A 288,358-nucleotide genomic window follows, 5' to 3' on the forward strand; every position below is an offset into this window, starting at 1 on the left:
GTCTACCTGGCCGCTCTGTAAACCACTGTTCAATTTTCTTTCCTGTATCTTCTGCAATAAACTGTAAAGCACCGTTGTGAAAGGGGGTTATTAAATAAGTAAAAGCTGGCGATGAACAGCCTCCTCTTAAGCAGGAAACTGTGTGTCATCGAGCTTCTCGCTTATGTCAGGGAAGAGAGGAGTGAAGGAGAGGTGATAATGACAGGGCCTGCCTCCAGGGAGGGAGGTGGAGACAGCCTTGGAGGGGGTGGAGAGCTCAGATTGTGGTGAAGGGAGAAAAGAAATACAGTACAGTCAAATGAATACAGTGGAAATAAACAAAGGTAAAGCAAAAGAAGACTTTATTATAAGTGAAACAAAGCAGAACCACCAAAACCTTCGGAGCTATAAAAATGAAGAAAGGAGAAAAAGTATGAAAACATTCTCATCAAAATTCCTGATATAGGCACATGTTAGCATACTCGGAGAGGGAAAAAAAAAAACCCAGGGAGGCTTCGATCTTGTCTGTCTGTTTCTCTAATCCAGCCAGCAGTGTGCCCACGTTCCCATGCAACGTGACTATAATTATAAGCTGTGATCTATCAAAGCAGGACCTGTACATTTTCATCTTATTGCCCTGCAAACATACGGGGAAGGCTGCAAAATTGCTAAAGCGTTGACTCTTCTCAGGTAACCACATTGTTATTTAGCACCATGATTCTATACATAATGAGAGTGGCTGGGTTTCCAGTAAGTAGGGCTTGATAGTATCACACAATTAGATAAGAAATGTAATGAACATGACCAACACCATCCCCTGGTTTACTGTCTCTTGGTGTCTAATCGAAATTGCTTGCTGTTGCCTCCTCTTAAAATGATCATCCCACACAAGGCCGTCTTTCCAATTAACAAAAAGTCTTGAAGCGCAAGAACACATTTTAAGAGCCCCTTTTTCAGTTTTGTCACTTATTTGTGCTCAAGAGTGTTTCTCATTCTTTCCCCCACATGCTGATAAACTCCATGCTGACAGACTGAAGGGGCTGAGCTCAAACGAGCCCTGAAAATTTGTATTTCAGCTTTGGCGTTTACTACATTGGCAATGGATGTCTCCCCCTACCACTTCACCAGAGCACCAGCCTCCTGATGTAAAGGAGTATAAACCCAGGCAAAGATAGGGTTGCCCTCAATCTAAGAACATTGAAGTATTTTATAAATGTGGTATTTGACCTTGCTAGTGATGGGAGGTTATTGATATTTAGAGGAGCATCACAGCTAGAGGCATAATGGAGCTTGGTGGGGGCTGTGGGAAATACAGTCTGCGGCCCCAGGCTTCAACATAGCCTTGAAAGACAGAGGACAGTTATTAGCTTTGAAGATCTTATCACTTGCCTCCAAGGAAAAGAGAGTCTTGTTCTGTTAGACAGGGACTTTGAAGATAAAAAACCCCAAAATACAACCCCCCAAACAAACAGCCCCCCTCCCCAAAACAAAAAAACCCACCCCACACAGTTTTAAACGATCTCTTCCTGAAATAGCAAAGTGTCTGTGAACCAAACATTATACAAGACCTACCATTCTCTGGGAAAGAGATACAGGATCTACCGAAAACTTAGATCAGCCGGGAAAAAATGCTCAGGTGTGAGAAACCAGATTCAGGGTTTCAGTTCCAATTTTTTCCAGAAAGCTTTTATTAAAATATTCTGCCTCGGAGATGTGCTTAGTTACCGATCATCTTGCCACTGTCCCCATAGGACAAAGACACGTAAGCCTTGAGCACAGGTCAGTTTGGCTGGTGAAGTCGCTGTGATGAGCAGAGGGCTGAAGCCCATGCCAGCGCGAAAGAACCATGGGGAGAAGCAAGACCTGAGCAGAAGGTGCTTGCAGAGGTCATCAGAGGTAACTGATTAGCTCAGGAACGGCCAGGAAAGGAAGAGCTATTCTTATACCCATTCAACATTCAGCAGTATCAGATGAAAAGCCAAGACAGCTGGTGTCCTACGTGATGCTCGTTATTCACAAGTTTCACAAACATATTTTCCATTCCACCATCCAAGGTTTTAAAGAGAGTATTGAGCAGTATCGCGTTTGTGACAGATCTCTGCAGAACCCTACCCAGTACATCTCATCAGTTTGTCTGTGAACTACTGAGAGCAGTTTTCCCCAAAAATTTTCACTCAGGTTACAGTAGTAGCATTTGGACCATGTTGTTACTATGTCACAATATCTCAAATCTTAATGAAGTCAAGATAAACAGTATCTACCACCTCTCTTTTACATGTAAAATCTGTACCCTTGTACAGAAAGGCATCAGATTGATTACAGTCCATATCGATTTTTACTTCTCTCTCCTTTGCTTGATAATTTTCTTCCAGGATTTTTTTTAACCATGAGTCTAAAATTCCTCAGCTCCCATTTTTTAAAACCAGAATCTGCGTGGATACTTGTAAATGCAAATTCTCAAAAACAACTCCTAAAATTGCCTAGGGTATCTAGGTACTTTGGTAGGCCCAGACATTTTAACAAAATCTAACTACCCTAAGCATCCCCGACCCCTTTCTTTCCCAGCTGCAGCTTGCGCTCGGATAGATGGTTGCTAGCACGAGAGTTGACTTTATTAGCGAGGGCTGATTCCACCAGGGCTGAAACCCCTCTGCCTTTCCAGCTGCTGCCCTGAGGACTCCTCCTTGCTGAAGGGTGGATCAACTCGCTCCCTGGTTTTACCCCTCCTATGAACATACTCCTCTTTTCTTGTTATTCAAACAACGCTCCTTACTGTTTGTCACTTGATTTGGCTGATCTTTTGATTTTGCCTATGCATCCTTGTGCTAATTACACTTCGCCAACTGACTCAGCTTCCCTTTTCTTCTTCTGTTTTAATGCTGTTGAAGAGCTCATGGTTTAGTTAAGTTGGGCTCTTATTTCACCCATTTTATTCCACTTTGCGATAATGCTTTCATCACAGCTATTTTGAGGAACTGCCTTTTCTGCTTTTGACTGCTCCCCGTGAGCTCCGAGTCCTCATCTCTTACTGCTTCAGTTCTGTTGCGACGCCATTTGAAACTCAGCAGGATCAATAGTACTTTTACTAAGTGAAACGCGACCCACTGCCTCTGGATGAGAAAAACAGGTTGGGAAACCAGTAAGAGCGAATGATCAGTCGTGTGGGATTTCTCCTCAGCAAGGTGGCTGCTTTACTTCATATGACTTTCCCGTTTCTTAGCAAACTATTCATGCCACGTAAATGATGATAGCAGCCTACGGCGGCTCCTCCGAGCCTCTCGGTTCCCTCCTGTGATTCTGTGAGTTGAAATGCAGTTTTAGTGGTACTAGTAAGAAATACGAACATTTGGGAACAACCTGACTACGGAACTATAGAAATATCAATCAAAATGTGGAATAACCATTGGCTGGTTGGTTTATTCTTATTAAATGGGACAATCAACTGATTTTTATTTCTAAATGAATTAACACATAATAAATGAACAGAACAAGCCTAAGCTTTGAAATCATATTATTACAGAGATCCCCCGCCACACTGTTTTCTATTTTAGAAATAAAGATATGATTCTAAAGTGAGTATTTTCTGCCAAACATCAGCAGATTTCCACAGTGAACTCTTAAACCCTTGAAAAGGAGGGGGAAAAGAAGAAAGAAGGGAAAAAAAAAAGGAACAGCTAATAAACCTTTTAAGATAGCAACAGCAAAAAATACTGCCTATCATAATACTGTGGCACAAAATACATCTTTTAAAACCAGTTATCAATGAATAATGCACTTATCAGTCAGACTGGAGGCGTGCATGGAACTCATACTTGAGAATTCTCCAAAGGAATATGTCTAGACATCTGAAATACAGTTTGTTGGCCTCTCTCATCAGCCGAAGCCTAACTCTGATACATCTGTCATCAAACATGGCAGCATACATTAGCCTGTGTGATTCATTGCTGGTTTTGCTATAATGCAGTTAATGATGACCATATATATTTTAATCATCCCAGTGAATTCAATTTAACTCATTCATAATATGTCAAGGAACTGCAACAATTATATTGGAAGAAGAGAGAGAAACCGAGATGGCAGAGGAAAGTTTCCAGGCAGCAAATTTTGGAATTAATTTCTTGTTCCTTATGCATTATTAATACAAGCAATTTTAGAACAAAACATAGGCTGAACTTTTATTATTAGTTGCTCACTTCAGCTTGCTAGGGTTGTGTCCATTTTTAAACATGTTATATTTTTCTGGTTAATTAAAAATTTAAAAATAGATGGGCTAAATGGGACAGAAGATAACCAAACCCCTCACATTATTAGCAGTTTACTGAAGGAGAAAGAACCCGAATGATTAAAGCCTCCTTCAGTTGTAAACCTAGGCCTTTATTTTTAGATATTAAATCTAGTCGACGACAATAAAAGTGGAAAATAAATTGTACAGAATAACTAAATGAATGGCATAGCTGGAAAGCAGTGTTGTTTTTTTTTAAAAAAAAAAGCATCTTCCAGGTAAAGTATAGTTACGAGACAGTCTGAAGCTGGTCTGCAGACTGGATATCAACACATAAAAAATACAGAACAGAAATCTCTCCATCTGAGACATCACAGGCAGAAGAAAAAAACCAGCAAGTTATGAACGAGATAAAACCCCTCAGAATAAATCATATCAATAGTGAAGTGAATAGAGATGGGAGGCCTCTGTCATCCAGGCAGCTGGAAAAACTGGAGCAAGCTCTGAACAACAACAACCCCATGGGGGAAGGAGGGACGGGAGAGCAGGGAAGTGAGTTTGAGACAGTGGTTTTCGGAAACAACATTAGGTCTTAGAAGTTGTTTATTGGCTAAACAGCTCTTGAACAATAACCTGTGACACAAAGGATAGATTGGGAAGTAATTTGTGGCTTTATTTTTTCAAAGAAAGCTGAGCTGCACCCACCTTTGCCATACTGCTGTGAAGTTTAGCACCTGAGAAAATCAGATAACCAAGTTCAGAGTTGAACGTGAAAAAAACCCCCTTGCGCTGCAATATGCAAAATCACTCACTTCCTATAAAAGCCTTCTTTAAATAGAAGGGAATTAATGTTACAGATGATTGTGTGTTGGTTTTTAGTTGACCTTTTTTGCTCCCTTTTGACCCTTATTCTGATGCTGGTCTCTGCTCTACCAGTATTCTTAGTCTCACCTGCCAATTTTCCTTTTCTTTTTTTCTACTTCTGAAGCTCTCCTTCCTCTCCTCCCAAGCATCATACATCCTCTTATTTTACACAGAGCCACCGTGCTGTCTGCATTCAAGTCTCTCACGTCAGAATCTATTTAAATATAACACCCATATAAAAAAATAGTTTACAACAAATAGTTCTACTAACAGACAGGTGTCATTGTTCCCCAGGAGAAGCCAGTTAAAGCATGAAGATAACTTAACGTGACGAGGTAGTGAGTCCCATTTACACTAATATAATCCATGCGGTCCTTTTGTTACACTTCTCAAACAATCCCACGACTGAAATCAAATCTCTGCAGTTAGAATTTACACCTATGTACTTCAGACTGCCATATAAATTTAATCCTCATAAATTCTGATCTAAAGTACCGCTAAGAGGGGAATCTGTAGAAAGAAACCCGAAAATATTTAGCATAATTAATATACAGTCATTCTGGACGGACATTTGGCCTACCCATTTCTCCACCCTGCTTGCCTCCGTCCCTCCTCCTCTGGCTCCCAGCCTCTAGGAGCAGGGAAGTTGCATCCAGAGAATGCTCTTATAAGAATTACGGACTGCCCTGCCCTCAAAGGAGCAGAGCAATCCGTGTGTGGTGCTCCTACCACATTCCGATCAAGGGAGCCCAGTGCCTTCCCATCAACCAGTTTGCCGTTCCAAAGGTTTAAGTAATGACAGCACTCATATGAAATCCTAAGGAAGAACATCACACCAAATTTGCAGTACATTGGCAGGAGTAATAATAACGTATTGTAGCTTGTACTCTTTTAATATTTAGCAGGCGTACAACGTGTGCGATATAGCACAAATAACAGAAGAGTGAAAAAAAGGCAAAAGTTTTGCAAGGGCTTACTTTGTCCTGAGCTTAAGAACTCCATCATGGGCTCGACCTAAATTGTGCAGCAAATGGAGAGGATTCTGGACATTCTCCAGCAGCTTCAGCTAAATTAAATATGAACATGAATAATGCCCTGGGGCCCTGCATTCTCTGGGATGCCACAGGCATGGGACTCGCAGAGAATCCACCCTTGCTGCAGAACTGTGTTCCAGATTTTAATTAACTGAGTTTCCTCTGCTAAGCTTTTCCTGTGAAAGCCTCCCACGGTAAAAACACTTCTTAAAAACGTTATGCTCCAGCAGATGAAAATAAATCTAGCTGTTGAGTTTTCCAAAACTTTCTTCGAAAGAACATAATTTCAAGGACTACAATCACTCATTCCAGATACATGGTTCATGAACTCAAAACCATCACGTCCAAGTACTGCATGTTCTCATCTCTCCTAACTGCCATATGCTACTAAGTCATTTCATTTTATATGCACCCTCATGGCTCCAGGCTTCACGGGCAGATGGCTCTTTGCCACCTAATCAAATTCACACATCAAGGGCATCCCGAGTGAGGTCCTTTGTGGAACCATAACCTCCTTTAGTTCCTCTTCTTTTCCTTGAACATTTGCACGTAAGTACAAACTTGTACTACCAAAAGGTTCGTAATTTTTCAGATATAAGGCTCATGCTTCAATTATGCGTAACATAGTACAAGCCGTTCTATCCCATTCACGCTAAAAATACAATTCAGTGCCTTGGAACTCCACAACACGCCCACACAGTCCTTAATATCCCTCTTGGTTCCATTTTGGGTCTCTCCTTCTTCCATAGCCACATCTGTTCATTGGGCAGAACGCGTCTACGTCCTCTGCCACCACATAGGCAGTCACAATAATGCACCTTTACTCCTGCAACCAAGTGACAGTTTTTGCTGTACTGCACCAGATTTGATGCAGCATCTAAATTTGGATGCCTTCTAATTTTCTTTAACTGCATATTGACAAAACTGAATTTTCATGGATCAGATCATCTTTAACGTAGGCTTCTGGCTCTTGCCTTTGATGGACTCACAATCTCAGACTTGCATTTGATTCTCTGGAGCATCATATTAATCAGACAGGAAAGTTCTCGTATTAGTAACTGTGGTATTTCTTCAAGCCACTGTGACCTACATTGCCTCGCTGGGTTGGTTAGATTTTTCACACGCGCTTTTATCACATTTTACTGACACAGTTTCTGTAAGTCTTTACTTGCTGTGTTACCTATCACATCCATTAAATACTTGTATAAGCACACATCTCGTCTTGTCTAAATGCACAGCAGGGTCAGGGTTAGCCTGGCACAGACAAAACATTATTTCACAAACAGGTACAATTCTTCAACTTAAAAAATATTGCTTTCTTTTACATACAGAATCTCCTCAGCTTATCCCTTGTAGGACACTTTTTACAGACAGCAGGATAGATACAAGAAACAAGGTCATCTACGTGGAGAGTGACTAAACCCTTCACTTTACACCTTCTTCTCTAAAGAAGGAACAGCGTAGTAATTTTTAATATTGCCATCAACAGCTACAGAAAAAACCTCACCCTGTTAAGATCTGTAAAATAAACAAAGCACTTTGGTATGAATGTTTTAAGGACACCTAAAAACAGTTCTGTAATCTGTACTAAAAAGAAGCAGTCAGCTATCCAATACCAGCCATTTTAAGATAACGCATCTAGAAGAGTGTTATTTGAAATATTTTTATAGATGTGCAATGGTGCAATTATGGTATATGATACCATACTGACACTTCAGATGCCAAATAGACTAGAAACTGGAAATAAAGCGGTCTCTATACCAGTTACTTCTAAATGTTCATAGTAGACCTTAATATAAATACTACGTTTTACATCTAGTTTTTCAAAGCAGTTTGATATTTTGTGCCTCAGAAGACTACAGCCCAAACAGCACACACAGCTCACCTTCCCATGCTACAATAAGTCATTTCTGCAGATTAAAAAAGGGCTATCCCAGAGAGCACGGTGACCCAGAAGCCAAAGATAAAGTGTTTACAATTTGTTCCAGACATCACCTATTTCGCTACACATAGTTCTTTATATTTACAGCCCCTTCTATTGCTCTGCTGAGAGTAGTAACCTGAATATGCCAAGAACACGGTGGGAGCCTGCTAAACATGGACTAAATTTACTCCAGTGTCTCATAGCTGCAATGGTTTAACAAGTGCTGCACAGGCACAGGGTGAGTAATACCATTTATAATCAGTTAAGCTAATCATCCTTATCCCCCTTCCATAGCCCCTTCCTCCCCAAGGACAGATAAAAGTCGTCATCTTTTGAGACACTACTCGATTAGCCATTTCAATAGACAAGAGGTCCCATGACCCAGAAAGCATTATTTTGACAATTTTCAAGCTGTTTTGAAATTACAAAAGATAAAATCTAATAAGTGGAAGTTTGCAGAAAAAGCTTAGTTTTTGACATTATTTAAAAAAAAATAAAAATGTCTGCCACTTAATGTAATTTAATGCCACATTATATATACTCTAAAACTAGCATTCAGCTTGCTAGCCTAAGCTAGGTCCTCAAAGTACTAAAAAAACCCCCCTAACCAACACAAAAATCCCCACCCACAAACCCCTGTGGTTTTTCTAACAATAACAGGAAGGTGTTCTACAAGGCGGTTTTTATTCTTCTCTCTTTTGATAACATGGCTATATAAGCCTCATCTGTCTGGCCCAGAGCCGTGCAGCCACCAAAGCTGTTCTCTGCTTCCTGAGCTGGTGCTTTAAGATACCAGACTCTGACAAAAGCAGCTCTTTGTTGCTCAAGTTTTGAAAGCTAATTGCACCCTATTGGCCTGAGCTAAATTAGGAGCCTAGTTAACACTCCACCTAGCTTCTCAGCACTGATTGCACTCAGATGGAAACCTGCAGCCGCGCTGCTTAGTGCAGGAGAGGTTGGGCACGAACAGAGGAGCAAATGCCTTGGCGTTCAAAGATCAAAAAGGAATTTAGTTGACAAGTTTTGGCCTTTGGTCTGGTGCTGCAGACAATACTTTTGGATTTACGCATGCAGAACAGGTACTCATACCTGCTAACTTAATGGTTATCTAATATTAGTCTTATGAATTCTGCATCTAGAGATGCTTCATTATCTTGCCAACAAAGAATAGAAACCTAAAATGATTCAGGAAACCAAAGTGCAAAAATCCTACTCCTCCAAGGTCCCTCTAGGTCCTGTTTTAGGCACTAGGTACTTTCTTCTCTACCCTGACTCTAAGCCAAAAAAACCCTAAGCACTGCTAATCAATAGAAGTTCAGAGTTAAGACAATTGTTAAAGGAAGATGATTTAAGGTAAGGAGTTCTAGATGCCAATTCTGCACAGAAGCAGGCTCATTTTTATCTGTTTCTTTTCCAATGTCATCTGCCTCAAGTGACTTTATGCTCGGAACAAAAGAGCATGGAGGAACACCACCGCGTCAGTTGTAATAGTCTGGACTGAGCTACTGCTTCATGCTGACAAAAGCAAATCCTCCGGGGAAAGCAGTGAGGCAGAAGCAGCAGGGTAGAAAGATATATCAACATGCTTCAGCTACTGGAACTCTTGAAAAAGTACTATATTAGGTCAGAACAAAGGTTAGGTTTGTTTTTATTCTTTCTGACAAGACACCAGTAGCAAATATGAAACAGTAAAGCATATAAGAATAAAACATTCCTAGACTGTTAATATCCCTGTGTATTTTACAGCTAAAGGTAGTCAGTAATTTAGGATATTTCTGAGTGGAGACTATATTTAAACTATCAATTTTAAATAACTACCACGTTCCACATATAAGTCTAATCCTTTTGACCCTATGACCCTAAAAAAAAATCTCATAGCAGGGAGTTCCACTACTACATTACATGGTGTAATGAAATAAAAGTTTGAAACTTGCTGCCTGCTCACTTCACTGAAATCTTAATTCTTACAAGCTGTCTAACATTCCCAAATCAAAGTCACAGACAATGTCAGACTGGTCATCTGTTGCATTTTAATTTTCTCTTTTTTTAAAAAAAGCATTGAACATGGTATTGGAGAAGATGACAAACCCTGATTTAAGTAGTGGCATAATATTTTTGCTTGTTCCTTTGTTTTGCTCTCCATTTCTTTTTTTCATTTTGATTGTTTGGTGGGGGTCTTTTTTTTTTTTTTTTTTTTTTTTTACTGCTATTGAGCCCTAACCTAACATTTGCAGAGAAGCATGCTGGCAGCAAGATTTTCTTCCTCAGCAGAGTTTAGAATTCCTCAGTCTTTATTGTTACACACATGATGTTCGGTGATTTGCACTTATTAACACTAAGCTACACCTGGGACTTTAGCACTTGGGTATTCAGTATCAAGAGATGTTCCCAAAATTCAGTAAAGGAAGCTTCAGATTTAACCAAGCTGAATATATAGTGCTTTCAGCAGAAAGTCACAAAGAAAGTCTTAAAAACATTCTTTGGATTACTGAGTCCAAGACCTTCCTATGTATAAAGCCCAGTATTTCTCCCCATTCTGTGGCTTGAGTAGTTTGTACAGAAAACTTTCACTTTATTACCTTATTCTTGTTTCTGAATTCTTGTGAAAGTAGCAACAGAAGACTCCAGAATGACCTTCTGACTGTGACTGCTTTATATTAGCTTAGAGGGGGTGCACGTGTGTCTTTTCTTGGCACCCAGTCATATGTTTGAATGTAAATTGATATTAATTAAGAATATGTAATGGTATATTTGGATTTACATTTCCTATATTTGGAAGGAAACCAAGTCCTCATGAGCAATAGGAAGAGCTGAAAATAGAAACAGAGGCCAGCTGGTCTCTTCTCCCAAGTGTGAATGCGTTTTATATTGTGCCTCCTAAAAATGAAAAGTTTGACTACACAAAGTGGCCAATATAAAAGGTTACCACCATCACTATATGTCTGTGGTTTTGGGAGTGATCACTTTTCTCCTAATGCGTCTACGAGGCTTTTCAGGAAGACATGACTGGAACCCTACAGAGATTTAAGGATGGAGACTCTATTTAAAATATCTGAACAGCTTTAGGTGCAAAATAGGCACCAACACACTTTGCTTAGAGACCATGACAGTTCCAAGTACACACGAATGCTGATTTTTAAGCACATAGGAAACTCTGTGCCCTCTGGATTTTGCCAGTAGGTTCAGATGCCTGAGAAAATAGGACTGTGATCCACGTTAGATACAAGTATATTTAAAAACCTCTGGATAACCATAATTACCATGTTAGGAGAACTGCAGTTAGGAGAAATAGCACAGTATAAGCCCTTATCACAGCAAGGGACTTTCAAAATCAGATTAGAGCATATTAAAATATATGCACATTCCTATTTTTAAAACATACGGGCATTCTCAATTTTAATGCAAGAGCAACAGAACTATCACTCTTTAAAATATATTAAGTATATATTTTATATTAAATAATCTATATATTAAAGAAATTTATATAATAAACATATAAAATATATTAAAATATATTAAGTATAAGATTTCAAGATTGAACTAACCACCACATCACTTTTAACTTGCATCTCCTATGAAACCTATATTGTATATAGGCTATATGATACTATAAAGGCTACAGCAAGTTACTAAAACTGTGCATAAGACAGAAGATCAACATCTTAATATCCTTTTGGAAAGCACACAGATGTATCGTTTAGTCCAAAATGATTTCACGGACAAAGCTTATGTGACAGTAATTTATTATATTACTGCATGAAGAGTTAAAAGACTAGTACAATGCTTAAGGCTGAAATTCAACCCTATGCAGAGGAGCTAGTGCAAGATTCATATACACCTAAAATACTACTAAAGCACTGCTTCCAACAGGCAATAAACAGACCAACGTATAAAGCCTCAGTGGTGCTAACAGTGATCCCAAGAGGAACTCCTCTTAGGAAAAAAAATCTTAGGAAATTCTCTTATGAAAGATTTCACTCCCAGGGTTTGGGTCTAGATACTAACCACATGAAGCATTTTCCCAGATATTTTTCTGGATTTTAGCATAGAAACACATCATTCTCTTAAGAAACTGCCTTGAAGGGTGAAGTTTTGAGAGGTAAGTATCAAAAAATGGGAGGTTTGAGGGGCAGAGTAGAACTACAACATGATTTTCAAGAAGTGTCTTCAACACCAAGGCAAACCTGTATTACAGATAACTTTGTAGCACTTTACAAAATGTACACTATATATATTACATATGCGTATAAACCAATATTAGTTCAATCACTAAGTTCTTCCTCATCGCTGAAATAAGCACTTTTCTTTATCCGTGGACGTTTTGAATCATCTGAAATTGAAGATTCCCCTGCAGTCTGCGTCCATCTTTGTTGCTCTTCCTCAATTTTGGCTTGCTACAACGAAAGAAGGAAAAGTATTAGCTAGGATTAAGAAAAATCGAGATGCATTATAAATAATAATGCTAATTATTAATATGCATTGAGTTATTTCATAAGTTCACAAATTCAAAGGGTGTATCTCCATTTCCTCACAAATTGTGCAATGAATGCACTAGAAAACATTTCTGAAAGTATTTCTTGCATGCAAACAGTAAGTCTTCAGCACGAATGCAGGCCCCATGGATCACCCTCTGTTTTCAAAGAGAGGAACTTTGCACATGGAAAACTTATAGAACTAAAGAGCAGCTGAGATCTGAAGCAAAGAATGCATCGTGTTTCTAATGGACATTATTGAATCAGCTTTGTTCCGCTAACAAGTCTCTATCTGCTGTCTTCTGCAGTCATTCATTCAGGGAATGAACGTCTTCAGGGATATAAAGGTTATTCAATTAAAAGTTTAAATAAATGCTTCCTATTTTTACTGGGAAGCATGCTATCCCAGTTAAAATCTTTGGGTGGTGCGAAAAATAGGAATGTTTCCTGACTTGTTTACATTTATAGGTTTTACTTCCAATCATGGAGCTTTCTGAATGTGTGTGTGGATAACTGTGCATATTTGTGTCATTATTTTGGACCACATGATGTAAAAGTCTTGCACTCATTACAGTCATATTCAGGACAAAGTTATCATAGAAACTCAGAGGTTTTTTTGGGGGAATAGGGGCGCACAGAGAAAAGCTAAGAACTAGGGAGCCATGAAATTTGAACATCAGTTCAGGCTTGCTCTGTGTAGTGAAGCAAAAGCCTGTAAAGACATATTAAAGAAGATAGTAACATAGCTCTCAGACTATCTATCTACACAACAAAAAATGCATTAACTATGTTTTGAGAGAAAAGTTCTATTAGAGACCGTGACGGACTGTATTAGGCAAAGGAAGTGCCATCCAGAAACAGATGTTGTTTGAGGATACTCTAGTGAGTGAGGGCACAGGATGTAGTTGATCACTTATACATGACTATTTTTCTGGCTGCTCGGTTAACAGACTTAAAAGGGATTTGTGGACCAAAAACCTAATGGAGCATCACAGCAGAGATGACGAAACTAAGCAACAAAGGAGCTTGAAGGAGAGGGAGAATTGCAATGCAAAGCCACAGCAACAGTGAAACTCTAAGAAAAACCAAACCAAAACACAAAAATCCAAAAACTGAACATGCCTGCAACAGGATGAAACCAATTATAGTCATGAACTACTATCAGGCAAGAGGGCCCCAATGCTACAGAATGGACAGACCTACAGGTTTATCTTAAGAGTTTTTGAAAAGCAGCTGAAAAAAGGAAGTAAAGTTGTATTTAAGTAATAATAAATAACAAACACACAGTGCTTCCATTTTGTACCTGAAAAGCTATGGCTTGGCTGAGGCTATCTAGAGCAGGGTCTTCTCCTTCCTCTTCACTTTCTTCTTCCTCCTCACTTCATTGTGCAGAGAGAGAAAAATACATACATGTTTATTTTAAGTGTTCATTATGAAAAAGTTGCCTAAAAAAGTATTAACGTGTAAATAAATACACATACATTTCTTCTGGCTCAACTATTTTCTTTCTCTTCTTCTTTTCTTTTTTTTTTGGTGGCTCCCGCTCTCCTAGCATATTTTTAGGACAAGCATAACTTAAGTGTCCTGCTTCCTTGGAGAAAAAGAAATATTGCTTAACAGAAACCGTTACAAACAACTACATGTTGAAACATATCATGAGGAAAGTTAATGTAAGACAGTTCACAGGGAAAAAAATGGAAGCAATTAGTAAGATAAATGGAATGCTGAATTAGCACACAGAAGACAAACTCTTCTCTATAAGCTCACCATGGAAACGAAGAGATTAGTGGTGATATGCATGTTTAACTGCAAATTGAGAACAAGCTATAAGCAAAGTATATTTTCTTTGGCTGCTGCAATAGCTGAATACACTACAGCACAGTTTATACTCAAGACAAGATATACACCTAAGCATTAACAGTGTAATAAATAGGAGTGAGTCAACATTTTCAGTCTCAAAAGTGTTATGCATACAAATCAAGTTCACATTTGATGTTAAATACTATCCAAATCGTAATCTCCTATGTTAATATATTAAGGAGAAGTGAGGAATTGCCTAAAATTTAACACACGCTTGTTCTGTGTAAAACCAGTTGTTTCCAATATTTATTTTACCACCAACTATATCATGATCTTCCAATGATATAGCAAAAGCAGGTATTTTGAAGCAAGTATTAGGAGGTTTTCTTTCTCCTACAACTTTATACTGATACTTGGCTCTGCTCATCAGCCTGTTAAGCAGCCATTACAAGCATATGTTTTCCCCCCAACCCCAAAATCCCAAATAAAAGACAAAAGGGGTATTATGATTCTTGAAAATGGTACAGCTGCTATGCAAGTTGATACTATCAACAGAAAAAAACATTTTAACACCACAGGCAGGATTAGCAATGGCCAAACTGGACAAACAAGCCGGAATATAGTAGTTCCTTTTTAGTTTTACTCACCCCACATTCGTAACACTTAGACTTATCAAAGTAGTTACGCCTGCGAATGAATTCTGCTGCTCTTCCATTATCAATGGCAATACTTGCTTTTATTACTCTTCCAAACAACTACAGCAAATTGGAAAAAAAGGTAAATATTTTGGGGCTGTAAACCCAACCCTCCTACCACAACAACTTTACACAATTTACCTGTTTGTTATTAAGTGCTCGAGAACAGTTTTGTGCAGATTCTTTATCCAAAAACAAAATAAAGGCAACTCCTTTGCTCTTCCTGGTGTCTTTGTCTTTCATAATAGTAACTCTGAAAACACATAACCACATTATTGATACACTAAAATTGCTTCAGAGACGTTTTTTCCTTAAAGGTCTCAGTGGGATCTTACCTTAGTTATACAGCAAAAAGGAAACAAAGTCTATTTAACAATGGAAAGGCTCATTAAACAGAAATTCAAAGGAACAGCTAACCAGGCCACGTGCTTATAGGTAGAGCAGAGATGATTTTAAGAAATATATGGGGTCTTTCTGGGTTCAGTATCATTCTTTATTCCCTTGGATGACTCGAAGAACAGATAAAATGCTCTTCAGATTTACAGACAACATAACTGGAGGGAACTGCAGATACTGCAGGTGAAATTAAAATTCAGGAGTAATCTTGACCACTGCTATCATTGCGGAAAAAGAGTGTATTGAATCGCATCCAAACAGAGAATTCTATGTTTCTGTAGGACTAAGCAGCTAAATAGCTTCAAGACAGGAAACAATAAGTATATGCAGTACTGTTCGACAAATATTTCCAACTGGAATCCAAACAGGTTATGGATACACATGTTATTTTACATGACATACAAAGTTAAATCTTCAGTCTAATATTGGAATCAACAGCTCCAGTAGCATATCAAGAAATTCAAGAAAGGTTTAGACCCAATAAAAACAACAGACAAAGAAAAAGAATGAAAAGAGGCAAAGGAAGCCCACACAACCTCAATTCCTTCAATCTTAACGTCAATTGTATTTAGCCCTAAAATAAGAAAACAGTGGGAAACAGGATGCTCGTCTGCATGTACATGAAAATAAATGCACATGTTAAAAAACAGGGAATAAGCTACTTGCTGTGCTCACCACAGGCAGAACAAGGTTCATCCTTAAGGGAAGCCAAAATTGCAAGAATAGGACATTTTTCCAAAAATAATCCAAACAAACCCCACTTCAATGCAGAAGGCCTACCAGAGAACCTGTATAAGTAACAGAAAACCTACATAGTGAAAAGTGTATAAAATAAAAGCTCTGTAAAGAAAGCTCAACTTTTCCCCAAATACATGCACAGAAAGATAAGAGATTAGAACAGTTTTTCTGCCAAAGCCTCTCAGATAAGGACACACCCAACTGAATGCATTGAGTTGAAGCATCAATAAAACTGACTTCATAACAATTCCATTAATTCTTTTGCCAAGTTACTCTTCCAAGAGTTGACAGAAACCTAATATGAATGTCAGGCTTCTAATTGGGATATTGAACATACCGGTTAATAACAGAAGCATAAAAAGAAACAAGTGTGACAAATCTTTGAAAAGTCAGCTACTTCTTGGAGCCCTAGAAAGTCTGATTTCTCACTGAACAAACTGAGCTGAAATCATAATCGTCAGGATATATTGGGGTGAGAAATGCACTATGGAAGAAAAGTCAGCATGATTTTGCTGAGTCAAGACACACTTCAAAAAAGAAGTCTATTAAAGCTTATTTAATTAAGTTAAATCTGACCTAGATGACATTGCAAAGCTTTCTGCAAAGTGTTTTAAAGTCCCTGAACAAAGACTCTACAGAAATCAAGCTAATATTTGAAACAATTTTTCTTGGGAATTAATAACTAGTTACAACTAGGATAACTGATCCTTGTTAGCCTCAGTTTCACAGCAAAATGGGAATACCAGTAGAATCCCACAGTATCTGCACTGTCTATAGTCAGGTCAGCTTGCAAAGGGGCAAACAGGGGAAAAAAAAAAAATAAATCATGGTAGTATTTTACACATTCTGTGTATTCTGTGACTCTGCATTTGGTTTAACTTCTGGCAGTGACTAGACAAAGTGTAAGGGAAAATTAGGTATCAGTAAGTGAATTTTTTGCAAAACAATATATAGGTGGGGGACAACAGTAACTACGCAGACAAAATTGCAAGTTCTAAATTAGCTACTTTCACACAGGATGCAGTGCAGGATTTCTTCTGCATAGGCACTTGGAAACACCATCTCTGTTGTCTATGACAGTCAAAAAAAATATAAATAAACCACCAAAAACTATTAATAAAGGAAAAAAAATACTGCTATGACACCTTTAAAATAAGCAATGCATCCTACAGCCAATACTTCATGCGATTCTCATCCTCCTATCAAACAAGTTCAAAAGCCCAGACAGTAGGACACCCCTACCCCAAAACATACAGAGTACAGGAACATTACCAAAGGATACCAAGGAGGTCTGAAATGTCAAATTTATGGAGAACAGGCCCCTCAACGGATATTAAACATCAGTGTTACTACAACCTTTGCTCAGGACTTTTCTAAATGGGTAGTTCAGCAATCGACTAAAACAGGTCAGACACCCCACCCTGGAAACAATAGACTGTAGGTGCCCAGTTGTATTGGTCACTGCATGTCTGCCAGAGCCCTACATAAGGGTTTTCCTCTCAGTCAATTTCAAAAATACGTTTTTCCAAAGTTGTAATTTGGCTTTTCCTGCTGTCACCTGAAACATACTCCTGAGACTTCAAAACCTCTGAATTTTGCTCTGTATCCTACCGATTATTACAGCAGCTACAAAAGTTAGAGTGGATATTTGCTAGTGTAGGGCTGAAAACAGAAGTCTTGAGTCTTGTTATTATGACCAGCTAAAAAAATAAAGAAACCAAACAAAACAGCAAGTTCCTTACTGTGGCATTTATTTCTAACATTTAAACATAGAGACAGGTATTCACAAGTATAGCTCGTGAACACCCCACATATTAAAAGGTGTTACTGTATACCCTTACGTCTAATCTTAAATGTAATACTAATCAGTCACAATAACAATTGCATATAGCAATTGTGGGAATTGTGACACTTAGTTCACAGAAGTAGAAGCTTCCAGTTTTACACTTATCCACTTGTGTCCCAGGCAGTGTTCGGGGGAAGGGCTTACTAGAAGAATATTAACTATTTGAGAGAAAAGACCATTGGTATATAACAACATTCTACTTGCTCTTAAGAAGTGGTTAGCAAAACCTATCCCCAGCACAAATGTTCTTACACTGTGTGTGTAACTGCAAGAACTTCCAGTTGTTAAATTAAATTTATACTTTATTAAAAATGAACAGAACTTCAATATAGTTCCACATTCATACTTAAATTATAAAAAACACAAGACTTTCAAGTGAAGCAAAGACATCAAATATTTAAAATGAAAGCTACAAAAATAGCAGAACATATCAGGTCACTTACTTGACAACTTTGCCATACTTTGAAAATATCTGAAATATAAAACAAAATAAAAAGATTTAACAGTAGACAATTGCATTTCATTAGTAATACATTTATCAAGACAAACTTTCCTAAGTAAGAGACATATATCACTATTGTATTTACACTCAAAATTGTTGTCAACAAGTTTAATCTGCACAATGCAGCGCTTAAAAACTTACCCTGTATAGATCGTTGTTTGTCAAAGCAAAGGGTAAATTGGACACATACACCGTACTTTTGCTTGGTGCCAACCCACCACTCATTTTTCTGATGAGAGGAGAAAAAAAAGAAGAGTTACAACTCCATTCAACGAAGCAATCAATTATAAAACACTTGCAAGACTTTAAAAGATGCTTTTCAAACCTAGCCTAGACAGTCATGATAAAGTTGCAGGAAAGCTTAGCTTTCATTTCCCTTTCATCATTTTACATGAGATTAGTGTTTGCCTTCATGTGCTATAGAAGACATACATTCCTTCCCTCTACCCTGGATCCAAAGCATATTTTTGCTGTATGCAAGACAATTGACTTACAAGTCATAAAAAAAAAAAAGTCAAGTTAGTCTACTTAAAAGAAGCCTCTGATGATTTGTGCAGTAAAGAAAGGTTTAAATCCAGAAGGAAACAAGTAACCACCATTTATCAAATATTCTGGCCAATATGTGAAATTAATGACCTTTGTTCAAGTAGCTTCATGTTCTGATTCTTTACACAAATTTAAGTTCAGCTGCATTCAACACAGAATAAGCCACATTCAGTTGGGGGGGTTTAAATTTGAATTTGCTTTAAAAACCTATCTCAGCTGCTAAAGCAGCAAGTATTTCCTCTTGTATCTATTGCTCAGACTTCTACACTGCTCTGGAACTGCAGCTTCCAGAGCTGATCATAGACGGCATCTTCCGTAGAGGTGCTCCCTCTCCTCCCCTTGATTAGGCATCTCTTATACTGTCAGAAACCAGGGAGATCTCAAAGCCATTTTAATTTCCGATTTCTTTTAAGCCCTTGAAACAAAGTGGACAAGAATAAGCCTAGAAACAATTAATCGATCCAAAAGCCTTGTTACAACTGCATACACATCATCCAATACTAAGTAATACTAGGGGATACTTTGGGTCTCTTCAGTCTGGAAAAAAGACAGCTGAGGAGGGACCTTATCAACACTTATAAATGCTTAAAGGGTGGGTGTCAGGAGGATGGGGTCAGGCTCTTTTCAGTGGTGCCCGGCGACAAGACAAGAGGTAACGGGCACAAACTTGACCATAGAAAGTTCCACCTAAACATAAGGAGGAACTTCTTTACTTTGAGGGTGGCAGAACACCGGAACAGGCTGCCCAGAGAGGTGGTGGAGTCTCCGTCTCTGGAGACATTCAAAACCTGCCTGGACGTGTTCCTGTGCAACCTGCTCTAGGTGAGCCTGCTCTGGCAGGGGGTTGGACTAGATGATCTCCAGAGGTCCCTTCCAACCCTATGATTCTGTGATTCTGTAAAGAGTAACTGAGCTAACTTGAAAAAGAACAGCTGATGGCTTTGCTCACGTTTGGACATTTCCCAAAATTTTAAGTGATGCTAAAGTCTATGGAAAACAATTCTTCCCTACAATCAATTCTGTAACCATGGCTTGGTCGAAAAGCTAAGTGAGTAGAACTTAAGATCAGAATATAGCACAACCCTTATGAGAGGGCACACCAAACAGTACAGCAAAACCATTCCCTACACAGTCCAATTACTACCTACTTATCCAGTTTCACACAGCCTTATTTCCGCTTCTTGGCACTTCTAGCCGATTCCTAACTGATGATCAAGCCATTTCTACAGCAAGAGCAACTCATTTTAAAAAAGGAGACAAAAGCTGATGAAGGGATGAAAGAAACTAAGTATTAGAAATCAACATCCATCGTAGTACCCAGCAGTTTCTTCGGGGAGTTTTCGGGTAGTGAGTTTGAGCAGACTGCCTGGCCAAGTGCCAACAAAGTAACTAATATCACACGCTAATTTGGCTGTGGTTATTTTCTGGCATTTCATGATTCAGTCATCTGAAGACCTGACATTCCCAGTAGATGCTGATTATCCAAGTGTTTTGCTTCTCCTTCCTGACATGCTTATTGTATCACAATTCATTTGAGTGGCAGTTTCCAAGTGATTGAATTTAGAGTTCTTCCATGTTCAGAGACTGTGTTTTTTGGCATGAGCAGAAATGGCAACATAAAGGTTAGGCAAATGAAAACAGAATAAATTTGCAATAAAGGCCACACGTTGCATCTGGTGTTACGCAGACGGGATTCATTATCCCAAATTCCTCGCTGCTTGGCATTAGTATCCTTGACAAGCCTAACCAGACTGACTTGGCAACGTGCCACGTGAATAGATGGCCCGAAGTGCAGTTATCCAGATGTACGGTGGATACAAAGGATTTGGTAAGAGCTACCTTAGTGCTGCTAATATATTGCAACAGTGGAGGAGAAAACAGCCGAGGTGAACCTCATGTGGCTGTAGATAGCAATTTAACTCTGCCTGAAAGACACGAGAAGAGAGAGCACCTTGTAACAGTAGACCAAGCAGCCCCCATATTAATGAACAGATGACAGCGAGGTCGGCATGACTGGAGAGCAGTCAACTTCTGTATTCTGCAACACCACAGTACAAGCAGCCAAAGAGAGGGTGATATGTCCTGTGAAGATTACTACAGACCTAATAGCTCAGTCAATAGGAAATTATTAATGAATGCAAGCTACAGAACTGCCATTTTCAGCTGTACGCTACTTTTTCCAGAAGCAAGCTTAAAGAGTTGCATCCTGGAGTGCTGGCTGCCGGACAGCTGGGATTGAGCTTTGTTTCTAGTGCCCTGGACAAATCTAAGTGAAACAGTCTTGCTGCCCTGACTGTCCAAATATTCTTAGCAATTTGTACTGTTTAGGATTATTATGCCAGGATTTCTTACTAATGTCTGACTCGCTGGATAGGCACAATTTTAATATGAGAGGAAGTACAGTAATTGTAAAGGTATTGCCATGCTCACGTTCAAGATGGCAAAGGTTCAAATTTACCACTCCAGGAAAGAGTATTTCCCCAGATCTGCAGGAGGACTTGCTCTTCTAAATACCAAGGGGTCATTGGGATGGATGATATATCTCTTATTTAAGCCAGCAGATACACTGACAGGTTTCCACAATGACAACATTTGGGACATTCATCTATCTACTTAAAAGCTTAGTGGTCCTTACTAAGTCTTCTGCAGAATATTCAAAAATAATATTCTACAAAAAACAATCTCTCAAATAGCTTGAGCATGTTAAAATGCAGATTTCTGGTAATCTGTTGTGCATACAGTGGTATAAATGCAATTTTAGATCCAACTACTGGCACAATTCTTCCCACCCCGATAAACCTTAACAAAACATCAATGTGTCAATTTTAATTCTGTTATAACCAATACGTTAGTCTTTTTTATTTTTTTTTAAATGACCACGAAGCCCCTGTGGGGAAACCAAGTGCTAACACCATATAAACAATAGCTTCCCCTGCCTTCATTTATGGATGCCAACCTTGCCATATCAGTTTCACATTTGTTGGTCTGATGTTTTCTAGCTGGGGTGTGGGGGGGGAGCATGGTAAAAAAAAAAGCCAATTCCAGCCTTAAGCTAACTCTCTAGATGAGACATCTCATCTGAAGGCCCATCATTACAAGACTGAGAATCCTTTCACTTCAGGAACTTTCTAACTTCATAGAACCGTCCAATACAAGTTTAATGTTTCCATCACATTCTTTCTCCTTGATCACCAGTCTTTGTCAGTTTTCACTTCACAAGCTAACAAAAAAACCCAAAACAACACAACAAAAGAACACCCCCAAAACATCTGAGCTTTCTACTTGCAGGGGACTCACCTGAGAGTCATAGAATTACAGAATGGTTTGGGTTGGAAGGGACCTTAAAGATCATCTAGTTCCAACCCCCCTGCCATGGGCAGGGACACCTCCCACCAGACCAGGTTGCTCAAAGCTCCATCCAGCCTGGTCTTGAACACTTCCACAGATGGGGCATCCATAACCTCCCGGGGCAACTTGTTCCAGTGTCTCACCACCCTCACAGTAAAGAATTTCTTCCTGATATCTAATCTAAATCTCCCTTCTTTAAATTTGTTACCCCTCATCCTATTGCTCCACTCCCTGATAAAGAGTCCCTCCCCATCTTTCCTGTAGGCCCCCTTTAGGCACGGGAAGGCCCCCTTTAGGCACGCACAACCTGGCTTCCATATCCTGCTAGATCTCCCTAACAAACTGAAACATTTCTGTTTTATACTGAATGCTTTTATGGGGCTTCCCTGATCTTCAAGGTATTACCTGGTGCCTTACTTTAAAGCATCAGCTGGAAGCCGGTATATTATCTCCATGGGGTTGGGCACAACTCCCATTAATGTAATAGCCTCTCTATTAATGCCTTCTTCATTTATCATTTTCATATATTAACTTTCAGGATGGAGTTGTCCCTCATTACTATGACTTCTTGAATTCAGTCTTTTTTGTCTTTTCCAACAACTCAAACTAAAAGAAGCCATTCTTCAACAACAGTCATCTGTCAGTAATGAATAAGTTTCTTGCAAGATATATTGGGTACACAGGTATGTTTTGCTTGAGTCCAATATGCTTAATGCAGCAGCTATCACTCACGTTGAGAACATGGTAAGAGAAGACAATGATTAATTTCAATAATTGGCTTTTCTACTCTGTCCCAGAACACATAAGGACACCACCAAAACAGTTCAGGTGCCTCTGAAGCATCAAGCGGAGTCTGAATTTACTGATATTTTCATGACTTAATATCAACATTTAAGCATAAGCACAAACATTTGTGTTTGTGTTTTAAGTCCACAGCAGCAAGGTCAGATTTGTGTTTTAATCAATTAAAATATGTATAAATGATTTGTGGGTAAGTTACTCAAGACACATACACACTCAGGCCAACTCACTTATGTTCTTCTATCCTTAAAACACTGTATTTTATTTTTGATTTAAGAGTATCAACAGAGTTTAGACCCAAATCAACAAACCATTAGTTGTGGCAGGAGCTCAGCTCAAGCTTATCATCAAATGTCTGTGGTAAAGGAGGAAACTGAACCCATGTTCTCCTTGGTCCCAGAGAAAGGTATTAACTCCTTGTTACAATTCTGTCCTACACAAGGGGCACATTATAAGCTATCAGAGCATAATCGGGTTTATCTCTACATAGTCACTTATATAATACAAGGCAAATATTAAACAGGATCAGAATTTGGTAAATAAAGTTGATGCTATCAGCAGAAGGAGTACAAGAGTCTTTCAACCTGCCCAAGCTAAAGAGGTACATGAATAGGATCCATGGTTTGAATCAAACTACTCTTACGTACTAACCTAAGTACAAAAACTCTGGGACGATAAGACTGGGCAACCAGGCCACTTTCAGGAACTACAGTGCGAGCTTTAACAACAGGTTCTTTCTAAAGGGATTTCCAGTATAGTCAAGATGTGAGAAGAGCTGCTTGGTCCAATCTAGTCTCACGCAAAACTTCATCCAGGTAACTCCCTCAGTGACGCCCCTTCCCCCCCAAAGCCCCTGCAGAGACAAGCAATTCCATTTCAGAGCTCAGCAGCTGCAAAACAATACTAAGGCAACGGACCCACCGGCTCCTCAGTAGCTTCCACACGTTGTACTAAAGCCTTTCGCTGTCACTAACATCCCCCGGGGGTTCCTCTGCCTCAGCGCGGCCGCACCGCCGCTTCCCCGGCTCAGAAGCCCCTCCCGACAGCCGCAGAAGCCAGAAGCGAGGCGAACAGCCCCCCCCTCCCCCCCCGGGCTGTAAACAACCGCTCCTTCCACCTGCGGTGCCCTCGCCCTGGCCGCCACCCAACCTCGGCGGGGACAGGCCGGGCCGGGGCTGACCCACCCGCCTGCTCCCAGGCCTGCTCCCCTCAAGGGGACGCGGCCTACCCAGCCGCCCCGGCCTACCCGGTCACGGCGGGGCTCAGCCCGCCCGGGCGCCCATGGTGCGACGCGACAGCAGGCGAGGGGCAGGGATGGGCAGGGGACACGGGACACCCCTTCCGCACCGCCTCCACTCCAACTTCCCTCCCGGCACGGCGGCGCTCTTCCGCCGACGCGCGGCACCCAGCCCGGCCCCCGCCCAATAGGCGGTGGGGATGGCGGAAGGAAGGCGGGTGCTTCCGGCAACGTCTGGGGAGCGCCGGAAGCGGCGGGTGGAGGCGTGGAGCGGAGCGGCGCCAGGTAGGGGAGCCGCCTGCCCCGCCGCGGCAGCGGGCGGCAGGTGAGTGGTGGAGGCTGGCGGCGGTCTGTGCCCGCGGGGGCTGGCGCGGAGCCGGTTGTCTCCTGTCCCTCTTCCGTGGAGCGAACGCGACGCTTCGTCGTGTCGGAGCCGATGGCGCGGCCCGCGGGCTCCGGCGGTGGCGGCCCTGTGAGGCGAGTCGGCGTAGCGGGGCGCGGGAAGGGGCCCGCCCCCCCTCCCCAGTGCGCCTCGCGTTGCTTGGGCGGCGTCTGAGGCGTTTGTGAGGCCCGTCCCGGAAGAGGGACCCCCCGGGGGGGGGGACTTTAGGAGCGGGGGCCCCGCATCCCCCCCTCGCGGGGAGCCCGTGGCGTGGGGCAGGATACCTGGCGGCCCCGGGTTGCTCGGAAGTTGGGATGAAGGGAAGCGGCGGGGCAGGAGGGAGGGAAGGAAGGAAGGGTAGACTCCTCCGGGCGGGCGGCTGCTTTGTCAGCACCGAGGGTGGCTTTTATAAACCTTGTCTTTTAGTCCTTTTTAAAAGCCGTGCGTAACAGAAGACTTTGATTCTCAGTTTAATTTGCTTTTTTTTTTTTTTTCCTTTGAAGAGAAGGATATTACTACTTCTGCATACTTCTAAGAGTTATTTTAAACTTTAATAACTAGCAATGAGTGTTTGAGGGTTTAGGAACTCCATTGTAAACACTTCCAGTGAGGTGTCTTGTGGGTATGATGGTGTAGCATCACTATCTTTATGTTTCTAGAGGGATAAATACACATAAATAACACACATTAGTGTGTCAGCTGATTTCCTTGAAAGTAGTAGAATAAATCTTTACACTTTAGCCTGGCAATAGGGTGTCCTGTAATATATTTAAAGTCTTTATTAGTATTTAAACGCTTTAAGTCTGCTCTTCATGGCTCTTTGTTCTCACTCACACTCCTTCAGTAGGCTCTTTACTATGCCTTAGAGGTTTTCATGGATAGTCTTATAATAATTCTTTATCTGAGGTGTCTGGGACTTCAAGGGAATAAAAAATGTCAGAAATACACAACAAGATGTGGGAACCCAGGGAATATATGCAGGCAATGGGTAGGGTTGATACATTTGTTTTCCCTGGCTGAAACATTCCGAGTTGGTTGGTACTTTCAAGTGTAAATGTTGAAAGTTTTGACCTGTTAAGACAACAGTGTGGTGAGCTGATGTATTTTGTTGTCAAAATGTTTGTGCTGTGAGATGGAAAGGCATGGTGCGGGGGGTTGATCCATACAGTTGTTTGCGTTGAGGCTGCAAGCAGAGCAGCCCCGTTGCGGCCTGGCAGAACGTTCTTTTTGTAGCATTGACACCGATGAAGGACGGGGCATTGGTAACTGCAGGTGTTCAGGCAAAGATAAGCTCTAACACATCAGTCACTGTATTAAAATAACCCCTGATGAATTACCTCCATTTCTCTTGCTCACACTGATATATTAGAATGATGTCATGAGAAAACTGAACCAGTGGGATTGTAAATCCTCATCATAATGCTGCTGCTTTTAATACTTTTATTTAGTTTACACATTTCTGACTTTTTTCCTTTTTGAGGTGAGAGTTAATGTGACTTTTCTGGTCAGTGCATTTTTCTTTTTCTTTTTTTTTTTTCTTTGTCTTATTTTAAGTCAAAATTATTGTGAACAGATGAGGAAAGATTGAAGAAAGCCTTTTCCTTCAGATTGTTTGGTATCTAGACTGAATATGCCTAGACTTGTTGCAGTCATGTTTCTAATTGCTTTTGAAAATCTTATAGCCTAGTATTTGTTATTAGGAAGAGATGGATTCTCTTTGTAGCCCTGTTTTTTCTCACTGGCTCCCTCACAGTATTTTATGTACTCTCACGGTAGATTTTTCCTTCTGCTCTTGGACTTCTGCTTTTTCATCTTAACGATAAAGGACTATATCTATTCAGTGTTTTCTGCCTGTCCCAAGTATGGGGGGAGGAGGAGAAAGTTACTTTTTTATTCCCAAACTCAGTTTTATCTGTCTTGCCTCCTGTCTAGGCAAGAGATACTGGAATACCTTTGAAGCACTATCCAATACAGATTCTAGTTGTTAGAAGGAAAAGCAGTGTTTTCTATCTTTAATGTCCTCAAAGCAGCAACTGTTGTAAAATTTGCCATGATATTTCTAATAAGTTACAATTCTCTAGGTCTTACTCATATAAAAGTGTCTAAGCTTTTTTTTGAGAGCTTTCCGAAGCGGAGGAGAGACAACTGGCCCACATTTGTCAGTCTCTGCTGTTTGTCAAAGTAACAGTATAAAACCAGATGTACGGCAGTAGCAAGAGTTATTGCAGCTGCCTGCCTCTGCATTTACAGCACAGCATTGGTTTTATGCTTTGTTCACATACAGCAAGATGTAGCCATCTGGGTTAGAAAGCTGTATGTTTTTGAAACAAAAAAGTAGATTCTGCAGAAGGTTGATAGCACACACTGCACAATTACGGATCCTGGAGAGGTAGATATTTTCAGCTGTGATGAAAGTTAATGGCACAAATAAGTGCAGGCAGAAAAGAACTGTGTACAAAAACTTGCAGAATACTGGAGTGCTTTTGCAAATATGTCAGCTTTTTTTACCATATATTATTTAGAAAGCAAAAAAGAATAAAAAATTAGTGATAGATAAAGAAAACCCAGTTGTACAAAAAAAATTCTGAAGTGTAAGTGACCCATGTAGTCTGTTTGATGAAGAAACTCTTATTACATTACATCAGTTATACTAGCGTAGAGCAAGACATGGTGCTGTGATAATCGGAGCAAAGCCATTCTTGGCACCTGGCCACAGTGGAGCAGCTTGCGCTGCGTTAATAGAATGACTTCTGTGTATGCTGGAGTGTCTCTATTTGAGAAAATAAAGACCTCGCTGTAGGGAAAACAGTTGCCTCTGATCAAAAATAGGAAGAGATTGTTTAAATTAATATCACAAGTAACTGTGTAATATATATTATATTACAGAAATATCAACAACCTTTGCTGTATTTCCTAATAGAAAACAGTCAATGTGAGTGACAATGGTGTAAGGTGTGAAACAAAAATAGGTGGGGTTTTTTCAGTCTTTGTTTTAGAACAACTTTGTACTGAGAGAACAGATGGATCTAAATGTAGCGTAGTAAACTTGAGGTTTGATCTCTTGAATCCTTGTTAATGAAATCTTCTGATATTGATCTAAAGAGTTTAGTCTCTTCATGGCTGTTATTAAAGCTGTGTTAGGTCACGTCATTTAAGAAATGGAGATTATTTTTTTTCTGTAGAAACAGATGAAATGTGCTCAGGATGCTGGGAAATGCATTTTCCTCCCTTCAAACACTTTTTTTTTTTTTTTTCTTCTGGTATTTTCAAATGCATCCTTGCTTTATCTCATTGGTCTCAGCTAAAATTTGTCTGTTTAGTCTTACAGAATTGGTCTCCTACATTTTTGCTTACCAGCATTTTTAGGAATGTACTTGATGATTGATTCTATTTGATTAATTGTCTTCATTTCATTCCTCTAAATACAAAATATTCTGAGGTATTTTTTTCCACCTTCATACTTACTTCTTGTCTGACGTAATTGTGTAATATTTTTTTTCTTCCGTTTGTTGGCTTTTGTGATAGTATATCTCTACCTTTTTTCCAGCTTGTGTTTTTGTTTTGCCAAAATACTGGTGATGTTTCTTGCTAGTTTCAGTGAGGTCCATCAACAGTGATGCAGCTGGGAGTGGTTTTTATCAGCCTTGCTGCCTGACCATATAGCAGAGCACATACATGAATGTCAGTGCCTGCTGTCAGTGATGTGTGTGGGGACGTTGGAGGTGGCTTGACTGATAGGGCAGCATAATGTGAAAGTTTTCACCTAGCTTCAGTGGCATGTGTTTGAAATGTGCTGCTTTTTGGACATTGTGTTTAGTTAACAATTTCAGTAACTGCTGTGGACAGCAGGGCACGGACACTACTGTATTTGTTAAAATGCAAGAAAAAACCAAACCACTTGAAAACCTTGTCTGAACCCAGCTTCTGATACTTGCTGTTGGTCCAAAAGCTGAGTGAGGCTCGCCATCGGGTACCAAAGTCTATGTGGATGTGAGGGGTGGGTGGGCTGTGGATGAGCAGGGGTGGGAGCAGGCACCCCAGGAGGCTCAGGCACTCACCATCCGTAAGCAGGTATGGACAGAAGGAATGGTCTACCGTGGGGCAAGGGCTGGGCTTCAGGGACCAGGGGCAAAGTGTTTTGAGAAAAGAGCGCGTGATGCTGTTTCAGTGGAATGATTTTGTCTTGCCTCAGCTAATTTTGTCCCTCCCAGTACATGTAAAACACAGGAGTATTCGGGTGCTGTTCTAGATACAAAGAAGAGAGGACTGCGAGGACAGTGTCAGAGCAGATAGAGCATCCTCCTGGTGACATGGGAAGGAGAGGGCACAGGGTCGGCCTAAGAACAGTTAATGCACGTATAGCCCCTGGTATGAATTTTTAAGGCTTTAGCAAAAGTCCCTGAAGTAGAGAATGAAGAAAAGTTTGAGGCAGGTACTGTGAAAGCGCCAGGAAGGTGCTTCTGATGGATACGCCTGAAAAACAAACACAGCAATATGAGCAGTGGTTTCAGAATTGGTAACTGCTACGCAGAGCGCACTGGCAAGGGCAGGCACAGCAAACCCTCTAGCTCTTACCCATACCAAAACCAGCACCAACCAAACTCTGTTGGTTTAATCAGCTTTTGATTTATAACCTGTGTCTACATCAGACTAGTCCTGTGTCTTGGTTATGGAATGAACTTAAGGTCAAGTCTGTTATAAAATGGAACAAAGTTTTAAGAAGATATTCTGGTTTATTTGTACCAGTGCTAGGGTCAAAATCTCTGAACATCAAGGCTTAGTATAGTTGAGGAAAGAGCTGCTTCATCAGGATTTAATATCTATTACCAAAGGAAAAGCATTTTGTTAAATGAAACTTTTCATTAGCTTATCATGTGCAACTGAGTCTTATTTTTCTGTACTTAATGATATTGAAAGGCAGTTAAATAAATATAAGTGAATATATTAAATGCTTTTCTGAGCTTTTTTAAGAAAGCATTTACAGTAGTTTCCAAAAGCCTTTGCTAACAAGTGAAAGAAAAACTGAGACTTGAGATAGTGAGTAAAAGATGATAAATGGAATCTATTAGGAAAGTGTTAATAATTTGTCATGGGAAGTTTTTTGATATTGTGAATTCATCTCAGTCACTCATATTCTTTCCTAAATGAGTGTAGTAGTAGTTCAGTAGTAATTCTGTACTAGTTCAGATAGGTCATGGGGGATATGCGGTTGAAAGATTTAGATTTTAAATGTCTGTATTACTTAACAGAAAAAAATATACTTACGAATATTTATACATTTTTTTTGCTAACCAGTTTTTTTTTTTAGGTAATTGAATGGGTCTTCAGAAGCAGAGTTGCTAAAACTGGCAGAAAAGTAAGATGCAAGCATTGGTTGTTTTTCCCAGAAGTACATGTCTGACTTAGTGCTACCTGTTTATAGTTAATAAACCCTTTTGTCATGTTGATTCTTAACATCTGTAATAATCACTATTTTTATATAGCCTCATAAGTCTATTTCCAGTTAAGTGTTTTTATTTTGTGAAAGTAGATAATGTTATGTATTTCTCCTGAATAAGTCCTGCATTTTTTTTTTCTTATTGAATATTTTTAATAGCTAGAACTACCATTGTGAAGGACAACTTTGAAGAATGTAATTCTAGCAATTTCTTATCTATTTTCAATGATATATATAGTATACAACTTGTCACCTTTATAATAATCAGAAAGGTTTCAACTCCTCAAGTTTGTGCTGTCTAACATAGCATGACTGGAATCTCTTGTAGTGATGGTTTGTTTCCGCCTGTATTTAATTACTAATTTTGACTTTGAATTTAATGTTGACCTTTTCCTGGAAAGAAGATTTTTTTTGTTGTTGTTGTTCTGCTAGCTCCCAATATGAACCAGGAGAAATCTACATGTTAAGATTGCATTTCATTCATGTATTCAAAACATGTAGCTTTGTGCTAACTGAATGATGTGTTGTGTTTTAACTGCTTTCCAGTGATTGAGATGATGAAATAATTCAATCAAAGTTTTTATATTATATAGAAAAGTAGAAATTTTTCAGTCTAATAAATGGGAGTTGAACTCTTTTTTTAAAAAAAAGTCTGCTATTTTTAGCAGAACAATATCAAAGTTGCTCTAAGTTATATGTGTATGAATTTATATGTACAGCTGGTATTTGCAATGTGCATTTATTTCAATAGTGCTGTTTATAGTAGCTGGAAGTCCTGTAATTGTACTGATTATACAGCACTGATTTCCATTTTTTAAGTTGTTCTTGCACATACTGTGAGTTATTTTTGCTTAAAGTTCATTAATTACATTCTATAGCTAGATAGACTTAATTTTAAAGGGCTAATTAAAAAAAGTATGTACAGGGCTTGTGCATAATATGTTATATTGGGAGAAGTCTGGGAACCTTTATTTCTATGCTCACTATCCTTTCGTCTATTCATAATGAGTGTGGTTTTGGCTAATTGGATTTTTATTGTGTTTAGTGGCCTATCGAAGAGATGAAATGTGGTCTGAAGGGCGGTATGACTATGAAAGAGTTCCAAGAGAACGTCTCCCTCCAAGGATTCATCCTGACGTAAGTGTATAGTATGTTTCGTTAGCATTATACCATTATAATATACCTTTATACCATGTCTTGTACTATAAGGGCTGGTTTTATGTACATATTTAAGTTCCTAGTATACCCCAAGTTCCATTCTTTTCTGGTTCATTTAAGACAACAATCTAGCAAATGGATCTGCACAGAGATAATAGGATGACTACAAAACTAAGTTTTGTATTTTTTTTCAAATCTGTTGAAAATGTTTTAGAATATTTGTATTTTGATAAATTGATTTTTTTTTTTTTGGTGTAGTTCTTTGTGTTATTAAGCACAGGATTCTTAATAACTTCTGGAGAACCAAAGGCCATACTATGTTGTATAGGCTTTTTTTTAATGTTAATACATCTTTGAAGTGACTTGAGGCAGTAAAATGACTACTTTCAGTATTGTTCTTGTCAGCGATGCAGGGTTTTTTTATGATGTGTAAAGTATAGAAGGAAGTGTTTATAACAAATGTTGAAAATACATCTTTGCTAAAGAAATTGGGTTTTGTAGCCTTGTAAGCGAAATGCTTTCAAGAAGAGTGTCAACGGAAATCTACTTTATAGACATGGAGACTGTATGTTATGCTTGTAAAAGCAAACACAGAAGCTATGCTTACTCTGCTGTAGAATAATTTTAGAAAGCTTTTAGAAAAACTCTGTGCCAAAGAGTTGGGTAAAATTATTTTTATTTTTTTCTCTTTTGTCTGAAGTCTCTAAAGAAGGACAAAAACAGGTTGTAGCTTTGTCTTTTGAGCTATTACACCTTAAATAGAACTTTAAGAATACTTTTCAATCTGTTTATTTACATATGCATTCGTACATTCGGTAATGCATACATTTAGTAAAATAAAATTTCATGTACATGTGTCTGTTATTTGGCTTTTCTGTTAAGGCTTTTAAATATCGGAATAACAGCACAGCTGATTGAGTGTACTTTCTGGGTTCCCTCTACCCTATTTTCGGCTTGTTTTGGAAGCGTACCAGTGTTGGTATGTTGGTAACTGGTTAGGTACTCTTCTCTACTGAGTACTGTATTAGTATTTGTCTGCTCTGTGACATTTTTAACTCTCTCTACAGGTAACAACAAAATTTCTGCATTTTCAGGAACTGAAAATCAGATAAGTTTGCACAGGGTATTTAGTCAGCTGTTTCTCCAAAATATTTACCAGAAATAGGACACCAGGAAAGGCAGAATGTATTTTCACAGATGTATATTTTTAATCAACTTTTGACTTGGCTAACACACGGCTAATTTAATTTAACCATTGCAACAGTGGCATTCCTAAATTCTTTTAGTCTTTCAAACTGTCCATGGAACAATGCATGGCATATGCATTATGAAAATTTGCTTTAAAATTTAAAAGATGTGATGCACTTGTTTTGATGCAAGAACTAAGTAGATAGTTCAATGCTAGCTTTATATTACATGTGTTTGGAGCTGGGGATGAAGGGACTAGCAGAATACACTCATCTATCACAATCAGTACTATCCAAAACACCACCCCCAGTAGTTGGGCAAACCAAGATTTGGTGTCTCTCTGCCTTACTGAAAGAAGGATATGAAGCTCCTCATACAGCTCTGCTGATTCAAGATAGTTGGCAAGCAGTTTCTCTCCATGTAAGCCTTTGTCATTGTGTCTGTGTCCACCTTTACAGGTCTTTTACTGACTTAATTTTGACTAGACAATTAAAATCGAATTAATTTATTCAATCTATGAACACGCATAGCATTTGCTGACAGGTTAATATGTTGGAGCTGAGACATGCCAGTGATACAGAATGAAGTATCTCGTTTGGGAGAGCAAGAGACTTATCCTAATCTAAATCATGTGCTAATTATATGTCTAGTATAGATTATAGTAGAAATACGTGCTTTCAGATCCTGCTAAACAACATAAAGTTGCAAGGGCTTGGCACAATTAACTGTAAGTGGGTACACCTTGAGCTTTCAGGTAACTGTCCTTCTGTATGTCGGTATAGTTATGGGATGGGCACTTCCGGATGAGGATAAAGCCCTGAGCAGTTTGATTTTAGCTTCAGAGTACATCTTCTTTGTAAGACACTAAACTGGAAAAAAAAAAAAACACCCAGCAAAAAAATGTGGAGGATGTTTAACGAGGTGCGGGTAGATGAAACATTGTGGCTGTGTATGAATATGTATGTAGTCTCTACTTTGCATCAGTGTGGCTGTAGGTTGGCTTTGGGTTGCCCTCTAGTGAATTTGTTGGGTGGTCTCTGAAATCAGAACTAACTTTTTTTTTTGCATGGTAATATTTAACAGTTTGTGAATTTAATGTATTTTTCTACAAAAAGTATTGCTGCATTATGTTGTGACTTCTATTACTATTAAAAAAATTATCTTTCCCCCCACTTCCAAATTGCACATGCTCACTCAAGTCTCTGCATTTATAGCTTGTGTTTTTAAGGCCCATAGGAAATATATCTTGGTAAAGGATGAAGGCTTAAAATACAAGATCTTGCATTCATGCTTTCATTTGCTTTTTATTTTCAGCTGGCTTATAATGGTTCTAGAAAACATGGTTCTAGAAAACTGAATTTGTATCTCTTGCAACTGTGCAATTTGCGATTAATAAACAAAGGATTTCCTTAACTGGCAAATGGTGTATGACATTTTATTTGAAGGAAATACAATAAATTAATTTTGCATCCTAGCAAAATGCTATCTGAAAGTAGTAGTAAAAGAAAACCTGAGGGTGTTAAAACTGTCTCTGTCAGCTGAATCCTCATCTGCTGCATTGTAATGAGAAGGTGTTTATCTATTCAGATTTTGAAGCAAGGACTGTCTTCGCTATAATCTCCATAGTGTGGAGGATGTTATTGACTTTAAGAGAATTGTTAGTATTTTCAAATGGGCTCTCTGTTTTACAGGCTTACAGATGTAACTTTCTGTATTGAATTCTTAAGTTAATGTAAAAGTCTTTGGGAAATATATGTAGCTAATGCTTAAAAAGAAAAAAGTAGCTGATGCTACTGCTTTAAGCTTTCAAAGGAAACTTAAACCATGTTGACAAACGTCCCCCAATAATAAAACTTGTGATGCCTAAGGATTGCATATGAATGGTGTCCAGTTAGATTTAATAAGTTATTCCACCATCAGACTGGCATGATTGTTAATGTTTGTTGTTCCCATATGCTGTTTCAGCTTTAAGATTCTTATAGTCCCATATTTAGAAATAACTTGGGTTGTTTGTTTTTTGGTTTTTTTTTACTTTTGTGTATTCACTACAGATTTCCAGCTGTTAAAAGCCATATGATTTTGGTTTTTTTGTGGTTTAGGATGATTACCATAGGGTAGTAAACATTGTGCCCAAGAAACCACCGCTGCTCGAAAGACCTGGGGATGGGAATTACAGTCGGTATGATGATTACGGTCACGCTGAGTACAGAGACTATGAAGAGGGTCGCAGTTTTGCCCATGACCGAAGAAGTGGCCCTCCACACCGAGGTGTACGTAAGGTGATTCTTCTCACGTTTTTATGATGTTTATCTTATTAATTCTTGAATACTGAACAGTTAAAGTATTATTTCAGACAGAACATTGCAGTTCTCATGAGCGGAAACAGAATGAATAGAAAAAGCATCTAGTTTTTCATACTTGCTGCTTTTTTGCAGTTACTGTGCTTCTAAGACTTGTGATTATATGGTAATACGTGTTTGCTGCTTCGTATGGTTCCTAGCTACTCTATTGACGTAGACAAGGGCCCTTGTCCAGCTCTGTGGAAATCTCAGTCTGAACTGTGAAAACAAAAGTGGCCAGAAGTCCTCTGTATGAATAGAAGAATGACTGCAAAATCTTTCTGTTTAACAAGTCCTTGCACACACAGCTTGTTGAATGTTTTCTGTCTATCCTTTTAATTCACACAGTTGTTCTTTATTTAAATTCTGTCATGGTGTTGAACGCATTTTTTTTCCCAGTAGCTGCGCTTAAGTACAAAATTTATGCTCCCTTTGAAAGGTCATTTCTGCTGCTTCCTCCAACCCAGTTGTTTGAAATTTTGTAATTTCAAGCTAGTGATGATAATTTACATTTCAATGAGGAAAATTTTCTTTTTTTTAAGTCAGGGCCCATGTATATAGTTTGGAAATTTTTGCAGGTTTTGTGTTCTGTACAACATCTCAAAGTTGCTCTCTTTTGTATTAATAGAGGAAGAAAATAAGAGGAATGGGGTAGAGTGAGTAAACTGAGAGGAACTTTGCTATGAATGTTTAGTAGTTTATTTTAGCTCATTAAATGCTTTCGTTTTGCAGTAAGTAAGTACCATTTGGCAACTAACTGTACATCGCCTCTGGTGTTGAGATACACGTCACACAATTGTTTTGCACGTATGTTTTGCAGGATGAATCAGGATACAGATGGCCAAGGGATGATCATCCTATAAGTCGGCAGCCTGAGTACAGGTATTTTATAAGAACTTACAGTAGTGCCAGGCATCGGCTGGAACTCTTTAGAGCATTTTTCTTTCTTATCAAAACAGTCTGTAGAGCAGAGCAATGAAATGACAGGGATGTGGGAAAGGACATCTGTTGAAGTAAAAGACGACAGTGCAAAAGTGGTTTCTGGTTGTATTGTTTGAAGTACAAATTAAATAAATGGTATGACATGAAAGTCTCTATTTTAGCATCTGTTTAGTAAGGATAGGAGGCATAATGATAGCGTCTTTGGGATGTTGGCCTGGGACTGTAAGTAATTTAGTGCATTTCCTTGATCAGTCATACTTTTTACATGACTTCAGAGAATTCTTTGGTCTAATACTGCAGTCACAGAAGCAAATACCTTAGGGCCGCAATACAGTGGAAGGATACCTGTGCCATTTTAAAGGCTGCTGGGGTGGATAATGGGATTGTGAAGTTTAGCGTAGCCTTGTTCTGACCTCCCTGTTTTCTCAGCTGGACTGATGAATTGGTATTTCCATCATACATTATATTCATTTCTGCAAGCACTTCTTAGTCTGTACCTCAAGTTCCCATCTGTGAGATGTAAGGAATAGTATTAAGCAGTAGGGCAGTAATGTACATATGCCTGCAATGATGTTTGATATGGGATTATTCGATATGATAAATAAAGTGCACAGGATAGTGTTACACTCAAAGTTTTTGGACAAGGATGAAACTCACAGTAAATATTCAGACAAGAATTAATTGTTAGTATAACTGAAATATAAACAGTCTAATCTAAGAATGTAATCTCATGGCTGTACTTTTATATGCCGCATTCTGTGTTTCCATTTCTCAAGGTGTCTGCTTTTATACCAGGCCAGTGTTTCTATATACTGCATTATGATGTTAGTCATAAATATCTCATTCTACATAGAATAACTCCTTGTCACTGCTGTCTATATAAAACTGTGGTTGTACCATACAAAGATCAACAAAAGTAAACCACGTTAGCTACAGAAACCTGGTCAGTTAGAAAAATTGCTGTTAAAACTGCACCAAGTTAAAAAAAGAAACTTCAGGCGGGTCAAGAAAAGCTCAGAGCAAGCCTGACAAGCTTGTGCAAAAGCCTCTGTCTTAAGGCCTTGCAAACTCAATATGAAGCTGATAGTAGCAATGGCAATACAGTGCTACAGGGCTACGCAGTTGCAGTAGATATCCATGGCTTTGAATGTGATGGTTTAGACATAGCATAACTAGATTACTATGTAACTTCACCATAAAAAAAATCCTTCATATACCATAATGGTCTATGTGCACTAGACTTCTCTCAAAACTGCATTATTGGGACTAAAAACAATAGTAAAGGTTTTGAAAAGTAGTAAGTGTTCTATAGAAACTTGTGTAAAGATTCTTGCATCTTTTCCTTCCGGTTTAGAGGAATCAGAGTTGATTAAAGCTGTAAAAACCAAAAAAAGACTGAGAAGAATGAGTTAGTGCCAGGCAGTGTATTTTACACAGAACAAGAGTGGCACCCAGTGGTCAAAAATGTTGTCCTAAATGCATCCTGATTTCTTCCATTTAAACTGTGAGGATAAAATGTCAACTTGTTTTGTTGAAGGCTTTAAAAATGCTTTGCGTGGTAGGTGATAGTCCCATCGGAGTCTTTATTATGTATTTCAGAGTATGTAACTGTTACACAACTACAATAACACTACGGAAGAAATTCATAAAGATATTTGGTTCAGTTGAGGGTATGGGAATGTATTTGTGATTGAATGAAGCCCTCCTGATTTATTATACAAATATGTATTAGCATGTCAGAAGTCTGATTGTACAAAAAGAGCACAGGAATAGTAAATAACCTGGGATATAAATTCCTGTGATCAGACTGCTAAACACTTGTAGCATTTCATGCTTGGTAATAAACTTAACTGTTTTTTGCATATTGCTCACTATTGAGCTATGTAGTGGATCTCAACAGAGGAAATCAAAGTACAGTACTTAGTATATGTTGTCTCCTGTGGTGAAAATGCTAATTACTTACCATTTCAAACACATTTGCACTAAAACCCATGAGATTAAAAAATGATTATATGCAAAATTCTTTCTCTTTGGTGTGGTGGAAGTTATTTTGGGTAAGTTGTTCTGGAGTACATATAAATTATTTTTTTTTTCTTTGAGGTAATAGAGGGAGATTTAAGATTACTTTAACCAGAAGTACTTCTTAAAAAAACTGCATGGAACATGGCTAAAACATAGTACAAAGTTAGATTTGTGAAGCTAAAGACACTCGGGAGACTGGTAAAGCTAATGGGTTTTTGTAGTCAGTACAGTGACTATAAATTCTAAAAAGAACAGCTCTTTTATTGACATAAATAATCCGTATTCTTGAGTATTTTTAAAAATAACTCAGCAGCTAAAAATGTGCTGTAAGAAGTCATTGTCAATATTATGTTTAGCATTTCCTTTTAAGCTTTAATCATTCACATTTTCCTGCTTTGATTTTTGGCAACTTAGCTGTCAAAAAGTAGTTTCTGCTCTCTCCTTTCCATTTTTCTTCCCCCTATCTTTTTTTGGAGTGCTGAAAAACATTACTTGAGATTCTCCCAAAGTAAAAGTAGCTGCTTACCTGGAATATCAAAAATCCTTAAATGATGCAGAATTTTGGGGGGTAAAAGTTTCCCATGTTGAAGAAGCCATCTGTTAGGGGTTTTTTGAGTGTTGTTTGGGTTTTTTTGCTGTTGTTATTTCTTTTGTGGATTTTTTTTTTTAAGCTTCTTGCCTTTTCCTTAAAAATAGGAAGTGCTTGCTTACTTAGCGGTCGCATAGCTGTGGCTTGAGCTGTGATGCGTCCACTGACCAGCAGCAATTCTCCATGCATGACAGGAGGATTGTTGAGGTTCTAGCACTTTGCTTAGCTGTCTTTTTTTCTTGCCTTCTTTCTTCTTATGGACTTATGCTCCAATTTCCAAGCAGCTGTCATTTGCCAGTAGTCTACAATTAAGCGGAGCATTACTGATCTTTCTGCTCTTTCCTGGACCACTCAAGAATTGAGAGTTGTTAGCCCTGTTTTATACTATGCTGAGTGAACAGCTGTCATTCTGACCATGACTTCGTTATTGCAGTATCATTTTTTTATATGTAAAAAATGAAGTAATTCAGAGGATGTGCATAGACTTCAAAATTAGTTCCCAGCCCTTTTTCTCTTATTCTGACCTAAGGGATTCTTGCTGAATTTCTGAACTCCAGGAACTTATGTGAATTGTGTAACCCTACAATCATAGCTTGGTTTGAAGTGCCTCTTGGTTCAAGCCTCGTTGGCATATGAAAAGAATTGTGCATCAAAGCAGAATCTCTTAGTTTGGAGAGCAGAGAATTTTCTGCACACGTGATGACAGTTTTAATGTCTTGGTTGCTGATGCTATGAGAATTGTGAAAGTTAGAAATTATGAGAGGAGTAGAGATCAAATAACACATGACTTCTTTGTACATTTATCTTTTACTGATGTTGATTGCTTCTGGGGCTGTGTTATTACTTGTCTTTAGTGATATATCAAACTCATTTATTCAAAGCACTTGAATTATATTATTCACGTCAGATTTTTTGAAAAGTTGCAGGGAACTATTGCTGTATGTTGAAGAACTCCAGTTTTGCAGTACTTCTGTATGCGCCTCATAGCAATGGATTTTGCATACAAGTTCTTTTTTATGAAGTCAGATGAGCTTTTCAGTGTGAAATACTTTAGAAGATTGTTAGCTGCTGTTCACTTTAGTCATGCCAAATTTTAATCCTTTTGAGTGCACGGAGCATTACTTCATTCTTTTTTTTTTCAGCCAAACTGAGTTCATAAGATGTGAAATATGCGAAACTTGGCAACTTAAGATGGGTAAGGCTCATCTTCAAAGAGAAATTACAAAATGACGCACTTGTAAATCCCAGCTATACATGCATTAAATTTGATCCTTAAAATTATCCGAGGCCCAGATTTTTGTAAAATTAGAATTGCCATATTTGTAGACAAAGTACTCTGCATCAGTAGTAATGTTTGTTCACATAATAGAGACTCCTGAGAAGTGGCTCACATAGGACACTTGTAATATCTCTTCTCAAGTTGTTGACATTAATATGTTTTCCTTTGTTAATGAAGGAAACTTGCTGCTACTACGTGTATTCTTTTGTTTAATGGTTGTTGTGGGGTTTTTTCCATGTCCTGTGTGAAATTAGGAAGTACTCTTAGTCCAGTCTTTAATGCTAATGCATTTGTGTATATAAAACAGATCTGTTTATCTGTGGAGTGCACAGGAAATATTTTGTAATAAATAGAAATAATAAAGTAAATTTGATGCTAGAAATGAAGGAAAATTATCTGGCAAAATGCTGAAAGTTAATTTTAAACGGTCAGTGGTGTATGAACAATTAAGATTCATCATTCAGTTCTATGTTTTGTTTTGGAAAACTTCTAAATCGATGGCACATTGCCTTTCCTCTGAAAATTTTACGTGGCTTTCTGAACATTAAACTTACAGTTACCTCTTTAGGGCAGTAAAGCATAATATACCTCAATTTTTGTAGATTCATAAACCTTCACAGTGGGATTGTGTTTACTGAAGGCTATGGACAAAATTGGTAGCAAAGTAGGGGATAGAAGCTCAGCAATCGTGGCTTTCTGAGCTCTGCTTGAAGTACCTTCCATTTTTTGATTCACCCCTTGCAGAGCAGTATGTGATGACAGGATACTCTAGAGGAGTGGTCTGAAGATTGCGCGTTAAGAAGAAAATTGTTCTTTGGCAAGAATGGTTATTTTAACCCAAAACCATTAATGAGAGAGTCTCCAGATAGAAGTTAAGGGTCACTGACTCTTCTCTCAACAAAGCAGGATTTAATATTGAGGGTTCAGATGTGTCATAGGCCAAGGCAGTTATCTTTACATTAGCACTGTGCAATCACCTTTGAATTACTGGGGGTAGCTTGTTTCTTGGTTTTCCCCTCCCTGATGTATTCTTTAGTGAATGAAACAGTGAACCTGGTTAAATATTTTATACTCGTTTAAAATGGTGTATTGTGGGAGGTCTTTAGGCTTTGGATTTAAGTTTTCTTGTAATGTAAACTGATCTTTGTCTTGCTTATAGGAGAGAAACTTAGCCAAAGTGATTTATGAGATGGTGCTAAAAATGTACATAAGTCTGCTGTTCTGTTGCAATATTTGACAGGTCTTAAGGGACACTATACAAGAACCTCATTCTTTATTAAAAAACATGTGTGGAGGGAAATAAATATGGCAGTCACCCAAAGAAAATGGTCTTGCTTTTGACAGAAATTGATAAGCAGAGTTCTAATCATATTCATTAGCACATGCCTTTTTCTTTTAATAAATAAATAAATAAAAGCTCTGCCAGAACATTGAATCTCTCAGGTATTCACACGAACTACTAGAGTAACTTGTTTATTCATAAACGAAATTACAGTTTCCTTATAATAGGTCATTGTGGTAGATTCGTTATACCTGTCTACAACTCCAGGCAAGGACTTGTCTGTTGAAATCTTTAGTTCAGAAGACCCATTGTATTAGGCTGCTAGCTAAATTAGTTTACCTTGGCTTAAGATATTTGGGGGGGGGGGGGGGGAGTTCAAACTTCTTGGAACAAGATAATAGGTAATAGATAACTTAAAAGTAGATTTTGGTTTACACTAAATATTTAATGACTTCATATTACACTTTGTACCTTATGCAGCAGTCTTATTGATTCAGTAGCTGCTGCATTTTCTTTGAGGGCTGTTTTCTGCTCTACTGCCTCTTTGGCTCTTTTGTGCTTGGAACAACCAATTTGTTTGCAAACTGAGATTTATGATTTTTTGATTTTTCTTACTTGGTCAAAATTTTATATGTCTAATTGTATTACTAGTGCTTTGGGTTCCTTTGGTCCACGGGTTTTTGTTTGGAATGAATTTTAGGAACTGGAATCTTCTCATGCAGGTATCACTTTGCGTTTTAAAACAGCCCTGTACTGAAGGCTATGTGTAATTAAGAACCATTCCGAACTGTTCACTATTGCAAGTCAATGCAATTGAAAGCAAAAAAGTTTTAGTTCAGACAAGCTTGGGTTTGTTGCTGTGATGAACCTCTTTCCTCCATTTAACTTAGAACCCAGAGACTTAAAATTATGTATGTGAACACTGGCTGTTTTCTTACTGAAAATACTAATGCAAACTGAAGTTTCTGCTGTTGCTTTCGTCGGTGGGACCTGCTTTGTAAGCAAGACTGCTGTCACTCAAATTCTGAAATGTTTGTCACTTGCAAGAATGGGGAGAAAAGGAGAGACTGGCAGACAGGGTTTCAATTGTAGAATTTTTTTGTCTCCACCTTACAATGTAAAAATATGGGGAGGAGGTAAACATTCCTTTTATATTCAACTGGATTTTTTTTGCATGTTTCAGCTAATGGGGAGGTTATTCTGTAAGGTGAACGTTGCTTTCACAGCAGTGAGTTGTAGTTGTTGAGTGATTGCTTTTAGTTTTTAAATATTTTTATTTGCATAACTATTGACCATGATCTTTATTGAAGATCTGTTTTCTTTTATTTCTTTGCAGAATTTATCATTCCAATTCTAAAAAACATGTTTGCTTTCAAAAGTTGCTTACTGAAAATTTTATTCCTTTTAGGGGATATTGCAGAACTGATTTAATTGCTTATGCGATTTCCATCTGATGTTGACAGGAGGGAGTTTAAAGTCATAATATATGCTGTATTGATCATTTAATTTCTTTTTCTCTTAATCTTTTCTCCTCATGAGCTTCTGAGGTCAGTTGCATTATTCCTACCATTCAGCCAGGACCCTGGAACCTCCCACGGGAGTCTGAGCTGTGATTTTTATTTTTTTTTTTTCCCCTTGTTGATGGGAGACTCCTTTGACTGTTGGTGACAGAGGAGTCTGGCTGTTCTATTTCCTTTCAGAATGATGTCATGAAAGCTTTGTTTTTCTAATCAAAACATTTCAAAGTTTCTCCTATGTGGGAATTGTCAAATTAGCAGAACTTCCCACTACCTGAATTTTTTTTAATTTTTTTTTTCCTGCTGAGCTTGTAAATATACAGTGTCATGCAGTAGAGCTTACTTTTTCTATAAAACTTAGAAGGGTTCTAAATCTTGGTTTTAACTCCAGTGAAGAGCCATTAGAGAAAACTGGGTAAGATTGTTTTCGAAACACGTAATTACAAATAGGTGATGTCAGTCAGATGCTCCGTGTGTGGTATTTTTTCTACTTTGACCTTCTGAAATATTTTAGTTATATTTAAATATAGTCTCTGTGTTGTGGCTCTAAAGGATTGACAAAGTATTCTTTGGACTAAAGGCAGGTTGTTATAACCTTCTCTAAGAATGTTTTGATACTCTTAAAAACCCAGCCTGAATTATTGTTGAATGAAGAACAGTTAGGTAGTAATAGCCTTTTAAGTATTTATTTGACAATTACAGTAAACACACCAAATTTGGTAGCAAAAAGCCTAATTCTCCTCATGGCGGTTCTCGACTGCCATTGTGTTCATTCACCTTCTTTTGATCCAAGGCTATGTTATGTTTTAAGGATCTATGGCTTTTTGTGTGTACGACTGTTTTCCCCACCTGTGGTGTTTGTAAGGCTGTAAATTGTGATATGAAATTAAAGTGGTTAAGAGGGGGTATGAGAACTGTTTACTAGAGCTATTAGTATGTTATGATATACGTGTAAGGAAAAACTCAGTAGTGTGTGCAAACTCGGTTAAATTTTGTAATAACATTGATTTGTTGCATAAAACTAAGTAACATTTTGGGAAAATTATTATTTTCTTCTTATCAATGATGTTTACATAATGCTAATAAACTGTAAGGCCATCCTCTGTTTACAATGTGTGATAGGGCAAGATGCTAAGATAAGATTATATACCTGTACGCTGGAAGATCTTGGCTAACACCTCACTTTAAAGAAGACTTCAGAAAGCAAGCTCGTCTAGTCCAGTTGTATAGCTAGTGTTATAATCAGGTGGTAGATGGTATCAAACTAGCAAGTTAATGCTGTATTGGGAAATGATGAGGCAAACTCCCATGGATAACGCTTGATTATTCTGGAAAGGTTTCCTAACAAATATGTTGAAAAACAGCTAGGTACTGAGAGACAGTGGGGAGGGAAAGAGAAGGGAGTCTCCCTTCGAGTCCAGACAGCTACTGTTAAGATGGCATCTCACTAAATCATCTCCACGACCAGCCGATGAGTTTGCTTAATGAATGTAGTCATGGCTTTCTCAGGATGGGGAGTATTGTCGCACAGGACTTGTACATAATTTCCCTTAGGAAGATAAACGCTTCATCCGTTCAGTTCCAAGGACTTGTTTGTTATGTTTTGAATATACTAAACATTTCAGGGAATTTAATTCCCATTGAGAGATGGTGGGAATACTAGGATCAGCTGCGCTTATTTGTTGTTTCTTTACGCGAATGCAAGTTGCTTCCCCCCACCCCACCCCCCGTAATTGACAAAATGAGATGTGCTCTAGATTTTGGTAGAGGAAAGGAAAAAGTTTGGTGCTATTGACGGTATAGGCATCCTTTTTTTAAGCATTTTGCTGCAAAGAGAAGATTTTTTTTGATAAGCCGTTTCCACCTGCTGCTGCATTTGAGTGTGTTATGATCTACATTTGAGGAAAAGTTCATCAGTAAACCAATTCCATGATCTCATGCCATTAGTATTATTTTTAAAAGGGGATGCTATTTTTGCATGCTAACAAATTATTCTTGATGTTAGTCTTGATATTTATTTATGATATATATTTGCATAACCATACAAGGTTCTTTCCCTTGTATATGAAGCTTTGTAGTATTAGTTTGTGAGTTGTGGAGTTGTGAGTAAGTGGAACTGAATATTGACACCATGACATGCAACAGTGTTGTGACAGCCAACTGTCTTAAGGTCTTAAATGTCTTTCTATTCTGAAACCTAACTTTTAACAGTTGCGTTATGTTAAATGAAGTCGTACCTTACCTAGTCTAGTATGCCTAATTATTTTTGGAAATTATGTTTGAGAGCTTGTTTATGCAATTTGGAAGTAGAATGGAAGAGGTTCTTTAGTGTGCCGATTTATAGAATTGTAGAATGGTTTGCGTTGGAAGGGACCTTTAAAGGTCATCTAGTCCAACCCCCCTGCAATGACCAGGCCAGGGGTCCTATTTTATTTATATATAAATAAATAAAAGTCATGAATGCAATAAGGAGACTGATCTTTCTACAGCAGTTTAAACCATCTAAGCTGGTGCCATTCCAGTCCTTACCTCTCCCTGGTACTGCTTCAGGTGTTTGTAACCCACCACAATCAATTAAATAATTATCTACCAGTTGCCTGAGAGAAAACACCAATGCCAGGTTAGGCATGGAGTGGGAATACAGAGTCAAGTAAGGTTGAGAAGATTGGAACTGTAGCAGCACCGGTTTAAATCGATATGACTTGTTGTGGAACTACGCTCTGAAGTTAACTGCTACTAAATCACTGAGATAACTGAAGGCGTGCACTGGTTCCAAAAGGATTTTTAATAAGGAATTTACCCAAATAGCATGGCTTGTTGCTTTATTAAATATGTTCTAGTAAGTGCTAGTTGTAATATATAGGAAATGGCCTAAAAAAAGGGGGGCGGAGGGACAAGAGGCAAGAGATGGTAATGTGTATTATAGTCATTGTAAACTGTAATCAAAGTGAAAGGAAAAAGCAAACTGGAAAAAAGAAAAGATGAAGCTACGTGGCAGAATAATTTATAAGCAGAAATGTCTGTCTTAACTCGGGGCTTTCTGATTTTGAACAAACTACATACTTGACAGGAAGGAATGAGATCAAATAAAGAAAAAGCCCATTAAGTACAATAGGTTTTTTTCTTCGTATAATTTCTTTTATCTTGAGAAATCCAAAAGCAGAGGTAGTTTGCGAACTTTTATTTACATTTGCTATGCAGACGTCCATACCACTGTTACAAAACTGAGGCATAAGCAAATGAAACCTACTTGACATAATTGCTTCAAATTTCACTTTAATTTAAGAATAAAAACATAGCAATTTCTGGAGCGTTTTTCTGATAGGGAGAAAAATGGAGTGTTTTTCTGATTTATAGATCTCATTAAGGGATTTGGAAGGAGAAGAAAACTAAATATAATAAGGGTATTGTGTGTCAGTATTACTGACATAAGGTATTACTGCTTACAAACCTGTTCCACAACTCGCTCTTTCCTTTTGCAGCTTTTTATTGATAGTGTTAGAAAGTTAAGCACAAGAGTTGATCAAATCAGTAAATGCTACTACAGTACACTACTTGTTGCTTTCTGTTAAGTATCAATGAACGAATGGCATTCTGCAAAATACCGGTAAGAAGCCTTAAGAGCTCCGTTAGCAGGTATTTCATGATTTCTGGGTTCTTCTATTTCAGAATTTTAAAGATAGCCTTTGGGAAAAAGATTAATAGCTTGCTGAACATAAAATTCACTTATGCCCCTAAAAATATAGTGCAAAAATATTTCCTTCTTTCTTTCAGGTACTTGGTGTGTGTATTAGACAAATGTGTGCCTAGGTTGAATTGCTTGGCAAGCATGGACTGTGAAGTAAAAAAACAAAACAAACACCACCCCCCCCCCCGAAATAACCCCCCAAACAAACAAAAAAAACCCAAAACAACAGCAAACACAATAAATAAAGAACCCTACCAAACCCACAAAAAAGCCAACCTGAACCCAAACTCTCCCAAAACTTTCTTTTGTCTCGAAATTTGGCAATATAAAGTTGTGTGTCTCTAAACAGCACATATATTTATCTGACGTATGATCATACGTCATTTTCCACACTGTTTTAGAAGATCTTTAAAAAAATAAAATTATTTAAAAATTTTCTTAGAACTGCTCACTTGTGTTTCATAGTACATTGCTGTCCACAAATGCTTGTTCTCAATACCATTGTGCTTGCTTTGGGTAGTACTTGGGCATTTTTTCCATCTCCCATCCCATCAACCCCATGCTCTTTGGTACCACAGGGAAACTTTTTAAGGTTCTTTCCCATCTGCTGCCCTCTGTGCCCGCGGCAGGAAGGCAGTAAATGTGCAAATGCCTACATAGGAAGGTTTGTCCCACTAGAACTTGCTCTAGAAGCAATAATGATACCCAGTTCCTCTGGTCTGTTACGGTATCAGGAAAAAAATAAGAGTATGTGAAGATACTGTACTTTGTTTCCTGTCTTCCTTCCAATTTTAAGCTTGTATATTGAGATATAAGATTTGAATGGTTTCCATTTTGAATTAAATCTGCCTAGGAATTGATTCAGTTGCTACTATATTGAGAAGTTTATTGCTTGAGCTACTTCATCTGAGCTGCTTGACTGTTCTGGGACAGTATGCTGCTCAGAAAGTCGAGAATATGAAATCTGGCCCAACAGTAGTGTCTATCAGTAAATATTTTTATCAGTGAAATTCTGTGCTGAAGTAATTGTTGTAGCTGTTAATAGAAATTGTAACTTGCTCCATCACTTTAAGCAAACTCTGGAACTTTAGACCTATGATTTATTTTCTGTTGTAGAGAAATTGCAGGGCCTTACAAAGCCCTCATTTTCAAAGAAAAAAAAAAAAGAGAAGCCAAGATCACATGCATTTGAATGCAATTATTTTGTCTAATTTGCTCTTGATTGGTCTAACTAACATATTTTGTCTTTATTCTGCATACAGTTTTATAAAGCTGTTTGGTCTTAACTCTTTGGAACTTAAATCTGGTTTTGTGGACTCCAGCTCTTTATTTATTTCTTGTTCCTCTGTCCTTATCTGTATGCTTGACCATAGTTTCTGTCTGGCAGATAATAGAAAAAGAGTTTGAGTTTAAATATACTTTTATTGTGTGGCCTTATCTTCCAGCAAGCTTAATAAATACATTGTTGATGACAGTAGAAAAGAGGGTACTCCGTACTAAGGGTAAAGAGGAGTGTAATCTCATTGCCAGTTTCAGTTGAAGTGCATAGCTTCACTATTCAGTTAAAAGAACATAGGGGCATTTGTCTCTAATGTTGCTATAATATTCAAGCTGTCTTGTCCCTGATCTGTCATGATGTCCGAGCTTGGTGGGAGATGTGTTTAGTAGCTTTTCATGGGGTAGGCAGGTGACGTCAGTGTGGACTTTTGGTGTTTGCATAGGATTACTTCAGTAGCACCACATGCAACATAAGAATTGTGAAGCATTTATATATTTTTAATTTTTTTGTTGTAGATTTGGTAAGTCTAGTTATCCTTCTCTACATGAAATTTGCCAGTTTTGCAATGCCTATTTCCTTTTGCCTTCATGCAAAAAGCTGTTAATAAGATTACATTGACTAGACCTAATTATGTTAGTTTCATTTAAAGCAAATGCAAGTATCACTTACAAGTACTGCAGTTTCTTGCTTAGTCATAAAATGTTGAAAACCAGTTGTCATAAGAAATCTGTCATAATTTCAAATGTTCAAATGAAAGCTGACGGAACCAGATGCAATTGCTTGTATCTACAATGGTGCAATTCACTGTATTGTTTTAGCTTGTGATAAATCATCATAAAGATCTTTGGACAATTAGAAGAAATAATAGTAAGTCTCTAAAGCAGAACTGAAGTAGGTTGTTGGTTTGTTGCACAAACATGTACTGCGTGCTTTGGAAAGAAAGGGAAGGAGTTCTGGGAGAGAGGATGGTGGCTGGAATCTTCCACCACCTACATTTACTGTGAAGATGTTAAAAGTAGAGGTGGTTTTGACTCTTCGTGTTTGCTTTTTGGATGTTTAACACAGCAAATCTTCTGAGAAACTTAGAGGTCAGGGGTGTAGTGTATTTTATTAAACGTTTCCACATCATCTGAATCACGTTGGTAGCTCTATTAGCCTCTGCAGCATCATGACAAAGAAGGCAAGAGGGTTTTTTTGTTTCACTCTTCCTCCCCCTTCCGCTTGCCTATGTGTTATGAGACATACCAAGTGTATTGAGTTAAAAGGCATGGTTCAAATCTTGTCTGTTTTGTCTTTTTATACTGAAGCCTGCTGTCTAATTTCCTCAATTTATTCTTAAAATTGTGTGAGCTACTTTTAGGCAAGGGTAGTAATCAAGCCCGAGCCTATAAACGGTATATCTGACCCCTTTGACAATAACAATAAGGGTCACATAAACTTCTCTGACTTTTTATCTAGTCAATAGATTGCATTCACCTGTGAGTTACTGATAAAAACCTACAGTTTCTGCTGCATAGTGATACACTGTGGAGTTGCCAGTCTCTTCAGTGCAGCGTCAGAAGTGTGAGATGTGTCCTCTATGGCTGGACCGCATCCTAGATGAATGTTTTAATTGAAAAAGATGGATGTCTGTATTGGGATGTAGAAGTCCAAGAGAATAGTGAGCATGAGGTATTGTGCACAGTTGCCCAGTAGCGAACTGAGATTCCTCTTACAAACAAAACTTTTCCCTGTGTTGCATGTGATGTGCTTTCATGTACCCAAGTACACCTCCATTCCAGGCATTTCACAGCTAGCTAGTGATTGAAGTTTGCCTTTATGTACTCTTAAATGATAAAACTGACACTGCAGTTTATGTTAGTCTTTGTTTTGCATAGCTTAAGCTCTACCACTCCCTTTTGTAAACGAGAAGGCTTCCTGGAGCCCTCAGTTTCCCAGAACATTGCTGCTGAATGGTTTGCTGGGCTTCAAATGGCAGGGAGGGATGAGACCAGGAGTACTTGGTGTGGTTGTGGTAGCTTAGGAAAGGTGGTGTCTCTGATCCTTTGGCAACAGAAAATCTCCCTTGTGTTGTATTCCCTTGGTCTCCTGCTATGCAGAAAGCCGTACCTATTCAGTATTTGTGGTTTATCCTCCAAGAAACTGGAACTGATGGTTTACTGAAATAACTGAAATAGCTCTCAGGCTTGTGCTCTTCTCTCAGCTGCCCTTGGCGGATGGTATATCAGGGTATGGCTGTTTACTTATAAAACGTCATGAGCTCATCCAAGATTATCAGCTTTAGTGAGAACTTAATGGTTAAGTTTCGTGGAGGTTAAAGAGGCAAATACTTCCTGTATTTGCTCAGTGCTGCTGAGAGAACTAGCGTCTGCTTTCAGGACTAAGTGAGATGTGACTACGAAGTATAAAGATAAGAGGGATTCTATATAAAAGGGATTTATCCTGTATTTGTTATTAAGGGCATTAGTTCTATTTTAAAGTTACAGCTGAGCACAACATTTTGCATCTCTATTAAATATTGTCCCTGCTCAATAAACCTTTTGAATATGTGTTGGAATCTGAAGCATGTGCTTAACTGCGTTGCTGAATTGGGGCCTTCATTACCAAATTGCAGGTGTATGTTAGCTTAAGTATTTAAGGGGGGGGAAAAAAAGGTAAAACAATGCTTATTTTGTTCTGTTCAGTGTAGTTTGTTACACTGATGGAAAACGTCAGAAATGCTGTGCTGTTGCTATGCTCTCCAAAACAGATTTAATATAATTAATGGCTTGGGTGTTCAGTATGAGATAGGGTCCAGTTAAGAATTAACATGGAGTGATAAAACGAAAATTTAAAAAATGAAAGTGAGATTCTACTTTTTTGTGTGTAATCTTATTGTAGAATGAGGCTTTTAAATGTTTTCCTGTTTAAAAGCGTGTTTCAATGATATTTTCTAAAGGCTTTGCTGCGTACTAGAGCATTTATTATATGTGTGCAGTAGCTGGGGCTCTGTAAACATTTCCATAATAAACTCCTCTGTATACTAGGGTTTAATAACTTGCTAATAAAAACGTGCTTTGGGCATACAAGTGGTGTACTGCTCTGCCAGAAAGCTTATGCTTTAAAGATAAATAAGATTATTTAAAGAGAGAGATTAGAAGGAAACTGAAGAAAAAGCATACTGTACCTAACTCATTCCTGATAAATATTTGATCAATATGTTCTTTAATAAATTTTAAAACCCCCACTGAACTAGGCAAACTAGTTTAGTGTTGAGCTAATCTTTCTATTATTCTTAAAGTCTGAATTTTCACTTTAAGTCTACATGTAATGTAGATAAAGCGTTAGTTCCCTATTTTCAGCTATATCTCATAGGTTTGAGAACTCAGCTGGCTTCTTGAGATTTTATTTTCCTGAACTGAAGTGGATAAAGAGGTTTGAGCGTTTCTTCGTTAAACGGGTTTTCTCAGTGTCCGGTAATTTCCGTTATCTCCTACTGGAAAGTCTCCTGTTCATCTACACGTTTCCTAAAGAGTAGTGTGGGCATATTGCTCTTAGGCCTTTGAAGAAAGCAGGAGGATTATCCTTCTGTGTATTCTGGGCTGATTCATTCTTTGATGTAAGTATCTATACAATGGCTACTCTATAGAGGCTATTAAATAGAGTACTATTTAACAATTCCTTAATTGTTTCTTTTGCTGGCTCGCTTGGGGAGAAGAAAGTGTCGCAGTAAACAGAAGAAGAAGAAAAGGTGTTTAGGAAGGAAATAAATATTGATTTTTAGCACACCTGTTAGATATAAATCCGTGTAATGTTGTCTTGTATCAGTTTTGGTATGCAGATATGCAAAATATGCTTTTCTGTAAGATAAGATACCTATAAAAGGCCTGTGGTCTGTTAGCAGTGAAATAATTATTTAACTGTAAAACCTGTCTTTGCTTTGCTGACGTTTTACTGAAAAAACAGGGTGGCTGAGAGCTATTGATTCATACTTTAGTTTCATATGAAAATTTTCAAAATAAAGATTTGTTTTGTCCTGATACTTTATCCCATCTAGAACCGGAGAAATAAGCTGAAGGATTGTCTGTATTTCTACTGGCTATGCCCCTGCCCCCATGACTTTTCTGTCGCAGGATAACCTCAGTGTTGCTTGTGGGATGTTCACGCTCCGAAGCAGAGCCAGTTGTGCAGATATGCTTTCTGTGCAAAAAATAACTCAGCACTGCATAAAACACATCGGTGTAATAGGGTTTGTATTACTGTGGTGCTACCTGTGTCGTTACAGTAGTCCAAAACACCTTTTGCACACTGAAGTCCTTTGTTACCCGCCACAAATGTGGGCCTGTAACATGCTGTAGGAATTGTACACTAGAGGGCTTTTTTTCTTTTATCCACCAACATAAAATTAGCTATAGCTACATTGTGCTAAATGAGACCACCAAATCTTTGCTGGTCTCTGTGAGACATTCCCTTATTTAAAATATTGGACTATGATGAGGAATAGGAGAGAAAAACAGTGAAATAAGGTACATTCCGGCTTACTATAAATGCTATGCAGTCTTTATTTTTACTTAGGAATACTGTGGAGGAGCTGAGAAGTACTTGCTTCTTTTAGCAGTGTGTCTTCCGACCAAGGCAAATGTCACAAGTCTAGATTCAGTAGGTGTTTACTTGTTATGTTTGTTAGCTTTGAGATTCTTTAGGAAAAGTTAAATTGGATACTGTTTCTTTGACCTTTACATATATATGTATATTAATATAATTTGCAGGTAACCAGGTCATTTGGGGTATGGTCTGGAGTAACAATATATAAATTTAGTAGAAAGTTTTGGTGTTTACTAGAATATGGTTTCAAATCGGTTGGGTTTCATGTAATACTGAGTGTGTCTGTGACATTTTACAGTAAAGTTCAAAATTAATATTGTGTATTGTGAAAGACGTAGGCTTTTTAGGAGGCATAAATCTTCCTGTTTTCATTCAGTGTTTGACCTTGGGTGGATGCATAGGCATGAGGATAGATATTCTGCAGTTTTCTTTTTTTTGTCCTTGCTGGATATAAACTGAAATCCCTCAGTGATATTTCCCATAACAAGATGTACGAAATCAAATGAGGCACATGGTCCCCTGAAAATAAGGATAAGAGAAAAACAGAGTTGACAAACAGCCAAATAGTGTGAGCAATATTTGTATATGCATTTTATCTATTGTAAATTAAGGCTTGATTTTCAGGTGGAGTGCAGAGTGAACCTGAAGAAATGAAATGTGAGAGTCCAATTTCTTGAATGTCTCTTTCTCTTACATTTTGCTGTATTATTGAGAAGTAAAAAGGAATTAGCTTCTGGCGATGTAACTGAATGAAATCTGAAAAAAGTACATACATATACATTTTTGTTATACTTTCCTACTTGTTTTTCATTCATTGCTTAGTACTCTAACAATGCTGAAGATTTCAGACGTGCTCTGCAGATGACAGCTGACATGTTTGTATTTACCAAACATTAAATCTTGCCATTGTATTATCTAGTGCTGTTCCACAAACGTTGGAAGGATAAACAAGTAACTTTTATTTTTCTGTTGTCTTCAAAGGGAGGTCAGAGATGGCTTCAGAAGAAAAAGCTTCTATCCTTCTCATTATATGAGAGAGCGATCCCCTCATAAGAGGGACTCTCCTTTCTTCAGGGAATCGCCAGGGAGCCGAAGGGATTCTCCACACAGCAGATCTGGCTCTAGTGTCAGCAGCAGGAGCTACTCTCCTGAAAGAAGCAAAGCCTATCCTTTCCACCAGTCCCAGCATAGCAGAAGTATGTCATCTTTACATAAAAGAAATATTTCTTCTCAGCAAGGTAATGCTGGATTAATGATGAGCACTGGTTAGTGAGGTGAAACTGCAGCTCGCTGTATAAGTCCTTTTTCTTTACGTGCTGTCTTTTACAATGAGAAAACTAGACATTTTGTACCGATTATGTGTTGGCTGGTCTTTGGTTGTTTCATTGTACTCTCTGTTCCCTTATGCATTTCACGTGGGAGATTGTAGGTGTTATTTCAGTAGCAACTCTAGCCTGACTGTAGGAGTTTCAGCTGCACAGCTTTTTCTGGTATCATACGTTATTTTCCTTTTAGCATCAGCTGCTCCTGCTACTTCTTTATGTGCTTCATTGGATTCCCTTAGAAGAAACTTCACTGTCATCTATAGCAGATGAAGACTCTTCTTCCTGCAACCAGGGGAAAAGAGGGATTAAAAAAATTGGAGAAATTACATACTGCTACTCTTTACATTTTCTGAAAATGTTCTTACAACTGTATTATTAGGGTTTTGAAGCTGGTTGGTTTTTAGCAATTTCATCTCATCGTCAGATTCTCTCAAATCTTACTTTTCTTAAAGAAATGTGAAACGTATCTCAGTTAAGCCTATACTGTGTATGTTCTGCCTTTTAAAAGCTTGGCTCTTAATCTTTCCCAGAAATCTAATGAATCATCTGTTTTGAAAATATTTAAGGTTTTCCTATTTAAATAACTTGAAAAAGGGCAAAATTGCTTTTTTTAGTATACTACAATTTTAGCCACTGCTGTTTGTACAGCTTATGTAAATAAATCCGGTTTGATTTTCCCTTATGCAAATGCTTTCTAGTGAACTATACAAATCTACTGTTCATTTTGGCAGATCTTAAAAAATTAATTACATATTTTTTTATTCACTGATAGGCATATTGTGTGTTTCCAGAGTGGCAAGCTGAACCATTAGGTAGCACTTCTTGCCAAAAAAGATATTGTGGAGTTTAGTTAACATTGTTTAAATAAAGAGGAATCATTTCACTCCTTGTGGAATACAAATTATCTTTCTAGCTCATTATTGCAATTCTTTTAACATTTTGTAGCAATACTTAGTGACCGTGAATTCCTGTAAGTGTAGGAGAGGAAGAGAAAAAATACAATATTCAACTAAATTTGTAGAAATGTTGTAGATGTGCAGATCATAATTACCAGGAACAGGAAAAAATTCTTGGGAGAAATCATATACAATTTTGGATCGTTTCAGGGTTTTCCTAAAATTTTGAGCGGACTTCTTTCACGTTTGTAGTATGTTGGCAGAATTACTCAAACAGTAATGGAAGTAGCAAAGTAGAAGCAGACATCTTCACAAACCAGAAAAGATGCTGGTCAAGAGAGGAGTGTTGCCTTTATGTCTGTGGCTTTGGGGATTTTTTTCTAGTTGCATGGTTAAACACTTCTCCACATCATCTTTAAATCAGTTTTAAGAGACCACATGGCTTGTACACTGCACTATTTCTTTATAGCTGCCTGTTCCCTGGAAAATAGTGCTACTGAACTGTTTCTCTAGATGACTGAATTAAAATGGCCTATTCACAAGGTATAAATGGCTTAAATAATACTTTTAGAATTGTGTTTGAATATGATTTGTCTTAGGTAAGTTCATGTATTACGTATTTAAAAGAACTATAAAGTGAGACATATCTCATATGTCAGCAGTACATTTTAGTCTGTACTTAAATGGATTTACAACATGCAAAGTATATACTATTTCCTGTGGAACTTATAATACGGTGTCTTTTTAAATATCATAATACTGTTTAAAATCGTGCTGTCTGAATCGGTTTGGCTTGATGACTTCCACTGAAGGAGGAATATCCCATGCTCTCCAGCACTTTATAAATTAGGATAAACGCAGGATTTGACCAAAGAAAACTGGGGGGCACACAAAGAAGCCTGGTGAAGGGAGGGAAAGGGCTCATGGGATGGGACAGGCGTTCAGCCATGGCGAGAGTGCATGGAGAGAAGCAAAGTGGTGTTCTTTCAGCGGGCCAGTCCGTAAGGGGTCCGTAGAGCGTGGTGTGCTGAGGAGATGCAAGGAGGCAAGTAGTGGCGCTTGGAAAGCGTCATGTTCAATTGTGTAGATAGGGCTTGTGGGTTCAAAAGAGCCACAGGCATTCAGAAGAAATGGCCTCCTAATAATGTCTCCAAATTAAATGGTGGTTTCTCTATCTGCTTAACTTTGAATAATTTACTGTCGCTTGTATCAGCTTATTTCATCTATTCAAGCAGATGCGTATAATCCACTCAATTGAGATAATCTTAAAAGAATCCAGTGTGGTGGAGGCGGCACGTAGGAGGCAGAATTGGAGTAGTCTGTAAATTTTAAAGAAGGTAGCTCATCCATGGGGCTGAAAAGCAGGTATCACAGGAGCAAAACGTCTGTGTTGCTTGGTGGTGTCAAGGGAGAGGTTCTGTGCTTTGGGGAGTGTGTCAGATTAAAGACATGATTATTTCTGTCTCCATGGTTTTGATTTTTGCATATACTTTGTGTTTATTGGAACTGTAAATTTTTCACAGCGTTTTCTTTTTGCTATTTCTTTTCATTGTTAAAGAGCTTTTTTAGTTAAAGGTAATTCATAATTCACCTTTTGTTTTATGGCTACTAGGAATTCTTAAAAACATAGCAAGCAGCCTTATTTAAGTATCCTCTTCGTTTACCATCATCTTCAAATCAAGAATTGGAGTGCAATTTGCAATGTTTGCTTTTGCCAGAGGAACTTCCCCAGCTTTTTTCAGTAGCATTTTCGAAAGACCCATCAGTAGCTGTGAAGACTTCTGCATGGATTATTAGTCCTTCAATGTCATACCAGTAACTCACGTGCCTCTAACAATGTGCAGAGATGAGCAGATGTTTGATCTTTGCTCTGTATTAAGTCTACACTATACGTAGTGTATGGAAATGTGGGGAAAGAGTAGAAGACCAACTTTTCAAATACCTCTTAAACATTTCCTATTGTTAAAAGTTTGCATTTTGCATAGACTTTTCCTTACATTTTTTGTGTAGGTGGTGGTATTTTAAAATACACAACGCGATGCAGTCTTATTTTATGGTGTTGAGTGAAAAAAGAAAATAGCTCAGCTATTAGGAGTGAGATGCCATGTTTGCTCTTTATTGCTTCGCCTCATTAAATTGAAGCCGTATTTATTTATGGTTCTACTAAAATAATTTATATCCCAATTTTCATAAGTATTTGATAGACTTTTTAATTCATCCATTTCTTAATTGTATTGATACAAATTTAATGGAAACCCAGGTAAGTCTGTATTGTTTTCCGTTTGTGAACAGTCAGCCATTTACCAGTGAGTGGGAATGGTCTAGTTAATTGAGACCTACTGACAACCCGTATTTTCTTTTCTTATTTACCTTTTGCAGATCCTGTAGATGTAATCCCTGGACCACAGGTCGAAAAGTAGTAGTTTACCCTGCAACCAGTTCTGCTGCTGTGGGCTGCCTGCAACTGCTCTGTGGCAAGGCTGTGCACAGACTGTGATTAGCACCTGTGATTAGCACAGTGCATTTGAATTGTCATTTTGCCGATTTTAAGTCTTACAAGAAAAACACTGGCAATACAAAGAGCCTGTGGTTGGTACAAAACAGGACTGTTTCCCATGGCAGGGCTTTTCAACATACTGTGGCCTGCTAAACCAGTTCCTTCACTGCCTGCTTTCCTGGAATGATTGACTGGTGTCTAATGTTTCACCTGTTTATATTATTATAGGAATATTAAAAAGTAAAACCACATCATCTTGCCAAATCATATTGATACGCCCTTTTGGTTAATGTTAAGAAAAAAGACAATGGTTTTTCCTAAATAAGTGAAATAATATAGCTGTGTCTCTTCTCTCTTTGTAAAGAGAAGAAAGTGTTTTCAGTATTTATCAGATGATGGAGAGTATAGATTTCATGTCTGACTTAAGTTAATTTCACTGCAATTTTTCTAAGCCAGTAAGTATATTTGCAACATACATCTTTAACATAATTTTACAGTCGTTATTTTTTTCTTAATTGTAGGTAAAGAGAGGACTTCAGTTCAGTCACTGAAAACATCAAGAGATGCATCACCTTCGGGCTCCACAACAGTACCCTCATCAAAGGTGAATTTTCAAGTACTTCTCACCATGGTTTCAGATTGTTCATTGCTGTTGGAATTTTTCCTCAGTTGGAAGGAGATACTGTGTGCAACTGTTAGGGAAAGGAGCGTCTTGAATTGCTCTGCAATGCAGCAGAGGATAGGTTTCCCTTATCTGGCAGGAAAGTGCTGATAATGCTGTGTATCTAATGATGACACCGACAAACCTTTCTGTTCTGTATTCACTGTCTCATTTTAGGAGAAAGGGAGTCTTGTATATATTTAAAATCGTCATTTTCCAAACTACAGAGTGTGCTAGAAAAGGAATGGCAAGGAGAAAAATGGGGAAGCAGTTTTTAGGAGAAACAGATCAATTGGACAAGCCTGTACTTGCACTGAACACCATCCTTTAGTGATTCCTAAGCTGTGACTGGGTTTGGAAACAGTGTGGTGAAGTTTCTGACTGGCTCTGCAGGGGCGGTTGGACCAGATGATCTCCAGAGGTCCCTTCCAACCCTGTGATTCTGTGGCTGGGAAGATGATGTGCATAACAGAGTTGACTTGGAAGCAGGATGCTCGAGGATGTGGCAAGAATGATAGCGTTTGCTTGGGGAGGGAGCCACATTGCAAGATAGTTTGGTAAATGCCATTTTATGTTCTAAATGATACTGTTTAATTTCCCGTCAAGAAAATCTTGTGGGCTGAGCGCGAACTACATAATCTTGCTAATTAGTTAAATGGACAGGCTAATAAACGCTAATGAACAATGCACATTCAACATTGTTCTGGCTGTCCTGTGGCAGCAAAAATGTTTTCACATCACAGCCTGTGAATTATATTTGAGGTTAAAATGAACACTTCCACAGGAGTATTTTCTCTAAATTGCTGAGAAATGCTTTAATGAGAAATAAAGGAACAATGCATTTTATTGTTCTAAGTGAATAAGGTCCTATAAAAAAGTAGTATTTGCCCTAAGTAGCATGGTGTACTAACCTGGTTCTTGAGGACTTTTTAATAAAAGCAGTGGAATGTTTAAACAACAAAAAAATTTGGAAGAAAGAAAGGTACTTTTTGTTGTGAGAAGGTGAGACTGAAGGAAATAATTAGATGGGGAAAAAAATCAGGCTTTGGTTGTGCTATGTCATTCTAAGTACTTATCCCTTATGCAGCACTTTCAGAACTGCTGTGCTAGGAACTAGCTAATTGCCAATGTCCTTAAGGGGGGGACAGCTATTTTATAGCTATGTAAATAAGGAAAGTAAGATAAAAGCTGTTACACACAAGTTACACCGATTTGGGTTATAAAATAAGCTTTATAGTTAGTTCACCTGTTTTGCTTACAGACTCAGCATACTGCGGCTTAATACCAAATCCTTGCTTAATGAAAACCTTTGAGAACAAGGAGACATTGCAAAATCTCTTGTTCTCCTATTAATATGCAGCGTGAGCTTGAACTATGAGGTATTCTTTAAATGTTTTGCTTTCTTCTTCAGTCAGGTTTGATCTATGCTGTATTGGATTTTTTTGCCAGCAGTTTGCATATATCTGCTGGCAGTGGATATCCACTTGATGTAAGCTCCACAAAATGAAACTGCCTGTTTGATGGAAATAATTTCCCCAGACAATACATATATTTATTGGGTATGCATCAGCTGCAGAAATGGAAGTACTTCAGTGACCTTTTAATGCTTTTTCTCTTGAAGTCCTATGCTTGTAATGAACTGTCTTGTGTCAGTGGAGCCTCCTGGGGGGTGATGGCTGGAGTACACTGACCAGTTAAGTTGTACAAGTGCTTCACTGACAGAGAAATATCGATAGAAGAAGTCTTGGCAAAACATGATGAACATTTTTAGGGCCAGGGTCTTACAATCCACTTAAACTTGAGAAATGAGTTATATACTTTATTTTGTAGATAAAAGGAGATAATTTTCAGTGCTCTAAGTTATAATTTAGCTTTGAAATACTTACAAAGGTATATGCTTCCACAGCAATATCTCTTTTTCACTGTAGTAACTATATGCAAATCTGGAAAGATATTCTTATCTGTCTTATAATTATTTTTTTACATATTCATGCATGTGAATTAATACATGTTGGTGTTATCTGATCTTAACCACCTGTTTAATTGACTATGGCATGAAGTCTTTTGTGTTTAATAGCTGTCTGGACTGCAAGCCTTGGAGGCTATATCCAACATAATTAGAGCAAAAGGCAGATGTGTGAGACAGGGAAAGCTTCCCAGCAAAGAAAGCAGAAAAGTAAGAGATTTTTGCGGTTCTTATGCTGCGCATAAGAACATAAGGTAAAAAAAGAAAAAGACACGTCTTTTCTGAGACAGGGTTGTTTTTTATGAAATACGCTTGGTTGTTCATTTCTTACAAGTTTGCAGCCTAAGTAGCTGCAGACATTTTCCTCTGAGAAATATGTTCCTATTCTTTCTCCTCAGTTGTAGCGTACCTGTGGAAATACTGTTACTTTGTTACATAAAATGCACTCAAGATTTTTTAATACATATTTATTGACTTGCTACCGATAGAATTAAATTTAGTAAGATTAAATTGAACAGATTCTTTTTGCCATATTCACTAAAGTGCTTAGTTTCTGTTTATGGCTTCTGAAAAATATTATAAATCATGTGAGATTTTATTTGTCTTCATTTCATGCGAAGTCAAATGTCAGTGACAAAGAGACTGGTAATTTCTTTTTGCTAGTGTTAGCCAGAGCTACATTTGAGGAACGGGAGAGATTCCTAATAGAACTACAATGGAAGATAGTTTTGGCAGCTAAGGTAAAGTCAGGTTAAAGTGGAAAAGTCAGGCGTACTATGGGGCTGCATAGGGAAGAGTGTGGCCAGTAGGTCGAGGGAGGTCATTCTCTCCCTCTACTCTGCACTGGTGAGGCCACACCTGGAATACTGCATCCAGTTTTGGGCTCCCCAGTTCAAGAGGGACAGGGAACTGCTGGAGCGAGTCCAGTGAAGGGCAACTAAGATGATTGAGGGACTGGAGCGTCTCCCTTATGAGGAAAGGCTGAAAGAGCTGGGACTCTTTGGCCTGGAGAAGAGAAGGCTGAGGGGAGACCTTATTATGGCATACAAGTATCTAAAGGGTGGGTTGAAGGAGGATGGTGCCAGACTCTTTTCATTGGTTCCCAGGGACAGGACGAGGGGCAATGGGCACAAGTTGGAATGTAGGAAGTTCTGTTCAAATAGACGGAAAAACTTCTTTACAGTGAGGGTGACAGAGCACTGGAACAGGCTGCCCAGGGAGGTTGTGGAGTCCCCTTCTCTGGAGATTTTCAAGACCCGCCTGGATGCAGTCCTGAGTAATGTGCTCTAGGCAATCCTGCTCTAGCAGGGGAGTTGGACTAGATGATCTCTAGAGGTCCCTTCCAACTCTGAAGATTCTGTGATTCTGTGAATAAGAACATGGTAAAAAAAAAAACTTGGCAGACTATAGTTTGTAGTGATATTAGTCTAAGAATAATTGTGTAGTTTGGAAAGGTGAGCTGGGCTAATTATTCTATTAATTATATTAGCCCTTTCTTTTAAGAATCCTCTTCGTACCCTGCATATCGAACTTTGTCACCTCCTGACTTTGCTGATTATAATTCTGTAATTTACAATTATAGAAAAGAGGAGTTCCTAGTTGAACATTGTGTTGCACTTTTGAATTGAGATAAAGGTGGTGCCTTTATGACACAGGATCCTGGAAGGGTTCTGTGAGCTGTGTACTTATGCCATACTACACCACAAAGAGATGTTTGGATAATATTTTACTTGAGGTAAGTACAAAAGGTCTGAAGATGAAGCAGTTTTATTACAGGTCACAGTATTTGCTTCCTCTGGCCATTTATGTAATTTGGAATGAACTAATGATAAGGGGGGAAATGTTGTTTTTTTTCTTTTTTTTTTAAACTTGTTTTTGTTGTTTTTTGGGGTTTTTTTTGCCCATCTATATGCTAAGATGGAACAAGCATTGGGTAGAAATTGTGACAACCTTTTTAGGCAGTAGGATTTTTGGTTCTTTTTTTTAGACATCCATCTTAGTGTTGCAGTTTTTAATACTAGAGTTGTATGGATTCTTGGATGAATGCTTCTATACATACAGTTGATTTAAATGAAATACCCACATAGTGATAACAAGATTTATAAAGCTAGCTATTCCTAAACTGGTTTTGGTACGAGGGTGTTTGTCATTGTCTGTTTGTTGCTCTGTTAGTAAAAGCCAAATCGTATTCTTAGAGAGAAACAAATTTTTAAATATTATTTATATGACTATTTCCATCTGAAAAGGTAGACTAAAAGCCCATAAACCATGACTGACTTTATTATAAATGGTCAACATTCCCCCCAAATAAAAAATAATGAATTTTAATGGAAGCAGTTCTGATTGTTTAAAGTATATATAAAATCTTTTTGTCCCTAATTGGCTTAAGTTTTATACCCTACACAGTATTTAATAGTTTAGTTTAAATTTGTTGCAACCTTTTATGCCTGAAAATCACATTGAATTATTGTATCACTCCACACTTATATCTGACTTCTTAGTGCCCATTTGATCCAAGTCTCTTTAAACTCAAATGGTCTCAAATAATTTTTCTGTTATTTCTGCCCCATGAATTTAATAAAACTGATTCTGAAACTACGGTCCTCTCTTAAACATTTTTCTGAACTTCATTGATTTATCTGTTTTTCTCCTCTCTTTTTTTTCCTTCTTTCTCTGCTCTCTCCCCACCCACTTTTATTTTTAAAGAAATCAGCAAATGAACTAGCTTCAGCTTCCGTATTCCCTATTTTACAATGTTTCAGGAATCTGGATAACTGCTTATTTTAGTTTTGAAGATGTTTTACCGTGTATAAATACACTTAATGTTAAACTTTGACTGTAATGTTTTTGTACAGGCCTTGGATAAGAGTAACAGACTATCGGAAAAGGAACTCGCAGAAGCTGCAAGCAAGTGGGCAGCTGAAAAGTTAGAGAAGGCTGAAGAAAGCAATTTACCCGAAATAACAGAGTATGATGTAAGACAGCATTAATTGGATTATTTTAAAGTGTTACAACAATAGACTTGTTTTTCTGTACTCTCCTGAAAGGCTCATTTTGTAATTTACCCCTGGATTTGTCTGCCTGTGCTATTAAATGTTTGTTGAAAGGGAGTGAGAGGGAGACTAAAGCCTTGTGATTTATTTATTTGTTTGTTTGATTGTTTATTAAAATACACAAAAACAGAGTAGGTTTTGTTAGTATAATTTGAATTTGTGTTGAGGTGCAACTAACAACATAAGGCTCCAGCTCTTCAGGGATTCTTCAAAGAACTCTTGTGCTAATGTAGGTCTGTATGCCTACTGAACTCCTTAAAATTAGCAAGGGGCTTCTGAGTCAAAATACAAGGGTACGTGTAAAACATAAGATTAGAAAAGAAACTCTGGTTTACTGGGTGCAGCTTCATGCCGTGGCAGCCTGCCATGCCATATATACCTTTTCAGAAGGCAGTCCTCCTCTATATTAAAAATTAAGCTTTTGCCATGGTACTGCAGTAGGTAGATATTTTTTTTTTTTTCCCCAGAATCATTATTTCGTTAATAATCATTGTTAATTAATTGCCAATTTATACCCATCTGTTCTTGCCCCTCCTTGTCTTCTACCCCTTGCTATACTGAAGTATGATTATAGCCCTATTTAGTTCTTGTTTTGTTATGCTGCTGGGTAGGATGTCATTTTTTGGATTCCACTATGTTAGCGGAAGATGTATTTGACATTTAAAACAAACAAAATGTCATGTGAAGTCTTTTTAGTCTGGTTTAATTCTGTGATCATTTCATCTTCAACTTTCACTTTGTTCAACTTTAGAGGCAGTCTTACAAAAACAGAATACTACCTACTTTACAAAGTCACGTGCCTTAAACTTTATAATTAATGAGTTTGTATTTTATATTTGTTTGTAAATAGTTTGTGGGAAAATAAAAGCATCTTGGGAAGCATGAGGTTTCCTCCTTGCATTTCATGCTTGTGGAACCTAAGGGCTAGATTGGAGAAATAAACTCACTGGATCCATATTTATCTGAACTTCTAAGTCCTGTCCATTGATGTAATGGCTGAGTGCATCAACAGTTTCTTGATACTGGACAGGAGGATCCAGTTGGATAAATAAACCGTTCATTTCCCTCCAGGAAAAAGAAATTTTAAAGAAAAGGGAGGGGAAGGGTTGGAGTGAGGAAAAAGAAGCAGCAAACTGATCCAAGGATGAATGCCATACAGAGGAGAACATATGCGTGGACGTTTCTGAGAGGTTCAGGAGAGTAACAGTGAAGAGAAGCGTCACTCCTGTTCTTGACGAGGGGAAGGTCATGCGAGGGAGGAAAGAACAGAGTTGGCCATATGGAGAAGAGCTGTTTAGAGCTTCCTCTCAGCCTCAGAGAAAATTGCAGTGGCAAAAAGATTCAAAATAAAGAAAGATTCAAAATGAAACAATTGCAGGAGATTATGGCAGAGTCGGAGGTGATTTATTGAGTGTGCTACAGGAATGCTAATGAAGGAGGCATTTCATTCTGAATCCTGGAAGAAAGGATACGTCTCACCCTGATTACTAGGCTGGCATGTATGAATTGCAACAGTTTTTAACTTTTCCCAGTTTATCTTGCATATCGCTTAATAGTTGAAGTTTGTGTTGCACTGAACTTTTGAGCAGCTTTTACTCCGTCTTGTGCATTTCATGATTTACTGCAAATTTAGGATGCAATCTTAATCGTTTATATTGCTCTAGTGCTTGTAGGGCCACTTAAACTTTCTTTTTTTGTCTAATGCTTTTCTCTTTGACGTTATTTAAATCTTAAGATTCTTCACTTTTTTATTTTTGAATAGTAGAAAATACTTGTATGCATCTTCATAAGTTCTCAAACCTTATTAAAAAATAAATTAACTATTCTACAAATCTGTTCCATAATATTGCATTTAAACATGCTGTAGTAATTTTTTTCTCTTTTTGCATTGTCTGTATAGACTCCTTGGAGTGGGAGTCTGTTTTCTTTGGGGCAGGGATACCGTCTTAATTTCTGGTTTAGAGAGAAGCTTATACAATTCCAGTACTTCAGTAAGATTTCTCGTATTATCAGGAATCATCTAAGCATATGTTTACTTTTGCTATACAATACGTATCTCTGTTCCTTTAATATTTAACCTGTGGCCCGAATGCTCTAAGAGTTCTTTCTGACAGCATTTTGATTTTGTCGTTGCCTATTTACCTTTGATTTTTTTACTTTTATCCTTCCCCAGAAAGCTAATCCCACTTTCATTGTGGATTTCTTGCCAGCTGGGGTTATAAATATCACATATACAAGTTCCTTCTCAGCAGAAGGGCAGGTGAAGGTTATCTGACATCATTGTCTTTACACAGTTAAGACCTGAGTCAGGTTTTTTATGATGTCACGTTTTCTACATGTTTAAAATCCATATTTCTATCTGTTAGACTGTAGCAATAATACTTCATTAATAGTCTTGATGAGCAAAGTCATATCTAATTGGATGACTGTATTTAGGTTTTTATTTTTGCTCTCACGCTTTGGGGTTTTTATTTTGCTCTCAAAACTCTGAAATTTTAATTTTTTTTTTTTTTTTGAAGGCTGGATCTTCAGCTCCATTATACATCGAACAAACAGAGGAAGCAGAAACAAATATAACGGATAGTGCAGAATTATACGAGGATGGTCATCTTCTTGGCCGCTCAAAAGCAATTGCAACTAAGACGAAGGAGATTGAACAGGTGAGTCCTCTTGGCATTTTGTCACTGATACAGTACCTGTGTAATGGTTTGATCTGCTAGAAATATGTTGATTTATTTTCTTCCTTCGTGGAGCGTAATACGAATGTAATCTGATTTCTTGAGATGATGTGATTATAACAGCTCCAGCTATTTAATTCAGTGCACTACTGAAGAAGCATGACATTTATCTGCACGTGGGAATTAGTGGTAGTTTTCTGTAACTTACATGCAACACCTGCTATTTTGCAAGCCAAGAAAATGACTGCGTCTTTGAATAATTGTTTCAAAATCAAATATAATACAGATGATTTCAAATATAATTAAAAAGTAAGGCTTTACATGAGATCAAATTATCAAAAATTACTTTTGCACTGTAATTTCCTTAACTTAAAAATATACAGTTTGGGATTGAACACTAGAAGCTGCCTGTTGGGTTGGATTTTTTTAGTTGTGGGTTTTTTGGGGGGATTTTGTTTTGTTGGGGTTTTTTGTGTTTGGATTTTTTTAAATCAGGTTTGAATCTCAGTGCCTTTGTTGTTCGCTGAAGATTAAGCACCCTTAAGTTTTGCGTTGCATCCAGTGTTTTATATCTGGATTAGGGAAGGCTATTGTGTTCAAAATTTATATTCTTTTCTCTTTTGTGTTTTACTTGGGGATTGATTTAATACAAAACAAGATTTCTATTACTCTTCTTGTAACACTGAGTTTTTTAGGAGGTTCAATGGAAGTTTATTCATGTATTCATCTTTAATACCGCGTCATAAACAATCAAAGTGGTTTGTTTCCATAGTTTTGTTACTTTAAATGGCGAGTTTGGAGATTTTTCTGACTTGATCTTTCTGATGTAAATGCAACTCTGCCCAACCCTGGAAATGGCGTTTAAAGTTTATAATTTGGGTGGGAGAAGGAGATTACTTTCTTCATACTTGCTCTGATTTACAATGTTTTCAGCGTGTGGCTGGGATGGGTGGAAGGAAAATATAGATCACTTGTCACCCTTGTGATTATCTCATAATAACATCTTCAAGAAAATAGGTCTCTGGTCTTGTTTGAGATAAGCTTATCCTAGGTCTTCGTTTTCCATCTTAATTCTAGAGGCCTTTATTCTGTTGCCTGTGAGCCCATTTCCTGTGCTGCAACACTGTTGTTCCTTTTCTTCTTGACACTTGAAAAACAACTTTCTACTCAGTTGGTTTTGGGGCATGGTTTTGTTTTGGTTTTTTTTGGTTTTTGTTTTTTTAAAGTTGACTTTGCATAATCACGTTCCTGGTGAGCGTGGCTTTGCATGTCTCTGGGTCTGGCTGGGATGGAGTTAACCGTAGCATAACTGTGAGGGTCAAGATGCAGTTTGCTTATCCCTGTCTATCTGATCACCAGGTTGTACATTGCCTAAATCAGCTACTACCAAATGCATAAACTTACGATTATTTAAAAATGACAAACTGAAAAGACTAGGAGCAGATTTTTAAAAAATAGCAATTGCGATTATTTAGCCTGATGCTAGTGAAACTGCGACTGGTTTATTTCCCATGAAGATCTGCCCCGAGGTCCTAAGGACAGGCTTATAGTGAAGACGGATGAAAATTTGGGCATAAAAACCAAATGTTGTTTTCAATATGATCTAATGTTATTATATTTGGTAGAGTTTGCACTTATCTCTAAGGAAATCTAGATTATGTTCTGTAAGACAGAATACTTTTAGGAACTTAGCTCAGAAAAGCCTGAGGAACAACTTAAAAAGATTTGGATTTCATAGAACCAGTTTCTCCTGTTGTTGATTTGAATATTGAAGCTGTCAGCTTCTGCAGAATTAAAATAAGATTTGAGTGGTACTGGAATCCTCTTCAATACATTTTATTAAACTGAACAAGATTCTTATTTTTTTAAAAAATCAGGTACTGTAAATTTGTTGAGAGCTATGCAAGTAATGTATTTAATCATTTAAACATGAGACTGTAAAATGACCTATGTGTTTTTCAGATAAATGTTTAAAAGTAACTTCTTCAGCAACTTTAAAAAAATACAGAAAATTTATTGTTATGATAATCCTGATGATTTTTGTAATTGTGAAATACTGTGAATCTTCCTCCTGTATATGGAAGCAGTCTCTCTGGAGAAATTTGTACGCTGTTCTGTTGGGTTTGAACTGTCAGCCTCTGAAAGTGAGTTTGGTTTAATTCTTTGTGGCTTGAGATCTCCGCCTTTGACAAGGAATGAGAGAGGGAGCAAAGAGTGGAATGGAAACTAAATTTACAGTCCTGTGGTGAACTGCTTACTAAAGGTTCTTCGGATTAACTTCTCAATATAATTTATACGAGTTTACTACTGTTTAACTGAAAGTGTGTTTCTGTTTTTTTACACAGCTTTAACATGCAAATTTAATACTGTTGCTAGTCATGCTGTATTGTTTATATAGATGTAACATTTAAATCTTAAAAGTGAACTGTAGCCTATAATGTACTTTAGGAATAGGAAGACTGACTTGATAAACAAATATAGAATACATTTAGAAGAAAGCTTTGATATTAATTTGTTTCTGATTATTCGTTTTGAAGAGTCAAATAACAGCAGAAAAAAACTTTGTTCTTTGGAGTTTTTTCCAGTTGAATTTCATTCAAGTCTTTAAAATACCTTCTGAATACCTGGTTTTAATGTATTATTTCTGGATTGTAATTTTGTGGAAGGATTACTAAAATAAAATACTTATTACAAGGAGTTACGCTGCAAAAATGGTGAAGCTGTAATCCTTCAAAGCAAGATTCCCAAAAGATTGGTTTTCAGTCTTCACTGGACAGCTATTAAAGTATATGAAATAAATAAATAAATCGGGGTAGAAATAACTTCTGCCACTGGGTATGTGTCTAAGAATTGGTGAAGGTCCAGATAGTGTTTGAGAAAGTGAGGCTTGATTAGAAGGCTTGACCTGTTAGACCTCTTCTGCCTCTGTTTCCCAAGTTTCTCTTGGAGTACTTGATCCTAGTGATGTTTGCTTTTCAGTTCATATTTATTCTCGTCCTGATTCCCAGGTATTCTTGCTGTTGCAAATTCCTGATAATGCCCTCTCTGCTTTGTCCTCTCTATCTGTCTCCAAAACTCCAACCAGCAAGAAGAGTAAAATTTTCCAAATATGTACTTTTACTTCATAGTATGGTACTATTTCAGGTAACCCAGAGGCAAATACCTGTGGTGACAGAACACATCCAGTGTCGCAATGAGTAAATTCATTGCTGTACAGCAGAGAAACAGGCAGCCTGAATGCCCTGGGCAGGAGAGGGGAGGGCGGCAGCCTGTGATATAGTCTGTTATTTCTCTTAAGAAAAAACAACAAAAACAACCCTTAAGCAATTGAATGAAATATTCATACGGGTGTTCTGTTTAAATAAGTCCATCTCCATATCTTACGTATCACTCATATCACTCTTTTGTAAAGTTCCCTCTGCTTTTCCTCTAAGTTACAATAACACAATTGCCAAATCCACAATTTTAGATGGAATGCGATTGTAAATGGTTGCTCTGGCTCATCAACAAAATATTTGTATGTTATTTGTTTGGTGGGGGACTTACTGCAAGCATTCATGTAAAATCACGTAATTTGAAGAAAAATAAAATTCTTTGTGTGCTGAGTATGACAGGACAAAAATTGTCAAACAAGTACTCGTTGCTGTTTGCCATTTAGTGGCCATCTTTTAAGAGTCTACAGTTGCTTTGCAAGTATTAACTGAAGCTGACATAAAGAGAGGAGGATAGAAGTTGTGCTCATGGATGAAGGCTTGGAAGAATCCAGACGCTGTTTGAACAGAGCCAAGAATTACCTGTTTGATTCCCGAACTACAAAAACTCCAAAGCATGTGTTTAATTTGAAGTCTGACAATATTACTTGGGAAGGAAGAATATGGTTGAAGATGCACAGGCACTTGAGAACGTTGCTGAAGTGGGAGTGCAGATCCTGGAAGTCTCTGGTCTCATCTTTGAAATGACAGGCGTAGTGACAGTATTATGGAAACGTCCAGGTTGGATGAGACCTCACCTGGGCCAATCTTCTCTTGAAACGGGGCCTTAGATCAGGTCATTCAGGGCTCTGTGCAGTTGAGTCCTGAATATTTCCAGTGAGGGAGACTCCACTGTTTTTCTGGACAGCCTATTTTGGTGTTTCTCTCTGAGCTCAGCTGCCATCACAGTCCTACATGTTGTTCTCCAGAATATGGTTTCCTTCCACCAAGGATGTGGTTTCTGCTTCCTGCTCCTCTTGGCAGTTTCCTGTCCCTATTCTTGAACTGCGGAGTCCCAGCTCCTTGCCGTGGTCCCCTGCTTTTGGCTGGCTTCCCTGCCTATCAGGACCTGTTCCGCCTGGAGTGGGCTCAGCTGCTCTCGGGGAAGGTTTGAGTTCCCTCTGGCTCTGCCATTTTGTGGTTGGCAGAACAGGAGCTTTCCTGGCACTTCCACGTGGCAGGTACTGGGAAAAGTGATCCCTTCCACCCTGGTGCCTCTTCTTTCCCACCTTTGTGCCTCTTGGCACTCAGTAAAAATTCTGCACCATTAATGCATGTCTCATGTTTTAATATAACCTGTGAAGTAGGGTCTAGATCCATGAGGGGTCTTTTGATGTTCTATTTGTAAGCAATCAGAAACTTTGGAGAGTTTTTAAAAACAAAAATGGTGACGTAATTAGCTTTCTGTGTTCTTGTTTTTACTTTCTTAAGCTAGGTCTTTCCTTATGCCTTTGAACGTGCCTTTGCCTCTTTCTTCCGCAATTACAATTTTGAAATGTGGTGTTATACGTCGCCTGAGCACAGTGGGGTAGGAGCCCCTTCAATAGGTGTTTAAAAGATTGATCTGGCTACTTGAAAACAGCGTAGCAGAGAATTTTCCATTGGCGTGTCAAGGTCAATGATTGTCCATACGTTGCTGATGTAATAATTTCATGCACTTTTTTATATTTTTGCATTTGATAACATGCAATATACAGTATTGTTTTGGAGTTGTTTAGTTTCTGTGTTTATATAGTTAAGAACCAGCTTATGTTTTTAGCACGTAATGTGCTGACAAATAAATCCCTGCTGTTAAATTCACAATTGGAGCGATTCAGCGTTGGTGTTACACAAAAGGCTATCTCTTTGTTGTTCCTTTATAAGCATGAGTAGCAAGGATTCTTGAAATGTCTTATCTTGTCTAGACATCAAGTCTGCAACACTGTGTTAATTAGTCCATTATTATGTGTCCAGTTTCTTGAATGTTGCATGCGCAAGTTGAAGTGACATGGGTTACCTCTGCAAATATATTATTTTCTGAAGACAAATTTTACCAAATAAGCTGTGTACCTTCCTTGATTTTTGGCAAAAAATCAAACCTCCAAGTTTCTGAATGAGATTTGACACTCAGACCTTAATTTGTCTATTACCACAGAGCTCTGGCATCTAAGAAGGAAGCACAGGACTTAATACATTCCTGAATGCTTTTTTTTCTTAATGGAATTACTGGCTGACTGGATGCTTTCAGTTCAACAACATTTTTAAATGTTCAGCAGAATAATTTTTTTAAATGTGCAAACATTTGGATTAATTTCTTGTTTACTTGACTTTCTAAATTAATGTTACTCAACAGCCCTCGATAGTATTAATGAGCTGTTACACTAATTTGACAGCCTTTTTGCTGGAAGATGCTAAAAATCACAGATTTTTCTAAAACTTGCATTTGGAACTTCATAGATATGGTTCATAGAAAGAAGGAAAAAATGGGTGTCTGTCTGGGTCAACAGCCTGTCCAGATTCTGTTTCCACATCTGCTGTCTAACTGCTTTTCAGTTTTAGGTACGTTACTGAAGTCTCTGGCCTAGAAGTTGCAGTTAAGTAAGAAAAACAGTTAGGTTTCAGCAGTTGTAGTTTCAGAAGAACTGTTTCTTGTTCTGCTTTGTCAGATCTCTTATTCTGGTAAAATCTATATAGCAATAACTGGATTGTCTTTGTGTGCAATTAACACTTTTTAATGAGACTCTGTTCTCTGTGCTGCTCTGAGGGAAGAACGACAACACACAAAGTAAAACTTTACGTTGCAAGGACTGAGTTAAGAAAGTTTAGACTTTAATATCAGAACATAAAGAAAATGTACAGGTGTTTATGTCATGATAAAATAGTTACAATTTCTGTAAAGTATGGAAATATACTGCATGCCTTCCTCCCCACCCTGTCCCGGGTCCATTGCTAGTTTTGTTCTGCTTCAAACACAACAGTTTTACAGTGCTTCAACAGTGTAAAGGTGAAAGAGGATGTAAATATGAGGTAACTTCCACACCTTGGCTAGGAATAAACTAATGAGAAACCGTGCAAGTATATCAGAAAAGTTTTATAAGTTCTGGGTATGTTAGATTAAACGTGTAAGTTTTAGCAGTTGTAGTAAAAGCAATAAATTGGACCGGTTGGAATCGAGGAAGGAATGAAGGAGGCTGTGAAAGCTGACCTTGGATATACCTTTTCTTTTGACTTCATCTGAGCCGGGGAAACAGGTTACCATTTCCTTAGATTAGCTTGTTCCTCTGCTTGTGCTGTTGCTCATTTCAGGCAAAATGATCTAGGTTAGAAAAAAATCCCCTAATTAAAATATGAGTTAAGAGGTAGGTAAGTTAAGTGAAGCTGAGGGAACTGGAAGAGTAGCTAGAGAACACATTAAAGGATTATTTCTGATTATGGATGAGGTCAGACGTGCTTTGTTTTTGATGGGAGTAGACAAGACAAAAGTAACAGGCCAGATGAGAGAAAGAGAGGGGGAAGATTTTGGTTCCCTCCTAGCTTTTCTGTTGTCCTTCAAACCTTGTGTACTTAGTACACAGTAGCAAGGCTTAATGATGGGCTCATTATCATCAGTCTAATTTGGCTGATATCATAGTATGTATCATGCCTCCTCTGAGCTTATGTTTATTTTATTTAAATGTAGGATGTAATTAAGTGTGTTAATTTATTTTTTCCTAATCAAGAAAACATTTGTCTCAGGTTTTGGTGTTTCACCTTAGGCTTCTCAGAAAAATTGATGATGATTCCTTTACTTAATGATATCATCTGCCTATGATCTTGTTTCATCCTTTTGAGGTTTATTAGTTTCCTTATATCAGTATTCTTCTCCTTATATACAAGGCAAGTCATTTATTACTTTTTGCACTTAGGTGCTTTTTCTTCCATATTAATTTTGACTTGCTAATTTTTCTGCTATCTTTTAATATTTATTGTAGACCTCCTTAATTTTTACCACTGCAAAATCAAATCAATTAAGTTGTTATGCTTATTTGCATCCTTATAGTTCACGTTTGCCTTAAGTCTCATTTTGTGCTGCGACCTTTCCGTTTTCTAAATCTCAGCTGTTTGTTAGAAATTTGCGTTTTCATATTTACTGGGACTGCAGGTGTTTATTGGGACTATAAGATGGAGAGCATAGAGGCTTTTGGTCAGTATTCCCATAGTATCATTGATTCTCCTTACAAATACATTGATTTAAAGCAGGATACTTTTAAAAGAATGTGAAAACTTTAACAACTACTCTTTTCTTGTGTTTGGGTCACAAGTTGCAGTTCTTTCCATTTTTTTAGCTGTGTTCTCTTCCTTTTCCTTGGCCATTATTGGGTTATTTGGTATGCACTGCGGTCTTCATAATTACAAACTGCTGCATATGCAAAATCGGTGCAAGTCACTCGTTTTATTTCAGCACCTGAAGGTATAGTTTAATAAGAAAATGTATTACCACATTTCAGCTTTCTGGCAGCAGCTTTTTTCATTGGAAAGCTGATAAAAATTGAGTGTTATTTAATATGCAAGACTCAGAGGGATACTTTTAAGAGGACTTAACGCCATAAATGTACTATACAGTAACAGCGGGATATTTTCATTCTTAGAGAGACTCAAATACATTAGATAGAATTCATATGTAGCTTTCTATCATTATCTAAATGGAAGATTTTATGTTTGACAGTTTATTTTGCCTTAAGTTTTTTAATGTAAACAGTTTTTGGCCTGTGCTGAGCACATTATTTTGAAGTTACTGAATGCCGGGGACTCAACCCATTGACAAATCTAGTCATTGATACGGTTTTTGATGTAGTGGTGTTTCATTTATGGATCAAGCAATACTGCAGATTATAAGATCTCAGAGGACTGTTTGCTTACAGACAGTCTTAAAGGGGATTGTTTACATATGTAGTAATTTCATGGCAGATCTCTGGAAGACTTAAATGAGAGGATGGTAATAGTTGGGTACTTAATAAAATTGCTGGACTTAGTTAAAACCAAATAAAATGTGAAAGAAGGTTGTACCTGTTCTGCTCAGTGCCCAGCTATTCAAATCTGAAATGCAAGATCCACTTCTTGCTCAGATAAAATGAAAAATCTAAGGAGTTGTCACAGAACCATGGAATGGTTTGGCTTGGAAGGGACCTTAAAGATCATCTAGTTCCAACCCCCCTGCCAGGGGCAGGGACACCTCCCACTAGACCAGGCTGCTCAAAGCCCCATCCAGCCTGGCCTGGAACACTTCCAGGGATGGGGCATCCACAGCTTCTCTGGGCAACCTGTTCCAGTGCCTCACCACCCCCACAGTAAAGAATTACTTCCTTGTATCTACAGCTCCCCTCTTTCAGTTTGAAGCCATTACCCCTTATCCTATCGTTATGTGCCCTTATGAAGAGTCCCTCCCCATCTTTCCTGTAGGCCCCCTTCAGGTACTGGAAGGCTGCTATTAGGTCTCCCCAGAGCCTTCTCTTCTCCAGGCTGAACAACCCCAACTCAGCCTGTGTTCAAGGGAGAGGTGCTCCAGCCCTCTGATCATCTTCATGGCCCTCCTCTGGACTCACTTCAACAGGTCCATGTCCTTATGTTGTCCATTAAATAGTATTTTTTCAATCAACAGCTAGCAGTGATTGTTTGATTTAAAATTTCTTGTTCTGTTGTGAGAAACCAAAAGAACTTAACAGGATGAAAGAAGACTTGGAAACTGTAACACTGAGTAGACTAGGAAGAAGAAAGATTAGTTTCAAGGGATGGTGAGTGTAAACAGAATTGGAAAAGGCGTTAGGAAGAGAAGAAACTCTAAAACTGTGTGGGCCTTGATGTATAATTAGGAACTAATTATGAGAAATTGCCTGCTGAAAAAGCTGTCAGAATGTAAGATGCTTGGAAGGATAAGCAGAACTGACACTGGCGAACCTCCTGAGAAAGCTGAAGGAGCAGAAATGATGAATAGTCTGAGCCTTGATAAAGGCAGTATTTTCTGTGGGAGTGAGGGTTATTGGGTTTTTTTTGGGGGGGGGGTTGTTGTTGTTGTTGGGGTTTTGTTGTTTTTGGTTTTAATAACTTGAATTTAATTTAGAGGATAGAGAGACCTTCCTTTCCAACTTTGTCTCCATCTTATTCTTGCTTTAACAGAAGGGCATTGGTAGACTTGAGAGGTGGTTTTAGCAGTGTTTGATTTTATTTTTGAACTGTTTTAGGGGTGGAAGATAACATTCTCTCTGAGCTGGCTCAGTGCACTGAGGCTTAAAGTTTCAATTTTTAGTATTTTTCTTTCTTATAACCTACTGTCTCTTGAACGAGGCATCTTTTGGATTTCGGAGAATACTTCAGCATTGCTGCTGGGGAAACCTGCTGCTTCCTAGATTGAAACAGAATGAGAACAGGATCAGTCCCATATACCTAATAATTAAATCCAGAAATGTAAATTGCCTCAGAAATAGCCCTAGCTCAAAGACTACTGTCTAGCATCTCTACCACCCCCAACACTGGTTTCACATCAGCTCTATCAGTATTCCCAATATAGTCTGAGTGTTGATCTTCTGACAGACCTAGAGATAAAACATGAATCCAAATGGTGCTTAAAATAGGAGGTATGTAGGGCTAACAGAGAACAGTGTCATAAAGGAAAGGTTTCATAAAACCATATGTGATGATGGGAAGGTGGTAACTGAGTGAACATGCAAAAACCGCTGGTAAGTGACCAAAAAAAATGTAGTGTCAGGAAGGCAGGTGACAGGAGGGACTTGATGTTTGGCATGGGAGCTGGTTTCCATTTCTCCTGCACTGACAAGAGCTTTCAGGCCTCAGGAGGCAGGAGTAGACAGCGACAGAAGAGTATCACACAGACAACCTGCTGAAGCGTGAATCTAGTTTTATGGTTTTTTTTTCATGTGTCTTATTCCAGATTGTAGGACTGATATTAATATAACAGAAACTTGTTTTGTAGATGACAGCTTTGCTGGTGCATGTAGTTTAATCCTCTAATCCATTTGTAATCTGATTTGTATACAACAGTGATTTGTGGATAAATATAGGATCATCTGTGACCAAAGACACTTCAGTGACAGGTTGTATTTTGTCACCTGGTTCTTAAGTTTCTATTTCTTTTTATATTCTGTATCTCCGTGCCTAGCCTGATGTTTTCTGTCTTCTGGCAGTTGTTCCACCGAGCAGGTTAAACTCAATATGTTTTAAAGATGGGTAGGCTACACTTTTTTTAATAGCTTGTTCTTTTCTGTGAACGTTAGCGATTTGACAGCCATTAATTGGGTGGCATTTGGAAAGCAAGCAAATTATTTTACATGAAAAAGCTACAATCTGCAGAGGACTGTTATATGGTTTTTGTTCAAATTATTTTGAGTGCATATAGTATTTATATAGGTTTGTGTCTTAAAAGCTTGGCATAGACAGTGTTCATTTGCTCTGACCCTTAAAATATAAGGTAATCTTATAGTTCTTTTTCATACCTTTTTTATTTTGAGAAAGATAATTGCATAAGGCATCAGAATTGGGAACTTATTTTCCTAAATAATATGGGGGAAAAAAATCTTTTGTTGCTTAAGTTGCTTGTGCATGTGCTTCTTCTCTAAGTTAAGATTATAAAAACATTAGATTTTTATCTTGAGGTGTAAATGACTAATACACGTCATCATTTATCACCGACCCACAAGGATCACTTTCCTGTTTTGTTTGACTCTTATTTGCACTGATGTTGTGACTTTCAGTCCCCAGTGATTGTCTGGACGTACACTAGTATGAATATCACAATGGCACGCTTCACAAAATGTGGCAGAAAAACAAGGGCCAAGATTCCTCACAGGACAAAGGTTGTAGTCTGCCTGTGTTGCCTTGGTACTTTGACTTCGAAAGGCTCATAGGGTCAACCTGACTTAGAAAATCACAGAAGTTGAATACTGACAAAATCAAGTGGGTCATGTTGCTCATGTTGCTCATGATTCTTTAGCTTCTCATGCTTCTTGAGAAGGACTATTTATACATTAATTTTCTGAACTATTGAACTTCCAGTTCTGAATGACAGTAATAACCTTTAGTAGATAGGTTTGATAATATTTCTCCACGGTTTAAGTGGCTTGCTAGCAATCTTTCCCCCTCTCCTGCCCCCCAGATAGCTTAAACACTTGGTTTCATTACAACATGAAATGTTGTACTTATGTGGGTACTGTGTGTACTTACTTGACCATAATTACTCCCCACAAGCAGTTCACCACCTTAGTATAGTAGATAATTTATATATTAAATTTTTTAGTCACGTGCTACCTAAATAAAAAGATCTCCACATAAGCATTTTTAAACACAAATAAGAATAGATTAGGGTATGCTGACAAAGCTTTCTGGTGATCATCTCAACTGGAAGTTTGCCCATTTTATTCCTTTTTTTTTTTTTTTTAAACTTGGCTTCCTGGAGAAACCAGCTTATGCAATCGCAGAGTATCTGTGCTATGTATCTCTTGACTCTATTGTCAGGTTTCAATTAAATTCAATCTAGGCATAAACCCAGGTGATTAGTTGTTACAAGCTTTATGAAAATAGGCAGTAGCAGCAACTACGAGTTCAGTGGAGAAAGTCCGTAATACCATTGCATCTCATTAGACATTGGTGACATAGAAAAGTCCCCTTAAGCAGGTGCTGCACTTGTTTTCAAAGACAAAACAAAAAAATAACTTGTACCATTGCATACCTCAGCAAAAAAAGAGTTCGGTGGCAAGCATAGTTTAAGAAATTATGTCCCTGTGCTGTACTGTCCCCTGTGCTGGCACAGTAGTCTTTGTAGGGCCTGGCTGTGCATCAGATCAGCAAAAAGAATGAAAAGTTTGCAGGTATTCCTTTAACCAGTTCTCTTATTCACAGTGCCATTCCTTAAATGCAGCTGCTGCCACAAGTGAGTACCCGTGCTGTGTGTTGTGTATCAAGCCGCTGCCATCTCTCGACATTTAGTATCTTGAAAGCACTGCCTTAGGCACTCAAAAGTTATTGAAGCATCAGGCAGAAATATATAGAAAGCGATAGTCTTTGGTAGTTTTTGGCATTTGCATAGTAACTGTTTCTTTTTTGTCATAGGAAAAATAAAACTTTTGGAAATATTTAATTTCTGTCTTAAGCTGCTGTGACCAGAACTCTTTTAATCCTTTAGTACACCTCACCATTTTCTAAGTTCAGTAGCCTTGGTTCTATGTGTTTTGGAAAATGTACTCATTTGGGAGCACCAGTGGATCAGTAGACACCCTCATAACAGCCTCTTCCAGCTGGCCTCTTGGAGCCGAATTTTTATCTAGTTGTGAGCCAAGCTGGTACGCAGCTGCTCCAGCCCCTGAAGTTCTTGAGTAGATCTTGAGAGGAAAGAGCAGGCACGATAACCAGTATTTCTGGTAGTGAGATAGCTCAGTTCTGTGAACTAAATGGTCCCTGTTAATTAAAACTCTAACCTCTTACAGTTCATTGAAGTATTCGCACTTTTAGGAAAAAGATCAAAAGATTTCTGAATAGTTTATGTATTTATTGCCTGTCAGTTAATGTGATGAAGAACTGGAAGTGTGCAATTACAGAGAAATGTTCCCACACCAAAGCAGGACTCCCTGTGAAGTAAAGCTGAATGCCCTTTTGAATGCCTCTGCTACCTGCCACTGAACAGGAAAGTTGCAACAAAGACTCTGGTATGGTTTAAGATAAAGATGTCTCTTTGTTCATCTGGGGGAACCTGTGAGCTGGATGCTGCCTCCTTGAAACCTGTAATTAGATGACTTCTACTGGTGGGGCGGTCTTGCCCATAGCTCTCCCAGAAAGGGGATGGAGACTGTACCAGCTCTTAGCAGTGACCGGTGCACCCCTCCACTTCCAACAAAAGTTCAGTTTTTTTCACACAGTTGAAAGGAGAGAAACCAGTGTAGGGAGGCGTGTGAATCTCAAGTTAGGAATCTTCCTGTCAAAATTCCTTCTCTATGGAGAGAGGTGAACCATGCCAAAGGGAAGATAGGAAGAGGACTGGATGCAGGAGGGCATGCAGAAGGCAGGGGCAAAAGGAAGCAAGAGCTTCTGAGGAAGAGGCAGAGTGGAACTATGTCTAGCTGAGGAATGAGGTGACCTCTGAATTGGAGGGTGGAGGAATCTGGAAGAGATGAAAGGATTTGTGGTGACAGGAGAGGTAGGGTTGGGAATGGGGAGTGTGGGAAGCAATGAACGAGGGTGGGACTGGACTTGCAGTTGAGAAAAAAAATAAATATTTGTGCCAAGATCAGGAACTGCAGCCAAGAGGGTGGGGAAAAAAATGAAATGGGGAACAAGAGGAACATGGGTGGAGATGGGAATTAATTCCACAGAAGCTCTGAAGCCCATCGGCAAATGCAGTGGAGTTTCTCCCTGGCTGGAGGGTGGAGACGCTACATCATGCAAGAAAACTCATTGCTATTTCTGATGCCAGAAACAAGTGGGGAGCAGTCAGGTGCTTCCAGCTTGGTGTCTTCCCCTCTGGATGCCCTCGAGGCATCTCCAGGAAGCTACAATGGTAAGGCAGGAAATGCAGCGTTCCTGCATCCAGTACCTGAAGTCGCTTACTGAAGAATTTGATAAACATGTCAGTCACTGCTGATCATCCTATTGTCCGTTTGGCTCACTGTACTATATTTCTCATCAGCTAAAAATGAAAACAATATTTATAATTTCTTAATGTAAAAATGAGTTTTTGATGAAACTGTTAATCTGCTTACCCAAGTGTAGATCTAGCCAGAACTCAGAAATGCCCTGATGAATTTTTAAATACTTTCCTTAGTTTTTCCTCAAATTTACTATTAGGCATAACTACACTATACAGTTTTCCTTTTTCTTACATTGCTATTGAAGGCTGTTTTCTTGCAACTATGTTTTTGCTAAAATCAGAAGCAAAGATAAACTCTAAGATTCTGTTTCCTGTTTCACTGAGGTCAGCTAATGCTTTTTTTTTTTTTTTTTTTTTTTCCCTTTGATTTTCTAGTAACAGGATACCCAAATGTTTAACTCTGAGCTCTGGAAAGCTCTCTGACTCACCCCTGATTCGATTTAGGCTATAGGTTTCTTGAGCCCACGTGTAAGTGGTAGGTGCTTTTAATAACACAGTGAAATGTTTCATAATATGTCCAACAAAATTATTGGTCTTGTTATTCTTGCAGTCTCCTTTTAGATTGGGAATTACATCTGTGTTCCAAATGTGACAATTATCACCTGTACACTAGTAAATATACAGTAAAGCAGTTGTAGTATTGAGTCATTAACATAATGAATCTAAAATTGCGAATTTATATGTGATTTGATAAGACTTTTAAAAAATTAGTTAAATACAGTATGCATTCTTGGTGTGTGATTTTTCTACATCATTTGTCAGCCAGTATTTGGGGAATGAGGGGCGGTCAAAAAAATCTTGAGTTTAAAGTAATTATATGGTCTGCCGTGACCCAGATAAGTTAGCAAAGAGACTGTTTTAGGAGTGTTCCTTTCTATTCTAAATGAGATGGCCTTTTTGCTCCCAAGAAAAGCATGTATCATTATAATAAATTGTCATTGGAGCCTTTTAATCTGCGTAGGTGTTGCATATGTCATGGTAAGCAGCCAGAGCAGTGATTCCAAAAGAAGTATCTCGTCTACTGTAAAGATCATTCCCTCCTTGTTCATTTATAGTGATCCAAATACATTTTTTTTATTGATGGGAGAAAAAAATTTTTTGCGTGTATGTATTTGTGACAGTGCAGTGGAAATGTCAGGTAACTCCTTGCTTCTCTTAGACCTGTGCTGTGCGTTGGGACTTCCAAGAACGTAACCTCTGGTTTGCGGCATAATCTTCTTTCTTTACTCTGTGCATGGACCAGTTTGTTCACTTTTTTGAATCTTGACATTTGTAATGAAAATGATCCTTTCTACCTTAGGAAAAGCAGGATTTGATGACTTCTAACCCTTTTGTTAAAATGCTACTGGGTATTTTTTGAAGGTCTAGTTACTTTATAGTTACTAAGTTACTTTATAGTAACAGGGCTCCTGTCATATTTCTTTATCTCAGGCTGGGTTTCGCTTCAGTCTGTTGCCCTTTGACTAAGCATTTCTGTAGAGTAAGACTAAGTATTCTTGAAAAATATCTGTGCATGTTGATGAAGAATTATATTAAGATATGCCAGGGGTCTGTTAGGGGTAAAGTGCTGAGCTTGTTTTTGTCCATTGTGGATCAACTAAGATTTTAAAAGAGTCAAGGTCATTTAACGTGTTAACTGAGTCTGCATACTCAGTGTCTCATGTCAGGTAAGGTTTTATGCATATAGAGGTACTAGCTTTCATTGGTACGATGGCAGTTCATTTCAGTATGAATTGCTCAGCAGGTATGTGTGATGTGTAAGCAGGGAGCTTTTTACTGTATTCCTTAAAGCTGCTGTATTTTATATATATTCTGAAAGAACGTGTGTGCATATGTCTGTAATGTAGTGGCAGGCAGTGTTTGCTTCTGTTCTTTAGTAATGTTTCCATTTAGTTACGAAATGCACCTTTTGTTTATGGTTTTTGTATTTGATAGAAATGCATGAAATGTAAATACATTTACGCCACAAGGTAATACACAAAGGTGCTTAGACAATTCAGTTGACGTGAATTTTTTTTTTTTCAACGATTTTCTGATTTTGCAGAGAGCTAGGTTATATGAGAGCTTGAGTGAAGACTTGCCAAGGGAACAGGGAAGACTTGGGTAAAATTGTGGTGGCAGAAAGTGGAGGTAGTCAGGGGTAGTAGCGGTTCCTTTATTACCTATGTATTGGCCAACTGCAGGGTCCTTGGCACGGGCAGAGTGATTTGGCTTTGTCCACAGTGTAGTTTGCTGAGCAATGGAGACCTAAGGAGGACAAAAGAGAAGAGGTGAATAAGTGAAAGTGAGGTTAATGCTAAGTTGAGGTAAGAAGTAGTGTGTCAATGGATCATACTAAAACTAAGCAGTAGTTCTAAGATCTGGTTTCAGTGCATTGCAGCCAACAAATGGAAAGTGTTAGTCTTCTTTCCTTCATTAAGTGTGTAAGCTGCTGACTTACCATGCAGAAGGCAACTTTTTCTTGTGTTTTTCTTTTTTTAATGAAACAGTTACTCTTATCATCCTAGATGGTCCCATGGTACTCTTAAATTAATAAAGAAATTAAATAATCCTTTATTTAGAATGTAAATCAGTTCTTTGTGGCTACTAATCCTGAAGATAACAAAATGTCTTACCTGCTGATTTGAAAATAGAAAGTTTGCAATATTTATACCCTTATGTGATTTTAAAAAACAAAAAGCCCATCACAATTTCTAAATTAAATGAGAAAATGTCATTAATTTTCATTGTGAGTTCTTTATTTAATTTGGCTTGCTCTATTCTAAATAATTAAATTTTTTTCCACATTTAATTCTGTTCCCAGACAGTGTAGTTCAGCCAGATCTTTATTAGCATGAACTGTTTTGTTTAAAAAAAAAAAAAAATTCTGGAAGGCTGCATGAAGGGAGGAATGCCTTATTTTTCAGGATATGTTTGTACGAATAACCCCTGTCTATTCTGTATCTTTGAGAGCACATGGTAATCTTGTATGAAGCAAGGTTAAAAGGTAAATGGCATGGTACTGTTTCTTTTGGCTATTGCATTAAAGTGTTTGACCTTTAGCAACCTATTTTTATCTTAGGCAGTAAACTGTTTAGTTCTGCTTATCAAAAGAGACTTCACTGCTCTTTCCATGCTGTTCTTATCCAAAACACACTGTATCAACCCAGCATCAGTAGACTTTATCAGCAACAGCTATTATTCTGCTCAGAGATACAGGATAAAAAAGTTGATTTATATTTTAACAGTAGGTTTTATTCAATAAATACTTTCCTATATAGTTCTATGGTTTCCAGTTTCATTATCTAGTTTAAATCGTCTTTTGTATTACCTCCTTATTAGCTCGCTGTTTGACTTGAAATTACTTGTTTTGGTGTATGCCCTAAAGTGAATTATTTTAGACTATTGAAACAATAGCCTCTGTATCTCTAAAGATAAGATCAATATGTCAAAGTAAGTATATTTGCAGATATTAACAGATTTCCTAATTATTTGAGGATATCTTCAAATCGTCGTGCTGTTGGTGGTAATTTTGAAATTTTATGAAGAGTTTAGATGAAGTCTCAACCCTTCCCCCTCATCCCCCTGTACCTTCAGTTGTCTCTGGGATTTGCCAGAGTGAAGTTCTACACGTTGGAGTGTTGGCCAGAGGCAGAATTTGCCGTATCTCTGAAGTGGCCACAATTCATGATGCTGCTGGTGATACTCAACAAATCTTTAACCTGCAGGAAGATGATGAGTAGCTGGGCAGCTGATAATTTGTTCAGGCTTTAATTTTTTTCATTGGCTTGTTAATTTACATGACGCTTTACTGTCGTTACTAGTAAACAAATACTGGTACCATAATCAGCCTCCCTGTTTTATGGTTAAAGTAAATAAGATATTTCATGAAGTAAGTCTGGGAGGGCTGAGCCTAGAGCTCCAGTATCCTTGTGGAAGTTTTATCTCTTGAGTACTAGAAATATCTCCGGGTTTTTTTGACTGAATGAATTTGTCGCATTGCGTCATTTTCACAATTTATAGTTGACAGGGATCGTAGAAGGCTGCACTAAGCTATCTGAAGAATACAGAGCTAAAGCTCTCAAAATCTGTCTCAAAAAAAAAAGGGGGGGGACGGGACACCAACAACACAAAACCGTATTTGATGGTCCCAGTTTTCTTCAATTGGTCATAATACTTTTTATAAGGACTGACTGAAGCCAGACTTTAAAAGAATCAAAGCTTTTCAGTGGATGCCAGAATCTGAAGACAAGCGAACACTTCAAAAAGTCATGTGTGCATTCACGTATCTTGCCAAGTTTGTTCCAAATCTGTCCTCTGTCAGTTCACCCCATCAGACAACTTCTGGAAAATGTTCAGCGACACTGGGTTGAACAAGGCAGACATTCCTTTAATGAGTTTGATAGGTAACAGTTCTTGTGCTGAAATGCTGAGCGTTGCTTAACTATCTCATTAATAAAGGCTTGTAGCGAGGAAATAGAAAGCCAGTGGTCTTCGTCTCCGAAGATCTTTTAAAATACAAAATAGGTTTGTTTTTCACATGGAAAAATAGTTCACAATGAAAAAAACACTGATTCCCAAGCTTTTTTGAACAAGCTGTAACTCTTCAATATTACTTACGAGCTGTAACCCAAACTTATCAAATAACTAATCCCAAGTACTGTGGGATACAGTCAGTGGTGTATCCACTGAGTAAATGCAGAACTCCTACTACGTTCCCTCAGAACCACAATCGGTAATCACTGCCCTAAGACATATATGATTTACTAACCATAAAAGACAATCTCTACTCATTGTGGCATTGTCTTTGGGGAGAGCCATGCTTTCTATTTTTACCAATTTTTGGGATTGGATTTCTGCTTCTAAATTGAAGTGGAAATAGCTAGGATTGTGGGAACAAATTCTGGAGAGAATGCTAAAAACTGGGCATTGAATACTAAAAATACAGGAGGAATGAATGCATTTTCAGTAAGAAATGAGGTTTCATCATACAGATTTTCTGACTTGTTCCACCCCCAGCCATTGTGCTAGCTTTATGTTCCTTTTCTTTATATGTTTTGTATTTGACTGAAGATACATGCTAAGATACACGAATGTTTACACAGAGATCCTATGTGCTTTGTCTGGGTTTGGTAGTAGCTCTATGTGTGGTCCCAGATGAGCTCAAAGAGACCGGACGCACTAGTAAGGCTACAGATAAATGTTCTTTTTAGGTGTCATCCACAACTGCTTGTCACCTTCTCACCCAGAAGAGGTGATTTCGCCCTCCCCCCCCTCCTCTCCCCCTGCAGCCCAGCTGATTTCTAGCATGCGTCCCCATCAGGCTGATTTTGCCTAAAAATGAATTTTAGGAGTTGTCCTGTATATAACTGGCTCACACAAACGAGTGGGGTGGTGGTTTCTGGCATGAGGATGGTGACAGCTGGGAAGGGGGAATAGTCTTTTCAGCCGTCACAGCTGCATACGGAAAAAGATATTTATCCACAAGCTAGGGAAAGCTTGCAGAAGTCTTCGAAAACATGGCCTTAATTTATTTTCCCTTTATTTGATTTTTATATTTGAAATGAGTCATTAAGTAAATGATGAGAGTGGCTATTTAGAGGGCAGAGACAGGACCATGACTTGGACATGAAAAAAATTTGATCCATTATTGAGTCACTAATAAAACTGATTTGTGAGGCCAATATAATGTGTGAAGTAATTCTAAACTTTCAGAAACCTTAAGGTTTAACATAAACTAAGTAATAAAATGTTGGTAATCTAAGTCATTGTTTTTCTTCTTGCAGCTGTTGCTTTTCCTTTCTGAAAAGTTGTCCATTACGTACAGTACTTGACTTATTTTGTGTAGTATTTTCTTTATGCTGCACATGTGATTAAAAAAACCTAGCCTTTGGCATGCGTATCCAAACCTGCTTTAGCATTTATTTTTAACTGTTAAAGAAGAAAAAAAGAAAAAAGAAATTGCTTTTTAGACAGTGCTGGTGAGAAAGCCTTCTCATTTAAGGGCTCGTTCTTAAACTCATCGATCCACCAGCTTTGAGTTCACAATAACAGTGCTGCTGCCAGTTAGTCGTGCAGCTGATCTGCTGGGAGTTGCTTTTAATTCTAAAAGGAAGATTTATTTTTTTGTTTTCTTGTCTTGCTGCTCGTTTACATTGTGACATTGAAGAAAACGTAGGTGATCCGCATCTCAGGATAAAATTCTGTCTTGCCCATTAACAAAAATTCTCTTAATGCAGAACATTGAATCTGAGGATATTTGTAGCTGAGGATATGTGTTGAAATTGGAAGTGTGAAGACTTGTGTTGAAGGAAAACTAAATCTCCACAAGTCACTTTTTGGTAAAAGCTCATGCAGCGCTGCTGATTTTGACTGCAGCACCATCCATATATGTGGATTCTAAACTATTGTACTTTCCATACAAAAATATTTTTGTGTTTTTATGACAAGGAAGATTGGTTTGTCATGTAATTGTTGCCATTAATATACAGCCCATTCTGATGAAGCTTAAATGAATATCGCTTTCCTTTATGGTCAGTGGACATAACTGAAAGCTATTAAGGCAGTTTTAACAAGAGAATTAACATAGACAGAGTCTTTTGTAGATAAACTTCACCCTTCCTGTTTTGGATGGAGCAATAAGTTTACCATGGGGCAGATTTAGGAAATAGCTTTCCATCAATTCAGTATTTTATAAATAAAAAGTTGCAGGGCGAGGTCCTTCCTTTGGCACAAAGCTGATTATTTCCTGTTTAATCCTGAACTGGTGCATTTCAAGTAATGGGATATTTTTTTAGTGTCCGCCAGAGAGGAGAGCTTTTAGGATTTTGTTTTCATTTATGGTCCTATGAAGATGCAGTTTCTAGACTTGAAGATGATTGTGGAACAAAGGGAAATTAATAGATGTGTAAGTTGTTGCTCTTTCAGACTTAACTGCACAGTTGCTTTTAGCTGGACATTCTCAAACATATAGCTGGGTATTCCTATAGGCGAGCTGAAAAGGTGTCATTGATAGATCTTTAAGAGATTATCAGTACTTCTGGTGAGGTTTAGAAACTGATGGATTATAATTGCTATGGATTATTTGGATTCAGATTTATCATCTGCTCGCAGAAGGCACGCTTTTTCTACGAGAAGAATATGTAAGAGGTAGAACTTAAACTAATACTGCTGTTTTACGTAAGGAACACACAGGTTAATATATGAAGTAACACTACCCTCGTCCAACACATCTGTTGTAAAGAAGCCTATGAAATCTGGGCCACACACAAACTGGTCTCCAAGGGCCTGTAGTTGGTGTTAGAATGCTGTTATTATGTGGTCTGATTGGTTTACTAAAGAATTATCTCCAGTAAAACCATGTAACATAATAGTCCTTGCTCTCCCACATGGGAGCTACTTCTGCTTGACAGAGCAAGACGTTTCTTGAAGAAGTAATAATGCACTTGCTCTTGCCAAAATGTAACATTAAATGAAGTGTATCGTCATGCACATTTTTGTTGTGTATCAATTCTTATTCATTTAAACATTCACTTAAAATCCACCACTGTAGTATTAAAAATTATGAAAGTAAATATGTGGATTGCCTAGCAATATATTTAAAGTAAAGTTCTTGCTTCTTATTGAAAACTTGTTATATAGTAATTTTAAAGCAGTGGGGAACTATTTGGAAAAAAAAAATGTATGTTTTCATAAATGAAAACTCTGTTGCTGAACTTTCCAGATACTAGTTTAATTGCTGAGCAGTACAAGGCATGGCAGTTTAAGGTTTATCTTGCACTGTACTGGATATTTTGTATGTGATGCTTTCCCTGTTCCCTTTGACTTAAAAGAGAGCTGAGGCAGTTCAGTAGTCCGTACGAACAGATTTCTAAATGGTACCAACTTGGCTGGCTTTTGCTATGATTGTTCAGAACTCTGTAGCCTCGCTCCACAGATTTGTCCTTGAGTAATTGGAGCTGTAAACGCTTACCGCCATTGTTGACAATTAAAAATTGTCTTTTTAATTGCTTTTTATTTTTATTAGTTTTGGCTCTGCTCAACTGTCATACTGTGCTGGTTTTGACTGGGATAAGAGTTACTTTTCTTCATGGTAGCTAATATGAGGATTTGGGATAAACCATGACACATACAGAAGCTGTATATTCCGTCTTCAGATTGCTTTATAAGCACAAGTAAGTGCACAAAAACGTGTAAATTTTTGTTTGGATGGTGAAGGGAAGAGGAACAGAGTTGAGGAGGGATGGCGCTTCTCTAGAGAGATGACGATTAGAGGAGGTATTGCAGAGGGGCAGAGCCCTACACAAGAGAAGTCGCAGGAAGACGGAGCTGAGGTGAGGAAGAGGAGGCAGTGTGGCTTCGCTCGGGCGCTCCTCCCAGTCTCTGCACACCTGAGCGTGATGGGCTCCAGCCTGTGCAGAGCCCAGGACTTCACTGTCATTGTAGAGGGGTCACCGGGGACATGATATGAAGCAGCGGAATATCCAGATGATGTCTTGAGCTTAAACTAGAGATAATGATTTCATGCAAGTAAATAATTTGGCCTGCATGTTTTCTTCCCAGTGTATTACAGCATGGAGAAGACCAGAGTTGGGTCTCAGGACCCAAGCCGGCTTTTCAGGGTTTTCAGCCTTAAAATGTGCATTTAAACTCAGCAGACTGCAAACTCAGTTATTGTAGACATAGACACCCACCCCCCCAATTTTACAGAGCACTTCTCCTCTCTCTTCAGACTAGAGCTCTACTTCTAAAATGAAGCAGAAAGCCTTGCAGTGACACTGTTCTAGACTGCATCTCCCTCTTTCAAATTAGTTTAATCAAAGGAGCAAATAAAAACACAGGCAGGAGATGCTGTCTCCGAGAAGCAAGACGATGTAGACCAACTGAAGAGAAGCATCGTGGCCCCCTGCGGAGAGCAGCAACCAGATCCTGGGGAGTTCAGAGCCAGATGGCCCCAGACGCTTCTCCCAGGGCTCCCCTCCGAGGCGCTGCGGCTCCCAGTGCCCGTCCCCACGTTGGCAGCCCCGGTCCTTGAGGGATTCAAGTCTGAATTCCCCCTTCTTTTAAAACGATGGCCGTATCAGCGTGTATTCCACGTGAGGGCACTTCCAGCAGACCTTTCGGTCGGGTATTTAGATACCAAAAAGTGGTGGGCTTACATTCTGAAAGCTGATTAAATCTGTCAAACTAGGCGCTTGAAACTTTCAATGGAAAGGGAGGCAGAATTGCATTTAAGTGCAAATAACTTTAATATTTTGCACATCTTCAGTAAGTAGCAAATTAACATGAAATTGTTCATTATTACATAGTAGATTAAATAACTTGTTTCCCCCAATTTGCATCTCAATGAATATCTAATTGGTCTATAAACACATTGATTAGTGGGCACAGAATTTATTACATAGATTCAAGGCAAAATTGTTAGTGCATTTTTAAGAAAGGAATAGAGTATACTTGTTGATATTTTATAATTAAAAATTGTATACTACTATTGTAACCAAGTATTAAATTTGTTGTACGTTAATTCAGCTTTTTGTAACCATGCAAAAGAGTTCATCTTGGTTGAAAACCAATTTTAGATGTCTTGATCATGGGAATTGTCTGCAAGTGGTTTAATGACAGTTTTGAGCATTCTTCGCACTGTGGAGCTATGAATTTATATATTGTACTCATAAACGTAACGGTACAATTACATTGCTGCTGCAGTAATGAAAATTTCTCTGTAACCTTTCAGTAGAGGACTAGCTTATTGTATTTGAGGAGAGTAAATTTTGGGTAGCTTAATAAAGTCTAATTTGCATGGTTGAGAAAAATCCAAGAGAGTATGTAAATAAAATTAAAAGTAGTGATTTGGGGAGAGGTAGTAATTCTTTTTAAAAGATGTCTTTGGCAATGAAAATACTTTGATACCAGCAATACTGAAGCCGTTCAATTTATAGTAGTTTCACGATTTGCTGGAGCTTACGTGCACAGTTATAATGCAAAATCTTACTGCGTATGCCGTCAGCCTAGAGCAGGGTCTACATTACAAAATCTTTTAGTATAGCTCTCAGTTAGGAGTAAGACAAATTATACCTCAATCTGCCTACCTGTGCCAGAGAACCTGGCGTAGATGTGGCAGTGTTAACAGAGCGGTGCTTTGTCAGGTTTCTTTTAGGTCTGCTGAGGAGGGGAAATAAGAAGCTGGCTTGTACCACCAGAGGGCTATACCAGCCTGGCTGCAGTGGTTTAGCTGGGGGAACAAAAGCTGTTCCCTCTGTCTGGCGTAGAGGAGCCCTGGGGCTTCGTTGAAGCAAGAGAGATTTCAGGCAGTTTGCTCTTTCATTAATGGGGTGTCCGGAGGGGATATGGTCTGGCTTTCCGACTTGTGCTTGTGCTCTGCAAGTTCGAGCTCTGCCTTTGACAGAAATCAAGGAGCTAGCAGCGAGCGTGTTGCTGCTTTCCTCCTTGCATGGGGGGATTTGATTCTTGTGGGAAATGTGCCCTTAGTAACTGGAAAGTTTCCGTCTTCTGAAAGATAGTATATTAAATGAATACTTGCATGAATCACAGATACAAGATCGTGATTGCTGGGCATGTCGGATCTTCTCAAAGGTGAGTTAGTATCTAAGGGTTGCAGGCTGTTTAACATGGTTTCTGAGCCACAACCCAAACTCCTTCCCCCGTGTGAACTGAGCCTTGAGGGTCTTTGGCCTTCTGGATGAGGAGCTGAGAACAGGCATCTCTGCAGGTGAGCACTGACTCACAGCCACTGCTGGTACATGACTGTATACGTACGGTGCAGAGCTGCTCAGGGAACACAGAGCTGCGTCGTGGTGCCGTGAAGAGAGTGATGGTGGGGGTGAGAGAGTGTTAGATGAATCTGTAAAAGTGTAGAATGATAAGGATACTCAAAAATGCAGGAAAGATTGTGGTGAAAAAGAGCAAGGGATTGGGAATTACAGATAAAATCACGGGCATCATTTTCACTCGCTAAATCATCACATCCACTTAATGGATGTGGTCCTTCTCATGCCTGGTGGTCCTGCTTGTGTTTGTGAGCAGAAGTACCACCTTCTGCATTGAAATGAATTTACCTGTCTCTTGCATAAAGCTGCTCGAGCCTTGCATGCCCAAGTCAATTGATGATTCCTATTCAAGAGGCTTTTACGTGCACATAAAGCCAAGAGCATTCAAAAAAAAGTGCCACAGTCATATTCATTCAAAACCATAGCTGGAGAAGATAGTTAATTTTGTCTACCTTTATGTAAAATAAAACACATTCAGTAGAGCAATTCTCCCAAAAATGAGAAGTGAAGATTCCGTTGAGCCTTTTCGGAGATGGAGAGGGTAAATTTGTATCTCCCATTTCCTACTCAGTTGTACTTTCCACCAGCTGTGGACATGGAAGATACAGAGGCTAACTTGTAGCCTGGTGGGACTAGCCTTCCTGAGACTTTTTCCAGTTATCAGGGAACTTCTCTCTTGTTTACCTCTTCTTCAAAGGCTGCTTAAGAGCAGAAGCTGTACTTTTAGCTGTTCCTAATCGCCCTGAGAAGTTAAAAAGCCTTTCTTTGCACAAACTGTAGAGCTAAGATGGGGAAACCATTATGGGTTGAAATACGGCTTGCAGATATCTCCATTTTAACTTCTCTGTTTTTCCTAGCCTCATCCCCTTTGAATATCGTGTCTGCTCTTGTTACGAAGTAAAACTGCTTTTTGGGCAGGTATACGAGACTTTGAGACCAAGATGATAAAGTTTCTGACTCTTCCACAGGCTGTGGTCACTTGCAGGGGAGGACATCTTAAGTTCTGTTCTTTGTTCTCATTACTATTGGTGTTGTCCAACAGCTCTGTTGTGCAACATGGCAGCTCTGGAACAGTTTTGGACAAGAACGTGGGGCTGTGCTAAGCAGAGAGAGGAAATGATGTAGACTTTGTCAGTGAGTAGTAGACATGTCATCAAGGTACTCCCTAGTTAAGTGTAATTTCATCCACACCCAGAGTTCAGATGCATAACAAAGTTTTGGTGGTGGTGTTTTCCACCCATCATCTGAGCCATTCAATACGTTTTCTTTGGTTTAAGCCGAGACCGTTTTTAGATTATCCTTGCAGCAGAGATAGAGCAGTCTAAGAAAGGAGCGGTCCCCCCGTGCTTGCTTCTGCCCCTCTTTCTTCTCCATCAGAAGTTAATGTCCCAAAGCTGAGCTGGGAGAAGAGAGTGTGTGGCATCCTTCATCTCTTCCATGTCAGTGTCGTACATTGTAATTTAAGTCACTGTTGGTGGCACTTTGAGATTAACTCTGAAAACTTTGTGCAGATGCAGATTCCGGAGTTCTCAGAAGTTTCGTTCTACCTGGTGAGTTCTAGGGTTTGATCACCTCCAACTGGTGATCAACTGAGGGACTGACATCTCTACTACTCTAGCTAGATCTGGAAGTAAATGTCCATTAGCTATATTTAAACAGTTCTAAGTGCAAATTTTGGTTTAGTTTTCTCAAATATATGAGGAGTGTTCACTAGCACGTTGCAGGCGCATCACACTTTTAGATTTGCATCTAGGCAAAGCCTAAGTGCGTGCACAGAGACTAGCATGGTGAAGAGCTGACCTCAGCTAGAGCTTCTATGCTATTATCCTGTAAGAATAAAAAGAGCTAAAATGCCATGAGAATAATTTAAAAGTAGGCGTATTTGTGATCCTCTGACCTCACAGGTGCCAGATGTGCTGATTTTAGAAATCCCTTCAAAGATAACCTGAATTCAGCTTATATACTTCCCATTTGTAGGAAAACCAAGACTATATATATATGTATGGGGGGTGTGTGTGTGTATATATAAACTAAATATAAATGTATTTATATATTTGGGAATAGAACAGCTGCTTCTGCTTCTCCTTCATCTGCTTACCAAAGTGTTACACGTTCTTTCCATTATGCTGGTGCTGTAGCTTAGGTCAGAGAATAAAAGTCTGCCACGGCCTTGGTAAATGATCACCCTATGGCTTTAGCTGTTTTCAGGATTACCTGATGTATATATCAGACAGAATAATCATGTCATTGGTATCATTCCCTTTCTTGTTTTTCAATATAAAAGCATTATTTCTTCTTTCCCCACACATGGAATCATTTTCAGTTTTTAGTTCCAGATGTTTACAGATGAGCTTTCTGTGGCCTGAGCTCAAAATCAATATCAGCTGGAATTTTGAAGCTAGGGATATTTTCAAACCTTGTTGGGTCACAAGTTCTTCCAATATTCTTCTCCAACGGAGAGCTTTTTTGCTTGTTTGGAGTCTTTTCTGCAGTTTTCTTGCTTCCTTAAGCATCACGTTCTCTGCTTATTTTCTAGAAATAGCCACCGCCTCTTCTGTGGAGAAGATGGATTTTAATATGCCATGCCACCATCCTTTTTTTCAAGAGCTTTGAGTGCTTTCATAATTTTTTCAAATAGGTGATTGTATTTTTTCAAATAGTTGATTAAGCTGTAACTAATACTCTTCTGTGATTGATATTCAATTGATAGTCTCTACTCCCTTCAGCAAAGCATAGTAACTTCTCTTGGAGGACTGGTAGTCGTGCGCTGGCTTCAGATATAAACTGGTTTATGAAGTTATTTCCGCTTCGTGACTGTGTCTCACAGTTCTTTCAGTTGTGCTGATGCATCTGGTTTTAGAATTGAATGACTGAATCACATTAATTGGGGGGGGAAGTAATTTTAAAAGGGATCGTCTGGGTGATGCAATTTACGTCGCAGCTATACAAATAGGTTTAGCCGCACAATTGCAGAGGAGGCAGATTGCACCAGGAGGATCAGAATTAGCAGCTGGGCTAGAAAGCTTGGTGAGGGAAAATTGCTCAATTGTTGTTAGAGGAGCTGAGACGTTTCCTTTGTTTTCTGTTGTTAGAACTGCCTTCCTGCCCCACCTTCGCCCTCTTCCCCTATTTTAGGTCAATTCTTTTTAAAAAAAAAAAAAAAAAAAAAAAGTCTTTTGTCAGAAAGGGTTGAAAACGTTCACCTCCTGTGTGAAAGTGTTTAGTTTCCAGACTGTTGTCACAGCGAAGTGACTTCTGACTCCAGACGCAGGAACGATGGCTCTTGATTCTCCTCCAAGTCTTCTTTTGTGAAAGTTTCGCAGAAAAATGCGCTTAGATTGAGCCAATATTTATATGCAAAGGGTCAGAGAATTTCTCCTGGGTTAGTTCTTTGTGGGGTGTGAGAGAAATAGCAGAGCGCGCTATTTGCTGTTAATTTGAAGACCAATTAAAAGTAGAGCATTTCCTTCAGTGATAGCTTCGGGTGCCTCCCCGTGCAGAAGACAGGGCGACGTGTCCGTGTTCTCCATCAGCGGCAGGGTTTTGCTAGCGCCGGTGTTGCACAGCGTCCTCTGCAAACTGACAGCTACCGCCTTCCTTCACCTGCGGAAGATCATTCACACATCCTTGGTCTGACCACTTCAAAGGTGATAAAATAGGACAAATAGATGTGCAATAAGGAGGGGGAAGAAAAAAAAAAAAAAGGTTTTGAACTATTTTCCCCCAAAACATAATGGCTCTGGGGAGAAAAAAAAAACCTTTCAGAAATGATTCCGTGAAGGTGCTAGCAAGTGTGCTGCAAGTACTTGAAAGGCAGGAGTTATCCAAAGCGAAATACCATCTGTCTGTCACACGGCTAATCAGAGACAGCAATTCTTCCTGAGCTTTTTCCTTGGAAAGAGTTAGGAAAAAAAAAAACAACAACCCAATTTTGCTCTGTTTGAAGTTCTCTTAGCAAGTACCGTGTTTCGCTTGCTGGGGAACATGAACTCTTGAGAGTCTGGGTTTCATGCTGGTTTTTTACTACCAAAGAACTAAACTTACAAAGCAGGAAACAAACCCCCTCTCAGAAAGAAATGCCACGTGCGCACGGTTTCCACACTTAAGATGTTTTGCTTCGGTTTGTTTTGGGCTGCACTCTTCTCTTTGGCTTCTTAATCTCTATTGAAAACAAGTTTCTTCCAAAAGGTTTTTTTTTATTTGCCAACCGGTGTTTGAAAATCAGGTCTCGTTTTAAACTGTTATAAAATATATTGTCAAACATTTGAGAACTGTCTTTATTCGAGGTTTCATGTTAAATCATTGTGTTTCTGAGAATAGTTTAATTTCCGTGCAGAATGTTTTCAGTTTTTTTTTCCTGCTTCTCTGACGTGAATATGCTTGAGCTGCCTTCAGTGGGGGTGGTGTTTGGTGGTTTTTGGTTTGGTTTTTTTCTTTCTTTTTTACTAATGAGGAATTGCTTATATACAGTTGTATCACTTGTGTCCACAATATAGATAAACGTGGGAGGAAAGGGTCACACATCTCTGTGAAAAAACAAGTTCTAACACAAGCACACGATACTAAAAGATAATTGTACTTTGAGGAATATCAACATTTTGGCTGGGTTTTTTTTTTCTCCCCAAAAATGTACAGAGATATAAAACTTATCTTCATACAAAAAGCCAGCGTAATTTCTAAATGGAAATTGGCCAAAGAGGTGTGAAAGTGAACTGCATCTGGTAGTTGGAAGACTTTGAGTTCCTTTTTTGGTGGGTGTTCAGATGAATAACCTTAGCTGGAATCTGTGGGGAAAATAAAAAATAAAAAATTGAAAGGCCACTGGCTCCCTTTGAAAATCACCTACGAGCGTACTCAGATATTTGTTTGAAAAACAGTTGCGGTGATAACGAGAAATTATTTCTCCTCAGCTGTGGTACATAACTGACTTGCAAAGTCTTCGTTCCCTTCAGAACAAGATCAGGCGGGTTCGTGTAAACTGCTGCCAGGATTTCTCTTATCCTTAGCGGCTGAATCAGCAGTGCAGTCAAACTAATTAAAGTCATATTTATTGAGGGCTTCTCTGAGAAACAGATATCCAACAAACAAACACGATTTGGTGAAATTTCTTAAACACAACTTGCATTTAAAGTATATGGGAAGATTACCAACTAAGTTAGTGTTGCTTTGTATAAAGACTGAGATTGCTAGACGTGCCGCAGTTAAATTAATTTTGCATTTATTTGCAATGAAAATCTGGTTTAGCATTTGCACTTGACTCTGCCATTGTTTATTAGATATTGCTGGAACTTAATAACTCTTTTTAAGGCATTTCTTCCACTAAGAATTACTTCTTGTGACCAGATAGTTCTGAACTGGTTACACTTGTATTAGCACAGGTCAGGAGAGAGGAAGAGCAAACACCTCTTACAGTTGAAACTGGCGCTAAATCCAATCTTCTGTGTTTGGTTTGGATCTGCGGCAGCACCTAACTCCACGAGGGCTGCGGTCGTGCTAATGTAAAGAGCTGTGCGTTTAACCGTTTTCCAAAATGTGTTGTTTCTAGGTCTACAGACAAGACTGTGAAACCTTTGGCATGGTAGTGAAGATGCTAATTGATAAAGATCCGTCGTTAGAGAAGTCCATTCAGTTTGCCCTGAGGCAGAATTTGCATGAAATAGGTGAGCGATGCATTGAAGAACTCAAACATTTCATTGCTCAGTACGATGCTGCCAATCAAGATCTATCAGAATCCTTCAAAGAGGGCTCATACTAAGGACAAAAACACGCTTTTAGATCCTCTGCGTTGTGTATGCCATAATACATAAAGCTGCTTTTTTTTTTTTTTTTTTTTTTTTTTTTTTTTTTTTTTGGCGGGGAAAGAGGAGATCCTGCTGGAGGTTTGAGCCCAAGGCCTGTGGTCCTTTGTGGCAGCTCAGGTGGCCGTACCTTGTTTGCTGTGGTCTCCGCAATTGTATTCTGCCTGCCTGTACTTGTTGACGTCTGTTCCTTTGAAAGGATGTTTCTTTTGAAAAATGCTGTAAAGTGACAAACTATTTTTGAAACCTTTCCGCGGTTACCGAGGAAAAAAAGGAACGTTCAGTCTGATGTACGTACACTTAAGTTTTCATGTTTATAAGTGTAACTTCATACACTGTATTTTTTATTAAAATAACAAAAGTGGCTCTTCATTCCTCAATTTATGCAGGAATATGTCTTGTCTTCATATTTACTGTAGGAAGGGAAGACTTGCAAAATTGTTCGCAACTATGATTTAAATTATTTATTATAGTTTAATTTTAAACTTCAGATTCATTCTGTAAAATCACAGGAGGAGTTATCTCTAGTCTCTGACTGCCAGAGCAACTGTATTTTTGCTCTGAAGGCGGGTTCTCCAAATGCCTTTTGAATTTTGGTGTTTTCCCGTATCATGAGTCATTACTAGTAAGCAGTATTAGGTAGGATTAATTTAGTTTTTTGCTAATGTTTGCAACTAAGTGGTTCCTTTGTTCCATTTTTGACTACACCTTATGGAGTCTTAACTGCAGGCAGCCCCCGAGCAGGGAAAGGTCCCTTCTCTTACTCTCTGCCTCTCTCCCCTTATGCCTTCTCACCACTTTTCGTCCATCGCTTTTAACAATTAGGAGTCTGCATGTGATCTTTACATCCGACACCAAGAAGGCGCGGTGACTTGGGGTGGCAAGGTGGGGCAAGGAGAGCAAGCAGGGCTGTCTCTTCATTAAATCCAGATTGCTTTGGATTAGGTGTAACGTGAAGTTGAACCCGAAGGCCCCAGATTCATCATCATTTCCAACCCAGGTGATGCTGTGTAATGCCGCTTTCGACCGGAATAGAGTGACTTGTAGTTGGGGAACTCGTAGTTGAGGAGAGTCAAGAGGCCGCCAGTGCTTCATGATTGCTTTTCAGAGATGAAAAATAGGACTCATTGGCGGTATCCTGACTAATGGATTGTGTACAGCTTTATATTTAATACAGTACTGTTTTTTATGAATGTTTTAGGAAAGGGATAATTTGAGTCATAATCACAAAGAGGTAAGTATAAGCATGATTGTTTTGTATATGATTGCATTTAGAAAGATGTGAAACTCTGTAAAAGGACTGATAACTAAAGCTCGCCGTTTCCAAAGCCCACAGTATTTTTAAATGGAAAGGTCAGTGAATTCAGCCCCCTTACCCAGACGATTATTCTTCTCAAATTTCATCAGAATGCTTTGCAGAAAAGTAAATGAAATAGCAATGAATTCTGCATGTACAAGGCACTGGATGTATCACAGCATCTTAAACATGCAAATCTTGATATGGTAAATTAAATACGTATTGCGTCAGATTCCTGGGGTGCCTGATCAGTTTTAACGTCGGTAGGGTGTGGTTTTGCAGTTGGCTTTTGTTGTTTTCTAAGAGTTCACGTTACTCAAAGGAGGTGACCTGCCACTTACCTTTGTTGGCACCTGGATTGTGTGGGCTGCACAGCGAGTGGGAATCCTCTCAGGGATCCTAGGGGTTGCTCAGCTGGAGAGGGAGAGAGGGGAAGAGCGGCAGCCTGTCGGGGCACCGCAGCCAGCCCTGACCCGCCCCTTCTGGCAACAGCCTGGTTTACCCAGATCACTCATGAAACCACAGGCAAAGGCTTCCCTGGGGCAGAAGTGTAGCTACAGCCCTTCGCTGCTTGCCTACAGGACCGAGAGCCTTCAGGGTGTTACATCAGAGTTTCTGCTTTGGGTTAGAAACGCTAATGAAAATAATACTGAAATCATGTTTAATATATTTTTGATTAAAAATGTCCATTATTACTGTACAGTTTGTTAGGAGTCTCCTTTGTTAGAAGCCTTATTAAATTTACTATGATAAAAGTATCTGATTTTTCAAGTGTTTTTCTGTAAAGTAAGACCTAAGCTGGCAATCATAGAATATCTCAAGTTGGAAGGGACCCATAAGGATCGTCGAGTCCGACTCCCTGCTCCTCACAGGACTATCTAATGCTAAACCATATGCCTAAGAGCGTTGTCCAGAGGCTCCTTGAAGTCTGCCAGGTTTGGTGCTGTGACCACTTCCCTGGGAGTCTGTTGCAGTGACCAACCACCCTCTCAGTGAAGAACCTTTTCCTAATGTCCAATCTGAACTTACCCTGGCGCAGCTTCATTCTCTTTCCTCATGTCCTGTTGCTGCTCACCAGACAGAGATCAGCGCTTCCCCTTTCACTGCCCCTGTGAGGGCTTCAGCTTCTCCAAGCTGAAGAAGCCAAGTGACCTCAGCTGTTCCTCGTAAGTCTTGCCCTCGAGACCTTTCACTATCTTGGTCATCCTCCTCCGGACACACTCTAACAGTTTGATGTCTGTCTTGTATTGAGGTGCCCCAAACAGCACACAGTATTTGACGTGGGGCTGCACCAGTGCAGTGTCGAGTGGGACAATCGCCTCCCTTGACCAGCTGACGAAGCTGGGCTTGATGCACCCCTGGACATGGTTGGCCCTTTTGGCTGCCAGGGCACGCTGTTGCCTCATGTTCAACTTGCCATCAACCCAAACCCTCCAGATCTCTTTCCAGGGGGGCTGCTCTCCAGCCTGTCATCCCCCAGTTTGTAGGTATAACCAGGATTACCCCGTCCCAGGTGGAGAAGCCGGCACTTGCTCTTGTGAAATTTTGTACGGTTGGCGATTGCCCAGCTCTCCAGTCTATCCAGCTCTCTCGGCAAAGGCCTCTCTGCCCTCGAGGGAGTCCATAGCTCCTCCTAGTTTAGCATTGTCGGCAAATGTACATTCAACTCCTGTGTCTATGTAATTTATAAAAACATGACAGAGCACTGGCCCTAAAATTGAGCCCTGGTGAACCCCACTGGTGACCTGCCGCCAGCCTGATGTAGCCCTGTTTACTCTAATTCTTTAAGCCCGACCTCTCAGCCGGTATTCTTGGGGTTTTTTTAGATTAGCTAATAGGTCAGGAAGATCTTTCAAAAGCTTGTTAGGTTGTCCTTAGCTTAATCTCACTTTTCTTTTATATGGATTAAATTTTACTCATGAACTAAGGAGCTTTTTGAATTTTTTATAAGTGCTACTTCTGTGAAAGTTTTAGTTCACATTCATGAGTGATAGGTAACTGGTTTTCCATTTTAAACTTTCATTACATTGAATGTTCACATTTAACCTTTTGTGATGTGTGCTTTCTGTTGATGTAAGTAAAATATTATGCCAATCCTTTAACTTAAGGAAGAAACATGGCTTTTAGCCTCGCTTCTTGTAGAAACAAACGTATACTTTGGATTTATTTCGTATCAGTGTAAGAAGTTGTCCTTGGTCTCGTGGACAACCTCGATGGGGCTCATGGAAAGGGGTGGGAAGAGCATTGGTGGAAGGAACCAGGTGTTGTGCTGGAGGAATTGATTTTCTTTGTCATCTTGAGAGCTCCTGAAAACAAAACTTACTCCTAGTGCTCATTAATGATAACCTTAAAAGAATAAAAAGGGAAGGGGAAAAGGAAGGGAAGGAGCGTGGAGATTGAGTGCTATCTATCTGCCTTGCGACCTGGTTGACTGCGTAAGGTTTTCTCTTTTGATGAGGCTGCGGCTCATGGATAGCCCCAGTATTTCTCATGAAGGTTGTACTAGGTTTGACTGGGACAGAGTTAAATTTTCTTCATAGTGGCTGGTAGGGTGGTGCTGTGCTCTGGGCTTGTCATGGAAAGAGTGTTGATTGATAGGACAGGGATGTTCTCCTTACCGCTGAGCAGCGCTTCTCACCCACCCCACCCCTCCAGCGAGTGGCCAAGAGGTTTGGAGAGGACACAGCGGGGACAGCTGTCCCCAGCTGACCACAGGGACGTCCCAGACCATGTCATGCCATGCCATGCTCCGTGACAAAATTGGAGTGGGGGGGAAGTTTGCTGGGGCTGCTGTTGTTTAGGGACTGGCTGGGTATGCTGGGTATTGGTTGGCTGCTTTTTGGGGGGGGTTGGGGTTTTTTTGTTGTTTGGTTTGTTTTTTTTGTTTGGTTTTTTAACTTATTAAACTGTCTTTATCTCAACCCCTGACTTTGCTTTCTTTTACCCTTCTGATTCGCCCCCGCCCATGCCACTGCGGAGTAGAGAGTGAGCAGCTGTGTGATGCCTGCCTGGGTATAAGCTCCACTTGGAATGCAGGTGCTACTGCTAATAACACAAACCGGGATTTACAGCTTTGGCGACTGGATCCGAGTCTGGTGCTGGCAGCACATGCTATATCCCATACCGTTCTCTTTATATTTAAGGTGGAAGGATCAATTAGAAACATTCCTCATAATAAGTGGTCAAAAATAATGAAGTAGAGATCGTTTATGTCACGCTGAAAAAACTAACCAAAGTCACAGAGCCATCTTTAAACTTAGCCTGTAATTTTTAAACTGGATAAAAAATACAAGTTAGCTACTCTTTCATTAAGCATGGTTACAAGTACCTGTTACTGTTCCCTGGACGTGAATGTCTCCTAGCAGTCCATTCCTCAGCAAAACCAAGCTTTCTCAATGTTTTCTAATGCTTTTAATTACGGGTGGTCCCGCAGCCCGGCGCGGGTCAGGGGGATGTATGTGCCTCAGAGCAGCGGTGGCTAAACCAGCCCTGAACAAGCTGCTCCACCGCTACTGGAAGGCACCGGCACCAGAGCACGGCTCCCACCGCTCCCAGGGCATCGCACTTTCCCTGGACAAAGGTGCTCTGGAGGGAAAACAGGTCAGAGCTCCCGCTGCGGGCTGGGAGAAGGGCTGCTGGTCAGCGGGAGAGCAGCACTGCCTCCAAGGGTCATTATTACAGACAAACGCACCGCTCTTTTTTCCTAAGTAAACCCAAGGACAAGGAAAGGCCTCTCCCCACTGCCAGAGCTTCCTGCTGAAAAATAGCAGTATGAACAGTGGTGGTGGGAGAGGGGGAAGTGTCAGTATTTACATCACTCCTTTTGAAGTACCCAGAGCCCTTGCAGGGGCAGAGAGGCCACAGTGCCCCAGCCACGGCACCTTCAGCCCTAAGTCATCCCTGGGTTTTGTATAAGGGCACAGGGAAGAGATACATCTTTTGTGACACACTTTAGAGAACCGTGGTGAATAGCTGGGCTGGTTTTTTGTTGTTTGTTTTTGTGTTTTTTTTAAAGAAGGAATTATTATGGAGCAACTAACAATCTATGAAGAACTTTTATCACCTAATACTCCTTAAGACATTGCACCTTGTGAGAGTACATATGCTGTATCTCAGGAGATGGCGTAAGATCAGAACTACTACTCTGGTGTAAGATCAGAAGAACTACTGATGGACACACTTCTCCGTGAAAGAGTCACTTGCTCCAAAAGGGACACGTCAGTAGCAGCACAGCATTTTGTCGCTGAGTATCCTGGTTGCCCGTATTTGGGAATGGGGGTAAGAACAGAAGGTCCCAATCACTGTTTGAGCATCCCGGGGAACGCAGTAAAAAGTCAGCATCTCTTCTCGCGTCCTGGCAGTCTGGTTTTTGTAATATTCTTAGGCAGAGCAGGCACTTGGCTGCCAGGGAAGCAAACGCTGCTTAAGCCACGGGGGCAAGGCGCCAGCTGGAAGCAGCCCACGAGCCGCCCATTGGCCCATGCAATGTAGCACGATACGACTTTGATCAGCTTTCATGTACACAAGACTTGTTTGTACTAGAAAAGTGACTTATACGGTGAATACCACCTCTGGGAGTAAAAGAGATTTTGCTTATTTTACCCTGGAAAATACAAGCAAGTAACTGCGAGTTTGATTTAGCCTTAGCAATAGCTTCATTTTCTTTGGTGTAAGCCAATACTCATGTGTCCGTTCCCTCCCTTACTTCTAGCTGCTTTTATTTCCAAACTTCTGTACCCTCGAGAAAGGCGAGCTTAGTTCAGTCTGCCAGGCTTTTTTGGTAACGAGCATCTGTTATTTCATTAATTACCTTTCCTCAGCTGGTCAGAAACCCAAAGGCTTTCGCGTGTACTGTCTTTAATAGGTGGCTGTCACTGTTAATTCAACTAACAAATTCCTGCCCTTTATTTAAAACAGTGGAAGAAGTTTATTATAACTTAAAATAGCTGCTGCTCCACATGCGAGTTCAGGGCACCTTTTGAGATTACCTACTGCTTCATGGTTTCTCGCCAGCTTGCCTTCTAGAGCCATCCAGCATCTCTCTTCCTTTATGGAGGCGAACTGCAGAAACTATTTTTGGGAAAGGCGGGGAACAATAATAATAAAAAAAAATAAAATAAATCAGTCCACATCCACAGGAGTTGCATATTTGTTGTACTGATATATTCCAGGCTTGTGTGGTTTTTACATTTATATAGTTTACATTTTGCTTGACCCATAAATAACACTTGCAAGATTAAGAGGGCCATAGTTTAGAGAGTATTTACAGAGCCCCACCATGCATACAGAGCTTTTAATACCTAGTAGACAAAATTAAGCTGTTTTGCACTAAACATTTTTCAGTATTTTTCAACTTAAAACCCCTGACTAAAATACAAGCAATATTTCATCCATAATGCTGCTGTTAAACCCCTAACAAATCTAGTTTGATATTGTAACAAACTTCTTCAAATTCAGGGATATAAAAATATTCAGCTTTTAAAATTTTAACTGTACAATATGTACATTAGTATTTGCACTGTTAAATTATGAATACATTTAAGCCTATGAAATACTACATTATAAATATCAATTATTTTTTTTTATTTTTTGATTTAGAATTGCAGCGAATACATTTTAAAACCTGGATAATGCGTTTGAAAAGACACGATTCCGGAGCCTAATCCTTTAAGCCCTTATGAAAGTATTCGTTACGCAAGTAGATTCGTTGACTTCAACGGGGTTACGTGCCCGAGCAAAGGACTCTCCGCAGTTAGTTCTACCTCTTCTCTCACTGCTGGGGGGTGGGAGCCACGGCATAACGAGCATCATCACTCATTGGCAACCCATTCCAGCAGCTGAACTAATATCTTCCTTTAAACAGGCACAAAAAAAGCCCCAAACCCTGACAGAGGCATGGAATTCTTAAAAAATTGTGGAGGAAAAGCCATGAAATTCACACATATAAACTATTTACTGCTGCTTTAGGCTACGGCAAGGCCTCAAGCATTTCAGCTCCCATGTTCTGATTTTTGCCTCCTTAATAGTGGACTCTTTGGAAAAGGAGCACAATTAAAAACAAACCAAAACCAACCATTTTTTTGTAAGGGACCTTGAAGGAGGAAGAGTGAACTTTATCAATGAAGAAAGGGCACAGTACAGAGCCTTCTTTTTCCTGGCAGTAAGAGGAAAAAGTTGAAGATCATCTTGTGTGGGTAGAGCTACAGCACAGGACCATCAATTTTATTTATTGATCTTTGTTGAATTCCCCCTCTCGGATAATTCAACGTAGGTGAATAGCGAGCATAAAATAAAATGTCTACAAAAAGTCTGTATCAAGAACTGCAGTAACCGTATTTTGAGAGCTGAAACATCGTTTGTAAACCTGGCAGTATCTGAGCAGATCATCGTTTTGTAAACCTGGCAATATCTGAGCGGGTCGTCATTTGGCATGGTGACACTTCCGAATGTTACTTGTACAACATAAACTCTGGCAGGGTTATCATTTACACTGGCAAAGCATTAGGAACCTCAGCAACTTGCCCAAGTACAATTATTAATATAAAAAGATGTGGTTCGAACTGTAGCTACAGAGTTGACAGGTCTTCCCAACTGTTAAAGCAAATTAAGAAATGATGCAGTTTTTTCCTTTGTGTCCCCTCTTCTTCTTTGATTTGGTTGTCCTTTGTCCAAACTGAGAACTAGATAACGCAGTAGTTGGACTAGAAAGGTCATCTGTATAGTATGGGTATCTCAGTGACCGTGGCTGTGGAATTGGTTGTCCTAGAAAATATCCTTCCTCTTCAGAATCGGATGATGAGGATGAAGTTGAACACCAGGAGTCATCTTCCTCACCATACAATCCAAAAAATTTATCAACCACCTGATTCCGCAGTGCATAATCAGACCTAGTATGGGCATATTGTCCATACAGCTCCGCATTTTGAATGTATGCCCGAATCTCACGGGAGCTTCTATTTTGAATAAATTTTTCATGATCCTGCGGGGAGTAATACCGAAATCTCTCTCTTGGAGAGCATCTTCTTTCTGCGGCCAAGTTAAGTGCATTATCTGAACGAGACTTCCTACTTCTTCTACGATGATGAGAAGGCCGATTGCCACGCTCTTCAAAATGGTAGACACGCCTACGAGTCCTTTCACTCATTGGAGGCTGACGTATTTCAACATTCTCGTAACTTCCATTATCAATAACATCATCTGAAAACTTCACTTGCTGTGGCCTAGACTGGGATTTAGATCTTCTCAGTACAGGCATATGCACTGGCTTTTCCTCTGGCAAGACCTTTTCCTGACACAACTCTGAGCTCAGACTCTTCAAGGACTCTGTGCTCCGGTGGAGCATTGAAGAATTCAGAGTTCCCATGTTGCTCATTTTCTCACAGTCCTCTACCTCCAGTTCTTGGAAAGTTTGCAAAGAGTAGAGAGATGGCCGTGGTTTGCCTTCTCCGTCCATCGAAGCTCCTGTGGTGGGAATGGAGAAAGGAGGAAAACAAAATGAGAGGACTATCAAAGAGATAAGTATTGTAACAAAATATTAAGCATTTCTTTCCAGTAAAGCAGACCTTATTAGTGCCTTTTTTTTTTAACTATTACCAAAATAAGTAGCTTCATAGAAGAGTAAGTTTTGTTTTGACTTGAAATATTTAAGTATTAGCTCTGATTACCAAAGAATTAGCTAATATTAGGACATCAAGAGCGGAAGAAGTTTAATGAGTTAAGAGCTTAAAGAGTTAAGAGTTAATTTTAGAGCTAAGCCTCTAGGAAAAAAAGAAGTACTTAAAATTATTCTACAGTCCATGCTTGCCATTTTTAAGGCAAAAATATTTCATGTTTCTGGTATCGCTAAATTCAGTATTCCAGCTGTTGCTACAGGAAAGCCAGGCTTACTGCCTCGCAAAGACAGATCCTTACCCTCCAAAAATCATCATCAGTAACCTGGCCTGGTATACTCCAGGTTTGTGTCCAATGACCCTTCATTCCCACAACAACAGTGCCATCTGCCCCGTGACCTTCCTGGGTGCAACACCTCTGGTTCCTCCTCCTCCCGTGCCCCCCTGAACCAAGCTCCCCTCATCAGTTCCTTCGTTACCGCTTGGGCAACGCAGCACGTGGTCGGGCCTGCGCTACACAAGTAGCTACAAGAATTCAGGTTACAGAAGGAAAGAAATGAAGAAGAGGAGAGGACAATTTTTAAAATGGGTGTCTCATACCTAACTGTCAGGTTTGGGGTTTTTGTAGGGAAATGGCAAGGGAAGGTTAACACACACGCACACACACAAGGACACTTGCGTATCTGACTTTTATCCCTTTGGCTAATTTCAATCACGTTTGACGAGGAGGTTCCCAAAAGTGGAATATCAGTTTCTCTTTAGTCAATGGAGAAAGATAATCTCATAAACCTCATTTCCTAAGGCTACGAAGGTTACCATCCTTTCAGATTTTCTACATATTTTTACAAGCAAATCAGGAAATTACCTAAAGTGTTTTGCCGATTATCTTTAATATTATCCTAGTATATAATGCAAGTTCTTGTACTTAAGGTATGGAAAAAAAATAAATCTTCATTTGCCCAAAGCGGTGGTTTGTATGTAACAAATGCATAGTTCAAGACCATTCTTACTCTGTTTAACGTTATGGATTTTTTTGTTATGAGCAAAGGAAAGGGAAGTAGAAGAATTCAAATAGAATTTAAGTAGCAGAAATGTATCTTGTGGAAGAATATGTGCTTGATAAAAGCCATTTCCTACTTTACATGCGTCTCTTGCTACTAAAGCGTTTTAGAAATCACAGATATGTAAAGTTCAGAATACTCCAACGCGCATGCTTTGGTTGACCTCTCCATCAAAACCAGTCATTTTTTCCCCCATTACCTGTTATGTTAGACAAAGCCAAAGAATCCATCGAGTCTCGAACACTTTGTTCTTGCTGTTTCAGGTCAGACAAACATTCAAGTGAGCCTCCATACCACGGTGTTTGGTCATGTTTGTATCCTGACGCCCCGTGTTCCATGTCTAGCTCCTGGATTTTCCTGCTGCTGGCAGGGCCTGGGTGGCTGCCATAGGCAGAGTCACCCAAGCCATCTTGCGACTGGGCCCAGTACATGTCTGCTTGATACTTCTTGCTTGCTAGGCTTGGATTATTCTTTTTCAAGTCCAACTTGCTCTTGACCACGCTATCAGAAATCCAGTGTTCGCTTGATCTAATGTCTACTTCAGCGGGCTGTTGGAAGAGGCTTTTATCACCAAACTTCAGAAGCAGTTGAGTCATGTAGTCTTCATGTTCAGCCCATTCTTCAGGGTCTTCAGGCATTTCTTGCTCTACTCTTCCTTTCCAGAAGTCTTCATTAACAAAGCTTGCCTCTTCCCTTGAAAGGCTTAAGTCATCCAGCTTACGAGAAAGAGTATCATCGGCATTGCCTGAAAGGCCAGGAAATTTGTAGTTGAGGGCTGGGGACAGGAGGAGAGACTGGCGGCACTGGTCGGCTGACCGGCTGCTTTTTCCCATGCGGACGCTCCTCCTGGAATCTCTGGATCGAGCAGACTGAAATGCAGAATCGGAAGAGTCAGAGGCGTGAACATCCTCTCCCAAGCTGCAGGTTTTTGAACAGTAAATCTGCCCTTGCTTTGGAAGGAAAGGGCAGCCAAGCAAAGAGGTCTTGCACTGAGCACAAGAAAAGCAAGTCTCTGTGGCGTGCCAGTGCTGTCCATCATAGGTCATCTGAGCATGGTCAACACCTGGAAGGGGAGAAAAACGCAACGCTTTAGGTTTCTCTAAAAAAATTACTTGCAGAATCCACAATTCTGGAATGTGAAATAATTTCATAAATTGGCTTTCCCTTGATTTTTAAGTCTAATGCTTAAAGAGGACATACTTACCAATGTGTTCCCCACAGGTCTCACAGTATTCCGCATAGAGGGATTCAAAACAGTTACAGCAGAACGGTCGCCCATCCTTCATGATGTACCTCTGTCCACCCAGGATTGTTTCGCACTCAAGGCAACAGAAGTGCTTCATGTGCCAGTGGCGACCCTCAGCTTCTGTACACTCATCAGCAAAAATGATCTTTTCAGAGATAAAAAGTAAACTTTTAGTTAAAGCGGCCCAAACCTCACCTCGGGACTCAGTATTCATGCAGTTCACGTACTAAGTTTATTTTTTATTTAGCTGCCTTTTGAACACAAAGATAGAGACAGCAACTCCCACAGCAACTGCGGCATTCTAATCTTTCTTCAAACGGGAAAGAATTAGGAAAACCTGTACTTTTAAAAAGCCAAAAATTAAATGAGAACATAAGAACTCATCAATTAAAGAAGCTGCTATCAGGATGATATTTTGGAATACTTGTACAGATCCTCTTTCTAATTCAATCTACAAGATTCAATTCTAAATACAAACAGGTATGTGCTTTCTAAATACCATCTCATTGCTTGTAATACTGCCAATTTGACGAGATTAAACACCCCTCAGCCTTCAGACGCATCTATGCATCAGAGTCCGGACTTCTTAAACGAAGGCATCTGAAGTTTGTAATTGCCAAGGTGATTCGATTTGTTAACAACAGAAGTGTGGATTGGCTCTAAAACATGAATTATTTACCTCGTCACAGGCTGAACATCGAGGCTTGAGAAGTTCAGCGTGGTGTCTGCCGCAGTGAATTTTCCCATCTTGGTAGAAGTAGATAAGGTCAACGAGCAGCTCGTTGCACGTGAAGCACACAAAACAGGAGGGATGCCAGCACACCCCGGGCCCAGCTCTCGAGGCAAAAACTGCGACTTCACCGCCATTTACTTTTGTACCACACTAGGAACAAAAACAGAGAGTGAACACTCTTCTCATCTCAAACTACTAACTTCTGGCACTTTAAGCTAAGTTAAAACAACAAACACAATATGCAGGTTTTATTCCAAAATTCTGACAAGAGGGAAAAAAATATTCTCAATTTTGGTCTGTGCATCAACAAACCTTTTGTGAAGAGAAGTTTATTTTATACATAATAACATTTTTAAGCATGTGCCCGTTTTCCATTGTGAGTCAGCAACGTTTTTTTTTTCAGTAGGAAATCTATCAAAGAGTCAGTTCACTCCCAGTGTCAAAGATTGCATCTTGCTTAAGCAAGCACTACCTTCTTTCTGTTTACGTGCAGTTTCAAAAATACTTTTTTGTTGTTGTTGTTTTTTTTTTTTGTGTTCAGACATAGAGAAAAGCTTACACATAATATTGAGATACTGTTGTTTTCCATTATTCAGCCCGCTGGCTGGCTTATGGCACCAGTAGCATTACCTGTTCACAAACCGCGTGCATCACTGCTCTTGAGAGTAGTTTAATAGTGCCTCGGCCGAGCGCCTCCTTTTTGCGCTGAGAGCTGAACATCTGCAGTTCCTTCTTTTCTTCCTCGCTTAAAGACTGGCAGTACCTCACCTTCCAGTGAAAACGCAGGAAAACTTGGTTTAGATACTGAGCTTTTAAAGTAACAGATTAATAAGCAAGTGCATATATGCAAGAAATTCATCAGGCATGCCAGCAATTATCATTAAGCTTGTCTTCTCTACCATCTGAATATTTAGCTAATATGGCATAATACAAAAGGAGTACAGAGAAACATTTTGCACTACAGGGAAAAAAACCCCACCACAATAAACCAAGTAATTGTCTAGGCAAAAAATAAGATTTTAAAAAGCCCAACCAAAACCTGCTGCTGTCCTAAAATAATGGATGGAATGAACCTAAATCAGCCATAACATTGTCCTTTAGATTTATGGTTAAGTGCCCGCAACTAAGTATTGCGGTATACACAAGATCTTGACACCCCCGCCCCCTTTCCTTACAAAGGGCTTGTTTGTTATTTCCACTTCTACTCCAAATTACACTGCATATCTGAGATGCAAACCTTTTACTATCACAAAGCATCCTTTTTGTGTGCTACAATGCAATGCCAGGAATTTGTAGGTTCCTGGTAATTGGTGGGTGGCTGCAAACACTATAAAACCAACTTGTGTGAAGTTTATTGCAGTGACACCAGCCTCCCCAACAAGCAAAGGCAGTGTCCTTCCAGACAGCTCTTATCTGCACACAAGCCAACCGGACAGCCGAACAATGGCCTCAGTGTACACACCGTGCTGCTTTATAGGTCAGATGCCACCGCAGGCCACGGTTCAGGCTTGTCATGAATACGCAGGTAGGTCGTTCTCCACGTCAAATCCGCCAGGGAGACCGAAAGCCCTGACGGTGCATCCTAAATTCTGTATTTACCTCATTATCGTGGGGCGGCAGCTGATAGAGGAGTTGTTTAATTCGGTGTTTCTCTCCGGGGCTGTTAACGTAAGGGACCTTCTCCTCCGGCAAGCAGGCGAAATACAGCTGGACCTGACCAGGAGGGACGCAGAGTTTAGACGGAGGGACGCACGTCACCCAGGCACTGCAAGCCCCCTTCAGCTACTGTTTTGTCTCGGGTCTCATTTCCGAAGGAAGACGGTTGCGCTACATTAGACCCCTGACAGGGTTTGCGCTGAAAATACGAGACCCAGATGAACCAGCTCAGCAAACCTGAATTGTCTCTGATAAAACTAGCACCCAGCTGCTGAATTGCTTTTCTGGAATGCAATTTGCGGTGACAATTGGGGGCGGGGGGGGTATCATAAATTATGCACATTTAATGTTCTCATTATTCCCACCCCCTTCAGGGCTGGTCAACAACCCGGTGGAAATTCCAAGTTTCCCTCCGCAATTTACCACACAAGGCATGAAGCCTTCCAGAAAACAGCCACTATATAAACAAATTTAATTTGCTCTCTGCGTTTTACACATTGTTGAGACAAAAGCTGTTTTGTAGTCTCCTGCTGATCAGGTTCACCCAAAGCATCAGCTTTCATTGCTTCCATGTGGGCTTTGGTAAGAAGGTGGAAACATCCTTCCCTTGGGAGGAGGCTGGATCCAGCCGCATTTCAATCGGATGCAAATTCGCTATGAAATTTTCACAGGCTGCGTGTTTTTGATAAAGAAATCAATATTAGGTGTACGCACCTATCAATCTTCACTTTATTTATTTTTTATTTTTCCAGAAGAAAATTATGACAGGAAAGCTGTAATGAACACTATGACAAAGGCCAATGGCAAAAAATATTTTCGTGGAACAGCTCCAGATTTATAGTTTTTCCCTATGCAGTTTCCAGCTTGTCACGAGGCCTGGGGCTGTAAATAAGAGCTGACTATTGGCAAAAATATTACTTGCCATCCAGATTTAAATAATGCTCAGGTCAACAGCTTATTGCTGTGCAAGACAGATGAAAAAGAAGGAGTAATCAGTCACTTGACTCAGGAAACAATCAAAATTATACGGGAAAGGTTGTACGAAATATGACTTGGTCTTCATTTAACCGAAATTTAAACATCGGAAGTCTACTGTAAGCCCGCTTACTACTGACTGTATTTCAAGAAGCTCCACAAAAAGATAACAACATGCAGTAAGATAAAGATACTTTATGCCCTTTTCTCAAGTTTATTGGACTGTTCTCAAAATAAGTCATCCTTCTTGGAAAAAAAAACCTTTAGTGAGTTTGAGCTAGCTGGATTATGAGGATATTTTAGGGCACTTAATTGCTCTGGCAGAATGTTAGCTTGCCGTTTGCCTCAAGGTCTGATTCATCAGGATTCCTATATATGCTTAAGTAAGTAACAAAAAGAGTTTCCCTAAAAATAGCCCGTTATTTGTCATTCCTGCTGACTTTTTACTTTTTTCATGATTAAGAAAAATCTCTGCGTAGTGAAAAGGAGACATCTTCTGCACCTTTATAACTAGGGCCTGTGTTAGGTTGCCAGCTGCAGGAGGGTTGCTCTGCCTCCGTTAGCAGACGCTCCAAAGCCCCTCTGTCCGTTTAACACTGAAGTCCGAGTTGTGGATATTACCGAGTACACAGCTCCAGCACAGTTGCAATACCATCACGTAAACGAATACCCTGAGAGGTTCATTTTGATCTCCCGTAGCCACTTACTCATCAATAATTTCACTTTTATTTCCATTACGGTGATGTTATAAAAGATAAAGAAGAAAAGGGAGAGGGGAAGGAACATCCCAACCAACCCACGAGCGTCAGCTCCAGAGACCGTACAAGAGAAATCCTGGCATGAACAAATGGCAGGCATACAACTATTTAAACAAGCGTAAAATACATTACAACTTGTCACAGTGACAGAACGCTTCCGTTTATGTGCGCTGTAGTAACATACATGTTCTAGATGTCAAATGCCTAATTATTTAAAGAGTTGTACAACTGCAGTGAAGTATTGGCCAAGCAGCACAATGCCACGAGGTATGCCATGGGCTTTAATTTAACCTAGTAACTTATTTCAAAAAGAAGGCAAATTTCAACGCTGCTTTTAGACTTGACAATACATACCTCTGCAGCACATGTTTATTGGAAAATCTTGACTGGGAACTTTTTTTTGGAACATAAAACGTGAGGTGTTGAAGATTTAAAGCTCCCTAAACACAGCCTCATTGGAATAGGAAGCAAAACAAGAAGCGCTGTAGACGAATTTAGGTTTTATATACATCATAATAATTTAATTAGACTTGTAGAGGCAGCCTGTCACTCCCTTAGACAGTCCTTACAAGGCTGATTTGAAAAATGCCGGAGCACAGTTGGTACCTGCTCTGGCCTGAGGCCAGGGGGGACCCAGGCGTATTCTTCCAAGGCACAGCCAGAGTCATCGTCAGATGTTGAGCTTCGCTGACACCCGAAAACGAGATTGTTGGCTTTGGGCTCCATCTTCAATGGCGTAAGTGTGAAGCGTTAAATATTTCAGCTGCAGCTCATGAAGCAATTGATCTGGAGGAAGAGATTAACAGAGCTTTAATAAATTTGAGCACGCAACAACTAACTAATTATCAGTGCAAATGATCTTACAACAGTTTAGTATTCCTTGTGTTGCCCAGAACAATAAATGATTGAAGGATCATGACAACTTGCTACAAGCAATTCAAAAGTGCTTAAAAGAGTTGTAAAAATAAAACTACTCAAGAAAAAAAAAATAGACGCATGCTACCATGTTTGGCAACCACGATGTATTTCAATATTAACGCACTTGTTATCTTTCACACTTCTGCTTGTTTCACATCACAGGTTACATGTAAGTATATCAAGGAAAGACTCGTCGAGCAGATATTAACTAAAGGAACAACACGAGCTCTCCCTGAAGTCATTACTACCACCAATCCGGTAACACAAAAGACATGACAACCCCCTGTCAAAAACTAAAGAAATCGTTGGGAAAAGACAGTTGTGCAAGTAGCATCCTGTTTTTCCCAAGGTAGGCACAGAGCAGCGAGCATCTGCTGGATTCCTCTGAGAATGTCGTTTTAGCTGTACCGGAGCGGAAGGGCGTTGGTCCAGTTAAATATCTGAAATCCAATTATGTCAGATTGGGCTCTCTATAATACATCGTGATTGTTCTGTTAATTTAAAACCCTACAGGGAGATGCTTCTGTTGATTCATGAAGCCTGCAAAGCTTAATATCAGTGGGATCATTTTGAGTCACAACTGGCAAAGGCAGCTCTCACCAACATCCGCAGCATTCTGCAGTAAAAAGCTTATTAAGATAAATATCTTTCATTAATTCTAGCAGAAGTTCTTAGGAAATTCAGTGAATTAGGAATTAGTTCTTAGGAATTTCAGTGAAGTACAGATAACCAAAAGCAGAGAGGATGTATTGTACCAAGACAGACACCCTGACCACTGGAGGTTGCTTTTACAGTACAACGTTACACATGAGCTGGGCCTTCCCCGTTTTAGGCAATTCTTTCACCTATTCATCTAAACACAGACGCAATTTTGTCAGTGCTAGATCTGAGCTGTACAGACTTTTAATCTCCTTGATGTATAACCTTGCTCATGTGTCTAAAAGGGAGAACAATCTAAAAACTTCTGGTGGGTCCCACGCTACATTTTCAGTCTCGTCACCACCATATTACAGAAAATAAGTCGCTGCTAGATCACAGGTGGAAGAAAGATTTAAGACCATGTACCCAAGTATTCTGCTAGTTACTCAACAGGAGTTTATCCTTCGTCAGGCGTGAGGCACTGGTTAGTGCCAGGCTCTGTTGATTCCGTACGTAAACCCAAACCTGCTCCCATAAAAAGCGACCACATGCATCCAAAGCTACAACCTTGGAGAAATTACAATACTTGGTATTACACAGTCTATTTACCCCTGTTCTCAGTAAGTCTATACATTCCCACACCCAACAAAACCAGATGGGATTACTTAACTCTTCCACTGTGCTAGTGCTTGAAAAATTTAACTTGTTTTTTAACTTTACTCCAAAAACTTCTGGTTCGAAAACATGTGCGCTATTTTTGGTGCACTGCTAAGATGCCAACATGCTTCTATGACACTGCATAGCCGCACTGTAATAAAAGATTAATTTAATATTTGATGGGACAAGCAAACCTGCCAACCTCCCCTTTGAGAACAGGCTATTTCCACAAAGCTTGTCAGCTGTCAGGCAAATTTCTGAAATCTTACTCTAGCTGAACAACTGAAGGTTAGCAAAACAGCTTCCGAGCTTAACATCTGCATATTACAACCTCTGTCAAGAAAGGCGAGTAAAACCAAACTCAGTCCTAAAAGCTCAATCCTGTATATTTAAAATATAAAGACAGACATCCCAGGACGTACTAGATCCCCTGAATTAATTTCCTTCAGAAACAGATAATAAGGCAAGTGATAAAAACCCGTTTACCCTCTCCACGTTCTAGTGGAAATGAAGTCAACCATGGCTTTTGTTATTGTTTTTATAAAACTGGGGGGGCAGGGGAGGAGGGATGGAGGAATACTGAGATGCAGTTAAAAAAATCACTGCTAACAAAAAAGGCAACGGTGCTCACTGTTGCAGATGGATGGGGATGCTCAGGTTGGCAGCTTCTGTCCTGCATCATCTATACCCAAATAATTCTTAAGTATAAAGTCACTATGAGCGTCATTGAGAAGCCCAAGTCCTTCCAAGACCATAGAATCACAAAATGGTTTGGGTTGGAAGGGACCTTAAAGATCATCTAGTTCCACCCTCCCTGCCATGGGCAGGGACACCTCCCACTAGACCAGGCTGCTCAAAGCCCCATCCAGCCTGGCCTCGATGATCTTAGCAGCAGATGAACTGTTTTATAGTTTCCCTTCAGAGAAAGGCAGATATCTGGTTTACAATAATGTGCCACCAGCTGACGCCTAAACTGGTATTTCCAACTCTTAAGGCATTGCAACACAAGAACTTGTGTGGGTCAGACTGTCACTTTTCAAGAACTGACTCCTGCCCAATAACCCAGGAATAAAAGGAGTCACTAGGTGAGACATCTTTGCCAACATTTCACTAGACCTTAACTGCACCACAGGAAGCAGATCTGAAATGTAATTTAGGCCAAGGGACAGGTTCGGCTCTGCCAGTCCCCGGGCACTGGAGGGGGTGTGCCCCGTCCGGCTCACATGGCACCCGGTGCTCACAAGCACACACGGGTAATTGAGTAATTGCTTCATGTTCATCATTCAAAAACCTCTCTCTGTAAGATCAAAGAATAACTTCTCCGACTTAGTTTCTTTCCTGGAAAGACAAGGAATCAAAACAAAATCTGAATGCACGCAGACTTGTTAACTTTTCTGAGGATTTTTGATCACTAAGGCTACACGTCACTTCTACGTGGCAAAATGCAGCGCTGGCTAATGTTGGGATTTCAACTACAGCAAAGGTATGCAAGCACAAAAGCGTTGCCTAATTCCAAAGGAAGACAAGGCTTTGGTACAAGAGAGATCACGCTGCTTTTCCACAGAGGCTGATCCTGCCTGGGCCACCTCTGGCCCATCCATTCCAGACAGCACGTGCTCCAGCTAGAGAAAACCACAGACCCAACTTCCCAGTGATACAGGGCAGGCTGAAAGTACCTCTGGTAAAGAATAAAAGAAAAATACACCTCACCTCTAACTGTAAAATGCAACTTTACAGTCAGGGTGCTCCTCCCCAGATAAGGCGATTGGAAAGGTTTAAAGCGAGGTTCATAAATCTCAATGAACCCAGACCACTCAAAGGACAGCATTCCCTTTAAAAGAAAAATGCCACCATAGAGCTAATGCTAAACCAGCTATAAAATGACTGACAGTACGCCATATATCAATACGGCCCTGTCACAAATATTGGGGTGGTGCTGAGAATGAGGTTTCCAAACCAGCCCAGCTTAACAGCAGGCTACCTGCAGAACTATTTTAGCAATTGCTTGTTTAGGAGCGCTCCTTCCTCTCCTGCTCACGTGTAATTTGGTTTGCATTTTAAAACTACAGGGTTCTTCCTCCCCCCTCCCCAACCGCACTCATCCTTCAAAGTGATCTGTTTAAAATGATTACATCCTAAGGAGGATTCAAATGAATATAAACAACAGCTGAAAAAATAAATGCTTTCTGAGGGATGAGTAGAAAGGTGGTCTTTCTACTCCTGCCATGACATCTACAAAACACAGCAAGGATGTTTTGTTTTGCTTTCTTAAAGTTTGTGGAACATTTTGAGGTTTCGGCTCTGTTCAAATCCTGCCTCTCAAAAAAAGCTTCTTAGCCTACAAGGAGGTATTTCACTGGCAGCTTGACAACTATGAACAACATAATTGAATTAAACAGCTAAATTTGATTTAAAAATAAAAGCAATTCATAAGTTTTTTTCTACTGATGTATTTAAAAAGACTGTATCGTGACAAAGTTCTTAGAAGCAAAGACAAACTGCACTCCTAATTACAAACCCACGGGTACATAAAACGTGAGGATATCGAACTTAGAGCAAAGCTATTGCTGAACCCCATCTGAAGGTTATCCCCGTGCTAGGATTTCCAGCTCACTGATTATGTTCACCCCTGACCAGATAGAAGAGGTCATGATTTGTGAGCACAGTTAGACAAACATCTCCTTGCCCATCCCCTGCTGTTTTACTCTGTCCTGCAGGGCAAATTGTTTAACAACTTTTTTGTTAGAAGGCTTGTTAACAAGGCTATAGGGGATACAAGATGCATATCACATGCATCCATTCACAATGAAGGCTCAACGAGTTAAGATTAGCATGGCCAGCCCATTCACCTGCTTATTTAATCCCTGATGCATGATAACTACGTTAGAAGAGGAAGGGTGTAATACAGCAGCAATAAACCACCATAAAATAACAATTATGTATTACACGAACGATCAGAAAGCCACATTCCCTAGAGACAGTACAAGTAACGTATTTACAGACTGGGGAAATCTGGATCCAAGCTGATGAGCAGAATTCGTATCAGCACCAGCACATGGCTGCCTCTCCAGCTGTTGGGTCCATTGAGTAACTGAATTATCCAGAGCAGTGGGGGGAGGAACGAAGCCTGTATACTTGTTCATTCAACATTTAGATGGACCCTACAAGTAAAACAAGAACTTTTTTTCCCCCCCTTATGTTAGCCAGCGTACAAGTACCGACAGAAGAGTTCACTGCTTTCCTCCTCTAGCATCCTAGCACAAAGATCACTTTTCCAACTGGAAGTTGGAGGATCCTTCTCAGCGTGATTTCTTTTGACGAGCCACACTGCAAAGACAGGCTACCTGCATTCACAAAAGGAGGAAGCACCGTGACAAAGCATCGCCTCACGCCAGCACATCTGATTTGGATGTATTATGCTTGGCGCTGTGTAGCGCTGATGGAAATACAAGCACACGCTGCAGTTAGGCAAGAACCAAACCTCTAGCCGAGGAAGCGGTATTCTCACGGATGCTTCCCCCCTCTCTCCTTAAGAGGGTGTACAGATTTAGAAAGAAAGCAATCTTGCCTTTTACAGTCTCCCATTGATTTTTTTTAAATTCTATTTTAAACAGCAGCCAGACTTTACTCCAATGTACACATATACTCAGGTTTCACCCCGTCACCTGTTGGCTCCCGAACAACACCCTTCTTTGTTAGGGCTCACAGCCCTCATTTGAGACAAGTTTCCAGAGAAAACACTTCAAGAAAGTGTTCAATAAGTCAGAAGACTGGAGTTGTAAAAACAAAATTCCGCGCATAGCCCGGTTTATTCTGACAGACACGCGTCGCCGTACGCGCCCATCCCAGAGGAGCCCCGGAGACGGTGCCTTCTTCAGCAGGCAGAGCTCCCCGAAGGACAGGGGGGTGTCCCCGTCCCGACCGAGTCTGCAGGACGTTACGGTGGCTCAGAGGCAGCCCCGGGTCCCCGTCCCCCCCCGCCCCGGGCACCCCCCAGGCTCTCCGGCGGACGATCCGGGAGGGAGAGCGGACACCGGCACCCGCACGTTACCTCCTCACAGCACCCAAACAGCGGCGAGGCGGCTGGCGGAGCCGGGAGAGGAGGCGATGCCCGCTGCAGACCCGACCCCGCGGCTCCTCGGCTGCGCTCGCCGTTCCAAACCGAGCCCCCTTTCCCCCGCCCCCGGGGCTGTAAAGACCAAGAGACCCGGCCAGGCACCCGCCCGCAGCTCCCCGGCTCCGGCGGGACGCAGCGTCCCCGGCGCGCTGCTCACCTCGGCCCGGACCGCGGCTCCCCTCCCCGGGCGGGTCCGGAGGAGCGGCCAGCGCCAGGCACGGCCCCGCCGAGGAAGGGGGCGGCAGCAGCGGGGGGGCTCCTCCTGCCCTGCCCTGCCGCTTCCCCTCCTCGTCCCGCCTGCTGGGAGAGCTACCTGCGCCGCCCCCCCACCATCCTCCCTCCCCTCCCCCGGGGCTGCGAGCCGGGGAGGGGGCAGCCTGCCGAGCCGCTCCTCCCCAAACGCACCCCGGACCGGCACCGCCAGCGCCTCCCCCCTCGAGGGGGGGCTCCCCCCGACCCCCGGCATCCCCCGCCGGGAGCAGGAGCGCGGCCCCAGCGCCCCTCACCGCTCCTCCGTCAGGCGGCGGGAGGAATTTCTCCCACCAGCGATGCTCCTCCGAAGTGCTGCCCAAGGCGGGGGGAGGGAGGGAGAGAAGGAGGGCGGGGGGCTACTCCTGTCACCGACCCCGAGGCAGGAAGGGTCGCCGGCCCCGCCGCCTGCCTACCCGGGGGACCAGGCAATAAATTTCTGCGCTCAGGACACGGCGGACAATGTGGTTTAGCGACAACGCTTTTGTTCGCGTTTACGCCTGAAATAGATTTCCCACCCCACCCTCCGCCCCGCTCCGGGGCCGCCCCGGGCTGACCCGGCCCGGCCAGCGCCGTCCCGCCGCATCCGAGCGCACGGAGCGATCAAGGACTCGGATAATGGACGGGAACACAGTTGTTCTAGATCGTTGTGTGTTAAGTAAAATTAATAAAAATAATAATAATAATAATAAAAAAATCAATCCGAAGCTGAGGACCACAGCGAGCAGATGACCGTCGCTGCCTCCTTTGGCACATCTCAAGTGAGAAATAGGCGTCCGAGCCTCAGCTTATGGACAGAAAAGTAACACCCGAGCTACTGGGGCATTTCCTAAATGCTCCTGGACAAACAACTGCCAGCCCTGACATTAACTCCCCCCCCCCAGCGTGGGCATAAAAAGCCCCGAGAGGCGGGTGGTTTGGCTTCAAAGGCTGGCGGGCAGCTTCCTCTCCGGCACCGTGAATGTCACCGTGAACACCGCGGTCAAATTTCCTCTTTCCTCTTCCCTCCCGCTCTTTGTCTCCCTTGGGAAGTCATTATCAAAGGGAATTTATTCGCCCTGCATCTCGGGGGCAAAGCGGCAACCCCCCTCACCCCCCTCGCTGCGAGGGACGGCGGGCAGCGACGACCCAGCCCGCCCGGTTGCCCCCGCGGAGGCCCCGCGGCCGGGGGCTCCTTATCTGCCCGGGCCCGCCGTGCGGGACGGCGACGGGGCACTTCGCAGACACTTATCGCTTCCCCCAGGAACCGAATTTGCATGAATTTAAATTCATTCTTCTCAATTTGAATGGCTTTGCCCGCAGGGTGCTCAGGGGAGTTGGCCCCGACGGGTAAAGGCGCGGCGGCCGCCGCGGGCAGAGGCGCTCAGAGGAGCATCCCGGTCCCCATCCCCATCCCCATCCCCGTCCCCATCCCGTCCCCCCCCGGCCCTGAGCCGGGCACAGGCGAGCTTCGCGGCGGGGCAGGAAGAGCCGCCAGCCCTCCGGCCGTGGGCTGATTAACCAGCGCCAGACGCAGCCCGACAGAAAGGGAGGCTGATGGATCCGGACCAACACCGGGCTACCTGATCTCAAGTCGCAGAGCCTTATCCTGAGTTAATGACGTTAAAAACGTCCCGTCGACTACAGACCCTCCCCACCGCAAACCGGCTGTGCCATGAGATGTGCCCAGGGACCTTCCAGTTACACGGGGAACCGTGGGTGAATGAAGGAGCTCCCGCACGGATCCAGCCCCGTGAAATCAAAGCCACAGTCTGTGGCTCCTGCAGCGTAAAAAAAACTGCTGAAACTCCAGCAAATTAACCAGCTCAAATCCTTCCACACCCCATTTCACTTCCATAAGCAGTTTCGCTGGTTGCACTACCTCCATTCTTAAACTGCTAAGTTGTTTTGAGGTCAAAGTTGGCGTATCACTTGGATGAACTAGAGATTTTGTCAGAGCTTTTGTCGGTGCTGGCTTTACAAGACCCAGACTGTTTCTATTCTGTTTGTTGGACTGAGCAGACCCCATCTGGTGGCCAGCTGAACATCTGCCAACTCCATTCATCATTAATCAAAAATGGAAATGTCAGGAATAATGTTTATTCTTCCCCACTACACGACTGAATTAAATACCAACAATTTGCATACATTGTCTACTCCTTTTCCAGGGGTGCCTGACCTTTTCTTCATAGTTCCCTGCAGCGAGGGCTCACTGCATCCGCACAGCACATTGCAAAAACGAGAATCTCATTTGGGGACTTCTGCAACACAACCAACTCAATGGCCACAGATAAGTTTGCAAAGTTTCCTGACCTAGAGCCTACCGAAGCCAAAGAAGAGATGTTCACTTACTTTACTGGGCAGCCAAACTGTCCCCGATCTCACCAACACTCTCCCTGACACCGAAGTGTTTGAGGGCATACAGAGATAGTTGGCTGCACTGCTCTTTTTTCCCGGACTTTTCTGGCTCGAGTGCGGAAACTGTTATATTGTTCTGGGCAATGCACTTAAAAGATTATCAGGCCAAAAACAACCATTGCGATCTTCCAGCCTGAACTCATGTGGTCATAAGATTTTCCTAAAATTATTGTCTGCATGAAGAAAACATTTGATTTTGATTTAAAAGTACCAGCAATGAAAAACCCGCCACAACTCCTGTTAAATCCGCTACAGCCCTTATTAAATTGTTTCAAGTAGTCAATTATTTTAAACAACTTTTTTTTTTTTTTTTAATATCTCGGATTGCTGTGTTTCAGTGCTCAAACGCTGGATCCTGGATTGGATCATACACTTGAATGTTAGTTAGGCGAAAGAAACAGCTACCATAACTCCCCCTAGGCATCTGCAAATTGTGAAAGTCATTCCTTAACTATCTCTTTTGATTCAGGCTGCTTCCACAAGAACAAAAGTGTTGCTAAGATTTTTTTATTTTTATTTGTACACAACAAATACGACAGCACACATACTTGTTATCTGAAGCATAAACTGTGCTACAGAAGTTGCCCCCGCCAAAAAAAAAAAGCTAAAAAATGACAGGCACAAACTGACTTGCCCTTTAAGGCATGTTCCACATTCTTGACTGCGGCTGGGTAGAGCTGATCCTTCAAACAACCAGATGGTTCAAGGGACTTGTAATAGATATGGAACCTTTTGCCCTAAGGTATTAGCACAAATTTAGTCTAGGTAACAACTTACTTTTACTGCTGACCACGCCAGGGGTGTTCTTTGGCCTGTAAGAAATTCCCTAAGCATATCAGCACGGTTTCCCAGTTCCACAATTATCCACATCAGGGAACATCCCCTGAGATAACACTGTAATTGTTACCTTTGTTGGCAGTTACAGAGGAGAGACCAAGGAGCAGAGAAGGAATTAACCTCTTGTGCTTCAGAGGTGGCTTCTCCGGCTAGGACAGTGGCAGAACACCCACCTCTCAAGCCCGATTAGTTCTGTGGATAAACAGAGGAGGTCACCCTTTACATCATCACCCTTTAATGATCACCACCTCCACTCCAAGAGTTTTAATTAAGCATCATCTCACCTGTTCATTTAAAATAAGAAGTTGTGAGTCAGCTATGAAAGGTGAAAGCATGCAGTAAGGTGAATGGAAGCTAGAATAAAAAAAAAATAAAATCTATGAGTAATAATTCTTTCAGAGAAGCCAATGAGAAAACTATTTGAAATAAACCAGGTTTCATGTTTTGAAACAAAACAAACCAAGAAAGGTTTTGCATGTTTCTGACAGCACAGGAGAAGTCCACGGAGCAGGAATTACAACTGTTTCCCAAGGGCTTATGCACAAATCAAAGCCCATGCCTGACGCAGGCGGGTATGCCCTTCAGGAATTCTAGGGATGTCGACTCCACCATGTATGGTCCTGCCTGCAGGCTACAGCGCAGGGAGCTCTAGGATGCGTTTATAGCACCAAGGTCCTTTCCACCTTCAGTGGCCCCAGGTCTATGCCCTGAGGGAGCAAAGACGCCAGAGCAAGGGAAGCAGTTCCACCACAGGCTGAGCTGATCTACCAGAAAACCCAACCCAGTGAAAAAATGCTGGTTTAGTTCCCTGGACCTGCCAGCGTTAGCACAAGGGAAAACCAGGACCACCTCCTGTGAGTCTGGACTGTCGTGGAGCTGCAGGCTCAGCTGTCAGCTTCACTCCCTCTCTCTTCTGGGGAAACTGGGAATCGTGGGCAAACATGCCCTTGCAAACACGAGGGCAGGAGGGGTCTTGCTCAGATGTTGCATGAATGGCCTGATCTACAAGACCACTTTACATGATGCTCAAATTCAAGTGAAATTTAACTATGTTTACCTTGGTGTGTTCAGAAACCCCTGCAGAAATCCACCTGCATCTCTAGATACTTGAATGTCTTGTCAAACCTGGCCCTAGGCCTCCTCTCACAGGTTCTTCATGAGTCTGGAAGTACACCTTCATAAGCGGGAATAGTTTGCACCATTTTACCTCTATATATGATCACCTGGAGACACTGGATGCTCCTGAAGTAAAGCTGAAACCTTGAAGGACCCTAATGGGCCTCCAGAGCAAGGCCACCCCTCTTTGTAGGGGCCATTCTATGCCTACAGCCGTAGCTGAAACCTCCTTGTGCTCTCCCTGTTCAACATTGCTTCCTCCTGCCCACCCAAACTGTGGAGTTTGGCACCAACAGTGGATCACCACGTCCTGCTGGGAGTACAAGCTACAAGAGGCAGACTGGTACTGTTACTGGTGTAATGGGGCCTTTCTGGGCCGATGACTGGTGTCTTCCTGTTTTTTCTTTTTCGAGACTGCAAAGAAAGGGTACAGAGGCAGCACCACATGAGTTCTGATGCCTCCAGAGTCTTAATTTTTGCTAATTCTTAAATAACATTTAAGTAACATGTAAAAATGCAGCAAAAACCAGCTCTGTAAGAAGACAGGCAGGTAAAAGACAAGAGACGATATGCAACAGAAAGGGGGAGATACGGGGATTAAAAGGAAGCGTGCTTATGAAATGCAACAAGTTAAAAAATAAGGAAAAGACAACAATGCCCCAAACAACTTTAGAAAGTAAATGAAAACATCCCACGGAAATATTAACATCAGATAACAAATCAGGAGATGATCAAGTGGCACTAGACAAATACACAAATAAATAAAAGAAATGCTCATTTGTATTTTCAGCCACCAAACAATGGCACAGGGAGCTGCCGAGGCACCCAGCAAGCAGGGAAACATCGCCTGAATGGCTTGCTACGGAGAGCTGCACCAGCTACCACTGGTCTGAGGACTGGCCGGCATCTGCTACTGCATGTTGGGAATGCACGTCTAAAGGAGGTTTATTTTATTTCCTTTTCTTAGTGCTCTCTCAGTTGAGGACCAACACACCTTTTAAAACCATGATCCCACTTTGCTTCAGCAGCAAAGAATTAAAGTTTCATTAAAATGCCCTTCCTTGTTGGATCGGGCTAGGACTTGCTCCTGAACCAACAGGTCTGTTGCCATATCTGGAAACTCTTAACCCCACAGGCTTTTCTGAAGACAGTAATCTTGATTTTATCATAATTGGCTCCGCGCAGCCTACAGTCACACGGGGCAGGGGTAACCGCCCGGCTGCCCACAGTACAGCCGCAACCACCGGCGGACAGGTGTGAGCGGGGCTCCCCTACCCACATCGACACCCTGGGTTAATTAGCGCCCTGTTTCCCAGGCTGCACAAGGCACAACAAAGCGCCTTGCAACAACATGCGCCCGCAACGCTTTGCCTGGTAGCAGAGGCTGACGCAGGGTGGAATCGCTGCCTGGGTTTTTAATAACACCCCAGCGCAAACACCATTATGCAACGGGGAAGGTGTTGCAGAGCCAGTGCTAATGCGCTGTTTGCTTATTGAGGGACTTTTCAGCCAAGTATTGTGCCAAAGCCTGTGCGGATGATGAATGATGGCACTCTTATCTGTGTCAGGCTCCATTCTCAGGCTTTGCCTCTGAAGAACTCCGCGCAATTTATCTAAACTGGTTTGGAAATTGATTTAGATTAAAATAGGAAATGGTGCAAACTCCGTGTGGTTCTTCCACTATGACCAACACGCATACACACACACGAAGGCAGACTCACCCCAGGAGCGGGGCATCCATGTAAAGAAATAAATATTTAAACTAGTATTTAAACAAATATTTGAACTAGTATTTAAAAACAAATTCCAAACCCTTCATGAGTACAGTTTTGTTGCATGAGTAACGCTCCGGTTACACTCAGTCTGCCCTGTCGCTGGTGATGCTTCTCAACAGCCCAAACTTCGGAAAAAAACAGGTGATTGAGTTTAGGCGAAGGCAAAGTTTGACATGGAGGATTACTACTGCTGCTGTGGCATTATATCCAGAGAAAATAAAATGCAGTTTAAGCTAAAGATGAGATCTGCAAACATTTTTGATAACCTCCTCTTGCTTAAAATTGGCAGGGAGAGGGAAATCTAGCAGTCACTGAAACAGGTAACTAGCAGAGCACTACGTTGTCATTTTCTACAAGCCATACTCACCGCACACTACAAATACAGGGGAGAGAACAATGTTTAGATTAACTATTAGTTTATTTTACCAAATTAATCTTGCAGGCCATCCTCTAGGCAGACAGTGATGCAAGGAGCACATAAAAAATGTCAAGTGGATAACAACATGCATTACAACTTTATTAGCTTTCTTCAGTACAGCAGCTGCAAGACAGAAAGAGAGACTACCAGATTGATGAGGCGTCACCAAAAAAAGATAAGTGTTTCAGTCTTTTGCATAGAAAGGTCAACGGCTAAATAATTATCCCAGCCAGGTAAACCTGGGAACAGTCCTCTCACTTCTTGCTCAGCAAACATAAAACTCTGTCTCAAAGCTGGGCAGGCTTCTACCCCAACAGAGGTTCATTGCGCTTCCATATTTGTTCAGTTCATGCCCTCTGCCACTCCTGCTACTGTAGCTTGCTTGATTTTTATAAGGTTTCCTATTCTTCATGCCTAAGAAGGTTTGCCATGGGCTAAGCAGCGTCCAAATGACACCCTGACTCCAGACATTAAGGCATGGTTCTACAATGAGTTTCCATGCTTTAACTTGGCGCTGCCTTAAAACAGAAATGATACTCAAATCTCCTCCTTTCCCCTTCTTGTTCTCCCCTACCCTGAAAAAAAAAAAAGAGGAAAAAAAAAAGAGAGGAATAAGAGAAAGTCCCCCATCTAACTGAAGTTCCTTCTATGAAAGCCATGAAGGTTTCCTCCTCGCTCCCATGTCCGTCTTGAATGTGTTAATCCATAAACTGTCATCTTGCTAAAAAATTCCCGCTGTCTTGTTTCCCAGTGGAAGTGCTGTAATGTAACCGATTTCTCCAAACTGGGCACCAAACCAGCCTCCGTTTACATGCCTGGCCAAGTAACAGTCAACGTGAAGGGGGTTTTGCCCTTAGTACAAACTTCACTTTACTAACATATGACCAAATAACATGTGGGGTAAACATGCAGGGTTTATGCTTGCTGTCTCTTTTCCTAGGAGGGTTGTGATTCAGCACTTTTTCTGGGAGACTCATACAGGCTTTCCACTTAACAGAGAGAGGAATGACGATCTGAGAGGTTACATACTTTTTTTTTTTTTCCTTTGGCTTCTTTCTTTTTTCTTTTTTTTTTTTTTTCCCTCTGAGTATGATTAGTTCTTCTCTGCTGGTTTAGCTCCCAGAACTGGTTTAGTGCAGGATGAGGTGAGCGCAATTGTCAGCATTCGGGAGGGGACAGGAGGAAAGCCCAGAGGGAGGGTCCCAACTCCTGGTCAGTAGCTAGCTATTATAACTACACCAATACATCAAAGCCACATCAAAAGGCAGACAGCGAAGATGGCTTCACCAGCACTTATCGCGGTTGCCTGCCAAGTGCCCTTTGGATTATGGACAAACAGGTATGAACCGAGGAGAAAGATTAGTCAAGAAGTGCTAGATCAGTAAAAAACCCAGACCTAGCAGAGTCACAGTCCAAAGGCATTTGAAAGAGTCAAATTTCTCCTCCAAGTATTCCCTTCACCACAGAGCTAGATGTTTACGATGAGGTGGCTGGAGACCTAAAAGTGCTCCTTTCCTTCTCCCTATCTCCACTGCACTTGAAGTTGAAGGCCAAGCAGGCAGGCAGTGTCTGTTCAAGATGCGAGTTATGCCTGGTTTTCAGCAGGAAAATCACGAGGAACTCAGTTAAACAAATATTCAGATAGAAATCAAGTGAATTATGTTCCCTAGCTAGCAGTCATTACTCTTTTCACACCAACTAGCAAGATATTAAATTATAAACTGATTTTACCTTGTTGTGGTTAAGTCCCCTAAATATCAAGCTTTGCCTCATCACCCACATGACATTACTATAGACAAGTCTGGAGCCTCCAATACACAGGTATTTCCTTAACTGTATTTAAAGACATGTCTGCAGACTCTTAAGAATATATAAGCGTATTTTCAGAGTACAAGACTTCAGATTATTCATAGTAATGAAAATCTTGTATGAAGCACACAGTACAAATGAAGACTGTTTAAGAACACTCCACTGGTACCCTTGACATGACTAACCTTTGTACAAGCATCCATTTATCCTTAAGTTCTTATGGTACTTTCAGCTGCTGAAACAGCAACTGCTTGACAATACCTGACACCTGATACTCAGCTGGCAGTCTCTGAGCTTTAAGCTACACACCCACCTGGGCTTGCCAGCATGTCCCAGCTTTTCTCACCAGCTTGCTCAGGAGGATGCATTCCTCTGGATGCATAGCCTTGAAGTAATAATGCCTAACTTTGAAAGGGTACCAGAATTTAATGGAAGTGAACAAGTGCTAATGCAAGCTATGGCCATCGACAACGCATGCTTGTAGAATAGATGATATATCCCCCCACTATTTTTCAGAATATATGTACATTCAGCCACTCTGAAGTGAAGCATTTCACTGTTGCTATGAGTTCCAACATCAGAAGTTAAGGGAATCTGCTCAAGGGTCAGGCCACTTTCACAAAGATAGTTCAAGATTAATTTCTGCAATTTTGCAGTTTCTAAGGAAGAGGTTCAATCATTTTCAGGATGAGACAGCAGAGAAACATGCAACCGTTCCACTACGTAATGCTTTAGTACCTTTTAAACAGGTTTTGAAAGCAAATACTTGAGATAGCAATGTGAACTCAAGGCAAAACCCTAAATTTTGACAGATCAGGTTTTATAAGTAAAACCTGTGAATATCAGAGCTGCTTGATATGACTTCAGATACGTCTGACAGGTGATTTGTCAAGACATGGCATTTTTACAGGTCTGAGAAATGGCAATGGTCACATACAAAGTCTATAAAAAGTCCCGAGTATGTTCATGTATATTTAGTGCTACTTTGAGTTTTTGACAATTTAGTACCTTTAAACTTGCATATTTTCCTGACTTGCTTTCTTGTGTACAACAATTATTGCTGAGACAAGATTAACTCTCAGACAATTAGTAAGCAGAGGAAAGATGAGAATAAATGTTTCACAACAGCCATATACACATGACTCTCCAGCTTGATGTAATCTTTGGATTTTTGTGTTACATACACATCCCTCCCTCCTCAGTCATCATCTACTTTCTCTTCAGTGGTACTCCTTCATAATTCTCCTTCCCTGATACGCAGAAGTAATGAGTCAGTGATAATTACATTGTTTTTGTAAATGCAATCTATTGACAGCTGGCCTGGACTCTACTTCCAACATCACAGCAAGAACTCCAGTCTTCTGAAGGTACTCTGAACTTTACACTGGGCAAGTTTTAAAGCAAAAAACCCTTTTTCAAACAAAGGGCAGGGTGGGTATTTGGGCAAGAATCACTTTTTATGTTTGGGCAATTGGCTTTCATCAGCAGACATCTATCCCACACACCTCCAGACTGGTGGAAGCTCCGTTCACAGAGAGAGGACCATAACAGATTACTAATGAGCACACCAAAGAAAAAAAAGGGATAAAAGGTTTAAAAATACAATCTAGTTAAACTAGCTACAGTTTCATTAAGAAGACTTCAGTTACAGAATGGAGAACCCTGACCTGGCTTTGACCACTGCCACTGCTTTCTCAGCCAACCTGGTGACATTACGCTGTTGGATTAGAAAGTCCTTCCTCAATCAATTCTTGGCATGCTGATCAGATAATATCTAAAATTTAGCAAGACTTAGTTACCACGCAAAGGTCCAGAGAGGTGCCTGCTCAGTGGGAGTGAAACCAGGTCTCACAGGATTTTATGTAGCTAGTTTGCACCACATTAAGCTACAGAAAATACCAAACGGCCATACCAACCCTGACTGGGCTCTGTGTCGGGACCACAGAGCCTGAAGTGTTACTCAGCTTCTTCTTGTAAATGAGATTAAGGCTGGATTTACTTCTTCACTACACATCACACTGGGAAGATTGCTGGTAGAGAAATTTGCCTAGCCAAAACAAAACCACCTTGTAGCGTAGGATCAGAAACGTGCACTTGGCAGTGTCTGAAGTACTCAAGTAGACGATCCCTTGTTAAAATTGCAGCTAGATCAACTCCTGCTTCATACCAATAGACTACATCACCATAACTGGTTGATTCTTCAAGACGTAAATGATCAATTGGTGCCAGCTGTGCCACTGGGATGACACACCTGCGAGAGGGACAACAGACTTCATGAATGAGGAAGAGGAAGAGTGCTTGGGGGAAATGGAAGAGGGTGGCTAGTACTCTACAGCCTAGATGCTAAAATAAGATCCTCATACCTAATTATGATCTAATTAATCATCTGCCACAACTGCATTGGACAGGCTGCCTCCTTTTGATTTCTCTGATCTGCTGTAGAGCTAACGTAAAAAGGTAAAAAAACCAAATCAATACGCTGATCCTCCCAGGAGTGGATTTTCAATAGAGATCTGTTACCACACTGCGAAAATGATGGAGGTAAGTTTAGGAGGTGCAATTATTTGGAGCTTTTCCCCATTAAGCCTCGTAACTCTCTCAATGAGAATTTAAGAGCATACATACTTCAACTTCTGTGTGAGGTTAATAACTTCACAAGAGACAAACAGGGAACAAGCCATTCACATTTTGTACTATCAACAAATAAATGCTGGAGAGCAAGTTTTTGGATCCAGCTATTACCTCTAATTACACCTATCTCTATGAATAAATGAAAACTAGTTTGCATTTTTTCCCTGATCATTAGCCTCATTTACATAAGCGTTATGAGGCCAGTTCTTTATCCATTAGCGTGAATTAAGCGATACCCTGCCGGGCGCAGGACTGTTCAGACATGCTGACTGCAGAGCAGCTGCTCTCCTCCTTTGGTATTGAATGTTGATTAGCATCATAGCACATGACACACTGCAGGGCATATCGTGTGTCACACTACGGCACACAACATTTAATGAGAACCCAAAGCAAATCCCATCGTTTAGAAAGCCAGTCTCGGCTCTGAACAGCAGGGCAATAATTAAGCACATGGTCTGTCTTGGGAAAGACTGAATCCCTCCAACAGTGGGCATGCGTTTTTTGGGACAACACTGGCTACCTGAGGCAGAGCTGTACGTTTTCTTAGTTATTTTAAGCAGTAGCAAGTGTACCCACTGCCTAATAATCAAATCTGGTCACGTTTTCCAGCAAGATACTTGTACATTACCTTTTCAACTCCGATCTATGAGACAGAATGAAGCTTCTGTGTCGTTAGACCTATGCAGAACGTTTAAAGAAAGACACGGCAGCTATGAAAACAGAGTACACAATACAAACGCAACTCCTCGAATATGGATCAAGGGTTAGTATCAACCTTCCTGTGACTACTAACAGACCTCCAGCAGAACCTTTACATTCTTTGTCAGCTTTCCTCCTCTGAAAGATGGGTTGACACCAGCTTGTCTTGCAAAGGCTCATTACTTATTTGAACGTTACTTTGATAATATTGTATCATTTTCTTATCAACATTTCACTACTTTGACACTACTAAACAGAGGCAAAGAAAAACTCTTCACAACAGTGGAGAAATTAATGTCACACCGTTCAAATTTATGGAGAAACTCTGGTTGTTTTACAAGAACAATAACGTGTTTTGCTCTGCACAGCATTCTCTTGCTCCTAGGCACTGATGCAAGCAAAACACAAGAATCCCTCTGGGAGAGTGCGCCAAGTTCAGTCACCAGAGTTATCTAATTACCGTCATAGTTGTACATCTGTTTCAAAGAGCAGAGCTAGAACCCTCGTATGAGAGGTGTTAGAAGAAATTAGACACCATTAATCAGAAGAATGATGAAGAAGCATAAAACAACCTACTGCTTTTTCTGTGCTGTTCACAATACAGTCACTTTGTAGGAGAATATCACAGCATTAATGACAAGGGGCCAAAAAGTTTTACATCTATAGCTCAGTCCATGGAAACAGCTAAGAAAGCATACATTACCTCTGTATTTTAAAAGATAAAGGAAAAAAATAATCACAAAAGGTCTCCAAATTGTCTTTCAATTCACGCTCTCTTCTCCTCCCACAACTCCAGGGCACACAGACATTTTTCAGATTTGGTGGAGAGAAGCCACTTCAGAGGCTAGGCTTTGTATTAAAAGAGGTCTTGTCTTCTAAACTGATAATAGACATAGAGATCGTTATAAACTAGGTTTCTGGTTTTGATGGCATCATGACCTTAGTGAGACTCTCTGCTAGAATGCTTCAGTAAAGAGTTAGAGACGATGCTACCTCTGCAAGAGTATTGCAAGGCAGCGGTGCCCGACTTTTTTTCTGGACAGACCACTGATCTCAGTTCAGTCTCAGAAAGGGTTACCCGCCATCGTACCTCCTCATCCCAGCTCTTCCTTTTACATGCTAGATGAACTTCTCACATACTGTGTATGCGTAATAATCTAACTGCATATTTATCTTGTAGGTGCAGAATGGTGCTCTGGGGACCCCTGGCTCGCTGTCCCCTTGGAGATAGGCAGTCACCAGCAAGGAAGCAAGCCCTCAGGAGTAGACTGAATGGACAGCTGTGGTGTGCGGATCACACTGAGCACTTTTGCCAGAGGACAGTGCTGAGAGCCTTCAGCCCCCAGCCCAGGGGGCACTTGAGAGCACTCATGTTGGAGCATGGGTTGGAAGGACCAGCAAGACATAAGCCACAAGCCTTCGGTGCAGCTGCAGCCTGCACAGTGCCAAATATAGCCAGTCACACCGGTCCAGAGGCACTTAGAGTACTTCAGTCCTCCTTTAACGGAAGGACACTGCAGCATCTCTGCACTAGTAAATAAAACAGGGCCAGGGCACAAGCTCAAGCAGTAGCCTGCAGTCACCTACACCATTTCACTGATGGTACGCTCCATGGTGTGGTTTTGAGTAACTGGACACAGCGTTTGGGATATAGAAAAGGCCACGGACCGTTCCTACCAGGTAGAAAAGAGTTGGGTTTGCGTTTCTTCACCCTCCCTTGAGTCCTCGAGCTCTAGCTCAAAGAAGCTCTAAACCACTCAGCCCATGCTTTCAGGTAGCACCCCAATGCATGTAACACACGCTCTCAGCTCTCTCATGAGTATTTTCAGAGGCGTTGAATGGAGAAAAAGACAATGCACCAAAGAGTAATGCCTCTACAAAGGTCAGGGGGGCACACAGTGCAGTGCAACTATGAGCAAGGGCTACACAACATGGATTTGGGCAGTCTGGCACCTGGTCTCAGACAGATGTAGTCTTGGGATTCTGAGAAGTCTTCCACTAACTTCAACAATTTAAAACGTGGAATAGCGCAATAACCGCTGCCTTCCCTCAAGTTTTAGGCTTACATAAGTTTCCTTATAAAACAAAATTTTGGAACTATGATTTACTCCAACCTGAGTGCTGGAAGTAGTTACAAACTTCAGTGCAAAACATCTATGTTATAAACTACTTTTAAAGGCTCCTCCATCCTTTGAAAGCTTTTTGACAGAATCCAATTTTGAATAAAAATAGCTTTTAGCTACAAATGCAGAAAGACCACTGTTACAAGACTGAAAAAAAAATAATGAAATTGAGTGATTTGAAACTACTTTTTGGAGTAAGGATGATTTTTTTAAATGCATCTTACACTCATAAATGAACTCTAGTTTAGAGTAAATGCAAAGAAGCAAAGAGACTTTCAATGTCATTCACACAGACATTAATTTCAGAGGATACTGCTGTTTTCAATCATGTTTAACAGTGTTAATTTTTTCTCATTATCAGCAAAACAAAATAAGTACATGTTGAGGATAAGGAAACAGCTTTGTTTATCTTCAAAATCATGTGCTCACCAGAACTAAAGCATGTACTTGCCATATGTCAGCCCCTGCCCCCCTTCTTTAAAATACAATTTCATTAATATAGCACAGTGGTGCTATACCATTAGCAAGGAATAGAGCACATTTTGAAGAGCAATTAAGTGGGATAAAACTACTTGTAGACAAAGGTTTTCCACTGTAGTAGTGTCTTAGGGAGACCAAAGGGGAAACCTGACACGAAGGAATGTCAGCCTGAACTTGATGAATTTGTATCTCAGAGCAACGTGTTCCGACTGTTCCCCCATCCCACCCCCAGCAATGGCAACAGCTTCCCATGTCACTTCGCAATATCCTTCCTTACAGTTTCCTTTTGTTCTATAGGTCGCCCATGATACGGATCTGTTTGGATCAATATATTTAATAGAGCCATATCTTCTGTTATTGTCTCAAACTTTGAAACTCAAACCATCTGTGTTCGATGCGTAGGCTGCCAGAGACGGCTGCTTTGCCAAACGGATTGCGCAGGCTGAATCTGCAACATCCCGGTCCAGAACATGCAAAGCCGACTCAAATACTCCCACGGACGACAGCAGCCTTTCCACAGCACCCACTGCTGTTTCCTGGGGTGGTCAAACTGGAGATATCAATAGTTCAGTACAGGCACACAACAAAGCTCAAAAACAGGTCAAGTCTGAATTTTAGTTTCCTTTTCTTTGCTTTTTTGGTACTGGGATTTGAAACAAGAAATCTAATGGCTCAGTTTTATGGCTCAGAAAGAAAAGCCCTACTTTAAATGAAAACAGATTCTCACTGGCACAGAAGAAACCCAGCGCTTAACAGTGCTTTGCTTGCAAACATTGTTATGTTGTTGAGACAAATGTTATCATTTCAGAGACAAATGTATCTGTGATGTTTAATGTAGAAGATGGCATTTATTTCTATAGCGAAATGAAAAAAGTTTGTGAAATATATTTCCTAATTTTTTTTTTTTTAAAGTTAACAGTGAAAAAGCTTTGTATCTCTCCAATAAAGATGCTAAGACTATCCTCACAATTGCTTTCCCTTGGGAGTTAGGATGCTCAGCAAGTTCGGCTCTTAAATCAACATATGCTTGTTATTTAAGTTATATTGTCATTGCTTCCTTTCTGTTTCGTGAGAGCGCTGGCACGGCTATTCCTTCCAAGCCTGGAAGCAGCGTCTTTAAAGTGTGAATATTACATTACCCACACACCTACCAGAACTAGAGAGAAAACTCTTTTGCTGCACAGAAAGACTGACAACTCTAAACATGCTACAATAAAAAGCAAGACCTGATAAAAATTCCATTACTTGCTTATCTGGAGGGATTCTTCCCAGTTCAAAGGGTCAATTTCCCAGCAGGGCACCGGTGCTTATCAGCTAGCTCTGCTGAGCCTTTCAATTGTAAAGAGAAGTGTTGCCTCCAACTGGCATGACAATGGCACTATTAAACAGGCACTTCAAAGATATAGATGTTGTAAATGCTTTGATTTTGCCAAGTTCTCTATGGCATCACTACCCAACAGACTTTTTTCATGCAGAGGTCACAGTCTTCACTAGGCAAATGAAAGCAGGTAATAAAATAAGTCGCGTGAAATGCGGCATATCCATCGCGTGCCTCTGCTCCCAAAGCAGGTCCCCACATTTTCCTAGGTACAGAGAAACCCGTACCTGACCAAGAGAGAAATGAGGCTGCTATAGTATGAAGTTCAATTAAGCTGCAGCAGGGAGATGGTGCCAGTAGGACTTGCTTATATCCCACAAACCTGCAACCCTCCTTCCTGCAGGAGAAAACATGCGGACATCAGTATTACTGAGGAGAACTTGCAGGAGTGGACATTTGGAAAAGCAGATCTATTGATTAGCTGCTTGTCTGACATACCAGCCTGGATTAATTTTAAGTTGGCTGCATAGGCAGGAGAGCCAGTACTCCCTTGGAGGATTAAAGAGACCACGGGGTTTGTTTGTTATCTCGCTTTATGGAATGAAGGTGAGGAGACTGGGCAGTCAGCATGGACCGACTGGTCATTCTCCAGTTATCACAGGATCATGTGATATAGATCACACATGTTAAGGTGCATACGTGGTCATCCAACATCTGCTAGTTTGCATCAGCACTGGATACAAGAACCTTTATCTAGATGTTAGATGACTAGCCTCAGACCTTTCCCAGCATTTGATCTGTGACCTTTCCTCGCACATAAACCATGTGTTTTAAGTAAAACTCTCCTGCCCTGAGAGCAAGAAGTTTGCATGTCATTCATCTTTTAAAATTCCTTTTCACTTAGCTCTCTCCCCACTTTCTTTGGAGCAAAGTCCCAGAGTCCCAGCCTTGTTTTTTCAGGCCAACCATCTGCTTGGATGGAGCAGCATCCTTTGGAAAGAGCTCTGCGATCTCTTTCAAAGGTCTGCAGTGCAGTTCCCTTGACTTGTTAGCTTGTAACCCTTGGGAAACTGGTAACAAGATGTGCCAGAAAAGATTGCAACAGCAAGAAGCTTAATTTTCACATGAATGAGGACATGACAGGAAGCTTTTCAACCCCAAACATTTCCTGTCTGATCAACCGGCCACAGTTTACACATAGGAGTAAACATGTGACCCGCAGCAAACCAAGGCCATCTACTCTAAAACATGTCTGTTGAAAGCACAAACAGACTATAATTAAATTAAGTTTTAATTCTAGAAAGCAGTTTAATCTCAGATAGGGGTTAGATTCAATCTTCACTGAAGGAATTACCCTTTTTCTAGTTACTCTAGTTGCCTTCAGAAGGGAAAAGAAACTTTTACTTGGACCTCCCTTGCTCAGTTTATGCAGGTATGGTTAAGAATGGCAAGGGATGCAAGTGAAAGCTATTGTATTATAGCACCCCAGCAAGTTACCCCATACCAGCAGAGCCCCTCATACTTCCCATCTGTCCCAGCAGCAAAGCTGTAAGAGCAGTTTACACCAACACAAGACACCTTGCAGAGGCTGCAGTTCCCTTGGCTTGGCCCATAGGCACAAGTATTCCCCAGTGCGTGCCCATAACGCAAGGCATATTGCAGTTTTAATAAAACTGACCAGGGCAAAATAAAACCCTATTCTCCACTGCTGACAGGCTGATGTGGATATGACACGCAAGTTATAAACAGTTTTGTCTTAGGGCTTTATTCCATCTCGGCTAATGTACATTTATATACCCTCTTCTTTCCATGCCTCCAGCAGCAAAGTAGTACAGCTTGCGGTTGTGACTTGCACACACATGGTCTCTCATCCTCTCTTTTGTCTTCTCCCTTCTACTGCATTATCTTTCAATTAGTCACAGGAGTACAGCAAAACACACAGTTCTCTGATCTCTCAGATGATCTTTTATCCGTAAACATTAGTACCTGCCTTCTCTCTAGGAGAAGCAATCTTTCCAGAAAGAACATGCTCTTTCATAGAATAAAGACGACAAAATTGGAGGAATTAGGTACGAGAGGTTTTAAATATTTATGCTAGCCAACCCCTAATGAAAACACTGGCCTTGTTTCCATCACATATATTCAGAAAGGACTCTCAAAGCTTAAAGGCAAGAGGTTGTGTGTAAGTCTACCAGGTGAGTACTGGCATGCCTACATAAGCAGCATGTACAGCAGCAGTCCCTCCTCTAGAGCTGCCCAGTTTCTTTAGCCCTCAGCATTTGCGTGTCGGGGCAACCTGTGCAGGTAAGTCTTTGTGCCTCCGTAAACATGTTGGTTTAGGTGCACACACATTGAAATAGAAAGCATTTCAATACCAAGCCACGTACCTTGGCCCCATCAGCTGTACTACCCCAGCCACCCACTACAGTGTTCTGCCAGAGCAAGCTCTAAACCCGTGCCCAAGGAAGGGTTTATTACTCCAGCGGCTGTCAGGGACCACCCAGCCATTTCCCTCCATTAGCAATTGGATGGAACATATTAATGAAATAACTAGAAATAATTTTAAGCCAGTATTACTTAAAAATGATCCTCAGGGATCTAACAACGTTTAGTAGGCTTTACAGGAAGAAATAAATTATTGTTAAGACTTCAAGTTTAGTAAGCACCACATACAATCCAGAGCGATGAGTTTCCACCTATATTGCACACACCTGCTTAAAACAAGTCATTTACAGGGCATTGAATCATCACATCATTGTGCACTGGTTTTGGCAAGTTTTATAACAGAAAACTATGGGACAGCAGGCTAAGATGCATGTGTAATTTTTAACTCAAGGAGAGCAGTTAATTTAATGCCGCTCTGTCAATGCAGGGACCTGACTGACAAATCAGCACTATTGTGAAAAACTTAGCTGAGATCTCATCAGGTAATATCTAGATGGCTCTCCTGGACAACACTGCTTTAACTGCAGTGCAACCTGTCATTTTGTAACTTTACTTGAGGAAAAAGAAACAAAACACTGAAATAAGATTTTGCACTGTTTAACTTATCCTGAAACATCTCTCTATCAGACCAAGATACATGAATAAGTATTTATTAAAAATACCACATGCCTAACTTTATAGTGTAACATATAAGCAAGCCAGGATAGTCCTGGAAACCAAACAAAGCAAGATTCGGTATGTAAAGGTTTAGCAGAAACTGATGGATTAAGTTTTCTAAAATAGTTCCTACTGATCTAGAAGAGCTGATTTTTTCATTAATGTCATTATCTTAAGTTAGTCCATCATCACCCATTTGGGTTTTCTCATGTTGCTCATCAACTTCTAAGCATGCCTCCTGAAGAAAGTGTCTTGCTGGAAAAGTTCATTTCATGGTGTTAGTAAGAAGAAAGTTTTACATCCTCCTTCCCAGTTTAAGGTTCGGAGTTGCCCAGTTCTTTCCTGGGAGAGTGCTTCAAAGTGGAAGACCAGGCTAGTCCATCCAAAAGTCTGGAGGGTTCAAAACTTAGATGTGACTCCAAATGGAGTCAGTGAAGAACATGAAGCATTAGGCAAGCAACATACCCTTTGCCATATAAGCTGCTGGGCTCCTTGCCAGTCATAGCTCAAGAACCAGTACTTGAAATGGTAAGATACAGAGTCTCAGATACGAGAGATGGTAAGATACAACTGTCTCAGACCGGACCCCTGAGCGCACGCATCTGCAACGATGTGCATGCCTACACCAAGCAACAGATCAGAAGCAGAGATTCATGAGCTAGTGGAGACTCAGGCTCATAAATCCACATGATGCAGTGCAGCTGGATATTCAGCTTGGGCCAGCAACGATATAGCTGTATTTACATAGCTCTTGTGCCGCTGAACTTGAATTCTCTATCGCATTCCCCCACAGCTTCTGCTTCCAAGAAAGTGCAGCCAAACTGGGAACACTGGGAACACACATCTGGGGTCTAGAAATGCTCCAAGTCAAAGCTGACAGAATGAATCACTGTCTTCCTGCCAGCTAAAGGATGGAAGAGATTTAACAACCAACCTCCTTCCCTATCCCCACCCCCCCCTTCCTAAGGAGCAGCTGTGATACCCAGGAGCAGAAGGGGGGATTCAGGTGAGCAGGAGAGCTAATGCAGACAGTCTGGATCTGGAAACAGATGCTCACCGATGAAAAGAGACACCAAAGCAAAAAGAAAATGTTAGAAGTGCAAAACTGTTCAAGGGTAAACCTCAAATAGGACTTCAGTCCTTGACAAAAATCAGAGTAAACTTGGAAAAGATTGTTGCTTTCAGTTAAACCTTTGAATATCGGTGAGACTATGACAAACAGCACTGATCTACCGAATGGCCTAAAAATGATACTGAAGCTTTATTTTAATGATGTCCAATGGGATAAATAAGCAGCACAGTCAGCGTTGGCAGCGTTGGGAAAAAAGCCAACACCGATGCAGAAGATTGAGCTGGGACTCAGAAATTGGGAGGCAAGCTTCTCCGGGAGGCCTGTAGCCCTAGGCCGAAGGGAAGGGAAGGGAAACACAACACAACTTCCATTAAGCTACATAAATCACTGGAACTACTTACAAGGAGTGAAGAGTACTGGGAAGAGAGGTCTGACCATGCACTGGAGGCTGTGTGAGACTGCTTTCCCTTCCCTTCCCTCCTCTTTCATATTAAAAAGTTAATATTGAAGCAATACAACCACATTTTATTTGCTTTGCCCACCTGAGTGTTCTCCTTTTGAGCAAGGAGGGCAGGAGGCAGAGAAACACCACCATGCTGTCCTCCCACTTCTGCTCCCCATGCTCTGCTGTGCTGGTCTGGAGGACCCTGGTCCCTCAGGCTCCAGCAGTGTCAGGAGATCCCAGGGCAGGGCAGAGGCACAGCAGGAGCGGGCTCACTAACAGCACCTGCACTTCGAGGGGCTGCCCTTGCAGTGGAGACACCACTGGGGCAGAGCCACCTTCCCACAAAAGGCAGAGCTTTCAGAACAGCAAGCCAGAAAGCTGTGGTACACTGAGGTTTGAGAGGACAGGCTTCTCCATGGAGAATGTACTCTGCTTTACATGCAGCCTAGCACCTCCTGCTCGCTCCTCTACACAGGAATTAGGGATGCCTAGCACCACCACAGGGTTTTGCATGAGATTTCTTTCTGCTAAAGACCTAATGGGGCTTTAGCTCTTAACTATTTTGTGATGGCAACGATTTCACTGGCAGCCTGCCTGGCAAAAGGAGAACCTGCCCCACCATCGGGCTCACTATTCAGAGTGACACATACAGGCGTTCCGATTTCTCTCCCCAAGGCCATCTCAGTTTTTACAACTTCACTGCATTACTGATTCAGACATACTCCCCCTCTTTCATTTGAAAAGACGTAAAATGGAAGTAATCTCAACACTGTGGTTACTATTCTCAGGACAGGACTCAGAAGTGCAGGGAGAGAAAGACCTTGAGCCAGGACAACATGGAAGCAGAGCACAGAGACTGTGAGCTACAACAAAGACAGGCTCGGCTGCATGCTCTCGCTATACACATATACCAGATATACACTACATGTGTGCATAAGTATGTATACACACACAAAGGCAAGATTATATGCAGGCAAGATGATTCCAGAGCACTTAAGGATACAACAGTAGACAGGCTGAGACAAGTAAGTAATAATACAATTTAAAAGAGCAAGCTGATAGCTAAAAGATGCAAAGTGGCTTATTCTAGGAAGTACCTCCATCTATTTTATGGTGGAATAATTCATTTTGTATTCAGCAGCATTTGTTTCTGGAGTAACTCAGGCAAGCAGGCTTCAGATAACTTTCTTGATTATTTGTGTAGATACAAGATGAGTTTGACCTGAAATAAGCTAACTTGAAATCCCAGCCAAGCTTAACAAGCCTTAAACTGTTGGGTTTGTTTTTTTTCTTTATTCTAGAGCCTAAATAGCTATAGTTTGTGTAAAGCCATGGCTGCTTTTCTTACAGGGCTAACCCAGCAGCCAGGTGACACAGGTCTTCCAGCCACCTGATTTGCTGCGCTCCGGAGCTCTGAGCCAGAGATGGACTGTTGAAGGAGAAGCAAATCCTCTTCCACTTGGACCAAGAACCATCCGCAGAACTAACATTTCATAAAGCTTCACCAACAAAGAAGAAAAAGGTTAACCTCTCCCATTGCCTGCCCCAAAACCAGGCTTACTGTGTGCAGACTCACACTCATTCTGGCGAGCGGCACGAAGATCTGTTTTGTTTCCAGGACAACTCTCCCAGTCAGTGGAAAGCCTGAATGCAAGCACATATCTGTGACCACATTTCGCTTCACTAGGGCAAACAAATCATGGATATTCCTCTCCCCAGCAAGAGAGAGATTTCTGGAGCTCATCTTCGGAGCTTTGTCTGTGCTGCATTTCCAGTGTATAGCATTAAGCACATATGAATTAAGTTGTCAAGCAAGACTACCTCCTCTACCTCTCCAAAAAAGCCCTCAAGAAATCCTGCATCTCAAACCACATCCTTATTAAAAAAATTAATAAGTAAATAGTCAGAAGGGTGTGTGCAAGCCACTAAACCGAAATTCCTAAACCCTAATCCTTTCCAACAATAAAACTTTCTGCTTCTGCCAAACCACTTGGTCCATCTGTTTCACTTTCTTTACTGTAGAAAGGAGAATGTGGCTTCCTCCAATACACAAAAACAGTCTGTGGACTTGAAGTTTATGGTGTCCTTTTCCGAGTAAGCTTTTCTTATTTTCAAATCATTTTCACTCTAAAGCTTCAGGTCTTGTCTAGCTCAGGTTGCACAAGCACTAGTTCTTGTGCCATTGTCACAGGATTATCTGCTTTTTGTTGTTGTTGACAAAACAGCTGGAAAGAAAATAGGTTTTGATTTTTTTAGGTGTTTGGATTTTCTTGATGGCTGAAGGATGGAGAAGAAAGCATCTTCCCACATAAAAGGCCACTGGTCTGTTGAAAAGTCTAAATTCTGAAGAACGAGAAAAGCAGTTCAGCCAAACTGCTTCCAGGTTTCAGCATTTCACTTGAAAGATCAACCTCTTTCCTGAGAATTCAGAACTTGGAGAAAGTTAAGTATGTATTTACTCTAATGTCTTCACATCATGAAGAAAACCCTAATTTATTAAAAAGAGAATTTATTTTTAGTTAAAGAACTAATTACTACCTTTTAATACTTCAGGGATGTAAAATTTTGAAGAAATTCCCTTTCTTGTCCTGTACCTTGGTAAACCTTCAAAAAACACAAGCCGTGGAGAACCTAACGACCAGTCCATCAAGATCTAGGTAACTAATCCAACACCCCTGTACCTAAGGCAAGAAACAATTATTTAAAGAACATATGCCACTTAACTGCAACCATTTTTAGGCCTCCTACTTGGAGGTATGAAGCAAAGGTGGCTTGAGAGCAACTTCAAAAATGTCTTCTGCAGGCTACCTTTAGAGGAATTGTTCCTGTGGGTGGATATATGTAAATAAGAGTTCCTGCTCCTCAGGGTTTCATATGGAAACATTTACTAAGTTACACCAGCATAAATGGCTGTAAAATCTCAGAACAAACCTTCTCCTTCAACATTAGATACTTCACCTCAGATTTTATTTGTAATTAAAATTTTCCACAGGAAATAATAACCATAGCCTTAATTAGGTAATTAAACCTGTTCTTGAAGACTTATGTAATGTAAGAGAACAATCATGCAGATGGAAAAGTTTAAACCTCCTAATTATATGCATGCACAAGGTACAAGAAAAAGCTTCTTTCTTAAATCTCTTGTTTTAACTTTGGCAAAATTACATGTTCAACAACCCGCTGTTGTGCGTCTCAAGTGAAGGGCTTAGTAATACAAACCTTCTATATCAGTGCTGCACTAAAAGCCACACTTATTAATTCTCATAGAGTTAGAAGACTCAGAAGAAGTAAATCAAAGATTCACAAAAAGCTTGTCGGCTTTGTAGATCCTCTTGTGCTTAGATGTGCCAAGAGTTCAGAATACCTTATCTTTACATGATTGTAGATGTTCCTTCCCCACCTGCCTGTCCCACCCTTCCCTAAGATGAGTGGTAATAAGGATGTCTCAGCTGCTCATGAGGCAGCTGTTAAACCGTCCTACTTCAGAGCTATAAAAAGTACAAGGATTAAAGAGGGTGGGGAAAAAAAATCAAGTACAATTATTTTTCTTAGTAGATAAGTGTTTGTACAGTTGCAAATGAGCTCGGAAAATTTAAGACAAGGATTTGCCCTGTACTGAAGCCTTACTGATATTAAAGGGATTTTAAAACGGGTGCTTTTCATCCTCTTTTGCAACTTGTTGCTCAAAATATGCGCAGCCCAAGTTGGGATCTGCATCTCAAAATTAACTCTCCTATGATCAGTCTATGGTTTCATGAACATCTGAAAAAGAATAATTACAGTTATATTTATTTATATAGGAATGCACTTCCGTAAAACATTTATATTAGTTTACACCAGTGCCCCCAGTAAACAGCCAGTGACGTTTTACATCAAGTCAGCCAGTTCTCAAAAGCTGTTTAAATAGTCTTGTCTTGCCTTACAGAACCTGGACAACAGAAAGGAAGAAAACATTGGTCTTCCACACAGCTCCCTCTACTGATTAGATCTTCATATTTTGTCACATTGCAAAACATTTATAAAAGATCATTCAGCCATACAAATTTTGTAAGAGGTCAGAAATACTTGAGTCTTACTATATAAATATTTAAGTATCAAGTCCCAAGGGAAGAAAAAAAAAAAGGAAAAAAGAAAAAAAAGATTCCAACAAGTCAGCCTTGTATGCCCAAAAGCCACTTGGTTCCATGAAACCCTTGGGTAAAAATACCCAACTAAATTCATGTGTCTCACAACTGAAACAAAACGAACCATACTGAAGCCTCATGGAAAAGTCTAGCTTTTCAGAAGCTGGGACAATAATAATGTCAAACTTACTCATATTTACTAGTCAGGGTTTCCCAGAAGCATTGAATAATTTGAGATTTTTATCTCAAGATCACATAAGCATCTTATTATCAAGAAAAATGTAAACCATCTTGTCTATAAAAGAAACAGCAAATAAAAAAAAAAAGGAAAACCAAGCAATTTCTAGAAGTCCTAAATTGAGTACTGTCCCCGGAGAACAAATGCCATATTTATTGCAACTTTAAAATGCTTATGTTTTTGTTTTCTCTTTTCAGCAGAAATTTGTCTGAGTTTAAATGTATAGTTTTCATTTATGAATTGAAGGCTGATCTCTCAGCATTAAACACTGATGAAAATTTCACCAAATATTAAGAACTTGAAAAAAAATACGCATTTGCCATTTTAAGACAATCTTACAACAATACTCTCAAACACATCATGTGGCATTTTTGTGCCGGGAACTTAAGAATCCTGACAAAGACTTCACTTGAAGCCTTAGGGGCTGGAAATTGCAGTTTCCTCCTTTTTCAGTAATGTTTGCTTATGCGAAGTCTTAGCAACATTTGTTACCAGTAAAGAGTACAACTAGACAGAAATCTTCTAGTTAGAGACACCCATATTTGGTGAATACTTTATATATCTATCAATGTGGGTCTAAAGTAAGCAAGTCATCTGCAATGCAACAGAGAACACAAGAACAGTAAGAAGTTTTATACTAGCGAAATTACCTGGTTTTAATTTGATTTTAGAGAAAAGTAACAGTTAATAACCTACTGCCCATCAGAAACACAGTACGGTTTTCTTTGACCTAAGAAGCTACAACCGTAGACAAGATACCCAGTAGTTACTTCACCTGACGCAGTCAGCAAGGGCTCACTTGTGCACATTTAGATGACACAAGAGCATGGTGGTGTTAGAACTGTGATTATCAGTGTCTGTATTAATACTTCAAAATTACAATTCACAGTCAGGTTGTATCTGTTCTTCCAGCTGAGTCCTTTAAATATAAAACCTGCATACGACTAACACTTCCTTAATGGCATAGTTCACTCTGTGCAGCACACAAGACTCTCAACATGTGCTGTCCTCACTTTTTGCAGCATATTAGACAGTGGTCAACAACTGCTCTTTGAAGATGGGTCTTCCCAAGTATTCGTCTTACCTCTTCAAGTTAGTAAAAAAGTCTGTTTACTCCTGCCTTTTGGGTCCCCCAGTCTTGTACTGGACCACTAAGTACCAAAGAGTGGATCAGTAGCCCTCCTTTCTCTCTTCCTGTGAGTGACATGGATTGAAATATCAGTGGCTTAACAGCATGAGGCCACTCAGCATGTACCATCATTATTTTATTTTAAGATCAGTGGAAGTAGCTACTAGGTGTAACGACACTTGTAGAGAAATATGAAAAACATGCTTCGCAGCTGCTTGTGTTTCAGCCCAAAGACTGTGTTTCCAGCATCAAGACCACCCTGCGAGTGCTTACCTGGCTTTTGTAGCCAGGTTCTGGTTACTGCAAGGCCTTTATCTTGGCCTCCACAAACAGATCTCCAATTACAGGCAAGCATGTCTGTATGCATCCATTTTTCTTACTGTAATTCTCTTCAGAATTCCTTCCCATTCAAGCTTTTCCCTACAGATATCCTGAAATTCATGAGAGATGCATAAAAATACCAGTTTTAAACGTACTTCTTCCAAGGAATAGCAATTATGTCTAGCTTCAGAAATGTTGATGTCCTTTGGGAATGGTTAGACAGAGCCATCTCCTGGCTAGACAGTAAACAGAACTTCTGTAAATATACACACCTTAGTGTCTGCGAACAAGCTCTTCAACCATTGCAAGAGAAATCTTTTGTGCAGATTCAAGGGTCAGGTAGCCCTGACATCTGCATACTATAGTTCCTCAAAACAATCAATTAGTAACTACATGGATGATGGAGAACAACCCATCCTGTTTGCTACTAGGTTTTCGGAGAGTATAGACATGAAGATAATGGCAACTCTGTAATAAAAACCCCAAGTCCTAAACCTCTCCTGCCGGCTTGAGAAATGCTGGCAGAGCAGTGAAGCTTTATCCATTTGTCTTTAACAGAAGCCCCAAAAGAACATTCAGGGTCCAGGAGACAAATCGCACACAAACCTAGTCAGTGCTATGAAACACCCCACCCTGCAACCCTGTCTGATTAATTAATTACAGGATAATTAAACTCAGGTACCTTGACTTTTCATGATCAATTGGTAAAAACAAATAATAGATATGTTTTGGGGATCCTGTTCAGGATATGCAATTAAGTTAACATGATGAGTTTAACCCTATTTAAATTTCTAAATATCTCATGTTGTGGCTTTACTTTTAAAAAAGTCATAGAAATAATAGTTTCCTTAGAGAGCATTCAGTCTTCTGCTTCAGTAGCTTTCAAAGCTGCAATTACTGCTTCTTAGACAGAAGTCACTATTAGAACTCTTTCTAAAACCACTTCTCTGCACTAGATATCTACAACCCATACACGAGAGTTATTTTCCCGTGTCTACTGGCCCGGAAGAATGACGTGAGCATGGCAAACAGGCCTTTTTCAGTACTTAAGCATATCTCTAGATTCCTCGTTAAACCAACACTCAGGACAGCTAACAGATGTGAGAGGTTACAGATAAATAAGTAGATTTTGTTCAATTAACCATCTTCCTTAGCTTTTCTCCCTCCTAAAAGAAGGTATTTCCATCCCTTCTGAATGGTTGCAAACATTGACCCACTTGTAAACATAAACAGTACAAACACTACACACACATTAGGGCAGGTAGGGAAAGATGCCACAATCACTAAGCTGAAGCCCAGCAGCATCATGAAATATATTGGAATAAAGAACTTGCCATAGCAGTGAGAGCAGTCTGTCATCAGTATCTTCTCCAGATTGTGAGTGCAAGCAGTAAGCAACTGCAGCCCTTTGAATCAGACTTTATTTTATATTGCACTATGTAAGCCCTTACCTCAGAGGGACTAGAGGCTCTAGTTTTAACTACAGCTGATCAACTATCCTTCTGTTCCCTTCTTAGAGGCAGATGAGGCTCAGAAGTCTCTTAAAATACACTCTTCAGCCACTACTGGCATGATCTACTATCCACATTATCACTTTCAAAAGATTTGTGGTTTTGCCCCTTGAAATGAAAAGTCAGCCTTCTCTGCGAAATCCTCACGAGTCGACCTTGATACATAAGCTCTTTCAATGTTCTGAAGAAGTGTCAAAACATGGAGTTTCCAAAGTCTTGGTTTTCCTGCGTACCATCATTTGTATGATGGCAGGAGCAGGCAAAGCAGGTAGCAAGAGGAGTGGCTTGTGGCCCTGCGCCAGCCTGGGTGCTGTTTCGAAGTGGATCACATATACCAGGATTCAGGCATCTCGGGCAAGAGCAGTGCGTGACCGAGGCCAACAAAGTGAAGCAGAGCACTTTGGTCCTGCGCGAAGGCTGCCCTCCCCTCCTACACGGGTGCACAAGCAACAGCTCAGTCATTGGAAGCATTTCACGTAGGCAGTCTGGCAAGTCACAGATGTCACTTCTAAGTAACACAGACATTATTCATAGCCAGTCTGCTTGCTATCTACAGATAACTGATTGCATTCAGACCAGATTGGAAACAAGGTTGGCTAAAAAAAAAAAAAAAAAAAAAGAAAAAAGAGCCAGACAATCTGTTCTCTCAGTGCTCCAGCCATTCCTGCATGCAGAAACTGGGAAAGACTTGGACAGCCGGGACCCACGCTTTAGCACAATAGCTGCTCAAAGTCAAGAATACAGCAAGATAATGCATTACTAGCCAAGCACAGTAGAAACCTCAGCCACTAGAGTTTGAGTCTGCTTTTTACTACAGCTGAAGAATCTGACAACTTTATTTTCCAGTCCTTATCTGCTCTGCATTCGTGTAATCACTTTTTTTAAACATCCGTATTTTCTGCACACAGTATAACACTAGAAGAGATCATGTAACAGCTCAACTGACCACGTGAAGATGCATGGCCTGTTTTGCATTTTTTAGTTGAATAAATCTTGTGCGGTTTTTTTTTTTCTTAAGATTTGTATTTACAAGAGTACACAGAAAATTTAAACACAGTGAGAACATCACGGATTGCTGGCAATGCAGAGTTTATACATCAGCTCATCATTACTTAACTATAGGTATTCACCTCAAATGAACTGATTTCTACACCTATTATATTTTTGGCTTCTTTGCTAAAGCATGGTGTGGCCTACTTATTACACAGCCGCAATCAACTTCTCCCTTCCCTAAGAGCAGGATATAATGAAATAACAATTTTTGGCAAGTACTTCGTAGCCACAACTTGCCTAGATCAAGCTTAATCTCTGTTTAGTTCAAAGAGTTATGAAGTTTGCTATCACCAGTTTTCGGGACTCACGATAACATACTGCAATCAAGAAGTTTGCTCGCTGAAAGAATAACAGATATTTTAAAAATGTAGTTGTGTTCACAGTATTTAAAAACACATTGAACTTACTGTATGATTTTTTTGAAAACTTAACCTTTAGATCACAAAGCTGAACTACTACCAAATGTTTTATGCAGATGTCTATAAAAATATAAATCCATGTCAGAGCACCATCCTTTAAATAAGTCAGTTAACCTGACTACTCTATAACACTTCCCTTCCTCGTGGAACTCATCTCTGTCAATACCAAAATCCAGTACTTAGTAAAGCTGAATGAAGAAGCAACACACAATTTGTCACTGCACTTCTCTACAAGCCCTCAGATGTAGGATCTCTGAAATCCTCATTAAGAGCAGAGTAGTGGACAGACAGTATGAATGCATTAAAGTTTTTTTTTAAGGCTTCTTGTTTTTCTGCTTTTGTACACCTGATGTATACAAGAAGCTGTTTATAAACACCAGACCTGAGTTTGCGTTTGTGGGTACAATACAGATCAAGCCATCAAACTAAAGACAGAACGCACAGGAGATGTTTACAAAATCATATGGCACAATCACACTGAAGAGAGACTAATTTTAGCACTCAAGATCTAGCAAGTTTCAGCAATTGTTAAAGGTTGACGATTACCGTAAAGCATCCCAAAATCTCTTGTCACTGTCCTTATGTGCATCAAGATCAGTATGACACAAATGAGACGCACAAAGCCAATCTCACTTCCTTTGGGAAATGTAAACTGAAGTACTGGAGTCTTTTCCCAGCACTTTAAAAAAAAAAAAATCAACCAAAACCCACAAGCCAAAATAAGTTCTAGTACCCTAGAAAAAGATTCAGAAGATCAGATGACAAATTAAGAACCAACCACATCATTGCCTACATACAAAATATTTTGTTGATTTTTTTTTCATTGGAATTAATTCCATCTCATTGCCTATCATACATTAAAGAAAGGCACTGGGACGAAAGTTCTCGGATTTTATCTACAGGAAGAACATTAAAAAGAAAATGCCTGTCATATAGGAGACTCCAGCTTTAGTTATTACTTCCCTCATCCTAGACCTAAAAGATCTGAGGATATGCCTTTTTTTCCCAGGGCATGTACTCTTTACCTACCATTTAGACCCATCTTTATCCATGGTTTAGACTGAAACCTCCTCTGAAGTGGCTGAGACCTACCCAACCCACCCTTCCGCTGATGAGGGGCAGTAAGTTTTGGCAGAGAGGCCAGGGGTGAGAGCTGTGCTGATGCAGACAAGGCAGGCAAAGGATTCCAACCCCTAATAATCCTTGCACCACCAAAAGCAGGAACAATGGGCAGTAGCATCCCCAACTATTTTAGCACATGCCAACATCTCCAAGAACCATTTCAGTTTTAGGAAAGTCATAAAAGTTAGTCAAGTAAAAAGAGCAGAAAGAGAGAAGTAGGGTAGACCTGCAGAACAAGACAAAGCAAGACGCTCAAGAACTGTAGAACTGGGGACTTTTAAGACACAACTTAAACACATTTATGTTTGGGATGCTTCAGGGACTCTGCCTTCTTCCTCTGTGCTGACCACATGCAGCCCCCTTCTGCCAGCACTGGCATTCAGCTGATCGCATGGTGGAACTGTGCAGAAATTTAAACAAGCAGAAAACTAACTCTGCCAAAATAAAAAGACAAAAAAGTGAAATGTCTTGTTGATTTTTTAAACCAGTTCACCATGAGGTCTGACAAGCAGTAATGCCACTAGAAGGGGAAAGACAGACCACAGTAGCACTTATCTAAATAGCGCTCTAAGCCAGTGGAACCAGGCCCTCTGTGAGCATTTTCCCTTTGCTGTTCTCAAACCATTATTGTTGTATCTGTGCCAAGTGATTCCAGTTTCACATTCAGAGTGACACCCTCCATCTTTCTCTTCTTTTGCATTTGCTCATTGGGGTAGGGGAGGAGGAAGACACAAAGCTAAGTTTACTGTAGGTAGGAATTGGCTGTTTGCATTAGAAAAGAGTACTAGAGTTTTAAAATATAAATATATTTTAAATATATTTATATTTTATATATAATATAAAAATAATAATAAAAAATAATATAATATAAATATATTAACTTCTATGGCCAAAGTATCCAGATACTCGCTCTATACAAGCAGAATTAAGCAGTGATAAACAACTTACAGAAAGAATAAAAAAAAGTTTTACTTACTTATCTGGGACAATGTAATCTGACTAAACAGTAATAGACTCATGCTAGACGGTAACACAAAAGAAGAATGCATTTCCTTCAGAGCTTGGATTTGAGCATCAGTGCAGAACAGTGGAATTCCTCAGAAGGACATGTTTTCCCTGCATGTCCATCTTACCTATCAGTGCCACCAAGAGAATCACAGAATGGCAGGGGTTGTAAGGGACCTTCGGAGATCATCTAGTCCACCCCCCCTGCTAAAGCAGGTTCACCTGGAGCAGGTTGGACAAGAACGCGTCCAGGCGGGTTTTGAGTATCTCCAAAGAAGGAGACTCCACACCTCCCTAGGCAGCCTGTTCCAGTGCTCTGTCACCCTTAAAGTACCACCCTCAAACACTCACTGCCAATAGGCCTGTTATGCTCAGATACCTTGAACAGCTCTCTTAAACATCCTCAGATGCCCAGAAGAGCCATGGGAATCAAAGGACAGCCTCCATGATAATCCCCACTCAAACCCAATTTCCACTAAATTGCTGTAGGTGTCTTTAGGCATCTGAAATCTTAGAGTCATTCTTGTTCTTTAAAGCATAGCTATGACTTATCAAACTTCTCTTGTGCTATCAAATTACCTGGAAGGAATCCACACTCGTAAAAATTTTGTCTCAAGGGGTATGAACATGCAACTTGCTGCTTGCACAGGAGCATGATGCAGACGTGCTGAATAGAAAACCAAAACAAACTCAGAGGTTCAAATTGAGCTGTAAGATTTCTACTCATTCAGAATGACCAGTTTCTCAACCTTATTTCATACCATGCAGATCTAGGAGACAACAATCTTTATTGCCTTTTATCTATATTTTCCTATGGAAGTACTCTAGAATTGCACTCATAAGTAGTTGTTTCTGAAGGCTTTCCTGATCTTGTAAACATTTTGCAGACAAATCCCTGACCACTCACAGGCCATGAATACGAGTAGGTTCTGCTGTCCCACATAATAGACAAGTTGCCTTAGCATGACAGAGCTCAACTGCTCATCACTTAGGGCACATCTCTAAGCAGCAACACAAAGCCTGTATTTCATGAATATAGCTTCTAAATTAATATTTTAGAAGCTATTTTCAAAAGAAAATCAACTTAGACCCTAATTCAATCTTAATCACCTCCTAACAGCGCTGGAAGGTATTGTTACTCAAGCGCCACTTAGACAACTGTGCAGCCAGCTACTTCAGCAACCAGGCATCCGAGAATGAAGGAAGCCATACAAACAGGTCAACACACTCTTTGTAACTGATCACGATGGATTACTGCACCCTTGAAGAATAACTGTACACACCAGGGAAGGAAAGTTGGATTTTTCCATTATCCCCATTCTTCCAGGGGGAACACATGATTTACTAAAGACATTCTTATTTATGAAGACACAATTCATAGAAACACTGGCTTATTTACTAAGATACCTCCTGCATGCTGCAGAAATGCAAATGCAGCATTGATGCAGGGTGGTTTGAATTCAGTCAACCCTGCTTTGAAAGAAAGTTAGATCAAATGACCTCCTGAGGTCATTTCCAACCAGAATGATTCTGCAAAAGCACCTGTACTTCCTCCTGTGGGGAACACAGTAACTATGCCAGCTCTTACATACGATTTGTTTCAGGTTTGACCTGGCACAAGTAAGTGTGAATGCTAGAATAAGTCTAAACGTCCAAAACTCAGTTTTCCAATGAACCATGGGTGTGAAGACTGATGCTTTACAATTGTGATCAAACTCCACCATCCAGCATGATGAGAACATGCTTGAAGTGCTACAGAACTGTTGTCCTCCATTACAATGAATTTGTAACATTTTGAGCACAATGTTAATTTTATTTGCTTTTTTAAGCAAACTATAGTTGGTATAGATGTGCAAGCACGGCTCATACAATAACTTTGTTTCCTGAGGAGTACCAACACCCTAGTTAAGTTATCCTTTGAAGTGTATAACTCCCACTCAGGTCAAAACTATATTGCCATTTCATTACCAGCTGTATTAGGTCACTATAAGCTTGTTTCTATTCAAATGAAAGGAGGAACTGTTTGAAAAGTAGATAAGCTAATTACTTTTTCTTCTTTGTCTCTCCATATTCTCGATCAGTTGATCTTTACATCTTGCATCTTCACTGTGTTCCCATGAGTACTATTTTCCTTCTGTAATCACCACAGACTTAAGTCCTTGAGTGGAAGAAGAGCAGCCCCAAGTGTGGACACCAGTAGCAGGAAAGAACATACGCAATACTTTAGACGGAAATGAGACTAGTTATGTAATAAGTTTAATTTTCTAAATTTCTTCCTGACAGACTCTACTGCTAAGAAAAAAATGACTGGGAAAAACAAAAACACATTCACACTTGAAATTCTTCAATTCTTTAATAGATTTTTTTTTTTAAGTACAGATAGGAAAATGTGCTTCTGGTGGAACAAACACAATCTTGTGTAAACCTGCCAAAGTAATCAAAACTTCGGTAGTCAATACTGGATTTGGTCTTAAGGGAGAAGCTTCCAAAGGCATTGCCAGTGGTAGTCCAAAAGTTGTTAAGTCTGATTATTTTTATATAAGGTGAATTTGCCTAAGATTTGCCTTCATGAAGCATCATCTTAAAAAGAGTTAAGAACTTCAGAGCTGGACAAACTACAGAAGATGGCCTTTTTCAGCATTTTAGATTTTGACTTTGGTTTATGAGGTAGGTTTCCCAGCGGTACTATATACTTCAGTGAAGCATTTTGTCCAGATGCTGCCCTGATGCACCATATGGTGGCTTTAGAGAAGCAGCTCATAAACTAGGTCCATCAAATGAATTTAGTAGTATTAAAAAAAAAAACAAACACAAACAAACCAGCCAGTGGCACCAGTGCTATATGTTCTACAGAAAGGGACGGGGATATTTTAGGTTTTCATTAAAAAATGATTTTATGAAGCAAAGAGGTGCTGTGTGGAAACAGCAATCAGCAACGGTCATTCATGCAATGTCAGCCCTCCAGTGAACCTGAGCTTCCAGAAGAAATAAAAACACCCTGTCCTTGTTTTTCAATACATTTTGTCTTATTTCAAGAAACGTCTTTGACATTTAGTTCAAGCTTCAGTGAAGGGGAAGAGCTGTCTACCTTTCAAAGAGACTTAAGATTGAATTAACACTGAGTTAGGAATAATTTTATTTACATCACTAGGCATTCCTTGAGCTAACAATCTTGCCAAATCTTAGTTTGCTCTGGTCCCAGCACAAACATTGAACTATGGAATATCAACTGTAGACTGTTGCCTGTGTTGTCAGTTTTTTGTATTCTTGCACTACACTTTACACATCAGGGTACAGACAGCATGCTGTCTACTCGGAGTCAAGAGAAGTATTACCTAATCAATACAAACTTCCTAAAATTTACACTAGAAGACTTAAAAACGAAAATCCCACATGACCAGTCTGTTATCCCCTGAAGGCGTGTGTCATTCTGACAGACATGATTAGAATGTGATAAGAAAAGAATTTTAAAAACACTAAAGATCATGTACAGGAAGCAGCTTTAGGGTTATGCCTTATCAATCCAATCCACTTCCAGGTTCGTAATTAGTAAGAAATGGTCAGTCAGACAAAACATTCAGTTAGTATTTGCAGTAAGACTTACGTATTCTAAGTTCTAAATAAAAGTATCTGTACTTTTAAATGCAAAGCCTCTTTGTTAAGAAACCTTAGTTTAAGAAGTAAGGGCCAGTTCCATTCCTCCCATGTTCTGCAGGTCTCTGTCTATTTGTCACTCATACTCATTACTGGGCAAAATAATTTCTTACTATTTGTTATTCTTGCTCTTTTGGTGTAAAATATGCGCAACTTTGATCCTTGAAGTCAGCTTCTTGAGCAGGTTGCTCAAGATCAAGATGATCACAGGCATTACAGACTTTATCATAATATATTGACTCCTGAAGTGCTTCAACTACTGCTGATGTTCAAAGGACTGACACCTCAGATGCAACTACACTGCTTTTATTAATTCCTCACATTGAAAAGAGTTTGTTTTTTTTTTTTTTAAACTTATCATTCAGGCATATTTGAAGCCGTGCATCATCTGATGAGAACTGAATGCTAATGGAATACTATTAAGAAGTTTTGTGCTTGGTTTCCTTCTTAAAAGCAGTATGGCAGCACTGAGCACTTCTGTATGGCAATTTTGATGCCTCGTGATTGCACAATAAAACTAGCACCAGGGCTGAGCAACGCTTCACTCAAAGAAAGCTGTCGCTTAAGAGACTTCCCATTTCCTAGAAGCACATAGGAATCAACCATTTTTACCGCTCAGTTGGGGGTGATGGTTCATTTTTAATTACTTTAATTACTAATAAGTACTTTCTAGACTGTGCTCATTTGTACATATTCCACACCAGTAAGTCCTGCAATTCGGAAACACACTTTTGAGAGTCTCTCATTACACATTGAGTTTCAACCCATTTTAACACTTTATAAGATGCTCAGCACCACAGGTCTAATTCCCTGTCACCCAACGGCCAAGCTCCATCCTAAGTAATCCACATTTCATAGTAGCTCTTGCCTCCACACCCCTACATTGTGCTAGAGAGGGAACTAGCAACATACTCTGTTCAAACCCAGAACACGATGACAATAGCAATAAAAGAAACTTTACAGGAGGCCCAGGAATCGCTTCATTTTTTCCAATATGAGAGAGTGGAAGAGCATGCTCCCATCAGCAGCTTATTCTTATAACAAACCGATACGCAGGTGTGAACAACATTAAATAGGGACTACTAGAGATACACAATTAAAACTGACATTTTCGTGCAATTACAGCTTCTTAGGACAGAGGAGACCATAACATCACATAGAAACAGCTGTATTTTAGAGTCTGCATATAAATTGAATACACCAGCAACAAACAACTGGGAGGAAAGGACATGGAAAAAAAAAAAGGCAGAAGGACAGAAGGAGTCCTCCAGCAGGTTAAACTGCTGCCACACAAAAATACCCTGTTAAACACTGATCAAGGGTTTGTGTGCCATGTGGGAGAATGTTAATTGTTTACAGGTACTCAGGGCTGGAGGACTTGGATGAATACCAGGAAGCAGCCCTGAGAAAGTCCATTGTACAATTTAGAAGGGAGAGGAATCACTGAAGGAGGCACTTTCATTTAAGCCCATCCTGCTAATTCCTAACCTAATTATTTACCACTGAGGGTTTCCTTTCCCAAGATTGAATTCAAGGAACAAAAAAACCCACCCCTGAAAGAATGTTCTCGTTCTCTTGTGGGAAGAAGGGTACAAAAGGAGACAGGTCTTGTTTGGTGTAGCACTAACCAGTATTTGTAGAAGATTAAAAAAAAAAAGTGCCTTGTGGTTGTTTGAGAATGACTTCAATGCCTGCCACTCAGGTGATTCATTATTAGCACCTGTTTCACAGCCCCATCAGAAAGTCTATACAGCTACTAACACTTTTCATGTTAACAGGACAATGCTCACAAGAATTTAGCTAAAAACTCTCCAACTATATGCCTAAAGTTCTGAGAAAACCACCATTTTATTTTTAAACAATATTTTGGTCAAGTTGGCGAGATGCTTGAGTTCCGCAGTGCCAGCAATTCCTCCCCATTTCTTTTTGCAGAAGATTTTCTGAATACTTAATAATTTGCCTGAGTGTAATGCTTCTGCAGTTAGACTAGCTTAATCCCAGTGGAGGAGTTCACCATGCACGCAGCTCAGGGTTCAGCGCTCAACAGCTTCGACCCACACAATCTTCTGGCCACAGGCTGCACCACAGGCTGTCACCCTTTCTCTTGTTTGCCAGGTGAGTTGCATCCCTCCCTTATTTGATGGTCACCCTGCATCTGCGGTAAGAGATGGACGCTGTTGTTGGAAGGCACAGCCCACCTGAATCTCACTGACCTCCTGAGGTGTCCCCTCTCCTTCCAAGGCCATTAGAGGGAACCTGTGACCATCCGCAGCCTGCATCCCAAGCAGGACTCCTCCACAGGCCTGAATTTAGCACCTGCCCATCCTTCCTTCAACAGGAGGACCAACAGTTACTGACGCCAAACGGCCTCCTCATGATTACCTAATGTTAACAGTATGTGAGCAAGGACACGTGAATTCTTAAGCCAACACAACGCGTTTCTCCTGTGGTCTCAGGCATGCCTATCTCACTCCCGTACCTGCAGGACAGGCTCACTTCAGCACAAAAGCTCCCCAGGAATGAGGGTGATAAGGAAGCGCTCCTTTGGCTATTCAGAGCAGCCCATTTCTTCCTCCTTCTTCTGCTGTCTGCCGGCCTGGTTAAACTAGTTTGGGCAGCTTACCAGGGGCTTGAAGAGAGACATCAAAGCGCTTGCTTTTCTTCTGTTGTCTCCTGTGTTTGTGGAGCGGCTGTTATCCAGCTCCTGCCTCCATCTACGCACTCACTCAGACCACTTACACCCTCACGGAGCCGCCACCACCACCACGTGTCCTTGTCCTGTCAGAGGGTCTTCTGGTGACTGAAAACCTGGTGAGGAAAAGCTGGTGTCCAGGCACGGAGTGCCATAGCCTGACAGGCTCCTGCCATTCCCCTCCGGTCAGCTGGGGCAACCCGAGGCCGAAGGCTTCATTTCTGTTCGTGTTCTCCAGCTCTACCCGCAGAGCCACCTCCATCTTCTCCCGACAGATGAAAAAAGTGAAGCAAGATGCCACCCCAAAAGATGCACATCTAAACATATCTTTGAGCACACGGGCTGGGAGCTTCAGGCTTGTTCCCTTCTCCTTTGGGTTTCAGTACAATTTTGCAAATTAACGCAGAGACAGAGCAAGCAGAGGAATGGAAAAAACAGCGAGTCCTGTGATGCTTTGGATTGGCAGGTTGCAGTCTGTCCTTCAGGTCCATTTATTTCACTCATTTCAAGTAGAATTATAATAATTTGAGGGGAAAAAAGCACACAGGTTTTAGTTTGCACTCAGTGTCAGGGCAAACAAGTCTTTTAAATGAGCCCTAAACTTCGGTCTTGAAACACGGGCAGGCAGAATCGCCTCGAGTGCCACAGAGCGCACTGGAAAACGCAGGAGGGACCTCATTTCCCCGCACCCAGCATGGCTTCTAACACCTTCCCCCGCAGGACCATCGGAGTAGCTCCCCTCAGCGCCCGGCCACACCGGCCCGCGACCCTGTGGGGCTCCGCCTGTCCCGCGCAGGGCCGCGGCCGCCGCCGCCGCCTCAGCGCCGGCCGCCGGGCGCCATCTAGCGGGGGCCGCGGCCGCTCGTTGCCGCCTCCGGTGCCCCGGGTCTGACGAGGGGGAAGATCGGCCCTCCCGCCCGCCGCCGGCCCGCCACCCCCGGCCTCCTGCCAGGCCGAGGGGACCGCGGAATCCTCCCCGATCGAGGCGACCTCTCGATGGTCGGAGGGCTGGAGCACCTCTCGTGTGAGGACGAGCTGCGAGAGCTGGGGTTGTTCAGCCCGGAGAAGGGAAGGCTCCAGGGAGACCTTATAGCAGCCTTCCAGTACCTAAAGGGGGCTACAGGAAAGATGGGGAGGGACTTTTTACAAGGGTATGCAGTGATAGCATGAGAGGTCATGGCTTCAAACTGGAAGAGGGTAAATTTAGATTAGATATAAGGGTTGCCCAGAGAAGCTGTGGATGCCCCATCCCTGGAAGTGTTCAAGGCCAGGCTGGATGGGGCTTTGAGCAGCCTGGTCTAGTGGGAGGTGTCCCTGCCCATGGCAGGGGGGTTGGAACTAGATGGCTTTAAGGTCCCTTCCAATCCAAACCATTCTATGATTCTGTGAAACAAGCTCTCCATCATTCATCAACCTTTCACTCAGCTATAAATTAAGCTGCCATCACAAGTCACACACCAACTGCATCCATGGCAGCAACTCCTCTCCCAGGTGAGGAGATAAAGGCTCACGGTGTTTTTCCACCAGGACCGTGAGGTCCCCCACTGGAAATTACTAGCGGCTAGAGCCGTAACACCACAGGCTATGAGCTTTCCATACCCCACCAGTAAACTAGTGCATCTCCTGTCATCTCAGAGTCTGTACATGGTATTTCCCTGACCAGATCTGGCTGCCACCCTCCCCATTGCAGCACCCTGCCTCTCAGCCCATCCCTGGAGTCACCAGCTGCAAGGCGGCCCAGGCAGGCACTGCCACGCTAGTCTGGTTTTCTTTGCAAAACCAGAAATGTAGTTAGAGCTCAAATCCCGTATTTCAGGATTCAAGTGAAAACGTCTGAGACTTATTAATTCTGCATATTTTTCATGTATGCAGTTTCAAGGTGACTATTCCCAAGCTTGTCTCCTGCAGACAGCTAGCATGGCACTGACCTGAGATCCACCTTCTCAGGCAGGTACACTCTGCCCTCATGCTGGTAATGCACCTTCCAGCATTGGCCCATTCAACAGCTACAGAAACACTTCAGTTTTGCAGATGCTCCCCAAACTGAAGTTCAGAAATATGAATTTAACCACAACCTCAAGAGATTCTCAGCCTTTTTTTATTCCATAAAGTATCACAGAACAAATTAATTTGTAGGTGAGGGTTGGAACTGTTTCACAGGAAAGAAAATTGAGGCTACCAGAATGCTCTTAGACATCAATGTTACAAAATTGTCTCTAAATAGTAATTTTGGAAGGATGTCAAGAAATATATCTTTCCTATGCACCCTTCCACAGTGTACTAATTTTTAATCTTGTTCACCTTCCTTAAACAGGACACAAAGTCAGACAAAAACTTAGAGCCTGCTGGCATTATTTAAAATGTTGCTTTAGTTCCACCCCCCCAACCCCCGGCTTTTGTCCTTAACACATGCGTATTCTTGAAGAGTTTTAAACACTTTCTCACAGTGTACACCATGACACAGACCTGTAACTGAATAGAAGGGTTACTCAAGAGTAATCTATTCACACTCATGATCCCATACACTTTCACTCACTGCCACAGAAGACATGGGTACTAAGCATCTATCAGAGGCATCTTGTCAGAAAGCATTTGTGTGAGAAAAAGCTAGCTTTTAAGGATGCCTGAAATAGGTACATGGTGACCTATTCAGTAGTCATAGTTTTTAGGATACCTACATTCAAATCAAGACTGCAAGTAAATAGCTCTGGAATTATTTACTAGAAAGACTGCTTCCTAAAATTTACCTTGGGTTTACTGCTACTTCCAAACCAGATTTGTGTCTTGCAAAAGTGTTGCACCATCAGCTCTGTATTTTCTGGTGACAGCTCCTCAAAACTATCTATAAACAAGTTCAAGCTCTGGATCTCTAAATACATCTCCATTTCCTGAGGTCAAGCCTTACATCACCAGTTTCCCAAGAGGCAGAAAGTTACTTAAGTCTCTTCAGAGACCTTAGTCACCAACCTTATTACATGACATTGTTTTTGACTAGCTGTCAACCACTACAACTAACAAAGAGCCAGAAGGATGCTCTTCTACTCCCATCTCTTTTTAAATGGAAATACTTTCTCCATTAAACTGATAAGGTGCTTCGTCTTGCTTGGCAAAGATTTCAGTCCTCCTTCAAGCTTGCTGTATATACCATTTTGGATTAGAGACTAATTTTCCCCAGAGATTCTCATACTCAAGCCACGGCGCTCTCTTGTTTCTCTTGTACCCAAAGATGGCTTTTCTACACCAGACCTTATGCTTTGGAAATACTACCAAAAGTAGGTTCTCTTCCAGCCATCCATTGCAGCCTCCACAATAATAACTCTCAGAAGAGCGTAAAAATGCTCCAGAAATGGTATGACAGAATGAGTCTCAAAGCTATCAGATTAAAAATGAGTAAAACCTACCACCAGGAAGACCACCTGCACATCTTCGCATTCAGAAGCCTGTCAGTTCCCTACTCCCCAACAAGGACTGCTCTATCAGAACAAAGCCAAGAAGCTTCCAGCTGAGAAGAGTTTATTTGATTGACAAGCATATGTAACCCTATCATACACCTGTCTCTGCCCCCACCACTCCTCATGTCAGCTATAGACTAACACTACTGCACCGAGCACGGCAGCTCACAGCAGCAGTGAACACCACACCTTGGTTTAGTCTCCATTATCATGTTACTGTTGGACAACTATACTTCAAAAAAAAGCCATGGCTCATGCTACGATCCATTCACTATGATAAATCAACTATCTAAAATGCTTCATTTTTCCCATGGTAAGTAATGCAAAACCTAGCAAGAACAAGGGAGAACTCGCTATTAGAATTAACAGCTGCAGTCAAGAGGTCAGAAGCTGGTTGTGCATCACCTCTGTGGCTGGGAAGCCACATTGAAGATGGAGGCCTGCAACACTACAACCCTGTACAGCACAGCAAGCCTCTGTGGCACCTTCTGTCCCTGATACTTCACTGATACGTAAGGCCACCACATGCTAGCTAAGCAACCTCTTGAATTTTTTGGGGGTATGGGGGATTAAAATTGAAGGGGAAAGTTCAAGGACGGAACACCATAAGAGGCAAAATACCACAGAGTTTTCACTGTCACCAGAATCAGGTTAGAGATAAAATTTAAGGGATATACTAAGCCTACCACATTCTTCAAGTTTAAAGAGGCTCTTGTGGACACCTGTGATTTGCTACTCAAGCAGAAAACAAAATTTCAAATAAGCCAATAGATCTACTCCAAGTTAGAATGCATTACAAGAGTCAACTATTTCATGTTATTTTTTTTTAAACTATAAAAAGAGTCAGTCAAAGCAACATTTCAGTTAGGTAGAGAATGCTGCATTAATTTCAAAAACTAAATAGCGGTAAAGTTGGAGTCTGTTGCACTGGCTAATGAATGAGGTGACTGTTTTCGAAGATATCCACACATGTACAGATCATACCTAGCATGAATAGTTTTTACAGCACTGCTGTATAATCTCATTCAGTTATTTGACTACTGATGGTAATTAAGGACCATAATCCATTGCCAAAAAATAAACAAATGTGAGTAACCACCAATACTTAAGCAATGGCAGAAATTGCGTGTGGATATTCCAGTTTTATTGCCAAATACTTAACTGTTCAGAGAAAATTTGCAATTAAAGTTCTTGACTATGTACAAAGAATAAGAATGGAGCTGAATATTTCACAAGCACAGGAAAAACAACAATAATCAAGAATTAGCATTTTGAACATGGATAATGAGGAACAAGATTCACAGATTAGAACTACTAAAGCAATAGAAAACCACAAAAAGTTTAAGTTGGATAGAGCCAATCCAGCCTTCTTTCCTTCGGGACTTGCACAGGAATACAGCTGCACCCCTGACTTTTTGTAAGATCTGTCCCTAGTAAGGTAAGTACTTAACCATGCATATTGCTTATTAACTACCAAAATTGATGTAGTAGTACTGAGGTATTAAATAAAAGAAATAAACATAATGATTAGGGGTACTAGCTGTAATACATTATATACGAAAATGAAACATTATGTACGAAGAGAAACAAGCACAGCAACTGATATCTACAAACTGAAGTCACAGTGGCACATTGAACAATTTTAGGTTAACCAGACTCACTTAAAAATAGAAACCAGAGGCCGGGCTCTTCTCTCACCCCATTTTACATGTCTTTACTTCCATTGATTTCAAGTGGAGTTCTTCACAATTTATGCCATTGTGAGAGGAGAATCAAGCCTTGTGTGTTTGAAAGGAAACAGCAGACATGTTTCCCACCAGAGTGCACAGGGAGATTTTAAAAAAACACAAGTATATGAACTGTGAAACCGATAGAGTACACAAGCAAAGGCAGGCAAAGAGGCTCTAGCTGGGGGTGGTGGTGGGGAACTTGCAGCTTATCCAGGGTGGGTTTTTTTTTTTGAAGACTTGGGATTGGTATTAAGAAATCAGAAGCCCAATCATTAAACTGGCTTTAAAATAAAATTTTAGAAATGAATATTGTATTTTCTTTCTGACAAACACCATTGAGTTATATTTTCCTACAGTTACTCTATAAAATGAGGAGCAGGCCATTTTCTTTGTGAAGGACACAGATTTTCCACTCCCAGAAACTGGGAAGTGGGAGAGAAGTCTGAACTACTTGCATGACTAGAAGTGGTGCATAACCATCACTCACACACGAGCTCAGGCAGATGATCTTCCAAAACCCTTCAGGATCAAACTACTGTAAAATTAGTTGTCCGGATGAAAAAGCAACACTTGTGACTGGAACTCAAGTCAGACAAAACCACTTCATGGTTTGACCTGTGAGACAACAGAAGCTATGGCTTTATGGTCTATTTTTTGGGGTAGTAGCACATGGTTTGGAAGCTCGTCCTTCACCACTCTGGTGAGCAGCTCTGTGCACTAACACAATCATCGTATGTGTCTGTACGGATTTGGGAAGCTCACTTAAAACAAAAAGCAAGAAAATGCCCAAACATTTTCAAAACCATCTTTACTTTCCTGCTCAAGCTGTGCTAGCACAACTAAGCAACAGTGCAAGGGAAATAGTATTTTACAGAGGGAATACAGACTTATTACATTGTTTTATCAGGTTTATATACCATAGAAATACAAGATTGAAGTCATTCATACTCATTCAGAGTCCAACACTGACAGAATATCACTGTAACTGCCTCTTTGGTATTGCTTTTCCCCCCACCTTCACCGGTGCACAACCGATGTTGCAGCTTACATACTGGTGTTTAAGCTTCCCCCTGCACTCCAGTAGGAAGACATACCGGCAGTTTCCTTTCAAAAATACGTCTAGATTCTCTTCTCACAATTACATTAAATATTGGCTGATTTAGTACACAACAAAGCAGGAAGAAGATAAACGCACAGAATTGTCTGAAGGAGGATGACTGCTACCTGCAGAAAAAGTGTTGCATAATTCAAGATATACCTGCTGATTTTCATGAGACCTGTTCTTTCAAAGCATCAGTCTCCTTCCAGAGGCCATGGGAAGGTGGAAAGAAACCCAAGAACAAACACATACACCCTTGAATATCCAACTTTGAGTTTTTCAGAGTTAGTATTTGGATGTTGAACACTGACTTACACATCGAAGTTAAAAAAGAAAGCCTTAAATGAACAGGAGTCTGGTATCACCCCAATTCCTAAAATAAGGCCACCAAGTATACCTTTGCACTACTATACCACAGCCAAAGAGTCCTCATCATATCAGTACCTCTTTACAGCATCAGCTCCAGACTAATAAGACATCAACTGATAGGTCAAAAAGGTTTATAAACAGCTACAGTACAATATGAGACAGACAGGAAGACAATAAAAACTAACCTACCAAAATTACAGCCTAAAAGATGGCAGATTCAGAACTAGACAATAGAGCTCTGAGCGTCAGGGGAGATTTTGCAAAGAAGCCTGAAAAGCAATAAATCTGCAGTAATGAAACTGATGCCTGCTTGTCGCTGTGGTCACTTCAGTTCAATCAAATACCTGCATTGCTCAAGTTCAATATATTAACAGTTACTCTAAAACCGCAAGAGCTGTTCTTGCATGAAATCAACAGTTTTATATAACTGGAAAATCATATATTGAGAAAGAAATGAGCTATTAGCCTGGACCACTGAACTACAGCTTCGCACCACCTGAAATCCCCTGCAAAGATTGCCCAAGCAGATTGTCTGTATGAAAGGTCGGGAGGGTAAAGCCCTTGACTGGATTCACAAACAGCTAAATCAACCATTCAGCTCACTAACCCACTCAGCAGCATCCTTCGCTGTGAGAGCTTCCACAGCTTTTTGGGAGCTCCTACTTGAACACAAGAGCAACACATAGGGCTCCCTCTTACCACACAGATGCTCTCTCCAGCCTCACCCGAGTATACAGCTCCCTTCCAAGAGCCTTCTAAGGAGAGGCCAATGCCCCACAAAAGGGGACCCAAACTCTGGGATCTGGCTGCAGAGAAGAGTTGCCAAGGGGCACCCTCCCCCTCTACTCTGCCCTGGTGAGGCCAAATCTGGAGCGCTGTGTCTAGTTCTGGACCCCCAAGTTCAAGGACAGGGAACTGCTGGAGAAAGTCAAGCGGATGGCTACAAGGATGATCAAGTGAATGGAGCACCTCTCTTATGAGGAAAGGCTGAGACACCTGGGTCTGTTTATCCTGGAGAAGAGAAGACTGAGAGGGGACCTCATCAATGCTTATAAATATCTAAAGGGCAAGTGTCAAGGGGATGGTGTCAGAATCTTCTCAGTGGTGCCCAGTGACAGGACAAGGGATAATGGGCACAAGCTAAAATACAGGAAATTCCATCTCAACATGAGGAAAAACTTCTTTACTTTGAGGGTGCCAGAGCACTGGCAAAGGCTGCCCAAAGAGGTGGTAGAGTCTTCTTCTCTAGAGATATTCAAAACCCATCTGGATGCGTTCCTGTCCAACCTGCTCTAGGTGAACCTGCTTTGGCAGGGGGGTTGGACTAGATGATCTCCAGAGGTCCTTTCCAACCCCTGCCATTCTGTGATTCTGTAACACAACTGCGTACTTTTTAGGCAGCTCACGTTTCTGCTGAATAGTGGTGGTACCTCCTAGGAGATACCTGTGGAAATCCAAACCTACCCCGAGCTGCTGAGAGGACAGAACAAAGCTGCATCCTGGGTAACAGCATCCTTACCAGGCTGGAAATTATGTACTTTTCCAGTACCTCGGGACAGATGAGAGCCTGGTCTGCTTTCTACATGTTTGGCAATACTCTAAGACATTCGTTGGCTATTGGCCTGCCAAGCTGTTTAGGCTTATAAGTTCCTTTGCATTCGCTTTATACTATTAGTTTTGTTAAACATAAACATATCCTCTGTGTATCTTATTCCCATATTCCATACGCACAGAACGAACTCATTTCAGTCCTAGGATGAATGGGAGGTCAATATTTATCACACAGATCCACCATGCTTTGCAAACAAGACTGAAAAAGCCTCTCACAATGAAGTTATCCATATGATCTTTCTGATGAGCAAAGCATGAGAAAACAGTTCAAAGCTCTCAGAAAGCCATATGTATACTTTTACAAAAGACATCTGCAATTCACCAGTGAGGTTCTAGACCTAGCATAATTCATTTAGCAGTCTGTACATATAGATGCAAATACACTAGGTTCAGACATTTCTTCAATGCCTTCATAAAATTCATTTTAAAGTATATAAATATTCACACTTTGAGCAGTCATCTCAGCATGTGAAGTTTTTTTTTCCTACAAAAATACCAATTCCTGCAAAGATGCTGAAATAAGGTAAAAATACATTAGTCCTAAAGTATGCACACAAACACATGCAATTTCTTTACATAAAGACTTTTGAACTTCTGGGTGATTAACTGTAACACTTGATTACAAAAAGAGATTTTAAAAGACACCTTCACTAATCATGCACTAATTTTTAACATACTTGAAAACAAGTCAGCTTTTACTGTGGTTAGACAAGTTGATCCCCACTTGAAAGCGCAAGGCGGCTTTCAATTTGTGCCCCAGTTATTGTGCGTTTGTCCTGCTACAGAAATGGGCTATGGGGGAGGGCAGTGTCCGACTTGCCCATGCGCTCGACGGGTTGAGCAAGAGCGCCCAGGTGCCTCGGCAGAGCCTCTTGCTGAGCTAGCACTATCTCTGTCACAGGAGAACTTTGTTAATGAAGAGATTAGGGGAGAGTAAAAGGGGTAAAGCAGAACAATTACAGCACTTGTGTCAGAGGTGGTTTACATTGCTCCAATGAGGAGCACGGGAATACAGAAGAGATGTGTGCTTTGAGGAGTGGCATAGCACTATCTGTCCAGAGATGTTTAAAGATTCAATTGCACAATTCTTTCATTTCACTCCTAAGATTGGTGAGAGAAGATGAGCTTTCCTACAGAACAAGAGGATGCAGGAGTCCTACCACACAGTGTGATCTGAAGCCTACGTTACTATATTCATAACTGCATTTATGTTCTTATTTTCTTTTTAAAACACTCAAGCACCTTCAGAAATGAAGATGTTTGGACAATGAAGACCCCCTTTGAGAGAATCCAAGGGACTAACATTGCCCCGCTTAAAAGAAAAAAATCCATAAGTTTTATTATAAGCATCATGATATTGACATGCAGATTTTTAATCATGCTGGTTGCAATTATACAAATCAGCGATCAAATCCACTGAGAAGTCAGTTTTCATATACAACACATTAACACAAACATTAGATACGGCTTTGGCATGTTGCCGTCAGACAAGCCTGGTTCTGGAATCATGTAATATTAAGACTGGGGCTACTTGATGCAAGATTAGAAAGCACCAAGCTCAAAAAGGTGGTTATGAAAACATCACAGGAAACAAAATTTATTCTAAATAAAAGCAAAGCAATCATATTTCAATATTTGGATGGCAGTTGGAAATGCTTTTTTGGCATGCAGCTGCTCCACGAAGCCAATATTGTATGTAACTGGAAACATTTCAAAAAACCAGAATTGTTACTGAAGTCAAAGACTGTAATTGCAAGCTGTGGGATCTGTGCTTAGATAAAAGAAGGGCAACTGAATGAAACTGTTACAGATATAAACCTACAAGCACACTCCATAATACTTATCACTTTATTGCCAACTTGGTAGAACTAGAGAGTAAGGGAGGGGGGAGACAGAAAATGAAGGCGAGAAACACGCAAGGCAGAACAGCAAGAGCTATCAGGAGCTATAAATCAATGTTTCAAACACAAACCTTAGACAAGAATACATGACTTTGGTACAAAACAACTGAAATAACACAGTTCCAGCTTTTGTTGATGTGTAATCCGCTGGAAATGAAAGGCCTGCCTGAGAGACTGCCTACCCCAGGTTTACTAACTAGCAAAACACTCAGAGCTTGATCGGTTCAAAATGATCTTGAAAAGCAACTCCCCAATCTTATGGTTCTGTTTAAGAACTTTTAAGGAATTAGCCTTCCAGACAGACTTCCAAGAAAAGGTAAACTAGCAAAAAGCTGTCATTTACAGATATTTTAAAAATACTAAAAATGTTTGTATTGGCTCGTACCTCTTCTATCTGAGGCACTTCACTCATTTTGTACATTTAAAAAAGCCTCCTTGCACAAGAACGTGCTTGAGAAGTATTGTCAGTTTGTGCTGAGAAGTCATTTGCTCCATTAGTTTTGCCAAAAAAAAAAAAAAAGAGTATAATTTATTTAGTGCACAATATAAACAAGCAAAATACAAGAGGAAGAGTTACAGCAGACCACTTGTGAAATTTTCTTCAGTAACTGGAAATACACTTTGACAATGAACCAGCAGCCAAAGAGCTGCTTCTGTAAAAAGCGTGCAATTTTGGCAAATTGTGATCTGATAGTCTATCTGGGAATTTCTGCCAGAAATGCCACGACTTCAGTGCGCTATTACTTGCAAAACATGTTTCTTCCCATCATTCTTCAGCGATAAGGTGGGGGGGGGGGGGGGGGGGAAGATGAGCGATAGCTGTGCTGTATCCTTCCAAGCTGGTTCTTCCCATTATACAACTCCTAATCCAAACAATTTAAGCACACAAGTAAAAGCTACTCATTTCTGTAAACATTTCCAGGAGCAGGACCTAAGCATGCATGGCTTACACCAAGCACACACTAATGACTAGAGCTAACCTCAAGTTTACCTCTGTTTAAACAGCAGAAGCAGAAAATAGTGCTGGCCAAAATGAAGTTTAAGCCTTAATACAAGGGGGCAAAGTGAATCTTGATATAAGCCACTTGGTCACGATGCACCAATCCCATAATCAAGTATTCTTCATACAACATCATATCACACAATTTTCCCAGAAACACAAATGATGCTTTGTGATTTTTTTTTTTTTAAAGAAAAAGTAATGTTTCAGAGCGTGTTTTTATACCCCAACAGCAGGGATCTCTTTACTTTAGGATAAGGTAGTGCTTGAAAACAGAAACAAAACCCAGCTTGTTTGTTTGTTTTAAATGGACTTCACCACTGCACATACAATTAACTCTGGAATGCACAAGACACAGCATCTAAGCAAACAGAGGCTTTAAATTTAAGTGCAACTCTCAGTCTGATCTGTTAGAAGCTGTGTAGAGCAGCCGTTGACAATATATTAAGCAAGATCCATATTACAAAGGGAAAGGACTTTTAGGCTGGGATACAAAGGCTGCAGCTTTAGAAAGGGTCAAAGCAATCTGCAAAGACATAATATAAACCAAAGCCATTTAAATTACCCTGTAAAATGTAGACGTTCATTAGCATAGAAAAGTTTCACAGGAAAACAATGACAAAGTAAAAGCCATATGATTTTCATATGCTAATTAATTAAATATGCCAAATGCATTTAATCTCTTATTATAACCATAGGGGGAGACAGACCAAACTCTTGGAAGTTCTGAAAAGCCAGGTCATTAGCCTGCCAAGTCATTCTTCAGATCTCCTCCTTATACACAAACTTACATTCCCAACTTATTATATATGTAAGTAAAACCTGGCTCCCCCCTCCTGCCCCCTCCTTTTCTCCTTCTTTGGAAGACACTTGCTATCTCCTACTCCTGTATTCTAAACATCTTATTAAATATTAGAAAGAACTCGTTTGCTAAGGGGAAAAATAAAAGCACAGAAGCCATTTTGCCAAAAGCCTGAGCTGAACGCCCTGGTCCCCCTAAGATGTAGAATAAGCTAGTTGAAAATGAGATTAATAACATTCTTGCACATACGCATGAAAATCCACGCATAGTTTGTAGTCTTTCACTTTTAAGTTCAGATGACATTTCTAGCCATTTCTTGCCTTTCCAAACAAGAAAAGGATTCTGATGTTTACGTAAGGTTCTTCTTGCTTAATAAATCTTAAATTGAAACAGATTTTTTTTTTTTTAAACAATTACCTTCTTCAGAGTTATCATACTACAGGATATTAGGAAAAACCAGACTCTCCTGTTGCTTTTACCCACATCTGACTCCAATCTTAATAGTTTAGCTATTAACCCTGTAAGGTCCCCCCACACACACCTTGCCCAGTTGATGTTAAAATTTTTATATGACTGATCTGGGCTTACTCATTACAAAACCTTTTGTTATACAGAAAGCAAGCAGCTCCGTGGACCTTGATTTACAGGACACAATTAACCATGTTGTTGGCAGAACTGCACCAGCCCGGCTCATCCGGGGCTCTGCGGTGAGAAATGAAAGGATCTGTCACTGCAGTCAGAGTAACTGCTCTCCTTCCCTCCTCTCCCCTTCCTTCCCCTTCCAAGCCCACTCTGACCTGCTGGCATTTTGGGATGAAAACCTGGCCACTTTGATATACCTGGGCTGTAGAGAAGTAATAAAAATAACAGTAATTCCTCCTAGAAATAACAGTAACTAGAGATAAAGGCAGGAGAAACACATCCTACCAGAACATCTCAGTAGTCACTCCGAGTTTGCCATGCAAAATGTGCAGTTTAAAGACCTCAGTCACCAGATAAACAGCGAACTTTGCCAGCAGTAACACCAGCCATTTATTTTTGCCACCTTTTAGGTTTCAGTATGTAAGGAAAACGCATTGTTAACCTTTAAATCCTCTGTATAAACATTTCTCAGAGAGCTTGTAAAATATCCCCTGCCGCGTTTCCTGGCTCTCCAGTTGATGGCATTTAGAAACACTGGTACTGGCGGGTGCTTTATTTTGCTTTCCTGGGCAGCCCCCCTGGGGGCATAGTGACAGATCCCCGGCCGAGGCCAGACCCGGCCGCCCCGGGCTGGGACCACAAGGAAGGCGCCCTGGACTCAGCCCGGCCCGAGGATAAACGCTGGAGTTTGGAAACCGGCGGTGGGAATAAATATTCTGGGAGAAGAGGCTCGGGGAGTGTCCATCGCCCTTCCAGAGCTCTCTTCATTGAGGAAGGAAAAAAATAAAGGCATATTTCGGTGCTGTCGGAAGGGAGAAGGGGGGTTACCCCCCAGCAACACAGCGGGCTCGGGGGGAGAGCCCGCAGGATGCCGGACCGAGGTCGCCCCCGGCTCGGGGCTGGAGGTCGTCCGGTGGCGAACACTTCGCTGAGGACAAGGAGGAGGCGGCGGCTGCCTGGAAGAGGCCAGTTGTCACCCCACTGACAGGCAACAGCTGAGCTCCCGCATCCGGACCCTCATCCAGACCGGCGGCCCCGGCGCCACCCGCTCCGCCGGTCGCACCGAGCCGGCGCCGCGCCATCCTCCCCCCCGGCCCCCAACCCCCGACAGCCGCGGCGGGGCTCGCCGGGAGCCCCCCACCCCGCTCTCCCGAGTCGGCGGCCCCCGTCCAACAACTCCGCGCAGGACGGCGCTGCCAAGCGCCGGCTCCCGGTTCGGGCGGCTCCTTACGGGCACCTCTCGGCCATGCAAACCCCGGGCGGGCTTGTCGCGGCCCACCGAGCATCCCGCCCCTCAGTCACCCCGGGAGCCGCCACTTACCCTCCCCGCAGCGCGGACGAACCGCGTCGACGTATTCCCGAGCGGCGAGGAAAGGGTCCGTCACATCGACGGCGGGGGAAGGCGGGCTCCCGCGGAGTCAGTGCCGGCGAGAGAAGCGCATCTCCGGCAGCGCCGCGGAGGGGAGGGGAGAGTCCGCCCCGGCCGGAGCCCGCTCCGTCGCCGCCACCGCCCCGCCGCGAGTGGCCGAACCCCGCGCCCGCTCCCCGCCCTAATGGGGCTCCACCGCCCCGCGCCCGGCACGGCGACATGCGCCTCCCGCCGCCCCCATTGGCTGTCGCCCGCCGCGCCCCACCAATCGTCGTCGGGCCGGGGCGGCCGGCGGCTCGGGAAACCCGGCGGGGAGGAGCGGAGCGGGGCGGGGCGGGGCGCGAGGGGCGGGGCGCGAGGGGCGGGGCCCGGTCCCGGCACCGCCCGGATGACCGGCGGCGGCGGGGCGAGGGGAGGCGCGGTGCCGGTGGGAGACCAAGGGGGCATGGGCAAAACTTGTGAAAAACCCTTCCCCCCCCTCCCCCCCACACCAATTTGGGAAGGCCAGGGAGCAGGCGGACGGGCAGGCTCCCCCCGCTCCGTTTGCCCCGGTCAGACGGAGCTCTGAGACCAGTTGGTGGCTCCTCGCCGAGAGGGCGAAGGTGGTTGCGGCCCACGGTGTTGTCAATGGGCTGCACACACGCACCGGTTGTATCCAGGGCGTTGCTGGAGGGAACGGGGCCACCATGATCCTTGGCCATGGTCCCGCACCATCATCCCTCGCCGTCGTCCCTCACCGTCATTCCTTGCCGTTGTCCCTCGCCCTCCCGAGTGCGTGGAGCCTGTAGCCACCAGGCTTAGAAAAGCTCCCTGATATCGTTGGCAGCGGTGGGCTTTTCCCAAAGCAAAGCAGCCCCGGTGTTGCCGTAAATCAGATGGTGAAACGAACAGGGTAGGCATTAAAGGGACGCTGAAGCAGCCAGGTGCACGTTTAAATCCCTCCCCTTACGCTATTACCGGCATCTTTGGCATCTATTTAAGCCGCTGGAGTTCACCACCCTTGTCTCAGCTACTCACGCCTCGCGCCCTTTAGGCAACATGAGTTGAGCTCCTGATTTTCCAGGGTCTCACAGTGCTTAAATCCTTGATGAAAAAATCAAAGGGAAGGATGAGTAACAATGAAGACGTTTAACTTAATGTTGTATTTTTTCTATAGATGCAAATTGGAGAGCAAGTTAATTTTACCAGAGTGGCTTCTAAGTGATCACAAACTCTCCCCACTTGGTGAAACAAACGTGTTTAGAACTGTGAAAGCTTCATATAAAGCTAAAATTTGGTCTGTTGTCTGGCAGTGTCTCTCTTGATTCTCTAAACAAGGAATTATTTGAGGTTAGGAAATGGCAATTTTCCCTTTGTGTTTTGAAGCGCATTTGGTTTTCCTGTGTTAACAGAGTAAGTTTTTTGTCTGGAATCCAATCTGGTCAAAATCATCTTTCTGTATTTGAAAAAAAATAAAAAAGTAATACTCACAGGAAACGACTTTAGACTACAACCCTAGGCTACAACTTTATTACAGGCAAGAGTGTTAAGCTTACTTATCACCTTAAAAGTTTCAGCTGCAATTCTAACCCTGGGTGCTCTGCTCTGCTGTTTCCTTGCTGTCTGGATGTGGTGTCACCGTCATGTTGCTGAACACTTCCTTTTAAATCTTATCCAAGTCTGAAAATAAACATTTTCAGATTGCATCTGCATGGAGTTTTTCAGAGAGAAAGCAAAGACACTTGTACAGACGGGTGAAACCTCATTATTAGAGGTCTCCATCACTTTTTCCATCAGGATGAATTTGTATGTCTCCTATAATTTAAGAAAAAAAAAAAAAGAAGGATGAAGTAGAAAAGTAAAAAAAATTAATACTTTCTAAAGGGAATATGAAGAAAAGGGTGGCAAAGATGGCAAAAGGGCTGCTTGTAGCCATCTGCTGCTACAGAGCTGTTTGTCCCTTGTCCTCTCTTCTTCCCTGCCACCTATTCGAGCATTTCTGTAGCACTTATCACTGAGATCTAAATACGTTTAGGCTGTGCTGCCAGCATTACATGATTTCCGTCATTTATTCCTTTCCCAGTTCAGGTTCCAAAGGCATAGGAAATAAGATTGCTTGGCTTTTAAATAACCTTGTCAAAGGTGTTTACAGTCATATATTAGCAGATCTGAATCTGGAATGAAAGAATTTATGGCCAATGCACTCTTTTAAGTTGTGTATCTGTTTATCTGATCCTCACTTACAAATGCCTCTAATTAAGCTATAAACTCTTAGTTTCTACTTAACCATATGGGTAGCCTGGGAAGTTTGCTACAATAATGTAATTTACCCGTTCTACAGCCACGTCTGCAATGCAAATCCAGCATAACTGCTTTAATAGCGTTACAGCCCGCTCTGTTTTTCACAACATGGACAGAAATAAAGCCTGCCCAAGTTACCAACTTGGTAATGATGAAACAGCGCAGTTTTCTCTTTGGACCTGTGGGACTTCATGTCAGGGAGAAAATACATGCATAATCCTGCACACGGTAGGAAATAAGAGAAAAAAATAAAGTCTGCAAATGTAAGTATTGGGGAAGGGGCTATAATCTTCTCCATCTTTTTTTTTTTGCACTTTCCCTGGGAGCTACTTGGCTCCCCTGTGATTTTGTTGCATTCTACCCTTGGGTACTATTTGTGGGTTTTAGTTGGATGCACTTTTCATTCACTTGAAGTCTGGATAATTTGAGGATGAGGTCTACTCTGCCACTGGAGTGGGCTGAGAGAGGGTGTAAGGAAAACTTGCACATAAAAAAGGCCCAGAGTTACAATATCTATGCGTATATCTTAAACTTTTATTAAATATTTCAAAAATATTTATACAAGAAAAAACATATAAACTACTGATAATCGAGTTTAAAAGGGACTTGAGTCCCAGCTTTGCTACCTTAACATAGTCAAAACCTCAGCTTCCATGGGATTGTTACCTATTGTACAAAAAATATATTCTAAAATATGTTTTATATTTTGGATATTTCTCTAGAAAGTAGTGCTGACAGTGATCATGAATTTCACGTGAGGAATGCAATTCTGGGCCTCTGTTGCAGGAGCTTAAAATTTAAAAATGTGTAGTATGAAAAGTTTTTGTGTGACTTTGAAGTAGGAGGAAAAGCATCCGTCTAGATTCACACAGGTACCCTGGAAGGAAACGCCTAGAGCAGTCCATCAGACTTTTCTAATCCTACCTCTTCCAGTGAATACTTTAAATATTTCTTATTATCTTTGTTGTATCTCATGTTTTCATACTGAAAGAACTCACTAACTCTTGATAGGCAAGAGTTGCTTAAAACTGGTTTTGTATAAAGCGTACGTATAGACTTGTGACTGTGACTGCAGGTAGGCGAACAAAAATAGCTCCTTAGGTAGGTAGCAAAAATATAATCTACCACTGATGTAGCTTTGAAGCTAACCCAGCTTGGAAGAGATGGCTGGACCAGATGGTCCCCAGAGGTCCCTTCCAACCCTGATCCTATGATCTGGGGTTGGAGCAGAGCTGTTGGATTCAGCCAATACAGAAGATATAGGTCAGACTATGCTGGCTAAAGCAGTTTAAGTACTGGGGGATAGAAAAAGGCCATGCCCAGAGATGGAGACTTTGAGTGAAGCGGAGCGATCTTTATTACCTTTATTAGGCCACCCCACAGGTATCTACCTGGTGGTTTTACTCTGTATTTAGATTAGGGGCAAGATTTAAATTTTTTTGCAAGGTCAGATTGTACTTTTTTATTTTGTTTTAGGTTTTTTCTGTGATGTGAAGCGTAGGCCAGCTTCTGAGATCATTTGGGGATTTTCTGGGAGGAACAAAGCTTTAACTTCTGCCGCTCACTTTCTACGACACTGTGCATTTGGTTTGTACTTTCTTTTTTTATTTCTTAGTCTTTCTTTAGGAAGGGAGCCCACAATGGGTACAATGGCCACTCTTTTCCTATTTGTACTTCAAAAAATGCTAATACTAGTGGTGGGAATGCCTCAGTTTCCCTCTTTGCATGCAGAGAACAAAACTGTCATGCACCACATGGGTCTTGTAAGGCTTAGTTAATGTTTGCGCAGCACTCGAGCTTTTCATACAAGAAGCTGTATAGAAGCACATCAATGATTAATATCAACAAGAGCACCTTGTTCTAGGTCTGTGTTGGGTGTTCCTGGGTTGCTTCAACTGGAATCAAGTCATGTGGACTGGCGGAAGCAATTAGGCATAAATTTTCAAATGGCGATTCTAACAAACCCAACTCTTTTCTTTGGCTTGTACCCAGCAACTTGTTCTTTATCTGTTGTATAGGTTTGCCTTAAAAATCCCAGTCTTAATAGTGAGTTTTCAAAATGTCATTGGTTAACAGGGTTGCTTTCCCCACTACTTTAGCAGGTGTACTGCTTTCCTCCTCTGTATCCTCAGGAGCCTCAACAATCAGCATCAGACCAACTCCGAGTGCTGCGTGGTCTTTGCAGGGTAGTTGGAAACCTGGTCACCAGTCATTCAAAGCAGGGCTAGACTGAGGAGTACAATCACTCCACCTCAGCATTCAGGTCTGATGTCTTTTCCCATGTAAAGCTGGGTGTAGCATGCATGGAGGGAGGGAATTGCATCCTGATACGGAGTCAGGACAAAGCTGGAATGCACGCTTGCATTTGGAAGACGGGATGGCTTCTCAGGTTTTCCAGTTCAAGTATTGCTCCAGGCTTCAGGGTCTCCTTTTCTGATTTATTTTTGCAATAGTCCTTCTTTTTTTGTATAAGAGCTCTCCTGCTGATTTTGTTTCGTTTGGTCTTATCCTGTGGTTCCATAACTTTTTCAGCTATTTTCAGCTTTTCAGTCCTTCCAAATCTCTGTTTAAAAGTCAGCTGAATCCTTGCATGGCCAGCTAAAAAAATGTTTCTATGGATTTCATTCCCAGACATATTCCCTAGCTGTTTAACTCTCTATATCCTCTCTACCTGGGTTAAAATGTTGTCCTTATACGAAGGCTTCACACCCTGCTTTGATCACAGACGTCTCCATCGGTTCTTCTAGCCTAATTGTATCCTTTGGACTAGGATAAAATGGGCAACTTGACTGAGATGAAAAGAACAATGCATGTAAGTAATCCCAGTCCTGTTTCTGAGATCTTGTGCTCCCTCCCGCCGGAGCTGGAGTCAGTCCTGCTCGCTGCAGTGACATTTGGAGCAGCTCTTGGAAAACATCTCAAGGTTTCTGCAACTATTCCAACCATGGATGATTGTACTCTGCCTTCTGAGTGGTCTCAGATGAACCTAGTTGTATTCAAGAAATAATGGCAAAACTCCCTGCATTTCTCTAGTTCCAGATGAATACTCAGGAACCCAGTGTTCCTTTGCATATCAACTTCCCAGTCCCACCAGGCATTTAGAGTCCTACCTGTATACCTGTGAGGCTACTATGGGTTTTTCATAGTGTTTTCCCCAAAAGCATGTCCATTTCATTACCTGGAGGTGTTTCTGTTTGAACAGGAGACACCGAGATTGAACAACCTTCTGTTGTCCCCGTTTTGAGAGATGAAGCAGCTTTGAGAGCATATGTCTGATCCCACATCCACTGAGACACTCGATGATTAGCCGTTTCATAAGATCAACCCAGATTTATAAGTGCTACATGGAAAGAACTTGATAGAAAGCAATAAATATTATTTTGGATAAACAACTGGGATGGTTTTAAGAATCTTTTGTTCATATTAAATTTGATTTACTGAAAAATTACACTTTGAGAAGCCAGGATATTAGAAGTTAAGGATAATACTCCATACCATTTGTCCTTTTCCTTCTCTATAATGGCACAAGTGTAAATCACAACCCTAACTTGATTAGCTTTTGTTTCACTCTGTTACGGTTTTAACATTATTTAAACACAGTTCGTTATTTAACTGTGCAAGAGATCTTAATCTTTTACTTAAATGTAAATTGCAAAATACAATCGCTAAACAAATTGATTGAATACCATTGATTATTCATCAAATAATTGTGGCAAATCGTGTAATCAATTATTCATCATCCTCAGAGAAGAATAGATGACATGAAGAATAAGCTGTAATTAAGATAAAACACTATTCTGTACTGATAATTTCTGTACTGATAATTTCTTTTGAAATTACAATTCTTGCAATTAAATCAAATTGAAATTAAAATGTGAGTAGCCTGATTAAGGCACTGAGTAATGATTGTACAAAAGTGTAATCTGCTAGAGCCTGTTCACGTATGGGGACATAGATGACATTTGCTGCCTGAAATATTTTCTGGTTTTCCCCATGCATTACTTCTGTCTAATGCAAGGATGCTGTTGTGATTATAGATTTTAGTCTCCTCCATTATTATGTGACCGATGCCCCAGTGCTACAAAAAGTAAAACACATTCTGAAATACAATTTCAACATTTAATTCCCACACTGGATTTATCTTCAGCTTAACTTGTAGGTTTTTTATACCAAGTGCCACCCAGAACCTAGATGTAATATAAGCATGGATAAATTTACATTACTGTAAGAGTCGGGTTTTGCAGATTTTATGGCATTTTGATTTTATTGTTTGATTTATTATTTCCATGACCCGTTAGACATTTTAAATCAATGGAAAATCTCCTTTTGTCTTCAGTTACGTAATTTATCTAGAAAAAGTATCTCCAGGAAACAATAAAAACATCGGCATCAGTCTTCATCAAAACCATTGCTAATGAAATAATTTCTCAGTCAATTAGACTCAGGTAAAAGTGAAACCTGATCCTCCCAGCAGTTCCCCAAAGGTGTGAATGCTGTCTTGAAACATTCAGGTTTTTTGGACTATTGCGCTAAATATGAAAGGTGTGAAATGGCCTTACATCTCAAAAAGTAAACTGGAAGGACACTAATGTGGTAAATTGTGTTTCTTTTTCAAATCTGCGATATATTTCAGGAGGATTGATAAAGTTAGGGGATTTTTTTAATACCAGGGATGAATTGTTCTCTACCAGTAATCACTATTCAAGCTATATAACGGAACGCAGCTATTAGTCGCAAATAATAACCTCACATGACATTGTTTTGATGCTGATAGGATGAGTGCGGTAATACACAGAGTGCAAATATTTAGGTAGATTTGAAATTCATGTACTAGGAATATGCTTTCAGTTCTGATTAGGGCTATCATTTAGGTATGCGGTGTCTCATAGCGGTTTAGGTCTTTTTGCCTCAACAACATGTATTGTAACAACCAGGTCAGAAGCCATAAAGGCACAGTTTGCAGCTAATGTACACACAAATGGAAAAACGTATTCCATCAGTGTGTTTGCCTAAATAGCCATTGTTTTGCAAAAAGAAAAGAGGGAATAGAATTCATTCAGATTTAAATAGCAGTTTGGCTAGACCTCTAAAGTGAGACGGAAATGGTAATGTCAACATATTTCCTTTCTCTCTCCTCTCTGCTGGACAAAATGCATTTTATTGTGTCTTTCTATGAGTGAATGATTTCCAACATTTGTTGAAAGCAATTTTTTTAAAATTTTAAAAGTAAAAATAGTTCAGATTTATATTATTCAAAGCATGCAATAAATGTTTTCTGTGTTTTAAATGCATATCATGTTTTCATTATTTCCTGTTTATTACTCAAATTACTTGTGTTCCCAAGTATTAGTCTGCATGACATGGTTTCTATTTTCTTAGTGGGTAAAGCCACTATGCTACTAGTGTGTGTATAGACAAATTTAAGATGCTGCTTCCTTTAGCAGTTTGAAATGACTTCGAAATACATTTTCAGAAAACATTTGAGTTGTAAAACTTGGGAACATGGGAGTTCATGGAAACATAAAAGCCATGAGTAAATAAATCAAAGGATGCTTTTTGGAGATGGTAAAGAGCCAGGAATCAAACAGAAGGAAAAGGGAATTATGAGTGGGCAGCATTTCTGAAAATCAGAAATGTTTACAGAATTTGAATGCTTGTTCTTTTTTCTCCCGGTATTTGTCAGATTCAGATATCAAGTATCTTCACTGAAGCTGCAACCCAAACACTGGTCTATTCTTCAGGTTTCTTCTCTTCATGGAGAGTCACAACACAATTTACTATAGCCCTGGCCGTTCCCTTTGGCACCATATCTCTCTGGGTCTAGTTAGAGGGGAACGTTGCCAGATTTTTGTAGTTTTTTGTTCTCCATCCTTAATATACACAAGGTTCAGTGTATATTAATTGCCTCTGTGAAGTGTCAGCAATTAAGTAAGCTGAGGTACTGGATGTAAAAAGGCATCCTTGTTCCTTTTGGAGGTATCATTTTCTCAGGCATTGCCTATCTATCTGTCAAAGTTGACATGTGAAAATATGTCAAGTCACCTGATTTGTCAGCTAAATATGCCTTATATTTCTTTGCTTGCATTTTATGTAGTCGAACCCGATATAATGGAAACTCCAGAAAGTCAAAACACTGGAGTCGGAGCAGCAGGATCTGGCAAATTCACACTGAATTATTTGCCCAGTTTAAACTAATTGTGAAGAAAATTTCTCAGGGCTGACTGTACTCTTCAGATTGTTTTGAGATTCTCTGTAATACAATATGATTTTATTCTGTACACTGTTTAATTACATCAAAGGGAAGCACCTGAGCCAATGCACTTAAAAATGGGTACAAAAATTACAGAATCGCAACCTTTTGTAAAATCTTTCAGCACAGTTCCTTCGTATTTAGAAAACAGTGCATTTTCTTGTGGGTGTGTGAATTGGGATCCTTTTCATGCTTCTCATTGTACTAATCTGAGAAATATGGTCACCCACAAGATATCTTACAAAGTCCCTATTCTTTCATCCAGTGGCAAAACTGTGTCTTGCAAGCTGACGCGTGGGAAATCTGTCAGGATTAGTCAGTACTTGTCAAATCTGTGTCAAACCACGGCAATATCTCACTGACCTCTAGCTCATGATTTATCAAATGTAGCTAACACAGACACACACAAAATGAAAACAGACTTTAAAAGAGGGGAAAAAATGGCATTCACTAAGTGAAAGCGTTTTCTTTTCTAATCTATATTGTTTTAAAGTTAAGACAAGGCAGACATTACCAAGACAGTGAGGAGAGCACTCTCTTTAGAAAATTTGTATCTGCATTGGTACTTCCTAAAAGGTGGGTTTGGCTTGGAAAATCAAGGAGGTGCATACTAACGGGAAGAAGTTCATGCCCACGTCCACATAGCTGATGGTGGAGAGCGTGATTCCCATCTTTTGTACATCAGCGCGGTCACCAGAACACTAACCAGAGGCTTGACTATCTTGTGTCTCTTTCATCCGCAGGTTAAGGGCTACAATTCATATCTCCAACTTGCAGAAGAATGACCTAAAAAGGGTCCTGGAGAGATAGGGCACAGGCTACTGGGCAAGAAGGTAGCCATTCGTCTGACCAGGGACGGTGTAAGAGGGAGCGGGATGGAGGAGGAGTAAGGAAACAGGGGAATAAGAAAACACAACTGGAGACCTGGGATTATCTGCCGTCGCAGCACTGTCACTTATTTTACTAGTGACTGTTTCATTCCTGCTGTAGAAGCCTCCTGAATTTTGAGATGGGGATCAAAGCCCTACCCTTGGCTGGGAGCTGCCCCTGCCCCCGGGCAGCAGGGCCGCACTGTGCCTCACGTTTCCTCACCCTGGCATCGCGAGTCCCACTCTCCTTCCTGGTGGTGATACAGCTTCGACAGCAGCAGTGAAGAGTTTTGCTCTCCTTTATTCCCTTGTCGTTACTCTACGTAGGGAAATTACATCATCCTAGGCCTGTCACTTAGCCAAGTGCTTTAAACAAGAAGCTATTAAGTAAATAATGGATAATCACTGCAGAACATCTTTAAAATAATGAAGAGTGAGCCACTGAGAGCCAAAGGGATAACTTAAGTGTCTAAATCCAGAAGAGGTTTCAGGTTGTCATTCATTAAAACCCTTAGGCATGTATCTGGGAGCTGATTAGAAAAGAGGTGGGATCTCGTTTTTACCTCGTTCTATGACATTTGCTATTAGGTTCCCTCCCCTCACGTGCCATCCCCGTACCACCTGCTCGCTCAGCACCTCTGCTGCTGTGTGTGTCACTGTCAGGAGGTGCCCGCCAGGACCAGGGCGCTTGTTTAACACACTCCATTCCAGGAAGAAAGCACACAAAAATGAGGGGAGCCGGGCCGTGTCCAGAACTGGTTTTATCAATCTGACTCTCCTGAGCAAAAATTCTGAGCTCTCTGAAGTCTGATTTACTGTTCACAGAAATGGAATGGAAGAGAAATATGTTCCTTTTTTTTTGTGTTTCACAAACAAAAGTGAAATACAAGGTGCAAGGTAATAAGCAATTGAATATTTATGAAATGTATATGAAGTAGTGAGTACATTTGGTGCTTTAGTTTGGACCAGGTAATCCTGGAACACCAGCTTCTCTCTCCTTGATCAACAAAAAAAAATCAAAGGGACAAACTGCCCTCAGACATACACACCGTGACTCCTGCTGAGGCCAGTGAGAACTGGCTGTGTTACTGCGGAAGCAGAATTTTGCCTGGAAAACAGAATCTAGTAGAAACTATGGTACCTCTGTTCACTGTTAGAGATTTGCTGGACTTGCTTTCTTTAACACCCACCCTATCCCAATTCACTTGAAAAAAGCTGGCCTTGTGTGACCTTGTGCACAGGTACTTTTGAGATGCTGAGTTACTGTCAATGTGCAAAGTGACCCTTCTTTGATGCAGTGGGCTTGCAGAAGGTGTGGTGGAGGGCGAGAAGAAGGCAGTGTGCAACTAAATGCATTCAAGGAGCGGGAGACAAATCTTGAAACAATCATCAAAACCAATCCCATTGTGGGATATTGCTGGAGGTGTTGGACTTCACTCGATTCCTATGACTGATTCCTGGTTATACATCACCATGGTGGAGGTCTCTGCTCTCCATGACTCTGCCCCGGAATCCCTGCGATGCGTGTGAGTCTTCATGCCCCCTTTGCAAGATTCTAGTTACAGAGAAGTCTTTTAATAGGACTTCCAGAGATGAAGAGATGTAAATAACTTAACTGCAATTTCTTTGACAAGTATAGTAATAATGAAGGATGTAAAGCTTCTAATCCAGTCTCTAGGACCAAGTAATTGAAGAAAATATATAAAGAATAACCTCCAAGATAAAAAAGGATAACCAGAGCCTGCTGAGTTCCTTACCATCATCCTGCCTTGTCCTATTGCTGCTCCACTCAGCAGTAGCAAACTTCTTAACTATTACTCTTAGTTTATAGACAACCCGTTTCTCCGTTTTCTATCCCTGCATTTTTCAGGCAGCTGTCTGTAGATTGCTAGGTTTGCTAACTCTTCTGTTTCATCCTGATTTCAAGTAGGACTTCCCTGTTCTTTGCTCTGAAACTTATGGGGACTTCCACTGCCTGGATGTTCTTCCTAATTTCCCAGATACTGAAGTATAAACAGCATACAAGTATAGGACGGACCATTGTGATTTAGGATACAGCAAAGCTCTTTCCCAGTTATTCCCTCTTCAGCGTTACTCAATAGGCTGGAACCAGTTTTAAAAATATCGTTGTGTGGAAGAATTCATTGTGCTTGGTAACACTGACCAGGTAGAATTTACATTCATAAACAGATGACCATTCTTCCCCTTTCTTACCTATGCAATGCTGTAGTATCAGAAAACCAGTACGGTAGCACAAAATAGACGTAGAGAAGCTGGGTGTGTTGGAAAATGTGAAAAGTCATTGTCCCCTTTAAGTTCAAACCCAAAGCATACATTCATCTCAAAACAGAATTTCAATGAGGTACATGGTCTTTCATATGAACCTTTGCGTTTGTCTTAACTCATAACACCCATGTCATACTGTAGAGTTTTCATTCAAGGAATCTGACCCACACTGTTTGCCTAAATGCAGGATTGAAAAATGCATTGTTTTCATTTAGATTTCCTCCTTTTCTCTCTGGTGCTGGGGTAACTCCAGTAGCTGGCTATAGCCAAATAGTATAATGGCAATTTATACCAAGAACTTCGGTAACCTGTCTCAGAAACGGAGGCCAAACTTCACGCTTGCCTCTCGTGTGAATGACTGATTAGCCGATCTTACCACTCAAGTATTGAACGGTCAGAGTAACCGATAGCTGCATGTTTAAGTACAGCCTGGTCACTAAAAATAATGAGAAACAGTGGTAAAGTGGATATTTTATGAAAGAAAGTGCCAGGGAACTTCTAGTGGAAGAGAAAGAAGTCATTGCTGGAAAGCAGCTCTAGACAGAACATATCTTCTGCAGGGGCGATTGAGTATGAGCAGCCTGGCTGGGGCTGCCCAGGACGGGTGGGAAGAAATAGTTTTGCCCTGTTTTAAGACTTTTTGGTAGTAAGAGCGTGTCCAACGGACACTGAGGTCCCCGTCGGGTAAGAGGTCTTAGCACATGCGTGCTTTGCAGTCCTGGCTAGCTGCCTCTGCTGTGTCCCCAGAAGCACAGGGAATCCAACAGATTCCAGGACTCCTTCCCCCTCGTGCATGAGCCTACATTTTCTGTAGGAATGTGGAAGAGGGAGAACCCCGTGTTAACCTCACAGGAGGGAAAAAGAAGAGGGGATCAGGAAAAGACCCAGCAGTTCAGAAGGACTATGGACCTTGCTGCCTCATCCCTGCTCTTCTTATTTTGCCATCTCAGAAGAAGGCATCTGCTGGAGCCTCCATCTCTCTTCAGGACAAGGAAGAGGGGAGGGGGCTGAACCCTCCCTGGTCTGAACCCCTCAGACATGTAGCCTCCAATGCTGCAGAAGGAGCGGGGATGATCTTAGGTCAAGAAACAGATGTGAGGCTGGGGGCTGAACTGATCTATAGCTGGAGAGCATGTGCTTGCTTTTGCTCTTTGGGTTGAGCTGCTTGCAAAGTTAAGTTGTAGATGTGGGGATGAACATCACTGAAGTGAGGTGAAACTGAAGGAGCCATAACGCCCCAACAAAGCCCCTGTGAGCTAACCACAGGTGGGGGTCCCAAGTGGGGGTCTTGTAAAGAACTTCCAAAAGTATTTCTCAGTATTCTCAGTATTTTGCATCTGGCAGCGCTGTAAATACCGTGTGGATATCTGGAAAGGGAAGATATGATCTAAAAATATGATCTAAACTTTCTAATGAAAAATGAAAGATCTGGAAAAATGCATTCTAAGGATTTGGGAGCTCATCCCATACTGGCCTGGGGTAGGAGTCATGACTTTTAAGTGCTTGAGGTTGACAGGAGTAGGCAAATATTGATTCAAAGCTCCAGGATGTAATGTGACTGGCAAATGCTCCTCTGAGATCACTAATATATGTCCTGGGGAAAGGAGCACATGCTATAGCTTTTGGAGAGTAAGTGAGAACACCCACTAATTGTGCTTTCCTGCAGGTTCCTGTAGGAATAGGATTTTTTTCCTTTTTTTCCCCAGCTGGTTTCTATAGGCAGGCCAGGCACTTTAAATTCTCTGTACAATCATAATACAGCAGTAGTTCTGGGAGATATCGCTGAACACACTTTTTTTCCTGGTATTTGAGTTAGACTGGAAACATTTTCTTGCATTGCAAAAAAAAAAAAAAAAATTAAACGCCTTGCATATAAGATGTATCATACACAGTCTTTGAAATCACAAGGTTTGGGAGAGGAAGCTTAGTTGGAAGACATTCAGCTGAGATGAGAAATAATGTCTACAATAAATTTTATTCTCCATTTTTCTCAATTTCTCCCTCTTTTCCAACACACGGCTTTGATAAGAAAGGATAGGACATATAATTACCCATTTTCTCTCCCTCTTCTTACATTTGTACTTATAAAAGCAGTACATTTTGGAAAGGCTGCAATGTGGGAAAATAATAAAACATTGTGTCTCTTTAGCCAGAAAAAGACGATATTAAAAATCTCAGAATGCTCAGATGAATTCTCAGCCTGATCTAAAACAGAACAGAGGGGAAAAAAATCACCAGAGTTTCATAAATTCTAGGTACAGCTTTGACAGAAAATGTTGTATGGGGGCCAGATCATGTGCTTTGCATCACGGAGTCAGCAGTTTCTGGCCATAGCATGGGCATATCTGTTCCTGGGGAGAAAGGGGTGTGCCTGGGTTGCTTTTCTGGGGACCTGATCCCCTGCCTGCTGCTCTGATCTCTTGTGGCTTAAACAAACCTGGAAGAACATTTTCACAATTAAAAATTACACTGTTAAAAAAAAAAAAAAAAAGGAGTATTCCCCTTCTGGTTTTTGACCGGCTGTAGCTGTTCCTAGCTGATGTGAGGCTAAGCCTGCTGGGTGTGTGGTCTGCAAACCCCAGCCGAGGATCTGGCCTGGTGTCTCTGAGGCTGGTCCGAGTCCCACCAGTGTGTGCAGCGCCGGACCAAATCCGCTAGCAGAGCTGCAGTAAAGCCGGATCAGGCTGCCCTGTGCCAGGGCTTTAAATAGCAGGAAGTTGGAGCAACATGCAGAAAGAAATAGCCGCCTCCGACTGCTTGTCCCCACCTGTGACGTGACCAAGAGTAGATGTAGCTCCCTGGGCGGAGCTGCCCTGAGCTCCTGCTCCTGCAGCGTGGGACACAGCTGTCTTTGTCGGTGGGTCACGGTGCTGCAGTTACAAGAGCATCCTCTGTTAAAGGGAGTAATTTCCTCTCTGTTTTGGCTCCTGGGGCTCTTAAGAGTTAATGTCCTGGAATTAGATCAGTTCAAAAAGAACTTGATTGATGAGGGACTTGCACCTTTATGACCCAAAACCAAGCCAGGATTTGGTCTGTGGTCAAATGCTACATTTATTATGGAGGATTTTTGCTTCTCAGATTCGATCTACCTCTGCGCTCCTCAGCTAACACACGGCAGTTCTGAAGCGTAGAGGTGTACGAGCAAGTTTGCCGTCCTAAGCAACCTGAAAATAAGAGCTGTATGTTGCAGTAAAATATTGGCACGAAAAATTCTTTTTTTAATACAGGCTCCAGGTCTTCTGTGTTTAAGTAGGATACATGATACTAGTAGATGCAAGGTATAAAATCTAACAGATTCATATTAGCTAGAAAGTATGCAAAAAAAGGCAGTACAGAATGTCCATTGAGTACAATGGAAAATCCTCACGATAAATCAATTCCCAGATTTCTTCCTTACTGCTATTAAGAACAAGTGGTTTAAAAGACCAAACTCCCCAAAACCCAGTTGGGAAAAAGCCTATTAAACTAGGGTGGGGAGAACTGAAATCAATCTCCTCAATTAATCCTCTGTTTGGACTCCTTTTAAAGCTTTAGCACATGTTATTTTTCTTTAAAGGGGGATTTAGTACTTGGGCAAATGTTCCCACATATCAGCAAATGTAAAGTCACTTCTTTACTTTTTCCATAGCCTTCCCTGATTAATGAGGAAAAATATTTTTATTTTGAATAAAGGTCTATTACTTCCTGATAATTTTCATGCTTGAACCTGATCTCTGGTAAACTAATATAAATCAGGAGCAACTTGGTTGAAACCAGTGAAGTAAGATTAGCATGGGAGCAGAGCTCTACCCATAATAGTCTTGCAATAGATCTCTCTCCTCTCTTAAATTTCTGCAAAAGTATGCAAGCCAACAGCATGAATCAAGTATAATTAAGAGCAGAATTTAGCCCGAAAGGTTGCATGTAAGATGACACGCAGTGCTGTGGCAGCAGACTGATGTCACACACAGAAGTTTTTACTTTCTTCCTACACCAATGAGAAGATCCTCGAGTTGTGAAAAAGAAAGCAATTATTCAGGAGTAAACATTGACATCAATGACGGAACAGCGTGGAGAAAACACAACGTTACTGAGCAAGTAAATTGCAGTTTATATTACTGGTGCTTTTTGAACCTTTGCTCCGATATGAAACTCTTTCTTCAAGAAAAGTACCATGAAAGACAAAGCTGCAGCAAAGAAAATACATTAACTTTTGCAACGGTTTAATGTGTTTTCTTGCTATTTAAATTTAATGTTTATCTAATAAATAGTATTTCAGTGTTAAACAGTAACTCTCTGTCCCATTTTGAAAGTCAGAGCGTCCTTCAGGAGTTGCTATGATGCCTTTGAAAGCAGTTTTTCTCTAATGAAAAGACATACTATGTCACTAGAACAGGGTCCCAGGGAAGGCTGCCCACCGCTTTCTGCCTCTGGGTAATCTGGCCTCAAACACAACCCTGTGTCAATCTTTCTCGCTTGCTCGCCTTCTTCCTGTTCTTGAGTAAACTAAGCAGTACCTTGGAAAGAAAGTTTATCAAGACAATACTACAGTCCGAAGACAAGCCATTAGTTACTGCATGAATAAGTTTTAAAAAAGTAAGCGTTTTTCTATGGGGAAAAAAAAATAGGAATGATTTTTCAGACTTTCAAATTTGCCTACTGAAGTATAGTGCAATTTTCATTTCTTCATTAGGGCTACTTACTTGCTTAAATCTATATGTGTGCTTAAGCATGTCGTTGAATTAATGCCATGCATGGTTCCAACCCCCCCACCCTGCAGAAAACAACCCTAAAGTAAAATGAAATGACTATTCTGCAACTGTGAAGTTTCAAAATGAGCTTCTCTTCTAATTCTTAAACCGAGGAAATTAAATTCATACTTTCCAGCACAGTTAATCCTGAGCTGTTTGACATATTTGAACATTAGCCATTTGCACTGGGGTATAAACTGAGTGTGGCTTTCAGAAATGCACTATTCCTGTAGGCTGTTGATCCAAATTGACTGTCAAAAGTTATCTGAAGAATTTCAGCAGCTGACCTGTTTTATCATGGCCACCAGCTGCTAAAAGCTGTAGATGGTGATGAGAGCTTAGGTGAGAGAGAAGAATATGGAGAGAAGTTAAAAGACAGGAGAGCAGAGAAGCTCTGTGAGCTCCGCAGGTCTTTGGCCCTCGTTTCTTACTCATTAAGGAGAAATTGTGGCTGAGCGCAACCTGCTGAGTTGGGCCCTTAGGGTTGAGCCATTCAGAGAGAACAGGGAAATTACAAGCTATGATATTTACATCAAGCAAATAAAATAAAGGGTTACATACTTCATGCCTTGTGCTAAACTGTTCATAATTCAGAAACGATAAGGATAAAGCTGATTAAACTGTGGTGACTCAGATTGGGATTTTTCTCATAGGACTTTAGTATAGATAACCATATTTAAGGTAGCCATCAAAACCCCTACATAACTAGTGGAGAGAAAGAAACATTAGAGTAAGATTTACCTGGCCTTCATTAGCTGAGATGCCTATTTCTTTCTGTTAACTGTAGAGGGAACATTGGCAGCTAACTCGGATACAGTCAGGTGTGCTTGATTAGGTGAGCCCTGTTCTCTTTGTTTCTAACTGCGGATTAGGCAAAAGAGAGAATAAAGGAGTTAACTTTTCTAGATTCCTCAGCAGATTTCGATTTGAGGTTCCCAAGTCCCTGTAGTTTGCAAGACTTGTATACAAGGTGACCTTCACTGCACCCAACATGATTTTTATTACTAGAAAAAGATAATCACTTGGGGCAACAAAAGACTACCAAAAAAATCCAACTGTTCCCTTCTTCCACTACCTCACTCTTTTCCCAAACTGAATTCTTTATTGTCTTGAGCAGGACAAAAAAATTGCATGAGAATGAATTAAGGCAATGAACAGGCACTTTACTGAGCATGTTGGAGACGTGGCTCAATGTTAACGTATATTTTCTGTCACCGCTGTTTCTCTTATTCCTTTTTGTCCACACCAAGCAAGGGGAATGCAATTGGCTTACCATGGCAATCCTGAAATAAGTCTCCTGATTTATATGATTGCAGTGCTGCTCTTTTGCATCATAAAACTCCCGAAGAAATGTGGACAAAACGGATAAATACTTACTGGCAGCAGTGACAGCATACTTGTATCTATTATATCAAACCAAAAAGTCCCAGCGATAACGACAAGCTGAGCTTTATTTTTACTGTCATGTCGCACAGAGGAGGGAACGGAGCATGGGAATGGCACAGAGGAATTCCTGAGATCTGAACTCCATTTGGATGCTGAGTCTGTGGCCTCGGGCTAGTCTGGCCTTTCAGTACTTCAGCGACTGACACCCTATAAATACACAAATAATAGATAGGAACAACTTAGGTCTGGATTTCATCCTGGCCTCAGAAGGCATGAGCCCAGGAGCTGCAGACATTAGTCTCCTGACAATCTGCCTTATGGCCCGTGAGCCGCAGTACTGAGCATTGCGGTCACTTTCCATCTTATTCCTAAAATACTAACGAAGCAAGTCTTGGAAGTGGTACATCATCCCTCTGCTCAACTTTTCCCATCAATAAAATGGGGCTAATAGAAATATTTTTATTTTTCCTGTGCTTATTTACAAGACTATCAAGATTTAAATCAATGACAGAATAAGCAATAAGCCACTATCTTCAAAAGTTCTCTGAACTCAGAGGTGCCAGTGACCAACAAAACACCATGTGCCAGATCGTGAACATCTTCCATTGGTGAAGAGATGCTCACACAAGGTGTTACGCTGAAGTCAGCAGAGGTTCACACAACTTTTGGCTGTTGTGAGTAAGGGGGCCACAGTCTGATCCTGTATTACAACTGATCTTAGAGCAACATTAGTGATGAAAGATGTCCAACCAGTACCAAAAGAACCGTGACATTTTAAAAAACCAAAAGAACTATTTCATGACAGACAAAATTGTGACAGAAACAAAGGAATGATGTCGTTAAAAAGTGATTACTTAAGATATCTAACAAACCACTGCAACCACTGCAAGAGGTTTTGCTATAATTATACGGCAGGTTTAATAATACATAAACTCTGAGGTTCTGTTGGAATTAATTGATGTAAAGCATCGGTGTGGATTTCTCCCTCCCTTTCTTTCTGGTATTTGTAATTCAGAAGAATGAAAGGAGCCTGATTACTAATTGGAAAGAGTTCAATAGGTTACATTTTCTGAGAGCGCTGTGCTTCCACAAACTCTTTGTGGCCAGATCCTCTCATCCCAGCTCAGGCAAAATTCCCAACAAAACCCAGCATTAATGTGCTTCAGGATTAGGTCTTGTCTTTGTTACCTGCCTCTGCCTTTGGGGGTCACTTAAGGTTGCCTGTAACCCCAAGTGAATGAATTACTTTTACATAAGAAGTGTGTTTCTTTGAAGCTGCAATGTGAAAGGGGATATATAGAGGATTACAATACACTACACATAGCATAAAATCACACAGCACGTACTAAAAGAGCTGACTGTAAGCTGCAAAGCTCAGCCTGAGACTCAAAGTTCACCCACTCTGGGTAATGTCAGTGCGGAGAGGACTGATTCAGTGCTGTGTCGGCTGCGGGGCATCGCAGAGGAGGCTCGGCCCGGGGGGTAAAAAGGAACAGCTAACCCTCTCTCCTCCTGCCATGAGCACATCCCCTCGTACATGAAGGAGGCCCACGAGACGACACCTCTGGATTTTCTTGTGCAGGTCTCCATGGAGACCTGCACGCCCTGGTTGGGTCTCTCCCTGTCCTGCGGGAGCCGAAGTCTTCTCATCATCCACACTGCCCACATACTGATTAATCCCCACCCTCCCTTACTCCACAGGAAAATAAACAAGCTACAAATGATAAAATCGTTCTCGCTGAACTCCTCTTGAGCATATGTCTGTATCTATTTTGTGGTATGCATTAGGGAGCAAGCCCTGCTGGTGTTCGCAGATCCATGTCCATAGTGCTTATTGCTAGCACGAATCTGCCCTTAATCTGAGCGTTGTGTTAGAAGGTCACTGTGACTCCTTTATCTCATATAGCAACATAAAACATTCACGTTGTGGGCTTAAAAACACCCCACGTTGTTTTTAAGGACCACTTCTAGTCAAACAGATCTCTGGGGCTTATAGATGTAAGTAGTTTTCTTCTGTAAGAAGCAGAGGCCAGAGGCTGAGAAGCTCTGATCCCTTGGGAAGTGAAGGCAGGGTATTTGTTTGCCGAAAGAAGAGCTGCTGGTTTGCTGTGTTTGAGTCGCAGTCTTTTGCTGAGGCAAAAAATGTTCAGAACTGCTGGCATCATTTCGTGCTGCTGCTTGAAGTCTTCACTGTATCAGTAGCCATGCAATGCATCTGAAAAGGTTAACAAAGAAGAGCTTTGCTTCCAGCCAGGACAAGGATAAATAGTAGGAAGAATTAAAATCTTCTAACCTGCTCCCAAGTTTTACAGAAACTGGTGAGGTAAAATAGAGGGGCAAAATTAATGCCAGCTGCTAGCTCTGGGTGTGAGCAGGAGCTGAACCTGTGCAGAGACAATCATGTCGCTCCACGGTGTGCAGCGGTGGTCCTACTTCATCCACATTCAGGCAGACGGGCTTTCTGGTGCTCCCTCATCCCTGACTCAAGCAGCTGCTTCTTCAGGCATCAGGGGAAGCTTATGAGTCTCTCTGCAGGACAGTGACTGTTATTAAGTGAATTTTGCCCTGCATGGTTCAGGAAACATACAGATACTAATCACCTAAACATCGCCCAATATGTGCTGAAGCAGAGGTTGGAGTCTGCAAGTTGGAGCCTGCAAGTCTGGGGTCTTAAGGGAGCCTACAAGAAAGCTGGTGAGGGACTTTTTAGGACGTTGGGTAATGGTGGGACTAGAGGGAATGGATTAAAACTAAAGATGGGACGATTCAGATTGGACGTTAGGAAGAAGTTCTTCACCATGAGGGTGATGAGGCACTGGAACAGGTTGCCCAGAGAAGCTGTGGATGCCCCATCCCTGGAAGTGTTCAAGGCCAGGCTGGATGGGGCTTTGAGCAGCCTGGTCTAGTGGGAGGTGTCCCTGCCCATGGCAGGGGGCTTGGAACTAGATGATCTTTAAGGTCCCTTCCAACCCTAACAATTCTATGATTCTAAAATATCCTGCTCTAAACCTTCCAAATCCCACCAGCAATGCATTAACTCTGCAGCTGTGGCTTCATGTAGTTCAGGGGTAAAAGGGCTGGTCATACAAATTGGCTTTACAGGAAAAGAAGGAAGGTCCATCACTGTTCCAAGTGCACACACCTGAGTAGTCCATATTGTTCATGATTCATCTTCAGGTGTGAATGCTGACAGCTGGAGAGCACACTTTGGATTTATACATACTCTTCGTGGATGTGTTTCTACTGTATGCAGGAATGGCAGGGGCTATTGTAAGAAAAAGCTTATGCTGTACTTGCTGCGGTGCCTTGAAATTCACCTGGAGTCTGCTATGGTCTTGGTGCAATACCCCGAGCCACTGTAACAGAAACAGATTTGGCTGTAGATTCACACTGCATGGCTGAGGCCCTCTTCTGACTTCCCAAGGTTGCTGGAAGGAATAGTACGTCAGATAACCTGCACATCACTTGCGCCTGGCATTGAAGTACTGTTTCCCCTGTGTGTTATGTGTAGAGGAACTGCTAAGCTTAGCATAAAGAGAGAAATGCAGTTATAGCACACATGACTAACATTAGAAAATTATTCTTGAGGCTTTTGCTCCCTGAAAATTAAAAAAAAAAACCTCAGGCCCTTGAGACAAACACTTTGATGTAGCTTGGAAAATAACAGAAAAGCTGCTCTGAGTGCTGGGCAACCCACCAAGAGTTCATAAGTTAATAAGACTCAAGAAAGCATTACTGTAAGCAGCATTTCAGTTTGGGGCCTTAAATTAAGCATACATTCTCCATAATGAAGAGAAATGCATGCCTGGGATTTAAAGAAAATGTGAAGAAGGTTACGGGAATAGGGCATAGTAGGAAAAATTTCCCCATTATGCCTTGTGCTTCTCTGCATAATAACAACAGCAAAACATCAACAATAAAAAAAAAAGATGCTGAATTTGTATTTCAGCAGCTATGGAAAGCGTTTGGTCTGAGGTTGTGATTTATGGTTATTCTAGTGAATAAAATGGACGATGGCCTCTGCGAACATTAAGTAGTGGCACTCTGAGGGCAAACAACATGGCACAGCTCAAGCCACAGCATTTTTTCCCCTCAAAACTGGGTGGTTCTCCCCATGTTGCCAATGAGGAACAATCCTTCATAGCAGCTCTCAGCCAGGTGAGAAGAGTGTGAGCTGTGATGGGCAGAGATCACAGGGAGCTTGCTAACAGCTAAACAGAATGGACGACCACGTGCAGGCACTTCAGCCTGGTCCTGTTGAAGTTACTGGCATAAACTAGTAACACGGGGTCCATACGACGGGTCTCCTACAGTCACATTTGGGAGATTTGCTGGAGTGTCCCACGGGAAGTCTTTGCATAACATCTTCAAAAGGGTTTCCTGAGAAAGAATGGAGTTCACCGACTCCATCTTTTTGCTTTGTTAATTTTAAGAATTTGGATTGCTCCGTTATTTGTACTACTGAAGTCACTCACACTGTTTAGTGTGGACTGCCTCATAACATCCTGCACTATATGAACAAGGAGTCAGATGCAGAGCAGGAATTTGTAGTTAGATTGTCAGAGAAAAATATCTGAAGCACCCTTCTTTGAAATTGGATCACTTTTCCTCTGCTTTGGTTCATCTTTTTTTTTGTTCTTCTAGAAAAAAAAAAGGAATCTATTAACTCCATGAAAATCTCACCAACATTTCTACAGATCTGTTAAGCATACTTGAATATGTGCCTGGTGATTTAATCTCTGGCTCAGCCAGACAAGCTTGTCCTGTATTTTTAACTATTTTAAGAAGACATCTGTGTTTGGGATGAAATATTTTTCATTGAATTGTCGCTAAATAAATAAATATTTCAGAATAATAACTTTTGAGCATTCTTCTAAATGAGTCAGTAGATAACCATATCAAGTTTGGAGAGAAAAGGAGTGGTACTGGCACAAACTAGGGACATGCATCTGAGCAGTGTGGGCACAAGGTAACGTTGGGATTGAAAGTGGATTTAGGTGCAGCTTCAAAACGGCATAATGTATTCTAGAGATCCCTTTGCTTTTCTTGCAAAATCAAGATTTTTGAGCAGATTGGTCTGTCTGAGAAAATGCTTGTGAATACATATGTTTCCATGTGCTGTTTAAAGTTTGTGTCTTACCCCTGCGAGATGGCAGTGAATGGTCCCTATTTGTGTAAATAATTTCTAGACCTACATAGTCAATTTTGGGATAAAACACTGCTACATTCTCGCAAGCTATTTTATTACTTTTTAATTAATTTATCTTCTCAGCTACTTAATCAAATGTTATTTCAGCCATGAAACAGGATAGGGGCTAGTGGAGGTTCGCATTTATTTGACAGATCTGGCTTTTGAGGCTTTTTGGATGACAAATTAGTCTGACTTTTGCAGTGCTCTGGCGACTGTAGTGATCCAAATATAGTTTCCTGAATTCACAGCACCTTGTTTTCCTTAATGCTCTTCTTTGTTTGAATCTTTGAGGACATCTGTACATAATCTTTTCTACAGGTGTTCAGCTGTGGTCTCATCTGTAGAGAGACCAAAGGAGGATTTGTGTTGAGCTGGTGTACATCTTACCCATTCACAATATGCTAGAGAACGTCTTTAAGAAGTTCGCTGACTGATATCTACTCCTGATATTTGGACCAATGTAAACGAGCTTTCAAAGGCCATAAGTAATGCTTTAAGATTCCAGCACTCAGGATGTTATGCTGGCTTTTTGTATCACCAAGGACATCACTAACATGAAATTTAAAAATTATTCATGTTAAGCAGCCACTCAAAAGGAGGGCCGTGATAAACAAGGGCGTGATACACATTCCTTTTTTTTTTTTTTTTTTAATATTGGCCAATGTTTTGTCTTGCATCCCAGCCTTCTGACACGTACAGCTATTCATAGACTAGGGCAGAACTCCCTCCTTCATTAAATTAATCCTGCCGTTTGTATCTGACAAAGCCGAAAACTTCCAAATTATATTGCATCAAAGATTGCATAAATCTTTGAGATTTTTTTCTTTAGTGTGTTTCAACATTGTACAGTTCAATACCTGAATTGTAGAAGCAAGTAGAAGCTTGGTCTCCACGTGTGTCTCAGTGTCTGCAACCCCAAAACGTGAGTTATGCAAAGAGGGTTCTATAGGGAACTTGTGATGCGGGTTTATGATTCATTTTATATTTTTTACATGAATAAGTTGTGGTTATCAAAGAGATTAAGCACCATTTTAATACTCTTAAAAATAAGTACCCTGCCTTTATTTGTTGTTATGCTTGGTTTGAATTCTTCAGAGCTGAAGCATATCTGACTGTTACTACAAATACTATGAGGTTTTTTAGGTGAAGGTTTTGTTATCAAACATTTTCCAGTATTTTATTCCTGTAAAGGAATTGTTTGTAAAGGAACCAAGATTTTAAAGTTCATCTGAAAATCTATGTGGGTGTGCTCACTAGAAAAAGAAATCCCCCTGGAAAGTACGGATATATGAAATCTGTTGCTCAGATGTATATATTTATGTTGATTCAAGATTTGATAGGAATGGAAAAGAAATCTTTAAAAAATGGCAACTAAATCAAAAACTACCAACATTCTGTCAGAAGCATGCATTTCTGCTGATCACACAATAATAATAATGCATTTAAAGTATTTTTTTTTTCAATGGACTTACTTACCCCTCGGGACCAAAGAAACGTTTGGCCTGTGGTCTATTGCGTACCACGGACAAACAGACTAAAACGGTTGTCCTGTTCTGATGAAGCCTGTTTCAGAACAGGAGTGCGAAATCTTTGACTCAGCTAGTGGCTCTTTGAACAAAAGAGTAGAGAAAAAATACTTAAACCAAAGTGCTCAGCTGTTGTTATGGTGACACTTTAAACTATCCAGTCATTCTGGTCTGGATCCAAAAGCAATTAAAGATGTAAGGAAGGTGTGCTCCCATTTTGGAGCACTTCAAATCAAACTTCTTCTGAGCTGTAGCCGAGAAATATATTTACAACGAGGATGGGAATTCTCACAATAAAATAAAATACAAAAGCTACATCGAAGTCACTCCTAAGCTAGGAAACACCAAAATTAAGATGCCTGTGCAACCTTAGTTCACTTCCTTTGCTGTGCCCATTATGTGTTTTTCCTTACATGACCACAGACTGCATTTAGCAGACAAGTAGCAATCACCACATGAGCAATCGAAGTGCACCAAGGAAAAATCGGTCTTCCAGGACAGTAAGAATAGTGCAGGGTGGTACAAAGAGTGCCTAAACACCATAGTTAGAGCAATCTCCCTCACACTCTTTTGGGGCAGTTTCTCTATAGCAGAGCTGCTGAGTGCATATAGGCACCACTGGCATATCTGTGACTGTAAGACATATGCACGTGTGTGTGCATGTGTGTTTATACATAAATATATGCTTTTACTTATGATTTTTCAGTGTAGAATGCCTGAAATGTGAAGGCGATGTTTCAGATTGGTGTTTTTATAAGATGGTACTGAGGGTATCAGTTGTATGCCTACGTGTAAGCATCTACTATGTGGCTTACCGGGAACCGAACCTCTCACTGTAAGTACAAGTTCCTGAAGCAAACTATCCCCAGAACTGCACCTGGCTTTTACCTTAGGGAGCACCATTTTTTTTCACGTGAAAAGTGAACCAGTATGTGAGCAGCGTGGATAATCATGGGTCTAAGTGATTTGAGGAATCCTCTGCAGTCCCATGAGACCAAAACTTATTTCTCACTTCTGATGGCCTGAATGACTGCCGCATGTGAGTTGGGCATATCTCATTTGTCTGAAAAAAGATCTCTGTTTTCCTAGTAAGACTGACTTTTACACAACTAGGTCCACCTCTATAAATATGGTTGTCAAGAAAAATGGTAAAATAACTGAGGAATATTCACACTGGAAACTGTAAGCTGCTCAAGAGCGGCAGGAATCCTATAAGCTGCTCTGTCTTTGTGCAGTGCCATGAACCCTGGGACCACATTCCCGGCTGATCCTGAAGTGTGACTTTATTAAGCATCGCCACTATGAAATTGTCATAGCAATAAGATGGTAGTGACTCTGGAGGGAGTGACAGTGGAGGGGCTGCCACCATTCTTTGTGCTGTAACCCCTGCGTGGATGAGCAGGGGATTTAAACACTTTCATATGGCATCCTGATGGTAAAAGCATTTCCCTTCTGCAGCACGTACACGAGTTAAAACATTTTTAAATATAAAGCGGAATGCAAGAGGAATCCTTGCAGCTCCCAAGTACAGCACAGTCTACATGGGGGGAAAATGTATTAGGGCTCAAGATCCCAGTGGAGTCAGTTCTGGTAATGCAAACCACATATGGCTTTGGTTTTGCAATTCTGGGGGCAGGTATAGTTTAGATCCTAGAAAATACTGGGAGTAATTTTGGTCTAAAATAGAATGTTAGGGGACAAAAAGGGGTTGGTTGCACGATATATCTGAAAGTTGGACAGCAATTGAGGAAAGAGGGAGACTGAAGCAGCAGACACCCCTGCCAGTCATTCTTACCATTCTCCTAAAGAAGCAGCCCGTCCTTGGCTTTGATGGATCCAGGGAGGACTCAAAATTTGCCTTGTGATCTGATAACATCCCAGCTCAAACACATGTAATTTCCTCATTTAGCCTCCTCAACTGCTCTCTTTCGGGGTCATATTAAGACAGCTGAGGATGTGTGCCCGTGGTTTGGCTGAGCAGGAGCCAGCAGTCTCTCCTCTGCGTGTACAGGGCAGGTGAGGAAGAGGAAGAACAAACGAAGAACCTGCCTGTTGCTGCTCTCTGAGACTTCAGGGAAGGGACAGGACACGGGAAGGGTCGTGGTCAGGCAAAAGACTCAGCCTAAGACCCAGCATCTGGCAGAAAGCCTGAGTTTCAGATTTGTGAGAAACTGTCTGGGGGAGAGAAACATCTTTACACTAGATGTGAAACAGGAGGGCCTGAGGGAGGGTTGGAGAGGAGCCCAAGAATGAGCGCAGCCTGCTGCAGTCATCGGCTCCAGTCGGGGCCTCCCTTCTTCCACTCGCCTGAAACTATTTCTATTGTCATTAAGCCCTAAAAAGCTGTTGTGTATCTGGATGCGCACGTGTGCGCGCGCATGTGTTTGCAAAAGTGACATGTTTAGCTTCAGATCTGACAACGTGCCTTTGGCAGATTCAATGTAAAAATTAACTTGCTCTGTGCCATTTTTTTTCTTTTTCTTTTTAAGAATAAAACAAAACCAGATTGAGCTTTTACACTTAAAGCCCTAAGAAAATCATAAAAGTGAATTATGGGGTGAGAATTACTCTTTAAAGGAAAGCTTTACACTGGAGTAAACTTGGAACATTTATACATAAAATATTACATATAACATTTACGTGTATGAAATCTGCTGAACCGGCCAATTTCTGACTATTATATAAACTTTATGCACTTGGGAAAGGAGACTTTCTTTCACAAAAAATAATTTGTTCTATCTTTTATCATAAAATAATAATCCCTCAGTATCAACACTCGATGCTATTGTCACAAGCTGTCTCCTATGTGAGCTGTTTGGTTGAATAATTTGTCCTTTGTACATTGACCATAAAGTGCATTGATCTAGCAAGCTAAAAGCATGATGCAAGCGAGGAGGCAAAAAAAGATAAGGCTGGGTAGGGAGCACATGCTCCAGACAAAGGACACAGACAATTTTGGGGTGCAGAACTCGGATCTAAACCACTCTGTGTTCAAGCTTAGCTTGGAGAGGGAGTCTGAGTCTGGGCAGCTGTACAGATAGCGAGTTCTGAAATTTAATCTTCTTGATGTAAGACAGAGCCCAGGTTTTATGGCCACCCTTTGAGGTACCTCAAAGAAGGGACTGGGAGAGGGTCCCCAGGGAAGGCAGCAAGCAGCAGCACAGAGATGGTGACCAGAGAAGGATTGGGAAACCCCCACCAGGAGAAAGCCCCTGAGGCTGCCACCTGTGCTCCCGCTCTTCCCTGCGCCTGCAAGCACCGAGTGCACTCAGCAGCCCGGGGACGACATCCCAAGGGATGGCCCAAGCAGCAGCCATACTTCTCCAGCACCTCCTGCTCCAGCAGACAAGTACCACCTCCTGGAGCAGTGGGACCTCCTTGGAGATGGTGTATTGACTCTTCCAACCCAAACCATTCTATGATTCTATGATTCTGTGACCTTCCGGAGTAACTGGACTCATACAAGCACTGGACACACACTAAGCAAAGGGACCTAGAAAGATAAATATCCTCCTCTGTGTGCAGGGATGTTCTTGTGGGGAAGGAATGACAGAGAATGAAAGAAAATGCAACAGATATGAATGCTGTCACTTAATTCACGTCTGGATGTGCTCAGATACCATAACAACAAGGTCTTATAAAAGCCAGTGTGATGCAGAATAGCCTGCAAAAGCATTTATGTGGGATAAGCGGGCACTTCTCAGCCTATCTGTAGAAATATTGGCCATTTTTGCAGGTTGTCTAGTGTTGGGCTACTCCACCGCACTTCATGTGAGCTGTCTTTCTGCAAATCCACTGTTGGAAATCTACGACTTGTTCTTGCAGAAATTGTTACAAAATGATATAAAAAGTAGATGAAAAAGGGAGACAGTTCACAGAATTGTAAGCTGTAGAACTATTAATTTTTTTCTTACTCAAAACTGGAACAGAAACTAAGCATTTCAGTGCCCTCAGAGAAATCCAGCATATATGATCTTCTCTAATTGCCTGCCAGGGAAAAGCTGTGATTATGAAGCAAGCACTGATCTGATCCCATAGTAGCTTTTCCTAAGTCAAAATATTCTGTTTTCTTTTAACTTCTCAAGTATTGCATTGTTTTAAAGAATTTCAAAATGTCCTTTTCACAATGAAACAAGCATCAACGCTGGATTAACAGAATCAAGGCTTATATCCTGGAATGATAGGAGGAAAATAGATGAAACATTTAATTGAATTGCAGATGTTATGTCTAGAACAGCAAAATACTCTGAGAGTAATTGAGTAGGCTGCCATCTACACTAAGCAGAGATTTTTTAAAACAGAATACATATGGAGAATGCAAATGTGCAGAATGCAAACATCTGTATTGAATGTTAGTTTCCAGTGGTATCAAGGAATACACATGTTTTTCTTAGCTTTTAGAACTTAGTGGTATCAGTGGAAATAAAATAAAATGTCTGATTATATTGCTGAAGTCAGCAGAGGAAGAATGCAGAAGAATCTTATTCTTCTTCCTGAGAGACATCTATAATAAATCATTAGTGGTATATTAAAAAGTAGATTATAGCCATGGGACCAAGTGTTTTCCTATTCACCAAAGGAATAAAAAAGAAGGAGATTGAATTATGAACAACAGCAACTGGCTTTTGTGCTTATTTCGGCAAAATACGAAAACATCAAAACGGTCTGTATGATGTTCAGTCCCTTAAACTGCATAGCATTTTAAACAACATTTGGTGGATAAAAAAAGAGAAGAGATTTTTTTTAGGGAATATTTGGAGTACAGAGGCTATAAATTACGTTTTCAAGTTTTCTAAAGCAAGCACCTATTCTGAACACTGAGAAGTGATGATTGTGTGGAGTTAGAAATACATTATCAAATTTTAGCTTCTCAGGTAGGAAGAAATATAGAATTGTCTTTTTTATTGTGGATGTTATATTAAACCATTCATCTTACCCTTCATTTACATTTCGGCTTGCAGCACAGAAATATGCATAAATAAAAAGATTTTAATTAAATCAAAGGACAAAGCATGACAATTTAATGACCTGATATGAAACCTCATATGTTTCCGTTGGCCTCAGGAGCCTTCTTGAGGAGAAAACAGTAAGAATCAGATTTTCTGATCTATGTGGGCTTGGACAGCCTGTTCCCAAGAGAAATGACTCGGAATCAGGCTTTGTTTCCTATTGGTGCTCAAACCGCACCCAAATTGCATCAAATAGATACTTAGATACTACAATTATATTAATTAGGCAAACATCCCAAATTAATTGCGAAAGTTATCTTCTTTGGTTGACTGCAATAGAGCCTTGTTAAGGCCCAGCCACATTTTCTCTTTATAGATTTTGAGATAAAAACAATGCGGCAAGTCTCGGTCTTTTCTGGTTTTGAAAACAAAACAAACGACTATTCGTCCCCTCTTTTCTGTTCACACGAAACCTGAGCATGTTGCTTTCATGGTTGCACTTCTGCTCTGCATCTCTGTGGTTTAATTCCAGTTTGGGCTGATAACACACCAATCTTCTTGACGCACTAAGAAGGAAATGGCATTTGGATGACTGCTATGGCTTGGCAAGAGCTATTGATGTGATGCCTGCACTTTGTCAGATGGCTCGGGAAATTCCACAGCCGATGATACTCAAAGCTCTAGTTCAGGCAGGGATTTCCAATCCCTGATAAGTGTGAAGTTCACAAGGAGTTAGCCACCCTATGTTTTCTGCATCTGGTGGCTGTGCCAAGGCTTGCATGACATACGCCGCCGGTGGCCAGAGCTTCACTTAACACCAGACAAAATTATGACAGTCAGAGATGGTGATTTGGTGGAGGAATTGACAGCCTTCCTCTTATTGAAATGGAGGTCAAGGCCCCTTACTAAAGGTGGTGTAGTAGCTGAACCTGATGTAGAAAATACAACCCAAATACTAGAATATATGGTTAAGTAAGTATTGAAACTACTCCTCAGGAAATATGAATATGATTCAAAAATCATTCCATAAAATTAATTCATTTGCTGTTCTCTTCAAAAAGATGAGTTTAGAAAACAGAGCTAATTGGGAAACACTTCAAGAAATGCTGCATTTAGTTAAGAAAAAGAAATAATGAGTAGGGACTTTGAAAAGTTTCACTATACTTCAAATACACCTGGAACTGGTACAATTGAGGACAATGATCAATTGTTCTCTAAAGTAAAGTTTGGCTTAAACTAATTAGCTGAGGTTTCATCAAGAGAATGTAGGTCAGGTAGAATGAAAACATTTTCCATGATCAGCATACCCTGATTACAGAGGAACAGCTATCTGGGGAAGTTTTAGACTTTCTTCTATTATAAAACTTTAAGAACACGTTACACAAATTTTTCTCGGACGTGTTCTATATATATTAGTTCCTCAGTGTGGGAGAAAGTTGGATTCAGACCTTACTTTCCTACGACTTCAGGATTCCAAAGGAAATGGTCAATATTAACCAGGAGATTACATTGGATGGACATAAACCTCCTTTCTACTATATAATTTTTTTTATATTTTATGAATTTATCCCATACATAAACACAAGAGTTCAGATCCAATGCAGTTGATTTGAAGAACATTGCATTACTCTATTATTTTATTGGCTTATTCAGACTCTCCCATGCATTACTCTATTATTTTATTGGTTTATTCAGACTCTCACAATGAATCATTTTCTTAGCTTAAATAAGTCAATCACATCTGGAGCTGGTCAGAATATTTTCAGTGAAATGAAATATGTCACTTCATCAAAGCCAAACTGTTGTATCAACATATCAGTTTTGACAAACATTTCTTGAGAAAGTTTTTGCCTGAGGTTCCCTTGTCACTTATGGCCAGAGGAGAAAGAACTTGAGCTGAAAAGATCAGGTTTTCTATCCAGAAACAGACATTTCATAACAATTTCCATTTGCAAAAGTGTTTGAGGGGTTTATTTTCATTCCTCTGAATAGTGAAAACAAATTCTGAAACCTCAAAATCTACAGCAAAATGGAATCGTTGTCCTCTGAACAGCTTTAATCACATCTGAGCATATAAAATGCTGATTCAGTAGCTCATATTTAGAGGATTTAGGTATACCAGAAGGCAGAAAATCGGGAAACCAGAAGAAATGTATCTGTAGCTTGATATCTGGCTTCTTTTTCCTTTAAACAGTATTCATTTACCAAACAGCATGTAAAAATCATTGAATTCGACTCTTGCCATAAGGATATCTCTACAAAACATGCATGATAGTACATTCTACATCTTCCCCACCAAGGATTAGTAAAGAGCATAACAAAGTCCTTCTTAAATGATGTAGGATACAGATTGGGCCCTAGGTGATTAGAGGAACACTAGAAATAGATTTTATTTAGTTCGTTAAAATTTGTGGCCACTTCAGTTATTCGATCGCGGTTAAAACATTTTGACTGCTCCAAGGGAAAAAACTGCCAAACTCACTTGTATCAGCTGGAACAGGAGGTTCCAGTGCATGGATGAAGCCCATAAGCTGCTCGATTGCATCCTGGAAGAAATGCGCTCTGTAGATGACTGAGCAGGAAAGAGGAAGGTACAACCATAGCAGACACTGCCCTTACATTCCCTGGCTGCCATTTTGTAGCCATATTTCTGTAACCCATTAATTCTGTAACCCACCAATTAGAAAATGATCTTGCAGAACATTTATTTTAAGTAGTTATTATTAAACAAGGCAACGCCCATGGCTGGAAGTCATTTAGTGATATTTTGACAATGAAGGAGTCGAAGCATTGTGACAAAAAGAGATGCTGAAGTCCTAGTGTATGAAACTAAACTTGTAAAAAAACCCAAACAACTGGGCTAAAAAAGCATTTCTGAACACTTTCTGCGCTGAATCTTGAGAAAGATCCTTTTCTTCAAACACAAAGGAGCCACGTGTCGGTGGAGGAGGCTGAAGTCTGTCTTCCAGTTCTCCCAGGAAAGCTGTGTTCATGTACACATTTTCATAGCAGTATTCACGTAGGTATGCGTAGAGCAGCGTTCGTGTACTCCCCACATGTACAGACTGGTGTTACCAGTGGTAGGAACACCCTCAGAGAAGGCGGCGCTGGGGCTGGGACCCACCTTGGTGAGGAGGAGCCTTACCGGAACAGCACGGACACTGCACCTGCCCCATCTCCTTCTCCACGGGTGGGTTCCATCAGAAACTGCTGAGGGGCAGCAGAACCAGCACGTGAGAAAAAGCTGCTAAGGAAAAAAAATATTCAGGAGATATTGATTTCAGGAAAGGGAGCGCTAATGCTACACAAAGCCAGATGTGTGACCACATATACACATGTGAGATTGTTCCTGATATTCTCAAGAAGTGCAGTAATACTGCGTATCAGTAGAGCTCATATTGCAATGCAGGCGGTAATTTTTCTGCGGGGAATTGCTTTAATCAGTTTACAGAAATATTAAAGCATAAAGTGCTTTTTTTCAGTAACCATCTTATCACGAAAAATATTACTAGATGAATTCTCTCCAAAGAAGAAGGAAAAAATCCACAGCTCTGATTTTTGTCCCCTTGCAGTTCACCTTTAACTCGGAAGGTCCGGAATATTTTTCTTAAGCTGTTTTTACAGCAGAAGTTCAGATTTCTAAGAGTCTGGAAGACTCCATGTTATCTGTAGAGCTAATGGCACTATGCTGTGATAAGACTTGAAAGTGAAAGCTGAACAACAGAAAGGGGGCGAGATTAAGGATTTGCTTTCAGTTGGTACATGGATTAGTTTCAATGGATTTATGGCTGTTGTTTGCAATTATGGAGCCAACTCTACTGATGCCTGTGTCTCTGATTTAGTGGTACCTATTGCCAAACCACATCACTGAGAGCTCTGCTAAGGCTTCAGAAGCCTTAAGAGAGAGTGTGCGCACTGTTGGCAGCCTCAGCCCAGAAGCCAGAGATAAACTGAGAATAGAAACTGATGTACAGCTTCACCTTCTGGCTCTCCAGAAACTGACAACTTTATACTGTGTTTTTGGCCTATCTTCTTAATACGTGGAAATAAAATCACAGCTGTTATTTTGTCTGAGACTTGTAAATCTACTGCTGAGCGAGAGGATAATTCTTATTTCTTACACATGCCACTGCGTTTGTTCTGATTGCTTCTTTTTGAACTAAGTTGCTAAAAATAGATTTATTTTCTGATTCAGTTGCAACAGTGAACAATGTTGATGAAATGCTCCTAAAGAGGAAAAAAGATAAAATCTTGATGCAGCTGGCAGGATATACAAGATAAAGTGTTTTTTAAAAGGAATGATTAGGGAAAAGATCCTATTTGCTAGAATAATTAAATAAAAACCTTTAATACAGCTGATAGCCAATGACTCAGTGAAAAAGGAAACTTGAATTTTAAATATTAAGGATAACATCTATCTTTGCCTAGATCTGGACATTATTGGCGCTCTCCATAAATCATCCTCTTTTTAATTTAATATGAGCATCTGTAAGGTCCAGAGATAAATTAATTGCTGCCAGATTTAAATAATACGCTTGGTTTCAGGCATTTCCTGGGGATTAATGACAGGTTAGGGGGAGCTGAGGGCCTAGAGTTCAGCCAGAAACCATTAACCTCAGGTTATCATTAACCTCAGGAAACACCCTACGTCTCAGCCGTGTCTGCTCCTACAGAATGGAAATGAAAAGCATAACGCCACGCATTTCTTCCAGGGGTTGATGCCATTCCAGTTGGTACGTATGGAGAATTTTAACAGCCCGTGTTCTACCCGTTTAGATGGCATGAATGAAGTGTGTCCATCCACTTGGCTTATCACCGCTCCTCCAAAAGGAGGCGTTTAATGCAAGCCGTCAATTGTATGATGTCTTTTGTTTGGGAGCCAAGTGATAAAACCGTAGAAGGCCGTGGAAACCCAGGTGTGTGTTAGCATGGGGTGTGTCAATGCTTCGAGGCCAACATTTGGCTTCCAAATACACCTTGCTTGGGAGTTCGGAGCACGTCTTCGTTGCTGTCCTCAGCTGTTGTGCAGCGCCGTTTGGGTGCAGAGAAGCGGGCCTCATGTTTCTTAATTTAAGCAGTACAAAATTGTGTCTGGAGGAAAATTTCAGAGTTCCCAACTCAACTTATTAAGAGCCGAATTCTGACCTACTTTAAAATTGCGGAGACCTCTGGAGACATAGTATCTGGATACAGAAAATAAGAACAATATTTATGGGGAAGTTTTTATACATTCTTCAGCCTGAAGGTTTCCAAGCATTTTATGAGCATTTATTCATTAATGCCCAGAACATTCCTGTGAGATATGTGTTAGCCCTGCTCTGTGCTAGTAATGACATCAGAGATGACACCAGAGGAAATCTGTGGAGGGAGAAAGAAGATGGCACCACACAGGGACAGGGCTCTGAGAATTCCCACTTCTCCCTCGTCTTTGCTGTGGAGGTGGGGCATACTCTGGGCTCTGTCCGCATGGACCGGGGGAACCGGGAGCTGAGACTAGTGCTGTGTATAAGGGCTTGGAAAAGTATCACTATGAATTACCATTCTTGTGAAAAAGAAGGGAGCAAGTTAATTTCAGCTAATTTCAAAGTACAGCCAGTGTGTGCCAGAGGGAGAGAACAAACTGCTGGTGAGCCTAGGGTGGTTTTCAAGTGCTGGTCCAACAAGTACTTGGGCTATGGGCAGGTTCTGGTGGACTGTAGCAGCTACTCATGCATGCAGTGGGGTTTGGATGTGCCTTTCTAAGCACCAAATACCCTTACTTAATGTTAACCATGTACAAATTGGTGTCTAGCTTGAGCTAGACAATTAGGCTTCCTCTGTAGTTAGCATAGACTCTTCCATAGTTTTAAAATAAAATACTAAATAAAATGTCGAAAATACTTCCTTCCTTTGGAAGCGCCCAGTTTCTCCCACCGGTTTTAGTGTGGGACTCTAACAGAGCAGTTTTTTAACAGCTGAAGTTAGTTGGGGTGAATATGAGAGCAGGAGAAGGCCTGGATATTCCCAGTGAGGGGACAGCAAAATGTCCTGCTGGCTATTAACTGCATGAAGACTGTTGGCTTGGGGACTGGACAAATAATCTGTATTTGCACACAAGCACACATACACCAGTTTGCCTTAGGCAGCAAAAAGGCCACAAGCTCATGTTGGCTTCTTGGAGGGAGATGATGGATGAGTGCAGAGAGATACATTGGGAGCAACACTTGCAACACAGATTAATCTTGCTGAAACTTGGTATGCTGACAGGGCTGCTCTTTGTTTTCTGGTCTGTTCAACTGGGTTTAGTTCAATGTTCATTTTTTATGATAGTCCTTACATGCACAAATTATAGTATTGTATATAGCTAGGCGGTCTTGTATCTGCTTTTCATTATAATGCAACTTCTCTGTACATCACTAAAATGTGTTTTAATATACAAATCTTACCTAGTTTATGTTTTTGTAGCCTGCATGTTACTTTTTCTTTTTGCCCCTTCTGTTCAGATCTTGTTATCACTGTCTTTTAAAGGCTTCTGCTGTCAGGCTTCTTTAATTCTGCTAATAGCAAAACCCACTCCTTTAAACCTGTGACAATTCCTCAGGTAACTCTTTCATGGATTTCAATTGTTAAAAAGAAATGACACAGCTCTCCTTTGAAGCACATTAGGTCAAAATTGTGGCCAAACTGCAGCAGCGTGAGTGGAAAAAAGAGCTCCCTGGAAGCTGGTAACAGGAGAATTTTCAAAAGAAAGAAGACTCCAAATATAGAGCACACAGCATCTTTCCATAAGCTGGCAGAAAACAAAGGATTAAAATGAACTAAATCTCTCTCCTGCTCTTGGTCCACAGTTGGCTGCAAAGAAACAGCATTAGGCCAGCTGTACAACACAACCTAATTCCACACAAAGTATAATAGCAGTGGGCTATGGAGAGTTGGAGTCTGACTTTCATGTGGGCCGGGGGGGATAAGATATCTCTGGTTTACTAGAGCTTGTAATTCATAGGCCCTATACATTTGAAATCAGTAAATCTGGCAGTATCTGAGCTTTATTGAATTGAAGAACAAAATATTCACGCTGCTTTCTGCTTGCACACATGGAAGGAATGTGAAATCTCCCAATTATATCCGATACCCTCACCTCTGCCTGGCCTCTAAAGCTACTGGAATTGCTAACTTCTGCAGTTCATCCTGTTTTTCACAATACTCGTGCAGGTTTCACAGAGGCAGGCGTTACTAATCCAAGATGGATGCGGCTCCCAGAGTGAGTAATGCCGCACTGGTCTCTGTGAAGGTGGCGAGGCTTCTCCCGGGGTTTTAGAGTCCAGACAAAAACTCTGCTGCATAAGCAAGACGAGGAGCGAAAGTGAGCAATGAGGCACAAGGGCCCCTGAGGGCAAGGATGGTTAAATTCTTAATGCTCTTTGGTCACGTTTTTCCCCCAGCCCCACATTTGGAGGTAGAGCAACAGCCATGCAGTGATACCATCCCTCAGGTGGAGTTGCCAACCCAGCCTGGTCCTACATTTCTCCCTCTTAATTCTTCCTCATACTGTGGAATGCCCTGGTACTCTTGGCCTTCCAAAAACCCATGCACTCATAGACCAGGTCAAATAGCCTTTGGGCCGGCGGAGGGTCACGCCTGTGTGACAGAGTGCCATGGAAAGAGTTGGAGGGCCTGCATTCCTGGAGCTACTGGTTTTGAGCAAACAGGGAGAGCAGAGCTACATCTGGAGGAATACTTTCTATAGAAAATAGGAACTCGTAAATTGGAGAGAGACACTTCCAAATCCAGAATCAGATTCCTAGATCAGAAAGTGGTCAAAGTATTGTGAGTATTTTTTGGACATGATGCTTTAGGACTAATTTCATAATTTCATCTTTTAATTCTTTTTGCCTAAAATGTGCGATTTATGTCTGTATTGTATCCATGCATATATGTTACATACATGCAATATGTATTCACTCAGAAAAGGCACTCTCCAAATCATTCTCAAATCCTATGATAGCAATGTCATACAGACATACGGCTAAATTAACGTATTAGAGAATTTCAAAGATACTGATTCTCAAAAAGGGAAGATACGTTGTCACTCATTCCTACCCAGGTCAAACAAGTTACAGAAAACACCAAATATAGTTTACAAAATGAGCCAGATGTAAGTAGTCTAATATTCCATCCTTATTTCAATTGTCTAGAGCTAAAAGAAAAAGGATACTCTATATCATTAAAAATAAACGGAGGTTATAATTGCTTAAAAGATTATAGCATAAAATTTGCATGACTGATGTGCTGCAAAACACAAGAGGGATTTGCTATACAGAATTTAATGTTGCTTCGCTTTTAGATGCAGCTTGCATTCAGGCATATCAAGAAATAAGATCATTTAATGGTTTATTCATTCTATTTAACAGAATATATCCATGGCCCATCATCCGCATATTCACCTGCTGTCAGCTGCTATTGAGCTCTGTAATGAACAGCTGTGGAAAGGGCAAAAAACGTACAACAACCTCTGGCTATTTGCATTTAAGATACTTAGTTCTGTGTGAGAAGAATGACATGTAATCAACTAGACGCATGGGTAAAAATAGCAGACTCCAATTCTGCCTACCATTTTCCTCTTCCCTTAGAGATGTTTACAAAATTCATGAATTATTTGCATTTTGACTTTCAGAACAACATGCAATTTTTATGGGGCAAAGGGTTGGATTCTGTCAGTCTCATTTCCGAGGGGTAACTGCAGAAGGAAAGCACTTCTCAGTGTGTGCCGCGGGAACAGAGCCTGATCTGTACTGTCAGTAGATAAAGTCTCATTAACAGGTCAGTGATAGAGGGTGATGCCTGCACAGCAGGCGCAACACCTTGGTAAAGAAGCAGATTTAAATTTCTCAGCACAGTAACCACTGTTGTCGTACGGCACTGGTAATGGTCTCTCTTGAAGGAGGTGGGACACCTATTAAAATCTGCAGGAGGTGGTGTGCAGTGACTCTCGCAGCATCTCTGCTTGAAATGGGATTCACCTCTGTGGTGCATTCAGGTTGTCAAAGCGGCCCTTGAAAATAATGGACTCTGCCCCGTGAAGGCTCTGAGTGACTTCTGAGAGTGCTCCTGGCTCCCCTGGATTTCAGTGGGAGATGGGAGCCAAACCAGGCCCTTCCAGAAAGCAGGAAAGCAGGAGACAGTGAGCGGCAGGATCCTGCCTGCAAGTCCTGCAGCTGGAAGCCGAACAATAAGTAAGTCTGTTCTCAGATAAAATTCTTGCAGAAGTTGCCAGGCATCCGTTGATTGGGAAAATATGAGGGTTCATTTGATACCAATAGCAGTGTTATCTGCTATTATCTACTATGGGTTAGAAAATTGTATTTTAAAGGTTATTTACCAGAAACAACAGGGACATTTATCTCTCCAGTCATAGTCAGTAAAATCTGGCCAAAGGAAATACATCCAAACTTTTCCAAATAATAAACAAAGATTCTTTAGTTGTGTGCCTTTAAAGTTTCCTCTCAGCTTGAGGGTAGCGTGTAATAGATGGAAATAATAAAAAAGATACTGAGAAAGTGGTGTTCCATGAGCCAATTTGCAGGAGACCATGTGACTTTGATGGTTGGAAAAATAATAAGATTACAGTGGAAGCTTGTAAATATTAGGTGTAGCTTCTAAAATCCCTTTTAACCAGTCAAAATGATGACTAAATTATTCCAAGAATCTGGAATAAAAATATCAGATATTATAAAGCATTTATGGCTTTACTAAGTAGGAGAAGAACTAGTCTGATCTAAGAGTTAAAAGCACCATAAAAAAAGTGCAATAGTCACCTTTCTGCAGTCACTTACACCAAAATGGCTTAATTTTTTAGACAAATTTTCAGTATACAGTGAAAATCAAGAATATTTTCCATTTGGAAAACAGTTAAAACAATTCTCTACTTAGTTGTAAGACCAGGTTACTGCAAGCATTTCAGTAGAGAGACTTCTAAAAGCGCGTGCAGAGCTGCAGGGACTGGGAAGGCCATTTTCGGAATGAGTTGTCCGACTCTTACCAGTCCATGATCTGCAAATAGAAAAGCCAAAAGGCTTTTTGACACAGAATCACAACAGCAGTGTCTTTTTTTCCACTGTGGTGTGATGCTGAGTGGAACTGAGTCATACTGAGCATCACCCAGTGCAAGTTGTGCCGAGAAAACAGTGCCAAGAGGGAAGAGGACTGAAAGGCAGCATCTCACTCACATGGGAGTCCTGCATTTGGCCCCTGCCTCCCCTTTCCATGCTCTGAGGATGGCATCCTGCTAACTTCTCAGGCACGGTGACAACTTGCAGTCCTTCTTCTGCCTGATGACCTCCTGAGCCAGACACAGCAGTCACCAAGTCATGGGCAGAACTCGTGTCCTCTGTCCCATTGCCCCATGCCCAAAGGACAAGGTCCCAAATGAAAGTCTTAGCATCTGGGCGTCCTCCTCCTGGCATGTGAGTTGACGGATCGGACATGTCCTTCACCATGTGAGAGGACAAGGCACTGCCTGGTATGGTAGAAAAACAGATCTACAGAAGGTTGTGCAACATGGGAGGATAATCAGGAGGAAGAACTGAGGAATAGTTGCTTGATTCTTCTGCAATTTACAGAGCCCGAGAATAGCCCAGCGCGTCTGGATAAGAGAAGAAAAGCACAGACTAGACATTAACTGTCTTATATGCTGGAAATAACCACAATGAAATCAAAAGATCTTTTTTAGTGTGAGTAAGGTAACATGAGAGGATCTGGACATAGAAGTGACTTACTCAGAAGCCCCATCAGACCAAACAGTTTAAACTTCAGATATACCATGAGATTAGTTGCAAAATATTTCTGGCTACAAAGATGGAAAAGCAAAAGAGAAATGGCAAAAAGCTTCTATAAACAGTTTGATATCCAAGTTAACAAAAAGTGCCTGCTAGCTTTATTCCCAAACACAACTGAAACACAGATCAGAGCTGGGATTTAGGGGTTTTTGCACTGCTCTTCTTGTGTCCCCAGCACAGCCCTCAGGACCTAAACCCATAGTCACGGTCCTGGGCTCAGGGATGGAAGCAGGCAGAGCCTGAATAGTGTTCAGTGACTTGAGAGCCTTTTTCCTAGTGCAAACTAAAACAGAAACAACCTGGCCTCAGATTTGTCTTTTGGGTTGAGAAACCCACAAAAGCAAAGAAAGAAACTCACATGGAAACTAGGACCGTATTCCGGCCCCAATAGCTCCTTTGGATGCTTTTCCTTTTATGAGCACAAAGGTCAGGAAATCAGCCTGGATTCCAGCTGCTGCTCAAAATGTCCATGCTCCCGTGGCTTCAGCTCAGACAATTAATGCTGCCGAAATGTCCCTGTCTGAGGGTGGAATTGGTTTCTCGTCTGGGTTAGAAATCAGACGTGAGCTGTATGCCTCGGCTCCACCAAAGCCATTCTTCTCTCCATGGCCCTTATGTGCAGCGCCTATGGAATTATCAATCAACTCCTAATGGAAAAATAGTCATGCAGGCTGACCTGCTCCATGCACGGTACTCTCCTTGCATACCCCATCACACCCACCTTTTGTTTAAACATTTGTAGACTGAAACATCCTGTCGAGCTCCGTTCTGTGGGAGAACATATTTGTGAGACAAAGCAATGCTGCGGTCTACCAGGAGGTCTGTGACTCTCTCAGTGAATTATTCACTACTTTGCTGTGGTCTACATGCCAGGTCACCCGTGTTCACAGCAGAGAATGAAGCATTATTCATTATCAAACCTTTGGTTTTCTCTTCTAGGAGGTTCTTCCCCCCCCTCCCCCCACCATTGCCCTTTCAGGTTTTAACAAGACATTGCATTCTTTCAGCCTTCCCCTGGGCAGCAGTTTTTTTGCACTTGCAGAGGTACGACAATAATAGGTAGAAAGCCAGAGCAGTTGTAAATTGTAGCAGTTAATGTCAAATTGATGGGGCAGTGATCAAATGAAGTTCATAACCACAGAACGCAACCTGGGGGTGGAATGCTGTTTCAAAGATTGCTAATGACAGGGTTATAAAATCATAAAATAGAAGGCTTTTTCCACTGTGAAAGTTTGAAAGAATTTATTTGGCTGACCGAAGGTATTAGCAGTGTTAGGGTCAGACTTTTATAAGACATTTAGCGCAATTGCTAATCAATGAGGGGACTGACCGGTCTGTTGAAAAGGCACTGAGGGAACAACACCTGCATTGTGTTTCTATTCTTGGACACCTCGAGTGTACCTTTAACAATCTTTAGGTCCTCTAGTATGGTGCTGTTTAATTAGAAACTGCTGATTCAAAAGCAGGGCAACGCTTGACTAAAAAGAGCAGTTTGGGGGATTTCAGATCTGCCTTTTAACCACCAGCATTCAAGAAAACCAAAGCAGCGGGCAACGTCACAGCGTTAGCACAAGGGAAAACATTTATAGCTCATCAAAGCTGGACAGTACACAGCTGGATCCCAGCTGGGCTCTCCAGCCGCAGTGCTACAAATGTCTCAGAGAGGAAAAAAGAGGTTAGATCCATGAAAATATCGTAAGATAAATAGGCATGGAAAATATTGAAGACATGCCACTGCAATTTACATAGGGAAGTAAGGAATGAACAGTGCAAATGAGGCTTACGCTTTTATAAATGGATCTTTCTGTATTTTCCGATTTATTTGTTTGTTTATTTTTGTGGCTTCTGCTTCAGTATATTGGGAATAATCTGACATGTGATTTATCATGCTCTTCTTACTCATCTGTGCTTATCTCAGTCAAGAAAGAGCAAAGCCAGAAAAAATGCTTAGCTTGGAACTGGCCTTTTTTCTCCGCATGGCAGAAGAGGAGAAATCCACTTGTAAAAGCTACAACATGGCCAGGTTTTGGTTAGGGAGGGGTTAACATACTCAGAGTGACACAAAGCCTCTAAGCTAGACAAACTTTGGCTTCCCTGCCAATGGATGCCAGCCTCGGTCATTCAGATATAGCACCTGAGTCCCCATCGGCCCACACCTCATGGAAACGCGGCTGGTCTCTTTGCACAGCCACTGCGTTTGGAAAAGCTGCAGGCTCAAAGCAATTTCTGGCATCGTTTATTACAATCAGCTGTCCAATTTCTGACATGATGGAGGACTATGCCAAACGGTAATTCTTCTTTCACTTCCAGTCTTCCTGCTCCTGCCCTATTTCCTACTCAGAGGTTCTTCACAGCGGGGCTTCTGAAGCTGGAAGATGTGTAGAAGCTGATTAGGTGCCGTTTCACCCGGTAGCTCTCTGATCACTTCCTTCCCCGCTCCCAAAGTCCTTTGCAGTTTGGGGCCCTTTGAATTGGATGACAATCATCTCACAAAATACATGCTTCAGAAACATACCTTCCAGTGTTGAGACTCAGGTCTTTAAAGGTTTTCAGGTCTTTAAAGTCATTTTGACAACTTCAGATGCTGCAGACACACCCTTGTGGGCTTTGCGTTGCCTCAGCAAAACCCGTGATAGTGCATCAGCTCCACAAGGCACTCTTGCAAACTCCACCAGATGCTTATTGTTTTAAGTTAGGTCTTCATATAAGGGAAGAAAAACCACAACCCCACTTTTCTCCATCAGTCTATAGTATTAGACATCTGTCTCCTGTGTTGAGAGCATAATACAGATGTTCTGCTGTGTAGGTCTACTTGACTGATACATTGCTAGCAACCATTTACACCCCCTATTAAGAAATAGATCATCGTGAGCCAGCAAATAACCCAGGGCCAGGTGACATCAGCTGGATTGGAGTGAACTATGTGCCATCATTTGGAACTACATAATCAGTGACTAATTAGTTGTTTGTCAGCTGGTCGGTCTGGTATCACTCAATTTTGTACTGCAGATGCCCTGTGGAAATGGTCTTGGGACAACCAGTACGTTGAGAGACACAGAGATATGTAACGTGGTTGTGATTTTTGGGAATACAAGGCAGCTGATTTTTTCAGTGCAAAACCTGGAGAATATTCTCTTTCTGGGAAGTAATTTATACTTTGGCAAAGAACGCTTGAGATCTACAACATCAGTGACGACAGCAAGCTGCCTGTTGCATCTTTGCATAACATCTGCTACTGCATCCATCAGGGATATTTTCACAAAAGGGACCTGTGAAATAGGTTAAAATGTTGACGTAAGAAGTAGCATTATGCTCGCAATTAATATTCCATTGTTAATATGGTATTGAGATGAATGAGCGCAGGTCACATATCAAAGCTGTTGTTTTCACGGTATTTGCAACATCACAGAATTTACTTTGGCTAGCTGACATTTTCCTTTACTGTTAATTATGCTAATGATTTTAATATGCTCAAAATGAAAGCTTATATTTCTGGAGCAGGACTACGTGGCTGATTCAGAAAGAAGAACAATTGTGTTGAAACATATGAAGTCCCAGTGTGGCATTACAAGTGACCCTGCTAGAAATCCTAAGAAGCAAAAAATTTTCAACACAACATTTGAAATGGGTTTATTGCAAAGTAAGATACTGGATATAGTAGCTCCAATTTCCGTGTGTTTATTTTTCAAACAAGGTCTTCTAGTTACAGTGTCTGAAGCTGACCTGTTTTTTCTTAAATGCTGGGCTTTGTGAGTAACCTGCTAAGAATTTTATCAAGTCATCTGTCTCATGCTTTGTGAACACAGAAATCTAGAGTCTTGCAATCTATGAGTGAAAACTATTTCCTAGAGAACATCCTACTTATTCCTGGTTGCCCAGTGATGGGCCCAGAGGTGATGGGCCTGAACTGAAACACAGGTGCTTCCCTCTGAACATCGGAAAACACTTTTTCACTGTGAGTGTGTCTGAGCACTGGCACAGGTTGCCCATGGAGGCTGTGGAGTCTCCATCCTTGGAGATACCGAAAAGCCATCTGGACATGATCCTGGGCAACTGGCTCTAGGTGGCCCTGCCTGACAGGGCGGTTGGACCAGATGAGGGCCAGCGGTGCCTTCCAGCCCCAACCATTCCATGACTGTGGGTTTCTGTCTTTTCCTTCAGGTTGGTTTTCAAGACCCCTTACTACCACAGTGTCCATGCCAAACTGCTAGCTGATGGGAGGTGCCCACTGATATTAGGATCTCTCGCTTCTCTTAAAGGAGCATGTGTGCAAGTCGCACTAAGCCAAGCTGTCGCCCCATACAACCTTCCTTTTCCCTGCCTTCTCCTTTCAAGCCCTCTTTGTTTGCTTGCACCAACTTGTCACGTTTTATTTTGAGATCCTAAAATATTCTGGGAAGAACCTATTTCTCAGTTCGTGTTTGAACAGCAGGTAGAACTGGGCGCCCCTAGTCTGACAAGCTACTGCCAGAAGAGACGGTGCTGTTACTAAATGCCACCCTGCTGGGCATATTTGTGAAACCAAACATCTTCTCTAATTAAATGTAGATCTTCAACATTTTCTTTTTTCCCTTAAAAAAAAAATATTAGTAAGAAATAATTAACCCAGTCTTTTTGTTAACGCATGTGACTCAGCTGTGCTAAATTAGGGTTAGGTTTGCGCCTCCGTGCCTCTTAGCCATGTTACATCAGGAATCACAGGGACAAACGTTTTTTTTTCAGGGCTTAGAGGCTCTAGGAGCAGTCATGGAGTTTAGCATGAGTAATGAAAGTAAAGCTGTGTTAAAAAGTTCCCTCATGTTATTACTTGGCAGTTCATTAAGATATACTTTGTTTACCTGCTGCAGCCTGCACACCAGATTTAGCTCTCTGCAGGAATCTGAAGGCATTTAACGTGCAGAAGCTGTGAAAAGCAATGGAAAACAAAACACTTGTGCTTCATGCTTTAATGAAAAGCAAGGTACTGAAACAATGACTGAGAGCCCGCTCGTCCCTTCCAGATTTTTCCCCATGGCAGATACAAGTGAGGAACAGAAAAGCAGAAAAACAGATCTGATGATCTTTACTTACTGGCAGGCTGGGAAACACGGTACGTTTCCTATTCAGCAATTTGGGCTTTCTGTGAGACTCTATAATCTCCTTTGGCTTGTTAACCACTGCTGCAGCAGGCCAGAATTCATTTGCATTCTTGTGCTGCTCAGTGACCCTCCAGTGATGTCAGGTAAGAACACTGATTTTTAATTAAAATCTCAATTTTCAAGTACATTTCACAGTTAATACATGGTGAGAAATTCTGACCGGCTACATTATTTTGCTAAGTAGTATGGGTTCAGCTGTCTTCTTAATCACCTTTGAAGCAAAAAGTCACAGCTTCGCTCCTGAAAAATGAGACTTCACAGAACAATGAATACGTGAAGGGCTGATCTGCCGTACGCACCGGGAGTTCCCCATTTGGAGGAAACATCAAGTGCGTGAGAACAGGAAAACATCCTGTGTTTAAAGATTTTAAAAGCCCACGATGGCAGTGTGATATAGTATACAGCAAATTGCTATGTAGTATACAAGAAATTGCTGCTTAAGGTGTTCCCATGTTATTTGTTCCACTCGTTCTGGTTTTTTTAGGTCTTTATGAGCCCATCACAATAGGCACCCATGAGACACTAGTGACTCTGTCATTAGTCCAAGGATCTCGAGATCTAGGAAAGCATTATCCATCCCATTATACCCAGGGGCATGACATGTTAGGGCCCAGATCTCCAGCTGGGCAGGGACACGGAAGCAGAGAAACCTCTCACAGAGCTACAAGACTTTGCGTCTGCACATCCAGGGAGTAAACAACTCACTCGAGGTTGCAGTGAAATCCTGTGGCCCAGCTGGGAACCCAATTCACATCTCTGAATTGCAGGCTCAGGTTCAGCCTCCTCACCTGCTCACAATGCCCATAAATACTTTTAAAATATTTATTTTGTCCATTCACATGCCGTCGCACTCTCGCTAACGATGGCTGGCTGCACATGTCAGCTCCAGCTGGCCCTTCAGGAGCAGACACAGTGAAGGAGGATGTGTCCTGCTCAACAACCATTCTTCCATATTTTTTTTGACTGTTGTGGTTGACTGCTCCCCCCACCAAGGCTTTTCAACATTTTCAATGAATCAAAAAAAAAAAGCAGTTCTGGACCGCTTGCAGCATTTAATTCATCTCAAATCGTTTGGTTTCACTTTGGGACATGGTAAAAAAGCCCCAAGGGCCAGGTTCACAAGAGGAATGAGGTAATGATGAGAAGCTGGTATTAAATCTGCTCCTCCCTCCGGTGCCCTAGATCCTGGTGCTGGACATTCACATCCCCCGTGGGAAACCTTGGGTCTGATTCCCTCTTTGTCGGGTCCACAGCAGGAATTTTAACCCCAGGATGCCCCAGTCAGAAAATATCGCAAGTGTTAAGCTGCGGTGTGTGCTGAGGCAGGGGTCTCATGGCTCTTCTGTTATGATGGACCACTTAACGATGACAAATATTTATTGGATAAAAAATAATATGCATCTCTCTAAGGTGGTGATCAGGTCGTTTGACAAGAGGAACTTCAGATTTTTAGTTGCTGTTTCAGTGAATGTTTATTTATGAATGTGAGTGGAAGCAGGTCAACAAGAGAGAATAGATGAGCTACGCAACCCATCTCCCAGACCCCAGCGCCGAGAAGCTCTTGTTGGAAGCAGTGCACTTTTGGTTACGTTTTCAACCTGATGTTTGTCGTACCTACTGGGCAACATGGCCTTGGGTTGAGAGTGGGGAAAGGGACCATTGTCTCCTCTCTGAAATTTATACTCTAGGAATTCAAACTAGAATTCACAAATAATTTTGTTGTACGCAAAACTACAATTTTGGGGCAGACTAACTATTCAACAACAAAAGTCACCATCCACCTCTAGTCATACTATTGCTTTTAAAGTAGAAAGCTAACAGAAAGCAGTAATGTCCACCAGAATGTAACGCGCTGAGCTATCTCTGGCCCAGTGTTCAGTTAGGCAAAAAAAAAAGTTAAGAAAACATCACCCAAACTTGCAAGATATGGGTGACTGGGAAGCTAATTGTCAAATGTTGAAGGCTACATTTTCCGTTTCTTCTCCCTCACCTGCCCTTCCCTACCAGGGGACTCAGAAAAATGAGGTTTCTAGATCATAATCTGCAGAGAATTCCTTATAAACCTCTTGGATAGGTTTCAGTTTTTAACATTGTACTGAACCAACTGTTATTCTTCTGAACAAAGAAGAAGAAAAAAAAAAATCAAAAGCTTTCAACTAGGTCATGGTAGTATTATCATGAGTGAGTGTGAGTGGTATCATTTCACACATACTGCATCTCTCAATTAAGGAAAATGCCAGACTTCTGTTAGCAAGACAGCTGGTGGTACTCAGTGACTAAATATAGTACTGTCATCACCTAGGAGCACAGCCAGGACATTTTAATGGTTGGGACAACTGATATTTTGGTTTAGCCAAAACAATTTTTAATCATATGCTATTATTTTAAATAACTGGTGTGAGAAATCAGTGAATGAATGTATTTTAAATATATTTCACCGATTTTATTTATTAAGTCAATTTTCAACTAATATGCAACTGATTTTTAAAGAAATTAGACATATTGTGTACATTTGGGATAGAAAAACAGCTAAGTAAATACAGCTGGCATTCAGCTGATTCTCCAATTGTCTGTACATTAGATAGACTAAACTCCTTTAGATGTTTTTTTTTATTGGGTGTGCAGTCCCTCAATCAGTGGGGCTTGGGTCCTCTGAGGAGTGATTATTAGGGATGGCTCCATTGCTCAGGAGAGGCAAAGCCACAAGTAAATATATGTAGCTCATCTTAAGTGAAGGCTGATCCAGTTCAACCCATACTTGATGAAAACGCTTTAATCTGCAATTACAGCTGGATTAGGTCCTAAATTCTGGCAGTTCCCAGAGAATTTACCTTCCTGAAAAAAGTCTTCCAGGCAGAGGGAAAAAGACTTCTGGGTTCTCGCCTCTCCATCAATGTCCCAGGCATCCTGCCTTTTTGTGTTAGCACTCTTTGTATCTACTGTGGGCCAAGCCAAAAAAAAAGATATGCAATTAGGTATTCCTAAGGATGAATGGAAACAGCTCTCTGCACAGAATGCTCTTGTAACTTTAAGGCCCATAAGCCTGAGCCTGCCAGGTTTACAAACAAGGGCTGTGCTCATGTGTAGCTGAGGCGCAGAAATGAAGTGTCTGTTTCTTCCCTCTTTCCAAAAAAGACGGCGTTTAGGTCTGGTTTAGCTATGACTGAGTAGGTATTTCAAAATGTTTATTAGCAGTTTTATTGCTTTATTTCTGCTGCCAGTTCTAAACAATAGGGGCCAGGAACACCAGCTTTGTTTGTACTTACATTAATCCGTGGCTGTCTACGGGCATACGTACACGCAGAGGTATCCTCTGCAGCCGGTGGATTAGAGGATGAATCGTGAGTCCGGCTACGTGTTGAATGTGAGCTGAAAAATGATGATGCTAGGGAGCTTTCTCAAAATGAACTACCAGTGTGAAAACCTGACTGTTTACCTCTGTGCTAACATTAGCAACAGGTTTTTTCAGCATCTATCCTCTCTCATTACCTTCCTTTTCCAGTGCAATGAAGAGTGGTTTAACATGAAGAATGAGTTGAAACCTTTTTTTTTTTTTGTATGATTAAAAAAAAATGGGATAGAAGCTAGAGAGGGAGAAAAGCTTCAATACATTGCAGAGTACTTGTAAGGGTAAGCTTTTTACCCATGCAGTCAAGATAACGTGGGCAACAGTGGTGCAATTTTCCCTCGTGGTCTCTCAGACAGTTTTCCCTCTAGCCTCCCTGCAGCCTTGGCCCTCGCAGGACTGCTTTGCCTTGGACCCCCGCCTGCGTGAAGGCTAACTCCGGCCGGGCCACCAGCAGGCATGCCGGAGCTGATCACTTGTTTCAGTCACTCCTGAAAGTAACTCCAAATGTTCGCCCAGAGCTGATGCGTCTCCAGCCGCAGACCGTGGCAAACAGAGAGGTGTGCCTAGGCTTTGTTCTCTCGCTGCCGCTCGCCGTATTGTTTGCATCCAGCCGAGAGGGCTCAGCTGAACGAGGAATAAGCTCGTATTTTCCTGAAGGTGGCAAGAGCTCTTTGCATTGTGCTCCCGCTATTAGTTATCAGCCCAGCTTCCCTTCCTTAGGCTCTGAGGGAAACCAAAACTGTGTCGAGCTTTGTAAGGGAAACAAAGCTCTTCTTTTCATTGCACTCTACCAAAAGTTATTCTCTCATCCCATTACTGGAAAAATAATAATAATTTGGAGGAAATTGTGTTTTGTGCTGCCCCGGTGCTGTTGCGTTGGCTTGAGGGCAGGGCTGAACCACACGTGCAGCTCCCGGCACCTGGGCAGCATCCCTGCCCACTCGCTGGAGACAACCAAAGACCTCGGGAGCTTCTGCTCGTTTCCTCTCTTGCCATTGCAGCTGAAGAAGATTCTGGAACATTTAACATCACTGGTAGACAAGCTTTGCTTTTGGATTATTCTCTTGCTTGAATAGTTTCCACACAGACATCTATAGCAAGGACAACTAACATATCCTTCTATAAAAAAGCATTATTTTTTCCCACTCGTTCATTCTTTGCTCACTGGACAGTTTTTTAGTTATCATTGCTTTAATAGCTCCAGATTTGTCACAAACCCATAGTACTGTGTAGGAATTACATAATGATTATAATCATCACCAATAAATCTATTCTTTGGGTGATGCTACTAGGCTTATCACTCTGTTTTTAACCTTACTGGAACGGATAACTTCCTAGCTTTAGTCAGTACATTATGATAACCTTTTTCTTTTAATAGAAGTTTTTTCATTACTTCAATGCTAAATTTGTTATTTTAAAAAACTTTTTTGAACACAACAGACAGATATAACTGGGAAGCTTTAATTTATGCTTGAAAAGTGTATTTATTTTTTTTCTTTAAAATGAACACACACTGTGACCTAGTTATTATAAATAGAAAAAGACGTAAATGCCAGATCTGAAAATGTGGATTTAGCTAGATAGTGTTCTAACTTTTTAATTATTTTTTCAATGTATAAGATGATTTCACCTATCTACATATTGCTAGAGGCTAAGGGGAAAAAAACATTCATCCTGAACTGAGTTCAGAGAGTCTGCTTTGCCAAAAATAAAGCCAAACACATTAATATACAGACGTTCCCAAAGTCTCGGCAGCATCAGGAATACATTTGCAAGAAGAGGAGCAGGTCTGGTTTGTCAGTCTGGCAGGTGCCAATGGAAAAGTCCGTCATCTACCAAAAAATACGGACCTGCACAGTGGGTCCTACAGCTGCAAAGGGTCCACACAGCGTTTCCACTTCCAGGGGCTGAGCCCCCATTAGTGCCTAAGCCCGTGTTGGCCCTGCTGGGGGAATACTGGAGACAGGCAGACATGGGAATGCAGAGGTGAAATATACTGCAGAGACGATTTTTCTACATAATATTAAATTTGCTTGGCATAAAATTTTACAAGCATATCCTGGACCACCCAAAAGCTGTAGTGATTAATCCAGAGCTCTCCCCTGTCCTTTACATGATTACTTTTAAATGTTCATTCATTGTGATATACTTTATATTGTTAAGCATAGCCACATGGACTGTGTTTGTAAAATACATGGGTAGTCTTAAAGTATACATGCAATCTAAAGGCTTGCTTCTCTTGTTACAGTAGAGCTCCAAACATAAACTCCTTTTTTTTCAGGAATTCAACGGTCAGATGAAGAAACTCCTCTGAAGCTGAAAACAAAGAATGATTAATTTAAAAACCTGAGACGTAAATGCGGTCTTGTTTTTATTTTACTAGACCGAGAAACACTTAGCTTAATGGGTACACAAACAAACATATCTTTACAGCTGATTTTTTGGCAGATAATTGGTTAACTCTTGTAGCAATGGCCTCTTTGAATACCAGAGAAAGCACCTCATCAAATATATGTAATTTATTTTATGGGGAGGGGAGAAAGCTTTGGTGCATTTTCCAAGAAAAATTCCAAGGCTGAAGTGAATATGTACACCCGGCAGTTACACCAACATGAATCGATATTTAAACCCGTATGTGTAAGACAGCTATGAGTAGTAAAAGTAACAACTCTGAGCTATTAAGACGTCTAAGTGTGTCTTTACATAAAAGCCTTAAAGAGCTGTACAGGGAGTCATTATGGTGTATTATGTCAGGACCCGACTTATTCAACATGTAGAAGTCGACACTGACACCGTCAGCTGTGATGCAAAACGTTTGGAGGCCAGTTTCACGGGGCAGGCATTTCCAAAGAGTTCAGCGCCCACCGGTTCCCACGTAGGCAGCTAAATGAAGTGATGAAACTTTAAACACTCTCAGCTTTCGTGGGAGCTGGTAGATGCCGGGCGGATTTAAACAACCCGGACCCGCTCGTAGGCGCTGAAGTCTTTTGAAAAACCCAGTGTACCCAGGGGCAGCCGCGCTGTCTGCTTTGACCTCCCGGAGGGGTGATGAGGGGGGACCAAAGTCAGGCACCGGCAACCTGTGAAGGTGGCTGCTGCGGAGGCACTTTTCTGAGCTCCCCGGGGGATGTCTAAAGCAGGCTGAAGGAACATCCCTGCTGTATCTGTAATGTCCATGCTGCAGCACAGAGTTAAGGAGCTTAATTAAAAAAAGAAAGCTAAGGATTACCCGCTCTGGAAATTTCCTCTCTCAGATCATCAGATAACACTATATTTACTGTGTGAACATGGTATCTGACACAGCAGACTCTTATTCTGAATGGCTTCAAACATCCCATTCCAGTACACATGAAAGCCAGCATAAATCACAGAATGCCTTTTATACCCTAGTAATTGTATTTTAAAAAGATGCAAACAAAACAATGTGTTAGATTACATTCTGGAACTGTTGTTCAGATGTTTTATGCTATTGGTTCAGCAATAAAAGGAACACTAAGCTCCTGAGGCCAGACTGAGTCTAGCTATTTTCGGCACCTCTGGCAGGCTGGAGTGGAGCCGAGGCACCTGGCTGCTGGGGAACCCTTGGGAAAGGCTGTCCCCACTGCTGCCGCCGGCCCCTCACTCTGGACCTGCAGGTCCTTGTGGGAACACAAATATCTCCGTCACTGCAGGAGTCTGGCTTTGTTCGTTGTGTTAGAGGGGGAGTCCACAGAAGAAAAAAGACATCAAGGGCTATCAGACACAAAGACACCAGCAATTACACCACAAGCTGGGGCAGGCACCAGGGAAGCATCACTGTATAGTTTGCCCTCTTCTCAAAATCCTCCTCAGGCATCAACTGATGGCTACTGCCCTACTGCTAGAGGCAGGTTGGACAGACCAGCTGTCTGGCCATGAGTGCACTGTCTGGTTTCTCACACCATGATCCACGTAGGTGAGTGGAGAGGTGCCTATATGGCACCCAATCTCCAGTCTGCCAGGCCTGCCTGGAAGCACCTGCGCCCTTCAGTGCTTCTTACTTCTTGTCTTTTTGACAGCATGGTACTTCCAAGCTCAGCCTTGCAGTGGGCTTTCCCAAAGATGAGGGTATGACTTTGCACCTCCACCCCCAGCTGAACTTCTCAGTGGTCAGCAGAGTCTCCTGGTCAGCATTCAGTTCAAATGCTGTTTCAGAGTTAATTAAGCTCATATTTCTTCCTGGTCAAGTGCTACCCCTATTCAGTTGTTCTCCCCTGCCGTGCACAGGTAGGTACCTACTGTCTAGAGTAAAGTCCGAATTTTAGATCCCAAGTGGACAGAAATATCTATGTGCAGTCTTGACTTAATTGCATAAGCTGCAGAGGAAGCATCGCTATGCATGGCATTTCTCTTGGCCACATGTAGGTAGCTCTGTGCACAGCATGGAAACATTAAATTGCTCTTGGTACTGATGTGTAATGAAGCCCCAGCAACATTGCACTTAATACATCCTTAATTTGGGGACTTTCTAACATCTGTATGCTGTACTTTGCAACTTCAATAGTCTTTTCCTATAATTTTCTGGGGCGTATGTGGTAGAATGATACTGTGTCTGACTGATGTGAGTAATAGATGTGTGACCTGATGCATCTTTCTCCTGTCTAATAGGAGATAAAGTCGAGATAATTTTTCAGTATGATGCATTAGGATATTATTTCATGACAGTCCATCGCAGAGATTATTCTACATTCTTTGCAAAAAGCCACGGAAAGGTTTGACCCTCTGCAAATTAACTGTAAGTTACATGGAGAGAAGCGGTTCTTCTGTATGTAAAATAAAAAGAAACACAGGAATGATGACTTGGAAGAAGAATAATTAGAGAAGATAAGGTTATTTTATTCCTTCTCAGGCTCTTTCATCTTAACTGACATTCTAAGAAATGGGCAATCTGAAATCTATGATTTATTACCTTAAAAGTTTTAGGACTTGTCTTTTTTTCTTAAGCCTTGTCAGATTTTAAACTTCCACAAGATTCTGCCTTAAGTCCTTTGAGAATTAATAAACGAAAGGTTACAGTTGCAGACAGAGACACATTTTTCACGCTTCCCTCCCTCCCAGTGACTTGTTTTCTGTGTTCATCCTCCTCAGAAAGAAAGGGGGAAAAAATTTCAGCCAGCAATGTCAGCTCATGTTATTATTCTAGATACAAAAATGCCTTAGCCAGCATTTATACAAAGCTTCATGGAGTGTAATAAAAAAAAGACTGAATCTCTTATGACTTCCTTGTTTTATTTGGTTATTTTCCCAAGTTCAGACAAAAGGGTGAGATTCATCTAACTTATGTTGAACTACATAAAGCTTAAGTTTCTCACTAAGCTATTTGCCTAAGTTGTCCCCACAGTCCCAACTCATGGATGGAGATTCGTTCCCTTCTGGAACTACTGGGGTGACTTGCACCGCGGAAGGGCCATCTCTGCACTGGGTGCTATGGACCCAGCCTAACTTGTGCCTGCATTTTGGATGGCTAAAGTTTGGTCTGATTCGCTCTCCTCTAAGTTCAGCTTTCCATTTAGGAAAGCTTAGGGGGGCAGAGTACCTGAAAAGTCTGCAGCCATGGTCACAAAAGCATCCCCACCCTTACCAGATCTTCAAGGAAGTGTCCACCGGGGTGTTTCCTGTGCCCCACCATGGTTTTTCCTGTATTTATATAAATACATATATATATAAATACATATGAATATATATTTTGAGATTTCGCCAAATACGGAAAACAAACAAGCAAAAAATTCCAGGAACAAATGGTGAATGAAAAAAATTCGTGAAAGAATTGAGCTGGTCACTGATCTGTGATTCACTAAGGCAGTCTCCATACAAATGAGTTGAAATGAATTTCCTGGTATGAATAAATCCCCAAAGTCTCATAAATTTCAGTATGAATGATTCTGAATGCCTTAAAATTCAAATGGGAAGTGAATTAATCATTCTTCCTTATTTTCTTGTTGACAAAGTCTTCCTTCTCATCCAATCAAGGCAAGGACTACACAGTGGGTTACTAGCTGCGCTCAGTGAATGTTGAGTAGCACCCATCAGCTGAAAGTTTGTCACACAAAATATTTGGTGGATCCTTGAGTACGCAGAATGCATTAGAATGAAATCAGAATATATTTGCAAGCGATTCACTGACTGCAGAAACGTCTGCATTTATAATGAGTAGTTTAGCAGTCTCCGCACACATTCGTGGTTTATATAGGGCACATCTGTCATCTAATTAAAAAAAGGAAATATGAATTAAGTATATAGATTTGATCAAGCCATGTATATTTTAGTGAAGTATCAGTGCAGACGACAGCCCTCTGCACATAGTTCTAGTGCGTTACTCACCTGAGGAATGTGGACAACCTCTGACATTATTGCTACTTCTAATATGACCAGATTTTGCAGTCCTTACAAATATACTGTGTATTAAAGCTCAAGTCAACTTAATGTGTGTTTTTGCTGGTATGAGAAAGGGTAACTAGAGACCCATACATATGCGTTTGTGTTCATGTATGTTAAATATTAACGAATATTTATCTTTATTGTATTATATAGTATATCCCAGTCCAGTATAGTACGTGCATTTTTTTATGATGATGTATCTTCCTGGATTGCACAGCATTTTTCTTCTCTTATTGAGATTGCATTGAATGGCACACATTTGCTTGAAGAGAAATCTGGAGTTTGTATAGTCCAAAATGCACCTACATGATAATTTGAAATTAAATGCGGACAAATGTCTTTCCCAAAGAAAAGTAGGTAGCAAAGACTGGAATAAATGGCTTCATTCTCTTCCTCTCTTTTTCCTCCATCTGCAAGTTGTGAAGTGATAATGCATATTTTTACATGATACCTTAAGTTCAGTTCTTTTTCTACGGTTACTGTAATAATGTCATTGATACTGATATTGTTGATAAATTTGCGTAAAACAAATCTTGCTCTGATAATGCAGGACTCTCCTATCTGGTGACCCAATTCCTCCTGGGCATCCTTTGTCTATGCCCTTACCTACCAATGTCAGCATGTGCAAGCGCCTTCCATACCTGGGCCAACATTTATAGGTCGGGGATGGCCTTTGGATAGTCTGGGAAGGTACCTGGTATCTGATGGCATGATCAGGACTCAGAGCACAACCGAGCTGCTGTGAGAGGAACATTAGTTCTGCGGTTAGTCTGTAACTACATAGCTGGTTTGTGATGGAAATGACCGGTTACACCGAAGGGTTCTGCGGCCACTTGGGACTGCGTTCATGGGGTTAACATACAGTTCAGGTTCTTTATTTCTGTGTATGAGCCAGCCTCCTGAAGTCGCTTTGCCGGGGTGGATTATTCAAAGGACATTACATGTCCACAGCATGTGCACGTTCCGTATAATCGAACACTAAACATCCTGGGGGGCGTTATATAGAGGGCCAAAATCCCCATTGGCATGGCTCCACGGAGTCATTAGTGTTACACCAGCAGGGAAACTGACCCCGGCCCTTGCTCAGCGATTTGGCAGGCCACCTCGCCATGAGGACATTCCAGCACTTCCAGGGACATGAATTTGGAACAAAGAGTTATTTCAGCGGGACGAGGTTGACAATTGTTTGGTTTTTAAAGAGTTACCACATAATGTTAAAATAGTATCTTGCCTTAATGCGAAATCTTGATGCGGTGGTATCTTATGATCTATTAATCTGGGAAAAAATGTAAACCAAAAGATAATAAATGTAAACAGTGTTTAAACCGCAGGCATTCCTCGGAGTAAATGACAATGTAATTAAATTTGAACTCCACAATGCAGATTCTTTCAGTGCATAATTGAAATTGTGTAAGATGCTTTGGCAATATGTTTAACATTAACTTAAAGCAAGTAATTTTAGGCACTAGGGTCTGATCTTTCTCTTATTGACATCAGTTGTGCAGCTCCCGCAGGCTGTGTCTATACTATGGCTTCTTTGTGACGTGCCTCACGGACCCGCTCCCGGAGAGTCCCCCTCTGTGTCCTGGCTCCATGCTGGAAGGAGATGGGACTGCACACCGCGCCTCACCAGAACTGGGGTCCTTTCAGACGAAACACCAGTGTGCAGGGAGCATGGGGAGCTACAGGATGACCTGCTGCGGAAGCCAGGGAGGAACAGTGCCTGGAGGCTGCCCAGCACATCTTCCTACAGCTGGGGACATACAGGTGACCTTATCATGTTGGACTGAAGGTCCCTCTAGCTCTTTTGTCAGTCTCTTCTTTTTGCTGAAAGTGTGCGCCTGGAAAGAGGGTAAGCACGAGGAATTGGTCCCCTGGACTATCCTATCTGCCTGCAGCTTTCAGCTTAGGGACATTGGATCGCCTACTTTCAATTGAGGTATCGTTATTCCTTCCTGCTGGTCAGCATGCGTGCCTGTCAACCTGGACTGCTGACACATGCTGGGTTGGCACACACCAGCAGTTTTTCATAGAATCATAAAATCATAGAATCATAGAATTGCCTGGGTTGGAAGGGACCTTTCAGATCATCAAGTCCAACCATCAACCTAACTCTGACAAAACCCTTCACTAATCTAAACTATCTCTCTAAGCACTATGTCTACCCATCTTTTCAATACCTCCAGGGATGGTGCCTCAACGACTTCCCTGGGCAGCCTGTTCCAATGCTTAATAACCCTTTCAGTGTAAAATTTTTTTCTAATATCCAGTCTAAACCTTCCCTTGGGCAACTTGAGGCCATTTCCTCTTGTCCTATTTCTTCTTACTTGGGAGAAGAGACCAACACCCATCTCTCTACAATTTTTTGGTTCTTTTGCTAGGAAGATCCCAAGCTTTTGCTTGAGGTCTTCAGCTGATGAACAGGAAGACCCAAATTTAAGGATGTTGGATGATAGTTTAAAGCTTCCTTCACCTTGCTCCCTGCAGGTATCTTCCCTGACATCTTGGCGAAGGGAAATGCTTTTAAAGTTCGTACTTCATACGATCATGTTGCCGGCTTGAGGGCACCATCACCGCAGGAAAGGTCCGAGACTCGGTTAGGAAGAGGCCTCCAGTCAACTCGCCTGCCTTGCCCTGCCCCGGACAATTGCCTGAGACCCTACAAAGTACATGGAGCACTCCTGGCAAACCTCTACCTGCTGTGACTTCACTGCATGCGCTTGAATCCATATTTAAGAGTAAAATTGCTCATGGCTCCTTGCTGTGCTCTGGAATAAGGCTTGTTGGGAAAGCTGTGAATTTGGGGTTTAGCAGGGGTGACGGGGTTGCCAGGCTGTGGTTTCCAGAGTATTTGACAATAGCTTGTGGAGAGCTGGCTGGTTACGTGCTTACGGCTCCTCTTCGTTGTTTCCAGCCACTAAATTACAGCCACAAGAACCAAGAGTTATATTTAGTGCATTCTTAGCATAGTGGTTCCTCAGGCTCTTCTCATAGTGATGAGATACAATTTCTACAATTTCTACAAGAACTTTGTGACTGTGAGTAGCATCCAGAAGATCTCAGCCCATGAGGCAAGCTGGGCATAAAGAGTGGACCAAACTATGAAAAATCTGGAAACTTGCTTAATGCTGGTAGTAGTTCACACGACTGACGCTGACTCCCTTCAGCCATAGCAATTTCTCAGAAAAAGGAGCTAGTGGATTTGTGAAGACGGTTCTTCCTGAAGCCATCTACAAAAATATTTTTCTGAGATGAACAAAGGATGTACAAACATTTTATGGAGATTCTCCTCCTTTCTATGCAAACCTGACTGAAAATATTGCTGAGAATTCACTGGTTGCCTCTCTAAATTCTACCAGTGTAATTTTAACCTGTTTGGATGCTGGACCACATAATGTGCTGGACTCGTTATAGCACACGCATAGGGACAGATCACAGGTTAAAATAACCAAGGAAGCAAAAGTGAATATATATACTTCTTCCTGCCATTTTATGTCTGTTCAAATTCACACAGTTGGGCTTTGGGAGGATGTTTTAGCTGGAGTTCAAAATCCTGGATTTATCCATTTGATAGTTGCTACTCGATGTTAATGTGACCAGCCGGCATGCATAGCAAACAGCTGGCAGCGGGTGCCAGCTAGCTGAACTTGTTTCACTTCCTTGCTATTGTCACTGGCTTGAGAAATACTTTATTTTTGGAAATTCTCTTACTTTTAAAATGAAGAACAATTGACAGAGTCAGCCAGGGGACAAGAACAAACCCACTTTTTCTCTTAACGTTTTCCGAAATTGAAGCGAAAGTTATGTAAAACTCTACTTAATGTTTATCTGATTGAATTAAAAAAAACAAAACAACAACCAACAAACCCCAGATTATATGTCTTCATGGCACAGATTTAAATCAAGTTACCAATGCCATCGATCACAGAGGTACAGTTTTGGAGTTCTAATTAAACACAAGGTAAAAAACTTGTAAAAATTCCTTAAGCAATTCACACACTCCCGATTTTCAACCACTGATAACGAGTGATCCCTGCGCCTCCCATCCCACGTTATGTGGTCCAGCATCCAAACGGGTTAAAATTACACTGGTAGAATTTAGAGTGCTGAGCAGTGGATTCTTAGCAAAACTTTTTATTTTGGAATATACTCATTTATCACATGCCTTTCTTAATATGAGCAGATACTTTGTGCTGGAGTATTATGTGCGAACACAGAATCACTGTCAGTGCCCTCGGAGCCTGGAAATGGCTGTTTTGGAGGCTTGGCCCCAGGTCCACATGCCATAGAGGGTTGCCTTTTCCTCCCTTCTGAATTCCTGCTTTCTGCTGGCCTGCTTAGCTGTTTTCTGGCTGATGTATGCGCACGGAAGACAGGCTCCTGTTGAGAAAATGGATCTTGAGGAAACTTTAAAGAGACACCTCTTCTTGAAGAGATGCTGCAGTAGCACAGCAGCCGCCTCGGACTCTGCGGCTGGTGCAGCTGTGCTGCCCTTAGCGCTGCAAAATGATTTGTTCTATATATAGCTCAGAAAGGAGACGACAGGGAATGTGGCTGCCGGGTATGAAATACTGCCTGCACCAGGCAAGGCAATTAGGACATTTCACGAGGAGGCAGCGAGAAGTTTAAAGCCGAGGAGAGGCCACGCTTTTTCACGAGAGGGGAACAAATTTGTGGACACAGCTGCATCACACCGTTAGCGCTCAGATGCTAAAAGGATGGAAATGAGACAGGAAGAATTTAATAACGAGACTTAAAATGCTAGTCTTTCAGAGAAAATAGGTCTTGGTGAAACAGAAAATGTTCTTATATGTTTCTCCTTCGGTTTCTTGCGACCTGCCCCCTTCAGAGACCAGATCCCAGATTAGCAGGGTGGCCCGTCAGTGCCAGGGTGGCATGTCTTACTTTCCCATGGTGATGTCTGCTAAAATTCAGAGTAAGTTTATGCCATTTAACTGCAACAAAAAAAAAAATACGTGGGAAAAAAGATAAAAAATGGTGCACCAGTTTGATTGCATACTTACTACAAGACTGAAAGAACACATACCAACCACATTGCTCTAGCTGCAGTTTCAGCCCTGAATGGTTTTATCTTTCCATTTATAGGAAAGGTCAAGAAAAGTTTGAGTCACCTTTTCATACGCCTAGGAGACAGCTTTTCTTCTTATACTTCCCAGCCACAACATTTGTCTGGATGCCCCAGCAGAGGGGCTGCTGAAGGGAAGCTCTCCCACTCGGTCCATCACGTCTGGGCTGTGCTTTGCCCTGGAGCCACATTTGTAACCCGGACACACTGCGAAGCTTTTCCCTGGGCTTTGATGGGGGGAAAAAAAGGGGCAGCAGGAGGATGTGGCACTTCTAACCCAGTTTTGGGGACAGACTGGTTTCCCTACATGGGCACTGACGATGAATGGAAGTGGATTGTACAAGATGCATTTGTATTTTTGGGAGTTCATAAAGAACTACCCAGAGCTTGGGATAAACTTCTCTGTTAAATGGTCTCAAAATGTATCTAGGTAAATAAAACAGTATTTCTATCTTGCGATGTCAGTACCAGAATACCGCAAAGCAACCACCGTTTCATACTCCTGCTGGACATTTCTGAGCTTTGTAAGCTCCATTTGGGGCAGCGTCTCCCTGTGCTGCTGCTTTAGAAAAGAAGCACAAAGATGGGAAACAACCCACCCCAATCAAGTTATTGCAATGGGGGAAACTCTGAGAGCGACTCCTCAGAAAAAAAGGACTAAACACTTCGGCTGATCACTTCCATTTGTATTAGTTTTAGGTGCCAGTTGCTATGGCAGTAGAGGAAACTATTTCAAATTGTGTCCTTTTTAATTCTTCAGAATTCTTTTGTGTTTCAGCCACACAGACCGTGTTTATAGTTAGTGCCAGGCATATATTGGACATATTTTTTTTTGCAGCTGAGCAGTGTCCAGCTTAAGCTTTCGTTTAGAATGGCTGGAAATCTCACTGGATATTTAATTTCTAAGTCATTTCTGCCTTTGAAAAGGCCAAATTTTAAAATATAATGATAAAATATTTTTTTAACATTTTAACCATTTCCATTTTTACTCCAAAATATCCATGGAATAAGATCTGACTTTATAAAGGCTGCCAAAATCTGATTTTTTTTCAGTGGCTGTTTTAGCTACTAAAAGAATTGAAGAAATGAGTTCAGCCATCTGCGTTTTTAAACACAGCTTACTTCTTGGGTCCTTGCTAAAATGCTGTTCCCACAAAGTTCATTCTAAGTTGTTGTAAAGATATTCTCACCTTTGGGGATTTGCAGGAATAGGTCCAACATGTATGGTTTTTAATGATTTTTTTTATTATTAATATCTTACAGTTGTTCACCCTTTGCGGCCTCCCACTCTACATAATGATTATTAGGCTCTCACTGAGAAATGGTCTCTTAGAAAGAACATAGAGAAAATAAGGCAGGAGGGACAGCAACAAGCCGTTTAAAGATAACGGTGATGAGGATGCTGAAAAAGAAGTCAGCGAGATAGGAAACCGGGGGATTTGGAGGTCACTGGAGTGGGAGCAAGCAGGAAATGGAGGGAGGAACTGAGTGTCAGAAGCAGCTGATAGATGCATTAACTTGCATTTTCTTTGGGTAATACTTCCTCTGCTGATACCAATGGCTGAGGCTGCGTCGCCTTGTGTCTGAAACCTCCAGTCTGAGTACCTGACACGTGCTGCTGGGTGACTCTGCACTTATGTCCCTTCTCCACGTCTTAAACAGGTGAAAATCCTGGTTACTCTATAATAGGGATGTAAAAACATACAGGAACTAAAGGAAGAGAAACATTTGCCTTGCTAAATGCCATCTAGATAATTTGAGTATTTCCTGAAATTGGACCTGTTTATAACAAGCACCAGCCAGCTGGAGTTTAATTTTCCTTCTCTTGTATGCTATCATTTCATGAAGATTATGAATCTTTCTGACAAAAGGGAAACAGTGAAGGTGTATCCATAGTCTACCTCACTGCAAATCTTAAAGGCTTTTCATATTTTAAAGACATTTGGTTTATTCTAAAACCGGACTTGAAAGACTGTGTTTTGTTAGAAAACTAACAATGAACAAAGGATTGAATAAATAAAGCCAAGGAATGTTTTAGAACATATTAAGCCATTAAGTTGCTAAAACTGGTCTTCCGGTAGTGTGTAGAAAACTAAAAGCAAGTTTTCAATTGTGCAACATAAACAGAGTTTATGCACATTTCACGGACATAGACAGTGCATGAAATAGGTACTAATCAACATTTATTTGGGAATGTAACTGCTAAATTAATTTTTCAGAAACTGGTTGGACTGGATCTCATTAGTCTTCCTCTCCGTTCACTGTGGGATACAAAAAAGGTGGCATGTTCCCACAGATGGTCAAAAGGAGAGTTTATAGGTTTATGCAGTATTTGTTAACCACGTGCAAAAATCAGCTGTAAAACAATATGTGCTGAACTAAATTAGTAAAAGAGCGTAACCCTGATCAAACATTGTCATATGTTCATCACCCGAAGCACATACAGAATCCATAAAAACAGGAGCAATAAATAAACCTTAGAGCGACTGCTACCCTATCTGCAATTATAGTCTTCATATTGGCTTCCCTCAGTACCCTTCACAAAGCTGTATTTCAGAGCGCGCCCAGCCTGGGACAGGCACACTAGGACCTGGTACTCTGCCAGATGGACCTTTCTTTACTGTGAGGGTGCTGGGGCACTGGGACAGGTTGCCCAGGGAGGTTGTGGATGCCCCGTTCCTGGAAGTGTCCAAGGCCAGGCTGGATGGGGCTTTGAGCAGCCTGGTCTAGTGGGAGGTGTCCCTGCCCATGGCAGGGGGGGTGGAAGTGGATGATCTTTAAGGTCCTTTCCAACTCAAACCATTCTATGATTCTTCTGCCTCAAACTCCGATACTCCGATAGCGGCCTTCTGCTTAATTGATTACTTTTACATGGCCTTTGTAGGTGCAAAACTTCCACATCCCTCTGATTCTGCCAGGACAGGGTTTGAGGAGCCACTTGTCCCTCTCCATGCTGCACCTGGTCCCCGCTCCCCCAGTGTCTTCCCCCTGTGCCCACCATCTTCCCTCAGGGTAGACGTCCTCTTGCTGCCTCTGCCTCCAGCTTAGATATTAAGCAGTGTATAAATGTATAAAGAATGCCCCAAACCTGTTACCCTATGCAAATTATACCAAGTTAGCATGGGAAAATGTATTTTACATAAATGCATATTGATTCACATTTCTTTTATTACCTTTTAAATTTTGTTATTAATAGAAACTAACAGTAGCTGTTCCACTGCCTTTGATAGCAGGCTGCTGGGAGTGTGATTGCTCAGGATGTCTGCTTACCCTTTTCATGTATTGTCACAAAGTTAGCTTTCTTTTAATCCTCTGCAGTTACTGGGTGTTCCAAAACTTACTAGAAATTAAGATGAATGTTCAAGAGATTTTTGTCTGGCTCTTTTAAAATTCATACATGGGAATTATCTGATTTTGTTGATATGAAATCTTTACTTGGAATCTGCTGCTTAGTATCCTCTTTAGAAATGGTTATAATTGGTATGCAAAATATTTTATCATATATATAAATCTGTCTTTTCCCAACCACAAGGCCAGAAATATTTATTAAGTACTTCTGCCCTCTTGTACTAAAACAATTGCTAGGATGTCTTTTATTTTAGTTACACTTAAATTTTGTTTTGTCCTTAATCTTTTTTTTTTGCTATAGATTTTATCTTGTGTCTTGTTTCCTGCCTTATTCACTTCCCACCGTACCATGATATTTGATGCAGTCAACTTTCTTGCTTTTCCATTTGTTTTAATAATTTTGTGACTGACTTTATTACATTTTCCTTCTAAGTTATTATTATGTTTTTAAAACAAAGCAGAACATTGTCTCTGTCTCTCTCAACTCTGGATTTTTGGCACCTGAGAGAGTGTTCTTAAATTCCCAATTAGCATGAGTGTTTTTTATCTCTAAAAGAAAATGTGGGCTTGGTGACAGAAGTACTTTTTTAAGATTCATAACCGTGTGATCAGAGTAGAGAATCAGCAAGATGCTCTCTGGCCTTGTAAGCAGTAGAGAAATTCCGGAGTACCGCACTTGGATCATGAATGTAGAGATGCATATTTGTTTCCCGAGTTTGCATTGATAACATTCCTCTGCAGCTGCTCTAGTAAAGGAGGCTGAGCCCTGTCCAGAAACTTGCACGCCTGCACTGCTTTGAAGTGTAGCTTGCTGGTAAAAGACTTTCTGTGAAGCATTTCAGACCTAAAACCTCTTCTGTAGGCCCCTGCAAAATGCATGAGTGCATTTTTTCCTTTGTTTTTATTCTTTTTTTTTTTTTTCAAAGAAGCGTTTATGATATTCTTACATTGAAAACTGGTTTCGTTACCTTTCCAAAAGGAACACCACTGATCTTGGGAGGCTGGATGACCACTGCATAGTTTTTCTCAGCTATGCCCCAGGAATACAGAGCTGATGGGAACGTCATGAGGATGTCATGACATCAAAGAAAACTGGCAGCTGCCAAGTCCAGAATCATAGAATCACAGGATCATAGAATCATAGAATGGTTTGGGTTGGAAGGGACCTTAAAGATCATCTAGTTCCAACGCCCTGCCATGGGCAGGGACACCTCCCACTAGACCAGGCTGCTCAAAGCCCCATCCAGCCTGGCCTTGAACACTTCCAGGGACAGGGCCAAAGGACTTGCCTTTCGGTATCCTGCAAGGGTAATTCGTAGGTCTTCATGTCACAGAATGCTGTGGACAATAACATTATAGACCTGGTCAAAAGGGATTTGACAGATTCATGGAATAAAGATCCATTGAGGGATATTAGATCGAAAAATACCTCTCTGATTCACAGAGAAGCTGAATATTGGGGATATCTCGAGAAAACACCACTTTCTGCTTGCCCTGTGCATATACTGTTCCCTGGGGATCCACTGCTGGGCACTTTTGGAGACCCATGCTGGGGTAAATGGACTTTTGGTCTGCCTCGCATGGCTGCCTTCTGCAATTAATCCTGTTTGAGTTAACGGAAATTGAAGAACAATTTAGACTGGCAGCAAGGCTTGACCTGCAAGGGGGTTTTGTTGAAGTATTTATAATTCTGATAAACCGAGACTGAAATTAAAGAATAAAGGAAACACAATAACTCTTCCCCTAGTTCTTCTTATTGTGGTTTCATTCCTTTGTTTCTTGATGTGGATTCCAGAGAATTAATTGAGCATTAAGACCTAAAGAGCAGTACTTTTGGGGCTGATTATTGCACGCCTCAGCTGCTATAATAAGGTATGAGTTAATGACTTTAACCACCTGAAAAGTGTAACAATTTCCCTGTAAATTCAGTGCCTGGAGTTACTTATTGCCTGATCACCTAGTCTGTGGCTCAGGAAAAAGGAGGAATTGAAAAAGCAGAAACTTACTGCTATTGCATTTAAGAAGCATTAAATAAAAACAAGTTTAAAAACAAATCCAGATTCTTGCACTTCCCGGACATTATTGTCCTGTGCACGACATACCTGGCAGTGAGTCAGCACATTGCGCTCACGTCTGAAGTCTGGAAGCTGTTTCGTAACGAAGGAGAAACCCGCGACCGATCGGTAGAGGCAGCCAGGCCTGAATCTGGCAGCACCGCACGCTGTAACTGGCTTGGCTGGTTGCTCTGTGTGTGTGCGTGCGCGCGTGTGTGTGCGTGTGTGTGCGTGTGTGTGCGTGCTTCTCGTGGGTGAGTGGGTGCTGTCGGTGACTTTCCCTCTCAGCTCCGCTCGCAGGAAATGAGCAAAACTCCCGTCTGCTCTGAGTGCTTTTCAGTACAAGACCAAAAAGGTAAGCTGAAATCCAGTGCCCCTCGTGCTCCTGGCACCCTGCCTCCCCTACCTAGGAGGGCTGCGCGGTTTTTCTGTGTTTGTAAAATGTTGAGTGACTGGGGCCGGTGAAAATTTCAAGGTTGGACGGGATCGTCCCAGCAACGTGAGGGACTGAAAGGCTTATTTTCAGATTTCGACCTCTTCAAGACAAAACCCATCCTTTCATCTGTATTTTTGCAATGCTTGGAGCAATGGTCTCTGCTCCTTTTTGAAAACCGTGCCTGCTGTAATACTGTCTGTGTTTATTAATAGCAATAACAACAAAAGGCGGAAGCTAATGGAGACAAAGGATGGTGAGTTGCAGTAATTTATGTTCTTTTCCCAGCTTTGTCATACGCTTGCTATGTGACCTTGAAGAAGTTATTTAATCTCTTTCTGTTTTAAAGTTCCTCCGGAGACGTAGGATAACAGTGTTTAGCCAGGGTGTCGGGAGGCTTAATTCGGAAGCGCTTGTGAAGCCCGCTGGTCCCCGCAGAGGGGACGCGTTCTGTACAAGGCACGGATGATTGTCCTGGTAGCAAAGGATCCGCCAAGAATGCGAGCAGGTCATCAAAACAAGAAGTCTTATGTTGAAAAACGTCAGAGTGACCCTTCCTGCCACCTCCGTATGGTTTGGAGACAGATAAAGCAAAATGAGGGAATTCCTGTCTGAAGCAACACCGTGATGGGAAACATTCCCTTTAAGTAAGCAGCGGGAAAACAGCCACAAAACTTGCAGCAGAGTGGAAGAAAGAGCCTGCCCTGAGCACACAGGCTATTGCAATTGCCAAGAACCGAAATCTCCCCTCCTTTACACCTGAGGGGTTCTCTCTGCCCCCGGCGCGGGTCTCTCAGCCGTCAGCAGAGGTTGGAATGAGCGCTGCAGTTGCCCTTGGCTCGGCATTCCTGGCCATGCCTGGCCCTTCCCCTGCTAATCACCGCTAACGAAGGCCTGTTATCTCCCAAGGCACGCCCGTGAAGGGAGCTGCCCGGGAATGTGATTTACAGCGTGAGGCTGAATCCCATCCCTTGTTCTGCGAGCTGCGCGGCAGCGGCGAGAAATACCACCTCCTCCAGGAAGGGATGGCTGGAGCCGGGGCCCTGACAGTGAGGGATTAAACCACGAGCAGACTTGGATGGGATACAATCAAAACCTCCTTCTTCCCGTAACAAATCTGCAGCTCCGAGGATCTTATTTTAAAGTACCTCTGGGAGATACCGCCCTTCCTTTCTCCTGGCTTATCCTCGTTGCAAAGCCCCGCCGTGCTGTGCCACGCAGACCTGGCCCGCGCTTCCTGGCACGCAGAGCTACGCCTTTCCCCAGGAGCTCCTCAATCATCTCACTGCTGTAAATTTTCTTTTATTGCTTTTTAAAAATTTTATTACAGGGGCCTGATCCTTTCAGTCGGAGGCTCTTGCTCGAAGACACTGCGCTGCAAACCCTGAGGGAGTCACGGTTCCTCCTCAGAAGAACGCGGGCTCTGAAGTCCATGTTTCGTTTCTGGACAGCCCCTTCTGAGCACATGTTGGGGAAGAGCTGCCAGAAGTGCCCATACGAATGCGTACCCAGAGAAGTGAAAGAAGTGTCACTTGATCAAGGGAACAGATTTTGTGAGCGCATCTTACACCATTCAGATGGTTCGTTCGCTTCCTCAGATTAGAATTAACAAGGAGCTGTTTAGATAGATGCCATTGAACCCCTCTTTCAACCACCTCGTGACTAAATGCAAACTGACAGTTGGGAGAATTTTGAGGTTTTGTGACCTTCCTTGTAAAATTTTAGTTTTTCAGATCGATGTCTGGATGACACGTATTCAGAGATCCAGGGCACAGCTAATATATTTGGGATGTGAAGTCAGTCAGGAAAGACACAAAAGTAGTAGTTAGCCACTTGCATACAGTAAAAAACTTTCTGCACTTTGTTTAGCTTTTTCATAGTGTCCTGTGTCAAAACCACCGCTGAACAGGAATGGCGTGGCTTCATGCGACCAAACAGTTTCAGCATTTTATAACATTTGCCATGGCTTTCAGAGAAGTAAAATGCATGTCACGGAAGGCGTTCTCAGCTGGGGCATATCACTGCTGGATGCACTGGCATTTCATTCCACTGACATGCATGCTATGTGCTGTTGAAATGCTACAAATTTCACCAGGGCTTTTTTTTTTGGAACCTAATCCCGTGGTGACAGTAAACACGGCATATGAGAGAACCCAGCTCAGAAGTTATTTGTGCATCACTTTACATCACCCCAAAGTTGCTGGATACGCTTTGCAAACTGCAGGAAGCGAAAAAGTCGCTATTTTTAAAGTCTACTTCTAATTGCTGCATTTTTCAGTAATGACAAACAAGGATGAAATTTCATTTTCGTGATTCTGGGCAATGAATGGATTTAATCACTATAGTTGCAGGAATAAATACCAGACTAAGAATGTGATTGACCAGACAGGAGAATCAAGAGAAATGCACTGATTTATTATCTGCTGGAGTAACATTTCAGCAATTTGAGGAAAAGATGGTCCAAATGAAATGAACAAACAAAGCCCGCAATTTTTATATGAACAAGATGGCTATTTCAAGAAACCCATGCACTATCCTGGCTCAGCTCTGCTATATTTTCTTGCTTTTACATTTGTCACATTCCTCTCAAAATTTATTTAATAAAGTTGCATTAACGGGTTCTGGTTACCATTAGCAGAAAGTAAATAAAATAAATTATAAGTTCAAGAGCAAATGAAAGCTGTGTGCGCACTGAAAGATGTCTAGTGACTGGATCACATAGGTAGAAGGCTTTCATGCAAAAGGCTACCTGCCTGACCTGAAACTGGGTAAAGCAGAAAAGTTCCAGCTTCACTGAACCTTCTCGAGGAGATTACTTAAACCCTAAAAACTTCCTGCTTGTGGTATGCAACCATCCTTGGTGTCTGTAGAACGAACAGAGCACAAAAATGAGAGCTGAGTAAACTTCGTAGAAATAGTTTTTTAAAAATGAAAGAAAAAAAGACGTCCTCATTCAGTCTTACTTATGCAAACCAGAATTTCAAAATTACTGCGTGAACTTTTGAAATGAGCACCCTCTCCTTTTCTGAAAGCCCTGTTCGGGCTCCACCAGTGACGGTGTTAAGCAGATGTTTTCCCTGATCAGCAGGTAGTTTTCTTGTCTCTTGGGAAAAGAATGAAGCTCCTTTGCTTGGGGACCAGACGTTTCCAGCCTATTTCAAGGTTTGAAATGTCTTCAAACTCCTGACTCCTTTGTCACATCTAAGTACCTTCTCCTGGATCTTCTTTTGGCAGGTTTAATCGTTATCTGGCTGAGTTCCAGGATTAAGTGTGTGGGGTTATAGAAATCATTTGATACCTTGAACCTGGTGAGTTTCATTACCTGGCTATCACTGCGGTAGAAAACACTGCACAAGTTCTAAAATTTAATTTCATGCTCCATTCGTTTTTGTGTCACCGCCTGTTCCGTGACACCCAGGCTTGCAGGTCTCTCCTCCCTTCCCTTCACATAAATATGTGGAAAGACCGTAACATTTGGATAGATATTTTAATCCCAACTTTCCAGCGTCTGCTGAAAAACTCAGAATTAATTGTAGCGTGTGGGTGCTTGCCCATCTCAATTATCAAGCAATCAGTAGGTAGCAGAGGATGGTAGAGCACTCTCAGGGGGTGAAAGATATCCAAATAAACAATGTGAAGGCTTTCCCACCCCCATCCATAACACGGCAACAAATGTAGCCATGGTTATACTAATCAATACACATTTAATTGTTGAACCTTCCCGCCTGATGTTGGCCAACCAGATTAGAGAACTTTAAAAAAAAATTATTGTCAAAAGCGAGATGGATAAGTTACCCTCTGGATGGATGGATTGTCCCTAAAACAAGCAGTAATTCAGACAAAGGGACATACATCATTTTTAATTGACGAAGGCTGGTCCCTGAACATGAGTAATCGAAGCTTAGTGCCAACTAATGAATCTGCAGTGCAACACCATTGTAGCATTTTGGCTTGAAGTTAGTGCTTCTAAACGACCACTTAATTGCTTCAGTTCATATAATTTGGATTTATGAATAAACATGTATTTTCCTTGGGGCTTTCCTAACCTTTTCTTGCTGTGGTGAACAAAGTAAAACTTCTTTTAAATTTTGTTACTTCCGCAGTGTTTTGATTGAAGCACTGCTAGTTTTCTAAATTTTAATAAGAATTTCTCAGTGTAACATCACTGTCACCACAAGGGCTCTGTCTGATGAAATCTGTCATTAAAAGTGCAAATGGAAAATATGATTCCATGTGTTGCTTTTCTTAAACTTCCTGCTGCTTCTACTAGTTCATAATTTAAATCCTGTTAGCTTTATTTGAAAACATTTCTGTCCATAAATATAGTGTACAACAGCACACAACATTATTTGTGAGTGAAATGTCTTTATCACAGTATTAAATTTTTAATTATTTGACATTAATATTTTGAAGGGAAGTTCAAATTACCTTGTAGTTGTCTGTTTATACATTTGCCACTTTTCTAGCCCTCTTTGCAAATTCAGTATCTGAAAAATAAATTATAATTCCAAAATGATAAGACTAATTGTAAAGATAAAAGCTGTCATGGACCGAGTGTGCAAATGTCCTTGCTTTGCCCTAAATGACACGTTGACAGGAGAAGGTACACACTAACCAGCTAAACTTTCAAGTCTCAACTTGTGAATTTTAGGGTTTTTTTCTGGATTATGTAGAATTTGCTGTAAAAAGTAAATGTAGCATTTATTTTGCAAATCTTATGTAGGCAAAAGCTGGTGATGATTTGGGTCAAGTTACTGCCAAGAACACCCGAAACACACACTGGTGTTTTATAAACATCAACAGAGTCATCTGCAACCTTTGGTCCAGGCTGAGAACTCGAAAGCCGAAGGGAGTCTCCTCACAAGCAGGAGGTGAGAAACTGAGCTTCGATGAACTGGGCTTCTAACTCAATCACATAACATTATGAATAGAGTCTGGGGAAAAAAAAAAGAAAAAGTGTGTACATTTTTTGTACATATACCACTGAACAGACTTAAATGATGTTTGGCACATGTCTCCTTAGTTCGAAGGCTGAAACCTGGCTTGTGTATTAGGAAAGCACAAAATATAGGGGTGAGTTCATCAATTCATTTTTCATATGACAGATGTTGGAGATAACCTGTATATATGTCATATTCTTTTATTGAAATGGTATGGATTTGGAATATAAATATTTGGCAATAAGTAGAGCCATATGAATAAAAAACCTACGTGTTGTTTGAGATATTTTTGAGCAAGACTCTGGATTTGAAACCAGTGTTTTTTTCTGGGAAGATACGGTAAAAAGGGACGTACAAACACGGGAAAAGGTGGTTTTACATAGACTTAAAGACCATTTTGAGGGTCATTAAAGCAGATGTTCAGTCCTGACAGGGTAGGATATCCTAAAAGTAAAATGACTGGTTTCAATTACAAATGCATACTGTGATTCAGTTAAAATTAGACCATGAGAAATTGCAGCTGCTTGAAGTAGGATAGCCAACTGCGCCCCAGCCCATCTGCCAACCTCCACTGTTTTCTTTCGGGGCTAAAACGAAATATACGTGAGATAAGAGAAGTTATTCAAGATAAGGAATGACACAGTTCCTTTCCTAATCAGTCATGGCCAACACCACTTCACTGTGGCTGTTGTGGTGTGTAGTATATCCCTCCTTCCATCACGTCCCCAAGTCATAGGTGTGGGGCCTCTCTCACCAAAAGAGATGTTGTTGGCCCCATGGGGACCAGCACTGCAAGGTATTTGTTTGCTGTCCTGAATACGTCTGGTGAGATGGCTGCAGCTGTTGTATAATTGTGTTATCTAATATGGATAAAGAAGAGCATCATCTGGACACTTGCCCACCCCAAGAGGTCATTTTTTTTTAGTTTATCTTTTGTTTGGGGCTTTTTTATTGTTTGTTTTCAATTTTGTTTGGTTTGTTGGTTTTTGTTTTGTTTGGGTTTGTTGGGTTTTTTTGAGTGTGTAGAAGATATCCTAGTCACTTTATTTATAATAATTATCTTCTCAAATGGTTTGTCCTACAAAGACTCCCTAGTCTTACTCTGAGGCATGGATGACAATGTATTTCAGGAGTTATACTGAAAAAAAATATGTGTTGTATGCCAAAGGAAAACTGTTTTTGTGTTTGACTTTGCAAGGACAGTGTTTGCAAGGGAGACATTAGTGTGATTTACCATGGGTGTTCAAACCCCGCACTCACAGAGAATGCATTGCCCAGTCTGTTCAGAAGCTGCACTGGATCAGTGCTGGCCTTTGCTTTGTTAAGCAGAAATTGCTTATGGGCGTACGGCTGCAGAAAGGGTCACTACCTTTGCAATGCATGTTTGGTTTTTGAGCTCAGAGTAAGGGGAAAGGGAGTTCTTCTACTGCTTGGGACGAGCCCACCTCAACCAGCTTCAGAGATTTTTCAAAATCTTTGCCGAGGAAGTTCAGAGAGTCCTCAGGCTTCCTAGTGACCCCGTTAAAAAAAAAAACAAACACAAAACCAAGACCCAAACCTACCCACAATACAAAGTGCTCTGAAACGGTTTGGTAAGAGGAGGAATTGTGTTACAGCTGGCTACCAGAGAACAGTGCTGAAAGGGAAATAGAAAACAGGAGCGACATCAGCATGGGAAGGGCTCAAATTAAATAGTAGAGAAAAGACTGTGAGAAACATATATATATATATGTATGCATAACTTAAAAGTGAGAAAGTAGAGGAGACAGTAATATATGGAAAACTGTATTTTCCATAAATTAATGTGTCTTGGTGATATTTATTCCAGGAATATTATTAAACATTATGCATTAAAGTACACTTTCATGTGTACACAGGTATGAGTATGTACTGTACAAAAGAACATGGCAGGGCGTTGCTAGAAATGGCACTTGAATGTTTGGAGAGGCTGCTGTTTTCCGTCTGTGTTCCCCAGACTTGTGCAAGAGACCTAGAAGTCTGGAAGTTTTCTGGCATCCCTGTACCAATGGCGATGGCAGTGTAGCAGGCAGCTGCTTGCTGCCCATCCAGCAAGCGTATCCGCAGCGGTGTGCAGTTAGTATCCTTCCACACTCCCCAACGAAGACAGGGTGCTAGCACTCACAGCTCATCAGCAAAAAGCACCCGACCCCCAAAACGCTGGAGAACAAACCTTGAGCAGCTGTACAAACAAGGAGCTGACAACCAGTTTCTATAATGGGTGCTGAACTTGGTCGACCTGACCACACAAGCAGGACTACTGCGTTCAACGCTGACAGAGAGGGTAGAAGCAGCTATTACTGTCACCCTGGTAGATCTGGCTGAAAATGCCAACTAGTTAGATTTATAGATACAACTCAAATGTGCATTTTAGCCTCCTTCTCAGTTACCCCCAAAGACAAGGAATCCAAGAAACATTTTCAATTACCCTTTCAAGGACGATTTGAGACGATGAAGGATCAAAGGCATGCCCAGTCTTTGAGAAAAGTGAAGGTGTTTTCAAACGCTGCTTTGTCTGGGGTAGATAGAGCCCTTCAGTGCACCGGAAACCAATATTAAACCACCTGGTTATCGACAGGTTAGCGAGAAGCCAGCCGCAAAGCTGGTGTAGGCAGAAGGTTCTGCACTGTCGAGGGACCTCAGGATGCAGCCTCCAGTCTTGATTCAGATGGAGACCTGATTAACAGGCGATAGCATTTACTGTAAACAGTCCTGTGGCTGTCTGGGGGAGCCGCTGTCTGCAAAGCTGTCTGCAAGAGCTAATGTATTCTTTATATGTTTTGTCTCCAGGTTGTGCAACGCATTCTGTGCAACTCATAAAAATCTCTGGCCTGTACCTAGTTTATCATAAAGGTGGCCACTACGGGACGGGGAACGACAGCGAGACTGCGGGAGCAGGTTTGAGCACTCTGCATGCCTGCCAAGATTTCAAAGGGAAAACAACAGGCAGGCTTTTCCAACTTCTGCCAGCTCCAACTCTATCAGGTCACTCTATTTATTTTTCCATTATAATATCTTCAGTAACTTTAATAAAGCTCTTCTTATGACTAACAGCTTGAAGGGATCAGGGTATTAGAGGAAATACAAAGGGAAAGACAACACTAAGTAGGCCCCTCCCTTACTTCAGTGCCGTGTCTCAAATAAATGTATGCAATCTATGATCTTCTAAATAATTACCTGGTGTTCCATTACCTACTCCCTCTTTGCAAACCTGTTTTCGAGCTCCTGCAAACCCAGATCCCACCCAAATGCTGCCAGGCTCATTCCAGGGTGTAACAATAGCGGAAATGCTGAAACAGATTGATGTTAAACTTCAATTGATTACTGTAAGGTGATATATTAAGAATTATTGATACTAATACAAATGAGAATTAAGCATAGAAGAAAGTCCCTTGGACAGAGGGAGGCAGAGGGGAAGGTGACTTTGTGGCTGTATGCATCCATGTGCACAGAGCGGTGTGGAACATTAATCCATTCATTCCAAAGCAACTCAACTGGTATTAGTGCTTGTGCTTCTCTGCTGTTTTGAACAGAGATGTCATAAACCAACACTAGAATAGCTTTTTGTGCTGTATCTCCATGGATACTAATGTTACACAGGAGGTATAGATTTTTCTAGTTAAAGAAAATTACATTCTTTTTCTAACTAAGTTTAATCATAAATGTGCAAACGCAAGAGATCCAGTTCATCAAAGGTACCTTTGTGGTTATGGCACATACAGCTCCTCGCAGCTCCTCTGCCCAGGGCTCCTGCCGTTCTATGAAAGCACAGTTCCCCAAAAACAAATATTCCTGTGTTGCAAATGTGTGTTCTCGGAATGTGCATGGGAATTTAGGAATAGCCACAGATATCTGCAGAAATTGGAGACACTGAAATCTCTCTGCAGAACCTCGTAATTGTTTACTCTAGGTCTTACCTTTAGCTTGGCACAATATGCAGGGCAGCACTAGCGGCGAATAATTGGTAATAAATGACCTCTCTCTTCTGGCACACATTTTAGCATGCTTTTCACCCCAGAGTTGTGTTTGCAGTGTGAGCAAGGCACATCTTACTGACTGATGACCCAAATGAACCCATCCTTCCACTCCTGACCTCACACAGTCCAGCTCCCAGCACTGTATCGCATTGCTGAAGTTAGTTCAGAGGCAAAAAAATCAGCTTCAACCATCTATATATTTGGCTGGAAATGGGACCTGTGGCTGCCTCAGTGCACCCCAGGGCACTGTTTCAATGCTGCTGATGGGGGCACAGAGGCCCCACATCGCCTGCAGCCTGTTAGCAATGGTGAAGCCAGGCATGATGTCCCTTCTGGTCTCTGGATGCTCAACCCAGGTGACCTGGAGTACAGAAAAAAGAGCTGGGGACTAGTCTCATGAGGGCCAAAGCTGGTGCTCTGGTGAAACGCTGGTTGGCACCAGATGTGCTTTGCCCACAAGGAAGACCCCTGAGGTCCTGCCCCACTTTCCTCCCCTGAAGAGTGGATGCGTGGGGCCTGCTCTGCGCCATCTCCTCTGCCCTGCTTGGCTGGAGGTCAGCAGGAGACACGGTCTCTCAGCAGGGCAGAGTGCCACCGATTAGCTGGTGGGAATTTGGGTCAGCAGCACCCGTTTGAGGGTGGTGGCACATGAGGCAGGAGTGGGACCAGCCTCAGCAGCCCTGGCCAAGGCGGGATGCTCAAGTGCAGCCGTGTGCGCCTGTGCTGGGTGCTTGGGCTCTGTTTCCCTGCTCTGCTGAAGCCAGAGTCCAACGGCATCCAAGGTCTCCCTTCTTGCTTGCAAACAAGCTGTCACCAACCAGCGCACGGGATGTATTTTTAGTGTGTTGGAGGCAGTCTCCTAGCTACAGCTTGAGGAGCTCAGCTGGGCAGGGGCTGGCAGTCCTCAGCCTGCACAAAAGCAAACACCGCTGATGAATCCTGGTGTTCAAGCCAAATCCTGCCCCAGGCTCACTGTCATGTCCTCCCCCCAAGCCTGCTCCTTGGCTTGGCTTTCAGGGTTTGGTAGAAACTATGCCCAGGTATTCCTGTGGGCTCCCGGAGCGCGGCTGGCGACTGGGGTTGTTTGCATCCTCTGCGGAGCTAGAAGTGGTCTTTTGTTCAAGTACAGAGATGTACACTCCCCGCTGCAAAGATAAAAGACCAAATATTGTTTATGTTGTACGTAGTAATCTATCTCACATCTGCCAGAATTTAGCTTTATGTGAAGATGTGAAAGAGTATTCATTAATTCCTCTTTAAGGGCAAGGCTATTAAAAAGTTATTTTAATTTTGGGCACGAATTCAGAATTTCCACTCTTTCTGAAGTTGCTTGTCTTCCTTAAATTGCTATCTGTCTCAGAACTGTTTATGGATAATAAAATGTCTTTAAAGATTCTCTTTTGTTTTGGAAAAACCTTGGAGATGATTTGTCTGGCATCTCCTGGACGTTTCGCAGGCACTGCATGGTTGTTGTTGGGCTGTTACTAGGATGACTGGAAGTCAGGCAGCGTTACCTAAGCCTCCAACTTTCTTTGTACTACTGAAACAGGCAATGTAACTGCTGCAATGTGCAGAGCGCCCGTGGAACTCGATAAAAGCTGAGCATTAGAGAAGACTGGGCTTTGAGACGGATCAGTTCTTGTTTGTCAGCAAAATGTCTAACTGTGCCTTGAATTAATCAAGTTAATTTCTTTTTTTCCCCCCATATTGCCTTCCTTTTGCTCTTTGGAGAGGCTGCCCTTGCTTTCCAAGAGCTAAATGACTTTTTCCTAGACTTTATTCTGATATGAGGCGCACAGGAACAATGAAACCTCTTGTTCAGCTATCAGGAAAATTCCCCCAGGGCCTGGATTTGTTTTGCTGCTGCCATTGTTTCCAGTTGCCATTTACAACTCCATCTTGTGTGTGCGCAGATCTCATCAACATTTATTAAAGACAAGCTCTGAATTTGCACGATTGCAAAAACATGGGATGGATGGAACATAATCTCAGACCGGAGGGTGACGTGTGTGTACCTGTAACATGCAGGGTTTTGTGTGGAACAGGCACACATTGTATTGTAGTCTAAGGAGGTGGTTTTGAAAATTATTTCCCTCTATGGTTTCGCCAAACAATCTTTCCTCTCCAGTTGCAAGGAGCTCTACATCTCCAAGATGAAAAGTACACATTCACAGGTGCGATTTGATCGATTCCCGTATTATTAAAAAAGAAGGAATAGAAGCCCTCTACAACAAATATTGGACACGGTTATGCACCTTATATAGGGGCTATTCATAAGCTGATGAACAAATGCGTTTTGAGGCTTCTATTTTATATAGCCTAGAAAGAAACAGAGAGTCTTTTCAAGTCTTTTATAAGTTTAGGAATTACTATTAACAAAAAAAAAGAAGGAAGTAAGTTCCTTCCAGAAAGCTTGCATACATGATTACAGTGAAGCGCTCTTGTAGGATAGATATGGTTATGTCCTCTACTCTGAGCTAATTTTTTCTGTTTTGGTGGAAATTAACTGTTATAATTCTTATACTCAAAAAAGGGTATTTTTTCATCTGCACTGGAGGAATCCCCAAAATTTGCTGGGAACTACTCTAAAGAACATAGTAAGGTCATGCTGCTCTGGCCTATCTAATACCATATCTAATGCTGTAATCTCATATTCCCCCTTTCCTTGAGTAAGCCTCCCCCTAAGGTGTCTTCCATGGAGTCAGCTGAAGTAGAAAGTAATTTCCCTTGTGACTATGGAGAATTTGAAATCAAGCTTTTTGAGATAAACAGAAGGTTTTTGTGTCATTCAAATGTCTCTACCTTTCTCTAGGCAGAAGCGATGGACGAAGGTGCTGCAGCTGCTACAAACTAATTTTCAGCCAGGCTGGGTCTTCCCAAATTGCAGTATGTTCAGTAGATTGAAGAAGAACATTGCTGGAGTGTCCTGTCCAGCTGGGAGCTGCTGTCGTCGTCAGCGGTGGCACGTAACCAAGATACATTTGGGAACACTTGAAGCAAGCAATGAATCACGAGCTGTCGTGTATAATTATATGTCACTGGATAACGTAATGTTGGTGTTGGAGTGCATGTGGGCTAGTAAACCTTTGCTGGAATGGATGGACTGTAACAAGACTGCAAGGTCTGAGACCAACTTCTTCTCCTGTTGAAGTTTTCAGAGTAAGGCTGGAGGTGTCCCAGCGGAGCGCGCTGCTCTTGCCAACACACAAGTCATTACTGAATGGAAGGAGGAGCATGAATTTTTATAGCCTGTGCTATGAAGGAAGTAAAACTAGAAGACCTAATAGTCCTTTCTGGGTTTCAAATCCATGAAAACATGAGTGGTGTGATAAGACCCTCCCTGCTAACAGCAAAGCCTTTTCCCTTTGGTTCAAATGCCAGCAATCAGTTGCTACTTGCTGGCTGTAATGCATTGTTTACCTGTCTCTAGAGGCAACTGATGTATTATTGTGCTTTGTTAATTTTCTTTTCTTTTCATAATGTCCCATATTTTTTTCCTGAATTGTTTCTTTTATAGCTTTACTAAGTGCTGCCTCTTCTGGGAAATAAGTCTGTGTTTGAGGCTCAGCCCTTCAAGGTGTTGAGAGCTCTGGACCTTCTCCAAGAAAGCTCTTAAGAGAACGGTCATCTTTAGGTGTACAAGTAGTCTGGCCTAAGAAGCACTGTGTTTTTAGATGGAGCCTCCGCAGCATAGTGGCCACTTTTCCAGAAATCAGATTTAAACATATATACTGTCATTACTTTGACATTTATCTATTGAAAGCTCCTTTAGAGCATCCCTGAAGTATTAAGAGACCCATGGAGCTCTTGTTATTAACACACGATTGATTAGCTGTAACTCTGAAGTTGTCTAGGGAAAAAAAAAAAAGAGAGAGAGAGAGAACAAAAAGTCCTGTTAGATAGTTCAATATTCAGATTTTTTCTTAAGGAAAAACTAAAAGCTGAGACTTTGGGTGTTTATCTCCTTTTAGACATCCACAAAAATCCTCATTGCAGCTGAGAGATAAAAAAGATATAACAAGAACAAGAAAAGGGGAATAAAGAATGTTTGAAAAGAAACAGCAGAGCCTGGACTGATGTATTTGAGCAAGAGCTGATGTTAGGAATTTCCATGTAGAATAAGCAAAATAAAATGTCATCTCATGGTTTAAATACTGCCAGATGATTCAATATACTTTTCACAGCATTCTTTTGCCATGTGATATTCTCTTATGTTTGTTGAAGTCAGGAAATGAGAAACTGCTTGAAAGGGAAAGGTTAGGCCTCGTGTCATTGTATAATATATGCCCACAAGCCTATTATATTAACAGAGCTGCTTAAGATAATTCCAAATGGAAGATGGAGTTCATTTCTATCACAGTATATTCTCACTGTGATCTGCTAACAGAAATCAGTGTATCATACACTTGTTAAATTAAGGTTCATGAGGAATAGAGCCAATGAGGACATCGTATTTTTTTCTTGGGAAAGTCGACATTTGAACGAAAGTTTTTAGCTTGAATCAAGATGAAAAATCAAACTGTTACACATGTTCATTCCAACCATCTATTAAATAAGACATAAAATGTTGGTTTGAGTAAATTAAAACATTGTATGTCAATATTAGTAGACTTTGCATTTAGATTCTAACTCTCAGTTACGGTTTTTACCAGAATCAGTTTGAAGTTCTAAATGATTATTTGAACCAAACATGAATTTTTATATCCAAAATGTTGAAATTGGGCATTTTGAGAATTTCTTAAATAGGCTTTGGAAATTAGCAATTTGTGAAAAAGGACTATTTGCAACAGACCTTTTTCTTTTCAAAGCACAGCCATTTCCTAAAGAAAAAATATTTTGTGCAAAAAACTCCCAGCCCCCCATAATGATGAAGTAAGCAATACATGTTTTAATTACCTTGCTGTTTACTTTCTCTGTAGTTTCCCAGACTTTAAGGAAACTATTAAAGCAAGGGTAGAGAGGATTGTCTGTTCTGCTCACACTCATAAAACTCAAATATTGTGGTCTGGTCCGATGTCAGCCTGGTTCAGATGTTCTCCTGCCTGCCGTGCTCGAGGCTCTGTTCATGACCAGAGGCACATACGAGGCATTAACATATCAGTATCACACATAGGCTGCACCGTGTGCTGGAGGGGCTCGGAGGGGAAGAAAGGATCGTTCACTAGCTGCATTTCTCCAATCCACATGCTTGACTGTCACTGTAGATGGGAAAATCCAGTGAAATTTGGTCAATTCTGGTTCTGGTTGGTATTAAAAATTGTATCTTTTGTCATAAATCTTGTGATGTTTTCAGTTATCTCTGGGTCTAGCAACAATTCTGACCCCCATCTCTAAATGCAAAGGGTGCCTCTTTCTTACTCCTTTGGCTTTAATGTGTAATTCAAGAATTAAATGTTTAACATGCATTTTACAGGAAGATCTTTAAGTGCACATGAACGGTCTCTACTGTCAGTGAAGGTGAGGTAGAAAATAGCGATGAATTATAAGTGCAGGGCTTAATAGGATTTTAAAATCAGTAGAGAGGCTGGCCCGACACACACAAACATTTTGAGGAAATTCATTTTTTAACAAATCCTGCCAGCACGTTCGTTTATTCGCCTTGCTGCTGCTGCTGCGTTGGTGTTGCTACAGCTGCCAAGGCTTGTGGCTGCTTTTCCTGCTCTGGCAGCCCTTGGGGTCCCGCGCGCCCCAAGCAGGCAGGCATCCCTGCCCTCCCCCACCACCCTGCCTGGGCAGGGGGCTGGGGTCTTCTCCAGGGTGGGATCGCAAGTTCCCCCTTCCCTTCTGGAAGCTCCCCATGTCACCTCCAGAACCTGCAGGGAGCTGGGCAGGGGAAGCTGCACGGGGTTCAACCCTTGGGATTTCAGTGTCTCCCTGCGTGCTACAGGATGGTTGGTTGAAACCTGCTGAATGCGGTCAGGTAAATAACCCTCAGGAAGACCTCTACTTCCACGTGTGCTTTACCTAGCAAAGTGTCTCTTCGTTCCCTGAGTATAACCCATAAGTATTGGTACAGGGCAGCCAAGCAGATCAGGGTTGGAAATGGGAATTTTACCAGTCTGGACTCATCCACGTTTATTTTGTTACCTCTTCTCTATTGCATTATTCACATCTATGCAAATGTTCTATTCTGTATTACTGCATTTATCACATCTTTTCTGTGATTTGGCAAGGATGTGGGGTGTGCTTACACTTTCCATACAGATACAAAAAATTCTTTCCGTATGCTAACAGGACAAGCTAGCTCAGCTGCTTCAGTGTGAAGGCCCATCCATAACTCAAGAAGACCAACAAGAGGTGTTTCTGAGAGATTTTAGTTCATCACGCTCCATTTTGTGTCTCAGAGGTACCTGGAAATGTGCAGTTACAGTTCTGCAACTCTTCCTTTACAGAATCATTTCTGCTAATTGAGGCAGGACACATGGCTTTCTTCTTAGTCTTTGGCTTTCCTACAGGACTAGGACTTCTTCAGGCTTTACGCAGCCTTCAGATATTTAAATCTGCCAAAGGGCTGAAAGGAGAGGAGGAACTGTTGTGGTCACCTTTGTAACCGTCATTCCTAATACTGGAGAACATAGCAAAGTCCACAGTTTTTCTATGCTGAGGATTGAAAAGAATTCACTAAAAATCTTGGAAATAATCATAACCCATTGCATTTACAGAGATGCCAGAAAAAGGAAGAGACTTTCAAAGGCATGAAGTATGAGCTCATTTCCATGATCTTTTGACCAGAAAAGAAGAATGCATATGTGAAACTGTTGCATCCAGTCTGTCCTCTGTTGGCTGCCCACTGATTTATGCAAGCACATAAATTACTCAGCATCAGACGACTGTATACTGTATGGCCTCAAGTCAGCAAGACAAACAAGTACATGCCTAATTTTAAGCAGATGAGTTTTTCCAAGAGAAAAGGCTTTTGTGAAAAATTAGAATTAAGCATTTTCTACAAAGAACTGAAACATGTACATTGCTTCCAGATGAGCCTCCTTAGAGAATCCAAACATCCTGACATCTGAATATGCTGATGTGCCGCAATCCATCCCAAACAGACCCAATACAGTTGACTTTTCAACAGAAATATGGAATACCTAAAGTATGGCGGAACCTATGTCTCAGGATGGAAGAAGCTGGATTTGCTCACAGGCTTCTGGAGTTTCTATTCTGGAGGGCAGCAAAGGAGCTTTGGGAACAGAATTTATTCAGTTTTCCAAAGCAGTTGACTTCTTCAGAACTGTGTTTCAAAAAAATGCCTTTTGAGTATTCCTGTCAAAGTCTTGTATTAAAATTTTATTTCTCCTGTCAAAGGCAATAATTCATATGGTAGCAAGTCACAAACATTGCCTTATAAATGGCATTGTGAAAATATGTAGACAACATCCTACTTTCCTCAAATCAGGCACGCTAAGGACAACAGCTGCTGCCTTTCTAGCTTGGGGAGCAGGTGTTTGACCACCTACAAGCAGGATGTTTTCTCCTTGTATGAAAATCACGCAGGTTTACGCAGCGATGCCAAAGAATCAAGGCAATGCAGTAGTCCAAAAATTAAAATGCTGACAGTCTTCCTCTTATTGCATAACTTGGTTCAGCGCCATGGAAAAATACATCAAATTAATCAAAACAGAACAAAGAGTTTTGTCCCTGTATGTGCTGTTGAGGCTTTATGAAGCCACCTTTCTTGTTCTGCTGTTTATTTATTTTATGGCACCCTGGAAAAGTCTATACAGTGAATAATTAACTTGGGAAATCTTGTGAGCCTGGCATCTCTGAAAAAATGCAAATGCCTCTGAGCTTCCTCCCAACTTAATGGAGTCTGAGGAAGTTGTTGGAGTTGGTCCACTGACTGAACAGCATTGGCCCAAGTCCTTAATTTTGAGTAGCATAAAGATATTATTTGGCAAAAGAAGTGGTTTTTAATGAAAGTTATTAAAAACTTATGACAAGAAAATGGTAAATTAAAGCCCCAGCCTCGGTAAAACAGTAGGAACTGATAGGAAGAACTGTGGGAGAGCAGCAGGAATGGATAGAGGCAGAGTCCAACAGCTGGAGCAAGAAAACATAAAGCATTTTGTAGGTTAGCCTAAGGTGGGAATTGAAACTTGTTCCTCTGTGGCACAGACTGACTGGGGCTTAGGAAGAGGAGTGACAGAGCTTCTTTCACATGTTTTCTGGCTAGGGCGAAAAGATATTCACGAAAGACCCTTAGCTTTTTATTTTGGGAGCTGAAAGAAGATCAAAATAGACCATATGCTCAGTGCAGACAGTACCGGTGTTTGATGAAATGACTGTAAACCTTTCAGAATTTGCTGAGGAAATTAGCAGGAAATGAAAAAAACCTCCTCCGGTTCTATTTTTACCTTTCATGACATTGTATTATATTATCCAGTTTTAGTACAAAGAAATCATGGCTCAAGTATTGAAAAAGGCGGTTCTTGAAATACCAAAGAAAAAAGCTTTCTTAAGAGCAGAAAACCTGAAAGAACATTTCATACAGGTGCAAGTGCTCAGAGGAGCTTTTTGTTTTACATAATTAAGTTTGTAAGGATCTCAGCCGCTTTGTGTTTAAAATAACTTTTAACATCCAGCATTGAAAGCTAAAGCTCTCATTTAATGTAAGGCTGATCCAATGTTCCTTAAAATCATGGAATTTCTCCTTATCATTGTTAGCAATCTGTATCTGATATATTTTTATTTTTATTTGTATTTGTCTTAGTGCTTCAAAAGGTGTGACACTGTTCTAGCAATCATGCAAGTGAAAATAAGAGAAAGCTGAGACTTTGCATGTACAAAGCATAAAAGTTTATTTGCCTAAAATACTCTTCTCACCCGAACCATGAAGGGGACCCCATGAACTGTCCTGACATGTGACATCTGTGACTCAACACTGGCTCTGATTGAAATAAACACAGTTCTTCTAGAAGATGAGTCAGAGGAAAATGGCAGCTGGGAAGACTTTTCTCAAGGATAAGACTTGCATCTGCTCAGTGTGACACTTTTCTCCTGACTGCTATTTTGAATGGCCATCTGGTGCGAGTCTGTTCCAGCCACGTACACGTTCTGAGCCGTTTCTCCGTCTACCTCCAGTACTTTGGAGGCAGAGGCTCCCCAGGCCAGTGTAGATATGATCTGGGAAGCAAGCCTAACCATATTGCAGTTGAACATCACTGCATCTCCCAAGCAGCCAAGAGAACTGGCTGAAGAAGCAGTTTCCAAGACACCAGATGCTGTTGCAAACCAGTCATGCAGAGCTCATTCTCTTTTTGAAAGCTTTTTTCCATCCCCCTGCGATGGGTAGGCACAGAGAGAAGGATGGCCAAAGTAAGTTCAACTCTGCTCGAGGAGAGGTGCACGTGCTGTGTTTTGCCCTTCAAAAATAATATGTCTCTTGTTCATGACAAACATGAAAGCTTTCTCCACATTTTGATATTTGTGTCCCCTCCTCTCCTGGAGTCATTACAGGAATGAGGTGCCAGAAGTTGTTAATTCCTGTACTGTGACTTTCTAGCAATATGTTTTTAGCTTCAGAGCAGGAGATTCCCAGTTTCAGAGCTGCCTTTGTATCAAGATTCCCTCCTAGTCTCCCAGTCTCTCCTCTCCATTTTCAGTTCACTGTTTCTTTTATCACTCTCCCTCCTGTCTCCACCCTACAGCCTCCTCCTTGTTGTGTTTCGTTTAAATAGTAACTTGGAGCACAGCAACAAAATATACATTATGCCACTATTCTTGAGGATCTTTGTGGATGAGTAACGGGCTTGCATATCTTCCCAGCTATTTTTTTAAATCCATCCTCACCAAACTAGGGAGTAGCTGCTACTGATGTATAATCTGTTCTTCATCTTCTTCCTAATACTGCACCCAAATTCTTTGGCAGCTTGCAAACACTTAGTGCTTGTTTTGGAATGTCTTTGATCACTGAGTTGGGGCCAGGACATGACATTCACAGCTAAGCTGTACCTTCTGCACTTGCCTTTTCTGCATCCGCAGTGATGATTTTTATCAGTCTTTAAGTTTGGTTTGGTTGTGTTGCCCTGAAGCTGTTGATCAGAAAGCCTCAGTTCTCTAATATCCAGCAGCGCCCACAGATAGTAATCACTTCTGGTGGGGGACAAGAGGAAAAATAGTCCATTTTTTATTAAATGAAATTCTCCAAGTGCTTCTTGGCATTGCACAATAGATTGCAATCCATGATTTCAGAGCTTATACATACAAAATCTTGGAGCAGTAGCCTCAGCTGTGCACTCCTGCTTGGCCAGTTTATGTGGGATCAGAAATGCAGTAGCTCAAGCTACAGGCCGAATGGAGAATGGGCAGTTAAATATCTGTTTTGCCATTACTGATTCCTCTGCCAGCTTCAATGAACAGGTTTAATTCTGCTATTACTCAGAAGAATTGCGTATGCATAAAATGAGTTTCTGTGGTTTGGGAATCGATTCCCTGGTTTCTCAAAAACCTTCTTAATCAGATACACATTTCTGACATTATTCTAAATTTCTTTAACCTCATTAAAATGAGGTTAAAACTGACTTATTTCAAATTTTATTAACATCTAAGAAAAAACCCTGTCTTAATTTTTACAATCAAGAACTGCTTAATACCAAACTAGGTGAAATAGTTAATTATGCATAAGATATTTTTAAAAAGTGTCATGCTTCAGCTTTCTTTAAATAGTTTTTTTCCTTGTAAAATTAATACATAAATTCCATATGACTTCATGATAATAATTTTTATTTTCCCACTAAACTATGGGGAATTATATTTTTATTTTCTGCTGTAGCATCCTTTTTTCCTTCTCATGTGTAGCATTTCCAAATAAATATAGCAGAGCAATCAGTGGATCTTTAGAAAATACACAAAGGACTAAAACAAACACACCAATGAACCATAGGCCTGTTGGTCTATTTCCTGCTCCACATGATATTTTTAGCGCTCATCAAGCTTTCAAAAGTTAATTGGAAGTCCTAAGTATTTCCCTAATTTCGGATTTCATTCTCCTGATGCAATGAGAAACTAACAACGCTGAGAAACAGAAACTCCACTTGGCTTAGCACAGTAGGTTATACAAAGGCATGTATTTAAGTAGGTGAACCCTCAACCTTGATGTATTTAAAATCAGTTTTCTTTAAATGCAATTGCAAACTAGAATGTAAACAGATGCAAAACACCTGCAGCACAAGATGCAGCAGCTCTGTGAGTGGAAGACTATTGACTCCCTGTTTGGCTCTTGGTGGCATTCAGACCTGGAGCTGATGGTGTGGCATCCTTAAGCTTTAAAGGTAACCGATAGCAGCAGTAGCAGATCCCATTAGCCAGCTGCACAGCGCTGGAGCCTGCAGAAGCTCAGGGGTCTTAAGCCTGGTTTGAAGTTCAGGGGTGCTGTGCTCCTCTGCTCCTACCCGCACCCCATTCTTCAGTTCGTGACCTCTCCCTTTGGAGAGGAAATTTTTAATTACAGGCATTTTTATCTGAATTCCTTGTAGCTACATCTTCTACTCTGGGTTTTAGAATGATAATCATCCTGTCACAACTTATTGATATAAAGAAGGAAAAAGGGTGCTCATACAATAAGCGCAATAGATATTTACCCAATAAGTGGCATAATTGCTCATCTTACAGTGTTTTCACCTGTTCTCCTAGCTGATCTTCCCTGGCAGGTTAATTCAGAGAACCTACTTAAAGTAGCCTTCAACTACTGAGTTACAACTAATTCCCATGCTTCTGTTTCATACTCTGTAGCTGTGGGTTAACCCATCCCAGCCAGACCCAGTACATCTGTAAACTGGAAACGCTTGAAGAAGCTTAGGAAATTTTAAATAATAATTTATTCAGGTTGCTGAGAGCTTAAAACTGCATGATCTTGCAGAAGTGTATCACCGCATTCCCCACTTTATTCTTGGAAGGCAGCACAGGAAAGAGAGCAGTAGAATTAGCTGTCATCTGAAGATTAAAAATTACATTGATATGAAATATTTGCCATGTCACAAAGGTGACCTTAGTTGTTGGTTAACAAGACACCAGCAAGGTTGAAAACTAAAAGCAGGAAAAAGCTGTAAGCAGCATGTGAATTTACAAGGATGTTACCCAGTATGAGTCTCTCCCAAGCAGATGGGTGAGAGGTTTACTTCTTCATCAGAGAGCACCAATGGAGAGAGCAATGCCAAAAGCAGCCCCGCTTTGCTCTAAAATCTTGCCAGAATTGCTTGAATCAGACTGAGTTTGTACTAAAGTACTTGTGAGGTATCTATCTGTAGTTTCTAGTTACTAATGTTAGTCACACTTTTTTGCACGTTTTTCCTTAACAGACTTCAAAAACAGCTAAATGCTTTTCCCTCCCCCTATAATTCCATCATTGATCATATTTTCACACTTTGTCGTTTTGAACAAGTAGTGCGCAGCAGCTACCGCTTGCCTTAAATGTGATCAGCTGTCAAGAGAGTCTTTGACAACATGAACAGAGAGACTATGTGACACATACTGGAAATTTATAGACTACTGTGCAAAGCTGTCTGGGTTTTGAAGGATTTTTGTTAAGAAGGAAAATGTGCCCTCTTCTATCCTTCTGTTCCCTCTGGTTCCTCCCCACTGTCCTGATCTCTCCATCCCTGCTGCTGCTAGTGAGAATTAATTGAACATCTCACCCTGGAGTGAGTAGTGGTGCAGTGATTTTGCTAATGATAGTCTGAGAACTGCCTGAGAACTGCAAAAGTGATTTGGAGAGAATCATTGAGAACAATCACGTCACACAACCTGCAAGCCAAAATTAAGAACTGCGGAGGTCCATACTCAAGTCCGTGTGATCTGGGTAATCCTATTTAACCCCTCCTGGTGCATTTCTTAAAGGCTGGCTTTCTTCCCAAGTCTTGTCATTTTATCTGTAAGACAGTGAATTGATCGAATTGTAAAAATGCCAGTTTTCAGATGCTTCTCGTGCTGTCCAAGTCCAACATCACTGGCATCAGCATGAGGTTCAGTGTCTTTAGTGGCAATGTGCTAAAAAGTGCATTTTTAGCTACATGAGAGCAACTTATCTATCCGATGGATGAGAGAAGTTTTTCACATGAATGTGTGCTCCAGGTAATAAGAATGAAATGGCTAAAAATCTTGAAATCCTGAAGATGTGTCTGCCATTGCAAGGATTGCCCAAAAGGGGCTTAACCTGGCCAGCAGGTGTTTCGATGACCCTGAAATCTACAGAAAGAGAGACCAGTTTAGGAACACCTATCATGTCATAATCTTACTGAAGCAGCAACTTTGCAGTTCAATAACTTCAAGGAGCTCACCTAATGCTCTTGGTAATGTCTGATGTGGGTTATATTGGCCACCAACAGGAAAAAAGGTGGCCTTTGCAGCTTTACGGACTGAAATTACAAAAATTTTCTAAATTGTGCTACGTTTTGTATTGTATTTTGTTCAGAACTCAAAAGAATATATTTGCTGTCATGTCCCAGTCAAGCTTAGTAATTCTCAATAATATGCTGATCCTGATACTTACTCAACATGACAACAAATCTTGTCATCAATACATACTCCTTTTGATAGTAAACCTCCAAAGAGAAGAAACGTGATTCTTTGTGAAAATATCCTCCCAAATTAAGGAAGGAAAACAAGAAAGGAAACCTCTCAGCTCTTAGTGATGAAAACAGAGCACCTAGAAGTGACACCATGAAGAAAGTGTTTGCTCATCGAGTATTCAATAATCCAGGAGTGAAAGCAAAATTTCTCTTTGCAAAAAGAACCACCGCACAGTTTTCTAAATGTGCAGTGGCATTTTCTAAATGCGCATGCATTTTTTCTGACTTCTAGCCTTTGGAGGAAGAGTATAATAAATTTTCATTTTACATGATCACATGGCAGAAACTTAACCTTCAAAAATGAGATTGAGAGTAAATCACCTACAATGTGATACGCAGCACAAGTAATCGATTTGTTTTGAAAACAGAATGTTCTTTGCCTTTTGAAAATAAAGCTTTTCCATGTGGTTGTTTCTCGAAGATAAAAAAGACAAGCACTGTTTTTAGAATATCAAGAAACAGTGACAATGATGCATATTCATTCTGTCTTGCAAGTTTACCTGTATAATTGCTGACTGTACTGTCATACCAAATATCAGAGTATACCCAATACCTCATGGCAACAAGTTTAACATGTTACGTCTTATTCTTCAATTTTATATGTAAACAAATGTAGTACTTTGATTTGGCATCAAAATTCCTCATCAACAGTTTCCTATTTTTTAGTTTGCTCGTGGGGATTACGTTTTCCATCGTGTTTGAAGATGAGAACTACACTGTTTGACTTGTGGACTATATTTTTTACAGTACACTGTGAGGCTGACACATTGAAAGAAATACTGTTGCTAGATAATTGTCAATGTATCATTTTATTAGTGAATATTAGCTGCTTTTTACAGTAAATATGTGGTTAGAAAAATGTAAACCTTGTGCCAAGAACAGATTTGTGAACTGTATCCACTACTAAGCCAAGAGTTTAATAACTAGCATGAAAGTTTAAACTGATTTTTAAGTAGTTTTTACACATATAATAAAAATTAGATTTTTCAGTTGTTTAGATGAGAATGTCAGGAAGTATCCACAGACCTCAGTCTTTTACGTAAAAAATATAAAACCTCCTGAAAGCATTTAAACAAATGTACAGCATGCAACAACTGCTAAAGTAAGCCGTCCAAAAGCAAGTAGCAGTGAAAAGCAGAAGCCCTGTGTAACACAGCACATAGATTATTGAACATGAGTGATATGCAAGGGTAAAACATTTTTCTTCCGACCGCAAAGGAGGCAAAATAATACAATACACTCTTAACAAGAGCAAGTGAATGAGATCAAAGTGCCTTTTGTTAACATTTCTGGCAGATTCGGTATTTGGCAGCCATTGTGTCAGTGTTAAAACTAATCTGTAAGAACAAGGAGGGATCACATTCGTTTGGAGAGACCTCCCATCCTGAGAGCTGTTCGGGCTCCACCTCGCACTAACAGGACTCTGCTCTGGTGGGCCTGGCGTAGTTCCAGTTTGCTACATGAATCTCAGTCAGTTCAAACCGGGGCTGCCTATAAAGTTAATACAGTTATTTACACTGAATGAGCAAGTATAAGCAGCACCGCAAAGTAAAGCGCTATCTTCTAAACATACCCTCAGAGAGTGGTGGAGAGCCGTGGTGGGAAAGGAAAGCAGTGGGACAGCTCGGGAGACCTCCACGCACGGTCTGCTCCAGAGGGGAGGCCAAAGCAGATTTTCCTGCACACAGCATCTCTCTCTAAGCTTCTGCAGAAAGCATTGCTGAGATCAGAGTTCATCTTTCCTATAAATAACAAGCGTATCAGCAGAGGTGTGCCTGCTCCCAGGTCTGCAAAATCAAGGCGAAGATGCCGGAGAGCTTTGCTGCTTCCACGCCTGCTTTCTGCTGTTGTCACTGTGCTCCCTCCCCACCAGCAGCATGGTGGGAGGTTTGGTTTTACAGCACTGAGTGATGGATTTAAAAATACCCCTGCCGTGTAAACACATTTTTTGCCCAGCTATCTGCACGGTTCTCGTACTGCGCCTGCCTTGACCCTTTCCCAGGTCTTTCCACCAGAACCCTCGGAATCCCAGTGCCTCAGGCTCAGGGTCCGCAGGTGTTGCCCCCTTACTCTGTGAGTCGCCTCTAGCCATGCACTTTCTCTTCCACCTGGAGGGTCACAGGGTTCAGACCTTTTCTTGATGGGCCAGATCACTCTGGCTTCAAATCTTACAATTGAAATACAATAACCTATGGTGGGCCAAGAGCTCTGAGGTGGCCCCACCAAGTAGCCAATAACACCTGGTGGAGGTCCCACATGTTGGCTTTGCCTTGCTCTTATTCCTGGCCTGCAGTACCTCACTGGCTCTGGCTTTTCCAGCATTCAGGCCCACTTGGCTGAACTTCCTTTTGTTTAGGTGAAGAAACACCTTTGCTGAGCTGGAACAGGATCATCACATCCAGCATGAGAAAGCCAGAACCGTTCTCAATGGGGCAATCAGCCACTGCTCTTGCTAAGCTCAGGCTCAGCTGGGGCTTTCCACTGAACAGAAGTCCTTCATTTAGATTTGCTCTTATGTCCTCCTCACCCTCCATAAACACCTCAGGTCCTGCAGACACAGCTGAGCACATGAGCACATGAGCATGAGCACATGAGCACACAACCACCATGAGCACACAACCTTCTCCTCCCCCACCATGCCTCCTTCTCTTGGATGCCAATTAAAACTGAAGTTTCCTGTCCCTGAGTCTGAGAGATCCCTACGTGGTGAGCAGGAAGGTGGAGTCATGCTGGGAAAGAGGGGCTGACAATGGCAACACTAGGATGTCAGGAAGAGAAGCTCCTGCCCCTCTGCAAGTGAAAGGAACAGAGACTGCTTTCATTTCCCTGTGCTCACAGTCGCAGCATCTGTGGGTGAATCCAGACTGTCCATGACATGACTGCATGCCAGAGCCAAAAGGATGGTGAATGCGATCCAGTATAAACAGGGAAGAGGGAAAGGAGGCTGGCAGCCTTCAAAGAGGTGCTGCAAACTGTCAGCATGCAGGAGCAGGAGGAGTGAGGCAGCCAGATGTGGCACACAGCCGAGCACCGCTGGGTCCGTGAAGCCAGCCAGCTCTGTGGCCAGGCCAGGAGGGACGAGAGGTGAACACTGTGAGAGCTGCTACAGGCAGCTGCGAGCAACCAGGGAATATTTGCAGTGTCTTTGGATTATACACTACATGGACAGCTCTGTGTCCATTTTCCATGTGCCAGCCAGGTGCCTTCCAGCCAGCCTCCTGGTGATCTGATGGAGAAAACAAGGAGCACTTTATGGCCAAGCACAGACCTGCTGAGCCTAGAGACTTCCCAGCGATCCTGGCTACCTCCCCTCATTCCCATGGCTGAAATCTCTGTAAATAGGTGTACACGCTTGTTCCCAGCACTGAGATGAATTCTCAGCTTTTTTTTTTTTTTCCTTTGCAAGTTTCCTTCATTCACTAGCTTAAGTTTCCACCGATGTTCCTGAGGGAAACACCCCATTAGCTCCTTTAAGCCCGGGATGCTGGGGGCTCCCAGAGGAAAGGAGCCCTCATGCTACAGTGGAGGAATAAAGGAAATACTGGTCTTTGGGCAGAGCTGTTGAGGACTGCAGACCTTGGCTGTCAGCAGTGAGAGCAAGTTGCAGAAAGCAGGACTGGAACCAAGAGATGATAGAGTGGCCATTTGTTACTTTCATGGAAAGCAGAAATTTCACTGCACAGCAAGCTGCAAGCAGAGATTTTGTGGGGAATATTCTGTCAGTTGTCCCTCCTGGTCTGCTCCTTCCAAGTCTCACAGGGAAGTGAGAGAGCCACATAGGGAATGGTGGCAGCTCTAGTTTCAGCAAGGCTTCATTTCCTGTTCTTCCTCCATCTGCTCCCCCTTGCTGTTGGAAGTGGTGTGCAGGACACGTACCAGATGAGAAGGTCCTGGTGTGAAAGTCAGACTGTAGCATGTCAGTCCAGTCCCTTCCTGAGGATGGCTGAGCGCCTGCTCCTCTGCTCTCCAGCAAATGCTCAGGTGACAGCAGAGGAGATCCTGACCATGGCTGAGACAGCTAGTGAGGGTTCCTCACCTGCAGGAGGCCAGGGGGATAAACAGCCCTAAACAGCAAGAGAAGAACAATGAATTCATGATGTCTACACAATTTGCCTGCTGGACTATTTCCATGGCTGTTACCAAGTAAGAACTGTGGAAAGCCAAGGCAGATCAGCCAGAAATGTCAGCAGTAAAGCATTCATGGTGAACCACAGAGGCCTGCAGCACAATAGAAATAGGAAAAAATGCCCCTTATTGACAAAAAGTAAGCTGAGCTTGGAGACATTGGTCCATAGATGACTGTAAAAAAAATTGCAAGGAAAAGTACTCTGACCTCTTCTCTGTGTGTCACAAATGAAAATAAAATGGAGCAAGGACCTTTCAAGTGGCAAATCTCAACTCTTTCTCCACGTAACGACACTTTCATGTCAGCCTTGGCAACCAAAAAATACACAGCAGGAATATTGCCTTTCATTTCCTGCTGTTAGCCTTCATGGCTGTCACTCCCAAAACTGGAGCATGGTCCTCTGCACCTGTTTCGTTCTTTTTATAGTTGAAGCACTGAAAAGGAGCCAGCCCCTTGGGGGGGATAACTCACAGTTATCACCAGAAAAAAAAATAGTAGGGGAAAATGAGTCCCTGTTGCTAAGCATCATCATCAAAACCTTCTGAGAACACCCCTGTGTGCACGCAGTCTCAAATGGTCAGCTGAGATATTCCCACCAGGGTTAGTTAAGGTACATATGGAGAGTGGATGAATAATTTGGTCTTAAAATTTCAGAGTACCTCGTGATTAACAGATGTGATTAACAGATGTGATCTGTTGCAGTGCTTTGGTACCAGAGGAGTTTGGGACAGTCGGAGCTTAAATTTAGTTAGCTTTAGTTAGCTTAAATTCAGAGGCATAGAAATGTGAAATGTCATGGAGATGATTCAGTGTTTTGACCAATGTGCTGATCTCAGTGATGGTGTTCCCTTTTTCTGCTCCACAGAGAAGATGGCACAGGATATGGAGGCATGGCTATAAGGGGAAAATCACAAAGTTGGTCCTCTTAACACATGAAAAAACTAAGGACCTGCCTCTTGGTTAGCGTGAGACCACTACTGAGGTATACAGAATGGAACATCTGCTTAGGACATGGTCAGTTAAAGGAGCCTTGCCATAGAGGACATAGATATTGGGTCTTCAAAGATAAGATTTGTGCCCTTTGGGACTGATTTCCAGGTGCGTGAACATCCAATTCAGAAGAGACCAAGTCTGCATAAACTGGTCTCCTGCTGGGTTACACAGGATCTGAACTAGGCTACCAGTATGGTTTAATGTCCAGCTGGTGAGTTGTGGCTACAGAGCCCTGCCTGGGGCCTTGCTGAGACCCATGAGCACAGCTCACAATCAGGGCCCACCAAAGAGGATGGCACTGGGGTTCCATTTATCAGACAAATGCATTTAGCCCTCGAGCAGGCGGGTTGCCCGTAATAAAACAATAGCTGATAATTTCAGTGCAAGGTGATGCTGGATAAACTCAGACATAACCCAAGCTCTGATTATATCCCGAATCAGAGGCTGTGAGCCTGAACCAAGCATCCTTGAGCTGAAAAACAACGTCCTTGAAAGTCTTTAAGCAGCGCACAGGATCTTTTTGTGTCTCTCTGTGCTTTTTCCTTTTGATGTGTTTAGAAGGGCTAAAATATTATGTGGAAGTTTGATGACCTTGACAGTGGCGTTTTGGCCTGACTGGAAATGCCTAAATGCTTGGGTTTTAAAGGACCAGTTTCTCTAAGATTTTGCAGTTGATTTCAGCCAGCCCTGGAGGCTGTCACAATTAAGATGAAGTTCAGGCAAACCTCCACGCTTGTATCTCTTTTGCCAAATTGACTGCTGGAACCTCTGCTCACATTCCCGCAATTTCCTACTGAAAACTGATCTTTCCACGTATGCTCTCTTCATCTGCCTCTGCTCTAGGACCCTATCATACCCTCAGCTTAGCTCAAGTACGCTGAGTTTCTCTCTTTTTTCAGCCACAGAAATAGTTGCTGGACATTCCAGCAAAATGACCTGTTGCTGAAAATTGCTAGTGGAGGTTTCTCCTCATTACCTCAGCTGGTATCAGAAGTAATCGAACCACCAGCCTCTGTAGTAGACATTCTCTCTTATTCAATCCTTTGGCTTGTTCAATATTCTTGCAAAAAATAAGTCTCCATGAACAAGACCATAAATGGTTTTTGCCTGGCTAACATCAGTTTAATCATTTTCATTGCTAATTGATGAATGAAAGGTGAGTCACAGGAATCTGCTACTGATGGGCAACAGGTCATTCCTCAGAGTAAGGTGAAGCAGTGGAAGCTGATGGTTTGCTGGGTGATGCAGATGGTCCTGCTGTGATGTATGAGGTGAAAACCAGTCTGGCTGAGTGGTAAGCAACTTGGGAGAGCAGAGAGAAAAAAATTTTGGTTGAGGAAGATTGAAATGTTATAGGGGTAAATGGCTTTAAACCCCACTTTGTACTTCCTAATTCCAAACATCTCATGCAGTTGTCAGTGGTACCACAGATATTTCATGTAAGTAGGCAGAAACAGTGCTCAGGAGAGAATAACAAATAACAAAATGGTCTGACTTGTGAATTCAAGTGCAGATTATTTTATTTATCCATGATCAGAACTCAGAATTTTTCTAGAGTTTTTTCTACAGTACAAACAAAAAAAATTTAAGAGAAAGATTTCACGTAACTTGTATTCACCTCATTTGCAGTCCTGCCTCAAAAGAGAGATCACTCATAGCACTTCTACCTCTCTAACAGGCCTTCATACAAGGGTTATGGTGCCCAGCTTATCTACATAAAATAGCTTTATTTTAAATGCATTGGATAACTGTTGTCAAGGAGAGCTTTAGATGCTCAGTATCTCTGAAAATCAGGAAAACTTCAGTTGGTGCATGCTTCTGATTTGCAAGCCTGCAGTAAGTCTCCTAACTCGGGAAAGGCAATGCAGCCAACCTCCTTGATTTTAAACGTGACTCTCGTGATGATTTTTGTTGCTCTTTAATCACCACTTGGTGGTACTTCTTTCAGTCAGAAGAGTGTCTCGGCTTTGTTTTTGCCTTTTTTTAGAGAAAGTTCTTGGTGTGGTTGGAAAGAAGAATCTCAAAAATGTGACCTCTAATGTTTCAGAAACCAGACTACATATATGAAGACTCAAAATGATTATTTTTCTAATCTTATTATTTCAAGATCAGTATCATAGTATGGTGATCATGAAACAAATTAAGGAAGTCTAGAGTTGACACTAACTAAAACATTAACCATAGTTACATCAAAAATTGTTATCCAAAACAGGACAATAAATTATACTACTAAAATGTAAGTACATTCTGTCTTTCAAGAATCTGTAACCTAAATTGGACCCTGTTTACAATAAAGAAATAAACAGTGAAGCCACAGAAAATCCCATTGCTTGCTTGCTTTTTTTTTTGTATAAAAAGAGGAAATAGAGTAACCAAAAAGTAGATAAATACTATAACAATAGATAACACAAGAAGAGAGCATTTGTTTAGAATCTCTTGTATTTTCAGACTTCCTTACTTGTTAACTGTTTCAAACTAAATTTGTTGTAAAGTGCCCAGATCAATGAATAAGTTAGGTGTGATCTTAAGCAAAATGAAAAAAGTAGATAAAAAAATAATGGAAATTGATTTGAATAACCGCAGCTGCAAAAGCAACATGTAGAGGAGGGAGACTTTTCTTACTTTAAATGTGAATTAATTGTATGCCAGAGAAGGAAATGGAAAGACGGAAATCTGCAGTCGGAAAAGGTATGAAGGGGATTTTGACTTTGAAGTATGGATGAATTAACTCTAGAATTGTATCTTTGCAAATGAGGATAGCATAAGTGGTGGAAAGCAGAATCATCTCATTTTAAACATGTTACTCCAAGTTAGGCTCAGATGTCTGGGAATTAGTGAAGGCAACTCTTCCTGAAAGGAACAACATTTTGGATGAATAAAGTGAGGATTTATTTAAAAAAAAACACTCACAAGGCAACATTTTCTCCCATTCGATGCTGAAGGAGTTGGAACTCTTGAAGCACTCTTGGATCTTTACCTACACACGGAATTAGCACATTAGATGTCAGAAGTGACATCAACGCCATTAAATTAAACATGCCCAGCAGTGCTCTCACGCATGTAGGCCAGCTGGCCAGGAGTGGCCCTGTCTGTGCTATGAGACTCCTCAGACACCCAACTGGGGCGGCCATGCACAAGCTTCCTCCCAGGAACCAGATTTGGAAAATTTTGTTGCCAAAAACTGTGCCTGGGAAGCGCGTGACAGAGTGAGACAGCCAAAAATGTGCCGGGGAGGAATATTAGCCATTCAGCAGTGTGGCAGTCGTGCTCCAGCTCCCAGGCATGGTTAAAATTGCTTGTATGGACACACGCAGGTTGCCCAAAAGGCTACAATCAGAAGCCCAGTCCAGGCACTCAAATGGCTTTAGGCATCTAAAAGAGAGCAATTCAGACTGCCTTCTCTCCAGGGCAGTACCTCTTCTGCCTCCCTATTCAGCATTGTATGCACTGCCCCATTTCAGTGCTTCCTACACCTCAGGAGCCAGAGAGGAGCCCCTGAGAACAGGCTGCCTAAATCTCTCATCACCCTCTTAATGGGAGATGTCGCACTGGGTACCTAACTCCACACACGGCAGGCTGCCTGCCGGCAACCTGCAATAACTGCGGTGCCCCCGAGCACCCATGTGGCATGGGAGCCTCATTAGGTAGCTGCAATGTGCTTCGGGTAGAAGTCCTCCTTTGGTACTTCTGTAACTTTTTGTATTTCCTTTGGAAAAAGAGATATTGCCCCCTTTCAGATTTTTTCACTTTGGCTGTTGGAGCAAAAAAAGGACTGCGTGAGGCTATTCTGTAGTTTCCAACATACAAAAATGCAGACTGAAGGATTCTATGTTCAGCAGAAGGTTATTTTCCTCCAACGGCTACTGGCTACTTTGGAGGCAAGGGGTCAGGCACTTGATTAGATGAATTACAACTTAAAGCCCCCTAGTATAAACTATGTCATGCCCCAGGCTTCTCAAAACAAGGCACTCTATTTTAACTCATAATGGGTAGCTGGATTCAGTAAATGGCCTAATCACAGCAACATAAATATTTATGGGAGAATTTTTCTAATTAAGGTATGAGCTTGTTTAGATGTTATCAGTTAGGAAGGGCTTTCCCAACAAGAAAATGGCTGTTAGGAGACATTAGGAAATGGTTAAACTCCAAGGGATTAAAAGGTCATTGAAGTGGCAACATGCAGAGTCTATTATGGTTGAAATTTAGCTTGCATTCATGTCTTATATGTCGCTTACATCTGGAATTAAAAGACCATCTTCCATGCAGAAAAACAAAATGGTAATTTTGTTTATTCTTTGAAAAATAACATAACATGACAAAAGATTGCTTAAGCTATGTATTTATGATCATTTTAGAAACTAAATGTTCTCAAAAGAAACATGCTTTTAAATTCTTGCTTCATGCTTTGCTCTGTGAAAACCTGTATTTACCTCAGTAGTGATGTTTGCAAAGTGAAGATCTAATAACGGCCGAAGATCTCAGCATTTTTCCCCAGTCTCTCAGCTACACAGTGACTTTAGGTTTAGAAAAATTACAGCTAACATAGTTCTCTTTAATGCTGTTGTTCTTTGCTGATGCTGTGAGTGCTGATGGTGTAAACATGGATAATAAATTCAGGGTAAGTGACATTTTGGTGACCATGTTTTTCAGGTCTCCTACTACAAGCACCAGCTAACAAGATATAGATCACTTCCAGGGCCTTGTTATGCCAGATAAATCTTAAGTAACTTCAGTGCCTTCAAGAAAATTGCTCTAGGTTTACTCTGGTGTAAGTATCAGTAGAATTCATCCCTTAAAGTCAAATCTGTAAGTTGTCTAGCAGGGAAAGAGCTGTATAAAATTGGCTATGTGAAGTACAGGCAGAACTATTCCCTGGGGGAAAAAGTATGTAATCTCTGTGGGACTTCATTACTCTGCTAAGAAGTGTGTGTGTGTCTGCCATATGGTATTTCACTCTGAAGGTATAACTCAAAAGGAAAACTCAGAAAAAGAAAAGAGAATGTTCTACGAGCTTTCTGCCTTTGAGCAAAATCTGCGTATTTTAAAACATTTCTGTGAGAAAGTATGAAGTATAGAAATCTAAATGGCATCAACAAGGTTATTAATTACCTCTGTCTACCTTTCTGAAGTCACCATCTGCAAGAAGTTTCAAGACCAGGCACAAGGAGTGAGACATTCCTGCTTTCCTGAAATAATGACATCTGTAATGTTTGATAGCTGATATCAGCTGCAACCAAACTGGACATAAAAACTATAGTTTCATGTGAAGGCTGCTTTGCTCATTTAGAATGCCATCCTAGCCCCAAACATGAAAAATCCCTCTGAAATATCACAGCTGTAACCTTGCTAAAGGCATCTACACAGCTGAGACTGCAGGAGCTACCGCTGCAAACGATGAAAAGGCGTGTTCAGAAGGGAGTGGCATTCAAATGTTTAATAAATCAGATTTCAGGCTTTATCCTTCTTCTCTAATTAACCTGTTACTGATGAACACCCCCCTCCTATACAGGAGGGCAGTGACTTAGAGGACTGGAGGTGACAGTTCAAATGGCACAGACGATTGCAAATGTTCCATGACAGAGAATATTTGGAAGAAAGCAGCATGGTATAGGATGGTGTTGATCTCTTTGATTGAGATAGGTCTGACCATGGCAGAAAAATGAAATGTAAGGAAGCCAAAGGTAGCTGGTTTGAGGGCCTGGGAGTTTGGGGGGTTTGTTGGATGCTGTCCAAGCCCCGGTGGCCTCGGTCACAAGAACCTGTGTGATGCTCGCGCTCATGCTGTGGCTCTACAGCCATTAGTCGGAGGCCTGTGTGCTGACTGATCTCCCAGAAGTACAAATTTGATCTGGCTCAAGAACGAGCACATGATCACATTTCTGTCAAATTAGCCAGAACACACCATACGGAGCTTACACGCAGTTTATGTTGGCTTTATACCAGCTGGGGGAGGATGGATGACATTGAGTACAGCTTAAGTTAGAGTGGTGTGGACCAACAATACTTGGTCTGAGCTGAGGTCTGCTTGATACGGATAATCCCTTAGCATTTCTGGATGGATTTGAATGGGTGGTATGATGTCTGAATAATGCATTTTGTCTTACGGTTGCAGCATTTCTGATGCAGTAGGAGGAGTTTCAAAGGGTAGATGTACTTCCCTGCTGAACTGCAGTTTCAGTTTTATAGCTGCTCTCCTACAGAGAAGAGATTGTTTAGTGATGATTTGCTTTCCTCTTTCTGAAGGATAGCCTTTCTATGGGTAGAGTGGTACCCAATCATGTATGCTGAAAAATAATATTGAGATACCAAAGGTGAATTGAGCCTGGACTCCTATCTCCCTGACATGTCCAATGATCCTTGACTGTGTTAATGGGCAGCGAGTGCCCACAGGGCTGGAAGTCTATAGGCAGGCTTACTGAGCACTTCTTGGGCATACATACAGGATGAGCAAAGTTTTTCCCTTCACAGAAATATCCTCAAACCAGGAGATTTGAGTTTTCAAAAAGGTCATCCAGGAAAGAGTCAATGTGTGAAGAATAATGATGCCTTATTGTCTGAGTGCACCATGAGAAAAAACAAGGGGAGTAATAGTACTTGATGGCCAACTATCACAGCACAGGAGTAAAATATGACATGATATGCTTGCAGTTTGTCATACGGCTGTAAGGCCATGTAAGGGTCATGTAACTGCAGCTCCCACCCCTCGACTGGCTGGGTAGTCAAGGTGTTATAGGTCCTTAGGTCCAACTCCCACACTGGCCGGCAGTTTCTCAGTAGAATTCGTAGAAGTATTGCTGTCCTTCAGGCATTTTTAAATGAAACCAAACTCTGACTAGAGATCACCTCATTGTGCAAGCCCACTTCATTTTCTAGACATATGGTTCCCATAATGTTTTAGTATTATGCAGCGTTCCTGTGAGGGGATGTGACTGGGCACATGGATGGTGGGAGGAGGAGGAGGCTGGGCAGGGAGCCAGTCCAACAGGAGGCAGATAGCTTTTACTGCACTGTGCCCACCATATAAAGAGAGACAGTCCAACAGTAAGCAATTTGCCACTGGAAGATTATTGTTGGTAGCAGGTAGCCTCAGACAACTCACTTTCCCTGGTTACAATGGGAACTATCAGTCATGTTTACGTTGCTCTTGAACTTTATGACAGTAATTTTCTGGGAGTTAACAATTATATACCATTGCAATAATTTATTGCACCTCTAAAAGCATGCAGAGAAGCAGCCTTCCTTCCCAACACAAATGTGTGGGGCTGTCCTTTCAGGAAGAGAGGGTACTCCTGCCTCGGCACCAGGCAGCTTCCTGGACGTCTTGCTTGTACGGTGGGTGAAACCTGATGGCATGTTTATTCTGACATCTCCTTGAGACATACCAATTCGCGCTTAAGTCTTTCCAGAAGAATATAAAATGCTAGACCTAGCTTTTCAGAAGAAATATATGATTTTTAGTGTTTCAAGTTTTGCCCAACTTTTACTCATTTTGAGACAATTATAAAGAGTTCTGGCTTTCCAATCTGTATTGCTTCCAAACAGCTACAGGAGCCCCACAGATAGAATTGCCCAGACTTCTTAGTCACATTTAAATACCTCGGACTCAGTAAACAAGTGTTTTGTCTGAGATTTAACTTCAGAAGCACAAAAGATTGTTAGGAAGAGGCAGCAGTGAAAACAGCTAAATGACGGTGGTCTCAAGTCCTTCCAGGGGTAAAGCGTTTCTTTATCTATTTAAATTTTTAGGAATGGATAACTTACCTTACAACGATGTTGCAAGTAAAGATTTCGATTGTGCCCTGAGTAAGAAAGCTGGAGAGCAGCAGCTGTCTCTGCTAAAATGCACGTCAGATGAAACCTGGAGGAGGAAAACAGTAAGTGTGCACAAGGCTTATTTTCCTCACATTACATAGCAGCAGAAAATACATGAAAACAGGAAAAGCAGACAGGAACAGTGACCTTTTCAAAACTTGACTCCTGTACACAGGAGTCAGGTGTTTTCACCCTTGAAAATGGTGCGTTTGCGTATGATGGTATGGATCACCTTCACAGAGACTGTAGCAGGAACCAAGCCTTCTCCTGCATTGGTGAAGCGTGTAGAAGGAAACGCGGCAGTTCCACAGGCGGAATGGCCCCATCACAGTGTAACAGCGAAGGGTGGACTCCTCCAGTGCTTGGGCATTGGGATGCCTCAGAAAGCCCAGAAACCCACAAATTTGATAGGTTTAGGATTCAGCAGACCTACAGTTATCAAATTAGCCAGTTTGGGCAGAAGCTGCTGAGAGGAAGAGCTGCAGCCCCGACACAGAGCTAGCCTCTGCTCCCGCGTGCTCTATGCTTTACCATATAAAAGATTGGTAAGTCTTGAAATATTAATATTTAAAATCAAGTTAATTAAAAAAAAATCTTCTAAAAACGTGACATTTTGCCTCTCTCAACTACAAATTACTACAATTAACTACAACCAGCTAATCTTAAATTTTAGCAAGATGCTTTTCCCAGGAACTCTTCCCAGAAACTCTTCCCAGAAATTTTATAGGTGCTTAATCCAAGCCTAAAACAAGAGGATACCAGTGGTAGCTCCTCTTAACTGTAACAGCATGAACTGCTTGCAGTAATTCATTACATCATATACGGGGGTGAAAGAATTCACACTACTAACCTTTCCCCCCAGAATGCAATGTATATTATAGTGATAAAAACAGCGGAGAGATTTGCACCACACCACAATTTCCCAATTCCTCCCTAAACTCCTGAAGATAAGGAGACACCTGGGGGTCCCCCTCCTACACTGCGAAGGCAAAAGCCCTTCACCAGTTTGTACCCAGAGAAACAGCTTCTTCACTCTCAGCAGTTTTGTGGAAGTGCTGAGAGTTTTCAACGGAGTATGAAGAAAATGGCTGCTCTAGAAATTATTTACTTTTACATGGCAGATAAACCAGTTGTCGTTTACACCATCCTAACCTGTGGGGAAAAAAGGAGAGGCAGAGATTGTCTAATTGAATGTTTTCAAAGTGTTTTGAGATCTTAGTTTTGAAGGAGGTGTTACACAAATGGAAAAAACAAGATCATTTGTGTGATATTACAGACACATGCAAAATAGGTTTTTGTTTTGATGGTAACAGTGATGATGACACAATCCTCTGCCTTGTGTGCTAATTGATCCATCAACAGCCTGCACCACACCTCTGCTTTTCCTCCATATGGTGTATTAGTAATTAGGCCATTTGAGTCTATTTTATGGAGGTGGCTGCTTGGTACCTCTAAGTCAATTAAAGTGTTTTTCACTCTAAGGGTGGTGAGGCACTGGAACAGGTTGCCCAGAGAAGCTGTGGATGCCCCATCCCTGGAAGTGTTCAAGGCCAGGCTGGATGGGGCTTTGAGCAGCCTGGTCTAGTGGGAGGTGTCCCTGCCCATGGCAGGGGGTTGGAACTAGGTGATCTTTAAGGTCCTTTCCAACCCAAACCATTTTGTGATTCTAATTATTCAAAGACTTCTTATGGATTCACTTTTTATGAGACTCTTTAAAGAAAAATCCCAACTGTATGGAAAATAATTTTGAGGATGATAATGCAATTGTTTATGCTTGGATTAACCTGGCGGTAAAAAGCAAAACAGCACAAGAGGATCAGAGGAAGGGTGTAAGTCTTATGCAGATGCTTTTGTTAGAGAAACTCTCAATCTTCTTAACACGTCAGTCAGCTCAAAAATTGGAATGAAAAGCCTTAGCCTTTTTTTCCTTTCTGTTTCTCTCCTGATATCTTAAAACTGACAATTCAAGGACCGAAATATTTCTGAGCCCTTGGGGAAAAAAAAAAAAAAAAAGGAGGGGGGGATAAAAAGGACTAAAAATGGTCCTACAATTGATATGTAAATCAGGCTGATAATGTCTGGCTAAGACAACAACTGCAGTGCATGGAGGAGCTATCAGAAGCGTGGCTCCCGCAAGCAGCCTACCGCTACCGTGCCGCCTTCGGCAGCCTCCCATCAAAGCCAGAAGACGAAAAGCTCAGCAGGGCCGAGGATGTATGGCTGTGCTTGTGTCTCTTCTGCCTACGATGGCTTTGCCTTTGGATAAAACGCCTCTTTGGGGACCTGGCTGCGGCGCTGGGGTGAGCCCCGCTGCAGGAGTTGCTGCTTGACACTGATAAGCTACAAAGAGCCATGGACCTGGCCCCCGAGCCTGGCTGCTGGCTACTTGCAGCCACATCCAGCCCCGCTGCAGGTGCCGGCTAATTAGCCTCGTTAAAGCAACTTCATTTGCCCCTCCAGCAGTTAATATCTCAATTTCAAACCTTCATTACTAGGGGTTAATAACTCAGGCGAAGAAATGCACTTGGGACTTACATTTGGTATAACGTGGAGACTGTTTTTTCTTCCCAGTCGAAATAAATATTGTGAATGTGAAATCCTACCAGAAACAGACCAAAGTCATCCAAATCCACTCCTGGGTACTCACACCCCTCATGGGTGCTGTGGCGGGGAGATGCCTGAATATCATTTGGGGGGTCAGACTCTTGTGCTGGGTATGTATTTTCCTGTGACTTGAAAGGCCATGTTGTTAGCCCTGGAGAAAGCACATTTAAATGAGAGCGCTCATTTCCCTAAGGGGTTACAGGCAATTAGCACTGCAACATTTGGATCACATTTCTGACATTTAGAATAACGTACAGGAGTCATAGAAACTTCATTTCTCTCTACAACTCGTTTGGGTTAGGATAGCGTTTCAAAAGGGAAAAAAATGTTCGCTGAAGAAAACCTTCCTGCTGTGCCAGCCGTGGCAGGCAGGGCCCGGCTGGTCCCCGCTCCCTGCCATCCCTGCCATCCCCACCAGTTGTTTGCAGCAGGGATTAGTTTTCTTGGGAAGGCCCTCTAGCATCTGGTCCGCATCTCCCCGGACTGGGGACCCGCGGGGTTTTCACAACAACAAGTTTCGAGCCCTTCACGACAAGGAGTAAACCACTACTGAAACTGTGTGCTCATTAGCTGTTTTGCTTCCACTATTTCCATTGCTGGAATCAACTCCAAAACAACAGAAATCAAAGATTTCTCTTTGTTATTTTTATTTTCTGGCACAACGATCGCCACCGGTTTAGGCAGGGAACATGTTGTGGAAATTGCCTGCTCCCTGGATCCCACTTCCCTTTTGTTCACTCCCACCGAGTTGGCAGGGCTCGCCGGCCACGAGCTCCGGGGGCTGGAGGGGAACGCCGCGCTGCCGACACTCCCCACACGCCCTCTCCGAGCCTCTGGAGACATGCCTGGCCTTTTCAACCCTGGCTTGTTTCTCTCAGGCCAGTGAGGCTAAAGGCAAGGCTCTGATTGTGGAGTTCACTGTCTGAGTTGGTCTTTGGGAATGCTGAGGGCTTGAAATGCACTTCACCTTTGCGAAAAAAAAAAATAAAAATGGGGCGTGTGGCAGGTTATACACATAATTACCCTTCGAAATAGGTTGGAAAATAGCAGCTAATACATATCATGAATGTCTGCAGAAGGATTTCATTTAGACTGTACTTTTGGAAATGAACTCCGAACTTTGGTTTGGTGTCTCTTCTTGTACTTGATATTCTGAACAAATCTCTTTGCAGTTTTGTGGCTTATTGGCCCCGTGCACATGAGGAATGTTTGTGACATGGAGCAGCAAAATATGTCTCCAGCTGAGGTGTCAAGAACATCCAGAACTGGAGAGACTGCTCACAGGGCTCTGCTGATTTATTTGTCCCGTTTTCTCTTGACAGACACAGACAAAAATGGATCACAAATGACACCAAAATCGTTACAGATCCCGAAAGAGAAAGAACCCCCTTTCTTCCCTTACCTCACCCTTGCTGTCTGTCACCACCTAGCAGGTGACATTTTTAAGCTGGGAAACAGTCCCTCGTCCCATTTCTCCCAACTCCAAAGACAGCAAGTGAGCAACACCTCACCTTGCCACCAGGTCGCAGGTTCTGGGTGGGAAACTGTCTCCTCTCTTCCACAGTATACTGTTGCTGCTTGTAATTAGCTCTTAACCTTGTTTTTAAACTGCTGCGTGCTCTGATGATCTGCTACAACTGGGTAACAGGTGGCAATCATTTTATGGCTCTAAGGTTAATACATAGCACTGTGTGTTGCTTTTTTTCGCGATCACACCTTTCTTCTTTCATGGTGCTTATCTGTGCTGCAGAGCCTCTGTGAGCAGGAGGAAGCCCCGTGGTGAAGGTGTGAGCCTTGCCAACAGCCCACACCAAGAAAGCTGCACCACCGCGTTTCTGACAATGGAAACGATCTGATAAAACCAGCCTGCTGTTATCAGGCATGTCTGCAGCAGGGACTTGGTGGTACCACGTTGCTGGATAGGACGGATGATCTTGAGATATCTAGCCTAGCTAAGCCAGCCAACACTTTGTATCATGAGTAGAGTCATTTTCCACCAGTTGCCAATAGATTCCCCAGAGACATGGCCTGTTTCCCAGGCGTTCACAAAAGGAGAGGATGCAAAAGGGTTTTGCTGGGTCTGTATATAGGGTGGATGGGCATTTATAAGGAAGCTAGAGTGTCCCTTGGAGATCCGCAAATGGAGAGAGGTTGGAAGCTCTTGGTGCTGACCAAATCTGATATTCTTTGGATGGAGTGCCTGTTCCCCTTGAAGTCAGTGGGAACTCAGTGATTTCAATGGCAGAAGACTCCTCACTCTACAGGTCTCCAGGGGGTATTTCGCATTCTTCAGGGCTACTAAAGTGCTGCAAATCCTTGAGCATCAAGGCCCTCTGCCTGGTAACGAGGCGTTGGGAAGGAGTGAGGTGAGTGTCCCCATCTCTCCCACACACCATGACAACGAGACTGGAGCCCTTTCTCCCTTTTGTGTTTTTGTTTTTCCCCAGTCTCTTTTCTTCATGCAGATTACAAACAGTTTCAGGGCAAGGTCTTACTGCGACAGCTAACATGTCTGGTACAGAGAGAGGGGTGGCTTCTAAATCCAACTGCTTTAGACTATTATGCAGCTGAATACATAATCTGGAAGCCAAAAGAGCCACCAGCATATTTACTTTGTGAAGAACTAGAAAGGAATAGTAGAGATAGTCAAATAGAACAAAGAATCTTTAAAAAAATGTGGGGGGAAAAATGCTTCTCTGCATTTATGAATACTTCTTGTGCTCATACCAATCAAAGAAAATCCATATATATATGTGTTTTCCGAAGAAAGTCTCCTGTGGTTAATAAAGGTGAGAACATATTGCACTGCCTGCTACACATATGACAAACCATTCCATTCTGCTGGAAGAGGTAGGTGATTTTTTTTTTTTATCTTACCGATTTATTTTAAATCAGACCAATTAAAGTACAAATTCTTTTCTGAAAATCTCACCCTCCTCTGTGCATAGCAAAATGATATCATGGTTCGCTCTTGCTTTATATTACTCCCTCCTCCATTTGTCTTTTAAGACGTAATGATATTTCTCAAACTCATGCGCTTTTACATGAAGAGAGTACACTGTTCTCTCCAATATCAACAGCAAAATATTCAGCGTTCCTTTGAATTTCCAGCCATACAAAGGAGTTTTCAGACATGACAAGAAGATTGAGGTGGCTGGTAATGCAACATTAAAACCAGATTTTGATTCAGAATCTTTATATGTTTTGCTTGATTTTTGGAAATAACACAATGGCATATTATGTCAATGTTTCTGGCTCAATCTTTTAATACAGAATGTAATTTGCAACCTTTCCATCGTGGGATTCAGCTACTGAAATGGTATGTGGGAGTGTTCTCACTGGGCAGCAAAAAGAGCATGATGGATAATCTCCATCAAGCATATCATTGCTTCCAGGTGTTGGCTCATTTGTATTAGTTACTCATGGGCTTACCTACTTTCTCAGAATGTTTTCCTTCTCAAAATGGCAATTCCCAAAAAAGAAGCTGCCATCCAAGGGGCAGCTAGATCAACTAAGGTGCTTGTGATACATTGATTGATTCTACTTTCCAGGAATAGTCTAGATCTGACTTACAGGAAACTCCTCAGAAAAAGCAACACAAAATTATTTTTCTAACTGTAGATCTCTTCACAAAAGTAATAACTGCATTCCTTCCCTCCCACATTTTTCCTTTAATATGTAAATTAATAGATGTCTTGGCATTATTTTGTAAATATTTTTGATGATATGCCACTTTTTGTGAAACAGAATAACACTGACGGCCATTGATTCTGAAAATCCATTTCCTGTCTGGAAAAAACTCTAGCAACTGTAAGTAAAAGTAGTATCTAATATTACCATAATTGAAAACTATGTGATTTTTTTTTCCCAAACTACTCACCATCTACGGATTGACAACAGTTTGTGAACAGCCCGTGACCTGATTTTGCAAGTCATCTTCCTCAGCGATGGATGGATATCAAGGAAACATAAACCGCTTATGAGCATTTTAAATATTTGTCTTCAAAACGGTGTATTTCTAAAGAATGCCATGTTAAAAATCGGAGCTCAAAACAAACTTGTGCTGAAAATCTCAAAATAATGAGAGGGAAATGAGGAGTAGAGTTTCTGCCTAAGTGTTTTGAACGTTTTGGGACTGTTGACGCCATTCTGAAAAGCAACTATAACAGTTCGTCAGGTTGAATGAAAGCTGATGGGATTCATGTGACTTGTGTTCTTGGACAAATTACTCTTTCCAGACCCACAGAAAATAGCTTCTAGATGGTAGTCTTAAAGTCAAAAGATGAATATTTGGTTCTGCATGAGAAACCTGTAGAAAAATATCTTTAATTAAAAACACGCAAATTAAAGAAATTGCAGATAAGTGTTTCAAACACCAGAGAGGGTTTTATAAACTCCCTGATTTCATATAGCTGTATTTTGGCTGAGGGATTACATTTTAATAAGAACTCCGTGCAGATATATGCTTTGGGCCCACTTCAGGTTATAAAGTCTGTGGATGAAGACACAGGGAGCTTTTCCTGTTATATTCAACACTTGCTTATATTCTGGCAGGTTTTTACCACAGCAGCTTGGCTGGGTACCAGGATGGAGAGGGACCCTCTGGGTTTGCTCTTGGTCATCAAGTGTGACCAGCAGAAGCAGGGAGGTGATTGTCCCCCCATACTCAGCACTGGTGAGGCCACACCTTGAGTATTGTGTCCAGTTTTGGGCACCTCAATACGAGAGAGATATCGAGGTGCTGGAGCGAGTGCAGAGGAGGGCAACGAAGCTGGTGAAGGGCCTGGAGAATAAATCTTATGAGGAGCGATTGAAGGAGCTGGGACTGTTTAGTTTGAGGAAGAGGAGGCTGAGGGGAGACCTCATCGCTCTCTACAACTACTTGAAAGGACACTGTAGAGATGTTGGTGCTGGTCTCTTCTCACAGGTAATTAGCGATAGAAGAAGAGGGAATGGCTTCAAGCTGCAGCAGGGTAGGTTTAGGCTGGACATTAGGACAAAATTCTTCACAGAAGGAGTGATCAGACACTGGAATAGGCTGCCCAGGGAGGTGGTGGAGTCACCATCCCTGAATGTGTTTAAGAGTCATTCAGATGTGGTGTTAGGGGATATGGTGTAGGGGAGAACTTTGTAGAGTGGAGATGATGGTTGGACTCGATGATCCCAAGGGTCTTTTCCAACCTAAATGATTCTATGATTCTATTCTATGATCATGATTTTTCTTCCCTATCTTTACAGTTATGCTGTCTGTTGTGGATGTTGCAAATACATGCTGTTACTCGTTTTTATCTCCCTCTGGCTTGAGTCAGAGGCAATGGTCAGCTGCCCAGCCAACAACTCCATTTCTCTGGATGTGCCTATCCTGAACACTGAGGTCCTGGGACACCTGTGAGCCCCCAGAGCCACAGGCACATTTCTCAGGGCAGGTCTCAGTGACTGGGGTAGCAATGCAGCAGCCTGTGGAGGTCAACAGTCCTGTGAAAAATGTATCTCCCAGGGACTGGCCAGCACACCAAGAATGCTTGGCTTGCAGCAAACTGGGACAGAGGATGACCCAACCCAAGGGGAGCTCCAGAGCTCCCATTGCTTTGTCTTTCAAAGCCAAGGGTGACTGGAGCCGAGAACAGCAATTTAATACAGCTGGGAGGAGTTAGATGTCCTTTACTGCCAGATAATTAAAGCAATTATTTCTTTCTCCTGGTCTCCTGGAGCCAAAGGCCCTACATGTGTGTCATAACATCCCATCAATCATTCAGGCCTATTCCTGGACAAACGGGACCGGTATGTGTACATACTCCTCTCTGCTCTATGCCAGGGTTAGTTCCTGCAGCAGCCCCAAGTCTGCAGCCCACACTTTTTGTTCTTCCTCTCCTCGTCTCACCAATGCTCCCCACACCGGCATGCCATGGACAGGATTTGCAGAGACAACAGGACAGACAGCTGCTGGGAACCTGATCGTTTTCAGACCATGCTCAGGGGTAGGTGGGCCAGAGTTGGGCTGGATTTTTTTTCCGAATCATTTTTCCAAATGATTTTGAGATGCTAAAGCTCACTGACAGCCCATTAGGCAAAGGTAGCCCTTGCCAGGTCCGGCAGTTTTCTTTAAAAAAACCTACCGGAGCTCAAAGCAAATTCCCAGACACTTTCTGGCACTGTAAGACACAAACTTTTCTTCAAGCTTGCTTTGAATCTACTTAAAGCTATGCCAGTTATAAAAGCTGCTGCTGGAGCTGAAGAGAAGTCTTGGCTTTCACATTTTTCACATCCACAACTGCTTGAGAACAGTGTGACATTCTCTCTTTGGCAACCGGGAAGAATTTCGGCAGAAGGGAGGCTGACCTGACAGGCGTCCTCGGCAGCCTCTCCCCAGCTGCATGCATGGCAGCGGGTCGGGAGGCAGAGAGCTGTGTTTTAGGTGAAACGCACGTGCGGGACCCAGATGGGCTGGTGAGACACCACATATTTCACTGTGGCAACAGTCAGGCGTTCCCAAAAAGCTAAACTTCCTCACCCACAGGCTCTGATTATCTTAGAAACCAGAATTAATTAACAACAACATCAGCTGATAGTTAATGTCAGAAAACCGGTTCTTATTCCATTGATTATGGTGAGAAAGTAATCGAAGAAAGGTTATAAGGGTCTGGCCCTCAATAAATACATTAATTCCCTTCTTAGAATGACCCTAATGGTGCAAACTGCGTTAGGAAATTCACCCTGTCAGGCACGTCAAGAAGTTTTGCCCGGATAAAAGTTGCAAGACCAGACAAGTTATTTCAAAATATAAAACATCTGCTTTGTGTATTTCTTGCAGGGATGCCCTGCTTTATTCAGAAGCAACGTAAAATGCATTTTAATACAAAGATTCACCAGTTAAATATGCAAGCCCCAAACAAGGCTTAACTGCTAGAATTCAAGAGCCTTTCTATCCCTGTGAACTCCTCAAATGAATCATAGCCCTGGGATACATTTTGTTGCATGCATATGTTTAGAATGTAAAAAAATTAACCCTTGGGCTGCCGTTGCTTTGGCAGGCAAAGGCATGCTGTGTGTGAAGTGGGAGTGTGAACATTTCATGCTTGTTTATTATGGTAGTCAGAGCGTTAAAATGAAAACCACTAACTAAGAGCAGAACAATTACAGTGTTATTTCATTTTGTAAAGAATGTGTTACTTGACACAGGAAGTTCAGATTATAGTGCATAGGATGTAGAAAGCAAGAGAAGAGATCTGTACGATCAGGATTAGATGAAAGCTTAATGGGGTTCCCAACCCACAATTAACAGAACTACCCCCATTATAGACTGTCTTTTCCAAACCCTCAGGTGAACCCGTGCTGTTTCCTTCCCACTTGGTTCTGTATTTTTCTACAAGAATCGTCAGCTCAGTGCAATGCAGTTGCCCCTTCTGCCTCCTTGTGCCTAAGCTCCTGCTCACGGCTGGACCATATTTCACAGGTCTACAGCCCTTAATTTGACCCCAGGTGAGGCACAGGGCATCGTTCCTAATGGAAAATAATAAACAAGAACATCAAATACTACTGAGCAATTTTTTTCTCTTTATCAAAGTTGTCCTTGATGGAAAGAACGTGCATTGGGCAGCTGCCAGCATATCAGGAAGGATGAACCGAGACATGTGTATCCCCAGACAGGCTTCTTACATTGGCTTGAACATTTTAGTTCACCGGCTGAAATTCTGTCTTTATTTTCTATGAATTGCTTCTTTATATTTCCAGAGTGTCTAACCATATGTAAACACCTTCCAGTTCCTGGATACTGTATGTACACGGTCATCAGAGCACGGTCAGGGTTTTGTGCTCTCGTCCTCCTCCTTCTGGTTGTGGACTGAAAGATAGTACAGGCCAGGTCTCAGGCTCTACAAACTTCAGATACCCAAATCACATCAAGATATGGATATGAGTCCCAAGAGGTCATACCACATGCCCAACCACAGCAGTGCACTATGAAAGCAGGTTTCCGGAAAACGAGGCAGCTCATATGAGCCCTATCGCTCACGTGAACTGCCAGATAGCCAGAGTGGGGAGGCAGAAGGCAGTGTCATGAGGTCTCAATGATATGGGGTCCTTGGTCAGCCTCTGCAAGGACCATGGTCTTGTCACTAACAGACTCCCCAGCAGCAATATCAGAAAGGAGCCACAGAGCTGGCTTGAGGCCATCTTCACCAGAACTGGCAAGTAGTCTTGCTTTAGGTTCAAGAAACTGAAACAAGCCTGTCTCCAGAGGAGAAACAAGAACCTGTTTTTATGTGCAGCTGCCATGAAATGGGTGTTGGAGGGAAGCGCAAAGGCCTCCATGGAGTGCACTGCTCAGGGTGAGGGCTTTAGCCCTGAGATTTGTGTCTCTGTTTTGGCATCTGAGGTGACCAGCCAAAACCTGTTCAGTTACTAATCCCAACAAAACATCTACCTGCCTGTTTTGCAGCATCCTTCTCTGTGGTTCCAGTTAATTGAACCTCAAGGAAGGCAGTTGGTTTCCTTTGTGGGCATGCAGGGAGCAGGCACGCAGTGACATCTCAACTTGTATCTTAGCCATGGGTTCCCTCTGGCTCCTCACCTGCTGCTCACTTCCCCAACAAGAGAAAGAGGGACAGTTTTCCTCCCTGAATCTGGAAGTTCGGTACCCCTGCTCTGCTCTGGATGCTTTGTGCTGCTGTGCACAGACACAATAGTCACGCTTTTCCAAGGGAGTGGGTTGGCTTCCCCTGGAGCCGAAAGCCCAGTAGCTGCATTGCAGCGTACCCTGGAAACCAGCTCTGGGGGATACCTGCCGGCGGGTTTCTGACCAGCTGGGGAAACCTGCTCTCACTCTGTTTTGAAAGAGGACTGGCTGGTGGTGGTGGGACCAAAGGACAGGCGAGGAGCTGGACAGCCTGTACCAGTGCTCACACCCGCGACATCCTCCCAGGAGCTCTGGCAATGGAGGGAACAGTAGAATCATGCAACATCACTGTCCTCTCTAACCAGAGCACCAGTGTCCTCAGTCACTGCCGTGGTGTGATCCCAACAGGTCACCATCTGCTACTGACACCGACTTCGGGAATCTTTGGTGCTGCTTCATATAAACAGTCTGTCCTTTTCTTTATGTATTTTAGACTATTATACAGCTACTCAGAACCATGACTTCCTTGTAAAATCAATGGTAATGTGGACTTATAGGCAACTCTAGCCCACTTCCCTTCCTCAGGTGAAAAATCTGATTATCGTTGGGTATTACCTGGAGATATTTGTGCATTCGTGGATGGGTACACAAATATATGTATGAATACACACACATACACACACATATTGTATATGTTTACATATGCGTGTACTTCATTCTCATATAAAGTATACATACAAGTATACATAAAGATACATACAAAAAGTAGGTATCATGGCATGGATTTATTAGGCATGAAATACAGGTTTGTATGTCAAACATATATATATGAGTAGTTTACGTTCTTTCTTTTTTCTTTAAAAAATAAAATTAACCAACTTTGCGTGAGTGCTGGGAGTTGTAGAGAGCTAGCCCAATTCAGGAGAGCATCAGGAGCGTGCCTCAGAAACACTCAAAGCTGCTGCACATTAACAAAATAGTCTGATTTGCAAAGCTGTCAGGTTTCCTGAGTTTTGAAACTGTTGCTCGCAGACATCGGCAGCCATGTCTCTCATAGAGCAGGAAGCACTGTTGTCTGATAATAGCTCTGTTTTCAATTTGGTACCTCCTTCAGGGTTTACAACTCTGAGAAAAAAATGCCCATTGTACTGGAAACAAGATTTTCACAATGGCTTGTGCCTTGGCCCATCTTGTATTTGTAGGTGCCAGCTTATAGATGTAGAAAGAGTGTTCCTTTTGAGCCTGCTGCTTTGAGGAAATGAGTTATGGTGAATTTTTCTATTCAGAGTTTCAGCTCTTTTTTTCCCCCCGCTTAATAGTCTCTGAATGCTGCAATGATGTTCAGATCTTTTTGTCCTCAACCATTAGCCCTTTGAAAGATACAGTAGGGTAAGAAGTAGGCAAAATAAAACCGAAGTTCCTGTATTTTCCTCCAACCTCTATATTTTTATTACTTTCAGGCTTTTCACTCAAAGAGATAATCCTTCTCATTTTCACTATCTGTTCTTTCTTTCTCAGACATAACTCCAGGAAAAAAAAAAAAAGAAAGGATAAAAAAACCCAGATTGGTAAAGTTCTGCTTAAACCCATGTAGTTGGCTTAGCTAGTGATCTAAATCTGAGACACATTAAATCCTGAGAACATAAAAGTTCTGTTATATATTGCCGTGTTTTTTCTAGATGATATAAGGCAAAACTCAGCTCACATCAATTTATGAGCCACTTAGAAGAGCTAAATATTTTCAGTATCACCTTTCCTGGCGACCTCTGCCAGATGGGCTCTAGCAGAGCCAACAGCACGTTTCAACGACTGCTGTCTGTGCCACGCTCCCATAGGCAGGCACTCATCTAACTCAAATCTGGGTGTCTAAAAATTAGATTTCTAAATCACAATTAATGACTCTCTGCTCCTTTTATAACCAGCGGAGATTAAAAAGAAACCCTTACAGAGAAATGCATGTTTTGGAGTGAGATTAGCGACAGGTTTTTTTCAGGTGGCTATTTCTGTCCAGTGAGGGCTGCTGGATCACACATGTTCCTCCACTGATGTGCAGCAGGACTTGATGTAGGTCCTCTTTGCCTTCCTTGTATTCGTCTCCTTTAAAACTAAATTAGCACTGAAATAAAGGTACACGAAGCCCCCTGTATAAGATGGAAGCTTGATGGGGTGAATTTGATTCAGCATAATTATAACACTATCTAACCTTAAGCAGGCTTTTAAAATAATTAAAGTATTTTGTTTGTTCTTTGTTTTATACCATCGTTGTTAAACACTACCACTACAAGGGAAAACATGGTATTATATGCAAATTATTGATGTGCAACTATCCAGGGAACAGAAAAACTCTTCTTAAATGGATGTTGGTTTTTCCCCCTATGTTTAAGATAGAGCATTAGTATAATAATTTTTTATTTTGCTTCGTTGATATGTGCCTTTATCTTAATGGTTTTTAAAAGTGTTTGCGAAATATCCTGGGCGGATATGAATAGGCAGAGGTCCACTGGCTTCAGCATTGCATTGGCAGGCCAGCATTTGTCCATTTGTATTTACCTGACTTAGCAACAAACTCTGGAAATTTTTAGAAAGAAAACAGAACTGTAGTATAAGGATAGGTCAAAATGAAATGTTAACAGTCTGTTGCAAAGGCAAATGGGACCACTTTGCTGTTTAACCACATTCCTCATTACAAAACATATCTCTGCAGACTTTGTGCTAGTAATTAAAAACGTCTGGTTTAGCATTTGATGTGTATTAGGCAAAGTTTCAAGTCATGCAGTCTTCAGCAGAAACGAATGTCCCCCACGATTAAAAAACTCTTTGGATTCTGAGAGAGGAGAAGTGGAGAACATTTAATTAGACATGCTTTTATATTGTCTTGTGAATAAAATAAAATAAAAAAATCTCTTATCCAGGAAGATATTGCTTTGGAATTTGATATGATTGATGTTACTCATATATTTGTGTTAGACAGCTATGTAGAAACTACTAAGCACTGAATGCCAGGAACAGACCATGGGCACAGATTTGTCAAAATAGTGCATGGATATGCTTCTGAGACAAATGTGTTAATAATTTACAGCTCCCAGCCAGTTGGAGTTTGGCTCCTGAGGTCTTCCCTGAAGATGGAATCCCATCTCTGGGAGGTGTTTGTGTTATCTCAAGTTGCCTCTTGTCTCCTTATTTATGTTTGGAATCTTTTTTCCCTATTCTTTTCTCTTTGATTTCCAAGCAGCTCCGTTTCACACCAACAACTCTGACATTTCAATTTTTCAAAGCCTATTTTAAAAGCATGGTTGGGCCTGCCACATCTCAGGGTAAGGAGAATGATATGCTTTTAACAATGGATAATTATACTCAAGTTGGAAACAAGGCGGCACTTCCGAAACCATGGTCAATAGACTGCAGAAGGAAAAGGATGCAGTGCAGGAGACTATCGCTAGTGATCCTATGAGACCGTATGATTTAAAACTTTTCTGTATAGTTTGAAACAAACCGTGATAAGGACAGAGGGGCCTAATGATCAGGGAGAAATCTCAGGGCTGACAAAGTTCAAAGAAAAGGAAAAGAGAATTAACAATGAACTAGAGTATTCATTTGCTGTGCATCACTAATATGTTCCTCAAAATGAATTCTGTGCACTCTGTGGTACTTCCTAGGTAAACAACATTATTTTAATCAGTGTACGTGCAGTAAACCACTGTTTACAGGAGCTTATATCTAAGTTGACTTGGATAAAATGAACACAACTGCAAAATTATTTGAAAGAAACACTGTCTCCATGCAATTCAACTGTGCAATTAAAGGTTTGATACCTTACATATGCATCTTTGAACTTTTATCTTGATTTGTGGGCCTGTTACCACCAGAGTCTTTCTTCAGATTAAAGTATTTCAAAGTGAGATGAAACTACGTTCCTCATGTTACTTGCTTCCAGTATTATGACACCATTTTGTTGAAGCCACAGACAATTATACAACTCTTTGCTCAAATAGGAAGTGCATTTCTGCCTAACTGTGCACTTTAAACAAGCTAATATTTCTTGCACGTTTGATCCTGTTTGGAGATAAATAAAAGGCTTAAACTGCATTGCAATGTCCTCTGGGAAAAGTCAAAGCAAGTTCAGTTTATTTGTAAAAATTTAAATTTAAGGTTGTACATTAACATACTTTGAGTTAGCTGAAACGGAAATTGTAACTGCCCCACTATTGTAGGTCTGGGTCATGCCAGGTTCTTTTCTAATATTTAGTAATAATGCATACCTGAGTTTTATATAGCTCTACACAAAATATATTTCAACAAATTATCCATTACTGCACTGAAATTTTCCAGGGCATATTCCTATCATTCTTCCCACAGCCTAATTTGCACTTCCTAAATCAGATTAGCACCAGTGAAAAGACACACTTTAATTTGAAGATATCCATAAGCAGAAGCACAGTGCCTCAGAAGTTCTCCTGAAAGCCATATTCTCTCTGAGGGGTCCTTTCCTCTTCAGAAGCAATTTGAGTCAAATAATACTTAAATATTTTTAAACCTTTTGGGGCATTTGGAGCTGTGGCTGGAACTTGCTGTGCAGGCACTCAACGTAGCTCCAGCAGCTGGCTTATGGCCAGCTGCAAATGGTGACGTTGCATCTTTCCTTTCGTTTCATCAGGTGTGTAACTGCAAGTGCTGGCTCAGAGAGGCAGGACGTGGTTAAACTTTGGACTGAGAATACAAGACATCCTCTCCGAGAGTAAGGCATGAGCCCGAGACAAAGGCAAATCTCTTTTTGCTCTGGAGGAGCCATGTTTTGGGGGGAATGTTTACCTAGACAACAAACTAGCTATAGCCAAAGAAGCTTCTCCTGCCTCCCTACTTCACTTCTTGTTCCCAGTTTGAGGTACCAAGGACTATTAATCCTTCCAACATCTTTTGAATTGGACTCAGGTTTAGCATGTGCAGCTCGGTGAGGTGCAGGCAATCCTGTGGATGTTGTCTGTGGCTGCAAGCCAGCTGCATATCCTTCAGCAGCTGCAGTGATCCGCAGTGAAGTTGTTGCTTCGTTGATGATTGCTGCCCATTGTCATGGTGAAGCAATGCTGGAATTTCCCTTATAAGAACATCCACTAAAATGTCTCTATTTGCCTCCTGAAGTAACAAGAGGGATATAAAAAATAGCATAATACGAGAGTTTTGTAGTAGGTAATGAGCATTTTAATAGCAACGGGAGGGAGAATGAAAGAGCCTAATTATAGTATGTGCAGGAAATGCATATTTTAAAGTGTTGTAGAAAGATGTGTGGGCAGGGAGCTATTTCAGCTGAGCCTTTGCAGTGTGATGTTTCCCCAGTCAGAGGTCTCATGTTAGCTACCAAACACCTGAAACGACACACAGGAAATAAGCAGTCCAAGGAATTCTGGACATTTAAAAGTAGAAAGTAATACCATGGCTGCATGTGATCCCACACTGTAGGTCTGTTTCTGGACTGATTTGATACATCTAGGACAAACACGGTTTGATGACAGACAAGTCTAGCAGTTGTATTTGCTTGGGTTTCATAGGTGAGGCCAAAGAAAGAAGAAAGTGACAGAGTGGACCTTTGCCGCTGAATTTTGCCTTTATGTATCCCATCTTCATAGAGCTCAACTATTTCGAACAAATCTGGCACTCTTCTTTCAAAGAGAAGTCAAGAAGCAAGCTGTGACACTTAAGGAGCCATCCAGAGCCATTTTATGGTTGCAGAGAAGCTACAGGAAAGGATAGGGGCAGGAACTGACAAAATATAGGAATTATGTGCATGGGTAACACATTCTGGATTCCTGGAAAAATTGGATGTGCAACTAACGTTGTGTCCAGGCAGCTCTCACTGGTATAAACAGCATTTGCTCAGGAGATCTGTACAGGTGTCACTGCCCTCAGCAGCACTTTGGGGATTAGACATCCAGAGTGGAAGTGTTTTTGTCTTTTCCTTGGCTAGAAAGCCTTGATAAAGCCCATGCCACCCACCTAGTGTGCAGAGATCAGCAAGGGATGCAGAATATATGCATGGCCATGAAAAAACCTCTGTGTGTGTCTTCCCACCCAGAATCTGTGCAAAAACATCTCAGGAAAAGCTGGAGAACTGGATTTGTCATGCTGGCAGGTGACACAGTAAACCCCTCTGAGACCGGAGCATCACGTCAGATAGACTACTGACCTCTCTCTCATTTTAGTACACACATGGGGAAAAGATGAAATGTTGATGCTGTGAAACTGTTTCACAGCTCTTAGCTTTCTGTCTTTACAGTTATAAAATTTCACAATGTAACTAAATTCCTGAGGAGGTCATGATGCAGAAATAAAAGCCCCTTAAATTGAAGTAGACAAGAACTAAGGCAAGACAGCCATTGAAACAGAACCTTTAGCTTTCAAAAGAAAAAATTGGGGGCTGACTTTGATTTATGCTTTACTACTTTATGTCTGTATGACTCCTTTGTTTACGTATTCATGTTTTTTTTCCCCTAGAAAAATCAGCATCAAAGTCATGCCTAGAGGACATGTATAAAATTTAAAACCAAGGCAGACAAGAATAAACAAATTCCATGTGTATCTGTGTCAGTCACTTGCAGGATGCTCAGGAGATACTGTCTGTAAATATTCTCTCAGAAGCAGAGTGGGATTTATCCAAAAAG

General features: G+C 41.2%; 3 protein-coding genes and 1 long non-coding RNA gene across 16 annotated transcripts; 2 read left to right on the plus strand and 2 right to left on the minus strand.

Annotated features, from left to right (window-relative positions):
• Window positions 1–11,749: 11,749 nt before the first annotated feature.
• Window positions 11,750–25,076, minus strand: ZCRB1 (zinc finger CCHC-type and RNA binding motif containing 1). Its single transcript, XM_074565829.1, has 8 exons — window positions 24,414–25,076; window positions 18,614–18,701; window positions 18,414–18,442; window positions 15,132–15,243; window positions 14,943–15,050; window positions 13,977–14,086; window positions 13,799–13,874; window positions 11,750–12,417 (listed from the first exon to the last, which is right to left on the minus strand). Exons 2-8 carry the CDS (start codon window positions 18,695–18,697, stop codon window positions 12,286–12,288), a joined length of 651 nt encoding a protein of 216 aa, XP_074421930.1. The 5' UTR covers window positions 18,698–18,701; window positions 24,414–25,076; the 3' UTR covers window positions 11,750–12,285.
• Window positions 24,594–97,638, plus strand: PPHLN1 (periphilin 1). 11 transcript variants are annotated; one of them, XM_074565438.1, is made up of 11 exons: window positions 24,631–24,729; window positions 30,095–30,142; window positions 31,269–31,360; window positions 34,669–34,848; window positions 35,729–35,790; window positions 53,072–53,328; window positions 57,330–57,412; window positions 62,291–62,410; window positions 65,008–65,148; window positions 95,338–95,452; window positions 96,536–97,638. In XM_074565438.1, coding segments are annotated over exons 2-11 (1,062 nt in total). In that variant the 5' UTR covers window positions 24,631–24,729; window positions 30,095–30,141; the 3' UTR covers window positions 96,547–97,638. The 11 variants fall into 11 exon arrangements, with proteins under 11 accessions (XP_074421030.1, XP_074421539.1, XP_074421801.1 ...); XM_074565700.1 differs by having other exon boundaries at window positions 53,072–53,286; XM_074565527.1 differs by having other exon boundaries at window positions 34,669–34,839.
• A 4,397-nt stretch (window positions 97,639–102,035) lies between these two features.
• On the minus strand, window positions 102,036–169,154 carry PRICKLE1 (prickle planar cell polarity protein 1). Of its 3 annotated transcripts, none has more exons than XM_074564525.1 (8): window positions 168,924–169,154; window positions 111,533–111,712; window positions 109,137–109,250; window positions 108,168–108,305; window positions 107,484–107,687; window positions 106,763–106,949; window positions 105,758–106,621; window positions 102,036–104,348 (listed from the first exon to the last, which is right to left on the minus strand). In XM_074564525.1, exons 2-8 carry the CDS (start codon window positions 111,650–111,652, stop codon window positions 103,492–103,494), a joined length of 2,484 nt encoding a protein of 827 aa, XP_074420626.1. In that variant the 5' UTR covers window positions 111,653–111,712; window positions 168,924–169,154; the 3' UTR covers window positions 102,036–103,491. The 3 variants fall into 3 exon arrangements, with proteins under 3 accessions (XP_074420626.1, XP_074420803.1, XP_074420712.1); XM_074564702.1 differs by lacking the exon at window positions 168,924–169,154 and adding an exon at window positions 117,764–117,781; XM_074564611.1 differs by lacking the exon at window positions 168,924–169,154 and adding an exon at window positions 117,415–117,472.
• A 65,552-nt stretch (window positions 169,155–234,706) lies between these two features.
• LOC141734321 (uncharacterized) lies at window positions 234,707–249,420 on the plus strand. The gene is made up of 5 exons (XR_012584501.1): window positions 234,707–234,978; window positions 238,291–238,364; window positions 239,780–239,927; window positions 242,805–242,999; window positions 246,804–249,420. It is a non-coding gene; the product is annotated as an uncharacterized LOC141734321 (long non-coding RNA).
• Window positions 249,421–288,358: the final 38,938 nt, after the last annotated feature.

The sequence above is a fragment of the Larus michahellis genome, chromosome 1 (genome assembly GCF_964199755.1).
Source record: "Larus michahellis chromosome 1, bLarMic1.1, whole genome shotgun sequence".
NCBI lineage: Eukaryota > Metazoa > Chordata > Aves > Charadriiformes > Laridae > Larus > Larus michahellis.

Excerpts from the sequence above, each read along its gene's own strand:
- PRICKLE1 (XM_074564525.1), bottom strand. The coding sequence starts at position 111,652 with ATGGAGCCCAAAGCCAACAATCTCGTTTTCGGGTGTCAGCGAAGCTCA. Across the intron at positions 107,688-108,167 it reads TGCACGCGGTTTGTGAACAG|TGTGGTACAAAAGTAAATGG; the intron begins GTAATGCTACTG and ends TTTTGTTCCTAG. Across the intron at positions 106,622-106,762 it reads GACCTGTGGGGAACACATTG|GTGTTGACCATGCTCAGATG; the intron begins GTAAGTATGTCC and ends CTCCCCTTCCAG.
- PPHLN1 (XM_074564929.1), top strand. Across the intron at positions 34,849-35,728 it reads CACACCGAGGTGTACGTAAG|GATGAATCAGGATACAGATG; the intron begins GTGATTCTTCTC and ends TATGTTTTGCAG. Across the intron at positions 57,413-62,290 it reads CAACAGTACCCTCATCAAAG|GCCTTGGATAAGAGTAACAG; the intron begins GTGAATTTTCAA and ends GTTTTTGTACAG.
- ZCRB1 (XM_074565829.1), bottom strand. The coding sequence starts at position 18,697 with ATGAGTGGTGGGTTGGCACCAAGCAAAAGTACGGTGTATGTGTCCAAT. Across the intron at positions 14,087-14,942 it reads CTAAGTGTTACGAATGTGGG|GAAGCAGGACACTTAAGTTA; the intron begins GTGAGTAAAACT and ends TTTTTCTCCAAG. Across the intron at positions 12,418-13,798 it reads GCCAAGCCATAGCTTTTCAG|CAAGCCAAAATTGAGGAAGA; the intron begins GTACAAAATGGA and ends CTTTCGTTGTAG.